The sequence below is a fragment of the Xenopus laevis genome, chromosome 2L, assembly GCF_017654675.1.
Source record: "Xenopus laevis strain J_2021 chromosome 2L, Xenopus_laevis_v10.1, whole genome shotgun sequence".
NCBI classification, from domain to species: Eukaryota; Metazoa; Chordata; class Amphibia; order Anura; family Pipidae; genus Xenopus; species Xenopus laevis.
In genome coordinates, this window is record NC_054373.1 from 37,003,427 (window position 1) to 37,291,784 (window position 288,358).

The 288,358-nt window shown below is 36.7% G+C and overlaps 1 protein-coding gene across 1 annotated transcript; it reads left to right on the forward strand.

The window, feature by feature from the left end:
• The first annotated feature begins 30,515 nt into the window (after positions 1–30,515).
• pudp.L (pseudouridine 5'-phosphatase) lies at positions 30,516–160,977 on the forward strand. Its single transcript, NM_001096330.1, is given in 4 exon segments — positions 30,516–30,597; positions 76,626–76,844; positions 95,014–95,243; positions 160,741–160,977. Coding segments are annotated over 4 exon segments (699 nt in total). The 5' UTR covers positions 30,516–30,524; the 3' UTR covers positions 160,918–160,977.
• Positions 160,978–288,358: the final 127,381 nt, after the last annotated feature.

The following is a 288,358-nucleotide window of genomic DNA, read 5'->3' on the forward strand; positions in this document are numbered from 1 at the left end:
CTGCGATTGGTGGGACTTTGGTGTTCAAACAACTCTTTGCAGCATGTGGGGAAAAACAATTTGGGCAATGTCACTCTTAATGAGAAATTGGCACTGAAGCGAAAACCGTAAGCTTTTTTTTTTCTTTTACAGATTTTAATAATAAACATATATTATTAGATCAGTTGTTTCAAAAGTGCTTGCAATGATAGAAGTGAGGTCAGATACAATAGCTGAAAGTGTGGGGGTCATTTAGTGGTATCTTGCACCCAGTTTAATTATTGAACAGGAGTTGAGGGGAAGCATTATAAAATACAGCACTGCAAACACAGGCAGCACTGTATTCATGGGGGAAATATAGCTTCATTTCTGCTTGCAGGATATGGTATAAACATGCAAAAAACATGAGGGTTTTTTTTTTTATTGCACTTTGCTTCATGACCCCTGTGACTGGATGCATTTCCACTTGCACTATTTCATGCAATGTTTGACAAATGCAACCTCCTTGTCTCCCTGATGCAAAGATGCATCATCAGCGTGCTTGCAGATTCATGCAGCATGCGTCCAAATGCACTTCTTGCATACTCCCTACCTCTGGCCTATTCAAAGGCAGCTCACAGTACTAAGAGTGCTGGGTTATCAAGTGTTATTCCTTGTTTCCAGGCTATTTTTTTTTTTAAATAAAAAAGTGTTAGAGATGACTATTACATGGATCTTTGGCGCACTTCTTAATTATGTTTTACTTTCTCTGACCTTCAACATCTGTCTGTAAAGTAGGCTTACCGGATCAATTAAGTAATAAGTAAGGCTGCAAGTGTTGCAAATGGAAAACATTTAAGGTGACCAGATTTTGTTTGTGAAGATTCTCATGCATCCAGGTCATGGTCTGTAGAAATAAGATGGTATAACATGTTATATCTGTAGAAATAAGACGTTTCACCAGTCATCCAACTGACTTTCTCAATTCAGAATAACTTGTAAATACGATCTTTCGGGTATATATCCTCTGGAATGTTGCTCCAATCAGCATAATCTGTTTATTATAATCAGCAAGGATGTCATGAAGTTAGGGGTTGATTGTATTAGCATGATTGGAGCTTTGAGGTGTTGTTAAACTTTAAACCCAGCAACACACTGAGGCACAAACTGGTTCACCCAAAAGACCCAACCCCAAAACACAAAAAGAGTAACATTGTGTATGCAATGAAGTGCAGTGAGGAGTGTTATGATTTGTATGTGGGAGAGACAACAGTTACACAACATCTGGCACAGCACAGAAGAGCCAGCTCCTCTGGTCAGGACTCAGCCGTGTACCTACATCTAAAAGAAACCAACCACTCCCCATTTTAAAAATACACCCTCTGTGAATATATGTGGAATATATGTGGAAGAAGGGGGGGCTGCAGCCAGCCACTAGGTTTTCTAAACTGTCAGCCAGGTCCTCACAAGCACGACCACAGTTCTTTCCCTCCCACTCCCCAGCTCAGCAGGAAGTAGTGTGGGGCTGCTTCCTGGGTTCTTCTAACTATTTCTGTTACTGCCACCTACTTGTTCCCTCCTGCGCCCCCAACCTGTTTTTAATCCTATTTTACCAGACGGAGATGCTCCACAGGGTCAATTCTCCAGTCCTGAAACAGGGCTGAACCCTGTGGAATGGGGAAAGCTTACTGTAAATGCCAACCAACACATACTAATGTCCCTGCACAAAAGTACTATTTTGGCCATAGAATCTAGTTTGTTGTTTCTCATTGATTTATTTTGCAGTTTGAGTGTATACTGGCAAGAACAAGGGGAAGAAGCAATGGTTAAACTGGCCTGATTCTGTAGCTTTGAGCATACATTCATATTCCAAAACAAGCAGGGCACTCAGCAAAATAGTGGTCATTTATAAAAACTGGGCAATCTGCCACCTGCGTAGCATCCCATAGCAACCAATCAATTAACAGTTTTTTTAGATAGTTGCAGGTGGAACAATGAAAGCAAACACTGGAAAACTGCCAGGTGTATATTTGATAAATGAACCCCAATGGATGCATATGATACATTCAGACCCCATATACTGTACATATTTTATTTTACTGCAGGATGGAGATGAGGTTGCATTTATCTATTAAACAGGTACATTGTGTGGCAGTGTTTCTTAAACAAAATAGTAAATGCTCATATTACTTTTGGCCTTTTGTCTGTGCTACTGGGGAAGACAACATCATTGAATGCATTACTTTGCTACCTATCTCTAAGTGGCCTAGTAATGGAACAGGTTAACATGAATCTGGATGCACAGTGGAACATCTTATTTTATAAAGTTTGCTAACCCTCATTAGACTTCTCATTAGTCCTATTATTGTCTGGATCACAGATTCAGAGATGTCAACCAACCTCATGAGATAGGATAATGATCCAGTTCTGAATTTTTTAAACCTATTCCTCTTAAAATTCCTCTTCACAAAAAGGCCTACAGGGAATCATTGTCACCCTTATGGCACGGGGTTGGTTGACATCTCTGCACGTCCCTACTCAAGCCTGAAGAGGACAAGAACGTGAATCCAAGATTCTTTACCTTCAAATTTACAATATATTTGTGTATGTATTATGTATTAACTGTTTTAGCCTTGTTCAAGTTTCTATCGATGTTTAGACTGCCTGGCCACAATCATCCTTATCTCTTCCCATAGCCCACCAACTGTTCCCTAGTGTCAAAGGAAGTATAGCCTTTTGGCGCAATTAGCATGGTCTGACATAATTACAGTAAAATCAGTCAGTAAAATAAAATATGTACAGGTATATGGGGTCTGAACCCAATGGAACATAAATGCAATTCTTTATGGTAGAGAAAATTCCAATGATTTAAGAGATGCTTAAAAAATTCAGCCTACATAAACATTTAATAGTTATATTTTAATAGATATATTTTATGAAAACAATTAGATATTGGCAAAAAACATTTATGTGGAACAGGTGGTAAATTTAGTATTTTGTATGTAGCAACTATATATATATATATATATATATATATATACAGAAAGTCAGAATTGACACATATAGCCTTTTTAGTACTTCAATAGCAAAATTTGATACAAGTAGGGTTGCCAATAGTCAGACGAATGTAACATATTGTAGTTTGATAAATGTATCATTTAAAGATTGACTGATTTTAACAGCTGAATGGTTGTTTTTTAGCCTGGTTTTAATGACATAGCACTGCCTTTATGACTTTATTAGCACTTAGTATGTGAATTTTTTAATCTTGATAATATGATGGATATAATGTGCACTTGGTCACTTTAAAAGTTTTAACACCAGTCTATTTAATACTTTTTAACACTGACATTGCAATTTTGGAACTGAACAATATGTCTTTTTTATTCACTTTTTATGGATGATTGATGTCACTTCCTGTTCAAGGATCTGTGGGATTATGGGTATATAAACACGTGTGAGACTAAACATGGTTGCCTTGAGAAAGGTCCCTGAGTGGACCGAAACGTCACGTCGGCTTTACATGTAATTTGAATACACTTTGATTTTTTTACCAAAGAACTTGGTGTTGCTGGTCATTTCTACCTTATTATCCATTTAATTTACCTTGCACACGAGGTAAGCTGCCAAGGCGGGGTGCTGCCCATTTGGAATCACTATATATATATATATATATATATATATATATATATATATATATATATATATATATATATATATATATATATATATATATATATATATATATATATATATATCCACGATTGAAGCCCGCACACATAATTTAGAATCCAACACCGGGTGTTGTGTATAGATTGTGAAATCCAATAGTCCAGGGGTTACACGCACACCATTTCTTTTTTATTGGAAAAATTATTAAACATGCATCGCATCGACGTTTTGGTTCATGGTTTAGAACCTTTCTCAAGATGCTTTTCCATATGAATGGCTACATTTCAGTTACAAAATTTAAAATTTACATAATCCCGCCCACTTGCTGACATAACAACTCGTGATTAGAATAGCATACTTATTAACAATAATTAACAATAGTTACTAAACAATATTATACACATAGTCAAAAAAGAAACAAAGTAATAATTCACACAGAGTTCATATATCATGCATTAGGAGACAGAAGATGTTACAAAATTGCAGAGTCTAGCGTTTATCCAAGAAGCAATAAAATGAGCAGTATTCATTTAACCCTCATGTGTCAAGGGTTTTAATCCAAAAACATTCACGCTGTAACAACATCCATGATCAATCACCACCTCTACAAGGCATAGGGACATGGTCGATCGCCATGTATTTAAAAGTGGGCAAGCCATGCCCCATCTCCAGAAAATGCTTGGAGGTATATATATATATATCACATTACCATAATTACACAATTATTGTGTTTTATGTTGGCCATGCACTTTGTGCGCCAGAAACATAGGGGGATATTGCAGTGTTCCAAGAGTGACACATTTGCTGGAAGTCATTATAATTATAACATACATGCGCTGCTATGAGGGGAAAAGCAGTGCAATTCAGTCATTTACAAAATAGTTTTAGCTATTTGCCTTCTTTACTAAAAATGAATTTTTTATTCCATCTCATGCTAAGCAAAATAACTTTATGTAAATGACTAAATGGTAATTATGCACTTCGGTTGCAATGCTAAAAAATTTAAGTGGATAATTAACATTGTAAAAAAAAAATGCTTTTTAAATGGGCACGTTTACATATCTACTTTCTAACTGCAACAGTATGTTTATATGAGAACCCAAATATTTTAATGATTACTTTCAAAAATAAAAGATACAGTTCTATGAAAATGTTAAAAAAATATCTGTGTTTAGCTTGACACACTAAAGATACAATTGTACAAACTGCTTTAAATACACCAAAAATTATGGCTATGGAGTATGAGCAAATTGGGGTATTCTAAGCCTTCTGGTTACCCAATCCAGCCACCCTCCCCTGACGCAGTAAAACATTTTGAACCATAAATGCAAAGATCTTATCGTACGAATCGAGGGTTCGTACGATTTTCGAACCGTGTGTGGAGAGTCCCGACATCTTTCATCCGGCGGAGATCGGTCGTTTGGTCGATCGGACAGGTTAGAAAATTAATATCTCTGCGTGTATTGCCGATCGTACGATTTTCAGTGGGAGACTGTCACTAGCTTTGGTTGGACATAGATATTGTACGATTGCTGTCAGGGGCAGAACATTGCTGATCTGTTCTTTAATTAATCTGACTGGTAAGACTTTGATCTGAATGGTTAGTGGCGGGTCGGGAGATGGGAAAGTCCGATAGTACGATGATTCGTACGATCGGATCTTTGCATCTATGGCCAGCTTATACGACAATTTGCTCATACTCCATAGCCATAATTTTTGGTGTATTTAAAGCAGTTTGTACAATTTTAGACAGTAAACTGAGATGTCAGTTATGAAATGTGTGGGAAGATGATCAAGTGTCTTGCACTTGGTTTAAGCTTGGAGACCAAAATTTTGGATTTTTTTCTGGCCAGCACCTTTTGAGGAGGAGATAAAGCTTTGCATTGTAGGGCAATGCATTTTCTATTGATTTAAGTGTAAAGAATCAAAATAAGAGGTGAAGACTGCCATCAGGGGGGCCTAATCTGAAATCTAATTAAGCAGTGTAGAATGGGGTATAGCTGAAAAGCTACCTTGTGCATATTTTTTTCTGCTGTAAATTTTGAATGGAAAGTATGTTGATTTCCACCTTGAGTGAACACTATTTTCTGTTTTTCTATGTTGTTTTTTGTTGTTTATATGATGTCCTAATGAGAATGATATTAAGGAGACTGAAAACAGTAAGATGCTTTTAGCAGAGGTGGTTCACCTTTAAGTATGTTATAGAATTGCCAGTTCTAAACAACTTTTCTATTGGGCTTCATTATTTTTTAAATGATTTGCCTTCTTCTTCTGACGCTTTCCGGCATTCAAATGAGGTCAATGACCCCATATAAAACAATTGCTCTGTAAGGCTACACATTTGTTGTTATTACATTTGTTGTTCTTTTTATTACTCATCTTTCTATTCAGGCCCACTCTTATTCATTTTCCAGTCTCTTATTCAAATCAATGTATGGTTACTAGGGTTATTTGGACTCTAGCAATCAGCTTACTTAAATTGCAAACTGGATAGCTGTTCATTAAAAGCTAAATACAGATAAGTTTGAAAAAAAAATGTTTAATTTTGAAACAGAAAATGGTCATTGCATGTGGAATTGAATTATGCTTTTACAGTTAGGGCTAGGGAGGATGGACGAAGACTGAAATTAAATGGAGGGACTGTTAACAGGTATAAGACAGCAGAGCTCTCTCAAGTCCACCCAAATGTTGACTACAGCTCCAACATTTATAGAATATTATAAAAGTTTATAAACATAATGCATAATTAATGTAAGCATATCTTCATGGTCTGCCAGAAAAGACACCCAGTTTTTAAAGAGTTCAGTTCACATTTAGCAAGGGCATTATTATCATGTTTTAGACTCCCTCCTCCATATGGAAATAAAGTGGATTGGAGGAAAGCCAATGTACCTCATAAGCATACTATCTCATCTGATAATCATAGACCTGTAGGCTTGACATATGTACTATAAAAAGTATTTGAGGGTTTGTTAAATTATTATGGTCAAAATTGTGTTGTAGAAAATAATTCGAAGTTAGAATAGCTCTATGTAGGACAGATCATGTTAAACAAATCTAATTTTTATGAATTTGATGCTGGTGCTGAAATAAATATGATTTTGCAAGGCTTTTAAAACACTGACTTACACATGTTTTACTAACTTGTTTTTATTGACTTCATTGGTTTGGTAAGGAATCATAACCGGAGGACTGGTATCTTTGAAATACAATTGGTCGTGGCAAAGATGGGTCAGCAGACTGGCCATGCATGTAAAGACAGCAGTTGGGTAAAATTCAGGAGAGTTATTAAATGTCATATACATGATTTTGGTGAAGACAGAATGATGTAAAAAGATAAAGCCTATCATAGTCATGGTTTAAGATCCAACAAAAGAGAATCAAAGCAAAACAAAAGTTAAGCCTTAGAATATATTTACAAAACTATGCAAAGTACATTCTCCCACAAAACCATATAACATGTTTAATGTCTTCAGTGTTATGAAACCAGTTTTCTAATTAAATTTGTCACTAACAGAATTTTTAGGTAAACTATATCTGGTATCATAAGAACTATTCAAATTAAAATTATATATATCGTACATCTGTTACATAGCTGTACCCCATTCCATTAATAAAATATTAGTATCTAAGATGATGCTGAAATAAGAAAGCCTTCTCAAATTAGTGCAAGCAGTTTCATGAGTAATTAAAGCATTATCTAGGGCACTGCGCAAGCTACTGCAATATATATTTGATCATAATCATTGTCGTAACCAGGCATTCATGCTAAATTAATGATGTCAAACTCTGAAAATTATATGAAATGATAAAAGCTGAGTTTCTCTGGTGACCTTTTGATTTGACATCATTGGTCCTTCCACTATTGTACATGAGAGAAAGCACAAGTGTTGAGTCATCCTCTCATGGTATGGTACTTATTTATTTGCAGTAGGATACATAATTGATTCATACTGCAAAATGATCTTTCTGCATTTTTATGTAGTCTTTTATAATAATCCATTTTCTATAAAAACCTTCCGGCTTAAAAATATAGAAAGGATGTGAATTTGAAATAACAGATAAAAGTCACTTGACTTCCACCAGTTTGAGCTTCTTCCATAATAAACTATATAGGGAAACAAATTAATAGACTGCATTACATGTAATCAATTTGTTTTGCTTTATGGCCTTAACTAAAAAATGTTAAAGATGTAAAAGAGTGTGAATTAAAATATGGGAAGATTGGCCCATTACCACTTGGAAAAAAAAATACTTATCATTCCAGATTTAAAAATGTCTTTTCTAAGCAGGAATGAATCATTTCAGTTATTCACTGTGTAGCGCTATAGTAAATTAAGTGCACCATTCTCTACTATGAACTTCATCCCCAATACTGTGCTCCAGATGAGACCTTCATTTTTCAGGGGCAAGCCCTCGCAAACGTTGTGGAGAATGGGTTTAGTATAACTGTAACTTGGTGCAGGGTACAATAATTGGGCGCCACTGGTTCTTAAAACTCAACCATAGAATAAATTTATTGCACAAGATAATCCACACAGGAGTGTACATATAAAGCAAGCAGGATCATACAGCAACAGTGGATAGGCATATACTCACAGCACCTTTGGTCAGTATCAGTCCCCGCAAGGAAGAGAACATATACAGCAGTGAGGAGGTACCCCAGCTTTCAGCCTTTTCCAGGCAAAATGTTCTTGATCTGCCCATATTGAGAGTAAATAGCTTCTATCATAGACAGCAATGTCATTCTGTTATTTCAATCCCTAATTAATCCACGGTATTGGTGTGTGGTTACTTCTGCAATTAAGTTGCAGCATTTACAGTATATTGTCCAATCGCAATGCTGTAATATTATTTCTCTTGATTATCCATGAAATTTCTTGGGGTTCTAAAAAACTAAATCTACATATCCATGCATTCTGCAAGCACACAACATTCCCCATATTTTGATGCTTTTATTGCACAGTTTATTTTTTCCGGTGAGATTAATGGGCAGATTTATCAAGGGTCGAATTGAAAATTCAAATTTCAAAATCGAGTTTTTTTTTATGGCCAAAACTGTCAAATTCAACTAGGGAAATGTTTTTAAAATCCGATTCAAGTTTTTTTTTGTAAATTACATTTTCAAGATTTATCATACTCAGAACTCAAATTCGATATTTGCCACCTAAAACCTGCCGAATTGCTGTTTTAGTCAATGGGAGACGTCCTTGGATTAATTTGGCGTTTTTTGCTGCCTTCCTGACATTCAAGTTTTTTCGAATTTTCAGGTTGATCCTATTCACCCGAGTTTTGAAAATTCTATTTTTTTAAATTTAATTTAAAATGTATTAAAAAACTCCCATGAATTCGAAATTCGAACCCTTAATAAATCTACCCCTAAAAGTACATTTACATTTGAATTAGATTTAAAGATTATACTCAATGATAGCTATGGCACATGAGTGAAATATTTGCAACACAAGATATTCAACCAAACTAGAATCCACACTTTGCCTTTATGTATCAATAAAATGTAAAGAAAAACAGCAGCTTTTTCAGATTGTCACACGAAAAAGCTGAATTTTTCGCATTTGACACCCAAAACCACGAAAATGAGGGGGTTTTCATGGAAAAACCAGTGTCAAACCCTGAAACCTCTAAACATTTTGTGGGGTTAAAATATCTTCAGATATTTGACTTTAACATTAGTGGAGTATACTCAGATTCAGACTTGGTACAGATTTGGCGTATAATAAATCTCAAATAAATTGTTTACTTTTTAAATGGACTTTTTAATTATTTTCGGCATCAAAACAGATGGCGTGAAAAAAAATCACACCTTAATAAATAACCCCCAAAGTGCTCCAAATATGCACAAAATCCCAAACTGTGCCACAATATTTATCAGTTTTTTTTAGACTTGAGTGATGTCAGGTCCCTCTAATGTGACGTGCTTTGGGAGTCAGCACATGAGCACATTGTCAGGCCATAGATCTGTGCATATGTACAAAGCATTGTCATGATACAGGCCTGTAATAGTTAATAAAACAGGCCAAGGTATCATGAGAAATATTTCTGCCAACATCTAAATCAGACACATAACAGGTCTCTTCTCACTATGGTCAGAGGGGTCAGAGCTGTAATGCCCTCCTCCATACCCTGGCTGATAAGAGCCATTCCATGGGGAGGGGGGAAGCTCAAGGAGTGAGAACTTAAAGTTCCCAGCAAGACCCTCAAAGGTGAAGTAAAGGTTACATATAATGTATACTCGAATATATTTATCCTTACAGAACCCATACCTGTTGTAACAACAGTATAAAAACTTGATGATGGGTTCAAGGCAATTCCAGATTTCAAACGAGTCCAAACATGACTAGTTTTGGTACTCTGTATATTAGATGTCAATATCTGGGCAGGGGCAGGTCACACAGTATTGTTGTTTAGTATCTATGGAATCCCTGAGAGAATTAATAACCAATGCATATAATATCATCTCTCTCCTATGTTCCAATAAGGAGTTATGGTCACTATATTCTTGGTCAAGTTCCTACTCACAGGAGGTCATAAAAACTCAATCTGTGTCCTGCTAGGCCACGCCCCCTTACATTCCTGAGAGAGGGGGGAGTGTGCAGTTACCTGATGCCCTGAAATCACTAATAAATAGTCAGCTCTTCTGACTAAACTTTGGATTTACTTTGGAGGACCAATTGCGATTGGAAGTTATCCCGTTTGTTTCCCCTTGCCTCCAGGACCAGGAAATCTATATCTTTGGAGTTAAGTATAGGTTTTCCATGTTTTCCCTTTTATTTTACAACTGTTTGTAATCGTATTATTGAATGTATGTCTCTTTTTGTAACATCTTTTTGTATATTGCACTGTTATACCTTTTATAATATTAAAGAGAATTTAATAAGATTGTCTTTGATGCTCTAAACGAACCTAGCCTGAAAGAGTTGAGCCTTAACCCTCTGCATACTGAAGTACTTGTTGAGTCAGTAGGAACTAACTGACTATAGTGAGAGAGTGTGTATTGCATTGGTGTAGTGTGAGTTATTACCTGTTAGAGAGAACAGGGGAATAGTCACATTAGGTTTCTATCGCCTGTGAATGATAGATGGTGGCAGCGAATGAGTTTTGTGGGTGTTGGTTGGTGTTTGGGGTGCTTTTGTGTTAGTCTAACCTGTGTGCAAGGTGGTTGAGAGACTGAGTGAGTGACCCCGGATAGCCACACCTAAAGTCACGTGCGGTTGGAAGTACCGTGTTCGTGACAAGCATATTGAGCTAATTTATTATACTAGGCTAGGCATGCACACAGAGGATGAAAATAGTAGGCTGGAGGATGACATGGAGCCAAGGTTGCTGCAAACATTCAGGTTAGCTATACTAAGTTGAATCCAAATTTTTGCTGGCATTTTTTGTTTGCGCTAAAACTCACAAATTAGATTTACGATTTACAAAACTTGAATGTTCAATATTTATTACAAACTCAAATGTAGAAAGCGGCATCTAAAACCTTATTATTTCATGTAGATGTCATGGGAGTTGCCTTGGGAAATTTAATCAATCTGAATTTTTTACATTATTATTAACATTATTATTAACATGTTTATATAGTGCCAACATATTTTGCAGCGCTGGATGGATTTAATGCATTTCAGGTTTTTTTTCATGGTTTAATGCAATCCTTTTTTTAGATTCAAACTTCTGAATAAATGAGCAAATATTCCAGTTTTGTAAAAGGTTGAGTTTATTTGAGTTAAAAAAATAAAAAACTGTGTTAGGAGGATAGTAAATATACCATTTGGGCAGGGGTTATGGTGGCCTTTCATTTACGCAAATCTTAGTTTTTGGGATGTTCTTGTCCTTCAACTTTATACTTTTAAATTGCATCTTGATACAAGAACAACAAGATGGGTAAGCAATGAAAATGATTTGAGACCATTAGCAAAGCATGTTATAAATCTATATATATAAATCTATATAATAATTGTTGTTGAACTTAAATCTTTTTGTTGAAACTTCAAAATCAATTTCTAAATATTCTGAATAATTTCCTATGGGTTTTAATGAGTGGTATTGGTACAAATGAGGTCCTAAATAATTGTAATATAATGTACTATTTTTTCCTGGAACACCTAAAAAAAATATAGCTAAGCTGTTTTTAATTAACAGTTTTATCAAGATAGAGCACTGCAGCAGCGCATGAAGCACATGATTGTATCTTGCTACTCGCTTCATTTCTGATAAAATACTTGACTTGAGTGCTCTTGCTGATTTTCCTGTAGCATGTGGTGAAAACTAGTTATTACCCAATTGATAATTCTAGTGTCAATAGATTACAATATTTAACAAGGGCACAGGTGTTAGGCTGTATTAGGGAAAGAAATGACTTAGTATAAATGTATTTACTGAGAAATAAGCTTATGTAAATTGGCTGTTAACATAAGACTATTTTTCCTCCTAATAACGAATAGACTAAATGATACTACCATTTTTTTTGAAAGAACTGCGCAACAAATCATTTTTAATTACACAGCCACTCTTCCTGCAGTTATTGCCAGGAAAATTTCATATTGCACGCCAACACAAATTCATTTTCATTTATAGTAAGTGCTCTCTGCTTATATGTATGATATTTATTCTAGAATCCTTTTAATGGATGATGAGCATTTTAATAAATGATGGATTTGGGTAGAACTCACCATAATAATATGGTTGAATTCAGATCTCATTAAGACCTTGGAAGCTTGACTACTTGTCAGAAACAGGGCACGTGTTTTCTGTGAAATTTCAGGGCAAGAAGGGGGGCTGGATTTATATGTCTTCCATAAAAAAGTAATGTGTGGCTGCCTCCCTAAAAAGCTGTAAACTGTTGACAAACTGCCGTTTCCCAGCTGATGATTATAGTAATTTATAATGAGGCTGTTACATATTTTGATGTTGCCAAAATAATTCCACATTGCCAAGGGCATAAGTTCATTTTTCTGTTTTTGACCATTAAAAAGTAGAAAATTGAAATGCTTTATTATTTGAGTTATAAAAACCCTGCTGTTTCCAAATTGCAAGAAATATACTCTAGTGTGTCATTGCTAATAACAAGAACTCTAATAATGACTGAATTCAATTTAGAGAGAAAATAATGTATGTATATTTTCTTTAGTACACTGCATTATCTTGATTATTTTTTTTATATACACCCATCTCCGTGTTAATAAATTTAAAGGGAAACTATAATATATTAAAATTATTAACACAGAGATGGGTTTATGTAAAAAAAAAAATAATACTGTAAAGTCTAACAAAGCACAGCAGGTCTTTTGATAACAAAAATAAGGTTTTTTAAATTTATTTTACAAACCTGATGTTTCGGTCACTGACTGTGACCTTTCTGTATATCCTTGAGAAAGGTCACAGTCTGGCTTGTAAATTAAATACAAAAAAACCCTTATTTTCGTTTGCAAAAGACCTGTTGACTGCTGTACTTCGTTGGACTATTAAACTATTTGTTACCAGCACCTGGGCAGACGATATTTTTCATGTGAGTGCTGCTCCATTGGGACTATATATATAGCCTCAAAAAAAGGTTGTACTTAAATTCAATGTTACTCAAATCCACTCTTAGCACAAAGTAGATTCAGGTACTGTTCCAACTGCTCTGTTGGTGTCAGGAAGGGATTCCCCCACCCAAGACAAATTTGACATGGTGTCAGATTTTGTTTTCATTTTTCTCTGGATTAACTAGCTAATGGGTAGGTTATATTTGAACTTTGTGTGGATTATTTAACTTGCTTTTACTCTGTTTCATGTTCTGAGCAGACATGGAGAGATAGATGGGTTAAACTCATCAATCAAATTGTTCCAATAATTTGAATGCTGAACATACCTCTTCCATAGAAGCTCAACAGGTTGGCAAGTTGTTTCATTAGAATGTTCAAGATGCTTTGTTTGATAGTTACACAGTAAATTTGGGTTAAAAAAAAGTCCATCAAATGAACCAAGCACACATGTATCACACACATAAACAGACCTATCTATTCATATTTATAGCCATAGATATATATACTGTACCAATACCTATACTAACTAACTGTCGACCTTAATATCACAACAGCCTTGGATAATATTCTTGTTCGAGAAGTCATCTAAGCCAATCTTAAAGGTATTCAATCTCAACTTTAAGGGGGTTATTTATCAAAGATCGCATTTTCTTCAAAATTGACTCAAAACACTAATGGTTTCTTATTTTAGAAAAAACTTGAATCAAAAAAAACATAGATTCATTGATTTCGAGTTTCGAAACCCGAAAACTCAAATTAATCGAGTTTTCAGCAAAAAAAACCTCAACTTGTTCAAATTGTTGGATCTAGGGAATTCTGCCAATGACTCCTACATGACCTCGACAGGTTTTAGATGGTGTATTTTTGGATTCAAGCTATAAATCGATAATGTGATTTTTGACAAAAAAATAACTATGAAAACAATAATTTTCGTGGAAAACACAACTCAAACCTTAATAAATAACCACCTTAATAAATGTGCCCTTTGTCCAAGGCTCAAGAGTTCCTTCTGCTCAATTTCTCTAAAATGTGGGATTTTTGGACAAATCTTTACTAGGTTTTTATCATTTTTTTATCAATAAAGCAACCAAATAGTGTTATCCTGTACAGAAAAAAAAAACCTCTCTGTAATGGGAGATTTTTGGACAAACCTTTACTAGGTTTTTATATTTTTTTTATCAATACAGCAACCAAATAGTGTAATCATGTACAGAAGAAATCTTAAACAAGAGTTTAGTGCCCTTAGGCGATATGGATACTTACACCTACAATGTCATTAAAAAGCCCCAGAATTGACCTTCCCTAGCATTGAATACTGTTGTACTCTACACTCAATTTGAACAAAATATGATGATGTACCATTTAAAACAACAGCATGGCAATATATGGAAGATTATCTGCATCTTCAATTTATAGTAGCATCTGTATCCATTAGTGGATTAAATGCTTGATTATATATTGGCTGGCAATTTTTACAGGGCCTATTGCCTGTGCATTATTTACAGATTTGCCCATGAAAGTTTACACCATAAAAAAACAGGAATCTATGCTGCAGTCATAATAATGGTTTACCTAAATTCCAACTCTAGAATGACTTTAAACTGAGTTTAAACTGCAGCACCCCATAATCAAATATACTGAAAACATACAAGATGGATCCAAGGTACCTAGCTTTATGTCTTCAGATTTAAAATTAAATCTGGAGCCAGTCATTAAATGCACTCCTCATTCATTTTCACTTATATTTCTAAGAGTTTCACTGTATGTGCCATATTCCATCAGTTTTAACTTTAGACATTGAGTGCATTGTCATATAATGCCTTTTATGGAGGTGTAAAACTGCCTTTCTTAGGATTAAACCTGATTTACAGTATGCCAGCAAAGAAATGAATTAAAAACTGCATTGTTCCACCATGTTTCATTAAGTCTGTGAAGAACGGTATGATAGCACCTAAAATAACAATTCACAGTAATATAAGGCTGTCATAAATAAGAACAGTTACATTCAGTGGTACCAAATCAGCAACTGTATTAAAATTATTCTGTACATTCTTCATTCTCTCAAAACATCTTTAAAGAGCACCCACTGAAACATACAATATATTTAATAACAGCTCCCTATACTACAATCCTACATGAAAGAATGCATTTCATACCGATTTTTCCTGTTTGCTTTGCCATACATTAGTACAGATTGTAAGCTTATCTGGGCAGGGATTTTATTTTCTCTTTCCTTGTTTGCAATTTGTATTATTTACTTCTATTTGTAATCTCCTATATTTTTATACTATACTATAATTAATGAATATGGGTGATAATTTACTTAAAATTCCTGTTCCACATTATTGGGACATGGGCTTTAAAACCTCATGGGTAACAAGTGAGTGAGGGTGAATAGCGGGTCAGACATATATCATTAGGAAATGCAGCATTACCCCCCCCCCTCTATAATTGGCCACAGGACCCTAGGCTTATCAGGAAATTTAGCATGAAATTGACATATAAGCTAATCAGTCCAAACATCAGAGATCCCTCCTCGGGACCATAAGCTTTCCAGTGTACCAGATATTGTAATTTACAACTTTTGAGGCTTACATCTGAGGCCTGAGGACTGTGCAACCTCTCCGTATGTGGATTGTGAGCTGGGAGCAGCTGACGTGTGTCCTGCTTATTCCAAATAACCTTTACAGACAACAGTAAATGACTAGGGATGGCAAACTTTTTCACCTGGAACAGTTTCTTGGTTTACAATTCTCAGTTTTGTCCATGGTAGAACTGCACCACATAGTCTGTTTTGACAGAAAATGCAGTCTGGGAAAAAATGCAGACTTCCTTATTATCCACCCCTTGCCTTCTGCATAAACCAACGGGATGGGAACATTCCCAGTCCTGTCCCTCTATATAAGGAGCTGTTTAGGGCCGCATTTTTGAAAGAAATTGGCAACATGGTAGTCTATTTTTTGATATGAAGAAAAGTTATCACATAGTGGAAAGGAGCCACTCTAACAAGGTAAGACAATGTATATTGGGGATTGGCCAATGACATAGAAGGGTTGGACGAAGATATTGAACAATCATAGAGATGGACGGACCATGTGGCTGATTCTTGTGGATCAGCAGGAAAAACGTAAGTATAAGCATAAACAGGAATTTGGAAGGAACCAGGGGCAAGTACAGTACATTGCTGCTAAATCTGTAATACCGGTCTTGGCTGAGTTCAAATTTTAGGATTGAAGAAATTCACCGGCACACAAGCATTGCGTTAGCAGGGCAAGCCTTTGCAATTTTATTAATGCACTACTGTATTAATAAAATTGCAAGGGCTTGCCCTGCTAATGCAATTCTTGTGTGCCGGTGAATTTCTTCAATCCTTGAATGTGAGGTGGCCGATTCCTCTATCACTGAGCACCAAGAAAAGACTTCTGGGTGTAAGGTGTGCGGTATCTCTGACATTGCTCGCAAATTTTACCAGCCATATGGCAAACCCTATGTATGCTAATTATGAGCTAAAAACGCCTTAATTCCAGTCTGAATTTATCGTCATTTTTTCTTTCCAATGACTCATTTGAGCAAAATTTTGTGTTGGAAAAAAGAGTAACAAGCATAATTAAAAGCCTTTTTTTCCCATAATGATATTTTTTTTTTATCAGATACATTTTCATTTTCGGAAACATATAAAAAAAATCCAGCCTTTACATGAAACCACAGTAAAAAAAAATCAAAAAGATATATCAAAAGTACACTTTGTGGCTATAATGTTATTACTGAATGGCACACTTTTTTTTCATCTGTTTTGTTATCTCTCTTAAAATACACTAAAAAGTATCAATGCCACTCAGAAAATGTTGACAACTGAGGTTTATTTTCATTTTACATGTTTACATTTTTTTTTTTTTTTGCAGTTAATCGGCAGACAGATGCTGGTGATGTCATTAGTCACTGAAAATGTACCTTGTTCAAGCAGTTATGTAAATTAGCTCTTTATAAAACACCACTCAGATGCTGATCATGATTATGAAGTGTCTGTTTTAATAGCTACACGCAAACTTTCAATTACATTATATTAATATATTATTGCAGCTGGTGTATTTAGTAAACAGACTGAAAATGATGGCAGTTCTTTTAAACCAAAGTCTGTACTTTCACATCTATATTATATACTTATTTAATGGTGCCTCCATATTGCTTATTTATCACACAGTTATTAAATCCACTGTTATAAAAATTCTTAGCATTTTATCCATGTGCAAAATGAGTTTGATATGGAATTGTTACAAATTCAGACTGGCTTGCTGTTTTGAGACTGGTGTAAGGGTAGGCTTCAATGCCTTGTTTAAGCCACCAAATAGAATATGGAAGCGGACAGGAGCACTGAAGCAAGTGTAATAGAAGCAGCAGGCTGAAAATGCAATAAAAACAACAGCTTGATTTGTGGAAATAGAGCTGAGAATTAAAAAAAAAAGAAATTAAATAAAAACAATTTGGAGCTATTTTCAACCTGACATCTCTTGTTTAATCACTGCATCTCATGTTTTTTTTTTTCCAAAATTATAAATCTGGTGTTGCTTTGAACATATAACCCAGACAATTCAGCAACACTATGATGTGTAAGTTGTATGTGGCTCACCACAAAACATTAATATCATATACCTTATCTAGACAGGCCACTAATATAATGCATTGGCTTCATGCATATTACACACAGACGTGCTAATGATAAAATATAGGGGGCCCTAATGCTTTATTGACAGTTTATGTGGCCATAAAATGATTTTGTTCTGGGACCAAATAACTTCCACTTACCCTACAGGAAGAGGACTTAAAATAAGGGCTGTCCCTGGCAGATGTGAAACCTTGTTGTGGTACAGGTGGGGAACACAAATGCATACTATTAAGCTACACAAATTAGCTTGGCCATTTCTTAAACTTTAATTACACTGAAAGCTAATTCCTTGAGATACTAACATATTAATATATATAATGTATAACATGTCACTAGACTGGAAATATTTATATTAATTTGTTCAGAGTCTTGTAATTAGGTTCTAGAAGCTGGACTGTTTTGGAGAGACACTCCATTCCACTGGCCCAACTCACAGGTTGGAGTAGATGTTCCACAGGAAAGCTGTCCTGTGGAAATGCATTTAAAGGAAAACTATACCCCTTCCAAACAATCTAGGTCTCTATAAAAAGATATTGCATAAAACAGCTCATATGTAAAATCCTGCTTCATGTAAATAAACCATTTTCATAATAATATACTTTTCTAGTAGTATGTGCCATTGGGTAATCATAAATAGAAAATTGCCATTTTAAAAAATAAGGGCTGCCCCCTGGGATCGTAGGATTCACTGTACTCACAAACATACCAACAAACCATACCATGTTAGGTCACATGAGCCAATTAACAGACAGAGTTGTGTCTTTTGCTTCCACACTTCTTCCTGTTACAGTTAGAGTTGAAGTATTTCTGGTCAGGTGATCTCTGAGGCAGCACACAGACCATCACGAAATGGTGGCTCAAGGCAAGAGATGTAAAAGGGCAATATTTACTTAAATATATTTTCCAGTTTGGTAAGATTCTTTAATATGCCACTTAATATGATATGAACTATCTGTTGCTTAAGTGTTCATTTTGGGGGTATAGTTTTCCTTTAATTGTCAATAGAATGATAAGAAGGTCTCTCTTAGTTGGACACAGACCAGGAAGGCTGCTTGTCTATGGAAGAAACTCCCAGAGAGGCTGTAGAGCTGTCAGACACTGAAAGGAGCAGGCCAAGCGTAATTTAGCTGAGAGACAAGAATTAATGGTTAAGGCAGGAGGCTGATCACACCATCAAAGATTGCTACTTGCTTTATAGGTAGTCTACATCTGGACATCCCAGTTTGCATCTTCATCACACTTTCTTCTATGACTAAAGCTCCCCATAGACGCGACGATTCTTCTTGCCGAACGACCGATTTTAGGGAAGCCCGACCAATTATTGTGTGGTTAGTGGTATTCGAACGATCGTACATCTTACGATTTTTCGGCCGACATCTGTCGGGAAATTGATCGGCCAGGTCAAAAAATCTTTGTCGGTCCCAGTGCAATCTCTCTATGTTTGCAGGGCCAAGCAGGCAGCTCCCCTTTGTTTTCCTGGTAAATTGGTCTTTTTAGTTGATGGTAAATTCGTACGATCGTTCTGAGAAGATCGTGGTCTCACGATCAGGATCTGATCTTTTAAAAATCTCAACATCTATGGCCAGCTTAACACTTTTTTAGTACCTACAAATACCCTGGTAATAATCCCTTCACAGTTGAGATAACCTAATCAGAATAATCAGAATACAACAAAACAAGTTTCTAAAAAGGCAGTTTGCCATCATTTGGCAAAAGGAGTCCATTGTTATTGAAACACGAGTGTCCTTGACAATTACACAGCTACAGTATATAATAATTACAATTACACAAAGACAACAGTAATACAGTTATAACTAATACCTATCTTATCAAAGTAACATTGGAACATTTATATACAACTGACTTCTTAACAAAGGGATTGCTAGAGATGCTTGTTAAATGTCTACATCTATAAGGGGCCGATTCACTAAGGGTCTAATATCGAGGGTTAATTAACCCTTGATATACGACTGGGAATTAAAATTCTTCGACTTCGAATATCGGAGTCGAAGGATTTTAGCGCAAATAGTTTGATCGAACGATCGAAGGATTATTCCTTCGATCGAACGATAAAATCCTTCGAATCGAAAGATTCAAAGGATTTTAATCCAACGATCGAAGGAATATCCTTCGATCAAAAAAAGTTAGCCAAGCCTATGGGGACCTTGCCCATAGGCTAACATTGAGTTTGGTAGCTTTTAGATGGCGAACTAGGGGGTCGAAGTTTTTTCTTAAAAAGACAGTACTTCGACTATCGAATGGTCGAACGATTTTTAGTTCAAATCCTTCGATTCAAAGTCGTAGTCGAAGGTCGTAGTAGCCCATTCGATGGTCGAAGTAGCCCAAAAAAACTTCGAAATTCAAAGTTTTTTTATTTCGAATCCTTCACTAGAAGTTAGTGAATCAGCCCCTATATGTATTTACAATTTGTGAGTGATAATAAAATCAACTGTGCCGCTGTCTGTGAATAAGAATATTTTCTCAAAGATTGTTTAAACAAATCAGAAGATAAGTGCAAATTTATTTTTTTCATCTAATCTAATATAATCTAATATTTTTCTTAGCAGTTTTCAAAATACAAGTTATTGACAGCTGGCTCAGGCATGATTTGTAAGGTCTATGAAACATTTACATAATTGTTTTTCAAATGATTTCCCATTTCTGACACATTTCACCTTCTCAAACTGAGCTTATTGTATGTGCTATTACTAGCAATATGTTTTTCATATGTTTTTCTAGTAATGTGCCAATGGGTATTATTTTTTATTATTTAGAGGAATAACAGTAAAGATAGAAGACTAGCTGCTGTCAGGCTCTAGCATTTGGAAAACCATGACCGCTGGATTTCAGTAGGGCATGCAAATGGACACTGGATATGGGAGTAGAGAAACCAGACAATTTCCTTACAATCAACTTGTCCCCATCTTCATGGCTGAATGTTGGTCTGCAATTGCCCTAAACAAAAGCAATTTTGCCAAAATCAATCATAGACCAGCTCTAAGTGATTTTGTGTTTGTGTTTTTGGTTGCTCTACTTGGCTATGGAGGTCTAATTATGTCACTTTTCAGAGATGACTATAATTCACATGGCTACTGTTATTCTTATTATATCTGAAGGTTAATTCTGAAGGTGGAAATACAACTAATTTTGTAAATCAAGTACACAATATATTGTTATTTCTATTTTTTTTTCTTTCTCTGCTCCTGCTGAGTGCTGGTCACTCTACATATCCAGTATTATGAAGGTGCTATATGATGGTTTAAGTTTCAGCAACAAAGATATTGTACAGTTCATATGAACTTAGGGATCCTTAAATTGCAAATTGAAGCACAAATGTGTGTGTGAGTCAGTGATGCTGATTTGGAGGAGACTCAACAATCCATGGCAGTGCCAGGCATAAGGCTGAGGAAGCCAAGGCAAAAACAAACTTCCCTGGTCTCCTGAACAACTGCCCTCCACTCCCCTCCTCCCAGTTGCACTTGTTCTATCATAAGCAGTCTGCTTCCTGACCAGAACATAGCCTACTCTATGGCATGCACAATGACCATTGTTACCTGTTCCATATTCATAAGACTTGAGTCTATTCCTCATCAAGAAGCCATTCCTGACAATTTGACATGAAATAAGGAACATTGTATATCATATTGTGTACTATAAATGAACACTATATAGTAAAAAAAAAGTCTTTCTTGTCTACCTTCTGAGCTTCCATGTGCATACAAAGACCCACTGTAAGATTTTCTTTATTTCTTTCTACTTATAAAATGCATAAATCTTTTTTTTCCCACCCATGGTGAGAACTGTTCTATACAAATCAGGGAAACCAATTGTAATGCAGTTTGAATTGTCTGTTCCTTAGATAGAAATGTGAAGATTGATACAGGGCTAGTTACATGGAGCAGCCATACATGTATTAAAACATAACTTATTTTTCCTAAGGATCGTAGCTCTACCCAGACTCTGATCAATCAGATTCTTACTGTAAACCGCATACCTAATGCATCCCATTGGAAATCTTTCATTTCCTACAAATCAAACGAAAGGTGGAGGCAAATAAGGTATTTGAGTTAGGCATTGCAAAAATCCACAACAATATCCCCAACTATTTAGAAGTATTGGCACCCTGTCAACTACTAGTCTCTAAAGGCTGAGCCCTTATCATATTTTATTTTATTTATGCTGCTGAATACGATCCTATTTTCTCTTCTCCAACATAACTCTCAATTGTTATGGCTGTTATCATTGTTTTTTTTTTTCTCTTTTTTCCTATGTAAAACAACTCTGTTATAACTAATACAAAATTTTAGTTACAAAAAAACCCCTTAACTTATTTTTATATTAATTTATTTTTATTAACATAACTTTATTTTTATATCTCTTTTGCTATATCTGCTTACACAATGGATAACGACAAAAAACAACAACTTTATTTACTTTGTCTTGTCTCTGTTGGGCTATAAAAGTGCAAAGATTTTCTTATGCTATTCTTTATATTGCTTCTTGAATCTCTCAGGAATAAATATGATCTCAAAGGTTCTTCTAAGTAGCTTAATGTTTTTGGAGACAAAAACAACAAAATCAATTTTGAAAGTGAAGATTATTCCTCGTTGAGTAAAACAAAATGGTTTGTGTTTGCTATAAGAATTCTGTCAAGAATGATTTAGCATGGTTTACATACTAGAAGTTGTAAAAATGTTTGTTATTACAAAGATGGCCCTCTAAAATCAATGATTACATATATTAAATGTATTGTGGTTATTAATAATCCACTTATCTGTCAGGATAAGCCCCTTACTACATGATGCATAAACTGGCCGAGTTGTTGAGTGTCTAGGCATTGCTTAAAAGGAACCTACCTATCTTTCCCAAAGAAGGAAAGATAAAAAGGTTCAGTAATAATCTCTTTAAACTGTATGGACATACTCTTCTATAAAAGGTGGGGAGAAATGCCAGTAAAAGAGGTATAAACTAGAATATTGTGATGAGGTGGCAGGTCACATTTTAGCAAATCGCTGTAAGAGAGGTGAATAAGTAGCAGCCATCTCACAAAACTAAGCCCACCAAACTATATAAATCCATAAAGAGGGCAGCACAAACATGTTCATGGTATATTTTAAATCCAATGAAAGTTGGCAGTCGTGTGTCCACTAGGGACGTGCAAAATATTTCAAGTTTTTCACGTAAAATATTCACAGCCATAAAAATGTTGTACTGTGAAAAAACGCCCATTGACTTCAATGCATTCGGCAAATTTTGGCAAAGCAAAACAGGTCAGATCACTAGTACTGTTAACGTTTCTTGTACCGTGTTAGCCCGTTGGAAAAGTTATAGGGTAGAACTTTTGATATGAAGCATAACAAAAGTGGTGTAAAGGTGATACCTTTATTTGCTAACTAAGATGATAATCACAGCAAGCTTTCAGAACATTGCAGTTCTTTCTTCAAAGCTGATTAAAAAGAAGCAATGCTGCCATTGACATATACAGTTTACAGCATTTTGGTACAAAAAAACGGTGAGGGACAAAAGGAGAAACAACACATAAGCATAATTTGTATAACAAGCAGGGACAGATTTATAGGGAGGTGGGTTATGCAAAGAAGTTCAGACCAGGTAAAAATTAGACCTAAGATGTGAAGCAGATAACAGATTCATGTAGTTTGTTATCTCCACAGAAAAAATGTATGCATCTGTTTCTAGTCTTGATAATTAGCCATAAATCCATAGCCTAAATTCAGTCCTGTCTCCAGACTCCTAAAGGTTTGCATAAGTTTATATTCCCACACTTTGTGTTCATTTTCTGAAATTCGCTTTGATAACTGAAATTTGGAAGTCATCCAGATGTGGTTGGGGCTATTAAAATGTTTACCTACTGGTGTGTCCAATTTTTTATTGTTTATTGTGAACCGGTGGTGATTGGTCCTTTTTCTGAAGCTTTGTCCAGTTTCTCCAATGTAAATGCCTCTTGTTGGACACTTTGTGCATGTTATTTGATCAGCTATATTGCTGGATGAGCAAGTGTAGTGGCCGTGTACTGAGTATTCCTCTATTGTGCCAGAAATTGATAAAAGATGAGTAATAAAAATTAGCAATAACAATAAATGTGTAGCCATACAGAGCATTTGTTTTTAGATGGGGTCAGTGACCCCTATTTGAAAGAGTCAGAAGAGGAAGGCAAATAATTAAAAAACTATAAAAAATAAATAACGAAGATCAATTGAAAAGTAGCCTAGAAGTTACCATTCGATAACAAACTAAAATTTAACTTAAAGGTGACCACCCCTTTTGCAGAGGCAAGAAGGTGTAGTTGTGAATACAAGGGCCCTAGCCCATCAACAAAGGGATTAATGTGAATCCTTGTGCCTAATCCCTGCCTCCACCTCTCTCCCTTCACCCCCCTCTTTCCAAAATAATTGTCAAAATCAGAAATGCTTGCATATTATAAGGTGTATTATTCATATTAAGGGAAACATTTACTTTGGGTCGAATATCGAGGGTTAATTAACCCTCGATATTCGACCGTCGAAGTTAAATCCTTCGACTTCGAATATCGAAGTCGAAAGATTTAGCGCTATTTGTTCGATCGAAGGAATAATCGTTTGATCGGATGGTTAAATCCTTCGAATCGAACGATTCGAAGGATTTTAATCCATCGATCGAACGATTTTCCTTCGATCAGAAATTATCTAGAAAGACTATGGGGACCTTCCCCATAGGCTAACATTGATGCTTGGTAGGTTTTAGGTGGCGAAGTAGGTGGTCGAAGTTTTTTTTAAAGAGACAGTACTTCGACTATCGAATGGTCGAACGATTTTTAGTTCGAATCGTTCAATTCTAACTCGAAGTCCTAGTCGAAGTTTGAAGTAGCCAATTCAATGGTCGAAGTAGCCAAACAAATACTTCGAAACTTGAAGTATTTTTTATTCTATTCCTTCACTCGAGCTAAGTAAATGTGCCCCTAAGTGTTTATACAATGTCCAAAGGCGGACATTAAAAAATAAAATCTTAATATATATTTAAATACAAAAATAACTTCCACAAAATGATTCTCTATAATGTGTACTCCACTTAACCTTAAAATTAAATACTATACAAATGTTTTGTGAATATTGTGTCCATGTTTTATTTAATGGTATACATACAGATATACCTGTAAATACAAATAATAATAATAAGACAACAATAGCAGTGTTACATTTCTCTGATAATGCCTGAAATGCAATGCTCCAGTTATATACACTTACTAGCTGTATCTCAAAAAAGGCTGCAAATTTCACTTTCTGACAGTCTTTTTTCTGTTTAAATTATACCATTTATTTCATACCAGGGACATTATCCATTCCGATTTAAATTTAAATCTCATGTCACACAGAGGATTTTCCAGCAGCAGTAAAACACTATAACAAGTACAGTAGCCCCTGTGTGACTAATCATACGGCACTTGTTAAACTCTGTTAGTGAGCGGGTCAGTAGATGCATCTACAAGGATGTCATTAAGGCTGCCTTGGCTGCATTTCTCCATAGGCAACTACTGCACACGTAGAGGAACAAGAATATTTGAGGTGATAGATGATGCTGCTAGAGCTAATCATGAGCAGGGGTTTTACATGTGTTTCATGTACCTTAGGAGACCAACTTCAATATTCTGTGTGACTTCTTCACAGTTCTCTGGGAATTCACATAATAGCATAACGTAGCCCTAACGTTTTCAGTTGCAGTCCACAAAAGTTGTAACAGTAACTCCAAGTTGTGAGCCACTACTGTTTACAAAATATTATTTCCTCTAGATTCTAAATAATAGGTCAGTTGAATTGTACAAAAATGTCATGCCCTTTCTTCTATAATTTCCATAGGACTGCAATTGCGTCCGCTTTAATTTATATGCCCTTTAATATATTTGGGTTCGCTTGCACTTTTTTCTACTCTTAACTGTAGATATTTTTTTTCTCCTGATGCCTGTGATTGATCAACACTTGCACAGGACAAGAAACATTATCATTTAGTTAAAATAAAAAAAAAGAAGAGAAACAATTACAATATATAGGTATATTCTAGGAAGTCAAATACAGTAGAACCCCCATTTTATGTTTTTCAGGGGACCAGAAAATGATGAAAAATCCAGGAAAATGTAAAATCTGGGAAATGTATTATGCATTATATATAGATGGGACCACAAAACAACAATGTAAAATAAGGGAAAACTTAAAGGGGACCCGTCACCCAAAACAATTATTCTGAATCCTATTTTATCATGCTAGTCAAGCAAAATTAACTTTAATTACACTGTATACATTATTTGAGTCTTGTTTCCTTTGGTCTGGGAATTATAGCAAGCAAGCAGGAGCCATTTTGTAGACACTGTTATTAAGGCAAGTCTTGCATCTTGTTTGTGCATCCGAATGGGGGACCTGTAGTCCATCTCCATGGACTGGCTTTATAATTAAACGGTTAAGAGAACTGGGGGAATATGGGGAGAGCAGTGACATCTAGGAAGTGCTGAATGGAAAGTGAAAGTAATTGCTTGCCCCGCCTCTATGCCTTAGGCATAGATTAGGGGCAGGCAATATTTGATTAACAGTCGAGGTTTTTAAATGAGTTTAAAACAGCTATTAACACTTTAATAAAAAAATAATTTGAATTTCATGTTTAATTTGAAAATAACTTTTACTATACAGCTTTTTAAGTCTGGGTGACAGGTCCACTTTAAAATCAGGGGATGTAAAATGGGGGTTCTACTGTATGTGGTTGAAAGAAAATCATAACGAGAGAGTGTCTGTAAATTATTTTGTTTTAATAGGTATCTTAGAAATTGTTCATTTAGATGGTCTTGTTGGTCCCATTTATCTTTGTTAAAAGATTAATATTGGTTGACCTGAGAACTGCAGAGCACGTGAATAATGAGACGTGCGGAGAGATGGTATTACTGCTATGGGATTCATATTTCTGCATTTGTAAACACCCTTGCATTTATGTATCCCTTTCCCCATTAACCGCAATAAATAATTCAATTCTAAATAAATAAATGAGGTGGTTAAAGATTTATCAACATACAGCCTTGACTCTAGTCCAACGACAAATAATTTAAACATCACTGTTTGTTCAGTATTTCCCTTTCAGTGTAAAAGCTAAAAAAAAACAAACGCACACTTTCATAAACATTTTATACACAATAACTGCCTTATCTGGTTTGAATACCATATTTTCATATTTTATTGGACAAGACAGCATAACTAATGCTAGGAAGGCAACTGGAATGAAACAGCGAGGCCTAGGATCCAGTGAGTTTAGCCTAGAATACCGCCATAATTATTACACTGGAAATAAGAAATAAGCTTCCTCTTTGTTAGGGACAAATTCCTTTACAAGGGTTAATTTACCAGTATATGACTGAGACAAAATACCACTGTGAAAGACTTTTGTTGGTTAAAGTAGAAGGAAAGCTACGGAGGCATTTTTTTGGCAATAGATTAATACCTGAGTAAACAGCTCTATAAGCGCTCTGTTTGTTTAGGATAGCAGCTGCAGTATTAGCTTGGTGTGACATCACTTCCTGCCTGAGTCTCTTCCTGCTCACTCATAGCTCTGGGCTCAGATTACAGCAGAGAAGGGGGGGGAGAGGAGCAAACTGAGCATGCTCCGGCCCGGGGCAAGGAGGTTTAAGCTGAAGGCATGAAGTCTGATACAGAAGCCCATGTGTACACATTAGAAGGAAAGAAATGCTGTGTTTCTTTTGACAGGGGACTCAGAGGAACATTACTTTGAGGTTTTACTGGTATATTTAGTTGGACCTTTCTGATAAGGCTTTCTTAGTTGTAACCTTTCCTTCTCCTTTAAGGTGAGATTTGGCAAGTGCCTGATTGCTGACCTAGATGCAGCTGAAAACCCAGTTTAAAGGGATATTATGCCCCCTTTTTTAACATTGGTTTAATTAATGGGGCTTGTACTGAACATACTTTTTGCCTATTGTTTTAATTAGAAAATGTCTAAATTTCTTGTTATTTCTTGCACTAAACAAAGCAACTGAAACTCCCTTCAACTTTCTGATCCCAAAGAGCAAAGTCTTACAAACTTGCTGTCCACTAAGAATACTCACTCCCTTACCCAAGCTACAACCTATTATATTTTAGATAAAGAGCAGCTCTTTATACAGAGGCTGCTGGTCTGATGACTTTGGGATCAGGGATCAGAGTGACTTACCGCTTGAATTATCCCAATTGACTTTAATGTGAGGTCTAAAGTGGTGAACAATAATGGCCTTGATGAATTAGTTGTTTATTTTACACAGTTTTCTTATCCGAGAGATTCAGTTAATACAGCATAATAAATAGGCCTCTTTATGTATGTGGATAGTGTATCCAAATATGCACATAGGTGCAACTAAGGTATATATTAAATGTTATACATACTTATCATGAGAACCTTATGCATACCACTATTGAAACCCTTATCTAATATTTCAGCACAACCAGTATTGGTGGAAGTGCATGGTTATTGTAAGGAAAACCAGACATGATTTAGCCAAGAGTTACCCAGTTTTGGACCCCCTCTCTCGGTTCTCCTGTCACCATACGTAATTCCCCCAGGTTTTTCAGTTTTTCTGTTGAATTCGAGTAGTGGGTTGGAGAGAGGGGGAAAGCAAAACTTGTAGGAGTGTATTAGTAAATAAATAAGGTTTATAGTAACTTACTATTAACCTTATTTATTTACTAATACAATACTGTTAGTAGGAAATGAATGTGTTCATCCCTTTTTTATAACTTACTATTAGTAAGTTATAAAGAGTATAAAAAAGGGATGAACACATTCATTTCATAAGAGGGTCCAATGCAGCTCAGAAGCAGAGGGGAGCACTGATACCTATCCATTTCATTTATAATTTTCTGTTTTACATGAAGTAAATGTCGATATTTGTAAAAAAAGAAAAAAAAATGTGAGTTAATAAATCTGGTCCAAGAACAAAGAAACAAACATTTTATATGCAGAATATAAGGAGCTGACGATGCATGAAACATTATCTCTGAAAATATAACATCCAGTATATATAGCACCCAAGGGAGCTAAATAGTTCAGCTGAGAAATGCCAAATTCCTGGACTGTTACCATTTTTACAAAAAAAAAAAAACAATAAGAAATGAACTGAACTATGATAAAATTCTGGTTTGTAGTCATTTTGCAATAGTTTTTTTTTTTACTACTTTGGGTACTAAAAACAAATGAATGAACAACATACTATATTTAACAAAAGGAACTAAGGGTTTGTAAAGGTAGTTATGTTACTGTATGTACTTTCTGATGTAGCTGGTGTTGCCAGTGAAATTTGGCATTGCATTAAAAATAAAGGAAAACATTTTTTTTAAAAGCACTCTGCCTTGCAATATATTTGTGCTGCTAAGAAGTGTTATGGAATTCTTCAATGTTAGATTAATGTTAATGACAAATGTTAGGCACCCGCAAGTGATTGTATTGACTTACCTGAAACCCCAGGCCAGTGCTCCTATCAGCAGAAAACTGCATCGGCTCAGGGTTATTCCATCTTGAACCACGGAGCGATCCTCTTCCGGCTTCTTCTCGCGACATTAAGAGTAAAAAGCCAAACTTTAACTAAAAAGTCGCCTATTACTGCGCATGCATCTCCCCCAGGAAATTTGAAGAAAGAAAAAGCCAGAAGAGGATCGTTCCGTGGTGCTCACTGGTATAACCCCGAGCCGTTGCAGTTTTCTGCTGATAGGAGCACCGGCCTGGGGTTTCAGGTAGGGTTGCCACCTGGCTGGTATTTTACCAGCCTGGCCGGTAAAAAGGATGGTTGATCCCAATGTTATTAATAGGGAAAAAAGGTAAATATATAGGAAGGACTGTATTTTTTACCAGAAAAGGTGGCAACCCTAGTTTCTGGTAAGTCAATACAACCCAGGCCCGGACTGGCAATCTGTGGGTTTTGGCAAATGCCAGAGGGGTTGCTATAAGGTCCCATAGAAAGTCATTATTTAGTGGGCTGGTGGGGGTAGGGTTGCCGCCTTTTCTGGAAAAAAATACCGGCCTTCCTATATATTTATCTTTTTTCCCTATTAACATTGGGATCAACCATCATTTTTACCAGCCAGGCCAGTAAAATACCGGCTGGTAAAAATGATGGTTGATCCCAATGTTATTAATAGGGAAAAAAGATAAATATGTAGGAAGGCCGGTATTTTTTTCCAGAAAAGGTGGCAACCCTGGGTGGGGGCAGTTTGGGCCTTCGTGTTTGCTGATTGGGCCACTGTGTAGCTGAAATGCCAGGGCCTATTTAGACTCTCAGTCCAGGCCTGATACAATCACTTGGGGGTACCTAACATTTGGCTCCCCCAAGTACACCAAGCTTTTCCTTCTCATTCAATAGGAAGCAATGCGTTTTAATGATTGATTAAAAAGAGGCAGACGTCGTTTTAAAAGTTTGTTTTAATGTGTTCACATGTTAATTTGGTTTTCACGTGCATTGGACATCCGAGCCCCCCCAGACAGTATCTTCCTGTCACATCATTGTAAAGGTGCAAGAGAATCAAAAGCCAATTGATAAAGTGACTTATTATAACACGGATAAGAGAGCCGGCCCTACAGACGCGCGCTCCGTTCCACGGTTACATCATAGTCGTCCTTGAGGCGCACTGATACACTGCAGACAGCCGGAACACAACTCTCAGTGGATCTGGGTGGAAAACATGGCGCCGCCTATAGCAAGCGCTCTGCAACCTGTCACTCACATCATCTTTGACATGGACGGCCTCCTGCTTGGTGTGTACAACGCATTTTCTCTTTTATGTCTCCTTCCTGCGCCACACGTACATCACTGCTTCTTCTGCCCCTAATTATAGCTCTGAATAGACCTTGCGCTTCCACTAGAAATACATTGCAGCCGCCCCCTTTATTACACGCTAATGTGACAGGGGGATTTAAATACTTCCACGACCTCGATCGAGCGAGGGACAGACACAGTCATTAAACAGATATTTGCATCAGAATTATCTAAGATAAAGCCTTCCCAGCATGCAACGCTCTGTCCTACCGGATAGCGTCAGCTTCCTAGCGTCCAGCCTTCTCGCTAACTGTACGCGCTCAGAACGCCCCCAATTACCATATTACACCTAATACCGGGTACTAGTATTCTTGAGGCGCACTTTGTACTTCTAAAAGAGGAATACCGTATGTTTGCAGTTGCAAAGGGATATAATTGCAATATAATAAGATCTGGATTTAAAGCAGGGAACCACAGCTATAATGTAATTTCTAGTTAATTTGTATATTACACATTTTCAGTCATTTTAAAAGTCATTTGCCTCTGTCTGTGCTTTGCTTTTCTCTGCACTTCTGGGTCCCTGTACATGAACCATACAAAATAATATTTCCGTAGTACATACCTGAAACAGAAAGAGGGACAAAAAGATTTGGCTAAATCTCCCCAAATCTTATCGTGCGCCCTTACCCTTAGTGCATCTGGTAGCTGAAAAAATCTGAACATTTCAGTACAAATGCGGGACTGCGGGTTGAGCTGTCAAAAGCGGGACTGTCCGCCTCAAAACGGGACATTTGGGAGGTATGAATAAAAAGGCCGGTATTTTTTTCCAAAAAAGGTGGCAACTCTATACACAGCTCACCTCCAACCAAGACTTGGGGGCACATTTACTTAGCTCGAGTGAAGGATTAGAATGAAAAAATACTTTGAATTTCGAAGTATTTTTTTGGCTACTTCGACCATCAAATTGGCTACTTTGACCTTCGACTACGACTTCGAATTGAACGATTCGAAGTAAAAATCGTTCAACTATTCGACCATTCGATACTGTCTCTTTAAAAAAAACTTTGACCACCTACTTTTCCACCTAAAACCTACAGAGCACCAATGTTAGTCTATGGGCAAGGTCCCCATAGGCTTTCCTAGCAATTTCTGATCAATGGATTAAAATCCTTCGAATCGTTCGAATTGCGGTAAATCCTTCGACTTCGATATTCGAAGTCGAAGGATTTAACTTTGATGGTTGAATATTGAGGGTTAATTAACCCTCAATATTCGACCCGTAGTAAATGTGCCCCTTGATGTTCCACTATGCCTTGCACACTTCATTGCCAGTCATGGAGCATGCAAGGCATTTGTCAGACTTTGGAGTGGGCACGCATGCAACATGTTGAATGTCCAGAAGATAAAGTGAATGAGAAATCACAGGTAAAAACTTCATATATCCGATGCAGCATTTTCATCCGACAGTCAGATATATGTAGTTTTTACTTGCGATTTCTCATTCTCTTCCTTTATCTTTTGGACATCCGACATGTCGCACCGTGAAGTTCAGCCCTAAATGGTATATAGGGTTGCCACCTAGCCATGTTTTATCTGCTAGGCCAGTAAAATAACAGCTTAGGCTGGGACCTGTATTACAAATTTACTTGCAATGAACTTGCCTGTAAATTTGTAACACCTTCTTGTTCCACTCCGGGCCCTCCCACTAAAAGGAGAACTTAACCCTAAAAAATGAGTATTGCTAAAAATGCCATATTTTATATACTGAACTTATCACACCAGCCTAAAGTGTCAGCATCTTAATAGCAGCAATGATCCAGAACTTCAAACTTGTCACAGGGGGTCACCATCTTGGAAAGTGTCTGCGACACTCACATGCTCAGTGGGCTCTGAGCAGCTGTTCAGAAGCTAATCTTAGGGTTTGTTGCAAATTATCAAGCAGAAAATAAGGTTTGTCTATAATATAAGCTGATGCTACAAGGCTGATTATTAAATTCTGATGCTAGTTGCACCAGTTTCTGAGTTGGCATGTAGTAATTATCTGTATTAATTATTAATCAGCCTTTTGTTGTGACTTTTATATTTGTATATTTTGAGACGGTCCCTAAACTCAGAAACTGACATCAGCAAAGAGCATGTGCAGCGAAGCAGTAGAAAAGAAGTTGGGGGGGCTACAGGGGCATCTTTGGAGACACAGATCTTTACTGTTAAAGGGCTGTGGTTGCCTTGGCCTGATACAGAAGCCCAAAACATAATGTACAGCATTTTTAGCCTACTTCTTTAGTTAAAGTTTAGTTCTCCTTGATGCTGTGATCCTTCAAAAATTTGCCGTAGTCTTGCCTCTTTTCAGCTGGGAAGATCCCCTAGAATTCACCACAAGCCCTGTCCCTTTGTGTCATTGCCTTCTCCATTTATGTAATTGACCCGCTACCTCTGTCACTGAACTACCGGCCTGCTTTCTGCCAAATTTGCAGATAACTTCTTGTTGAAGTAACACCCTCTTGTTCCACTGCAGGCCTGTCCACCTATGAGTTAACTTTTAGAATGATGTAGAGCGGGATATTCTGATACAATTTGCACTAGTTTTTAAATTTTTTTTATTTGTGGTTTTTGAGTTATTTAGCATTTTATTTAAGCTGGCCATAGACGCAAAGATCCGATTACGTAAGATTTTCGGACCGTGTGTGGAGAGTCCCGACATTTTCCGTCCGGCGGAGATCAGTCGTTTGGTCGATCGGACAAGTTCGAACGATCAGAAACTTTGCATCTATGGCCAGCTTTAGCCATTCTCCAGTTTGCAATTTCAGCAGTGTGGTTGCTAGGGTCATTTGAATTTGAATAAGAGACTGAATATGAACAATGTAACTTTTGTGCTGTTATGTACTGTATATCTGAATGGGACTTCTGTGGGACTCCTCTGATGCTGGGGGCCCTAAGGAAATAACGTGCTCAGTGCCAAATGATAAACTGTCTGACTATAAATGAAAATGCGTAATTGAAAGCGTCCCTGGAGCTTAGTGAGAGGAAAGTTGTGCAGTTGTTTGACACATTTATCTAGCTGAGATTGCGTTGGGTATTTCCTATCCTCAATACCCACCGACTGTATTTCATGGATTGTAATTGTTACATCGTGATGTGTAAATTGTTTCTTTTAACTGGGATCTTGTAGCATTTCCAATAAAACATTTCAGCTTGGAATATTCCAGAGATCATGTTGTGCAAGCCAGTCTCAGCTTCAAATGTGAATGGAGAAGAAACACAGTTGGGAATCGTAATATTTAAAGTTGGATACAAATCGGTTAGTCTGGAATGCTAGGAAGGATAAACTAGTGTAAGTGCTGAATGAAACGGGTACAGGTATGAGGCCTGTTATCCAGAATGCTTCAGACCTGGGGTTTCCAGATAATGGATCTTTCCATAATTTGGATCTTTGAACCTTAAAGGAGAAGGAAAGGTTAAAACCTTACCTAAGCCTTATCAGAAAGGTCCTCCTAAATATATCAGTAAACCCTCAAAGTAATGCTGATCTGAGTCCTCTGTCAAAAAAAACACTGCATTTCTTTCCTTCTATTGTGTAGACATGGGCTTCTGTATCAGATTACCTGTCTTCATCATAAACCTCCTTGCCCCGGGCGTGAGCATGCTCAGTTTGCTCATCTCCCCCCCCCCATTCCCTGCTGTAATCTGAGCCTAGAGCTATAAATGAGCAGGGAGAGACTCGGGCAGGAAGTGATATCACACCAAGCTAATACTACAGTTGCTTTACTAAACAAACAGAGAGCTTCTGAGCAGACATGTCCAAAATGCGGATCAGGGGCCAATTGTGGCCCATTTTCAAATTTACACGGCCCTCAGCCTCGATCATGAAATTAATAATAATGAGGCCCCCCAGCACAGTGCGATCAGGAATCCCATAGCAGTAATATTTTGGCACATTAGTGAAATGATCTGCCAGTTGGTCTATACTGCTGCCTGTGTGCTGAAGGTGTTAGCAATAGACATGTACTGGCACTTAGAGACACGCTATTTTCGACATACTTCTTTAGGGCAAAAGGTGTCCGGCGTACTGACGTGCCAGTACAGTAAGCTAAAGAAGTATGGCGTCACTACGTGCCAGTACGTGTCTATTACTAACACCTTCAGCACACAGGCAGCAGTATAGACCAAGTGGCAGATCACTTCACTAATGTGCCAAAATATTACTGATACGTGACTCCTTGTTTAAATGACTTAAATTATGTTAATGGTTCAAAGAATGTCAGGCTGAATGGTCGGCCCCCATACATTTTCACCTCCCCAAATCTGGCCCTCGTTGCAAAAAGTTTGGGCACCCCTGTTTAGGTATGATGAAACATTCTATAAATATAGCATTCTAGCTTGCACTGTTACAGCTTAATCTATTGGTAATCAAATCTTAGTTTGGATCAAGTACATTGTTCTGTATTATTATTACAGAGAAAAAGGAAATGGTCTTCTCGTATAATGGGATAACGGGTTTCCGCATAATGGATCCCATACCTGTACTTAAAGAATTTGCAAAAATTAGGTAAATGGTGGGATTTCGATAGAATACATTAGAACCAATGGACAGTTGAAATGACATTGTGGTTCTTCAAAGGAAAAATGGCTCCTTTGTTGCCTGTTTTTTCCGAACACCTGCCCAGACAGCTCCTTAGATAGATGGGGGGGGGGGGCAGTCTGGATAGAGCTTTAATTCAATAAGTTCAAATGGAAAGCAATGAACAGGACATCTGCATTTTTTTTGTGACAGAACAGACCACATTTTTTATCCCCCACAGTAGAACAGAATGCATGCTAAAATTCTAATGCTCGTTTGTAAACATTTTTGGCACATCCCTAGTTAACATTTACCGCTGCAATATTCTTTCCCCCCCCAGCTTACCGGCACTTATTGACTAATTGTGGACCAATTTGCTCCACTGCAGTAACATGTAGCCAGACACAGATCTGCTTTCATTAGTCAACCAGCAGTAAACCGTGTTAGCCTAATCCTAACTGGTTAACTGCACAGGCCAAAAACTTGCCCAGAGTTAGTAAATTAACTTTTCTAGTAACCAGCTATGATCTAGCTGAAAGATCCAGCTGACCTGCTGAAGAAATGGTTACTTGTCAGCAAATATTGACAAGAATCATGTGAGCAGATGAAACAGGGAATTCTCATTAAAAGATATTTACATTTTGCAGGAAATTTATTATCTGAATTTAGCCCTACAAGACTAAAGCTGGCCATATACGCTAAAATACCTTTGTACGAAACAACAGTTTTCGTGGAGTTTCCTGACATTTTTCGTACCATAGCGATCGGACAGGTTAAAAGATTTATATTGGCTAATGATAAGATCTCTGCATCTCTGCATGTATTGCCTTGATTGGCACAGACGATCATACGTCTGCCATAGGCTCTAATCTGCATGTCTATGGCCATCTTAAATGGCCCATTTATTAAACCTTATATTTTTCTGGTCGAGTTTTTAAAGGGGGAAACCCAATTTTTTTTGAGGAAAAAAAAACCCTTGAATTTTTAGAGATTTATTATACCCCAAAGATGCTAAAAATCTGAATCCAAAAATACTCCATCTCAAACTTGCCATGGTCTTGTAGAAGTCAATTGCAGATGTCCCTGAAGTTGTTTCTTGATATCGTGATCCTCGCTGGATAAGTCTGGGTTTTCGTCTAATAATCGGATAAAATATATAAAGTATAAAGTAGAGTTTTTGCAGCGACAATCTGATAAAGTCGAGATTTTAGAGCATCAATCGTACGACTTGAATCAACGCAACTTGTCACAACGTTTTCTGCTCGGACTTTTTTTTTTTTTAATAAATTAGTTCAATTTGTGGACAGGAGTTTGGTCGACTTTTTTTTTTTTTTTTTTTAAATTGATTAATTCAAGTTTTAGTAAATAATCCCCTTAAAGTGTTCTCAATCATAGCTGCTGCACAAAGTGGGGACCCAATCATCTTGCTGTAGAAAACAAATGAGCCCCTGAATGCGCTTTAATTTGAAAGTGCAGGTATAAGATTTATTGGAAAGCCCATTGCCCTTGAAGGCGTGTTGCTACAGACACTTTGGAAAATACTCTAGGTCCTATGCATTATGGATAATGGATCCGTTACCTGTACAATGGAACAGACTCTAAATTCTTCATTTCTCTATCTTTTTTTTTCCATATGAAAGAATTAAAGCATGCAGAAATTGCACTCGTTGCTTTCCATTGTATAAGTATGCCATAGGGCACTGCTGTAAATAATGTTGCTCTTATAGCAGAGAAAATGCTAGTATCTACCAGCCGTGAGTGAGCGGTAAACATTTTCCCTGACATTTGTTTTTCTTGAAAAAAAAAAGGTATTTTTCTTTTAGCAATGCCTTCATTCTGCGGGTGATCTAGTGATACAATTTTGCATCTCACTGTTCATTCATTTATTGTGCTTCTAAACAACAATCTTTCCACTAAATGATCTTGAGTTCTCCCTGGTAACAAAAATACAATGGAATGGGGTGAATAAGGAGGGGGGTAGGTGGTGCACGGCATTGCTTTGGGATTCAAAAGTAATATCTGTGATGGAAGGAAGTGGCAAGTACATGCATTCCTGAAGAATGTCTCCTGAAGTGGAACTGGCAGGTTCATGGGATGTGAGGGACAAGCATTTTCGGCATAGCTTTTTTCACTGAAAGGCAGACAATATCTTATGTATTCTTTTGGATATTTGTCATACATCTTTTTGCCTTATATAGACAAGCAAATACAATGCTTATGCTGAAATTAAATGCTTAAATGCTCAGGTAAATATATAGGAGGCGATAGGAGATTTATTTTGAGACATACAACCTTATACATGCTCTATCTGTATCTATTGTGTGTGACTATACTTATTATTATTATATAGTGGATAATGTACCCCCTAATGTAATTTACAAAGATATTATAAGTCACTGAGGAGTTATGTGACCATATAAAAGCACGAGGCCGCAAGCCGAGTGTTTTTATACAGGTCACATAACTCTGAGGTGACTTCTGATATCTTTATAAATTTCTAGTAGGGGGTACATCATGCATTATAATCTACATTTTGTGGGGGGGCGGAGGTGTCAGCGTCAAAGTTTTGGGCACGCCGACGTCCGTTTCGGACGTCAAAATTCGGCGGCCTGGGGGCCCCTGTTATAAATGGCGAGTTCTGACGTCAGAACACACTGTTTATAAGGATATAATTTACAGTCTGGTCCCATAGGGAAATGACCAGAAAATACATTATATAGTGAATAAAGTACCCCCTCTTGTAAAATATAAGGATATTATAAGTTACCGAGGAGTTTCATGACCATATAAAAACACGAGGCCAAAGGCCGAGTGTTTTTATACAGGTCATGGAACTCCGAGGTAACTTCTAATATTCTCATATTTTGCAACTGGGGGTACTTTATTTATTATAATACACAAGTTTCAGTGAGTCATGTGACAGAAATGACATCAGAACTCACTGTTTATAACTGATGACATCAGAACTCATTTATAAGGATATCATTTACAGGATATTCATGACTTTTGTGTATTATAACTGTATACATACAGTATATTGTAACAACAGTAAGATAGTTCTCAATTATAGTAAATGAGTTTGTTGATCTGCAATGTAAAGGGGTAGTTCACCTGTAAGCTAATTTTTAGTATGGCCAATTCTAAGCAACTTTTCACTTTGTCTTCCGTATTTTTGTATTTTGTTATAGTTTTTTAATTACTTTCCTTCTTCTTCTGACTCTTTACAGCTTTTAAATGAGGGTCACTGATCCCATCTAAAAGCACATGCTATGCAAAGCTACAAATGTATTGTTACTGCTACTTTTTATTACTAATTTTTCTATTCTCCTATTAATATTCCGTGCTCCGAGATGCTGTAAGAGTCTGCTTTATGGCTAATGAGGGTCCCAAATCTAGCCTTCACACAAACAGCAATCAGAAGTATGGTAACTTGGAACTCCTTTTTGATCACCCTCAAATGCTGCTTTTGTTCAAAGCCTTGTCCCCCAAAAAAGATTTTTCTTCTTTTTTTATAATCAATGGTGACTGGATTTCTTTAATGAAATGCTGATCGTCTTTACCCTTTTTTTGTTTTATACTTCTGACTTCAAGCTCAGTTCTTTTCCAGGTCTGATTATCATTTGGCTTCTGCTGTCGTGTTTCAGCAGTTAGGACCAGTAATGCAAAGAATATAAAGAGGCAGGCAGATACTGCTTTGAATAGTAATGGTATTTTCGAATAATTTTAAAACCATCAAAAAAGGTTTAATGAATGTATATTGGAAAGTTGCTTGGGATTACATTTTCTTTCATTATGCAAAAAAAAAAAAAAAAAAAAAAAGTTTTGAGTGGCAACCTCCCCCCCCTTAAATAAAGAACGTTTGGTTTTATTCTGTAGTGTTACCATTCCCAGTCTGAAAGTCTAAAATGAGTGATAGCCCCAAAGCTTAAGTTTTCTGAAAATAACATTGGTTTGTTTATGAATCTAACAGTGCAATTTATGGGACCTGATTGGCGTATTTATTCCTTTGCTTCTGTTATTTTCTTCTTCCTAAATACACAGCCAGTGTATATGCAAAGTATATGGGTAAGAATGTTATTACCTCCCAAGTGTAATACATTATTCACACTGAGTCTCTATTAAAATAGGTTAGGTTTTGCCTAGCAATTCTGTGTTCTGTTGCAATAATTATTCTGTAGTTCAGAATGCTTTGTGTGTTTGAATAGATACATGGCATAGTGTTTTTTCTGGATTTGGAGGTCTCAGTGGAAATGTTTGCTGGTAGCACTTTCGATGTAAGGCATTTGGAATAACAGAACTGTTCCTTCTAAATCAAGTGGCAGGAGCTCACTGATCCACAAAAATAAGCCTTTGGCTTCCTACCATTATACCCTTAGCTCAAACTTTAGTGCTTCATTCTGCTTTGTTACACATAAATCAGAAATGACAACATTTTGTTGACAATAGGAAATTGTGTTTTTTTTTATATATTCTGCGGTGCCAATCTGTCTGACTGCCTCCCTCTACCAGTGTTTTTGGCACATCCATTGGAGAGTGAGCACCTGATGGAATTGCTTTCAGTCTGTATGCAACTGGAGAGAAGTCTGTGACCTGTCAAAGTCTGACATTATTAGATCAATACAACCTTCCCAATTCAAATGCAGATCTGGCCTCCAGTTCCAGTAGAAACAGCTGCAAAATGTATAAAGTATTCTTATACCATATAAGTTCATTAGTCAAATTTGTTGTTGATGTCATCGGGTCTTGGGTAAGGTTTGTGCTCAAGACTCGACTCTTTACTTTTTTTTTTGGGGGGGGGTAAGGCAATGGTAAGGCCTATGAAGCATAGAAATGGATTCTATGGATGTTGGGCAATGTTGATGTCTTGGTTTCAGTAATACTCAAGGAAATATATATTTCCTTCCCCAGGGTGATAAGTGCAAATAATGGCTGCAATCTAGCATTTTTGGCACTTTGAACACTGCATTTGTGCAAATAGCTGCAGAGGCCTGCGACATGGCTGCATTAGAAAACCCATAAGAATTGTTTAATCATCAACATGTATGCTATCTTCGTTAACAGCAACTTCATAGTATTATTATATTAATTATTATTATATCCTTATTATAGGGAAAAAGCAAATCAGTCAAAAATTAAGACCTTTCTATTGGAAATGGCATTGCCGTCGTATGGTGTTTATTTATTAACAGGTTTCTGGATAATAGATCCCACACATAATTATAAGGCCCTCTTCACAAACTCTCAGATTGAATTTAGCTACTGCAAAGAAAATATTTTGTATCTTATAGATGTATTTGAAAGCATAACTTCATTGTATTGTTTTCTTATTGCTGGATATTTCTGCAAATTCCCACTTGTGTTTTCTTGACTTTTAACTGACCTTGCGTAGACCCATTATATTTGCTTTTTCCATTTAATACTCATTGGCCCTTTTCTTGCTGTTCTGCTAAGTGACCATTCTTGGCAAAATCTATTTCCCTTAAACAGAAAAAAAAAACATATCTGGTTCTTGCTATTTTCTTATCCTATCTGAATGTGATGAAACTGCGTTTTTACATATATTGCTTTAATGTTGTTTGCATAGATGATAAATTCAGATACATTAATTAATTATTGATCCTTTCATTAAACTCTGTTGGCACACTAAGGGGATTAAAATCCGAATTTATCACATATATTGGTTTTTGCCCAAAAACCAAAAAAAGTTGGATTTTTGGGCTAAACCCAGAACAGACCAAAATAACTTCAAATTGAGATAGGTGCCGCTCTCATTTACTTATACAGGACCTCTGAGATGGCAGATTTTCAGATTCTGGCTTTTTGCAGCATCCCCCCCCCCATGATCGCCCCCAAAAATTCAGATCAGATAAATTCAATGTTTATTAAATAACCCCCTTAGTTATGGCTACTGAACTAGATCAGCATGGCTGGGACTGTACAGGCTCCAAGTGCCTGACACTGAAATGTTTCCTGGCAAATGTCACTGGTAAGTCTTCTACATCTGGTTGTAGCATTGATATAACCATATGGGATTTATGAGGACAATGCAAAGGGGTGGTTCAAATTTAAATTAATGTTTTAATCGGTCTTCAGTTTTTTTTTCCTTTTTTATAGTTTTTTAATTATTTGCCTTCTTCAAACTCTTTTCAGCTTTCCAATGGTGGGGGTCTCTGACCCCATCTAAAAACCTCTGTAAAGCTACACATTTATTGTTATGGCTAATTTGTATTACTCATCTTTGTATTCAGGCCCTCTTCTACTCATATTTGGTCTCTTATGCAAAGCAATGCATGGTTGCTAGGGTAATTTGAACTGTGTGCTGTAGAAGCATGACCCTCATGTGTACCTGGTTGGGTGGAGCTGCTATTGGACATGAAATGCAGAAAGTTATACTAACCTGAAATTTGCAGATTGCAGACTTTAAAATTTCCCCACTTAGGGCCTATGTATGAAGGCCCTAAGGTGGGCCGAATCTATGTGAAATTATATATATATATATATATATATATATATATATATATATATATATATATATATATATATATATATATATATATATATATATATATATATATATATATAATTTTCAATAGCCTTTGTCAAAGTGATAAAAACAGTGCAAACACACATTTAAAAAAAACAGACTGGTGGGAAAAGTGCATCAGGGCTTAAAGGAAGACTATACCCACAAAATGAATACTTGAGCAACAGAGCTCTGTCTGGTAATTGGCTCGTATGACCTAACAAGTATAGTTTGTTTGATATGTTTGTGTGCACCGTGAATCATACGATCCCAGGCAGGGCAGCCATCGGGGGGGACAGGGGGGATAGTTGTAGGGGGCCCAGAGGGTAAGGGGGGCCCGGCCACCCGCACTTTCTTGATTAGCCAGCCCCCCCCCCTACTTTCTGAGAGCTGCTGACTTCGGGAAGGCAGGGCAGGAGCACAAGGGGAGGTATCTTCTATCCATTACTTCCCCTTATTGGTCACTGAGTTTAAGTCCCGGTTGAGCTGCTCAGGGATTGGATAGCTGAGGTTTGAACTTCCCCTCCAGCTCATCCAATAACCATGCAGCTTTACCAGGACTTGAAATTCTGTGACCAATAAGGGAAGAAAATGCTGTCACTGGAAGAAGATGCAGCCATCTGTGCTCCCCTCCTCCCTTCTGTAGTTGGCAGCTCTCTGACAGCAGGTGGGCCACACTAATGAAGTAAGTGTAACATGGCAGGACCCCCCTAAAGGTAACCCTTTGTGGTCCTTGTTGTGTGGTGGGGCAAGTTTTTTTACATGGACGTTTAAAGGAGAAGGAAAGTTATGGAGGCATTTTATTGCCAACAGACTAGCTGCAATAGTGCAAGCTAGAATGCTATATTTATTCTGTAGAATGTTTTACCATACCTGAGTAAAAAGCTCTAGAAACTCTCTGTTTGTTTAGGATAGGAGCTGCAGTATTAACATGGTGTGACATCACTTCCTGCCTGAGTCTCTCCCTGCTCTGGGCTCAGAATACAGCAGAGAAGGGAGGGGGGGAGAAAGAGGAGCAAACTGAGCATGCTCTTGCCCAGGGCAATGAGGTTTAAGCTGAAGGCAGGAAGTCTGATACAAAAGCCCATGAGTACACAATAGAAGGAAAGAAATGCAGTGTTTCTTTTGACAGGGGACCCAGAGCAGCACCACTTTGGGGGTTTACTGGTATATTTAGATGGACCTTTCTGATAAGGCTTACTTAGTTTTAACCTTTCCTTCTCCTTTAAGGGGGGCCCTGGCCACCAATTTTCTTATAACGTGGGGGAGGGGAGGCTGGCCACCAATTTTTTTCCATATGTGGGGTCCTAACCACCAATATTTTTAATGGGGGGCCCTGACCACAAATGTATTTTTTTAATTGGGGGGTCCTGACCACCAATATTTTTTTATTAACATGTGGGAACCATAGCCACCAATGTTTTTTTTTTTTTAGTGTGTGGTGGGGGGTGGACCTGTGGGGTGGGGAGGGCGGACCTGTAGGCTGTGCTTGTGGTGGGCGCAGTCCAGGAAATTTTTTCGTATGGGGCCCTGCGATTTCTGATGGCGGCCCTGATCCCAGGGGGTGGCCCTTGATTTTTTAAAATTGCAGTTTCATACCTCCCAACTGTCCCATTTTTAGGGACAGTACCTCTTTTGACAGCTCAACCTGTAGTCCCCCATTTGTACTGGAAAGTCCCATTTTTCTCTGCACTGAACAGCCAGAAAAAGAAACAACATTTCTAACTTAATTGGCTTTTGGCAGAGAGCACAGAACAGCCACCAGGTGCACTTGGAAACTTTTGTAACAATTTTGAGATAAGCAAATAAGTAATTGTACCAATATAAGATAGCAGGTCTCTTGGGGAAACTGTGACTCACGGCTTAAATGGCAATTCACCTTCATTAGCAAAACTATAATAACTGAAAAAAAACCACAGAAATGTGTTCAAACTTTCATAACCTGCCAAATTTTGTAAAATGAACATGGTAATTAGGGGTCGTGGCCACAAAAATGGGTGTGGTAGCTTTTTTTGTCCCTCTTTTTATTTCCAGAATGTTGGGAGGTAAGCAGTTTTCTATTTATGATTATTATGAAAATGGTTTATTTACATGAAGCAGGGTTTTACATATGAGCAGTTTTATGCAATATATTTCCAAAGAGACCTACATTGTTTGAGTGGTATAGTTTTCCTTTAATCAATTTGCATCATTAATTTGCACTACTACCTCATAGCTATAGGTCTGCTTGCCCTACCCATCATTATAACACTCTCCTAAAACTTCAAAACCTTCTGTGAATAAAGTGACAATAAAAATTGTCAATAACAAAAAACATGAGCACTAATTTACAAAACCAAAATAATAACTAAAAACCAAAAAGTCAGCAAGTATAATGAAAACCCACTTCTCTATGTATGTACGAGCTATTATATATATATAATCCACAGTCTGGTCATTTCCCTATGGGACCAGACTGTAAATTATATAGTGAATAAAGTACCCCCTTTTGTAAAATATAGGGATATTATAAGTTACCGAGGAGTTTCATGACCATATAAAAACACGAGGCCGAAGGCCGAGTGTTTTTATACAGGTCATGGAACTCTGAGGTAACTTCTAATATCCTCATATTTTACAACTGGGGGTACTTTATTTATTATAATACACAAATTTCAATGAGTCATGTGACAGAAATTACATCAGAACTCACCGTTTATAACTGATGACATCAGAACTCACCGTTTATAAGGATATAATTTACAGGATATTCATGGCTTTTGTGTATTATATCCTTATAAACAGCGCGTTCTGACGTCAGAACGCACCGTTTATAACAGGGGTCCCCGGTCGCCGAATTTGACACATCGCTTCTGAATTTGACGCCGCCACGTTCAAATTGAACGCCAACGAGCCCAAATTGGACGATGGCGCACCCGATTTGGACACCGGCGACCAGAATTGGATGCCGACCCCCCTCCCAACATTTCACACAAAATGTAGATTATAATGCATAATGTACCCCCTACTGAAATCTATAAAGATTTTAGAAGTCACCTCAGAGTTATGTGACCTGAATAAAAGCACTCGGCCTTCGGCCTTGTGCTTTTATATGGTCACATAACTCCTCGGTGACATAATATCTTTATAAATTACAGTAGGGGGTACATTATCCAAAATATATATATATATATATATATTGTGACATGCCACTGGCCTGCACATGCACTTTTTGGGGGAATTAGGGTTTGGTAGGCAGGTAGCGTAGGATTTGGAACTTAGAGACAGGGACACCAAGGTTTAGGGCAAAACACAGCTTTATTAAGCACTGGCCATTCCCAACAAAAAGGCAACAGAAAATTCTGCCCTGGAGAGCCCTGAGCTGTGCTCACACAGCCCTTTTACATTGCCAGGTAGATCCTCTCTCAGCTGCCACTTAATTACCTGGCTGAGAGGGAATATTAACCCTACCTGAGCCGAGTATCCCTCTGCAACACCTAGCTTGCAGTTTAAATGTACTCTTTTCCATGTACTTTCCTGCAAGACAGTGGTGTTTTCCAAACACTCTGTCGCTATATATATATATATATATATATATATATATATATATATATATATATTATATATATATATATATATATATATATATATATATATATATATATATATATATATATATATATATATATAGTTGCATACTAAAACATGGTGCTATAGCTATTATGACTAGATGACAAGGTGCATCTATAACTCCCCGTGACGATTGATTGTCAAGTCTATGTATATAGCTTCTTACTAGGGATGGGCAAATTTTTTCGCCTTGTTTCACTGCAGAATTAACGCCCATAGACTTGTATGGTGGCATGCATCAGAAACAGAAAAAAAATGTCACTGCGCGTCAACATTTTTTTGACGCCCATAGACTTTAATGGCCATCGGCGTCATTTTGCCTGCGCAAATTTTTGTTGAAACGAAACGTGTCAAATTTGCCCATCCCTACTTACTTAAACATGTTAATATTGTGCTATCCCCTTACAATAAAAAGCTGGTTATGTAACCTGCTTAATATCCCAACTAGTGGCGATCTCTTGCAGGCAACAAATAGCTACATTTTTCATTGCCTTAAAAGATCATTCCTGATTCCCTTATAGCAAATAAACCTGTCCCTGAATGATTGTTTTAAGGTGGCCATACACACACAGATGTTATTGAACAAGCTCCAAGAAGGAGCAGAATCACCTGCACCTCCCCAATAAATAAGTACCAGCTGCATTTGACAGTGCTGTATCCATGTCCCCTTTCCAACCCCTTACCCGCCCTTTTACTTACTCGTTATTCATGCACACAAGTAGGGCAACGTTGGTGGCACACAACACTACCGGGTTCAACAGAAGGTACAGACTGCCCTTAAATTTCTTGCCGCAAATGCTCTCTAATGAGCACTATGAGGAACATTTTTTTTGCTAGCATTTGCAAATGGGGATTTATTTACTGATCCCTCTCTATATTGTTAACCATTGTATCTCATATTCCAAAACATGCCCCATATTTGTTGATCTATTTGAAAAGTTGTCATAAAATTGAAAACAAGCGTGGCAGTTTGAGCCCAACCATAAGTAGAAGATATCAGAATTTTCTTTTCAGAGAAAAACTATTTCAGTCTGAGTGTTGAAAGAGATTACAAAGATGTAAAATATCCAAAGATTTAAAGGAGTGCAAGGGCACCATTTATGGTTTTGTAATTAAAAAAAACAGCACAACATTTCTGTTGATGTGACCAATTACTTTGTCTTCCTTTTTGACCTTCAGATTTTCCACTGTATGACACAGACAATTGCATTGGAGATGGGAGATTGTGATCCTATCGGTACAATTCCTTGTGCTTCGTCAGCATTTAAAAATGTAATCAGTATTTGCATTTCATTGGTAATTATGTTGATATCTGACAAAGAACACAATTACCACTAAAATGTGTATTGTAAGCTAATAGGTATTTGGCCAAGAATACAAAATGCACATGTGGTTGTGCATTTCTATTTAGCAACAGCTAATGTCGTTTTAGGAAAGTGGAAGCGTTCAGCCATACACTGTATTTTTCCCTAGTTGTAGCATTTGCTCTCTAATTTTCTAACATAATGTAACATCATGATTACTATCCTCAAATTATAAGATCAGTAAAGAGTTCACGTTACATTACCTTTATATTGAAGTGCTCTGCTTAAAATAATGAAAGCCGTGCAGTTGAACATGTATTCTCACTTGTTTATTCATAGACTCTTCCTAAATGAAAAGCGTACAGAACAGTATCATATTGGACTTTGTTTTCAGTAGATTTTAATATGTTTCAAAAACATGAATACAATTATTTTCGAATTGTCTTTGTCTAAATGCATTTTACAGAGGGGTTTTACAAAGAGGTGATTTATAATGTTCTGCACTTCTGTCTGGGGTGCATTTCAATTGCAAACCCAATACCCTCATGATCTCTGTGTCAAAAACATGAAGATCTTATAAAATTATTTTCTATTTGTCTTTGTATAAATATATTTTACAGAGAACATAAAAGGGTTCATTTACAATGTTCTGCACTGGGGTACATTGAGTTCAAAGTACGTTGTTGGATGGCACAAGCCACCCTGACCATACCACCATAGGGCAGGCAGAAATTACAGGGCCCATTGCAGCCTGCCCCTAATGCTGGGTATATAACTTTTGGGATACCTCTGTGCCTTTCCCAGCCTGCCCCTAATGAACACAGCACAGCCAAATGCAGGCAGTTATATATTCACAAGGCAAATAAAAAATAGACTGCCAAAAATTATTTGGGAAGGAAGCAAAGTGCAAAAAAAGTGCTGGGTTACACTTGTTTTCTGTGCTTTGCTCTCTGCCCTGCATGTATTTATTTTCTATGATATTATTCCTTCAATTGGTTTGTTTGCTTCTACTGTATATGTTTTGTTTTAATTTATTGCAGCTTGTGCACTTGTAAACTGATTTGGGGGTCTTTATAATCAAACTATACACATACTATATAGTATGGCCATATTGCAAAGATCTTTTTTTTTTTTTTTAGAGAAAAAGACTGTTCTTACTTCCAGTGTGGGCATTTACTTCATATATTTACAGATCGAGCATTTCTTTTCGTTAATTAACTGCAATGCAGTCAGTCATCCATGGACTCCGCGTAGAGAATAATAACTTGTGCCAGATCTCATCCCCTGGTCTTTCTATAGTCCGCTTACAGTTTGGGTTATTATTTATAAAGAAGCAATAATTCTGCAATGGATGCAGCTTACAGTTTACATAGAACATACAAGTTACATGTAAAAACAAGATTAATAAGAATTAAAGATGGGCCTGCTTGTTGAAATGCACCATTATAAAGAAGAAGGGGAACAAAAGTGTTTTGAGTTGAGGGTATAGTGGACATTCTGGAATATTAACAAGACATGACAATTCCGTTACTGGTGCTTTTCAGCCCAAAAATGTTCTAGTGTATTTTAGCCAGTCAGTACAATGCTTTTTGTGTTATCATGCCAAAGCATTAACATTCCTGAACATGTGTGTTATAGGAGATTGCTTAAAGGACAACAAGGGTTTACTAATTTCTTAGGCACTCACCAATTTACCTGGGACAACAAACTGATGGTCCCCATATAGTAAAGCAGAAAACATTAGTATTCTGTGCATGCACTGGCGGATGGGGGGGGCGGGGGCTTAAAAGATGCCTGGGAGAATCAAACAAAATTGATGTACGGCACATTATTGAAAGCTACTCCAGGCAGAGGACCACTGGTCCTGGGTTTTCGGTTAGTGATTAGAGTTACTGGGGAGTTTGTAGAGTCAAAGGTGTGATTAGGCAAATCATAAGAGATATTACCAATATGAGGTTAGGCAGACTTACAGTAAACAAGAGGATTAAGCTCAATTCCAACTTCCAATTATTTATGAGGCATGTATGTATATAAAGAGATGTTTTTTTAGGGGAATAACTCAATTCCACTCTTAAAGTCCATATATTTATAAACAACGAATTGCCTTCTTAAAGCCACAAACATGCTCACCCTTTAGACCCGGTGACCTGGGTGTACTACCCCAGGTCCCACACTTCTTGGCTCACACACACTTTATTTCAATGCATAGAGGAAAAAACACCCCCCCCCCCCAAAGTAGACGAGTGGCCCGGGTGCATCGGCCGAACCCGTAGCTGATGTGCATTTGAAACCAAAAATGTTGGCAAGCACTCCGTGGTCCACTTGTAGAGTTAAATCATTCAGATTTATTTCAGAACGTTAAAAACATTGCAGTCCCCAGGATTGTAATGTTTTTAACCTGCTGCAATAAACTTGAATGATTTTACTCTTCGAGTGGACCACGGAGTGCTTGCCAAAATTTTTGGTATGTTTACAGCACAGAGCAGGTATATAAAAGGCAATGGCACCACTGATGTCCTGGGCATGCCCATTGCCACTTACAAACTAAATTGACCGCACATCTGATCATAACAGAGAAACTCTAACATGCTACTTCCGTAATATCTGCAACCTGTAGGTGATGCAATTGAATAAAAAACAAAACATGGATACCATGGTTTATTATGTATATTTAAATCTAGTTTAAGCATTACTTCAGTGGGGTGGGAGTTCTGTTTAGTCTATAAACCTATTAGGTTTTGATGGCTACCGGTTTTCTATCCTGTATATCCTTTAAAAGCTTATAAGTATAAAAAACAACAGTTCAATTTTCAAAAGAAAAAAAGCAGATTATCAAAGACAAAAGAAAACTACATTTTGTGTTGTAGCTAAAGCAATGTTATTTGTTCCTCCTGATCTTAGGAAAATGGTCGTTGTGAATAATTGAAACAGAGAATGACACTAGTAACGGAAGAATACATTGTATAGTTCGTTTTTGTTCCCATATAACCATCTGGCTTGATATTATCACATTCACATTAGGAAAATATTGTAAATGGAATCTATTTCCCCTCTTGCTAATGGAAATCTATCCATCAGCCTCTGAATAGTTCAGTAGGAAAAAAAAGCCATCACAAACAGTGCCCGACATCTGTTCATACTGTTTTACGACCCTAATATACATATTTATAAGTACCTTTTTTTCTCAGACATTTTTCTGGGGGAAAAATCATTTGCTTCTATATACTTCTTAGCTATAGAAAGGTTAAGCTTTACCAGTCCTTCAGGAACAAGCATTTAAGAAAGTCTTGTAAAATAAAGTACTTTATACCACAAAGCACCAGTTTGTTAAAAGTATCAGTAAAACAACAGTTTTACTTGATTTACATGTTTAATGAGTTAGTACATAATGCTGGATCCTCCGAGTAATATTTAACGCAAAGAAAAAAAAAAGAAGAAGAATATGGGAAAAAAAAGAACTGTAAAACTGATGTGATCTCATTTGAATATGTAGAATGTTCTATATGTTATGAATTTTTAATACAGCATCCTAGAATTCATTATTCTATCTGATAAAAATGTCTCAGCAGCACTGCACATTTTCATATCCATCACATGATGATTTTGTTTCCACGCTGTTACAAGAAATCTCAGGTGGCATAAATGGTAGTTTATGGTAAACATACACTGAATGCATAATTCAGTTTGCTCTCCCAACATATTCAAGTTTACTTTATCTGTTGCTTAAAACAAAATTTGACAATAAGAAAATCAAACTCATTTTTTAATAGTTCAATTTGCAGCATTGCCTTTGTTGGCGTAACTATACACAGTTTCATAGGAATTCTTGACTAATTCTGTAATAAAGATTTTGTCCTCTGCGAAAATGAAAACAGAACATTCCAAAAAACCTAGAGATAAAGTAATACACATGCATACGTTAGAAAACAGATACACAGCAATATCCAAGGGTTTGGAAGTTCTAGTGTTGTTTTAGTACCACAAAGTAGAGTCTTTGGGGCAAATTTACTAAAAGGCGAAGTGACTAACGCTGGAGAAAATTCACCAGCGTGACGTCATTTCAGGACTTCAGCGATTTACTAACGGGCATTAGCATAAAATGGCCCTAAACTATACAGTGGGCACATGTGTAGGGCAATATAACACCTTTATTTTATTTTATTAAGGTTCCCTGGCCTTGTGTAGTGTAATGTATTTGCTGCAGCATATACAGCCATTGTACTTTAACTTCACGCCGTATGCTAATTAGGCATCGCTAGCATAACTTCGAACTGCTTATCGTATGATCGCTAGCGCAACTTCACAAACGCTCAGAACCCTGGACGCAACTTCGGATTTTCATGAATTAGCGTTGTCCTGGCGAATCTACGCCTGGCGAAGTGTTGTGGTGTCAGCAAAGCCATCGCTGGCGCAATTTCGGAGGTAAGTAACCCTTTGACTTACTTCTGCTAGATACTGCACAAAGTAGAGACTAAATGAAATAACATAACAACTAGTTAGTAATGGTCATCCCTCTAAAGGTGGCCATACACGGGCCGATAAAAGCTGCCGACAGACCGAGTCGGCAGCTTATTTGCCCGTGTATGGGGGCCCCGACGGGCTTCCCTGATCGAGATCTGGCCGAAAGTCGGCCAGATCTCGATCGGATGGGACTAAAAATCCCGTTGGATCGCAGCCGCATCTGTTCGTTGATGTGGTCCCGCGATCTGACCGCCTGTTCGTGTTCGCTAGGATGGGCCCAACGATCGGTTCAGCCCGATATTGCCCACCTCAAGGTGGGCATATCGGAGGGAGATCCGCTCGTTTGGCGACATCGCCAAAGGAGTGGATCTCTCTATGTATGGCCACCTTAAGTTATCTGCACTCACAAAAATAGACGTATAAAGGTTAACAGTAATGTTAACAAAGCTCTAGAACTTCCAGAGTCAGAGAAATTATCACCAGTGCTCTGGATCGCTTACACATGCGCAAATTGAGATGCAAACTTGTGTCAGTGTATACTATATGCCAGATGGCCTGGTGTCATCATCCTCACGCCCTGTGTAGAACGATTGTTTTGATTGAATGAAAATGATGTTAAAATTACATGTTTCGTCATGCAAAAAACAAACAAACAGTTTTTGGGTGGAGAACCCCTTTAAAAAATTGAAATCGGGGGTAAAGTTACTCTTTCAGGAGGACAATTATCCCAAACCCTGGTACTAATCTCAATGCTGCTGGAAATTGATGTCACTATTTAAAAACTTTAGTGCACAAGCATGGTCCATCTAGTGGATGACCAGGTCCACACTATCTGACCAATGTATGTACACAGATTCATAAGCAGCTCTGCCAGCTGGTTTTGAGAGGATTATAACTAGTGATCATTTGAAATGGGATGTAATACAGGTATACGATCCCTTATCCAGAAACCCGATATCGAGAAAGCTCCAACTAACGGAATGGCTGTCTCCCATAGACTCCATTTTATCCAAATAATCCAAATTTTTAAAATGATTTCCTTTTTCTCTGTAATAATAAAACAGTAGCTTGTACTTGATTCCAACTAAGATATAATGAATCCTTATTGGAAGCAAAACCAGCTTATTTGGTTTATTTAATGTTTAAATTAATTTCTAGTAGACTTAAGGCATGAAGACCCAAATTATGGAAAGATCTGTTATTCGGAAAACCCCAGGTCCCGAGCATTCTGAATAACAGGTCCCATACCTGTATACACCTAGGTAATTCTCAAAACATGACCGACTTGTTTTAAAATGACCGCATATTGCATTTTGGCTACTTATTATAAGCTATTATAAGCTTGCTGGTATCCGTGAAAAAGTGGAAACACCAACTTTTGCCAACGTATTGAGATCCAACTAGAATTGCAAGAACAAATAATTCTAAGCACCTGCATGTATACAAACTTCATTAAAGAAGTTGAATTTATTAAAGGAACAGTAATACCCAAAAATGAACGTGTTTTTAAGGAATGACTATAATCAAATCTGGTGTGTTTGATTCAGAAAGACAACTATAGTTTATATAAACAAACAGCTGTGTAGCCATAGAGTTTATATGTTATCTGCTGTGTAACCTGTGCCTTTTCTCCTTTTTCAGCTTTTGAATGGCTGCTCCCATGGCTAAACAGAAACTTGGTTATATAAACTATAGTAGTGTTTCTGAAGCAAATACACCAGTTTTACCAGTGTAGAGCAACACTACATTATATTGTCATTTTTTGGTGTTACTGTTTCTTTAATGTAGAATGGCATTTGATCTGGATACTTTTTTGCACCCATTTCTTGTATTAAAAATCTGTTGATTTAAAATTTTATATATTTTAAACATACAGCTCTATACAGTAAATTATAGTTTTAAGGGAGATAGATATAGCAGAAGGAATTTATAAATAGGCTGATTTTAATTGTAGCCTTAGGATAACACTTTTTAGCACATGAAGTCAAAGTTTTCACTTTTTAATTAAAGTAACATGGGAATTTTATAAGATTCATTTTAGGTGGAAATGTTAAGTGGACTCTTTTTAAGCTAAATGTTTAGCATTATTCACAAGTCCCTTCAATTGCAGAAATATTTTACGACAAGGAATTTTAAGCCCACTCTGTGCCTAAAAACACAAGTAGACAAAATGCACCAGAGTAATGAAGAGTACAAATACTGTAGGAAAGAAAGTATTTTTTAAATTGAATCCATTCATACATGCCTAACAATGTATTCACTCTAAACCTGTCCTTTAGGTGCAGTGTATTCATTAAGCTCAATCAGAGCTTCGAATATATAGTTTATGTAATTGTGTACCTGTGCCGCTGCAAGCGTAATGCAATGGTATGGTATGGTAGTGAAATTAATAATAAGCTATCCTTTTTTAAATAAATGCTTTAGGGGTAAAGTCTGACATAGACCAAACTGTCTGCTTAAAGGAGACCTATCACACAGACGCCCAGAAAATTTGTATAATAAAAATCCTTTTCATATTAAACATGAAATCCAAGTTTTATTTAGAAATTTCAGCTGTCAATCATATGTTTGCAAGCCCCACCTCTATGTCTCGCTTTCCATTCTACACTTCCTATATGTCAGTGCACTCCTCACATTTCCTCTCTCTTCTCCATCTGTAATTGTGTAGCCAGTGCATGGACATGGACATCAGGTCCCTCATTCTGACACATAAACAATGTTTTGGGATGATGCAATGATTGACCTAATAGTGTTCACAAAATGGTGGCTGCCTGCTTGATGTGATTGTGAATTTCACAGCTGAAGGAAACACGATTTAAACCATTATAGTATTTTTATAAGTTTATTTTGCTTGACAAACTCAATAGAAAAGAATGTGGAATTATTTCATAGGTTGACTGGCCCCCTTTTAATTCTGGGGCTCCTACATGTAAAAACCTCAGAAGTCCCAAAAATGGCAATTTTATAACAATGACCCTTAGGAGAATCTTTTCAATAGAAATAGTACAATAAATGGTTTGAACTTAGAAATGATTTCATTAGATATTCCACCTGATTACATTGAGAGGGCCTGTCATGTCTGGGAATGGCTTCATTCACATTATCTGGATGGAAGAGTGGTTGGTAGCCCTACTTTTGTCAGTTTATTGAAGCAGACCTACTTGTATGTTGCCTTAAATTTATATATGGCATGCTAGTTTTTTCAGAGGGGCAGATTTACTAAGGGTCGAATATTGAGGGTTAATAAACCCTCAAATTCGACCCTCGAGGTAAAATCCTATGAATTCGATTATCGAATTCGTAGGATTTACCACAAATCCTACGATCGAACGTTCAAAGGAAAATTCGAACGATTCGAAGGATTTTAATCCATCGATCGAAGGATTTTAATCCATCGATCGAAGGATTTCCCTTTGATCAAAAAAAACTTAGAAAAGTAATGGGGAAGGTCCCCATAGGCTAACGTACCTCGGTAGGTTTAAACATATCAAAGTATGTAGTCAAAGTTTTTTTTAAAGAGACAGTACTTTGACTATCGAATGGTCGAATAGTTGAACGATTTTTAATTTGAATCGTTCGAATCTAAGTCGAAGTCGTAGTCGAAGGTCATAGTAGCCTATTCGATGGTCGAAGTACCCCCAAAAAAAACCTTCGAAATTCAAAGTTTTTTGTAACTTCGAATCCTTCACTCGAGCTTAGTAAATGTGCCCCTGAGTGTAGTTTGCTGCTTAAATGGTAGGCAAAGATCATTCAGTAATATTGACAGATATTCTATGTGAAGAATAAGAATTTGGAGTAATTATGGTAGACAATGGTACTATTGTTGGGACACTATTCTTGTTGCCATGGGGGGCAGAGATAGTTTTCAACTGCATTGCTCGACCACATAAAATAAAATGTTAACCCCCCCACCCCCTTTAAAATTAGTGTATCATTTAGTTTAATGTAATTGCATCTCATCATTTGCTATTAAATTGATGTTTTTCATTCATTATAAAACACCAGTTAATTATACAGTGTGTTGAGGTTAAATATTTCACCACTAACATGAAATACATGTTTATTGCACTGTAACATAGTGAATTAAATAGGAACATTTCTTTTATGTGAAGACTTTGTTCCATACGGTTTAATCAAGTAAAATGAATTCAACACGATGATCGTTATTCAGGTGGAAATACTTTCAGCTGCACGACAGCTTGTTAATATAATGTTATGATAAATCTCCAATTTGGTGTTTGAATTTCCAATTCATTTGAAAGCTGCAGACTGGAGATCTAATTAGCAAAAATGTATGGCCCTGGGGATAACAAACCTCTGCTTCAAGCCCAACGAAAAGACCGGAGGATATGTTTGGGAAAAAAATAGTGCTTACTAGTTTTACTTAGAATGATTGAATTTGATGTATAGCTTCCTTAGAAAATCACAAATATAGCAAAATCATTTGTCCAGAAGTGAAAAGCAAATGGTTTATGGTATTTTGGTTTTGTAGCATCTGTATAACTAATGCAAATGTAGTAAATCTAAAATTGTTTTGTTTAAGCTTGAACTTGTCAGATGCAATCGGAGGAAGAAATATAATTATTCTGATGTTATTACATATTCCCTGCCTATGCTATTTTATGTTTTTTTTTAATGCTGCTACTGCAGTCACATTTCATAAGGCTGCATGTGTTATGTCAGAATGTTCTTTGTGTAAGCATATACAAGCATGACAAATTAAAAATATTCATAAAATAACTAAATCGTTATAAAGAACAACATTATGCACATTACCAATATGTGAATTTAAAAGGTACAGGTTTTTACTTGGACACAAAAATAGAAAGGCACACTCCATTCAATGCTTCTGCAAAAGCAAGTGCTTTTGATGAAGGGGCTTGGTCCCGAAACGTTTGCTGGGATCTCATCTTAAATAGAAGAAACCTTGGAGTTTTTTTGCAGAAGCATTGAATGGAGTGTGCCTTTGTTTCTATTTTTGTGTACATAATACTGAAGCTTGTGATTGCAGCAGAGCCAACATTGTGCACCTCCCATTCGATAACATTCAGTTGTTTCTATATGTAAAGGCAGAAATAAGTTTAGATTGTGTATATAGGTTTTTTACATGAAATTCTGAAGCATCAGTGAGAACTATGGTCACGTAAACCCCTGTTAGTAGCCTCTGCCTCTTTCCATTCCCTTTGCTGACATTTGTGTCTTTAGAACTCAACTCAAATAACTATAGGATATTTATGTCTTGAAGTAGGATATATGTCTTCAAGTAAAATGTAAATGGCCCCACAAATGGACCACAGTTCCTTTGGGGAAAGGATCATAAGTGAGAACACACAATTAGCGAGCACTCACCGACACCTGCTCCACGGGTCCAGACTACACCTGTGCTGCCACATACCCACGCCTCTGGCCTTAGACTGACTTCATACAAGTAAACAACAGTTTGTACGGAGCACACAATGTGTTGGATAAAATCTTAATTTATTAAGTATGATTAAAAGCATAAATTCATCTCATATATGTGACTTGTACCCCACGCTTGACGCGTTTCGTGGTGTCACGTTGCTTCCTCAAAAGCATGCTTTTGAATTTATGCTTTTAATCATACCCAATAAATGAAGATTTTATCCAACACGTTGGGGCCCATTCACTAAGCTTGAGTGAAGGATTCGAATGAAAAATACTTCGAATTTCGAAGTATTTTTTGGGTACTTCGACCTTCGACTACGACCTTCGACTTCGATTCGAACGTTTCGAACGAAAAATCGTTCGACTATTCGACCATTCGATAGTCGAAGTACTTTCCCTTTAAAAAAAACTTCGACCCCCTACTTCGGCAGATAAAACCTACCGAAGTCAATGTTAGCCTATGGGGAAGGTCCCCATAGGTTTGCTAACCTTTTTTTGATCGAAGGATTTTCCTTTGATCGTTGGATTAATATCCTTCGAATCGTTCGATTCGAAGGATTTAATCGTTTGATCGAACGAAAAATCCTTCGATCGATCGAACGAACGTTTAGCGCTAAATCCTTCGACTTCGATATTCGAAGTCGAAGGATTTCAATTCGAGGGTCGAATTTCGAAGTATTTTTTACTTCGAAATTCGACCCTTAGTGAATCTGCCCCGTTGTGTACAAACTGTTGTATACTCTGGGGAAAGGACCATGATCATTAAATATCCCATATGGAATTGCCATTACAATTACATCATTAGCTATTTTGAAAGTGGTTATATAATTAGTGCTCAAATTCTTGTGCATCATCACACAAGCAACCATTATTTCAAAGGAAACTGTTGCATCCAGGAGAGCGTACACAAAACACTTACATTAAATTTAAGCTCACTGATTGGATAGGCAGAAGATTACTTGATGATAATAGATACAACTTTTTTCAATGTGTTCATGTATTCCGCGAGGTAAAGCCCAACTACTGTACATAACTGTTCAAGGAAAAGAATAGATATATTGAGATTAATATAGACATACACAGACCTCGCTATACACTCCCTTATATAAATGTTATAAACACTGTGGCCGTAAGTGCTTATTCATGAAGCAATTTTGCCTAGCTGCACTTTGCACCTTGCATGGATTTTGCTTTTGGCTGGTCAGGGTGCAAACTACAAAAACAAATGCCATCCCAATATGTTGTTGAGCAAACTTGACTTTTTTTGCACTCTGTGCCCTGGACAGCAAGAAGTTGTTCTTTTCCCCATAAAAAAACATCATAGCTATACATCTTATGGGTATGTATATATCCGCTTTACACACTATTTGGGAATGATTGTGGCCCATTCTTCCAGGCAGACTTGCTCCCAGTTGTTGAAATTATTGAGATAAGTCTTGTGTCCAAAAATTTTCACATAATGCCACAGATTTTTGGACAGTCATCTTTTTAAGCACTGTGTTATTAAAGGACAAGACAGACCTTTTTACCATATGTCCGAGACTCTTTTTCCTCTCCTAATTACTAACCTTTTCCACTTTATATGGCATGCACAAGTAAATTTAAAAGTACCTTAATAAATTAGTAGCTTTCCCCCACTGCACTTGTGGTTGCCAAATTTCCTTCTTCTAAGTTGCATAGATGGCCGTTAGACTATGTCCGCTCATGTGCAAGTTTAGTTGTGGAGAGAAATTGTTCTGACTCCATTGTGAATGCATTGTTTTCCTGATACTGTGCAGTGTGCAGTCTTGGGAGAGATTAGTCATTATTGGAAATTCATCATCATATTGAAATGCAGATACATATTCATTTGCATTTAAATATTTCCTAAACCCAAAGTGCTATTTTTCTTTTTCTTGTTAGTCTTTCAAAATTGTTTTGTTAAAACTAAAACTCAAAAAGAGATGAATAAATAATTTCATACTTATAATACTTGAAGATATTTTGTATTACAAAAACTAAATTGTTGAAGACTGAAGGAACAAAAAAACACCTATTTAAAAGTAAAATTAAGTCTGTTTACTTTAACTTGCATTCAGCAACACACGTTTTCTTGTGGGCAAAGAACGTTATTTTGTGACTGTGAACATACATATGTGGATGTGAACATATAAGGCTATTTATGTTCCAGCATGTTCAATTTAATGGGATACTGTCACAGGGATTTTTTTTTTTTAATGCATCAGTTAAACATGTTTTTTTCAAAACGCATCAGTTAATAGTGCTACTCCAGCAGAATTCTGCACTGAAATCCATTTCTCAAAAGAGCAAACAGATTTTTTTTATATTCAATTTTGAAATCTGACATGGGGCTAGACATTTTGTCAATTTTCCAGCTGCCCCTGGTCATGTGACTTGTGCCTGCACTTTAGGAGAGAAATGCTTTCTGGCAGGCTGCTGTTTTTCCTTCTCAGGCTAGGGCCACACGGCGCGATTTTGCCGCGATTCTGCGCTGGGCGAGTTGCGAGTTACGAGTCGCTGCGGTTTTTAAGCCGAAATAGCTTTGTTAACTTTGGCGCTGGCGTCAATGCAAATCGCGGCGAAATCGCTGCGCTAATTCACACGCGGCGATTCTTTTTCTACTGTCGCCCGGAAACGCCCAGCGAGGCAACTTCGGGCGACAATAGAAAACGAATCGCCGCGTGTGAATTAGCGCAGCGATTTCGCCGCGATTTGCATTGACGCCAGCGCCAAAGTTAACAAAGCTATTTCGGCTTAAAAACCGCAGCGACTCGCAACTCGCAACTCGCCCAGCGCAGAATCGCGGCAAAATCGCGCCGTGTGGCCCTAGCCTCAATGTAACTGAATGTGTCTCAGTGAGACATGGGTTTTTACTATTGAGTGCTGTTCTTAGATCTACCAGGCAGCTGTTATCTTGTGTTAGGGAGCTGTTATCTGGTTACCTTCCCATTGTTCTTTTGTTTGGCTGCTGGGGGGAAATGGGAGGGGGTGTTATCACTCCAACCTGCAGTACAGCAGTAAAGAGTGATTGAAGTTTATCAGAGCACAAGTCACATGACTTGGGGCAGCTGGGGAATTGACAATATGTCTAGCCCCATGTCAGATTTCAAAATTGAATATAAAAAAAATCTGTTTGCTCTTTTGAAAAATGGATTTCAGTGCAGAATTCTGCTGGAGCAGCACTATTAACAGATTCATTTTGAAAAAAAAAATTCTCATGACAGTATCCCTTTAATAGTGTTGCTCCAGCACTGAAATCCATTTTTTTTTCAAAAGAGCAAACGGATTTCTTTTATATTTAATTCTGAAATCTGACATGGGCACTGCAAGTGGGAGTGATGTCACTCCCTTCCTCACCTCCCCCCCCTCAGCAGCCTAACAACAGAACAATGGGAAGGTAATCATATAACGGCTAGATAACAGGTAGATATAAGAACAATGCTCTGTAAAAATCTGAGTCCCGCTGCGACACCTTCATTTACATTGAGTTGTAAACAATAGCCTGTCTGAAAGCAGTTCCATCATGGAGTGCTGGCTCTTTCTGAAAGCACGAGATCAGGCAAAATGGCCTGAGATGGCTGCATTCATACCAATATTACAACTAAATAAAGACACTTGACACTTTTATATGGTAGAATGAATTATTTGCAGTGTTATCAGTGTAATTTAGAAATAAGAACTACACCATAAAATCATCGGAATCCCTTAAAAGCATTATTCTGTGCCAGGCTTGTTTTAAAGGAGTGATATACGTATGTGTAATGCAATATAAATTGCTCTGCTTTCTGAGTTACATGCAGTGTAAATCCAATTTAATTACTGATCAGCCTTGAGTCAAGTTTTTTATATTCTATATATACAGTATAGTGTGAGTTGGTCCCTAAGCTCAGGTAACTGACAGCAGCACAGAGCATTTGCTTTGAATCAACAGAAAAGATGGTCAGATACTAGGGTAATCTTCTGAGGAACCGATCCTTATTATAAAGGGTTGTGGTTGTCCAAGTCCAAGACTGGTACAAAAACCCAACATATAATGTGTAGCATTTCTAGCCTACTTCTCTGTTAATCTTTAGTTTTCCTTTAAAGCAGCATTTAGACACAGATGAGGTTATGGTTTTGCTGCCTCTAAAGTAGGGGACCAGCACAGAGAGACACTGGGGGTCAACACTGGGCAAATTTGCCCCTGTGCAAATTCTCATGACAGTATCCCTTTAATAGTGTTGCTCCAGCACTGAAATCCATTTTTTTTTCAAAAGAGCAAACGGATTTCTTTTATATTTAATTCTGAAATCTGACATGGGCACTGCAAGTGGGAGTGATGTCACTCCCTTCCTCACCTCCCCCCCTCAGCAGCCTAACAACAGAACAATGGGAAGGTAATCATATAACGGCTAGATAACAGGTAGATATAAGAACAATGCTCTGTAAAAATCTGAGTCCCGCTGCGACACCTTCATTTACATTGAGTTGTAAACAATAGCCTGTCTGAAAGCAGTTCCATCATGGAGTGCTGGCTCTTTCTGAAAGCACGAGATCAGGCAAAATGGCCTGAGATGGCTGCATTCATACCAATATTACAACTAAATAAAGACACTTGACACTTTTATATGGTAGAATGAATTATTTGCAGTGTTATCAGTGTAATTTAGAAATAAGAACTACACCATAAAATCATCGGAATCCCTTAAAAGCATTATTCTGTGCCAGGCTTGTTTTAAAGGAGTGATATACGTATGTGTAATGCAATATAAATTGCTCTGCTTTCTGAGTTACATGCAGTGTAAATCCAATTTAATTACTGATCAGCCTTGAGTCAAGTTTTTTATATTCTATATATACAGTATAGTGTGAGTTGGTCCCTAAGCTCAGGTAACTGACAGCAGCACAGAGCATTTGCTTTGAATCAACAGAAAAGATGGTCAGATACTAGGGTAATCTTCTGAGGAACTGATCCTTATTATAAAGGGTTGTGGTTGTCCAAGTCCAAGACTGGTACAAAAACCCAACATATAATGTGTAGCATTTCTAGCCTACTTCTCTGTTAATCTTTAGTTTTCCTTTAAAGCAGCATTTAGACACAGATGAGGTTATGGTTTTGCTGCCTCTAAAGTAGGGGACCAGCACAGAGAGACACTGGGGGTCAACACTGGGCAAATTTGCCCCTGTGCAACCAATCAGATTGCTGCATTCATTGTTCTACTTGCAGCTGGCTTTAAAAACATAATCACTGATTGGTTGCTATAGGTAACTGCCCATGGGCAAATTAGCCCAGTGTTGATAAATGAACCTCACCGAGTGGTCTATGTTTTTAGTAACAATTACAAGGGTACTAATCCCTGTAGCTAGAAGTATATAACACCACACTAAGGATTGTGCATGCAATAATGATCATGCTTGGGTTCCATTTAAGGTATGTTGTAGCATGTAGTGAGGGCTCTATGATGCATATACACTGGTCAGCAGAAAGCTGAGACTAGACTTAGAAAACACAACTTATGAAGTGTCAATAATGCATTTGTTGTTTGTTATAGGAAGAGGGACATATTTAATAAAGGCAAAGGATAGATGAAATACTTTTTTTTTTTTTTTAAAGTTGGTTTTTATCAAACAAAGACATTGTTTTGAACTCTACAGAAGTATTGACCTTGACAAAAAAAAAACTGCTGAGATATTTGATTTCTGCAGTCTTCAGACACTTCTATAAATCTTTTGTTCTGCATCATTCAGGAAACTTTACATCTATATGTATGAAAGCAATGTAAATTGCCTTTAGTTTTCTTTAACTGATTTAAGTAACACTGACCTAATTTAAGATCAAAGGAGAATAGATAAAACAGTAGATAGAAGGAAACATTCAGAACACTTTTTGTTCTGAAAAAGTCTTATTCTGTAAAACAGTGAAACACTATTTTTAGCAGGTAAATATGAATATAAATGCTTCTAGGCTAATGTCACATTGAACAACTAAATACTAAGATAACTCAACCTAAAATTTGATCATCTATGTCCTGTGGAGCAATGCTCTTGAGTGATTGCCTGTAGGGTCTGATTTATACTACTGGAAGAATCTTCTCTTCTATAGTCAGATGTCATTTCTGAAATCAATCCACTTGCTTGGTTCTGGAAACCCTACAGGCTAGGCATTCATATGAACACATGAAAATCTAATCAGTAAGAGATTTCTGGCATGTCACTAGTTATCTGAGGCATGTTTGATGACCCACCCCCTTTTCTGCTTAAGTTGAGCATATTCTTCCTCAAACAAAGAGTGTTTTTTTTTTTATACCCTTAAAGGTTTAAAAACATGAAAAGAACATTTTCACATACATTCATTTTACTTACACAATGATGGACAAAGCTTCATACAGCTAAACCTAAATAACATTTTTAACTGTATATATTTCAGAAAAGTTGAGGACGCAAAGATGCAAAAAGATGCTGCAAGATTAATTTATTGACACTGCGCCAGACTACTGGGCAGATTTATTAAGGTTTATTGAGACTAGAGCTCACCACAGAAAAATTCGGGGGAGACAATTTAAATGGTAAAATCAGTTTTGGGTTGTGGGGGTTGGTCTTGTTAATATACTTCTAATATGCTTCTAGTTACAAAATGGGTGACAGCTATTGTAGATATCACTTCTTTGAAAGCATTGCTAGCTCTTTAGAAAGAACTTCATGGTGGGCATGATGATTAATACTTACTGCTTATGATATATGCATTGGCTTCTGTATTTTCAGATTGAGAAAGTAAGAAGTACTTTACATACAATATATTTCAATTCTATGATATGAATCAGATTCTAGTTGCATTTCTTTTTTTCATTTAACAATAATGATTCAATTTTTAAAGAATACTTTGAGAGGTATACTTTTAAATTGTGGTTATGCAGAATAGCTATTGGATTAGGTGTAATTTAGCCATTACTTCTGGTTGTGAGCTAATATATAACACAAATGAGGAGAAATGACAATAGTCAACTTGAATTAAAACAAAGGAAGGACATCTAGATATACTGAATGGCCTAAATCTGAATTTTGCTCTACTTATATTGTTATAAAATATGATATGTGATTATTTATAGGAATTTTATTGTATCATTGTAAGATTAAACAATACTGTATTTGTAGATTCATTGAATCACAAAGAGCTGCACAATAATTCTCATAGTAGTAGGCATAGCATGGCACTGAAAAATACTCTAGTTGTTTCTTTGATTTAGAATTTCAGTGACTTTATGCAGGTTCCCAATGTCATGGCCAGGAAAACATCACCAAACTATAATGGTTCCACCTCCATATTTAACTTTTTTGCTGAGAATTTATGTTATCATACAAAAATGTATTGTGGTGACCCTAATATTCAAACTTGAATTCACAATCATTTTTTCTATTGTTCAAGAGTTCAGTTATTGTGTATATTTGCCCAAGCAAACCTCTTTTAACTATTATTTGTTGCCTTCACTTCTGCCACACAACCCTGGTTAGCAAAGTCTTCTCTGTGCTGTTGAAGTGATCACTTTCTTATGTTTTGACTCATTCAGCTGTACCTTGATTCAGTCAGTCTTCGGCTACCTTTCTCCATTTGCCATCTAATCTTACCATTAATCTAGATTTAACAGATGTTTTATGATCAAAGTTCTCCCTGTTTTTTGATCCTACTTGGTAGTTTGAATAAAATAAAAGACCAACTTTTCTCAACGGAAATTCATATTCATATCTAAATTATATTTTAAAATTAAAACATACACGGATGTATGTATAACTTTATGTATAAAGTGCTAGGGATATGCAGTGCTGTATAATCTTAAAATGTACAAAGAACACACAGGGAGGACATGTATTATAATAACTACAAATTCTAAGGGGGTTATTTACTTAACTCTGGTCCGGGTTTTCAGGGCGAAACTCAAATTTATCAGGTTTAAAAAAAAAACCCTCAAATTTTTTCGAGATTTATTAAAGCCCGAAGTAGAAAAAAAACCGAATCGTAAATTCGGACATGTCAGACCTGCCGATGGTTGTGTATAAGTCAATGGCAAAGGTCTCTATCCTATTTTGAAGTTTCTGTGGTCTGTGCTGGAATTAGCCACGAAAATCCAGCCTTTTCTGGCTTTTTGGGCAAAAATCTGAAAAATTTCAGGGAAAAAGTCCCCAAACTGATTAAATCAAGCTTTTTTAATAATTAATATGGTCAAATGGTTTGACCACAATTGTTGGACTTTTTTTATTTAAAAATCAGAAGAATCTGGATTTTGATAAATAACCCCGTAGTCAAAGTACACAGAGATTGTGCTATGTGGTTTAACCTGGGGCCCACAATCTATTTAATTATTAGGTATTTATCTTCAATTATTAGTGCTTATACTCATTAGGGTTCATTTATAAACACTGGGTAAATTTGCAGGAAAAAAATCAGTGATTAGCTTTTTTCTGTCAGCTGCAGGTTGAAAACTGAAAGCAATCATCTGGTTGCCATGGGTAAAATTTGCCCTGTGTTTTTTAAATGAACCCCTGTATGTTGTAGACCCCTTGAATAGACCTTTACAAATAATTTTACTGATTTTTTATGTTACAGAAATCTATTGGGATAATAAGGCATTAAAATCATTAAAGTTTACAATAAGTGCATGCTTTTAAGTTAAATCCAAGATCAAAGCTAAACACAAATAAAGCAAATGACTTCCTAATGGTAGAATTAGATAGTGGTGGCTAGGCACAGTATGTGCGAAATAAACATTAGCAATATCTAAGAATAATTCTATATTAGTTACTCATGGATCAGCATGTTGTACATCAGCAGCAAAACAGAGAATACATCTGTGAGCAAATTCAACCACAGGATAAAAGCAGCTAGCAAAATAGCAAAAGAAAAAAGTGATTTATTAAAGCTTCTATGTTTAACTGATATTCAAAGATTTTTAGGCCTTGATTGTCACAGTGGGCAATTCAAGATGTTATGCTCCAGAGTGAAATGGAACTGTAGGACTGTCATTCTTCACCATTGATAAGAGCGGAAATATTTGGTATAAGGAAGGTTTAATGAATCTAATATCACAGCAGAAGTGTTGCGCTGCAGCTGGGTTTGCTTCCTAAGTGCCACTTTTATTTTTTGCCAAATAAAATATTAGGGCCCTATGTTGTATAGAACGTGTAGTGCACATCTGTTATAGGTGGGAATAATTGTGAAGACAGTGGGAATTTCATGCTGATCCTTTATTTATTCTAGGCAAAAGGTCAGAATTCTAATGTACAATAATAAATTCTCCATGAAGCGTTATACATATTTTATATAGCTACTATTCTCATGTTAAAAAAAAAAAGATCTTTCTGAAAAAAATTATACTGTACAAAGAAACAGAATAAAGGCTGAGAAAGTAGAAGAAAGGTATCATAGATTCATTTGGAAAACCTGTGCCACAGTTGGCGACGGTGCTGTCAAGTGTAAACTGTATAATAATTCACCTACTAACTCATATGATGAGGAAAATTATGAATAACCAAACTAGTACTGGAAATTGCTCAAATTAGTACAAAATTTTTTCATCTTTGACCTCTAGTTATATTCCATTTATGTCTTTTTGTTTAAAATGTCTTTCATATTCTGTAGAGCACAGTACAGGTATGAGATCCGTTATCTGGAAACCCGTTATCCAGAAAGTTCAGAATAATGGAAAGGCCATCTCCCATAGACTATAATATATTAATCCATTTTTTTTTTAAATTATTTCCTTTTTCTCTATAGTAATAAAGCAGTACCTTGTACTTAATCCAAACTAAGATATAATTAATTCTTATTGGAAGCAAAAGCAGCTTATTGGGTTTATTTCATTTTTATTTGATTTTCTAGTAGACTTAAGGTATGAAGATCCAAATTACAGGAAGCTTGGTTACCCGGAAAACCCCAGGTCCCAAGCATTCTGGATAACCGGTCCCATACCTGTACATGTCATGAATACTTTTCACCCAAAGCCTTTTTGTTCAATTCTGGTACTCTTTATATCAAAAATCTTATTTAAAATGCAACTGCCACTATTCTAAAAATCCAATAAATTTAAAATTTTAAAACTGTTTAAAAAAAAAAAATATATATATATGTAATGGTTTATTTGTGAGTTGTTCAACCAAACATTTTTTTCTCTGGCTGCAACCGACACTTTCATTCTGTGAGTTGCTGACAGATTTTACCTGCTCTAAATGACTGAATGCCATATGAGTTAACAATTTGCAATACAGCATGGCTGAGTTGTTTACAGCAGGAAAAAAATAATCATTTAGAATCCACTACAGTATTGTAAATTTGTTAAAATCACGCTAGTTTACCATTTCTTTTGTCAATGTATACTGTATGAGTAGTTGATTGTCCTCATGAAAATACAGTTAAACTAAGAATATTACATACACAGTGTGATTTCATTTTGCTCAGTAAGTATAATTGTGAAATTAATTCTAGAAATAAAGGCATTTAAACATTTGCTGTATATTTCCATATAAACACTTCTGCCAGCTGAAATGAACCACTAATCAACACAGATGCTTGCTTATTAAGCATTTGACATTTTCTAGTCCCGGTATTTACTGAGATATGGGTTCAATAAAGCAAGTTTCTTTAGAGCGGTAAATATGGAACTATGTCTGTGTGTAGCATGAGGCAAATGCATAGGAATTCATTTGAAAATATTTCTTGTATATCCCTTTTTGCCTTAGTACTTTTCCCTCCCTAGGAGAGATTGAGAAAGCTACATAACATTACTTCTCCCATACATGAGTTCATGAGCTGAGCTGTTCATGATTTTTTTTTTAAATAATAATAATATTAATAATTATTATTATTATTATTATTATTATTATTATTATTATTCTCATCATATATTTACATAGCACCAGCACAGATACTGCAATACAGAGATTATACATCATTCCCTTTAGTCCCTGCCCCAGTGCAGTTTAGTTTACAATCTAAGGTCCTTATCACATTCTCACACTCTATGGTCAATTAACCTGTCTGTATGTTTTTGAAGTGTTGGAGAAAATCTGAGTAGCCAGAGGAAACCCACACAAGCACAGAGATAATATACAAAGTACTTGGATATAGTGCCCTGGCTGGAATTGAACCTTAAACAACAGTGGCAGGTTTATATTTAAGTGGTAGATTTATATTTTAGAAAACATTCATTATGCAGTTGCATTCACTGGTAGGGGCTGAAGTGTAAAATAAAGGTGATTCAAATTTTATTGTTCCACAGTGCTTACAAAGTACTAAACTACAGATTTTTGTAAATAAAAGACAAAATGTGTATTCAGGGTAAGATGTCTTTACTGAGGTCATGTTGAACGTGTAACATTTGAAATATTGAAAATAGTTCTACATTTAGAGGTCCGTTTATCATAGGTCGAATTTCAAGTTCATGTGAATTTGTTTTACTCTAATACATTCAAATAGACTCAACATTTGACTGGGAGGTTATTTAAGAAAAAAATTGAATGTCTAATATTTGAACGAATACTTCTGACCCGAAAATTCTAATCACATTCGGAAAGTCAGGAAGGCTATTAATATCTCCAAATTGTTCAAAGAACCTCTACCATTGACTTGTACATAAACCCGGCAGGTTTTAGGTAGCAAATATTCAAATTACGTTTTTCATGGTCAAGGTGTGATAAATCTCACATTCAAATTTACATTCAAATTGATGGCTTAAAATTTGAAAAAAATTAGAATATTTGAATTCACTATTCGACCCTTAATAAATCTGCCTCTCAAGAACAAGAAGCCTATGTATATAGTTCTGTGCATCGTGTATATGATTGAGACAGATTCAAAAAAAAAAATTAAAAAAAATCATGCAACTGTATCTTTGGCCGTCATTTGATATAATCACAGATTTTAATTTGAACAACTTCTTCTTCTCATATCTGGGTTGGATGTTCTTTCACAATAAATAACCACTTGCAAAATTTGAGGATACCATTTTAAAGAGTGGTCTGAAAGTTAAAATAGAAATACCAAACCATTACTTTTTAATACATTTAACCGCCATCAGTCTTCTTCCGTCATTGTTTATTTATTTAGAGCTCAGTCTTCCGGGAGTGCTGTGTTTGTGTCCTGGAAGTGGAAGGTAGAAGTCATTTTATTAGCCCAAGGAAAAATTTCACGCATGTGAAAGTCTCTGGTTGTTACATTGTTCTTACAGCCCTAGAGGATTACATTGGTTTCTCTGTATTGTTTTCATTCAGGAAAGGATATAAATGCAACATCTTCCACTGAGATTTGTTTAGAATTCTTCTTTTTGTTTGAGTTTTCATCTGTCTGCATGGCACAAGATATGTATATCAATAGAACAGATTGGTCACATTGTTTCATTTGAACGTCTAGAGAAGTAAAATTGTACTACATTTTTTATTATTATTTCATCCTTGATCTTTACAATATATGTCAATGTAGTATAACGTTTATATCTTACCCCTGGACAAGACGACTAATATCATGTATTTTAAAGTTATGTTTTGTGAATAAAACCATTTAGTCTACAAATCTGACAGTAGAACAAATGAAATCGAAACCTAGGTTACATGTTTATGATAACATTTAAAAGTCACTAATAATGGTTCATGAAACAAGGGATTTATTGATAATATTCATAGTAACATTCATTATTATTAACAACCACTAATAATTTAAAAAAAGACAGATTTCCTATAAAATTATATTTGTTGTTTAAAATTTCATAGATTTGATTTAATGCTATAAATGTAATTATTTCCATACATAATTATGAATCCAAAAGTATTGTGCTCAGAAACAGAATTGCTTCTGCCATATCCTACTTATCCTAGACTGCTTTTACTTGCCAAAGTTTTGTATTAACATTTTGGATTTTTAAAAACCTACATCTTTTTTAGAGAAAACAAATTGATTAGTGAAAAAAAACCCTAGACATTTGAATGTTAATAAATAGGCCCCTAAGGGGCAGGTTTGTAAAGTTTTGAATTAAACATTTTGTCATATTTTTTTTTTTTCCTGGCAAAATGTATTAGTTCAAAGTTTCCAAAACTCAAGCTTTAGAATTTAGGGGGTTATTTATCAAAGGTCAAAGTTTTTTATACCTCAAATGAACTCACAAATCAAATGGTATCTTATTTAAGAAAAAACTCGTAAAAACATGATTCTGCAAATCTGAGTTACGAAACCCAAAAACTCAAATTACTCGAGTTTTCTGTGGGGAAAAAAAATTCAAATAGCTATTAACATCTTCAAATGGTTCAAGGGACCTTTGCTATTGACTTTGGGTTGGTACAGAATTCAAACACATTTACTATGGGTCGAATATCGAGGGTTAATTAACCCTCGATATTCGACCATCGAAGTTGAATCCTTCGACTTCAAATATTGAAGTCGAAGGATTTACCGCAATTCATTTGATCGAAAGGAAAAATCGAACAATTAAATCCTTCGAATAGAACGATTTTAATCCATCGATCTAACGATTTTCCTTCTATCACAAATTGCCTAGAAATCCTATGGGGACCTTCCCCATAGGCTAACATTGGTGCTTGGTAGGTTTTAGGTGGTGAAGTAGGTGGTCGAAGTTTGTTTTTTTAAAGACACAGTACTTCGACTATCGAATAGTCGAACGATTTTTAGTTCAAATAGTTCGATTCAAAGTTGAAGTCGAAGGTCGAAGTAGCCAATTCGTTGGTCGAAGTAGCCAATTCGATGGTCGAAGTAGCCAAAAAAATACTTTGAAATTCGAAGTATTTTTCCTTCTAATCCTTCACTCGAGCTAAGTAAATGTGCCCCTTAATGTATAACATGTCTAGCCTGCTTCTTTAGTTAAGCTTTAGTTCTCCTTTAAACAGAGCAGCCATTCCCTGTTTAGTAACATCTGCGTTGTAGCTTTAATTTTCTTATTGGGGAGAAATTAAAGGCAAAACACACATTTTACACATTTCCTTGGTCACCTTACCACAACAGGTATGGGATAATTATCTGGAAGCCTTTTATCCAGAAAGCTCTGAATTACAGGAAGATTACTTGTATGTTATAATCATTTTATAGTAAGCATGGACATCCAAATTATTCAAACCTCAGGTCCCGAGCATTCAGCATAACAAGTCCCAAACCTGAACAGCACACAGATTGCACTTGTTTTGCGTGTTTGCATGAACGTGAACCATTTTATTTAGTATAGAAACAGATGTTTGAGCTTGTTTTTGTATCTCAATGTAATGTATTGTACTGTATAATATAAGAGATTAGAAATTAGGATGTTCGAAGTTAGCGAATTGTTTTTAAAGGAGAACTAAACCCAAAAAATGAATATGGCTAAAAATTACATATTTAATATACTGAACTTATTGCACCAACTTAAAATGTCAGCTTGTCAATAGCAGAAATGATCCAGGACTTCAAACTTGTCACAGGGGGTCACCATTTGGAAAATGTCTGTTACACTCACATGCTCAGTGGGCTGTGAGGAGCTGTTGAGAAGCTAAGCTTAGAGGTCGTCGTAACTTATCAAGCAGAAAATGAGGTTGGCCTTAAATATAAGCTGATGCTTCAGGACTGCTTATTAAATTTTGATGCTAGTTGCACTGGTTTCTGTGCTGCCATGTAGTAATTATCTGTATTAATTACTAATCAGCCTTATATTATGACATTTCTATTCTATGTGTACTGTATATTGTGAGTGGGTCCCAAAGCTCAGTAAGTGACAGCAGCACAGAGCATGTGCAGTGAATCAGCAGAAAATAAGATGGGGAGCTACTGAGGCATCTTTGGGGGCACATATATTCCCTGCTAAAGGACTGTGGTTGCCTTGGGCTGGTTTAGAAGCCCAAAAAATAAAGTACAACATTTCTACCCTACTTCTTTAGTTAAGCTTTAGTTCTCCTTTACGCTTGTAACAGTATCTTTGATCTGACCTTTAATATTCTTGCTTATTTCAACACTAAGGCATCTTGCAAACGACTACAGCAGAAAATACCTTTAAAAAGCTGTCACTGCCAAATGAATAACAAATATGACCATTTTTGACTTTCCCACTGGGCTGATAATTGATGACCAGGCTAATGGCATAGGCTGACAATACAAAGGGAGAAGCCAATCTATTTTTGGTTTGGAGCAATCTTTCTACAAATACACAGTTCATAATGTGTACCACAGGGAACAATGCTTAGGGAATAATGCACACATTATTGTTAATTATATTGTAAATGTACCTCATATTGTAAATTATAAGAAAATTGTTAGTCACTGGAGAGTTTCTCTGCCATATATATAAGCTGGAGACTCTGAAGTGACTATTAATATCCTTGAATTTAAAGTAGGGCGTAAATAATTTTATTTTCCTAAATTTTAGGGAGTGATGACACAAAGGCACAGTAATATACAAGACATTTGTGAGCAAGGTTTTATAGGATAGATTTTACAGGTTATTCATGCTTTTGTGTGAAAGAAAGAAAGAAAGAAAGAAAGAAAGAAAGAAAGAAAGAAAGAAAGAAAGAAAGAAAGAAAGAAAGAAAGAAAGAAAGAAAGAAAGAAAGAAAGAAAGAAAGAAAGAAAGAAAGAAAGAAAAAAAGAAAGAGAACAAGATATAGTGTGTAATGTACTCCAAAGGATATTAAAAGTCACCAAGAAGGGTCATGATCTTATTAAGGGACAAGGCTGAAGGCTGATTGCTTTTATACAGTTCTTGGACTTCAAAGGTATAAATTAATTACAAAAATAAACAAATTGGTGAGTCAATTGACACAAATTACATCACTAAACACTAATTATAACTGATGATATTACTAAGCACTGGCTTGTTTAACAAGGATATTAGAAATGATAATAAAAGCTGCTGGTAATGTGTTTTAATACAAATTTAGTTGCAGTAATTTTGTTTTTGTGTGTAGTAATGATATAATATAAAAAGAATAACTTAATTCACCATGTTATATAGATATTGACATGTAAAATATGTTTTATAGCCCGTTGATTCTAGCATGGGTTAGATAGTTCTTGAACTTCAGTTCATCCCTCAGGGAATAGTATGAAACATTATGGGATTATTTATTAAAGGTTGAGTTGTGTTTTTCTCTAAAAAAATTAGTTTTTCAATGGTAGTTTAACCAAAAATTTGAATTTTTTTCGGGCCCCTTAGAGGCCTATTTATTAAAATTTGAATGTGTGTATTTTTATTATTATTTGAAAACTAACCAAACTCTCTTGAAAACTCACGGGAACAAAAAAACTTAAATACAGCACAATCTCATTTTATTGAAAAATGTACATTAAAAAATTCCTTGAATTTTGCCAAGAAACTCCCTTCTACTAAAATTACCCAGCAGACATTTTACATTGGACTTTTCCAAATTTCAAACATTGAAGTTTTGGAAACCCTAATTTGAATACCTGAGTTTTAGGGCTTGAATTATGGTAAAATTCAACTTTTCAAATAAATCAGCCCACAAAAATTGTGTAGTAGAATAATTACCCTAAACCATGAATATTTTGATATTTATCAAGTGTTAAAGCTTGAAAACTACTTTTTTAAAATTGAAATTTGTATGAAAAGCAGGATTTCAAGGTTTTTGTTTTCATATTTGTTCCATGTTTTTATTAACAAATAAGGTGACATTTCATGCTTTTTTTTAAATGATGGTTTAGTTGAGGCTGAGAAAACCTTTTAAACTACACAAATGCAATTTTTGCTAAATAAGACCCTTCCCCCAGTTTGAGTAAATTTATCCTCTAATGTTTAAGCCTACAGGCCTATATCAAGTGCAAATTTAACATAAATTGAACATTATTGTCATGGTGCAGAGCCTCCAAATAGTGGCAAATCCTGTATTTTGCTACATCTATACAGGTCTCTATGGTCATTGAGTAAATTGTGTCTTTAAAACCTATATTTACTCAAGTAGTATTTACTCAAGTAAAGCTTATTTGTATTCTTACAGTATGTGGGTCAATATACAAACACATATAATATTGTCATAGTTTTTTCATGGAAAACACATCTGGAACCTTAATAATTCTGCCTCTAAGTATAGGTTGTATAGGTTGGATTGTAAGATTCTTGAAGAATGCATTGGTTTAAACTGTAATGAATCAAGGCTTGAAGTTGATTGCCATTTGCATTAACATTCATTGTCAGTGTTAAAGGTTTTATCAAACACCGCTTTTCTAAAAGATTGACTTAGGATTTTATGCACTGTGGGTTTGTTTCCTTATGTTATTGCACTCTGGGTACTTTATTATTCTGGCTTGAGCTTAAAAATGTACGAGTACCTCATTGCCCTCAGATCTTTGTCTATTCCTTTTATTTGTCTCTTAGTTCCCACTGCATCAGTAATAAATTAGGTTATAGGACAGCAACAGCTTAAGCCATATGCCTTCAATTTATCTTTAACTCTCACTTGCTGAGAACACCACCTGGTACTGCCAAGTCTACACTTTTTTTCCCCTTTCAGTAAGACTATCAATCTTAAAGCTATCAGAGCTAGGTCTGTTAAATTTGTGCTGATTTGAAGCAGTATTGTGATGTATGTCCTGTGGGCTTTTTGGGCTGTGCTGCTGGTATTTTTTTCCCATTAACTTGTGCAGAAGGATTTTTATGCACAAGACCAATTTTGTTGCTTGATTTTAGTAATGATTATTTCTTTAATGCACAATAAGAATTGATATCTAGTGGCCTGAAAGGTTGATAGATTTGAACCCTAGAAAATAAAAATATACATGCAGCTGCACATACAGAACACTGTTCATAAATCTGGATTGCAAATGACTTCAGCAACAGTTTGTGAAGTCATGCTGTGCAACCTAAACGAGAAAAGGTACTAGTATCCTGTTTTTCTTCTTGTTATTTACCTGCAAATATACTTAAGCAAGGGAGCATAATATACTAAACACGGAGCCCCACTTTTTTGTATTTTTGTGTGTGTGTGTTAACAGTGTGAAATGCTGTATTGTTTGTGTAAGGTAAGACATGGGTGACAACACTGTATGTACAAGCCCGGATTTGCGGTGAGGCTGAAAACGCCCAGGCCTACGGTGGCATAGATTAAGGGGAGGCAAGCCACCCAGCCACAAGGGCAATTAGTATAATTCTGGAGCACTAGCCACTAGGCACTAGTGCTTCAGCAAGAAGAAAGGATGTGCATGCATGCTATTCTTTAAGAGGGAGGGGGCGGTGGAGGACTCCAGGCTCCCTCAAGGCAAATCCGGCCCTGTGTATGTATATAATCTGTAGGAGCAAATAAGTACATCAGTAATGCAGATAATCTTATAGATATTATATAAAACCCCATAGGCAAATGGTCATTGCATAAATATCCTGCCATTGTTAAATATTTATCCTAAGTTCTTTTACATTATGTGACTAAAATTAATAATATTGTAGGCTGAACCAATATAAAAACATATGAAGCGGAGATGTCCTATCTAATTCTACTAATTCGATGTCAGGAGGAGATCTCATTTTAACTCCAGCTGCCTTGTTATTTCTTGAAGGGGGGGGGGGGGAAGCAGGATTGAAGTGAGTCCTTCAGTTCGCTATACTTGATGGATTTAAGGGGATCAAAATAAAGAAATGAAATCAAAAGTTTCTCAATAGAGATTTGGGAGTCTTATTTATCTTACTTCAGGGTAATCTAGTTTCTTCCAGTTGCCTCTTGATAAAACTGGCCACCTTGTTTATGTGATAGGGACTTAAAATTGGAAGCTCCACTGTGGCAAGACCTTATGTGTATGATAAACAATCGCTGTAAATCACTGTCAGTTATGGCAAACCCCAGCCCCACAGTGTGTGACTAGATTAAGGTCTGGTCGGTCTCTTCAACCTAATAACTTCTGCTTAACAGCCACCTTTGGCCTCAGGCCTAGCCCTCAAATACTCAGGTGCCACCAGGTCTTAACTAATGAGAATCCAGAAACTCCCACAGGGACAAGCGAGGAAGCCAAATGTTTACTACAGGGAAGGAGCTGGTAGCAGAACTAAACATGGTCATGAAGGCCAAATTTAGTACCAGACAACATCAGCAGAATTGTGAGACATGCTTTAAACTAGGAACAAGCTGGGTCAAAACCAATCACAGTAAACCAGGACCTTAGTTGTCTGCTCATATAGGAAAGAGGTATAAGACTCTACATAGTAACCCGCAGGTCACTAGATCAAATCCAGGCAAGTCAAGCACATACCTTCTAAGTCCAACTAGTAATGAGAAAAAAAAAATCGTTGGGCATGGTTTTGTGGCAAAATTCCTCATTTTGCCATCTGCAAATTTCTAATCAAAACTGCAGCGAAAATTTCCCTGCTACAAGAAAAAAACACCCATTGACTTCAAAGCATTTGGACAAAAAGTCACCAAGACAAAAAAGAAAAAGCAAAAGAAAAAATGGCCATTGACTTTAATCAATTTGGTGTAAGAAAATAAAATGTAAAAAATGATTGTGCGTAAAAAATAAATAAAATGAAAGGTCAAACTAAATGAGATGAGATTATTGGCAGAGAGCCCAGAATACTTAACACTTGCACTCACATACAGTTGTAACGTATTAAGATTAGCAGGTATTTTGGAGGAACAGGTTGAAGAGGAATTTCAATTTTATTAGCAAAACTGTAATAAAACATAAGCATGGCCCTAAGGCCCCAGAAATGTGTTCATACGTTCCAAAACCCAAATTAAAGTTTAAATGGTCGTATATCATGGGGGTGTGGCCACAATATAGGCATGGTTAAAGCGTTTGGAAAGCTATATGCACCCAATATTTTTGTTCCTCATTTTCAAATATTGGGAGGTATGCAAGCACTTTGTTATATGTCAGTGCTAATATAAATAAAGGATAATAATTGTGTCAGGATAAACAAGGAACCTAAGGTTGATTACTGCAATGAATTATGCTTTAGTTGTGATGAGTATATTTAAAATATATAACATATATGATACAGGTGTAGTGTATATTAAAGCTCTAAAAATGATTAAAATCTGGTTCCTTTATAAAGTATTTTACTAGAATAATAATACATTTTAAATAAAAAAAGTGTATCTTAGGGCTGTAGGTGCTCAGGAGAAAAACTTTTAATTCCTTTGTTGTATTCTTATACAAATCCTCCATAAAACCAGCATAAAGTGCTAACTGTGATCTCTTGTAATGCATTTCATGCCTTCCTTTTTTAGATACAGAACGATTGTACACAGTGGTATTCCAAGAAATCTGTAACCGGTTTGGCAAAGAATATACATGGGATGTTAAATCCTTAGTCATGGGGAAAAAGGCATTGCCAGCTGCTGAAATAATTCGTGATGTTCTAGGCCTTCCTATGACTGCTGAGGAATTATTGAATGAAAGTCAAATAAAGCAGGAAGACATATTTCCTACTGCATCCTTGATGCCAGGTAACAAAACCATTTGTATGCTAGAATTTTTTTAAATTGTGTTCTATTTATAATTAAAGGATCACCATGTTTTTATTATTATCCTTTGTATTTATCAAATCATTTTTTCACCTGCAGTAAAATTAGCATATTCACCAGTGGGGAAAGTTTTTACAAATCTATGCTACCATTTCATCACATGTTTTGTTTCACCAGAATATATTTTTTCGCCCTGGAATTAATGCATTTGACATGACAAAAAAAGGTGGAGAATTAAAGCTCATTTGGGGGACTGTAATATAGGTCGCTATAACGGAAATGCAAATAAACATTCTTTGAGCAAAGGTAACAAGCATTTTGCAAACCCTTTGCCCCTTACTCTACAGTAGGATAGCATGTGCAAATTTTCTAGTTTTCAATAGTGCGCAGTTTAAGTAATAAAACTTTTTACCGAAAAAGTTTTTACGTTCGCTCCAAAAGTTGTGCCACCTTCAAGCACATCTTAAAAATCTGCAATGTGCAAATAAGATTTGCAGTGCAATAAGAGTACTGCATTGCGACATGCAAATTGTTATTCTTATTTGTGTGCAAATTTGTTCTCTGTAAATTTTATTACATTTTTCCCATTGACACCAATGCATTTGACTTGATAAAAATTGTTACAAACCCACCCATTAACTCCAATGCATTTCACACATTTTTTGAGCTTTCACATTGCTGGCCATTTTGCTCATTGCGTATGGAAATATTAAAGAGATGACTGTATAATTAATGGTCTTGCTTAGTGGCTGCTCATAGTTTTCATTTTACGTATTGACCATTGTTCTCTGACTCTTTGGTCATAACTTTACTTACTACTTCTCATGGAGAAAAGTAGTAGAAGTGGACAGATGCTAAGAGTGAATGGTTTGATGAGGGTGTTCAAGTCAAAAAAATATATAGTAACTGAATTATACTGACTTAGCTACAATAGCCACCCCCTAGGCTTGCTCATATAATTTTCATATACATACCATGCAATTATGTCACATTAGTAAAATAGAGAGCAGGCATTAACAAATACCATCAGCTGTGAAAATCTTGGGTTGATAATTGTAGGTCTGTGAGTACTGTAGAACTTCCCATTGCCATCAGTAGGAATAAACCAGGAGTGACTGGCCCCTATTTTGTATTCTTGTAAATACAGAATGTTTAATTTATTATATTTAGAAAGTTTCTTATTTTAGTATGATGAAGCTTGTATTACATTCTCAATTTTGCGATAGTTCCCCTTTAAGCAGATGCTTATTGCTAGGGGGATATCCACAAGCAGGGTGTGTTTCACTTATCTACACTGAAAATAACATGACAATGGGAAGCAATAATATAATAATGTTTCATTATATATCTAGGGCCTTATTTATCAAAATCCATATTTTTCTGAGTATATAAATAAAGAAATTTCTGACCAAACTAGAATCCACAATATTACTAAAAAAGTAATGGGGTTGTGTAAAAACTTACGTTTTGGGATTGTGCAAAATTGAGTGGAAATCCGGATTGGACGAGTTTTTCCGAATTTCACCCCCCCCCAAATCGCTTTTTTTTTTTTTTGGATTGCTGCCTGAAAAGTCCAAAATAGTCAGATTTTTGGGCTGAATCCAGCACAGACCACATACACTTCTAAATAACATAGGGACCTCTCCTATTGACTTATATTCAACCTCGGCATATAATAAATGATGGATTTTTTTTTCATCTCCATTTGACCACAAGGTGTTGTTAGTAATTCTTACCATTTACACAGAACAATGTTGAATAAAATGCATCTCTGTGGAAATAGACAGGGTCAGTCCATGTTTAGTCAAATATGGTTTTTTTAGCGTACTATCTTAACTACTGTTAGGCTACCTTGCTATACAGAGGAACACAGTAAACATAAGTCACTCCGTGTATATGAGTAAGTTTCTCCCTATCTATTTGTATCTGTTTCGCTTTGCTCTATTCAGTTATATATATTGGCACTTCAGAACTCCTATAATATGCTGTTACATTCTGCATGCAGTGCCTAGAGAGAGCAGGTTGACTGCCCTATGAATGTGACTGTACAGTGGAAAAGGTTACTGTTAGTAGCCAGGCAATACAGAATGGATTTTAATTCACCATCTGTTCCCTCTGTCACATTAGGGTCTAGGGAAGTTTCACTATCTGACTTTGGATTGAACCAATATCTCTTGGGAGACTGACAGTGCCAAAGTCAGGGAAAAAGAAGAATGCTGCATATGTTATATACTGAAGTCTATTTATACATATATTTATAATGCTGTGTAGGATATACTGTAAAACATACAATAATAAAATTAAAAATAATAACTCTAATAATGTTACATATTTGTTCAAATAAATTTTTTAGGTTACATAGTTAAATCGGGTTGAAAAAAGGCAAAGTACATCAACTTCAACCCCTCCAAATGAAAACCCAGCATCCATACATACACCCCTCCCTACTTTCACATAAATTCTATATACCCATACCTATACTAACTATAGAGCTTAGTATCACAATAGCCTTTGATATTATGTCTGTCCAAAAAATCATCCAAGCCATTCTTAAAGGCATTAACTGAATCAGCATCACAACATCACCCGGCAGTGCATTCCACAACCTCACTGTCCTGACTGTGAAGAACCCCCTACGTTGCTTCAAATGAAAGTTCTTTTCTTCTAGTCTAAAGGGGAGGCCTCTGGTACGGTGATCCACTTTATGGGTAAAACGGTCCCCTGCTATTTGTCTATAATGTCCTCTAATGTACTTGTAAAGTGTAATCATGTCCCCTCGCAAGCGCCTTTTTCCCAGAGAAAACAACCCCAACCTTGACATTCTACCCTCATAATTTAAATCTTCCATCCCTCTAACCAATTTAGTTGCACTTAGTCTCTGCACTCTCTCCAGCTCATTTATATCCCTCTTAAGGACTGGAGGTTATCTAGTTACAGAGCATTTACTGTAGACCGACCTGTGCACATTAGATTGATAATGGCATAGAGTTCCCCCTTAAAGTATACTTATTGTGAGGAGGGGGTAAATACTGGTTGAAACAGTTGTTTGAAGTAATCAGCGCCACTAAAATGAAGTCAGACTGCTACAGGTGAAGATTGGCACATGGTCAGCAGTCAGATACCCACTTTATTATTAACAATTGTACCACTTGACATATGCCTTTTTTCCTAAAATAAAATGTCACCACACAAGAAATAGCCTGGGCACTTCTGAGGCATATGTGTTATTACTTTAAATGTATTTTTCAGTATAAAAATAAAAACTAGGTAAATAGGCTGTACAAAATAAAAAAAATGTTTTCAATATAGTTAGACAAATATATAATCTATAAAGGCTGGAGTGACTGGATGTCATAACACTACTTCCTGCTTGGCTGAACAGTTATGGCCCATGTTTGCCCCCTTCATGATGCTGATTAACTAAGAGTTAGAGAGCTGCAAAGCAGGAATTTGGGTTCTATTGGGTATATGCCCACTCCAGCCTTTATAGATTACATTTTTGGCTAACTAACTATATTAGAATTTTTTTTAAATTTTACACATCCTATCTATTTACCAAGTTTTTATTTTTACATTGAACTGTTCCTTTAAGAGATTCACAGTCTCTAAAGCATAGTTTTAGACATTCCTGGTACTGAGCCACGGAAAAGTATTTCTCTCCCAGGCTACCTAAGGTTGTAAAAGTATGGTACCTACTGGTAGCTTGACACTTTCCTGTATCAGATGTGCTAAGAGACCCAAACTTGGTAATTTAAAAAGCAAACATAAAACAGATTTATATAAGGATGAAAGCAGAGAGAAAATGAGTTACACATGTTCCTACACTCATAACTGATTTTTGGGGGTCAGATGTAGTGCAGCAATTACAGATATAGGATCTGTTATACAGAAACCTGTTATCCAGTAAACTTTCTTTTATCCATTATCCGAAAAGTGACACATTTTTAAAAATGATTTCCTTTTTTTCTGTAATAATTAAACTTTAATGTGTACTTGATCCCAACTAAGATATACATCTTCATTATTAGAGGCAAAACAATCCTATTGGGATTGTTTGATATTTAAATGATTTTTTAGTAGATTTGAGGTACGGTGAACGCAATTAGGGAAGATCCCTTATCAGGAAAACCCCAGGTCCCGAGCATTCTGTATAACAGGTCCCATACCTGTATCACACGTTACAATGTTTTCTTTTGAACCTCACTTATAATGAATTTCCTTGCAACTGTTTCAAGGTCACTTGAGTCACTTAACATTTTATTTAAAAATAATAGGCCATTGTTTTCTTCAAATACCCAGTTAAAAAATAATGAAATTCAGTTATATTGATAGGAACACAAACATTTCAATATCAACTGATGATTTACCTATCATAAAATATTTCTATTTCAATAGAAATAACAGCTGGAAACTGTAGCATGCACAGCCTAATGCAATACTGACATATTTTATAAGGACAACTGCAGCAATTTTAATTATTTTTATATATAGAAAGAATATTTTAGAAGGTCACCTAGGTTGTCCATAAACACAAGTGCGTTCAAAAAATACATTTGCACGAAGTTACTCTGTGGTTTTATTTTATTTTTTTCAAAATAAAATTTTTTATTGGTTTCTCACAATCCACAGTACAGAATAAAAGGCATAATGCACACAATAGGTCACGGCAATGAAAAAGATACCATAGTAGCGTGTCTACAAACAGACCAGGTACCAGATGGACACAGTAATGTCTAGGACAATCGAAAGTTCTACAATCAGCCCTTCAGAAATTTACTAAAGGATAAAACCAAGAAAAGTCCCCAGAAAAACTTGGCAAGTAAAAGCTGGCAAAGTTGTATAGAAGTAAATGGGAATGTTCTCAACAACTTTATTTATTTTCCCAGTTTATTAAAACATTCAAGATTTCGAGCCTCCAGATTTCCAAATTAATTGGACAATGATTTCCAGCCTCCAGATTTCCAAATTAATGGCACAATGAGATTCTCGCTGGCATGCGAGAAAAATGTGCACAAGAATATTTTGTTGCGTTTTTTTTTTAAATAAGCTAGCATTCGAGAAAAAAGTCCACTTTTTTTTTTTTTTTTTTTAACAAACATATTTTGCCCCTAACAACGTGTTTAAGCTGGTACCAGTATTCCAATTGTAAATTGGAAAAGCTTGAGGTACTGGTGATGGAGGGGAAATACAATATAATTGGTATTGCTGAAACATGGATGAATGACTCTCTCAACTGAGCAGTTAACATAAGAGGCTATACTTTGTTAAGGAGGGACAGAGTCAATTGAAAAGGATGAGGAGTATGTCTGTTAAAGGGGAAGGAAACCTCCTCTGCGCTAACCCCCCACCCCCCTCCCGTGTATTGCCCCCCCTCCCTCCTCCCCCCTGGCCTACCCCTCCCGCTGGGCAAATGCCCCTAACTTGTTACTTACCCTTCTGCGCAGGTCCAGTCCAGGGAGTTCACAGCCGACATCTTCTTCCACGCGATCTTCTTCCTCCTTTGACCGGCGCATGCGCAGTAGGATCATTTCGCCGGGACGATCTACTGCGCATGCGCGTGACTTTTGGCGCATGCGCAGTAGATCCGTACCGGCGACATGCTTCTACTGCGCATGCGCCAAAACGCCGGTCAAAGGAGGAAGAAGATCGCGTGGAAGAAGATGTCGGCTGTGAACTCCCTGAACTGGACCTGCGCAGAAGGGTAAGTAACAAGTTAGGGGCATTTGCCCAGCGGGAGGGGTAGGCCAGGGGGGAGGAGGGAGGGGGGGCAATACACGGGAGGGGGGAGGGGGGTTAGCGCCGACGAGGTTTCCTTCCCCTTTAAGCAGGATTTAAAAGAAAATATACAGAAAGGCATGATGTTGAAAAATGAGGGAGCTGAAGCTTTATGGGTGGAGCTTTTCACAGATTGTAACTACCCAACAAATCAATGGTAGGTGTATGCTGTGGCCCCCCTAATGTAAGTGAAGAGGAAGAGCCTAAGCTCCTGCTGCAAATATAAAAGGCTGTTAGTTTGGGGTAAGTAATGAAAACGGGGGATTTTACTTTTAATTACCCTGATATTGACTGGAGCAACAGTTCTGCTAGGACAGTTAATGTTGCATGATATTTTTATGTCACCGGTTGTTGAGGAGCCAACCATAAATCATGCTGTACTGAATCTAGTGATCTCTTAACAACCCAGAACATATAGCAAATGTGCAGGTAGTTAAAGGAAAACTATACCCCCCAAACAATGTAGGTCTCTATTAAAAGATACGGAGTAAAACAGCTCATGTGTAAAACCCTGCTTCATGTAAATGAACCATTATCATAATAATATACTTTATTAGTAGTATGTGCCATTGGGTAATCATAAATAGAAAATTGCCATTTTAAAAAATAAGGGCCGCCCCCTGAGATGGTAAGATTCACTGTGTACACATACAAACCACATGTAAGGTCACATGAGCCAATTAACAGACAGAGTTCTGCCTTTTACAGTTAGTGTTGTAGTATTTCTGGTCAGGTGATCTCTGAGGCAGCACAGATACAGTCACGAAATGGTGGTTCAAGGCAAGAGATGTAAAAGGGCAATATTTATGTAAATATATATTCCAGTTTGGTAAGATTCTTTAATATGTCATTCAATTTGATATAAACTATCTGTTGCTTAAGTATTCATTTTGGGGGTATAGTTTTCCTTTAAACACCTGGGTAATAGTGACCATAATGTTATCTCATTGAATGTTTGGTGCAAAAACCAAAAAAACACAGGTGTAACAATTTCTGAATTTCAGAAAAGCAGATTTTAGTTCCTTAAGAACTTCACAGCATAGATTGGGGAGCTATAGTGTCTGCAGAACAGAGATAGTTGTCATTTAAAATAATATTATATCATTACTGTTTTCAATTTATTCTGTTAAGAAGTATATGTAAGAGGACCATCCAATGTGGCTTAATTCATATTAAATAACTTAATAGGAAAGAAAAGGTAGGCATTTAAAACTACAAGTCAGAGGGGACAGAAACTATGTTCAATAAATAGAAACACTATAACTAATGTTGTAAAACAACAAAGATAGAAAATTAGGAGAAGATTGCGGCACAAGGTAAGGCTAACCTTCAAAATTGTATATTAATAGCAAGTATATTAATAATAAAAAAAGTTGTGAGTTAATGGTGTGGCTCCATTAAAATAGTAATAATGTGGTTATAATGGAAACAGAAAATGTAAATGTGCTTATTCAGTTCTTTTCTACATCAAGTAGTCAAGAGTTTCAAGACCAACTCGATAGAGGCACTAATGACTCAGCTCAGTCTAGTCAGTGGATGGTTTATTTACTATATGTGATGTACTTAAAGGAAAACTATACCCCCAAAATGAATACTTAAGCAACAGATAGTTTACATCAAATTGAATGACATATTAAAGAATCTTACCAAACTGGAATATATATTTACATAAATATTGCCCTTTTACATCTCTTGCCTTGAACCACCATTTCGTGACTCTATCTGTGCTGCCTCAGAGATCACCTGACCAGAAATACTACAACACTAACTGTAACAGGAAGAAGTGAGGAAGCAAAAGGCAGAACTCTGTCTGTTAATTGGCTCATGTGACCTTACATGTGGTTTGTATGTGTGCACAGTGAATCTTACGATCTCAGGGGGCGGCCCTTATTTTTTAAAATGGCAATTTTCTATTTAGGATTACCCAATGGCACATACTACTAAAAAAGTATATTATTATGATAATGGTTCATTTACATGAAGCAGGGTTTTACACATGAGCTGTTTTACTCAGTATCTTTTAATAGAGACCCACATTGTTTGGGGGGTATAGTTTTCCTTTAAGTAATCACCGGGGCCAGATGAAATACACCCTTGGGTACTGAGGGATTACAATCTCAGTCTGAGAATTATTGGCCAGTAAGTTTTACATCTGTGGTGGGCAAGTTATAATGGAGGCTTGTTAAGGGAGCACATTCAAAATCATATTCTGGAAAATTGCATTATGAGCAGTGATCAACATGGCCTTATGAAGCATAGCATTGAAAACTGCAGCACAGGGGTAGAATGCTAAACAGGGATTTACCCTGTCTTTAATTGTGCTTATTCAAACAACAACAATGTTTTGTCAGCAGGCCTCTTTGTCTAATAATTAGTACAAACCCACCAAACATCTTAGATGTTAGAACATCTTAGATGTATAGTATACATACATTGTCTTAAAACATACATGATTATTCTCATAAAATACATCAAAGCAGATGAGGTTTATTCTGGGAACTATACATAGCTAGATACATAGATTCAATTAGATTCGAAATTTTTTTTTATCTTCTCAATGTTCTGTGTGTTGTAAGACTATTTAATTCTTCAATGTATGCCCTTAATTCTGCTAGTGAACTCTATCTTTCATTTTCTTTGATTCTACTTCTTCCTATGTTCCTTTTACAAGTTAAAATTATTCTTGTTCTAATTGATGTATTGATTGTACACCAGTGTAATCAACCTAAGCATGGAATTAATAGTGAATCAGACCTTTCCCAATGGATAGTTACATGTATTGAACAAGATACAATTGCATATATTATCACTCAAATGTGAATGGGCTTAACCGTTTTATTAAAAGTAAGATATTTTAGCACAGCTTCCAAAGTTGGTATAATTTGTTTCCAGAAACAGACTTCTATTGAACCAATTAATTGAAGCTTTACTCAACTGTATTCTATTCTAAGGGCTCTTACACATGAGCGTTTTTACCTGCGCTCCCCTGCGTTCCGTTTTTCGGCGTTCAGCCGCAGGGGAGCGCAGGAATAGACACATGTAATTATTTCAAATGGGGCTGTACTCACACAGGCGCATGTAGGTGCCGAACGCAGGTTGAGACGCAACATGCTACATTTTTCCTGCGTTTGGCGCCTACATGCGCCTGTGTGAGTACAGCCCCATTTGAAATCTATACTAAAAATTATTTTTTAGTAGATCCCTTTTCCAGAACACCCCAGTTCCTGAGGATTCTGGATAATAGGTCTCATACCTGTATATTCATTGGTCATGATTTCTCCTACGGTTTCCATACACACCAAACAAATGCTGTGTGACCTGCTCCTGCGAAATATTCCCATCTAATAAAGCGGTTGTTTTTTTGTTTTGTTTTTTAAATCTTTATTTTTTGTCAGGCAAAAAAGATATTACAGCAATTGCACATAGTCATCAAAAACATAGCAAATAAGTCAACATTTCAAAAACACATTACGTTTGTTGCTGCTGAAGTTATCATTACTTGCATATTAATAGAAAATCATAAATGTAGGCTAAGCAATGTATCCTTTTATAAATCAGACCGATCTGTCATTGGTACGCTGTCAGTAATATACAATCTTAGTATAGTGCAACCTGATCAAAGATTATGTAAAGTGGGATAAGAAAAGGGGATGGAGGGGGGGAAACAGTCCAGGCTTATCAATACACTCTGAAAAAGCAATGAGTCACAGTAGAAAATTAACAGTTTGACATTATAGATACATCTTAGGCAAAACTGATTACCAAATGAGGCAAACAAATGCAGATAGTAGCAAACATGGATTGAACTAAGAGGTGGCCCTGTCATGGTCAGGCAGAGAGCAGCCAACTGGGCAACCGGGTCTAGCCCCTTCCATATAGTGAGTCCACGGTAGCCAAGTGGCCCAGTGTTTCCGAATAGCTGTTTGGGTTACCGCATGGATCTCTTCAAACTTTCGAACCTCCTCCATTTCCGTCCACCATTCAGAGATAGTGGGCACCGATGGAGATTTCCATTTGCGTGGAATCAGGATTTTTGCAGCATTCAACCAAGGATTTATTGTAGAGGGATGTTGAAATGTCATTGTGGTGCAACAATACAGCTGCCGCCGTCATCTCCATATCCAGATTAAGCTGATCCTTGCATATGGACAGAATCAGCGTCCAGTATTTCTGAATTTCTGTACAATCCCATAAAATATGGAGCAATGTGCCCCGACCAAGTCCACAACGCCAGCAAATGTCCGAGACCCCTGGGAAAATTTTGCTCAATTTAGTTGGGGTATAGTACCATCTTGTCAGGATCTTATAATTGCTTTCCAAGATGCGGCAACTCCTAGGACCAGTACAGGATTTGAGGATCATCTCTTCTTGTTCCTGCTCAGAAAACGGATGGTAAAGGTTGTGACCCCATTTAGCAAGATGTGGTTGAAAAGCTGTTGTTTTTAACGTGGTCATGTTTGGACTGTATTATAACTTTTTTTTTTTGGTTTTTGTTTACTGTTATATAGTATAACATGTATGTATTCTGGGATAATGAATATGTTTATGTTTTAGTGTGAACTGTAATTAGTGATTCTGTGTCAGCACACAACTTCACCACTGTTTCTGGTGCACGTTCAATGGTGGCCACCCCACACCGTAGAAGATTCAATGTAGACAAGAACAGCACCTTCTTAATGTAGTAAAAAGGCCTTTATTCAAACATGGCACAGATCAATAGTAGCAACGTTACAAGCCATCTCTGGCTCTTTACCAAGCTAACACACCTGGTCACAGAGATTTCCTTTTAAACAAGTAAAAACAGCGCCATCTATTGACATAGTAGCAACAAAGTAACAGCAATTTGTATATAATGTAAAGCATACTTGTATCCATTTTATATGTAGCCACTTGGCAAAAAGCTATTCAGCTTTTATTCAATATTATGCGCAGAGGTCAATTACCTGTAAAAACACAATACAACAATAAAAATACTATAAAAACCAACTAGATGTCTTTTTTTATTTTTTTTTTAAAAAATAGTATGTAGATCATACTCTCTATTTAGGCCATTAGGCGTGAGGGTTTCAAGCCGACAAATCCAAAAGGCTTCCTTCTTGAGTAGCCTTTTCGCTCTGTCACCCCCATGCCGTAATGAGGGAACATGGTCCACCACTTGAAATTTAAGCTGGTGTATCCCATGTCCCATCTCGATAAAGTGGCCCGCAACGGCTTGATCAACCTTTTTCGTTTTTATTGCCGATTTGTGCTCTCTAATTCTATCTCTGACCTGGCGAGTGGTCTGTCCTACATAAAGGAGCCCACATGGACACTTTATTATATAAACTGCAAACATGGGGTACCTTTTCGGGGATGGTATACATGTGGGCCTTTAAGACAATTCGTGCAACAGTTGCAACTCAAGCAGGGAAAAGTCCATGTTTTTTTGATTGTAATAGTAACTGGATATCCTTTTTACCACCAATGTCAGATTGCACCAAAGATGACCCAATTGTACGGCCCTTTTTATAAGACATCATGGGGGGTCTTATATTTGGAATCCCGTCTTTCAAAACCCGCCAATGTTTGCATAAATATTAGCTATCTGTGGGCTTATGCTATTATATGTAGTGACAAACGGTATACGATCCATCGTATTATGAGGACGTCCCTGTAACATATTCTCTCGACTAGAGAGTTCAACTTCAGAACGCTGTTGGACTAATAATGGAGCGGGATAGCCTCTATAAGAGAATTTAGATTGCATCTCATCCAATCTGCGTTGGCATACTACCTGATCACTTACAATTCGTTTCACACGTGAAAATTGTGCTTTAGTGTGAATTGTATACAACCTCCTTTACATATGGCTGGTTCCGGACCTTAATTAGCAGATCCATTCCAGATTATCACAGCCAGCGTTTATGGTCCTCTCCTGGTACAACCATTACTTTCCATGGGTATCATGCTCCTCTTTTATTTTAATGTGAAATATCAGTCCAGGATATTTTAAACACTCTAGTTCTCTCTGACTACAGTACAAAAGTCTGAATGCTTAAGCTGGCCATAGACGCAAAGATCTGATCGTACGAATCGAGGATTCGTACGATTTTCGAACCGTGTGTGGAGAGTCCCGACATTTTTCGTCCGGCGGAGATCGGTCGTTTGGTCGATCGGACAGGTTAGAAAATTTCTGTCGGCTGCCGATAATATCTCTGCATGTATTGCCGATCGTACGATTTTCAGTGGGAGACTGTCACTAGCTTTGGTTGGACATACATATCGTACGATTGCTGTCAGGGGCAGAACATTGCTGATCTGTTCTTTAACTAATCTGACTGGTAAGACTTTGATCTGAATGGTTAGTGGCGGGTCGGGAGATGGGAAAGTCCGATCATACGATGATTCGTACGATCAGATCTTTGCATCTATGGCCAGCTTTAGGGGGTAATATACTAACAATCAGATTTCATTTTCTTCCATGAATCTCTAAAAATGTGTGGTTTTCTCATTATTTTAAAATGCTCAAAAAAATTTAGATTTATGAAGTGTATAAACCATGAAAACTACTAAAACAAAACTTTGGCAGGTAAAAGTTGTTGAAGTCCTATAGAAGGCTATGGGAACTGTGTTGATTTTTTTTTTTTGGCCCACTCGAAAACAGCTTGGACTTTTAGAGGTTTTCATATTTCTATTTCACTAGGAATTGTCAGAAAAACTCACATTTTTAGAGGTTTTCGAGGTATTTGGATTTTTTTGGCACAGACTTCAGCATAATTTTCTGTATATAATAAATCTCATAACATTCATAGTTTTAGAGTTTGTGAGTTTAGTTGTGGTTTCAAAAACCAATAAAACCACGAAAATTAGACTTTTGGTACATAGGCCCCTTAGGAGCAGATTTATCAATAAATGAGATTAGAAGTCACCTTAGAAAAACTTTTATCATGTTCTATTCATTCCTATGGGATATTTAGAATCATATTTATCAATGGAGTTCACCATTTGATAAATATGCTTTTAAAAATCCCATAGGAATGAATAGAACGAGATTAGGTTTTTCTCTGGTGAGTTCTAATCTCACATTTTGATAAATCTGCCCCTTAGTGTGCCTTACCTTAAATGATTGCATTCAGAAAATACTTGCCAAATATTAATTTAAAATATTGTAAATTAAATTGGGTTTTAATAAGCTTTCACCCAAAATATGAAACCATTTCCTCAATTTGTGATTTGTTTCTTTGGTTATCATCCATTCATATCACAAAGACCCATCTGTTAGATTTCTATAAGCAATTATTGTTCTAATGAGGTGTCTAAAAGGAACCATAAATATCCAAATTACAACTGACCTCATTTTTATTTAACAGGCAGATTATTTACTTTGATGCTGTGACTAATAAAAACCCAGTATTCTTAGAGTTTATCCATTACTTATATGCAAATGAATGCATTTTATTCCTGATTATGAAGTATCTATGATACTGTAACGTCTTCCCTGGGGAGACGTCGTGGAGTACCTGGAAGTTGGGAGCGTGAAGATTGGGTAATCCGGGGTGTAACCATACACAGCATTACAGAGATCCAAATCCATGATAATGATGAAATAATATTTATTAAACTTGGAAGTGATTACAACTCACGTTGTTCACAAAGTACCGTATATACCCGAGTATAAGCCGAGTTTTTCAGCATCCAAAATGTGCTGAAAAAGTCTACCTCGGCTTATACTCGGGTCAGCGGTACCCGACCCGAGTAGCCGAGATTGCAGTCACTTTTAATCATTCCTATACCAACAGTACACTTGGGGAGAGACTGCAATATCCCACAATGCCCTCTGTTGGTTATATGAAAGAATAACAGTGACTGCAATATCACACAGCGCCATCTGTTGGTTATATGAAAGAATAACAGTGACTGCAATATCACACAGCACCCTCTGTTGGTTATATGAAAGAATAACAGTGCGCCCTCTGTTGGTTATATGAAAGAATAACAGTGACTGCAATATCACACAGCACCCTCTGTTGGTTATACGAAAGATTAACAGTGATGGCAATATCAAACAGCACCCTCTGCACATGGTAGTGGGACAGTGGGACAATGCACACAGTAATCTGTTTGGCAATTCTCTGTCACCATCAACTTTGCAAAGAAGTCTGGTTGATCGCTGGGGGGGTCGCTTTGGCAGAATGTGCGCTGCTGGGAGACAGGGCTGTAGTTGTGTCTAGGCTTATACTAGAGTCAATAAGTTTTCCCAGTTTTCGTAGGTAAAATTAGGTACCTCGGCTTATACTCGGGTCGGCTTATACTCGAGTATATACGGTATATACAAACTTGTAGTAGAAAGCAGCAGGCAGGAATACAGTCCATAAACAGGCCAAACAGTAAAGGCAGGCTGCAGACAAACAAAGCTGGGGAATCCACAAGCAGAACAAAGAGGGGTACGAGGGTACAGGAACAAGGCAGGAAGGAACTTGGAACAAGGTGGGTCACAGGAACTAGGATCAGACAAATTCAGGAACAGCAAGGTCACAGGAACAGCTTAATGAACAAGCACCGGGCAGAGGCCCAGGGCAGGCTTATAAAGGATCAGGATTGGATTATGAAAAACAGATGTGGATAATGAGATGGACGGAAAGGTAAAGTGGAAGACTGAGGTATATCAGGAACACAAATGAACAAAACAAGACTAAGGACCTCCAGTGGCATGACAGGCAAATGTACCAGTAAGTTAACATAAAGTCCAGAGCACTTCCTGACATACAGTTTACACAGCTAAAATCACTACTGATATAGAACAAATTTCTGTGTATGCAGGTTCCTCTGCACAGCCCCCCTCAAGATGATGGATTCTGTTCTCAAGCTATCTTTGGTCACTATATTCTTGCCTTGAAAGCAGAACCACCTGTTTGACTGTAAGAACAGTTCTTTGTTTTTCTGTACTGGGAAGCAATATCTCTGTGTTCTCCCACCGGTAACTTCTTTTTACTCCTTAATTATGTCTCCCTTTCACTACAGTACTCCTTTGCATACACTTGGCATGTAAAATTGTATACTAACAATGTGAACTGTTTGTTCATGGTTCTGACTTTTCCTGAGTTCAGAGTTCACCGAGATTGTGTCAAATAAACTTTTGTCAATTTACAATTTCCCCTGACAGTATATTACTCCAGTTCAGTTTTTGATATGACAAAAGCTGCTGCTTAAATAGTTTGTCTATTTTGTCTCATCCATTTCCATTAGGGATCCTTATATTGTCAAGATGCATTCGTATTCTTCTTAGGGAGTATATTAGTGCATACTCTAGTGCCCTAATTGCTATCTGATGATGCCACAAATTGTTGGTCTTACTGAGTTATCAGCTTTCAATAATTTAGCAGATTTATACTTAAGGAGGCTCTTGGGACTATAATACTGGTCAAATAAAAATCACTCTTGGGATGAGGTCAGACAATAGTGCATTTATAAGCATAAGAACAAATGCTTTGTTGCTATTTAGGGGTCCCCATGCAAACCTGAACATACCCTTGCATGACTGCATTCATCTATCCAGTGACATCTGAGGTGAACCAACAATATGAGCAAGATAAATGAAAGGAATATAGACAGAGAATATAGACAGACAAAAATTGAAATATAAGAATGCCTTTACCTCTATATCCAAAAATGGATGTTTGCTTGAAAATGTTGAAATGTAATGCAATATTAATTAAATAGGAAGCTGAATTCACCATCATCATTGTGGGAGTTGGCTGACTGGCTATTTTGAGTTTTCCTTTTCTCTAACAGTAGGTAAAAGTCACTTTACAACTGCCAAGCTTGTCGCTGATAAGAAAAAATACTCATTTATTGTTTTTGGTATTCAGACTGTTATTACGCATTTTGATGAGGAACAGCACAATTTACCGCAACTGATATATCATAATGAAGTCAGCTGGAAGAAATTAAGTGTCAAAATAATTTACACCTAGACCAATTTTAGCTAAATACAGCTTTCTGCAAAGGTTATCAAGGTACAAATACTAGGGATGCACCGAATCCACTATTTTGGATTCGGCCGAACCCCCGAATCCTTCGCAAAAGATTCTGCCGAATACCGAATCCTAATTTGCATATGCAAATTAGGGGTGGGAAGGGGAATCATACTTTACTTCCTTGTTTTGTGACAAAAAGTCATGCAATTTCCTTCCCTGCCCCTAATTTGCATATGCAAATTAGAAATCGGTTCAGCCAGGCAGAAGGATTCGGTCAAATCCCGAACCGAATCCTGGATTTGGTGCATCCCTAACAAATTGCTCGCTCTTCATTGCTTTTGAATAACTATCACTTTCTTGTTTTTATGTAAACTAAATTTAATCTTTATAGTCTACCTGCATGATAATTCCTTTGGAGTTTATTTATGACAGGATTGAACCATTAATTGTTTGGTAAATTTGGCAGTTTAAAAAACAAGGGAAAGTTGTGCTCACCACTTATTTTTAAAAACATTAAGCGGGGGTGCAATGAGGTTGTGAGCACAAAGTTCACATAGACAAATACAAGAGTCCTCTGCACTCAACCCATTATCAATATATTAAGGACATTGAAACATTTTGTGCCTTAAGCTACTAAAAATGCCTTCCCCTTTAAACAAAACAGGGATTGTTTGTCCATATATTGCAATATATATATAGAGCAAAGAAAAAAACCGCACACACAGGACTTATGAAGTGCAAAAAAATAACAAATTTTATTGCAACGTTTCGGCTCCTGTACTCGAGCCTTCTTCTTTCCTGTTTGTTGGTCCTGTTCCTAATAGTCACTCTTCCCGTGGTGGGTGTTCCTGTTCCTTGCTCATCCTTTTTCTTCATATTACTAAAGGGGTTATTTACTAAACTCCGAATGCAATTTATATATATATATATATATATATATATATATATATATATATATATATATATATATATATATATATATATATATAAAACAAGGGAAAGTTGTGCTTACCACTAATTTTTAAAACCATTAGGCGGGGGTGCAATGAGGCTGTGACCACAAAATACATATAGACAAATACAAGATTCCTCTGCACTCAACCCATTATCAATATATTTAAGCCAGAGACATTTTGTGCATACTGCTACTGAAAAATGCCTTACCCTTTAAACAAAACAGGGATTGTTTGTCCATATATTGCAATATATTTAAGCTGGCCAACTACGTCAAAGTCATCCCATATCTGGCCAGTCCTATGCTCAATTTTCATCTGATTCATTAAGAATTCAATTGCTTCATTATACATTTTACAAAGGGACTTAGTTTTACCTGTAACTTACTAAAGTAAAACTCCCAAACTTGGCTGCCCTTTTTTTAGACACCAGTGGGATCACCTGACTATAGCTGGGAAGGGTGGGAGCTACAACATGGAGCTGGTCACTGCTCCTGTATAACTATAACAAACAAGGGAAAGTTGTGCTCACCACTAATTTTTAAAACCATTAGGCGGGGTGCAATGAGGCTGTGACCACAAAATACATATAGACAAATACAAGAGTCCTCTGCACTCAAGCCATTATCAATATATTTAAGACAGAGACATTTTGTGCATACTGCTACTGAAAAATGCCTTACCCTTTAAACAAAACAGGGATTGTTTGTCCATAAATTGCAATATATTTAAGCTGGCCAACTACGTCAAAGTCACCCCATATCTGGCCAGTCCTATGCTCAATTTTATCTGATTCATTAAGAATTCTATTGCTTCATTATACATTTTACAAAGGGACTTAGTTTTACCTGTAACTTACTAAAGTAAAACTCCCAAACTTGGCTGCCCTTTTTTTAGACACCAGTGGGATCACCTGACTATAGTTGGGAAGGGTGGGAGCTACAACATGGAGCTGGTCACTGCTCCTGTATAACTATAACAAACAAGGGAAAGTTGTGCTCACCATTAATTTTTAAAAACTAAGTCCCTTTGTAAAATGTATAATGAAGCAATAGAATTCAGACAGGAGATTTGATAAAAAGTAATCTGTTTTCATCCATAAAATGCATACTGTATGTGCTCATTAGCCTTTCTATGTTCAGTCTGATATAGGAGCATGCAGAGCTGCTGATAATGCTCTTTTTGATGTCCAATAAGGACCTCTATATCATGCCACAATACGTCATATTTGGAAATGTCTGTGGACATGGAAAATGGAGGGTAAGGCACACTTGTAAATCTTTATTAGAATATATGCTAACAATGGATTTATTCATAAGAGACTTCAGCTATGTCTCGCTTTTTTTCTAGAAATTGCTCTTTTATTTTGGTAAACTGTTATGAATTGTATTATGGATATGCTTTATCCTGCTTTCCTGTGAATCTGTGAATCTCTTTATTTATTATCTCTTTCTTTCACTGTTACAGGGGTTGAAAAGTTAATCTACCATCTGACTAAGCACAATATTCCGATAGCTGTTGCCACTAGCTCTGCCAAAGTGACATTTGAAATGAAAACAAGTAAACACAAAGACTTCTTCAATTTATTCCATCATATTGTGCTAGGAGATGACCCAGATGTGAAAAATGGCAAACCGCAGCCCGATGCTTTTCTTGTTTGTGCAAAGAGGTTTAACCCCCCTGCAGTTTTAGGGAAGGTAAGTTAGGACATATTTCCTTTCCATAGTTATCGTTTAGATGCTATATAGGATGCCACAAAGTTCAATGACGCTTTTGTTTTGCTATGCACGCAACATTTTAATATTTGTATGTAATATATGCACTTACAAGAAATCACCTTGATTTCCAGAAAAGACATTTAACATGTTTCCTCTGTTATGCTTAGAAAGCACTGCTAACCATGCAGGTAGAAAATGAAGTAACTGCATACAATCAGTAAATTGCATCATTTTGTTTCTGTTTTCTAATCCATGGCTACTAAACAACAGTAGGGCAGAACTTATAAATTAGTATAAATATTCCATCAGTGTACGTTACTTGAAAAAATATTGCATAGTATTTTTGTAGATTTGGAAAGAAATGTAAGTCTATCATGTTAAACCAATTTTTACATGCCATATTGTGTGCATTGGAAGTGTTACAATCTCAAATATTGTAATTTTCTTTCCTGGATATTTCCTACTACCCCCTTGGGTCTAATTAAAGGGACAATTTAAAATGTAACAAAATAATAATAATAATAATAATAATAATAAAAGACTCCAGTGGATTATTGTTACCCAGTATGTTGAACTTCAATTCAGTTAATAGCCTATCAATAGATGTAAATGTGGATCCAGCCTCTGGACAAGATAATACAAATGGTGGATATCTCTATTGCCATGTGTCCAACCTGTAGGAGTCTGTGGCCCCTAAATACCATTAGCTGCTATTTTGTGAACATAATCAAACTTTGAATAGCATTAGATCAACTTGCATTTGTGTAAGGAACATCTATCTAGATCTGAGGTTTCAGATATTTAGAAATATTGACATTTTCCAAATTTCCACCAGGATTATTCAATGATGGAACAATAGCACTCGTTAGTCTTCATAACCCCCCCCCCCCCCAAGGACTGGGGATATTGAATCCCTCCAACTACACATGCCTACCTAGTAAAAAAATATGAATGTAAACCATGTGTGTGTGTATTAACCCCCAGACACTAATAAAAAACTAAACAATTTAATGAATTCACATTTTTGCATTTGACAAATCCATTGTATCATGTTTACTCTTTTTCCAGAATATTCAGGATTGGTAGAACTGGTGACACCTGGTGATACAGTAGACATTTTTAAGAAATGTAACCAAACATGTTAAAACCTTCCTGTGGATGGCTCATGTAAGGTTTTACATTTATATAACTCAATCTTTTAGCATGAAAAGCAAAATATCCCTTATTGTATATCTCCATTGAATTCTTATTGCATACATAATTTAGGTTTCAAATGTTGTTTATTTTTAACTAAATATTTTACTAATTACTAAATATATCGGACTGATTTATGTGTGGTAAAACTTTACTTTACACATTTAAAAATTGCCATAACCCTCTCTGAATGTGATTCGCATTGGTGAGTCAGAATTCAGACAGGAGATAGTGCCCAGAGCTGCTCCTGAGTTGCACTGTGCACTAGCTCCTCCTAGAGCAGAATAACGTTTTGTGCAACTGGGAATTTTCTGACAAATTGGCACATATTTAGAATTTGATAGATATGTCAATTCATTACAGCTTTCCTAACTGTCAGAAAAATGTTGCTGATGTTTGCTAAATGGGAAAAATATCAAACTGCTGGGAATCCTTCAAGAGATTGTATTTAGTATTTAATAACGTAGCTTGTATCTGTTATAATAAAGCTACAAACAAATTGAGTCAATTTTAATAGTGCTTTATTGCACAAATCATGTTCGATTGAACTAGAGTGAAGGGGGAACATCATGTTGTAGGCGTCAAAAGCTTGATTATTATGGTCACTAATCCTATTAGTCTAGGCTCTAAATTCTGAAGTGATGTGAAAAAGGGACTCCTATCCACCATGATTAAACAGTTTATGTTACAGACCTCAGTCATAACATGTGATGGCACTGCTGCTTTTTGAGAAATTAGCAGTGGATGAATCCTAATTTTTTTTAACACTGTGATACAGGAGATGAAAAAAAGATTGCCCAGTTTTTGACCACATTTAATTTCACAGAGGTCTGAGTATTGCAAAGTTTGAATTTAGAATTCCTTCTTGGTCTCAGACTGCTTTTCTGAAACGTTTTTAATGTTCTAGACAGAATGGACGAATTAGCTTGCAAAATGTAAAGCACCAATTATCGTTTAGTGATTCATTTAGGTAGTTTACATATAGTCTTTGCATTTTCCAATAGACAACCAAATAAGGTGAAACAGCTGGCTAATAGCATAGAGACAAACGTATTTGTCTCTGACAAGTAATTTCACTTGACAGATATACAAATGAAATCTTAGTCTTTTTTTCCCAGGTTTTTACTCAATAACAAAACAAATTTATTAAAATTGTTCATGCATTCTGAATACTATTATATCTATATTTAATAAACTTATTCATTTAATTGAAGTTCATCAGAAGAGCCAAGTAAACTGTGGTAAATCTCATTACTTCAGCATTCGGTGAAGACATATAAAGCAAATAAAAAAACAATAAAACAAATAATACTTATTTTGCAGAATTGCATAACATTAATATTTGCTAAAGGGTAGAGGTCTGTAAGGACTCCCACATTTATTTAAATACTCCTCACACCAGTAGAAACATGAAAGGCAGTAGTCCAATAGACCACATTTTTTTACTACCCTTCTTGATTAGTAATTCAATTAAACTTGTGTTAGTGTAAGGGATTGAGACCTACATGACTTGCATAACACCCACCCTAGGATTGTTAATTTTAGCAGATTTGCATTGATGGAATCCAGAATACTTCAAACTCACTGGTCTATAGCTATAAAGTTGTCTGAGTGAGTAAAACTTAAGTCTAAAGCTTCAGGTACATCACTTAGTAAATTGAATTTCTTACATTTTACTACATTTTGTCAACACAGAAGACTATTAAATCACATAACTTCAGCATTAATTGAACACTTAATGATACAAAACTGATCCTTGGTGCAAAGAAAATAATTTCCCCTTGGAAAAAAAAATAACATAACATAAACACTTTGTAACAGGCATCAAGGGAATGTTCAACCACTTGTTCCCCATTACTGAGAGTAAAACAATTACCATAATTGTTATTACCCCTGAAAAGACAACTTAGTTGGAGAGCAGGGGTGTCTATCATGTTGATTCTACAAGCTGTTGAGCTTCAAAGCCCCCAATCTCTCCTGTGACTTAGAGTTCAGAAACATTGCTAGTTCAGGCAGGGGTCTGCATGCTCAGAGCTGCCAAAGGGAAATTATATTTTAATTTGTTTCCTACCAAAGCAAATCCAGCAGATTACGTTGTTGCCTGTGTTCTAGGTATTTGCTTTCTGCAATTGCAGCTTCCAAATATGTTCTACACTTCTCTCCCCTTCAGCCTCATGCAGATAAGCATTAAACAATTACTGCTCCTCAGCAGAGCAGCAGATGTGGTGTAAGATTTCACTTACACCACATAACTAGATAGATACTTATATTATATTTTAAAGGTATAAATTAATTAGTTGTATCTTGGCAGTAAAGTGCTTGAGTGTACATTAACAAACAAGCTCTAAATTTGGTGTTTTCTACTAGTTCAGTTTGAGAATCACATTGATTTATACTTGTTTCCTGGAATACCTGATTGTTCTCTCCTATATCTCTGTTTCGATCTCAGGATCTTTCAACTTCTCAGTAATGTGTCACCAGTGCAGAATTTATCTCCCTTGGACAATACTGAGCACAACTTGATTAATTCTAAAGATAGCGAGGGACTAATACAATATAAGTTTATTTCTTATTCCCTTTGAACATGAGAATATTCATTAAAGCTGATTCCCTTAAAGTAAGCTGCATAGTTGCTCCAAATAAAAACAACAAACAGGGAATCATCAGGGAGTAAAAATGCAAGATGTGCGATGCTCATTTATCATTTTGAATAGCATTTTCTCTTTAAATGGCATTTATCTTACTTGTATTGTAAATACTTCATTGCTTAATTTATCTAGCTTTAGTTTAAGGGATATTGACCCTGAAGTTGTTTCCTGCATCACAAACTAACTTAGCTGCATTATATATCATTTACCTGTTGTAATTCTCAGAACATATATCATAATTTTATTGACCTTGAAGAAGAACAGATATTTCACGCAAAAGGACTGTATTTTTAGCCACAGCTTCCTTGACAAGAAACTGTCATTACCGTCATAATAAAGCTGCAGAGAATAGGGTTAAAATTGGTTAATTGTGCTTGTATACCTTTCTGTATTTAACCAGCAATTTTTGTTTTATGAAGGGTGATGGATACCAGATATGTGGCCTTTCGATGTGCCATCCATTCATTGTCACATACCTTTGTTATTAACTTTTAACACAGAATACTGTGGCGCTCTTCTGATCAATTAAAACTGCCATTTGAAAGAATCTTTATTTCAACACATCAAAGTACTTTTATCACATGTATTACTATTTCTCACCAGTTTTGCTAGGGAAACCCTTTCAATGAACTCACCGGTTATATGTAAATGGTCTCCATTCAGGGAAATGTCCCTGGGATCAACTGCACTTGAAAAAACAGTATACCCCTTAGTTCAATTAATAGAATATGTGCTGAACATATCTATAGTATTTCTTCTTTCATATACCATACCACTGGTAAAAATTTCTAGCCCAATAAAGAAGCCCTCTGTATAATAAACTGTTCATTATGTCAGAGCCTACTCTAGCCTGCAGTTGGGGGAATTGTGAGTATTGTTATATAGAGGGCTGTACAGGGATATTTTGCCATGAAAAAAAAGTCAGTAGACAGTAGACTGGGAAATGGGTCAGATTCGCTCATCACTGGTTTCAACCAGCTTGTAAGATCCAGTACTGTACTTGGAAGGACCTTTACTTACATCTCAGTATTTGCTCTGTTTAGTTGAAGAAATAACTAAACCAGCCTTTGTTTCTATAGCAAAATGCACACTACATGGCCAAAAATAGGTGGATACTTCCATGTTCAAAAAAGGCATTCCAAAGCCAAAGTTATGACTACTAAGTGGGTCCTCCATTTGCTGCAATATTGTAACATTGGTGGAATTTGCTTCCATTGAGCCACAAGGGCATTAGGGCAGTTGGTCATTGATGTTGGGCATCTGGTCTAGCTTACAGTAACCCTTTTGATTTATTCCACAGGTGTTCAGTTGGGTTGAAGTCAGTGCCTTTTGCAAAACAGTCCAATTCTTCTACTCCCATCTTTGTAAACCAATTTTGTTTGTATCTAATTTTTTTGAATGAGGGACATTGTATGACAGAAACCCAACTTTCAAAAATGTTTGCCACAAATTAAGGCACACAACATTTTTAAAAATGACATCATATGATGTAGTGACACTACAAAAAAACAATGGCTTAATAGGCATTTCCATTAAATACGTAGCAGAGGTTTACACATACTTCTGTCTATATAGTGTATTCAGTCCTGTTCATTTAACTAATGTTGAAAATGGGGTTATTCTGTAACTTTTAGAATTTGGATGTTTCTGTGACATGAAATTAATTCTAGGTGAATTCTATGGTTATAATATGCTTTGCTTCTTGTCATATCTACCAACAGCAATCCTGAAGTTGCTAGGTTGTGGTTCTGCTGGAGGACCGTGGCAATGTAAATTAATGGATTTTTTATTAAGCATGATGCATAGATAACCAATCTGAGTACATTTTCCTAAAAGTCTATTGTATTTGCAAAGGAAATAAATCAGACTTGCGTAAAAAAGGGGGTTTGTTTATTAATTTTGTGAAGATTTGACTTTGTTATTTAAGTAAACCATAGCCTCTCATTTCTGCACATAACAAGATAAATATACAAAAAAACAATGCAGATCCTTCTGCACCAAATCAGCCTTTTTTTCTTATATAAAGGCCATTTCATTCTCAGTACAAATGACCTATAAAAGAAATTGCATATTGTAACATTTATTTAGTTTCTCCATTTCTCATCTGTACTTTGCGCATTTCATAAGCTGGGGGAGGGGAGAAGATGCTGTTTGAATTGAAATAATAAGAATTTGCAGTACAGATTTTTAAAGTGTTCATGGCCCTGTTAGTAGTCTGAAAGTGTCTTATACATTTCTGCATTGTATTGGTAATTGGTAATGATTGGTAATTAATGGATTTTATTCTCAATTTTATTGTATTCAATGTTATATGGTCTTTTTCTAGAGGAGTGTTAATGATGCAAGCTGATGCTTACTGGCACAGGATATGCCGTGCAGACAAATGATATTTGCATTATATCTAAACTATTGTGAGAGATGCGCCATTAGTAAAGTGCTATACTGTTAATTACCAAATTACTTGGGAATTTCTTCCAGTGCTGGTTCATACTTTAGGCATTAATTATTAATAACACTGATATTTAACACATTAAAAATATTACAGAAAATACATTCCAACTAGGGCTGTAGACCGGTCTATAGGGACTATACTGTATAGGGGAAATTTACAAAATGAAAGTGAATGAGCAAAGTGTAAAAAAAAAAAAAACAGACAAAATCCAAAATCTTTTTGCTAATTGTCAGTGCCGGGTTTGTAGTTGTGAAGATGCTGCTCCATTCATTATGGCCCAGCACTTTTACCCGATTCCCCCCCTGCTCACTTTCACCCACCCACATCCTCCTACCACTCACAATCCTTACACCAGCCTGCTTCCCCCGCCGGCTCTGCTTCTTGGGCACATTGTGATCTCTTCCATTGGGGGATGGGTGGGTGGGAGATTCAAACCGCTGTCAAAATCTCCCATATAGTCCCCAGTGGTGATGCAGCCAGCGGACAGCATGGCGCCGCCCTAGGCCTGACCTTTGTGGCTTGTTCACAAATCCAAGCCTGCTCGTTGCAGCCTGCCTTCCACTATTAATACTGTGTTGCCTGCATTTGTCAGCACTGCATTTATGGGGGCAGGCAGGGGGGAAGGCACATGGGCATCCCCTGACGATCCTCTAACTTGGGCATCATTGAGTCAGTTATGGAGCAGAAGTGGACATAGGCCACATCAGGGCCTTGTACTTACCATCTGTGCTATAGTAGAGGGTGAAGATAGGGCTGGCTTGTGCCTACAATATCGTCTTCACCTCATGTTCAGTTTTTTAATTTGGCACAAGGTACAAAGCGAATCCAGACAGAAGTGCTTGCACATGATCTTGCACATCTGTCTGAGGTCTTTGTAATGTTATGTCAGTGTGCGATGAATTATGATGATAAATTAGAAATATACTATTAGGTCCCAAATGTGTCGTTTATCCTGTGCAAAATAATTCATGCACTGTTGCTTCTGTTGCACTGTTCATCTCTCGTGCATCCTTCCCCTCATCAACGACTGCAATTGTAAACTTTGAATTTTGACCTGACGATTTTTATTTGTAAATAACTTTTATCTGAAGTGATGTTCTTTCATTATTCAGCAGTGAAATGTTGGTATTTTTTTGACCCAGGCATAACGATTACACTTGTATGTCAAAGACATCGCTACTTTCCCACCGCAGTTTGAAAACTGTCATTTGTCTCCATTTTTAATAAATGCCTTTGAACACTAGGGGGCACATTTATCAAGGTTCGAATTGAAAATTCTAATTTTCAAGTTTTTTTTATGGTCAAAACTGTCAAATTTGACTAGGGAGTTGTTCAAATTTGATTTAAATTTTTAAACAAAAATCAAATTTGTTTTTCGAGATTTATAATATTCTGGTCCTTTAAGAACTCAAATTTGACTATTCAGCACCTAAAACCTGACAAATTGCTGTTTAAGTCAATGGGAGAGGTCCAGGGATCAATTTGGCGTTGTTTGCAGTGTTCCTGACATTCAAGTTTTTTAAATTCAAATCGAATTTGATCCAAATTTGATTCAAGTTTTCAAGTCTATTCTATTCATCCGAGTTTAAAAAATTTGATTTTATTAATACATTTAGATTGGTCGAATTTTTGAGTTCATAGGAGTTTATGGGAGTTTTAAAAAAAAAAAAAAACTCTCATGAATTCTAAATTGACCTTTAATAAATGTGCCTCTAGATGTTTACACTGTTCTGTCTCAGAATGAAATTATCTTCTTTATACTGGGCTGTGGTCAGTTTGGTTCTCCTAACTTTTAGTTTGGATGAAAATGATTGTTTTGTGGAACACTCCCCAGCTTACATTGTATTGCTCCCTTAAAAACGTTAATTTTAACCACATTTTATTGCTGAATTCATTGTGGTGGACAGGTTTAATAAGATTATACAATATAAAGATATTATTGTTATAATCATGTATTTATAAAGTGCAAACATATTCCACAACGCTGTCCAATAAATGGGTGTGTATAACACAGATTTACACACCAATAACTAATAGAAGAGCTAAATAGGGCCCTGCCCAAAAGAGCTTACTTGAAACGTATTATCATAGTACACTGTAATTGTATTTAAATTTGTGTGTTTAATATGTGCAGGATTTTTTTGGATTTACATTGCATGGTCAAGAGATGTGGATTAACTAAAGCACTATTTGTCAAGGGAAAAGTCAAACCCCCATATGCAATAAAAGGCACTAAGTTTGCCCAGGAGCAGTAACCCATAGCAACCAATAAGATGGTTGCTTTTAGACATGTGACCAGTAAATGCTACCTGCTGGTTGGTTGCTATGGGTTACTGCTCCTGGGCAAACTTAGTGCCTTTTATTACATAAACCCCAAAGTGCATTAATTGCACAACCATCTTAATCATAATAAATTATTGGTAAGTGCAGGTATTAGAATTTTTTAATATAAATATATATTTTTCAAAGTTTATATAAATTCTGTTTGTGTGTGTGTGTATTCATGGCATACAAGGACACATTTCATTTAACAGTAATATATTTGTCAAATCAGGCCAACTGGATACTTACAGGATGATAGGCCAGTATTTGCTTGAGTGAAAATGGACCAAAATAAAATCCAGATATGTGTTGGGACATTACATACCTCGTGATATAATAATGATGCACCACTGCTGTTAATTATATGGTGTATTTAAAGTCCTATTTCTGTGACCTGTGCAGCAGTTCTCTGTTGGAAGCATGTAGCTGCAACATTCTGACTTGCCTTCTAATGGCTTGTAATTTATAGCAGTCGATCATATTACACATCTCTGATGAGTTGCAATACAGTAAGATCCTGGGCAGCATTCAGCAACATTATTCTTTTGTTTCGGCGATGTGGTAGATTATTAGATTATTGACAGACTAAACACTAATAAAGTTTTTTTAAAGCCAGATTCATTTCACACTCTAGAAAACAGCAGTTGTATTCTGTGTGCATGTATTATATGTATGCCCTTTTCTCTAAAAGTATTGAGTACAGTCAGTCTCTGTAGGACAGTACTTCCCTCTTATTGTCAAGAACAAATTGCAATATATTGTGTTACCACAGCACATTCCTTTAGTACTTCTGAGTCGAGGCATATGCTGCGACTGCCCTAGAATCATTAAATAACCCCTGCTGTCACTGAACACTGACAAATGTGTTTCAAGATATAATCTTAACAGAACACTTTTATATAGAGTACTTTTTACCCAGAGGTAGCTTGCAATTCAACATATTATGAAAATCAGGGCTCAGATAGAGATAAGCATTACTTTATGTGCTTAGTGATGAAGCGTCGCTGTGGAACAAAGAATTTTCATTGTGATAAGATTGTATAATAAAAATAAAAGATAGCATGCGTGCTTAGAAGTGGCAGAGAATGTGTGTGAAAGAAATGGAATATTCTCCCGGATTTATCCCTTCTCTATGAGTGCGGCAATCAGTATCTAATACAAAAAACAAACAGGTAATGTGTTTGTTATCTACATTAGATTTACATGGTTCACAAATCATTAGTGCTGGGTAGAGAAGTGATTAAAAACTCATCATTGTACAGCGATCAGCAATATAAAACCGCCTCATCTATAAGGTATTTACTTAATTCCAACAAGTTTATAATCAGTCTATCATCACACAACCCTGGCAGTAATAGCAAGTACACAAATTTAGAGAAAAAAAAAATATACTGTATCTTCAGTTTTAGCAATCATTTCTGTTTTCGACACAGCAACAGCACCTGTTTTTATTTGCAACAGCTAAAAACAGTTACCTCCAAAGTGTTTTTTTCCCCATAGTGATAAAAATCATTAAGGGCTTTATAATGCTAGATGGGCATTTTGCACCCAAAGAACCGATTCAAGGTCAAGAGAAGAACCAAGATCAGGTCAAGCAGCACTGGGTCATGGTCAGAGATCGGGCCGAGGTCAGGTAGCAGGAATCAAGACAAGTTGGGGTCGCACCAGGAAATCATGAGATCAGAACAGCAACAAATTCTTAACAAGAAGATCACTTACCAACTTGCAGGGAAACATTGGCGTCCTTAAATAGAAATTGGCGCATGACGAACGCCGAACTATATGCGTGCCTCAGAATCTGCTCAAGACTACATTCCGACGTGGATGAGGAAGTATCTTTACAATAGTACACACAGAATTGGGTTTTTTTTAAATGTTTTTATATTTCAAAAAGAATTTACTTCATTTTCTTCACTACTGGGACGCTGATTTACAAACTTTTCAAATTCATTTTTTTTTCAACCTAACTTCCATCCACAAATTTAACTACCGGTAATTTATCAAAAAAATCTGCTCAAAAAAGTTGGTATTGAAAAAGTCTTGATAAAATCATGCGACAATTCGAATTCTATGAATTTTTCAAGTTTGACGCCCAATCGTACAATCTATTTCAAATTGTTGCCTGAAAACCCTGTACGAAAGCAAGTACAGATCATGACATCATCAAATTGTGAAAGAGTCATCTGTCATTGACTTCTACATGACCTTAACAGGTGTTAGCTGGAGTATTTTCGGATTCTGATTTTTAGCAGCTTTGGGGTATAATAAATCTCTGTTTTTTTTTCCTCTAAAAATGCAAGTTTTCCCCTTTTATTTTTTTGTATTCTATATCTGGAAAATGCCATAACACAAATCAGTCTATCATCACACAACCCTGGCAGTAATAGCAAGTACACAAATTTAGAGAAAAAAATATATATCTTCAGTTTTAGCAATCATGTCTGTTTTCGACACAGCAACAACACCTGTTTTTATTTGCAACAGCTAAAAACAGTTACCTCCAAAGTGTTTTTTTCCCCCATAGTGATAAAAATCATTAAGGGCTTTATAATGCTAGATGGGCATTTTGCACCCAAAGAACTGATTCAAGGTCAAGAGAAGCGCCAAGATCAGGTCAAGCAGCACTGGGTCATGGTCAGAGATCGGGCCGAGGTCAGGTAGCAGGAATCAAGACAAGTTGGGGTCGCACCAGGAAATCAGGAGATCAAAACAGCAACAAAGGCTTAGCAAGAAGATCACTTATCAACTTGCAGGGAAACATTAGCGTCCTTAAATAGAAATTGGCGCATGCCGAGCGCCAAACTATATGCGTGCCTCAGAATCTGCTCAAGACTACATTCCGACGTGGATGAGGAAGTGCCAACTCGTAAGTATCTTTACAATAGTACACACAGAATTGTTTTTTTTTTTTAAATGTTTTTTATATTTCAAAAAGAATTTACTTCATTTTCTTCACTACTGGGACGCTGATTTACAAACTTTTCAAATTCTCTTTTTTTTTTTCAACCTAACTTCCATCCACAAATGTAACTAATTTATCAAAAAAATCTGCTCAAAAAAGTTGGTATTGAAAAAGTCTTGATAAAATCATGCGACAATTCCAATCGTACAATCTATTTCAAATTGTTGCCTGAAAACCCTGTACGAAAGCCAGTACAGATCATGACATTATCAAATTGTGAAAGGGTCATCTGTCATTGACTTCTACATGACCTTAACAGGTGTTAGCTGGAGTATTTTCGGATTCAGATTTTTAGCAGCTTTGGGGTATAATAAACCTCTGTTTTTTTTTTCCCTCTAAAAATGCAAGTTTTCCCCTTTTATTTTTTGTACTCCATGTAACTTTATCATTTCCCACCATATGCAAATTAGGCAACGCTAGCGCATCTTTGCTTTGATTGCCGAAGTAATGCTAGTGAAAAAAGGCCATCAACTTCGCATTTTAATGAATTATCGTTGTCCTAGAGAATTTACACCTGGCTAAGTGTTGCGATGGCTGCGAAGCCGTCGCTGGCGAATTTTTGCCCCAATATCTAGAATCTATTGAAAAGCATTTAAACATTCAAGAATTATAAAATTCCCTTGCTATTTAAAATGAATATATTGGCTCAGTTTAATGCCTAATACAAGACTTTCAGGTTCTATGGGGAACAAGGTGTTTTTTTAACCTATTTTCCTTATACCTCAGTTTTTCTGGCACCTCCTATAGGTGCAAGGTATAGGTGTTTTGATTTTTTAAGAATATGCAAATGTGTATTAGTGCAAAATGGAAGTCACATACAATTTACTCGTACACAGATTCTGAAAATGTCCTCATGTTCGAATACAGGTACATTATTCTATGTTCATACCGCTGTAGCAGCATATAGCATACAGTATAAGCATATATAGCATATAGCAGCATAAAAATATACTCATGATAGATTGCTGCACTTGCCCTTATTATCTATGACTGTAATCTCATGTATTGAGTTTGCATCTTTTATGTAACACATTTAAAACGGCTTGTACTTTTAAGCATCATTCACTTAAAAAGAAACTGATGGGATCATTGCTTCTTTCAGCTTTGCAAAACTTTTTTTTTTATATATATATATTTTTTACTGCTAATTAAGAGCATCAACTAACAGACATGCTTAGCTGCATAAAATTATCAAGGTCAGACTTTTATATTCATACCTTCATAACATCAGACCTTAACACCATTAATATGTGTTTAATTGCTACTTTCTGTGTCGCTTAATGGTCAGTATAATTAGGTGTAGCATGAGATCTTAAAGAGTTTGAAGTCGCAAGGGCTACGATAAATTCCTTAGTGCAGTAATAATATCCATTAATGGACTATATCTGAAGTTTAAAATGGTACAAGGTTTATCTTTATCCATTTAAAGAGCAATATCCCATTTCTAGTGTAAGGCACCATACAATCGAAAGAATGGCTGATGCACTTGAGATGATCAAGAACAATAGAAATGTGTTATTTAAAACATCTTATTGAACATACAGGAAACACAACAGAATTTAGTTTAAATCCTACAAATGTTCTGAAATAACCCAGATTCCCAAAGGATGATCCAATCCAATGTTATGATAGAGATTTACATCCACATGATAAATATATAAGGTATGATTTTTACACTATACTACATTACTATACTAAAAATGCACTAATAATGTTTGCTAGCACTTTTCTTGTTACAAACATAAAAATGACATATATTCATTGCTATTCTTAAATTACTTTTTTGCAGTTTCTGACATGGTATACTATTAACCGCTATGCATTGATTTTGTATATATGACAAAGTTGTTCCCTTAGTCTGCTTTTATTTCTTACTGTCTAACATATTCAGTTCTGTGTTGGTTCTTCTCTTCACTCTACTAGACCTGGCTTTGGTAGGGTTTGAGGGTCAATCCTCAGCTTCTACCTCTTATCCATGAGTACCCTTTTTCAGGCATATGCTAAGACTCTTGTTCACCTCCGGTATCTTTGCATGTAATATTGGTTCCTGCTATTTGTGCTGCCTGTTCTGTTCCTACCCTGACTCCAACGTTGTTTTCTTCCTGCCTATTTGGTTATCACAGTCTGGTCTAGAGACGGTTGCCTCTTGCTGTCTTAGTGTTCTAACACTTTGCCACTTGTCTTATAGGTCAGATAAGATCAGGCAATCAGTGCTGACTCTGCCCTTTTTAAACCCATCTCACACATCACTTAATGGCCTGGGCATTAGCTTCTGTTTGAGAACTGTGGCAAGCTTTTTCTTCTGTGCTCTCATCCCACCTGTTTCTGTGCCAGTCCTGCTCCTGTCTCTACGCTCACTCCATGTCACTCGCCTCTACACATGCTCCGTCCTGCTCCCCCCTTTTTCTTTACCTTCTCAGTAAAGTTTTGACATCTGACATCTCAAATTAGAAAAAAACTTGAATATCCAATTTTTTATAAATCCGGTTCAAAGTGTTTCTTTGATTTCTTATCCTATAGATGCAAATGTTTATCACAATATTGTATGGTCAGTATTTTTCCCCAATAAAGCAACCCTGTTATATGTAATCCATAATAAAGGTTGCCTTATGTAACCGTACATTATTATTTTTAAATAGGCCTTTAATATCGCAGTCTGTCACAGATACATTTTCTGAATTCAAATGTTTGTTGTTTTTTTTTTAAAAGTGTTTTTATTTAGTTTTCATAACAAAAAAAATTAAAATAGACAAAAACAAGGAATTTGGAAATACACGTCATGAAGATAGCTAAGATCCGTTATCAGTATAGTTTAAACATACATAGTAATAGCGAGATTACCAACATCGTCCAATTTTCAACAACAATTTGCCCATCCTTGTCACCCGTATTATTAATCGTAGAGTTAAAAGTAATTGATTAGTAGTACCTTGTACTTATCATCTGATTTATATGATGACTCCTGAGGGGTGAACGTGGACGCTGTTCCTGTGGACATTGTAAGTTTTGGATATATAGTTCTGATTCTTGGACCACCGTGTTATTAAGTAGCAATTCCGTATCAAACCACGTAGTATGTTTAAATGCATATATTGTAAGATATCTAGTGTGAGTCGGAAGTGAATCTATGTAGCTCATCCATGTTGGTAAAAACTTGTCAGTGAATTGTTCTCTATTTGTAGTTGATTCCACCCAATCCAGTTGGAATATATGGTGCAGTTTTTGTTTAACTAAGGATAGTGGGGGTGCAGACGAAGACAGCCAGTGATGTAGGATAGTTTTCTTAGTTGCTGCCATTAATCTTTCTGCTAAGTGTCTTTCAGAGCGTGTAAGTTTTAGTTGTGGGGGAGGTGTGCCAAAAATTGCCCATGTTAGCATAAATGAAAATGTTTGTTTACAGTTTTACAGGGTGTAAATTCTGGTTCTACAATGTAATGCTATAATATCCAACAGGAAGTCTATAATAATGGCAAACAGATTGCAAAATATTACATAGTTTGTTGTAGATATGTCTTTTTACCCTTTAATACTGGCAAATTTGTATTTTCTCATTAAAAGCCATGTAAAGTCTAAAATAGAATAAGGCTAGAAATGCTGTATTTTGTATACTAAATATAAACATGAACTTATTGCACCACAGGCCTAATCAAACAAATAATTTATGCTTTGAAAGTTGGCTACAGGGAGTCACCATCTTGTAACTTTGTTAAACATCTTTGCAAGACTAAGACTGTGCACATGCTCAGTGTGGTCTGGGCTGCTTAGGGATCGTCATAAACAAAGCTGCTTGAGTTCTGCATGGCTCGGAAGTAAGGTGGGGGCTCCCCCTGCTGTTCATAAGTATGATTGTTTCCCTGCTCAGCAGTTAGGGACCATCTGACAATTCCTATCCACAGCAGTAAATGAAGGGAGAATTTCACTGCATACAGTCAGGTTTCTTATAAAAATGGTACACATTTGTTAATTAAAGTATATTGGAGATAGGTTCCTTTTTCATTAAAGAAAGTAAAAATGGGATTTTATTTGTTTACCTTTACATGCCCTTTAAGAATCTTCAGTGCCCTATATATCCACAATTGTCAATTTGTTGAGAATGGACAATGGACTTCATGTGATAAACCATGAACTACAGTTTTCTCATAATTTTTACAATTTGCGGCTATATTCATATTCATTTTTTATTTTTATATTCATTTTAAAATTTTAAAAAATATTTGTAATTTAAGTATAAAGCTGAGAAAAAAGTGGTGTAGAAAAGTTGATGCTTAAAGCTATGTAAGACACAACATTGTTTAACTGTGCACTGCCTGTGGAATTATACCAAGCAGGTAATGAAAACCATTATATCCTTGTCATCAGGGCCATAATGACTGTTAAGTAGCGTATTTTGTCTTTATTTCGGTAAAATTGTCATTTTAACCTTTAGATTAGGAGAATTATATTACAGCACCATCTGTCTGAGCATCATTACGATGTAGTCTTAAACAAATCAAACAAGTTAATAAAAACAGATTACCTCACAATGAAACAGATTTTTGGTTTCCATTTTTCCTCACAATGTAATATTGCACTTCTGTTTGCATTATCATAAGTGTTTTTACAAAAAAAATGACAAGGACTATCAGATGCAGAACATTACTCTCTATGAATTAAGTGAGGCCTTTTCATCATTTTGAAAGATAGTTGTTTTGTTTTAAAATATATTACAGAATTACATTTGGAGCCTTCTGATGAATTTAAGATTATTCTTGGCAATTGCCACTGGTATTAGCCATTTATGAAAAATATAACAAACATATTTCATGTAATTCCATTTCATTTGTAAACTAGAACACTTTTCTACTGTTTTGAAATGATGCTGTCATAACCTATTATCCACCCCCTTTTTTATTTAATCATATAATTCAATGTTTTATTATTCCTAAAGCAATGTATTATTTTATGTTCATAGAAATGTATATTTAGATAAAAATGTTTTTTTTTTTCTAATGTAAATTTTATTGGGTTTTATAGGATAAACCAAATACAACACAAACATTACCCGGAATGCATAACATTATAGAATGATTCTAGCAAGTTTCAATGATTATAGAAAAAAATGTCCAAATTTAGGGTGAGAAGACAACAATAAAGTGCCCCTTCATGTCTACAGTTAATGTTTATATACCCCTGGCAGAATTAGATTGATCCTTCAAATCACCATTCATTTAATTGGAAATATTGGTCAAGATTGATCCTTCAAATCACCATTCATTTAATTGGAAATATTGGTCAAGATTGATCCTTCAAATCACCATTCATTTAATTGGGAATATTGGTCAAGAAAAGCTATTTACCACCACAGAGTCTTGTGTTTCTATAGTAATAACTGAAAGCACTAAGATTATCATTCCTTTACATATCCTTAAATCTCTAGGCTGACTTAGCTGGTTACTGAAGCATGGTAAAAGCAAAAGAACTGTCAAAGGATCAGTAAGCAAAAGTAGTTCAACTTTATAGATCAGGAAGGGATGTAAAAAAAAATATACAACGATTTGCAAATGCCAGTAGAGCAAGAAAGATTTCATACACAACTGCCAGGAAAATTTGTCAGGATAAAAAGTAATGCACTCAAGGAACTTTCTCTGAAATACAGGCTTCTCAGAAACAAAGAGGCGTGGCTGTTTCAGAATGCAAAATAATAAGGGTACGTATGCTTGTTAAAGTTGCTTTTGCTTCACCAATGCCACAAATCAGCTCTCTTACAAAATGCCAAACAGCACCTAGAGAAGCCTCAAAACAACTGGTACAAAATATTAAGAGTTATTTCACCAAAATTTAATTTTATAGTCACAAACATTAACACTATTCTTGAAGAGAACAAGGCTCCAGTACAGAAGCACATCAACCCTACCGTGAAGCATGTAGTTGGATCTCTGCTGTTTTAGTGGGCTATGCGAACTACAGTGAAACAGGGAATTAAATCAAAATAATGGAGGCCAATTTGCAATTATCAGCCAGGAAGCTTCACATGGGTCACACTTGGACTTTCTGGCATAATTCTAAGTTTACCTATCAGTAGTTGCAGCGGAGGAAAATATAGGTTCTTAATTGGCCAAGTGACCATCACAGTCTTCTGACCTCAGCATCATTGAACCACTTTCAATATGCAGTTCATACTGGACAACCAAATAATTTACAGGACCTAGATACTTTTTGACAGGAAGAATGGGCAGCAAGAAGATAAAGGACCTCATGCACAACTCACTTACAAAAGACTGCAAGACACCATTAAGGCTAAAGGGAAACATGGAACATGACCATTTTATAATTTTCTTTGTTACTATGGTTTAATGATGGTGCCAGGGGTATGTAAACTTAACTGTAACTGCTGTCATTGTTTACTTACTGTGAACATGAGGCAATCAAAATGGCCATATCTGAGGCAGAATGAACATTTATACTACTTGATATTTGAAGATTAATTAGATGCAAGTATATCAACCATGGATACATTTGCACTGCAGGTATGAATTTGTCTGTGTTGTTCCAGCTCCGTTTAAGCAAATACAGAATGCCTCCTCCGGGCTGTGTTTGTGTTGCTTTCATTTAATTACATAGTGGAGATGAGGGCGTTTTTGGTCATTATAAACAACAACTTGGCTATTGAGAATGAGTTGGTTTCATCCCACCCCATGCTTGAAGAAGAGTCTTAGGGGCAAATTTACTAAAGGGCGAAGTGACAAAGGGGGGCGAAAATTCGCCAGCATGATGTCATTTTGGTACTTCGCCAACTTACTAATTGGCGCTGGAGTAACTTCGCTAGTGAAGGAGATAGACTTTAATGGTACTTCTCTCCCTAAAGCCTGCCGAATTTGTGCTCTGGCGAATGGACGTAACTACGCAAATTCGCTAAGATGTGGATTTTACTGAACATTACCTCTTGCGCTAGATTAGCCTTCTCCACCTCAGACCAGGTGAAGTGCAATAGATTAGATTGGAGTTCCTAAAAAAATAGTTGAAAGTTTTTTGAAGTCCCAAAAAACGCTGGCATTTTTTCTTTTTTCAGGGTGATAGGCTGAAAAAGAGCGTAGGGGTAACCGGTTCCCCCCTACATTTCTTAACATATGGCACATAAACTATACACTGGGCTCATGTGTAGGGCAATATAACAACTTTATTTTATTTTATAAATGTTTCCCGGGCTTGTGTAGCGTAATGTATCTGCTGCAACCTATACATCCATTGAACTTTAACTTCCCACCATATGCAAATTAGCCAACGCTAGCGCAACTTAGCCAGTGTTTGGAGCCCTGGACGTGTTGTGTTGTCCTGGCGAATCTATGCCTGGCGAAGTGTTGCGCTGTAAGCAAAGCCATCACTGGCAAATTTAGTGAATTTGCCCCTTAGTATGTGTTTGAGAGCCCAGCATGCATCTGCATTATTTCAGCAGGAATTGACAGCCCAGCCAGACGCAGCAAAATGACTAGACTCAGCTGCATCAGGATACAGGAAGCAAAATAAATAGTATCTTAACTTAAAACACTTAAATCAAAGTTGTTCCACCCATGTTAATAATGCTGCAGAATTTTCATGTCCTTCCATATATTTACTGATTTCTGAAAATTTCCAGTAGTCACTCTACTATAGTTTTGACTTTAGGGGGAAGATTTATTAAGGTTCGAATGGTAAATATGAAAGTGTGATTTACCATGAAAACCGTTCTAATTCGCTAAAAAGCTGACCTCTGCCATTACAAGTCAATGGCAGAGGTCTATTGACCCATTTTGTTTTGTTCGTATTTGATTAAAATACGAAACAAATTTTTGGATCGTTCCCATTTGATCGAATTTTAGACGTTCATATTTTTTCATAAATAACCTCCCATTTGAGTTTAGTACATTCGAATTTATTATAAAAAAAATTCACATCAGTTCGAAATTCGAACTTTGATAAATAACCCCCTAGGTCTTTCATTTGCTAAAAAATAATTTCTGTTATAATCTTCAATAGAAGGAAATGTAGTTTCACTTTAAATTGTATGTGCTGTTATCCTTTACTGATAGAAAGTGTATAGTTGCTTCAGCTACAGTTTATATAAATAAGTTGCTGTGTTGCCATGAGTGCAGCCATTCAAGCCGACATCGGTCTATAGGGTGCAGGTTTCAATAGCACATAAGAAATAAGCTGTGCAGATAATAATGGTTTTAATTCTTGCACAAGAAGGCACACAGGAATCAAATCATGGCTCTCTACAGAGCTGTAAATTGAAAACCTTTCTTATATAAAACAGAAATCTTGTAAGCGTTGGTTAAACAGATACAAGCTTTAAACTATATATATATATATATATATATATATATATATATATAAGTTTCAGAAAGTACCTGCACTTTAACCCTCTCAGTTCGTGGTGGGTGCCCGGTCAAGTGGTATTATGCAACTTGTCAAGATGGACCAGCACTCCAGTTTGTTCAATCAAACGTGAATATTTATTTGAATAGTCACTCTCGTGTCCAACGTTTCGGCCCACATCCTTGATAAAGGCCCAGATGTGGGCCGAAACGTTGGACACGAGAGTGACTATTCAAATAAATATTCACGTTTGATTGAACAAACTGGAGTGCTGGTCCATCTTGACAAGTTATATATATATATATATATATATATATATATATATATATATATATATATATATATATATATATATATATATATATATATTCACTACAAGACTTTGCTGTTCCTTTAACATTCCGTATATATTCTTCTATGCTAGAAAGTACAGTGTTGACTATAATATACTGTACTAGAGTATGTGGGGTTTCTCCAGAAGTAACCCCAGGTAAGGATTAATTTTTAACTGTGTTTAGTAATATTCTGTTTTCTAAAATGTTCATGTGCAAACTTTCCTGACAGTCAGAAAAGTGTTTTGTAAAAGTGCTAAACTGCCAGGAATTCTTTAGGATCAATACATATACATATGTAAATTCAGCAGATATAGATGCAAAATTGTGCTGTAGGGGGTGAGCATTAACTCCCCTCTTGCAACTTGCAAGTGAGGATTTACAATTTGAACAGATTCTGCTCTGAAATAGATTGTTCCAGTATGAAACAAGAACTTAAATTTGAAATAGCCTGTAATGTATTTTTACCAGCAAAAAACTACCATTATCAATAACAAACTGAACCATCATTTCAAGGGTAAAAAAAATAGTTTAACACTATTTTGGGCTATATTAGGCCAATAAAGGTAGGTCCAGCTATAATGTAGAGCAGTGATCCCCAACCAGTAGCTCGTGAGCAACATGTTGCTCTTCAACCCCTTGGATGTTGCTCCCATTGGCCTCAAAGCAGGGGCTTATTTTTTAATTCCAGGCTTGGAGGCAAGTTTTGGTTGCATAAAAACCAGATGAACTGCCAAATAGAGCCTCCCGTAGGCTGCCAGTCCACATAGGGGCTACCAATAGCCAATCACTGCCCTTATTTGGTACCCCAGGAACTTGTTTCATGCTTGTGTTGCTCTCCAGCTCTTTCTACATCTGAATGTTGCTCACAGGTGAAAAAGGTTGGGGACCCCTGATGTAGAGCAAGAGCTACACGTGACTCTAACACTTAAGGCAGGGCCTTCCCTAAGTGTAAGTAATGAAGGAAGGGTGTAGTGGAACTACAACTTACATAGGCTACTTGATGCCAGGATGTTATTGCAGCAACAAAACAAAATTTGAAAACAAATGATCCACATGGTTATACTCACAATCCACAGAGGCAATTGCAGACAAGATGTTAAAATGCCAGGACAGTTAAGGTACGCTTCTAGAATGGAATTCCCCATCATGGTCCAGATCCCATACAGTGAAATAATCAGACAGACTAAGTCTAAACCTGATTCCCTATGCAGCTGCAGTGCCATCACTTTAGGCAGACTCAGAGCCTAAGGGAGGGCTACTCCCTACTAAAATCCTTGTTGGAGCACAGGCTGCTATTTACCCTCTCTATCTCACTCTCCTAGAGAATGCTATGAAAGAGTTAACCTAGCACTGGCTGGCCATTCACGGGGTTCCTGCTCCCCGACTTATCACCAGAGGTATAGGTCCCTCTAGGGAAAAACAGCTTTACTGGGCCTTGTTGATCCCAGGCTCCCTGAAGCACATACAGCTGGGTCAGCAACTGAAAGTCAAAGGGGCAAATTTACTTACCTCCAAAGTGACGCCAGTGTTGGCTTTGCCGCACTTCGCCAGGGCACCACTAATTCACTAAAATCCGAAGTTGCGCTCAGGGAGGCGAAAGGTAGCGAAGTTGCGCTAGCGTTAATTCGTCAAGCAAAGCGAAGTTACGCTAGCGATGCCTAATTTGCATACGGCACCAAGTTAAAGTACAATGGACGTATATGTAGCAGCAAATACATTTTACTACACAAGCCTGGGAAAGCTTCATAAAATAAAATAGAGGTGTTACTTTGCCCTATACATGTGCCCACTGTATAGTTTAGGTGCCATATGTCAGGAAATGTAGGGGGGAAGGAGGGTACCCCCAAAAAAATTTCCGATCTTTTTCAGCCTATCACCCTTAAAAAAGTAAAAGACGCCAGCGTTTTTGGGACTTTTCAACTTTTTTTGAAGCAAGCCCTATCTACTCTATTGCACTTCGTCTGGTCTGAGGTGGCGAAGGCAAGTCTGGCGCAAGAGGTAACGTTCAGTAAAATGCGCAAGTTAGTGAATTATGTCCCTTTGCCATAGCACAACTTCGCCTGGCGTAAGGGTGCGAAGTAGCGCTAGAGTAGGTCCACTTTGCTATCAAATTTACGCCAGCACCCGTTAGTAAATTGGCGAAATAACAAAATGAAGTCACGCTGGTGAATTGGCGCTAGCGTTAGCCGCTTTGCGCTTTAGTGAATTTGCCCCAAAGAGAGAGATCCTCCCCTAACCAGACACTTTTAAAGTGTGGCATGAAGTGGTCATAAGCCAGTAGGCCAATAACCAAAATATATAAATGAAATAACTAGATACACAGGCATCTATCCAGCAACTAGGGAGATAAGGAAGTGTAGGAGTTTAAAGCCATAGGGACATAAGAAACCTATGGGTCCCTACAAAAATGGAATAGGTATGGTTATATCTTGATATTTCTACTGAATATGTCTTTGCTTAGTATTCAGCAAGTTGTTTTTTAGCTATTAAGAACTTTTTTTCTTTTTAATGGTTATATTTTATTACAAGTGAAGCTGCTCATTTCATTGTGCTGTTCTGTAATGTTGGCAAATTCTGCTAACTAGATGTTTGACTCCTGAACAGTATGTGTTCTTAGACCTTTAGCGTGAAAATAAAGTGTTCACAGAAACTGCAGCATAGCATATTTTTCAAGGTTAGGAAATTTTAATGTGAAGTAAGTTTCTGGATTTAAAAATGTACAATAAGATTTGCACTGAACTCAAGTTTTTTTAACAGTGTACTTGAAAAGATACTGGGGTTCATTTATAAAAAAAAAAAAAAAAATGGGCAAATTTACCCATGCTATTATCTGCAGTAGGGGACTTAGCCCCTCTTTTTATTGTTATATCACCAGTATGATCAACGTTTCAGGGGGTTTAACCTCCCTTCATCCTGACCTCTTGCGCCAGACTTGCCTTCGCCACCTCAGACCAGGCTAAGTGCAATGGAGTGGATAGGACAGCCACAATTTTTTGTAGAAAAATTTTCTAAGTCCCAAAAAACGCTGGTGTCTTTTACTTTTTTTCAGGTGATAGGCTGCAAAAGTCCTTACATTTTTTTTTGGGGTACCTGGGCTCCCCCCTACATTTCCTTACATATGGCACATAAGCTATACACTGGGCTCATGTGTAGGGCATTATAACAACATTATTTTATTTAGTTCCCTGGCCTTGTGCAATGTAATGTATTTGCTGCAACATATACTTCCATTCAACTTTCCCTTCCTGCTGTATGCAAATTAGCCAACGCTAGTGCATCTTTACTTGCCGAAGTAACACTAGTGCAGCATCGTCAGCATTCGCATCTTTGCATTTTAGGGAATTAGTGTTGTCCTAGTGAATTTACGCCTGGTGAAGTGTTGCGCGGTGGACTCTGATGCTCCGGTCAGACCCTGCAAACAGCACAGTGCCTTCTGGCAGCTTAGACATTTTGTAGCTCCTGGTGTGGAAGAAGCACATAATTTTCCATTCTCTAATTATGGTAGCAATGCTGGTAAGCAAATGTACTTAAATCTGAATTAAGACACTTTTACAGCTGCCAGCACCCCCAGAAACTTTGCTACATATATGTTTGCACCAGCATATGTGTCATGTTACTTAAAGGGATACTGTCATGGGAAAACCTGTTTTTTTCAAAACACATCAGTTAATAGTGCTACTTCAGCAGACTTCTGCACTGAAATCCAATTCTCAAAAGACCAAACAGATTTTTTTATATTCAATTTTGAAATCTGACATAGGGCTAGACATATTGTCAGTTTCCCAGCTGCCCCAGTCATGTGACTTGTGCCTGCACTTTAGGATGGAACTAATTTCTGGCAGGCTGTTATTTCTCCTACTTAATGTAACTGAATCAGTCTCAGTGGGACTTGGCTTTTACTATTGAGTGTTATTTTTAGATCTACCAGGGAGCTGTTGATCATGTGTTAGGGAGCTGCTTTTTGGTTACCTTCCCATTGTTCTTTTGTTAGGCTGCTGGGGGGGGGGGGAGGGAGGGAGGGGTGATATCACTCCAACTTGCAGTAAACCGTGACTAAAGTTTATTAGAGCCCAAGTCACATGACTGGGGGCAGCTGGGAAACTGACAACATGTCTAGCCCCATGCCAGATTTCAAAATTGAATATAAAAAAATCTGTTTGCTCTTTTAAAAAATGGATTTCAGTGCAGAATTCTTCTGGAGCAGCACTATTAACTGATGCGTTTTGAAAAAAACATGTTTTACCATGACAGTATCCCTTTAATCTATGTATCTTTGTGAATTGTTCATTTTGTTGGTTACTGTATACTATCTGTATTGTTTGATATTTGCTCATTCCAAATCATTTACATACTCATTTAATATTTTGATGTTTGTTTACAGTTTCACTTCTCAATCACCTGCATAAAATCCAATAAAATCTACAGACTCACTCTTAAGTCTCTTTATTGGAATGTGGAGAGGTGTAGCTGGCATGTCAAACTACACACTGCCTCAGGGTAATACATAGTGAGGACAGAACAGCAGTTTCAATAGCAAACAATCAGCAATTCATGTTGAACAGCCTACTACTAGGTAATATGAAAGCAAAAAGCTAATAGGTTGATGGTGGCTCTGCTCATTTATTGCCTTGGATGTAAAAATTGTACCTCTTAGTGCTCTTGCACAAACATTTGCTCCTAGGTCAATGGTTGTGCTCTGCACATGATGGCAGATTAATCCAGCGTTGAAACTCAGTATGAAATTCAAGCATAAAATGCAGCAGTCACTTGGAAAATAAAGTTTGTCATCACTGTTCCTTGCATCTGAATGTTTACCATTAACTTCAATTGCTTTTGCGGTGTGATCTGAATTAGTATAAAATAACGATAAAGGACAAAGACATAGCAGAAAATGCAAGCAGCCTTGGAAGTAATGTTATTCGTTAATAAATAATAGGTGTGCCCTTCAATGCTTTGCTTATATATATATATATATATATATATATATATATATATATATATATATATATATATATATATATATATATATATATATATATATATATATAAAGTATGTTATTCATCATAAATACAAAAAGGTCCAACGGATGGGAAAAATAGATCTTTTTCTATTGGTGATGTACAAGAAAATAATTGCAGTGCACAACAAATATTTATTATTTTGGCGTATTGGCTGCAGAAAAACAAAATAAACTCCAAAATTACCTTGACATCTTTTCAAAGGATGATTTGAGTCATTGTGATTTGAAGCACAAAATTATGTGTAGGACCACATGGCTTTATAAAGATGCCACTGTGCTTAAATTATTTTAGACCGCTGTATCAATAGGCCTCATATTGTGATGCTTAGCAGAACCCACATATAATCTGTTATGTCTATAGGAACTTAGCAGTTCCCTTCATGGTAATTATGTTTGACCCCCACATCTTGCTTTTGTCAAACATACACACAGCACATACTATTGTTAATTATAAAATCATGTAATGCAGCATTTGCTATAATCATTTTTTTATAGTTATATGTTCTGAACAACATAAACACACAGTAGAACCAACATGAAAACAAGTTCCTTCTGCAAAAGACAGAACATGATCTGTACAATGTCTTAGACCTATCCAAATCAATAAACCATCAGTAGGTCCTTGCAATTTATTGATTAACTCCCAGAGAGTGGAGCTGGTTATGTGGGGGGTTCCATCAAACAGCATGCCATACATATTTAATATTTATTTTGCAAGCATTCAGTCAGCATACCTGTGAAGATATAAAAACAAGTATTTTCAGAAGTTAATTTAGCAAAGTACATTATCATGAATTCTGTATACTTGTCTGCTTGTCTGCTAGTTTTCACCTCTTTTCTGTTTATAGAATTGTATTTGTTAAAATAAGAAAATACAATTTTATTTATATACTTGGTAGCACATTTAAAAAAAAAAATGTGCATTGTTGCAACTAATCTCTTTCTGTTGAAAAAAGTAGATTTTTTTTGTGGGAAACAAGTTGATTGTTCACTTGCCAAAATTTTGAATATGCACTTTGAATTGACTATTGTCGCATTTGACAAGTTTTAGCTGGCTGGAGTTCTTTTTTTTACCCACAATTGTTTTTAAACTATTCCATGATTTTGTGTGATTTTATGGCAAGTCTTAACAAATCCACAATTTTGGTGAATTTTGCACAAAGACGCAATAACATACTATCCCTTTTGGTTTATCAGAATTTCAGTACTCTGTTTTCTTATGGTTTTTGTTTGGGCTATGCACTCTTATGGTTTTTGTTTGGGCTATGCACAGAATTGATCTGTGTCCCTGGCTAGTAATCTCAAAGTAGCCCCAGTCCTGACAACTGTCACCCAAAAACATGAACAATTTTTGATGTCTGGATTTGTCCCAATGGATTACTACACCACTACCACTACTCTAGACTACAGTCAAGAGAGTAGTAGAAAAATGGCTTAATTTTCAGAATTGGACATAAAAAATTGCAAATTGAATTAATTTAATTGTCTCAAGGCATGGTGTTAATTCATGCATCAGGAAAAATGATCAAGTTTATGTTCAGAAGGGCAAAAAGGACCTCTATTTAAGTACCCTTAAAGGGCAGTGAAATATTGTGTCTATAATGTGTATATTGATAGACAGCACTCGCCCCAACAAAACCACATTGTTTAATATGTTATGAATCACTTAACCAGAGGGGGTTGATAGCAGTAAAGATTCAATGACGTTTATCGGAGCACAAGTCAAATGACTGGGGGCACCTGGGAAAATATGTCTAGCCCCATGTCAGATTTCAAAATTAAATATAAAAAAATATAAAAAAATCTTTTTTTTTTGCTCTTTTGAAAAACAAAGTCAGTGCAGAATTATTCTGGAGGAGCACTATTAACTGATGTGTTTTGAAAAAAACATGTTTTCCTATTACATAATCCCTTTAAAGGATAATTCAACCCTTTAAGAAAAAAAAACCCATACCCCCACCCCATGGAGACCCCCCTTCCTCCTCCCCCCAGGGAAATGCCCCATACTTTATACTTACCCCTCCACGCAAATTCTGGCATTGAAGCTCCACGCAGCCATCTTCCTGGTCTTTGTGTCAATTTTCATGAGTTTCACGCATGCGGGATTGTCGCAAACCGGCAAATTGCTCCAACCGCGCATGTGCCAACATGCCAATCTCCCACTCAGCTTGCCTAAGACCGGGAAGATGGCTGTGTGAAAATCCGATGCCAGAATCTGCACTGAGGGCTAAGTATAAAGTATGGAGCATTTCCCCGTGGGGTGGTGGGGTACAGGTTTTTTTCTTAAAGGGTTGAATTCTCCTTTAATTTCCCTTTCCACTTGAAATCGGTCATGCAAGAGTGTTTCACACTTTAAAGGGTTAGAAAACCCTGCAAGCTAGCAACAGCAGTTTGTAGAATAGCAAGGGACAGAAAGTGGCCTATTGCTTACAATAGTAATTTAATTTGCAAATAACATTGTAAACCATAGAAGATTTCTATTGAATGCATTGGAAAGTTGTTTAGCGTTGTTATATTGTCTTGCATTAGGCAAACATGTTTTGGATATACAACCCCTTTAAAGAGATTCTGAAAAATCATGTTTCTAATAATGGGCCAGATTCCGTTCAGTGAGATAAAGGTTTATCGCATGAAAAATCCTGGACGAGATTCAAGTTGAGATGCAATTCAATTCAGAAAAACTTATCTCGCAGTTTATCATGTGAAAACTTTATTGAAGTCTATGGGAAAAAAACTGGAAGCTAATTAGGAGAAAAGTTATTTCTCCTCGAATAGTATCTCGTCCATGAGTTTTCACGTGATAAACCATGAGAAAACTTTTTCTCACTGCATTGAATCAGGCCCAATGTTTCTAAATAATAAAGAAGTGGTATCCTAAGGACATGAAATTCTGGGGGTGGAACTTTTTAATGCTGTAGAGTTCCAGGGCTACATCAGCCCAAAACTCTAGGCAACAGATGAGAAGCACCCGTGCGGCCTGTCATTTAGATATTCACTGTTATTACTAGTGAAGGTAGATGCCTTCTGTGCAATATGCCTTAGACAGTCATGTTTGTATTTTCAAAACTAAGTTCCATTCATAGGCTTTCTGGACATGGCACAGCTGCATAATTTAAAATGACTGTCAGTTTGATTTTAACTCGCAGCCAATTCAGTTAATGTTGCTCAATTTTATTCTTTGTCACTGCTGTAATTCTCAGTAACTGAAGCCCTCTGCTGTGAGGGTGGACACCCTCTTGACATCATGATGGCTCTGTAAGGTTAGTTCATGCTAATTTTTCAATCATCATTTCATTTTGAGGAACTTGATCGAAGTAACAGCCTCAATATTGAGTTGATGAGTTAATCATCTAGAAACAGAGGTTTTACTTTTAAAACTGACAGTTACCTGCTTCAAAAAATGCATACATACGAAATGTGGGACTTAAGAAACACGTATGTAAATATGTATGTAAATATTTGCTTGAAAGCTGCTCAGGACCTGGCGTTTTCCAGATAATGGAACTTTCTGTAATTTGGATCTTCATACTTAAGTACACTAGAAAATCATGTAAACATTAAGGGGGTATTTATTAAAGTCCGAATGGCAATAACTCAAAAATGTTTAATCTTTTATTGAAACAAATTCGAATTTTTCATGATTTATTATACCCTGAGGATGGGAAAAGTCTGAATCTGAAAATCCGGCATCTCAGACCTGACAAGGTTGTATATAAGTCTATGGGAGAAGTCCTGAAGATATCCTGACCTGCGCTGGGTTTCGTGCAAAAATCCAAAGATTTTAGTACAATTCGAATTTTGGACTACTTTCACAAGTTTTTTCCTAAATTGGAATTTTTCGTGAAAAAGTATTCTTAAATAACAGGAAATAACCATGCAGATTTGGTTGGATTATATTTCAGAAAATGATATAAATTCGGATTTTGATAAATAACCCCCTAAATAAACTCAATAGGCTGGTTTTACTTCCAATAAAGAAAGTAATTTAAAAAAAAATTGATTTGATTATGATGGAGTGTATGGTAGATGGCCTTGCCGTAATTCAGAGCTTTCTGGGTAACAGTTTTCCGGATAATGGATCCCATACCTGTACTATAGTTTGTATTAGTACATAACAATTCATCCAGTAGTGCAGTACTGATATTATGCACTGCTATGTACAGTTAAATTCTTCTATCTGAGCCAAATATGGATCTTTCCTCTGCTAAACTTTGAATGATGAAGAAGTGGACTTAGTCTATAACATGTAATGGATGGGATTGTTGCTATATTTTCAAATTAATTCCATTAAACATTCAAGCAAGCATGGGGAAAAGAGAGTTGTTTTTTAGAAGATCGTGAGATCAAGGGTCAGTCTTGAGTGGGCATTCTGCTGCATCAAGGGTCAAGCAAGAACCTTCAGTGCTCAAAGATTAATCAGTATCAGGGAACAATGTAGCTTGTGCCATTTTCAATCTTACAATAAATACAGGTCTCTATTATTTACATGTAAATTCCCTTGCTGACCAGATATACTCTGTGCTCACTTTCACCTTCCAATGCTGCTGTTATTGCACCCCTTCCTTATGTCCCCCAGCCAGAAGACATGTTAATGATTCTTTCAAAGATCAACTTTATTCCAAGTGAATTGCCTCTATCCATTCAAATGTTAAATCATTCACTCAGCTCTACATGATAGTAAACAAGGTTTGTCTGTCATAAAAGCTGATGCTTCAAGGCTGATGATTAAATTCTGATTGTAATTGCACTGGTTTCTGAGCTTAATTATCTTTATTAATTACTTTTACTAATCAGCCTTATATTGTGAAATTTCTATTCTATGTGTTCTGTATATTGTGAGTGGGTCCCTAAGCTCAGTAAGTGACAGCAGCCCAGAGTTTGTGCAGTGAATCAGCAGAAAAGAAGATGGAGAGCTACTGTGGTATCTTCAGAGTGACAGATACTCATTCTAAAGGTTATGGTTGTCCAAGTCCAAAACTGGTACAGAAACCCAAAATATAATGTGTAACATTTCTAGCCTACTTTTCTGTTAAGCTTTAGTTCTCCTTTAAAGCAGCATTTAGACATGGAGGAGATTATGGTTATGCCTCATTGGAGGCACAGATTTTTACTGCTAAGGGGCTGTGGTTCCCTTGGGCTGGTATAGAAGCCCAACACACAGAGGCCCATTTATCAAAGGTCTAATTTTGAATTCGTGTGAATTTTTTTAAATTCGAATATACACACAATTCGACTGGGAGGTTATCGAAGAAAAAATTTGAATGTCTAATAGTCGATCAAAATGGTTCCAACCCGAAAATCCAAATAATATTCGATTTGTATTCAATTTGTGTGAATCAAGTTTTTCTCCCTAAAAAAAAAATGAATGTCGTGAACCCTATTAAAATCTCCAAATGGCTCAATTTAGGTGGTGAATATTAAAATTAGGACTGTGTCTATGGTCGAGATGTGATTAATCTCACACTCAAATTTACATTTGACTAGGGGGATTCAAATTTAAATGTGTGAATTTTGACATTTGAAAATTTGAATTCAAATTTACTATTCGAACCTTGATCAATCTGCACCATAATGTATAACATTTCTACCCTTCTTCTTTAGTTAGTCTTTAGTTCTCCTTTAGGGAGGTAAACACATTCATTTAAAGTGGGTGTGACTACATGGTGCTGCATATTTACACTGATCCTAAACATTAATCCACATGACAGATCACATACAGGAATTATTGTTTTACTAAATTAAGACACCAATAATATGCTTTATGTGCAGTAGAATTGACTGGAATGAAACCCTCCAATATGATACTCTTCACACAGTTTTATAAATGCATCAAATTGTCCTTCTTGCTTTGATATTAATTAATGATATTGATAAATTGCTGGGTTACATAGAAATCATATAATTTAATAGGTAGCTCTTCCGTGTCTGCCACTTCAAACATTTGAAGGCTTATTAAAAAAACAAGTTTAAAAGCTGGTAAAACATGTAAGCCATAAATGTTTATAACATAACACTACAGAACACAAAGTAGTGAAGTGTTTCACATATCACTTCTGGAAATAACGCTGCAGTAGTATCCCTGGCTCCTTAACAACATTCCATCTTTTTCATAGTGAAAAAGGAATGAATTAAAAGCCATTCACTGTATTATAACTTGAAAATAATAACCATATAAATGAATACTGCATGCCTCACTGAAAGGCATTGACACATAAAAAAAGTCAATTTTGTAATATTCTCAGCTTTATTTAGTGGAAAATCTACTGTAGCCCTACATGAGCCAAGAACTCAAAGGCATTTGTAGTCTTTCCGCTCATGCCAGTGATGACTTCAGTTAGAAATTCCATTTTTTTAACAAAATGGAAAACATGAAACTAGTTGAATGCCAGTGTTTTCTTCTTTGTCTTCAGAGACCTCACATTGGATTCTTGGATTTTCATACATCCCAGCTACTAGACAATGGGAGCACATGGATCTAACAACAACAAAACAAGGCCCTTGTAGCTTTTATACTTTGATTGAAAACCTCACAGTGTAGACTTTTTACATTTACAAGTGATGAAATACCAACTAGTGAGTAATAGAGACTTTTTGTATGTGTAGAAAGACTTTATCCATGGAATAGTAGATAGAACTCTTCTTTGATAAAATGAAAGTATCCTTGTTTCACATAGTTTGAGGAGTTGCCAAAACATTTACTTGCATATTATAATAAATAATGTCCATGCTTTGTTTTCTGAAGAGGAAATCTGACAGTAGGAAAAAAAAATAGAATATTTGTAAATCTGATTCATTTAATATTACATGTGGTGGAGTTATACATGGGGTTGAGTATCTGCTACAAAGCAGTCAGATTTCAGGCAGAAAATCCCTGATTTCAAATGGTTTGTCCACAGGTATTCTGTAACCTCACATCTGGTTTACACACTATACAAGTTGGTGTAATGTTAACCTCCCTACAGGTGGGGTCAAACTGTGGGTCTAGGGCAGGCGTGAAGTATGTTAGAGGGTCTGGGTCAGGTTACTCTACCCTATAGTTTAATGGATTTTATTATTATAACTAATACATCACCAATAGTCTAACAGAAAGGCAGCAGTTTTAGGGTTCCTACCTGGCTGGTATTTGACTGGTCTAGGCAGCAAATCACCAGCTAGGGCTGGGGCTAGTATTACAAATTTACCAGCAATGTATCTATATATAAACCCTATAAATCCCTCCCTACCATGACTGTCTTCATTATAAAGAAAAGGCTCATCTTTACCCGCCCATTTACCAACCTTGCTTGCCCATTTCCCAGGCCAATTTACCCATTTCCCCACCCTGTGACATCATCACCCCACCCCCAACCTGAAAGCCGTTATTACACCAGCAAAGAAAGATGGCAGCCCTAGCAGTTGTTATGTTTGATATATAAGGTCTCATTTACAACCACTAGTACAACTGCAAAGTGCCTGTTTGATTAAATGCCCTTTGCTAGGAAGCCAGTCACAATTTGCTGACTTTTTTTAAAACATTCATCTATAATAGATTAATGTGCTACAAGTTGCAGCAGACACCACTTAGCAGAGGGCTTCAATTACCCCAGAGTTGGGGGGGGGAGATGTAGAATTGTCTGAAAAATGCACTTTAGGCTTGTGTTGAACATGCTTTTTAATTTTTGTTTAATCTTGAAAAATCTATGGGTTTTTTGTTATCCTGAGTTAAGCATGGAAAATTGGGAAGTGAAGGTGCTCCATGATTGGCCCTTGTGATGTAGATAATTGTAGATGTAGATAATTAGAGTCCTAGTGCTCATATTATCTCCCTGCATAATAAACTCCTGCAAACAAAGCAATGACTATAAAGGGTAAAGGGAGGGGGTTGTTTACTAGTAATATAGTGATCTGCCTCATCATGTCTATCTCAAGAAATAAAAAAGCCACAGATTTTTATTAAAAAAAATAGGCGAAAAGTATGTGAACTTGTAACAAAGGATTATTGTCCATTTTTGTAATTTTATATGTAAGGGTACAGTATTAAAGATTACTTTTGCCTCATTATAGTTAGTGATAAATGTAATAAATTGCACATTAATAATACCACAATTGTTGTGTTATAAGGCACATCAAATCTGTAATAAATGTACATATTATGATTGCTTTTCATTTTTCCCCTTTTTTTGTGCTGAGGCAATGATTGTGACTTGGATGAACAATGATGCTCTGTCATTATTTTATGCATCTGCTGATCAACCAAAAATAATCATATAATCAAATAATGTCTAAGAAATGCCTGGGAACTTCTTGGGCCTTGTGACTCAAGATGCCTCACAAAGTTCTTAGTGTTGTCTTCACACACAGCCGCCTATGAAAAGAATCCTCCAGCCATCCGGAATGATCACAATAACCTCCCATGTAAATGTGACCTTCTCATTACTTCATAGAGTCACAGTGTCTCTGTCTAACTGTCATTCACAGTAGCACATTCTTTCACTTGATTGAATCCTGGTTGGAACAAATTTATAATTCTTTCCCTCTGCGTCTAGTTCTCTACTTGCTTATTCTGTTTAAACCACCAATATCTAAAATTGACTTCCCTGTATAATTTGTGGAATATCTTTCTTTCTTGATCTTTATTCTGTTACACATCTCAGCACTAAAAGAAAAAAAAAACGGTACTTACTGTTTTACTGAAGGACATTGTTATACTTACAAAAGGTACAATTTTCTCTTTTGTTCATGTGTCTGCCCTCTGGAAGTTTTGCTTGCATGAAACTGTGTTAAACCTCAAAGTATATCTGCTTCATATGTCAACCTAATCATAGTATTTAACTGTATGGGCGCGGAAACAAAACCTTTCTGCTATGGACTAACACCTGGTATTTTTGTGAAAGTGATTGATAGTATTTTATATTTCTCACTATTTTGATGCCATGCGATAATTGTGTGCTCAGTAGTTACTATTCAGACCTTTATTATTCACATTTGTACATTGCTATTACAATCATCAGTCTGAGATTAAAGGGTTAATGTGTGAATGCAAGGGACTTGCAATAGGCACCTTAAAGGGGACTTGTCACCCAGACATAAAAAGCTGTATAATAAAAGTCCTTTTCAAATTAAACATGAAATCCAAATTCTTTTTTTTATTAAAGCATTCATAGTTGCTGTAAACTCATTTAAAATCTCAGTTGTCAATCAAATATTTCCTGCCCCTCCTCTATGCCTTAGAAGCAGGGCAGACAATTACTTTCACTTTCTATTCAGAACTTACTAGATGTAACTGCACCTCCCACATTCCCCCTCTTTCTTTACCATTTAATTGTGTAATCGGGGCATGGGGATGGACATCAGGTCCTCCATTCTGGTGCATAAGCAAGATTCTGAGATGATGCAGGGCTTGTCTTACAGTGTCCACAAAATGGCTCCTGCCTGCTTGCTATAATTATAAGTTCCCAGAACGAAGGAAACAAGATTTAAATAATTTATATAGTGTAATTAAAGTTCATTTTGCTTGACTAATGCAATAAAATAAGATTTGGAATAATTTTCGGGTGACAGGTCCCCTTTAGTATGCTCTGTTAGCCTTCTTACTGCTTTTTTTCCTTATCTTTATGCTCTTTCTGCTTCCTCCCTACTTATAAATGTCCTTGCTCTTCTGGATTTTTTCCTGCTGCTTGAAGGGAGGAAATTATACCTTATCTATAGCAGGGCACTCATAGCTAGGTATGGGATCTGTTATGTGAAAACCTGTTATCCAAAAAGCTCTGAATTACAGAATGGCTGCTCCCAATAAACTCAATTATAATCAAATAATTAAATAAATCAAAATGAATCAGTTAATAGTGCTGCTCCAGCAGAATTCTGAACTGAAATCCATTTCTCAAAAGAGCAAACAGATTTTTTTTATATTCCATTTTGAAATCTGACATGGGGCTAGACATATTGTCAATTTCCCAGCTGCCCCAAGTCATGTGACTTGTGCTCTTCAATCACTCTTTACTGCTGTACTGCAAGTTGGAGTGATATCACCAACCCTCCCTTTACCCCCCCCCCCCCCAGCAGCCAAACAAAAGAACAATGGGAAGGTAACCAGATAACAGCTCCCTAACACAAGATAACAGCTGCCTGGTAGATCTAAGAACAGCACTCAATAGTAAAAACCCATGTCCCACGGAGATACATTCAGTTACATTGAGAATGAAAAACAGCAGCCTGCCAGAAAGCATTTCTCTCCTAAAGTGCAGGCACAAGTCACATGACCAGGGGCAGCTGGGAAATTGACAAAATGTCTAGCCCCATGTCAGATTTCAAAATTGAATATAAAAAAATCTGTTTGCTCTTTTGAGAAATGGATTCCAGTGCAGAATTCTGCTGGAGTAGCACTATTAACTGATGCGTTTTGAAAAAAACATGTTTTTCCAATGACAGGATCCCTTTAATAATTTTAAAAATGATTTCCTTTTTCTCTTTAATAAAACAATACATTTTACTTGATCCAAACCAAGATATAATTAATCCTTAATGGAAGCAAAGACCGTGGATTGGGTTTTATTTAATCTTTACATGGTTTTCTAGTACGCTTAAGATATAAAGATCGAAATTAAGGAAAGATCCATTATCTGGAAAACCCCAGGTTCCGAGTATTCTGGATAACAGGTCCCATAACAGTATTCTAATATTTTAAAGTATTATGTACATTGTGGCATTGCTAACCATTGATTATATCTGATGGCAGTCACTAAACACCATTTATAAGGATTTATTTGTTTTTTCCTGCTTTTTGTAGTTTATACTTATATACAGGCATCCTGACCCCATGAGTTAAAGAGATGGATGAGTATATCCTCAGCGAAATGTGTATACAAATGCAGAAAGTAGCGGATCCTTTTTTTTTTTCTTTGAAGCTCATAGGAAAAGACGTTTATTTAGAATCAAAAAGCATAGCCAGTGGCAGCTTAGAATTTGCTGTTAGATTTGTGATTCCCTAAAAGCCAAATGTAGCATTATGGAAAGAACAACCTGAAATATTGATGTGTAATTTTCAAAGATATGTTCTACGTGAACATGTAACAAAGTATAACACTTCAAGCTGAATTCTGCATTCTGTGCATATTTATTGGGCAAAAGTTATGACTTTCCTAAGATCAGTCTATATTTTACTTACGGTGTTGTTTGCAGGTTTACAGTAGATGCTTCCATGACAAATCATATATCAAATCATTAGTGCTGTTCTAGAATCATTAAAATGCATGACACATGGGCTTTTTTTGTAAACTATTGTACAATTTAATCTAAACTAGTGGGTTTTTTTTGTTTTTGATATTTGTTCATTACTGATGTGAAATATGAAAAACTTTGCAGTCTTTCCATGAATAAAAAGCAAAGGCACTTCTGCCAAAAGTCAGGCAGAAACGTTCCCAGTAGCAGCAAAAACCCAAACCCAAAGTAGTTTTAAAGGGAAGATTTATCAAAAAATAATGTTGGGTTTTTTCTTAATTCATGAAAAATGTGGCAAAAGAGAATAAACCTGAAAATAATCTACACAACTTTACATAGGTAAAATTTATCAAAGGTAAAAAATATGAAAAGTTGCAGAACAGGAAGTAAAAGCTGGCAAATTTCTATAGAAATCAGTGGAATTTGTTTCTAACTACTATTATTTATTTCCCAGTTTCCCAGTGAGCGCACGCAGACAGATCTCATTCAAATCAATTGAGATGGAGCAGATCCGCTTCTCTCAGCCTGCAAAAATACATAGGCTGAGAGCAGCGGAGCCTGCAGCTCGGTGTGCCCATAGCTTATGACATACAATGCCTTAAACTTTTAATGGAATGCCACATGGCCAACAAAACACCACTAGTTTCCTCTCCACCAGTGAGAAAATATATGCTGCTGCTGCTTCTGAAGTAACCCCAAGTTGCCTTGAAATTTCTATTTACATCAATGCCAGTGGGAAGGAAACATGTTCTATCTCCTTCAATCTAGCACGGAGGACAAAACCGCTTTTGCCAGGGCATACTGTCATGGGAAAAATTTATTTTTTTCAAAATACATGAGTTAATAGTGCTGATCCAGCAGAATTCTGCACTGAAATCCATTTCTAAAAAGAGCAAACAGATTTATATTTAGTTTTGAAATCTAACATGGGGCTAGACAATGGGAAGGTAACCAGATAACAGCTTCCTAACACAAGATAACAGCTGCCTGGTAGATCTAAGAACAGCACTAAATAGTAAAATCCAGGTCCCACTGCGACACATTCAGTTACAATGAGTAGGAGAAACAATAGCTTGCCAGAAAGCATTTCCACCCTAAAGTGCTGGCTCTTTTTGAAAGCATATGTTCAGGCCAAATGACCTGAGATGGCTGCCTACACTCCTATATTACAAAAAAAAAAAAATACACTTGCTACTTTAGGAATGAAATTTTATATTGTAGATTGAATTATTTGCAGTGTAAACAGTGTAATTTAGAAATGAAAACTAAATCATAAAAAAGAAACACAACAATATGGAATTGACTTTAACCATCATTTATGGCAAAACAGCCATGAAGACTCAAAAAGATATTAAAGTATATTAATTCAAAAGGCCCATGTTTTAAAGAAATAGTTGCTAATATAGTATTCTTGTGTCAGTAGTTGCATTAGATTAAGAGCCACTATCTACCAGCATGTTGTTTTCCCCAACAGCCACAACACCACAGATTGAGTAGAAGGGTTAAGGAATTCCATTAATTGGCAACACCTTCAAACTCCTGAACTTTGTATATGTTTATATGCCTGTATTTCAGTTATGTTTGTGGTAGTGATGGGTAGGGTAGTAGTGTGATTTGACTGTAAAAAGTGCTACTTAATGCTGTGTACACCACGAGTTTATAGAGCTATGTTCCCAGACATCTAGTTGCTGTGTAAGACTGTTACAAAGCCAAAAAAAGAAGGAAAAAGATTGCCAGCGCACATTTTGCCTTTAAAAATAATTATTACCAAAAAATGGCGTCAGTACCACACTTTGGCCAAAATGTATAAACTCATGTGCCACGTCAAGGTCCTTCTTTAAATGTGAGTCCTACAGTGCCTATTAACATATTAAGGGGCAAATTTACTTACCTTCAAAGTTGCGCTAGCGTTGGCTTCGCCAGGGCGCCGCTAATTCACTAAAATCCGAAGTTGCGATTAGGGAGGCGAAAGGTGGCGAAGTTGTGCTAGCATTAATTCGATAAGCAAAGCGAAGTTACACTAGCGATGCCTAATTTGCATACGGTGCATGAAAATTAAATGGACGTATATGTAGCAGCAAATACATTACACTACACAAGCCTGGGAAAGCTTCATAAAATAAAATAGAGTTGTTATTTTGCCCTATACATGTGCCCACTGTATAGTTTAGGTGCCATATGTTAGGAAATGTAGGGGGAAGGAGGGTACCCCAAAAAAATATACGATCTTTTTCAGCCTATCACCCTTAAAAAAGTAAAAGACGCCAACGCTATTTGGGACATAGAAAAGAATTCAACTTTTTTTGAAGCAAGTCCTATCTACTCTATTGCACTTTGCCTGGTCTGAGGTGGCAAAGGCAAGTCTGGCGCAAGAGGTAACGTTCAGTAAAATGTGCAAGTTAGTGACTTAGCGTAGTTATGTCCCTTCCCCGTAGAGCAACTTCGCCTGGCGTAAGGGTGCGAAGTAGCGATAGAGTAGGTCCACTTCGCTAGTGAATTTATGCCAGCACCCGTTAGTAAATCGGCAAAGTAACGAAATGATGTCACGCTGGTGAATTTGCGCTAGCGTTAGCAGCTTCGCACTTTAATTTGCCCCATGTCTATAGTGCATTTATTTGGCTACAATAAGTACAAGAAACAAAGAAAGAAATCACCAGCGCTCAGTCTAACCCATGCTATAGCCAACTCCATAGCATGGATTAGGCCGAGGGGTGGCGACTTCTTTCTGTGTTTTGTGTTAGAAAGCCATATAAATGCAGATACAATATAAAAAAGAGCCAATTAGTCAAGGTGCAGTCCTGATTAATCCAAATGTGCTGGTAGAAAAACAATCCACATCACAAAGCTTATCCTCCGTGATAACGTATTAAAGTGCCACTGTTTGATCTGGGTCACCTTGAAAAAGGATTAGGAATCAGTGTAAACTTTTGGACTTTTAATTAATTTTATCACTGAAGATAAGCTCTGTGAGTGTGGATTCTTCTTCAAGCTGCACAATGTTTACTTTCAGATATGGCAATATTTATCTCACCTATTAACCAGACTTATTCTCATTTTGTTTCTACATGAAACAACAAGACAATATATGGACAACATGTCTACATCTATACTGTAGAACTGTAACTCCTCACTTGGTACCTGTTTTCTGCTCTTTGGCACCTATCAAAGTGACTCTCATTGAATACTGAGGTTAATTGGTTCAATTCCTGTATTCCCCTTACTGACAATGAATCATAAAGCAATTTTCAGAAGATGTTGAGTTAAGTTATATTGAGTGCTGCTGGTCTCAAATAAAATGACTTTACATTATGTTTCTTTAAAAAACTTTTTACAAACATCTTAATCTTATCACTACAGAAATGGGACATGTTATCCAGAATTATTGGGAACTGTGGGTTTGCTGGAAAAGGGGTCTTTCCATAATTTGGATCTCCAAAATAAACAAAAATGTAAACATGATATAAACCCAATAGAATCCTCCAATGAGGATTAATTATATTTTAGTTAGAATCAAGTACAAGGTACGATTTCATTATTATAGAGAAAAAGGAAATATTATTTAAAAAACATGAATTATTTAATTAAAATGGAGTCTATGGGAGATGGCCTTCCCGTAATTCAGATCTTTCTGGATAACGGGTTTCCAGATAACAGATGCCATACCTGTACTGTACACTGTGGTAGAGATTGGATCATGGTTAGTCTTTTTTTCATATATTTTCAATATTTGACTTGTGGATAGGAATGCCCTGCTGTATCTAGGTACACAGTATAATATGAAGTTATATTATTTTATACAATATAAATATATTTGAGCAAAGAGGGGTATCCTTATACAGCTTTATTCTCTGTAGGAAAAATTAGTGATTCTTTTGTTAAGAATAGAACAATGCCTTAAAGCTGGTATTGAAGGCTTTTGCTAGTTTGAAGCTGCAGAACCACATAATGCTGGATTTTACCATAAACAGTTTACAAGCCGGATTATGTAGCCTGTTTTGATAATCATATATAAAGTTCTTCCTGGGGGTTGACCAAGTGACTTTTGCCTGTACTTGAAAGTGCCTGGTTATCTCTGAATCACCGATGAACCACTGTGCGGGGAGTTCCTCTGCTTTTGTGCTAAATATTGATAAATCACCTATCTGTTTTACCTAAATCAATCATTCTACAGAACCCAAAAGAACCTGGGCTGGGCAGCGGAGAAGTAAGCAAGAGCTCTCCTAAGATCTGACCTTGAACACAGACTCAAGAGTTATTCTAGTCATTCATTGACCACTAAACATCTTTGACTTAATATACTTTAAAAAAAAAATATACTTTAAAAAAAAAAAAAACATCTTTGACTTATGCAGTGGTTTTGCTGGTCCTTTCAGGGGGCAAATGCCTTATAAATGTAACTGTGTTCATCCACTAGATATGTTTTGTAAGGCTTTCTTTACAATGTTTTTTGAAAAACACAGCCCTGTCAAGTACCATTGGCTTCCAGGAGCAACAGAAAAATGAATTGTAACCTATTGATCCTAAGTCTAGATCACCAAACTAACTTTTATGTCAAGCTCTGGATTTAGACTTTGTTGTATATTTTATTCTGCATATTTTGCATGTCTCTTTTCTTGTTTATTACTCTTACATCTTTATTGGGTGAATTATTAGTTTTAGTTTATTTTATTTTCTCAGAAAAAAAGAATGTATATCATTGTGGATGCAGAACCCTTTTTGTGATGATGCTCAAGGGTGTGTGGTTGGTTAGGTGACACTTACCTACACAGAGGAAGTTGATATTGGTTGACAATATAAAGCAGTGACGGACTGGCACACCAGGGGCCCTCCCAAAAACTTTAGAACAAGGACCCACCATAAAACCTTAGACCAGGGGCCACTCTCCTACTATTATTCTTCATCTCCTCAATCAACCTCTATTCTCCTAGTCTCTTTTCTTTACATACTATAATCAAGTATTCCATCTATTTAGCATCTTTGTTTTCATAGAAATAGGGAATGACCATGAAATAGGCCAAAGGTTTAGCAGCATGAGGGCCCACTGACACCTTGGCCCACCGGTAGTTTTCCTGGTATCCCGGTGGGCCAGTCCGACACTGATATAAAGGCATCTTTGCTAGAGGTGAGCAAATTTGACATGATCGGCATTGTCATATTTAGGGGTCAGTTTACTAAAGTGCAGTAAATTTACGTTTCCGCATGTTATAGCTGCAAATATTTTTCCGCCAGAATATTTGCAGAGACTAAGTTTACTAAACAGCGATGCTCTCAGAAGTCATTGGGATCACTTGCGGTAACTACGTTAACGAACCGTTAATTTTCTGGCGACAAATTAGGTTTTTGCAAATATTTATGCTATAAAATAGTCTTGTTTTATGGTGGTTATTATGGCAAATTTTACTGTGACATTTATGGCCAGAAATGCATCTTCAAAACTCAAAAAACTTTATTGACTGATGATAATACCATTTAACAACATTACCAGAGTAACACCAATCAAACGTATGCATCATATAAACCCTTCTGCCAATAGAATCATATGAACAAGAAACCATACCAGTCAATCTCTTTGCTTCATATAAAAGCACAATTTAAGGGCACATTTACTTAGCTCGAGTGAAGGATTAGAATAAAAAATACTTCGAATTTCGAAGGTTTTTTTGGCTACTTCGACCATCAAATTGGCTACTTCGACTTCGAATCGAACGATTCAAACTAAAAATCGTTTGACTATTCAACCATTCGATAGTTGAAGTACTGTCTCTTTAAAAAAACCTTCGACCACCTACTTCGCCACCTAAAACCTACTGAGCACCAGCTTTCCTAGCTTTTTTTGAACGAAGGAAACCGTTCGATCGATGGATTAAAATCCTTAGAATCGTTCGATCTAACGATTTTTCCTTCGATCAAAGGAAATGCAGTAAATCCTTTGACTTCGAGATTCGAAGTCGAAGGATTTTACTTTGACGGTCGAATATCGAGGGTTAATTAACCCTCCATATTCGACCAATAGTAAATGTGCACCATAATGTAGCCAATCACAATGAAACCAAAAAAGCTTAAAGGCTGACAAATCCTTGGACTGTGATGCCCGCTGCCAATAATACGCCTCTGAGCTGAAACGGCTGCTGTTGCACCAGATAGAAGCAGAAGCCAAAACATCCTGTCAGCAATAGCTACAGATCTCACTCCTGTCAGCAAAGAATGATGGGTAAAAAAAAAAGTATTATGGGATATTTTCTGCCCCTTGAGAATTTTCTGGCGAAAAAATATTTTTATGCCACTACATAGGTGGCAGTAAAATTTTGCGAATATTCTTGCGTAAATTTTGTCTTTTGCACATTTTGCTGTTTCGTAAACCAGGCATTAATGTTTATGTAGCTTTATTTTCAGCGAATGCCATAATCGACGAACACATATTCTTGCGCAAGAAAATTCGCAAATTTATATTTACTGCAGGTTAGTAATCTGGCGAAAACTTATATGGCGACAAATTTGTGCGCATATTTTTACCGCGCTTTAGTAAACGCACCCCTTAATCTCTATAAATGATCGGCATTACCATATTTTAATCTCTATAAATAATAATAAAATAGCGTTTATGCTACCAATGTAGTGCATCAGAAAGCAGAAATCCAGAACAGCCTTGTATTCATTTCATAAAGACTTCTCTGTACAAAGCAAAACAACATAAGGGCTGAAATCACAATGTGTGAATCCCTCCTTAGTTACTGTAAACATTGTAATGCTGTATTTAAATTTGTGTTCTAAAACTTGCATGTTGTGAAGAATAGTTAAATGGTAAGTAGTTGCTTGGAAATCCCAAGAGAAAACTTTTTGGGCACATTCCAATTTTAATTAAACGGCCATATTACTTTGTTGCCTAAGGTAAACACAATAATTCTCCTTGAAGATAACACTCACAGTGGCCAAGAATAAAGGGCAATGTTGAATTTCTTTTTTTCATCTTGTCTGTTGCTCACTAACAATTGTTAATTGTTTTACCACTGAGTATAGCTAATGCCAAGGTAATTTGTTGGAGAAGCCAACTAAGCATTGAATAGTCAAAATGTTGGGCCAGCAGGCAAACAGTGGAGATCAGTGGATCAGTGTAGATAAGATCTTACAGTGGGGAATAAAGGCACTTTTGCAGCAGTTCTCTGCGCCTCTTGGTATCCCACACCCTCACACGTTTTCTTCTGATTATATGCTCTGGATGGGAGCAAGGAACTATGATACTTGATTGTTGATTTACCAATGGGCTTCATTACACCAGTTAAAGACTTTGTTTAGATGAGATCTTACCTCTTACAATGGTTAAACCAAAAACTACAGACTAGTGCAAAATGACTGAACTGTACGGAACTAGTGCCTAACCCTTATGGCATTTATCTCCATTAAAGGGATACTATCATGGGGAATAAATTTTTTTTCAAAATCAATCAGTTAATAGTGCTGCTCCAGCAGAATTCTGCACTGAAATCCATTTCTCAAAAGAGTAAACAGATTTTTTTATATTCAATTTTGAAATCTGACATGGGGCTAGACATATTGTCAATTTCCCAGCTGCCCCAAGTCATGTGACTTGTGCTCTGATAAACTTCAATCACTCTTTACTGCTGTTCTGCAAGTTAGAGTGATATCACCCCACTCCCTTTTTCCCCCCAGCAGCCAAACAAAAGAACAATGGGAAGGTAACTAGATAACAGCTCCCTAACACAAGATAACAGCTGCCTGGTAGATCTAAGAACAGCACTCAATAGTAAAAACCCATGTCTCACTGAGACATATTCAGTTACATTGAGAATGAAAAACAGCAGCCTGCCAGAAAGCATTCCTCTCCTAAAGTGCAGGCACAAGTCACATGACCAGGGGCAGATGGGAAATTGACAAAATGTCTAGCCCCGTGTCAGATTTCAAAATTGAATAAAAAAAAATCTGTTTGCTCTTTTGAGAAACGGATTGCAGTGCAGAATTCTGCTGGAGCAGCACTATTAACTGATTCATTTTGAAAAAAAACATTTTTTTCCCATGACAGTATCCCTTTAAGTATGCTAGTGAGAATTCCTTCCTATAGGTAGGTTAAAGCCCCATTGGTACAGAAGAGTCTGATGTTTTTGTCATTTTCCCAAATACCCATTTTCTTACTCTTGGATTCCCCTAAAGGAAGATGTGTATCCTAAGCCTAAACAAGGCATCAGTAGAGATGTGTGTCCTGAGGCAGGAACCTTCAGTAAGAGTAGGTAATGGAATCCTATAACACTAGTCAAATAATAGAAAGGACTAGAGAGTGAGCAGTCAAAGGCGCAGTGAGGAACGCAGGGTTATACCCTTGGTGATTATTTCACCAGTGGACAGAATCAAGTAGGTAGACTTGTGGTAGACTTTGACCCTTACTGGTTAAAAACCCAGATTTGCTGTGTAAATATGTATATGTGATGATATTAGTTCTATGGAACCTGAATTTGCCTATTTGTATAAATCCATATCAACTTGTTGAAGAAAACCCATCTAAGGAATTTTTCACCACACTGAGCTCACAACATTTTTTTGAATTGCAAATGAAACTCATAATAAATAATTTACTAACCCTGTGAGTTTTCCACCCACAATGCACCTTGTATAACCAGCATTCTAACCTAATTAATGGTTCATATTGATCCCTAATATATCAATTCTGATACAAAAGTTGTGCCATTTTTGAAATTGAGGTGAAAGTTCAGGTGCATTTCAGGAATGGCAGCATCTCAAATGACATTTGCACAGGAATAAACCGTCACCTATGGGTGAAAGATCAACAGAGAGCTCTCTAAATACTGCATGATCCAGGCAGGTATAAAGTACAGCGTTCCCTGCACTTTGCACATCATAGAAGGCAAAACAAGCAAATCAGTGTGAATTTAGGTGTGTATACATGTTTGCAGATGGCAATTTGAATGAACTCTATAATCTTTTGGACTGTAAATCGATTTGGACTTTTCCTATATCTACATGAGAAGGTGCTGAGATTTAAGAATATTTTGCTTCCCAATAATAAAATCGTACCGGTATTGGATCCATTTTCCAGAAACCCGTTATCCAGAAAGCTCCATATTACTGGAAGGCCATCTCCCATAGACTCAGTTTTTAATCAAATAATTAACATTTTTAAAAATGATTTCCTTTTTCTATGTAGTAATAAAACAGTAAAGTGTACTTTTTCTCAACTAAGATACCACCTCTAATAGATGTAGAAGAAAAATAAAGCGACACTGTTCCGTATTTAAATAAAGGTTACATGCTGCAATCATCTGTAGCAAAATATGAAATCCTGTGTTTTTTACAGCTTTAGTCGAATTGTATTACAAGGAAGCGCCCATAACAACTGTTTTTTTTTTTTTTTAAATAATATTTTATTTGTGTAGCTGAAATGGAAGAAAATGCAGAGAACTATAAAAATATCAATATGTCTCAATCTAAGGAGTAATAACCTGCAGAATAAAATGCATTCTGATACAGAGCCGTGCCGCACACAAAGTAGCTGCAGTTGTTTTAGTCAGCAAATAGAGGAAAATATTTTAAAGAGCTGTGTCACATGAAATGGGAGTTCAGATGGAAGCAAGCTATTACAGTGCTTTTCTCTGGGGAATGATAGCAGGTGCCTGACAAAAGAGCCTTTATGCTTTATAATTGGGGGAGCCTCATTTCTCCTTAAAAGGTAGAAGAGGAAACATGGAATAACTCGCTCCATCTGTATTTAGGGCACTTCTCACAGGTCTGTGGCCAAATATAGTTAAGTATGGCTCTGGGTTTGTTATAAATATTAAGAAAGCAAATAAAAATACATGTGAACTACAATAAATCGGGATACTGTACATTTGGTTCATATATATTGACAATAAAATCATTTAAATCATGTAATGATTTTATATAATAAATATACACGCACTCCTGCAGCCGTGACAATTGAGGTAAAAGTAGTAGCTTTATTCCATCATGTTAAAAATAATTAATTAGTTGGTCCATTTAGAGATTTGAGCCAGCTATCCATTTTTGTGAATGATTTTATATATACAGGTATGGACTTTGTATCCAGAATTCTCAGGACCTGAGGTTTTCCTGGATAACATATATATATATATATATATATATATATATATATATATATATATATATATATATATATATATATATAAATATATATATATTCCTTACTGATGATGGCTCAATACATGACGTTGATTAGAACACGTTTTTGTTGTAATTTTCAAGACATGCAAATGCTGGACTTCTTTCTTCTTCTGTGTGACTTTGTTTTTCATAGCACCTGGGCAAGGGTTGCCACCTTTCCATGGCCCACGATCCAGGCAGGGGGCGAGGCCATAAAATCAGAGGGGCGAGCCAGTGACATTGCAGGTGGAGCGTGTGATGTCACAGGGGCAGGGCTATGATGCACTGATCAGCGATTGGCTGATCGCCATTGTCAATCAAGTGAGATCCTGCCCGGTTTTCCAAATAAGGAAAACTGAGCTGTACAGGTCAAATCCGGACAGGTGGCAACCCTAACCTGGGCATTTGCAGCGGTTTACTGTGTGTACCTACTCTGATCATCTTCTCTGTAATAACAAAACTGTACCTTGTTCTTGGGCCAAACTAAAATATAATGAATCCTTATTGGAATCAAATGTGATGAAACCATAGAAATATTCTTGAAACGCGTTTGAAGTCAAGTGAGTCAAGAGTGTTTTTTGCACAAAATGCATTAAAGTCAATGGGCATTTTTTTTTTTGTGGTGTTTGTTCCAACACAAAATACTTGACGTCACTGGTCAAAACTGGAAGTATCTTCACTTTTTTTTTTTTTTTTTATACGTAGTAAAGCTGTATAAAACACTTTTGAAGCTTTCGCAGCTTTTTACACATGCAGATCGTATTCCTATCAATGAACTTTGCCATATCCAGGCTGGTGTAAAATAATTGCACAAATTCTGTTCAAACTCTGACAATGCACCTTCATAAAAAGAAACTTTTGCATACAAAGTATATTCACCAGGGAAACTCTGAGGTCTTTTACATATTGCAGCTTTATCAGAATGCAGTTAAGTATATGTCAGATGTTGCACATATATATATATATATATATATATATATATATATATATATATATATATATTTATATACCGTAATAAATCACCTATGTGAATTGGTCCTAAAATTCCTTCTACTTGAACTTTGTATGAGTACACAATGAGCAGTTTTCATAAATGATCTAAATTTGATGTTGGAACAACAGTTACATGTATTTTCATTGTATTCCAGTAACTTTGTGCATATTCCTCTTTCTCCTGCACAAGCACATTAATTTCCACATATCAGTTACTTTTAGGGATGGGCGAATTTTTTCGCCTCGTTTTGCCGAAAAAATGACGCCCATAGACTTGTATGGCAGCGTCTGCGTCATAGACTTTAATGTGCGTCTGCGTCATTTCGCCGGCGGCAAATTTTTGGCGAAGCGAAACGGGTCAAATTCGCCCATCCCTAGTTACTTTGTATGTATGTAATTAATTGTGAGATTCTGTGTTTACCTTGCATGCTATAAATTCAACTTTTGATTGCTTATATTGTCTAATGGTCCAATCTTTATAGGGGCAATAGAATATAAGCATCCAAAAGTTTTACAAGAAGCTTTAAAGATGAGCTTTATTTTAACAGTTAGTTCTTGCCAAACTTTTGGATTCTGATTTCACCCTCCGCTACGGGTTCGGGGCTATGCACCCAGTACACTCGTTAAATTTGGCGAGTGCTCTTTTTTCTTATTTGGGATGCATGCTTGGTTGAAATTGTTTTGGAATCCTATAGCGTGGTGCCTCGGGTTTCTACACCCAGACCAATCAAGAAAGAGGTGAGCCATTTGCCTTATTTTTTGAAATCTAGGAGCTACTATATTGTTAATACTAAGATTATAGACTAAGCTAGATAGCTCTCTTGAATATTTGATTTAATTAAATATGAACACTGTTGTACACAAATGTATTTATATGTATAGCAAAAGAATATAAGTATTGTTTTGGAATGGTAGGCCAGCAGGTTTCTTATGCAGAAAATAGGAAATCTTGCCTTTAACTTATTCAACTGAAAAACACAGCAACAAGGTGCTTGTCTTTGGGCAAAACACAGGTTTATTTTGGGGAAACTCTTCCCAACATAAAGGTAACAGGGACACAGTTCAATAGCATTTAAGCAACATGCATTCACAACTTTTCCCCTCTCTGGGGTTCTCCCCATTCAGGGTGACATCCACACGCTGGAACATACTGGGCTTCTCACTAAGCCTTGCTGACTCCCCACTTCAGGAATACCAGCCTCTGGCCTGCTTACCTTTTGGCAGCACCACAACCTCCTTCCAACACAAGATATTGTCCCGAGAGCACTGAGGTGTGATCCCACACCTCTTTTATTTGCTGCTCATACAGCTACCTATAGTTTGGCAGCTGAAAACAATCAATGAAGGGCCCACCCTACTCTCCTCCATTCACTCCAAGGATAATTTATCTGGCTTTTTCTAAACCGGCAAAAGATCTGCAGCCTTACTTGCTGAAATACCAGATATTCTCCCTGGAGTTAACTGTGTACCAGTTTAACACTGGTGAAAAATACATGTAATATTGATCTTATCCAGCGCATTTCTTACAATTAAATAATGAATGATCAAATACAGCTTTGTGAGGCAACATTTTACTGCTATGGTCTAAGTGCCAGATGTGCTGATTAAGCTGCTTCTCCTTGGGAAACCTCTAACCTAGGCAATCCAGAGCCAATGCATAACTGTGTGGTCATCCATTGATTAAAGAGAGATCCTAGCTCTATGGTGGGGAACTACATGAGTATGTTGGAGTTCTAAATATTGAGCATCATAAGACTGCTGTGCAAGAACATGTGGGAGCTGATATATTAAAATTGTATTTATTGCCGCCAATAAAACAAAAATCATGGCAAAATCACATCATTTATTTTCAATAATTTTCAAGATTCAAGCAAGTTTGTTAAATTGTCTGTACAGGGATTGTATGGGTCAAGTAGGAACTTCCCCTCCAGCCTTTTCAATCCCAATGCAGCTTCACCGGGACTTAAATTAAGTGACCAATGAGGGTACAGAGAACTCAGAACTGAATAGGAGAAAAATCATGCTGGCACCAGAGCGTCTGTCCTCTCTTCTAAACTTTGCAGCAGGCTGACAGCAGGGGGACCTGGCTAATCAAGTGAAGCATGGCCCGGCTCCCCTTAAGAGACAAACTTATGGGGGACCCTGGCAAGCATTTTTTTTTTTAAATTTTGTGTGTGCTGGCCATCAATGTATTTTTTTACCTTACCTTTACCACCAGTGGCTTTTTATAACTTGTGGGGGGGTGGGGGCAGGCCATCAAAATGTTTTTACTTGCAAGGGTGGGAGGTGAGATCACCAATGGCTTTTTATAACTTGTGGGGGTGGCCTCGACCATCAGTATTTTTTACTTGCAGGGGGCCCTGATCTCCAATGGCTTTTTAGAACATGTGTGAGGTGGGGGGGCTGGCCACCAATGGCTTTTTATAACTTAAGGGGGGGGTACTGTTTTGTCTCTAATAGTGATGGGCGAATTTCGCGAAACGGCGAAAAATGCGCGAAACGGCGCCGGGGTCTAGTTTTTGACGCCGGCGCCCGTTTTTGACGCCGGCGCCCGTTTTTTCGATGCCGGCGCCCGTTTTTGGCGCCGGCGTCCGTTTTTTTGAGAAAATTTTTTTTTGACGCCGGCGAATTTTTGCCGCGAATTTTCGTGGGCGTTTCACGAATTTATTCCCTGCCAGCGAAACGTGCAAATTCGCCGCAAATTTATTTGCCCATCACTAGTCTCTAAGACTCTTATCTTATTGGTTAATTTATTTTGGTGATTGGTGGGTGTGGGGCATATATCTGTTATACCTGTGTGTTTTTCTACAGCCTATGATTAAGTGCCCACAGGCACGAAACGCCTAAGGCTATGTATTAATTTACTTTGTGGCCTAAAAGGAAATTCTCAGGTTTTTTTACAAGCCTGTTTGTGAGATCTGTGAGTGCCTGCCATTTTTCCTTTGGTTGGATACCTTCACCTGGAGCTGTAGGTCTGGGGCATGAGCACCCGGACTCCATATACTACTGGTCAGATTATGAACGTGTTGGCTTTATACTGGGATTTTTTTTTTAAACGGGTTACTGTTTTAGCTCTGATGTCTGTTTGGCCGTTTTACCGTGGGTGTGTGAGATATAGGGTAGGACTTGCGGGCGGGGACCAGGGGGCCCAGAAAATTTTGCTGTACAGGGCCCGTGATTTCTGAAGGCTTGCCTGAATATACCCAACATCTATACAGAATATAATATATGTAATCTTGTCCTTTGTAGGATTATTATTGCTCTTTAATGGCAATCACTGAAATATAGGTTTTGATTGTGTTAGTGCATTGAAGTTATAGCAAATCTATAACAGACAATTTAATTAATTCATCTCAATGATTGAATAATTAGATTTTTATTTTATATTTTGGCACTGCATACAAATTGCTGTAATGTGGCTTAAATGGTTATAAAGATTTTTTTTTCAATTGGTATTTTTCATAGCTCAATATGATTAGTTTTCAAGGGTCCCATGTTGAGTTCACTGTGTTGTTCCAGCCAAGCAGTGGAAAATAATAGCTCATAAATACAGATAACTAAATTTAAACATCCAGAAAGCTCTAAGTTATAAGAAAGTTCATATACAAGAACATTGACACATTGATATCTCACTGATTAAAATGCAGTTAGGGCAATTAATATGTGTGCATGGAAATTTCTTGATGTTGACCTATGAGGACAAAATATTGCTTCTGAGGGGGCATTGTAAAAAAATTTGTATGTTTCAACTGAGGTCTGCACCTGTATTTATACAAATTCACTGTAAAGGACTGTTATAGTATGAAAAATGTTGACCCTAATATTTTACTGTAAATGGTAAAACCAATGGAATACAAACAATAAAACAAGTTATGCTGGAGAAAGAATACATCAATCACTTGCTCTCACACCAAACAATGGAGAATAGTTTTGGACTAGATCTTGCATGTGCTGTTATATGTTACATGTCAATTAATTCTATTAAATTATCTCCTACTCAAAGTGTTTCAAACAACAGATTGTCCAGGTCTACTAGATAGAAAATTATTGATCTTGCCTTGTACATGAACCTCCTTTAATACACTTACAAAGCCACTTTATAAAGCAATTGCTTCCATAAAAAACAAAGTAGAGAATCAATCGGAATTGAATACCAAACCAAAAACAATCTTTCAGGCATCAAGGAAGTTTCTTAACTAAAGTCTGTAAAACCACTAGAAAAGTGTTGGCTTGGTTCATCCTTCTCTCTCTAACAACAGCTCAAATTTCAAGCAATTGTAGAAATGCAAGTCATTTGATTAACACAAAGACATTATGTCAATTTAAAGCATACTACTGGATATTTTAGACAATCTAATGCTTCCCTGGACATGGAAAAATGCAGCTGATTGGTAACATTGCATTTCAGATTTTATCTAAATGACATCTGTCATATCCAAGAGACTATAGACAAGTCAGTTAAAGTCTTAAGTGGTAGTGTGGATTAAGTCTCACCCAGGCAAATTTGACATAGGATTTCAGCCTGTTACAGCACCTGTTATAGATACTGTATACGCTGTTAGTCGATGTAGCAAACTACTGTAGGTTACACAACTGTTTTCATCTCCTGGTGACTTATTTCCTCATACTTGTTTGCCTTGACAATTATAAAAGTATTACACATGCATACCACATACCACAAGATGGAATGAAAAGCTTTTGCAATCTCAGAATTGTTGTGTCAGTGTTGCATTACGCTGTAATTGAGCAGAAAAGTGGTGATCCAAAACAAATGGACCTTCCAGACCTGAGTTAATTCCCAATTTAGGTCTTGCTTTAATAAGTTTGTTGGTGCACTGCATTACTTGTTATTTCAGCTAATTACTCTTGGTCCATTTCTGACTTTCCTGATTGCTGGTTGACCTTTGCCTTAACTTTGAACTACTAATCTCTTTAATTCTTCGGATACCATACAATTTGGCGTTGGTCTTTTGCCAGGTCCCCAGTGCCTGCTTCCTCCTTAGTCCCTTCTTCCTGGGCCTGATGACCTTGTGGCCCTGACAGTGGATACATCTTGTCGGCTGACCCCTGACTTCTGGTGCACTGATGTATTAAACATCATTTGATAATTTATTTGAAGACCCCCTTGATAAAGTGTGTAATGAGGGAAAATGCATCATGTAGGAGTGATGAGTCGTGGGTTTGCAGACAGGAGTGACCTTAACATGTAATCCATAATATGTTTAAAACTGCACCAACAAACATCTGTGTTTAGTTGATTATCTTTGCACATTTAGCTTTATTGTAAATGTATATGTGTATTTGTAGCTGAAGTTGGGAAACAAGAGACATGGGATGATTGCTGGTTGGACAATTACAAGAGTCCTCAGCACTCAACCCATTATCAATATATTTAAGACAGCGACATTTTGTGCATACTGCTACTGAAAAATGCCTTACCCTTTAAACAAAACAGGGATTGTTTGTCCATATATTGCATATGATTGCATGGTTGGGGCACAGGCCTTGAGTATCATTTAGTACACAAAGTTATATACACCTTATACTAACTAGGTAAAGTCAATTTTGTGTTTCTTTATATGCTTAAGGTGGCCATACATGGACAGATTTATGCTGCCAATTGGGCCCCTTCAGACCTGAGGGCCAAATAATCTGATAAATCCAATATTGTCAATCTCAGGGTGGCCCTTTCTCAAGTGTCCATCGAGTAGAAAGTTCTGTATTATATTTTCCAGATAGTAATTGCTCCAAATAGGTTATTAATCGAAACACGTTTCCTCTAAGCCTTGTGCTTCTACAAAGGCACCTGAGTCATGACACAAGCACACTATAAATTTTGCCATACACAGAATATTTAGTATGCATCATTGAATTTGAGACTTTGAGGTCATCTTTTATAAGTAAAAATACCTACTATGTGTTCAGTGCATGGATTGTCTTGTTCTGCTGTTTAAGTGATCAGAAATAAACATATTGATTTGAGCATCATATGAAAGTGTATTTTAGACATTTTGTTATTAACAGAAAAGAAAAAACAACCACACAGCAAAATTAGCTATGCTATGCTATACTTTTGAATATCTGCTAAATCCTCTGAGAAAAAGAAAATGCTTTAGCTGCCCTTTGGGAGCACTGCATGAATGCCAGTGTCAAGTTTGTTGTAAGGCAACAGTAAAAAATGTTTACTCTTTGAAAGATGTCACAGCAGTGGCATTAAACACTGATGTGTGCATTCTGAGCAATGTATAAAAACGTGAGACTTCTGTAACATATACTTGTGGGTTTCCCACCCAAGCTTGCTGTTGCCAAGCATCCACTATTTATTCAGTTTTATTGGTATTTGAAAATCCTTACTGCCCCAGTTCAATACAAAAATGCTTTTTATAGTATGTCACACAGTAAGAAGCTGTCTCTATTCAAAATTGTTAGTAGTGTACATATGCTAACATCCTTTTAGATATATCTGCAGCTGAAAAAGAATTTATAGTATTTTGAATTGCAACAGTTCTCTGTAGAGAATATTGCATCAATTCCTGCATAATTAGATGTAATTTATTTTGGCTGTTTGTGGTCATCACCTGTTGACCAGGTTGGATGCTGATGGGGAGTCTAGGACACAAGGCCCCAGTAAAGAAGAGGAACCATCCCTTTAGTGAAAGTCAAGGAACAGGGACCCCGCGAGCAAGGTATTTAGACAGTGGCAGATACATGGCTGTGATAGTACAATTTAGGACAGGCCAGTTATAAAGAGCAGCACTGAGCTCCAACATACAGCTGAAGCCATCACAATTTCACATTTTGTCACACTGTGTCCTTATATAATGCTAAACCCTGCCTCTAGATGGTGGTAGAATGCAATGGCCTTAGTCCATCAGAAGCAGTGTACTAACCATATTATACTCTAGCACCATCTAGAGGCAGGATTTACCACTAAAAAATGTTGTTTGGACATAGTGCAACAAAATCCCAATGGCTACATCTGTAGGATTGATCGATTGGGGGCAGTTCTCTCCCATATGACACTCTTCCTGATCATGAAGGGATCACAATTTGAAAAGGGATTTGGGGTCTCCTTGACATTTTCACTGGAGGGGATCCAAACCACAAAGTGAATTGGAAACCTGCAAGGTCTGTTTCCATAGTGGTGTCAGCATGTTCTGTTTTGTGAATGATTGCACTGCAAATCATATACCTCTAATATTGTACTACCTCTGCTTGTTTAAAATACCTGTAATTATGGTTAGGAACCTCCTATCCGTGTTCCTGGTAATTTGCAGCAAGAGAGGTGAAGATCATCAACAACTTTGCTGTCCTCCACACATATACAGGAGGGCCCAACTGACAGAGGGAGAGTCATAGTGTAAGCATTCTCTGCTTCCTGGGTAGCTTAAACATTGTTGTAGATCAAACATGGCTAACCAAAATAATGAAAACAACAGGTCATTCAATATAAATGCACAGATTGTATTAAGTTGATTGCTTTAGTGAAAATCAGTGAGCAATATCCCTGATGGCAGTGAAAAAAAATGGCAAAGTGTGTTGCATGCCTCAGCGGAGACCATTAATTACTGCCAGCTTTATTAGCTTGTAAAGGATGAAAGAGCTAGCCTTTGACGTGACTGAAAAGCTACTGATAGAATGATGGACACTACTGCCAATAGGATATAGACAAATGAGGCTTCTGTTCTGCCTTGCAATTCTATGAAATTTACTATTTTTCTTCTCATTAGGAAGTTACTAGTGTTTTACAAACAAATACCATTTGTCTGCTTACAAAAAAGGAATTGTTTGGAAACAGAAACAATATATATATATATATATGTTTCTTGTGGCATAACTAAAGCTTTGCCAGTAGGAGGCTAATACGAAACAGTGAACAATTCTCAGATTTTTTAACAGATTTCGTGTTTTAAAATGTGTCTTTTTGTTCAATTATGGGCATGACTAGTCTGATCCTTAGACTGTTGCCACTGGGCTATGCATTCTGCACAATACAATGCTAGTGGAAAGGCATGCATCAAGTAAAGGCAGCTACCGCAGATTTTTCAGCTGCTTATGGAAACAAAAATGAAAAGGAAATACTACTTGTGGGTTTATGAGAAGCAGTGCACTAACAGCTGAGAAGTTTGCTCTGGGTATTCTAATTCATAGCAACCAATAACAAGTAGCATTTGGTGTTGAATATTGGACAAATGGAATAATAACCAGATAAGTTTGTTCAGTGGTTGCAACTTGTACTGTACATAAATAGCATGCACACATTTAATAAATCAGAAACACAAGAAAGTGTAAATACTAATGCATTTAAATCTTATCAGGCTCATTTACAACAAAGGGAGCAAGGTGCCTGCACTTTGCATCTTGCCCTGATCAGTCTTCCTTATTACACCCTGAGATCCAACTGTTTGCACTCCTCAAATGAGATGCAAGAGTTGCACCTAGCTTTGTATGCAAAACTGACTGCACTTAGTAGTGCTTCATGCAGGTTGCATATGGACATTCCCTGGAATGCACCTAATGTGCATGTTATTAAAAAACACAAGCTATGGCACACAGGGAGTTCAGAACTATATTTAATTCCTGCTTCTGGTGTTAAGAACAACACTTTTCTGCACCCTGTCAGGATATATTCTGGGTAATGCCAGTAGCTGATGCTATGAGCAGCCTGCTGGAACACAAGACATTGATCATAGGGAACAGATGGCAGACCAGAAACCAGGACAGAAGGCCGACAGAGTCTAATACATTGACACGAGTTCAGGGTTGGTGACAGGTGACAGGAGATCATGGGCAGTCTGGGTTACAGCTAGAGATGTTGATGACCAAATAACTAGGAGTAATATGGCTGGGTATCATCTAGAGAGCTTAATTACTAAGTAGCTAGGAGTAGTAAGGCTGGGTCACAGCTAGAGATCTTAATGGCCAAGTAAGTAGGAGAAGCATGAGACAGTATTGTACAGTATTTGACACGACCGATACTATAACTATGTTATAATTCCCCACACCCCAACCCAATTTTAATATTTCCTACAAAACATACCATCACATTTTTGGGACTCATCTCTGAATTCCTCCAAGTTTGTCTCAGATGGTTAATATAAAGAATTTAACAGAGTCTTTATAGTCTAAAAACATGCTAATCACATAGAGCTGAATCAAGTCCTGTATACAGTATAACATTGAAATTTCAAACCAAGTATTGGACTTGACATAGGATGTAAAGAATTCTAAACAGCTCTGTAATTTCTTTTAGCAGCATATTATTCCATGGAGGATACTGTATCTTAATTGATCTATTTTTTTAATCCCCTCATGGCAGTTTTGACCTAATTTTTATTGACTTGGTAACCACTGATGTAACATGAAACCACATGCATACTGCACAGCAAAAACATATTCCTAATAGATTTTATTAAGCTTTCTTTTAGCAAGAACCTTAGGTACATCGATGATTTTACTTTACAGACTATTTACTGACTGGTACATGCTGTGATGCCCTTTTTGTTTTTTATATGAATGTTGTGTAATGCATGTAATGCATGTAATGATGATTATCCTGGTTTCTCACCACTTTGGCACCAGGGCTGTCATCATGAATACACAGTGATGGAGACCTGTGAATCTTGGTCTCCACTGTGGGTATAAACATTTCTTCCATTATGATTTTCGGGGAAGTCTGGTGCATTCCTTCTAAGAAAAAAGAAAGAAATGGAATTATCAGTGGTCCCTACTGCATGGCAGCTCAGTATCATGATGATGTCTTCTGGTGGCCGATCTCTCATCCCCAAAGCATTGCTGGTTTAACCCTATGGGAACCAAAATAAAAGCTCTTGCATTGTGCAGTTTATGGATAAATCATTAGGTCACAGATGTCATCAGCAAATTAACTTCTGGCATAGAATTTAGACCAAGAAGTTGTTTTAAAAGGGAAAGCTACCACTGGGTGCCATTTATTCCCTTGTCGAATAAAATCGCCCATCACTAGTAACTACCCAATATGTTGAAAAAGAGAGACAAACAGTCTTACTCGGTAGCTCAACATTACTGGAAAAAAATTGCATATTCGCAATATCCTGCTTGGGCAGAAGGGTCACCATTTTATTTGAGCAGTATTTATTATATTGGTTTCAAATTTTTCTATGCATATAAATGAGAATGCATAGTAACATTTAAAAACCTCTTTTCCAGGACTTTGTGCCACCATACTGTGTAGTGAAGTAGGGTAGGGACCCCAATGAGGTGGGATGCTGCAGAATTTTTACTAGAGAGGAACCTCTTTACCTCTGTATTGGTTGAATTTTTGTATGTAATCTATGGGGCAGATTTATCAAGGGTGGAATTTCGAAGTGGAAAATACTTCGAAATTCGACCATCGAATAGAATCCTCCGGCATTCAAATTCGAAGTCAGAGGATTTTATTCATTGTACAATCGTATTCCGATCGTAGTACGATGGTACGTCGAATCGTACGATTCGAACGATTTTATCGTACAATCGTACGATTTTCTTTTGAATATAAAAAACTTTGAAAATTGCTCTGGAAGGTCCCCATAGGCTAACATAGCACTTCGGCAGGTTTAAGTTAGTGAAGTATTGAAGTCGAAGATTTTTTAAAGAGACAGTACTTCGATTATCGAATGGTCTAATAGTTGAACGATTTTTACTTCGAATTTTAGTCTAAGTAAATTTGAAGTCGTAGTATCCTATTCTATGGTCAAGGTATTCAAAAAATTACTTTGAATTTCAAATTTTTTTACTTCAAAAATTCCCTCAAATTCACTTTGACCCTTGATAAATCTGCCCCTCTATGTTGGATGCATGCTCTCTTCTACTGAATATGTTGGTGCATTATAAATATTTGTTACTAATAATTAAAAACATTTACTGACAATTTATAAAAGTTGTAGAATGTTCAATTCTCCAATTCATACTTTTTAGTGCAAATTAACAAATTTTTCATATAGATACTTTATCCATGATTTTTCCTAATTTATCAAGTGTAAAAACCATAAAATTTATGAATACAAAAGTACGGCAAGTGAAAGTTGTCGAGGTCATGTAGAATTCAATGGAAGTTCCCTTTCTTTTCTTGCAGTTCAGCCTTTTGTTTGGGATTTTAGAGATCAAAACGTTCATTGTCATGCAAATTTTTTGTTCATTCACGAAAATATTTTCATTTGTTATTTTTTTTATTCGGATCTTTTAATAACTTGTGATTTTAGAGAAATAGGGTTTAATGGTGGTTTCAGAAAGCTCTAATACCACTAAAATACGATCTTTAGTAAATGAGACTCCCAGTAAAGGTAAATAAAAAAAACAACATTGGAGATATGCTTACTTGATGATGCAGGAAGCCACTGAACTAAAAGTAAACGTATTGCTTTAGTTTCTGCTAAAACAAGTTATAATTTATATTTGTTACATTACCTGTAAAATATCTTAATTACATAGCTGAAACCTTGATTGGAAAGGTTGCACATTTAATTTAATGACTAAAACAGCTATTCACAGACAAAATACAAAATATTATACCCAGTTTTATTTTGTTTGTTTAATAATTTGACTGCCCTTTGTTATTATTCATCCAACTCCTTGACTTCTAAGGAAGCCATATTTATTTCATTTCTTCCACAAGTTGTTTTTTCTTTTCTAGTATTTTATCCTTCATAAAAGCTATTATTTTATGCACTGCACTGTGTTACCTGCATGAAGCGAACAGCGAACATCACAGGTATTTCATGTATTGACGTTTTATTGACCATCTTACCTATAATGCTTGTTGACGCTACATGAGTCCACCGCAACCAAGAGGGAGACATATGTTTAATTGCTTGAATATTGTTTACAATGTGAAGAGTCATATTGGAGGAAACATAAATCAATTTCACAGAAGCAGTAAAGTTTACTAAGAAATAACATTCTGCCTCATAAAGTGTTGTTATTTGGTCTTGGTTATTTACTTTCTGTATGAAGATTTGAACATGTTAAGCTATATGGAAGAGTTATGCTTCAAAGCTCATTCACAGTATAACATCGCAAATGGCATCCTGTGTTTACGCTGGGGGTTCACAAAACCCGAGGGATAGTGCAAGCTACAATAATGTTAAAAGACCAAGAATAAAATCATACTCGATTGCATGAATGGTAGGGTAGTTAAATATACATTTACAATACCAAACCAGAGAGAATGGTGAAATGCAGTGGCATGTTTGGAAAAAAATTGGTGTTAGTGGCATATAGTTACCTTATCTGGAAACCCATTATCCAAAAAACACAGAATTGTGGAAAGCAAATAATTCTAATTTTAAAATAAATATTTCTTTTCTCCTCTGTAATAATAAATAGTACAGGTATGGGACCTGTTATCGAGAATGCACGGGACCTGGAGTTTTCCAGATAATGGATCTTTCCGTAATTTGGATCTTCATACCTTAAGTCTACTAGAAAATCATGTAAACATGAAATAAACCCAATAGGTTTTGCTTCCAATAAGGATTAATTATATCTTAGTTGCAATCAAGCGCAAGGTACTGTTTTATTATTACAGAGAAAAAGGAAATAATTTTAAAAAATGTGGATTATTTCATTATAATGGAGTCTATGGGAGGCTGTCTTTCCATAATTCGGAGCTTTCTGGATAATGGGTTTCCGGATAACGGATTCCATACCTGTACCTTGTAATTAATGGTTACTAAGCTACATAAATCGTATGATGACAAAACATATTGTGTTTATTTATGTTTAAATGTTTATGAGGTATGGAGATCTGAATTATGGATAGACCCGTTATCCTATCAACCCCAGGTCCTAAGAATTTGGATAAAAGATCCAATGCCTGTACTATATTCTGAATTAGTATATATTGTAAACATGTGTTTCTTGGCAAAGCCCACAAAATAAATTTGCTGTAGCGTTAAAAATATCAACAATTGCAACATGTTCCAATTACTAACTGAAGGGTTGTTGATGCTTTAACACCTCACTGAATGCTTAATATCCTGCTGAATTGTGCTTAGTACAAGGGAATAGGCTCACAGTGTTAGTTTTGTAATATATTTCTATAACATATTGGCAACTCACCAGTAAATGGGGCTTGTCATTTTTTTCATTGTCCTTTGTCCTAAGGGAAAATGTTTAGCACAAATCAAGTAACCCATAACATCAAACCACATGTCTTAAGGTCTAAGTGCTGGTTGGATGCTATTGGTTGCTAAGCAAACACCAAAGTTTGCACCTTTTATTACATAATCCCAGATAATGGGATTCATAATCTGGAATGTGAGATTCTGTCATGAGAAGACATGTTTTTTTGCAAAATGCCTCAGTTAATAGTACTCCCCCAGCAGAAGAAACCTGCATTGGATTTTTCAGTTTTTCAAAAGAGCAAACGTAATTTTTATATATAATTTTGAAATCTGACATGGGGCTAGACATGTTGTTAGTTTCACAAGTGCCCTCTGCTACGTGCTCTAATAAATCACTATTTGTTGCTGTACTGTAAATTGGAGGGCAATGAGAATAGCACTCACTAGTAAATATCAAAATCAGGCTAACCCATGTCACGACTCCGTTAGTTAATTGAGTAAGAGAAACAATAGCCTATCTGAAAGCAGTTCCAAAGAGCTAGCTTTTTCTAAAACCATGTGACCAGGCAAAATTACCTGCAATGGCTGTCAATCAATATTACAACTAAAAATATACATTTTTGATTCAAGAATATTTTAAATGGCAGAATGAATTATGTGTAGTGTACACAGTGTACTTTAGTAACTATAACTATACCATAAAAATCCTGACATAATCCCTTTAAGGCCTGGGATAAGCTTTTCATAGTTTTGGACATCATGCTTAAAGGGCAAGTAAACCCTGAAAATGAATACTATTAACCTGAAAGGGAATATGGAAAATAGGCTCTTCTAAATCGTCTCCTGTGTCCCCATATTCCCCATCTGCTTAATCTATATTCCAAAGACTTAGAACAAGACTACATGCATGTGCAAAAGTTATGGTATGAATCATGGGTGTTTGTGTACGCCTTTCAACGCTGCAAGTTGAACAATTACACAAGTATTACATGGACAGCTCTCCAGTCAATAGCACACAAGAGCTAACAAGCTCTATAACAATAGATCAAGATCCGCTGTAGGGGAATGGGTGGCAATAAGCAGTAATAAGCTTGTGAGGGCTACTACAACATTTACAGAAACAATATGTTGGCTGAAAGCTGATTATGGGGTATTCTTTTCAAAAGATGTAAGCATTATGTTACAAAAAAAATAGTGGTTGGCAAGGGGGTATTGCTCCCAACAACTGGGCAAAATTATAATTGGGTGGTTGGCTTGTCCTTTTAGGATACTATAAAGGACAAGGAAAAATCTTTAAACGTTAAAAGAAAAAAACATGTTGTTTTGTTTTGCCATAAGCATGGAATTAATCAAGGTTTGTTAACAAAAATTACATATAATTGATGTTACAGTTAAATCTGTTTTGGAAATGTGACTCTTGGAAATTACCTTCCTGTACATTTAAGAATAAAAGTTCCCATACCTGTGTATTGTATTAATGGTTAAAATATCCATACATTTTTTACTTCTTTTCTCCTTCATTATTATTCCACAGAGAATTACACCTGTCATAAAAATGAATTAATTGCCTAGTCCCTTCGTTAATTCATCAATCAAATAAAAATTAGCAACATGCATCTCTCTTGCTGATTATTGCAATAAAATACTTTCACTATTCCTTGTATGCACAAGAATCGGACATGCTAGTGCAACTGTTTATGGAATTTGGGCTAAATCACTATATTAGAATAAAGCTCAGGTTGTCACCTTAATTGTGTACTTAGAGAACAGCTATCCTGATTATAAGATTACTATTTTATACATTTTAATTAAACAAGGTAGGACATTAAATATAACATTGAGTCTTTTATCTCTTGCAACATGTTACAATTAAAGTTAGAATTGTTAGAACAAGTAAATGATATTCATTTTGGTTTCTTAATGTATTATGTGAACCCCAAAAAAAGTTTTTCTTTTTTAATTTATCAGTACTTAAGTACTTCCATCTAATGTTTGTTTATAAAACTAGTCTTGAGATATTTCACAATTTAGCCACACACTTTGAAATCTGAATTTCACTAAACCAACACAGGCCAATAGATTGAATTATTGTGAGGATGCCTTTCCCTATCCAGTTTCACGGTCCCTGATGAATCCAATACACATGGCAACTATATTAGAACTTACTGAAATAAATCTAAAAGACTGTACAGAACCTACACACACAAAGTCTATTGAGTGTAGGTCAGTATCTGTGTGATTAGCTTTACAGAAATTCTTGCTAGCAAATCGTTGCATGAATAATTGTTAAAGGAGGGTGTACAACATAGATAAGGTCAGTGCCTTAGGCGTGCTGCCTGCACTACGTGTTTCCCTGAGCGTGTGTGTAGTTTGACATGCAGATAAACCTTTCCACACTCCAATAAAAGAGACTTGAGGATAGAAGTCTGTAACATTAACTGGAATATTAGGGCCAGAGGAAATGGACAAGAAAAGGAAAGCAACTACAATGGATACTAAAAATGTACCTAAAGCGAGGTTATATGACTCCTGACAAGTCTATATTTTTAAAACTATGGATAGCAAGTCTTTAATGAATCCAAATATTAATATTGCAATAAAAAATAACCGATAGCACATGATCTGTAATAAACTACCATGCTAATAAAATGAAAATTATACATACAGCGGTGTCCCACCTTGAAATGCTGGTACTGTAGATGTAGAAGTGGTTAGTGCAGATTTGCTTTTAAGCAATGCTTCCATAAGGGAGATAGTGGACAATGAAGTGTTTCTTCCTCAGCATGATCTACAATAGAGTCTGAGCTTACTCAAGGCTCTGTGTTTGTTCATGGCCTCGTGGGTTAGAAATATGGAGGCTAAAAGAGCTAATACGCACTGCTGAGTTTAACTGAGTAGTATAGGACAAGCACACCAAATGGTGAGCCTAGTCTTGTTCTTTAACAGTGTTGACTTGCTTGGTCCATAGTTTTTACCAGCCTCTACACAAACGTTACCAATGTTGGCCTATGGTGTTCTATTTGAATTGTCAGTACCGTGTTCATAGCCACAATTTTGACCAATAACACATAGGGGCCCATTTACATAGCTCGAGTGAAGGAATAGAATAAAAAAAACTTTGAATTTAAAATGATTTTTTTGGCTACTTCGACCTTCGACTACGACTTTGAATCGAACGATTCAAACTAAAAATCGTTCGACCATTCGATAGTCGAAGTACTGTCTCTTTAAATATAAACTTTGCCACCTAAAACCTACCGTCGTGCAATGTTAGCCTATGGGGAAGGTCCCCATAGGTTTTCTAATGTTTTTTTGGTCGACGAAAAATCGTTCGATCGATGGATTAAAATCCTTTGAATCGAACGATTCGAAGGATTTAATCGTTCGATCGAATGATTTGCGGTAGATCCTTCGACTTCGATATTTGAAGTCAAAGGATTTACATTTGACCCTATGTAAATCTGCCCCTTAGTCTACATATTATGCATACACCATCAATGGCTGGCTCCCTTTCCAGCAGAGCACTGGAGCCCTTCAGCTTCCTTATTGCAAATGAGGAAAGCTGAAGAATTTTGTTAAAGAGAGGAAGCCAGCAGACCATGTTAACTCTCCAGACTGGTGGGCAGGGGTTGGCTATGAGATTGGAGAGACATTGCAGCATAAAGGTGGTTTAAGTGGTTTTAAAGACTTATTTTCTCTAAAACAACGAATGCCATGTAATTTAGTAAAAGATCTAAATATAAAAAGTAAGACCCCCCCAAAACTAAATGCTGAATGATTCGAAAAAGAATACTAAAACCTCTAAAAATTCAAGTTTTTAGACAATACTTGTGAAAACAATCTGAGAAAGACAAAAAAAAAGTCCAGTAAAATCAGCATGGCTCTCATTGACTTCTATAGTATCTTGGCTGCTTTTACTTGGCAGTTTTGTATAAGAGTTTTTAGAGGTCTTGACACTGTATAAATTTAGAATTTTTAATCTTTTAGAGAAATTTAAAAACAATTCTGAGAAAAACTTGTATTTGTGGAAAAAACAGAAATTCTAATGTTAGTTAATAGGTGCCTTAGGCATCAACTTTAATATGAACGGCTATGATTGTAACTGCTGTGTTTGTCACTTGGGTCATTATACTGGAGAATGAAGGGCTAAGCTCCATGTGCACACTGAATCACACCAGTTAGTGTTTACCTCCCCACACCCTCTAACATCTCTTTAGAAGAAGCTTGCACTTTCAAGCATCAAAAAAAGTCTTATGAAAAATTTCAAGATGCAGAGCAGTACTTGTTTTGTGTTAGATATTTCTTCCACTTATCTTCTGCTACCTGAACCTTTAAAATGATTGATTGTGTGCAGTAAATGGTACATCTTATTCAGACATTTTTAGTTTGAAATGGAAATTCATACTTTGCATTCACCTCAACAATCTTATTCATAAGTATTGATGTGTGCCAGAAGGCTCATGTTAAGCTTCACTAATCAAGATGTGTAATGACTCAACATTAGAAATGATTCAATTGAAACCTATATTACACAGTATGCAAACATTTAGGTTAATGAGTGCTTCTTGACTTGATTGAAGTAATATGGCCATGAGGCTTTTCTGGGAAAGAAAAAAAGAACAAAAAAGATTGCTTATACACAAAGCATAGATTATTCTATTATCAAAGACCTTTGCATCTCTATAGAGTATTAACAAAAACAAAAAAGGGCTACACAATTGTTTTTCTCAATACATTGGTTAATTATATGCGTTTAATTAAAACGATATTTTGTTTTTCTAGTGCCTTGTGTTCGAAGATGCGCCTAATGGGGTAGAAGCGGCTCTGGCAGCTGGCATGCAAGCAGTTATGATTCCAGATGAAAATCTCAATCCAGATCTAACAAAGAAAGCAACATTAGTGCTTAAATCCATGGAGGAATTTCAGCCGGAATTGTTTGGCTTGCCACCTTATGACTAGGATGCAACGTGAAGATTTTTTCATATTGTCTTCAAATAAACAACATTCTAAAGAAATTAATTCATTGATTTTTATGTTATGGAAAAAAATATTTCATTCACTAATCTTTTTCCTTTTTTTGAATGTTTTAAATGATTAATAAAAAAAAAATAAGAAAAGCTTTGGAGGGGAAGAAATAGCAGAAATAAAATGAACACTGTGTTTGCTAAAGTGCCATACTTTTTATTTATATGAACAGTAACACCAAAAAATTTAACATTTTAAAAATATAATTTACTGTTGCCCCACACCAGTAAAAAATTTCTTTGTTTCATTAACAATACTATGGTTTTTATAATTAAGATGCTGTGTGGCCATGGGGACAGCCATTTAATCTGATAACGGAAAAAAAGGCACGGGTTTACATTTCAGATTATAGATAAAATGAGTAAAATACAATGGTTTTAGTTCTTACACAGGTAAGCAGGGGTCAAATGTCATTCATTGCTCTCTACAATACTATAGACTGGAAATCTTTCTCATATAAAATAGTATATGTGTTGCCAAGAAAAAGTTTTGTTGGCTCTGAATTAACAAAGAAAAACTTTACTGTTAAACAGTTACTTTTCAATGTTATTGGTCCTTTAATGTTTCAATGAACACCCATGGCGTATCATTTGGTACTTGTTACATACAACATACCACAATAAACATTTAAACAACTGTAAATCCAAAATAATTTAATGGGGCATTAATTAACATCCCAAATTGAAATAGAAAAATAATGATATAGACATTTTAAATTCTGAAAGTGATATTTTAAATTTGTACATGAGAATAAAGATACATTTTAGAAAGAGGTTAATTAGCCAGACTCTTTTATCTGATTCAGCTCTTTAAATCAGTTTGGTGTTGGGTATATGTCATTGTCTTGCACCGCAGCCATTAAGAATTAGATTGGAAGCGCTACAGGCAAATGACTTATAATGAGCAGTACAGTAAAATTTGACGAGGTTCTTCAGAGTACAATTCTTGCTGATTTATAAAATTTTGGTGGTTGGTGGTGCAACTACTCTGTTGGAAAGAACCCCAAAATAACATTGGAGGGGGTCATAAAAAACTCACAAATTTGAGTTGGCAATAATCCAAATTTGAATTTGATATTTATCATACCTTGACCCTGGGAACAACTCGAAATTTGGATAGTCACTACCTAAAACCTGCCGAGTTTATGTAGAAGTCAATGGCAGAGGTCCAGTGACCCATTTGAACATGTTAATAGCCTTCCTGACATTCAAGTTGTTTTCGGAGAAAAAACTTGATTTGATTTTGACGAATTTAATTAGAATACGATTCGAGTTTTTGGGTCGGTACTATTCATTCGAGTTTTAGATGTTCGCATTTTCTTAAATAAGATACTATTAGAGTTTCAAGGTCATTGAGTTCATTTGAGGCGAAAAAAACTCTAACACCCAACCTTTGATAAATCAGCCCCTAGGAGTACATCACCAGGTTTGCAACAATACCTAAGAGTATATAATCACTAGTTTTGTGCAAAAATATTTATAATATAAATATTTACTGCATAATATAAATCTAGTCTTTTTATTAATTTCACTCCATTACACATTTTTCCTATTGAGATGAATAGTGTACAGACACCTTGTACCAGGAACATCAGCAAAGTGTGCTCCAGTTAATGTGCTAAGCCTCAGGGTACAACAGCAGAAGTAGCCTTTAGAGTTAGTCTAACAGTTAGCAGTAGTTTGTCTTGTGATAAGGAGCTTGTTTACCACATGTTCAATTGACTGCATTGGGCACAGGAAACTGAAAGAAGAAATTTGTCTTAACTGTCCTGCAAGAGTTTTAGGCAGTATCAAATCCAATTTCCAAACAATATTATTATCACTTATTTATAAAGCTCCAACAAAGTCCAAATCGCTGTACAATTAAAGGGATATATAAAACTAAATCAACCAATATTCAATACCTGCCCAAAAAAGCTTAAAAGGAGAAGAGGGTATGAGACTAAAGGCATGGGGATGGGTAAGATCAAACCAAAAAATCCTATTCCCCTGATTCCTCTCCTATCTGCGAATGCCTTGTGCTGACTGGAGGGGTCGGCACCTCTCCCAACAATATGGAGACCTGAAGATTTGCCAGACACAAAAGGCAGGTGTAGCGGGGAAATCCCCTGCACGTTTATTTAGTCATAAGATGTTACGTTTTGGGGGCGTATCTCTGCAAGGACAATGGGTTCAGCTTATTAAGATTTATATGTTAATAAAAGTGTGTGATTGACATGCTTAATTTGGGTAAAGTGTTATGCACTGTGTTAGCCAGTTGAAAAAGTTATAGGGTAAAACTTTTGATATGTTTCATATCAAACGTTTTACCCTAAAACATGCTCAATTTACAGGTCTGTATTTGTGTCAAGGCCACAAAGGCCAGGGCCTAGGGTGGCAGAATATGAGGGGTGGCACGCTTTTTCAGGAGCACTGGCGACGCGCAGCTTCCCAGTGCTCCGTCGCATATTCTGCATAACTACTGTATATACTGAGCACGATACGAGCCATCACCCTGGAATCACTTGTCGACACGATTCTTCCCATCCTCTGCCGCAACTACTTTATTAGCGACTCTGCCGAGCCACGACCCCTCTTCAATCCATGTGAAAGTGAGTCACTGAACAATGGTGGTGGGGGATGGAAGGATTTCGGCGGCAGCTTTATAGAGTGCCCTCCCTCTGCCAAAAAAGCCTGCTGGATTTCCACGAAGAGGGAGAAGTTTGGAGTCGGTAAGCGGCATTCACTAGGACCACATGGCCCGGGGGCGCTAGGACCGCACAGATTAGGGGTGGCCGGCAAGGAAATCCGGCCCTGTTAATTTAGGTATGTTTGTTAAATAATGATATATTGTGCTTTATTGCTACTGTGAGATACCTCGCCAGGTAAAAGGTTGTGCAATATATACCTTTATATGACTTTACATATTGTTTTTATATTAACTAGTATAGTATTTATATAGGATGTATAGTAATTATGTAGTTAGGAGATTATAAAAATATATGTTTTTTGATGGTTATTAATTTTCTCAAAGAATCTGAGCAGAACCACCAGGTTGACCTCAGAAAAAGAGTTCCATCTTTGGGTTTGTTTCAGTACATCTAGGAATATTGGAATGGAAGCTTTGAAGTTATAACATTTTACAGTATAAATCTGCTTTTATATTACAGACTGCAACTGCCTGTTAGAACACCAAGTGGGATAATAATATGGAATTCAACATAGCTTTAAGCAAGTGAGTAGAGATTGGAAGTTCTCTGCAATTGATGAGTGTACCGAGTACTCACATCCTCTGCCCCTTACAGTTATTGTAGCCTGGTTAAGGAATTGATTACCTAGGAATGCCTGCAGTAGAACAAAACCAGCCTAGTATTGTTCAGTCAAGACTTCGTTTTTTTTGTTAATATGTCTCTTAAGACACACGAGCAGATTCTCTCTCAGATTACATTGGTTTTGAGACTGAGTTTTATCCTCAGTGCCTATTCTTATCTGTATGTAGGGACCTAAACCGATCATTCTAGAATTCAGTCTATTAGAAGCATCATGTCCTTGCTGGTGTTAACTGTCAGAATCTTCTTGTCTGAATCACTACACGAGTCTGAGGGATCTAATTGAATGTGCATTACTCCTTCTATATGAATGTGTCAATCATCAGAGTGACTTGACATGCAGATGTGCCTTTGTAGACGCTCTAGCTGTAATGTATATTATGTTCTTGGGACTTTTTCTTCCCATGTAGATTCCTCAGTTACACACAGCCAGGCCATGGACTGAACTAAAATAAATATTCATTTTCATGGCAATTGACTGAATATTTAGATTATGATTTGATGCATTGCTACAATGCACTTCTGCCTTTCTGTCAATGCATAAGTCTGCTATTTGTGATCTTTTTTTTGTTACAATTATGTGTAAGATTTACAACATTATTGGACCTACTTATTAGTACAGGTATGGGACCTGTTATCCAGAATGCTCGGGACCTGGGGGTTTCCGGATAATGGATCTTTCTGTAATTTGGATCTTCATAACTTAAGTCTACTAAAAAACCATGTAAACATTAAATAAACCCAATAAGCTGGTTTTGCTTCCAATAAGGATTAATTATATCTTTAGTTTGATTCATATACCAGGTACTGTTTTATTAATACAGAGAAAAGGAAATACATTTTTAAAATTTGGATTATTTGGATAAAATGGCCAACCTTTCCATAATTTGGAGCTTTCTGGATAACGGGTTTCCAGATCATATACGTGTATTAACTGACTTTCTCACCCATACTATATTTAGGGGAAATTGAAAGCTCACAGATTCAATAGAAATATGGCGTATATCCTTTAAAAAAAAAACTCAGCAACATCAGTTTTCTAGCTCTTTCAGTCCATTAAATAAACAGGGTGTGCACCAATTCCGTTATTTTCAATACTGTTGTTACCCAACTCAAAGTATTGGTGTTCTCATTTCTCTTTAAGAAGTCAACGGTTTAAATAGTTGAATAGCTATGCGAAGTGGTTTCAGATTGCTTCTATTACACAGAAGCAAGAAGGAACAGGATCACTAAACACACCCTGAAACTGCAATGTTAATGGATAGCAGACTTTTGGGGCAGATTTATCAAGGGTCGAAGTGAATTCAATGGAATTTTCGAAGTAAAAAAATTCGAAATTCGAAGTAATCTTTTGGATACTTCGACCATTGAATAGGATACTACGACTTCGAATTCGATTCAAAGTAAAATATTCAACCATTCGATAATCGAAGAACTGTCTCTTTAAAAGAAACTTTGATTCCAATACTTCGCCAAATTAAACCTGCTGAAGTGCTATGTTAACCTTCTAGAGCATTTTTCTATGTTTTTGGAAGTCAAAGTAAAATCATTCGATCGATCGCTGAAATCATTCGAATCATTCGATTCGAAGGATTTAATTGTTCAATCGAGCGATTTTACTTTGACCACAGGATACCCAAATTCTCTGGAAAAAAAAGTCTCTGGACCTCGAATATCGAAGTCGAAGGGGCAGATGCATCAAGGGTCGAATATTGAGGGTTAATTAACCCTCGATATTCGACTGGGGAATGAAAATCCTTCGACTTAGAATATCGAAGTCAAAGGATTTTGCGCAAATACTTTGATCGAACGATCGAAGGAATAATCGTTCGATCAAACGATTAAATCCTTCGAATCGAACGATTCGAAGGATTTTAATCCAACGATCGAAGGATTATCCTTCGACCAAAAAAAGTTAGGCAAGCCTATGGGGACCTTCCCCATAATCTAACATTGAGTTCGGTAGCTTTTAGGTGGCGAACTAGGGGTCGGAGTACAGTACTTCGACTATCGAATAGTCGAACGATTTTTAGTTCGAATACTTCGATTCGAAGTCGTAGTCGAAGGTCGAAGTAGCCCATTCGATGGTCAAAGTAGCCAAAAAACACTTCGAAATTCGAAGTTTTTTTTCTTCTATTCCTTCACTCGAAGTTAATGAATGGGCCCCGAAGTATTTCAATTAGATGGTCATATTTCGAAGTATTTTTAACTTCGAAATTCGACCCTTGATAAATCTGCCCCTTGGAGTCAGGACAACAAAACCTCATTTAGCAAGTTTACAACACTAATATGACTAAAGCAACTCTTAATAATATAAATAATAATAATAATTTAAAGCATCTTTCTGTAGAAACTAATAACACTATGATGGGGTTAAAAAGTGTGTTAAAAAGTGACAATGGAATGCCTTTAGAGTTAATTTAGTTATAGCCCTAACATATTGCTGGCATTTATCAAGCAATAGCTAATACTAAAAAGATCAAAGTTGACCTTTTATTAAAAAGCAATTTCCTTATGACATACATACGGAACTGAGCTGTCATTCTGTACAGGCTGAAGCACAGTATGACTGACTTCACCGATGCAACTTAAAGACTTAATTAGAGAAGTGTTTGATATTATGATCCAACTAGCAGATCCATAAGGAATTAGTGATTGGTTTGTCACCTTTTAGATGACATTAACCTTGTACACTCCCTGAAACAGCTGTTACCTTCTCTAATGTAGCCCCAATACCCTGGTTAAAGCAAAGAAGGAAACTAAAGAATATGGTGTCTTGCCAATGCTAAAATCTCTACTTTAAATATATAATTGTCTCTTAAATACCCCTAATATATTATCGAATCTACTGACTGTAGGAGGAAATAGTAATTACTCTACTAAAACAACATGGCATCAGCAGATACAATTTTCATTTTGGACAGATCACTTTGATTACGTTGCTGATGTACAATTCCACTGGGACAGGGACTGATGAGAAGGACGAACAATCCCTGTGTAAATGTGTTTGGACCATAAATAACAGATAATGGGCTCAATTACATTCGCAGGCACGAGTGTGGTCTTGCTAAAAATGGACAAAGCTGTTGCACGCATTGATACTACTCATTAAAAGTAATGTTTCTGAACAGTCTCCTTGTACTTCCGAATAGTTGTACCAAGCACCTTCTTATAATGTTTACTTATTTCATAATGTTTTCTTATCTGTCTTGTCTTTTCTGCTGAATCACACATAATATTCCCTATTGACTAAAGGGAACCCTCTACTATCACTATGAACATGGGGGTGAATTCAGGGTTTCCACAGTGGGCTGCATCAGTAGGTGCATCAGAGTTATGTGGAAACATTTGAATGGGAAGCACCATAATCACAGTTTTGCCCCCAACTTGTGTCTGCCTTTTAAAAATGCATAACTACAATTGCTTTACTTTTGACACATCAAATGAAATTGCAGTGGACAGAAATCCACAGGTGGCTGGAATTACACTGAACTGATGGGCAAAAATATTGCATTGTTGGTAGTAACATGGTAAATTGGGTCGGAAATTTTACTTTGCACAATGGACTTGCAATTGTAAATAACATTAAAGGGATTCTGTCATGATTTTTATGATATAGTTTTTACCACTGATTTACACTGTGTACATTGCAAGTAATTCTATTCTATCATTTAAAATGTTATTCTTGAACCAATAAATGTATTTTTTTTATTGCAATATTGGTGTGTAGGCAGCCATCTCAGGTAATTTTGACTGGTCACGTGCTTTCAGAAAGAGCCAGCACTTTACATTGGAATTGCTTTTAGATAGGCTATTGTTTCTGTTCTGTTGTTAATGAAGGAGTTGTGACTTGAGTTAGCTGGACTTGGATTTTTACTCTTAAATGCCGTTCTCATGTCTACCACTAAGTGGGGCATGGGATTTAGCAAAGAAGGTGTCATGCAGCTGTTATCTGGTTACCTTTCCATTGTTCTGTTGATAGGATGCTGGGAAGTGATATCACTCTAACTTGCAGCATGACTTGAAGTTTATCAGAGCACATGTCACATGGCTGAGGGTACCAGGGAAACTAGCACAACAAGTCCTAGCCCCATGTCAAATTTCAAAATTAAATATTAAAAATCTGTTTGGGCTTTTGAAAAATGTTGATGCAGGATTTTGCTGAAGAAGCACTATTAACTGATGCGTTTTGTAATTATAAAAACGTTTTACCTTGATAGAATCCCATTAATAACAATTCTATTGTTCTGTTGATAGGCTGCTTGGAAGTGATATTACTCTAACTTGCAGCGTCGAAGTAAAGAGTGATTGAAGTTTATCAGAGCATTGTCACATGGCTGAGGGTACCAGGGAAACTAGCACAACATGTCTAGCCCCATGTCAAATTTCAAAATTAAATATTAAAAATCTGTTTGGGCTTTTGAAAAATGTTGATGCAGGATTTTGCCGGAGAAGCCATATTAACTGATGCATTTTGTAAAAAAAACAAAAACGTTTTACCTTGATAGAAACCCATTAACAACAATCTTGTCAACTGTATTTCTTTTGTTGTTTTTTTTGTTTGGTTACAGGAAAGTGTCCTTTTATAAAGATATTGCTTGTGTGGTATCATGCCAGCATATGGTATTAAATACAATATAGCAGACCCCTCTCTAATTATAAATTATGTGCTGCCAACTAATACTTCCCTTGAAACAATACACAAATTAAACACTTGATGCTTCAGCTAATGTATTTCACATTTTCCTTGAACAGCATGGTATGTACTAATTGACTAGAAATGCCTGTAAGTTAATAATACCAATAACAATTAAGAGGAAATGGAAGTAAGATTTATAGAAAGTTGCAAGGCAGGGCTAGCATGGGCCAAATCTACAAATAATGCAAAAAGTAAATTACCATTTTGCTATAACTGTGCTGAAATATATGCACCTACCAATTAAGGCTCATTGACTAGGATCCACTGTGCTGGTTACCTCATTTAATATACACTTATTTGTTCTGTTTAAAGGTTCGAAACTATATTAATATACAAAGCACAAATACTTGGAGTAAAAAGTACTAATAAATTGCATAACTTTATGTATTTAGTGCAATATTTTTTATTTAGCTAGTTTGCTATACATCATGTATAAAACTTGGTTTCTAAAAGGTTTATTGGGATTTGCTAAAATATTTTTTTATTAAATAATACATTTATATTCATGTTTTTATGCAAACAGGTTCCCTTTTTTTTTTTTTTTAGAAGGGGCCAGTTTATTCCATTGTATATGCACAACACCTGATACCTCTGCAAACACCTTATCTCACAGAGTATAAGGGAGGTGAGATGTCTCCTTTCACATTGCCTGTGGGCCGTGCCCACAGAGATTAATTAGCATAGCTCACAAGAACATGAACAAACACACTTGCAAGTATGGGTTATCTAAAATGGATGGAACAGAGACAGCAATTTATTAATTAAACTGCACCAGGATACCCTGGAGCTACCACCAGCCTGGACCTGGTGGTATCTCCGGGGGTTCCCACAACAGGTTGCCCCAAGTTCCAACAGATGTAAATATCCTATGGAATGCTCATTTAGGAAGTGGTGTGAATCCATCCTTTTTATTTTGTGTCTCCATTTCAGTTGCAGGCAAAAAACAGACAACATGCAAAGCATGTTAAAATGTAAGATCATGATCATAAGTCAAGCTTAAAGAGATACTGACACCAGAAATTAATCTCTGTTTTACATCTATCATAATATTGCCTTTGAAATAACTTTGCCATAAAGTATTTGCACAATGATTTTACATTACTTGTCTGATGCTCCATGTTCCTGTATGAGGGGGCTGCCATATTTGTGCAGCAGGGGTCCGTTAGCAGTAGAATCTCTAACTGACAGGCTGAGATGGGACAGTCATGTTGGAAAAACAGTCAGGTTTAGAAACTTTAACTAACAATTACTTACAAAAACAAACCTCTCAGCAAAAAACGATCAACATGACTTATAGGTAGCTTTTAGGGGCAGATTTAAGGTCGAGGTGAATTTTCGAATTCGAAAAATTTGAATTTCGAGCTACTTGTACTTTGACTAGTGAAATACTCCAAATTTGATTTGAATTTGAAAACAATTTGAAAATTGGAATATCGAAATTTATCATGTACTGTCTCTTTAAAAATTTGACTTCGACCATTCGCCATCTAAAATCTGCTGAATTGCTGTTTTAGCCTATGTGGGACCTCCTAGAACCTATCTGGAGTCAATTGGTGGACCTTGAAACGATTCAAATTGAATTCAGCCGAAAACGGAACTATTCAGCCAAAAACCCAACTTATTTCGGTTGGTCTTTATAAATTCGAATTTCGAAGTTTTTCAAGTTCGAAATTCGACCCTTGATAAATATACATTCATATTTTAAAATGTAGTTTTTTAGTGTCAGTATCAGGAACTAGGCCCAAAAGAGACAAATAACTAGAGTAGACTGAAGAGTATCAGGAACAAGGAACTGAAAGAAGGGCTGAAATTAAACCAAGAACAAGGATAACTTTGGCTTGTGACATCTAATTAAAAACATAGTTTTTATTTTAGACAGTTGAGTGTTGCTGTGTATTTACTATATACTGGGCCAGATTCAACAAGATGAGAAAGACATATATCCTTATTTAATTCCAGATTGCCCCTATATTGCCAAATTCAGTTCTATGAGAAAATGTTATTTTATGGTTTATCACGGCATTACTTAATTTAGTAGAAAAAAAAGTTTCTCTTAATTCAGTTCCATTTTTCATGTGATAAACCGTGAGATAGTGTTTCTCATTGAATTGTTTCTGGCTCTATGGGAAAAACTGGAATTGAATTAGGAGATAAGCAAATGCACCCTATTGAAATGAAACTTGAGGTGTGGTCAATGTTGGGACTGTGGAATTTGATGTCAAAATAACATTTGAGGAAGATTCTTCAAAAACAAGTCTGCAGCCAATTGATGCAACAGGCACACATGCACTTGAAGCAATAGACGGCACAGGATGGAGATGTCAAGGCCTAACTGCTCTATTTGGTTGGGGCCAAAGAGGAAGCTGCTGTGCAGAATGACAGGTAAAAGTCAAGTTTGCTGTACACAAGGGGTTAATGAGATGAAGGTCGATATTATGGCAAGAAGTCAAGGACAAGCAGCAATCAGCATAGCCAGGAGTCAAAGCAAGAAGGTCAGGATCGAGGAATCCATCAATAAAAAATTATAATGCACCCTGGGTAGAGTAGAGTCTATATTTGGGTATTGAACCTGTGTCTCTGATGTCTTTTTATTTAAAATGTTGACTCCAAACTATGGTATGATGATGGCATACATCAGCACATCACAATGGGGCAAATTCAATAACCGACACATTTTTGCCAGTGACCAATTCCCCACACTCCAGGCGCAAATTAGTTACCACTACGCTAATTCACTAAAATGCGAAGTTGTGTCTCAGCAGCCGAATGCTGGTGAACTTTCGCTAGCGTTACTTCGGCAGTACAAGCATTTCATAGCGAATTTTCGATTGCATTAATTTCTGAATAGTGAAACTTCGCTAGCACTCTTGCGCTTAGGTTAATTTGAATATGGGGGTCCCTAAAAGTCATATGGACATCTGTAATAGTAATGGTGCAAATGTTTGAAGTGGCCACTTTTTAAAACTAATGTCCAATGAGCCATAATAATGACAGAAGAGATCCTCTAATGCCCTAAACATGAGCCCACCCTTATATAAATCATGCCCCTCAAATTAGTCTTTAATAGTTTGGACTTTTAAAGGCAATCCCAATTAAAAAAAAAGAAAAGTCGCCAGCGTTTTTTTACAACTTTAATTTTCAGCATACAGGATGTGATGTCACTGACATAATATTGAGGAGGATGTTGCTTTGTTTCATCAGTTCGCCTGGTCTGAGGTGGCGAAGTAAATTCTGGTGAAAGAGGTAACATTATCCCACTTTACTGAATTTGCAGAGTAACGTCCGTTAGCCAGATCGAAAAATCGGCTGTTGATAAAGTGCGAACAAATGCTAGCGACGGTCTTGTTCGCTAGCGGATTGTCATCTATGCCTGTTAGTGAATTGCCGATGTCCCTGCAGATGGGATTTCTGGCGAATTGACGCTAGCGTTGGCCACTTCGCCCTTTTAGTGAATCTGCTCTAATGTGATTGTACCTCCATCTCTACAATATCGCCGAAAATATCGCTCTGGTGCGCTCCTGACAGGACACAATGGTGCCGAGAGCAATATATACATAAGCCCTAGGAGCAGCGCCGTTTCTGTATGCATTGCCGCCTGAGGCGGCTCCAGTAATGCCACCCCCCAGCCCGATTCGATTTCTGGGGGGAGGCAGCAACGCTAGTGCGGAGAGCGCAATTGCGCTCTCTCGCCCTAGTAAAGCCGAATTTCCGGTTCAAAAACCGGAAATTCGGCTCTTAAAGGCACCAGGAGCGGCTTTTTGCCGCCCCTGGAAACCTAGCTGGCGATGCCGCCTGAGGCGAGCGCCTCAGCTCGCCTCATTGGCGGATCGCCCCTGCCTAGGAGCATGTTTGCAATAAAATAACTTTAATGAATGCCTTGAAATTTTAGCTATTTTATAATGACTGCACTTGTGACTGTGTGTAAATGAGCCCTTTTGTCTTCTTAGTCCATAAAACGTCCATTCTATTTACTAAATGTTTTTACGCAGAAATACTTAGTTTTAGATATAAAGGAACTTAAAGGGCCTTACAATGACTAGTGTTCTGTAGCATTTTTTCCTTCTTGAGAAACTCCTGCTGCTATTATGCTACTTCTGTGCCTTCTCTCTAGTGACACGCACACAGTTTACATTCCCTCCATGCACTGATGTACTGAACCCAGTCGCGTGCCTCTCTCAGATCTCGTTCTGTTTCATTCTGAGACCAAATGAGAGTTCAAACAGCAATACTTCTTTGCACTTAAAATATTCTTATTGTACAAATCACAGGGAGTCAGCTAGACAAGCAGTCCCAGATACACATACTTTCTAAAAGAAAATGTATTAATATTGCTATAAGTAGAAGAGGTTTAAAATGTCAAGGGCAAACACAATTTGTTTTAGATGATTCACACCTTCTGATACGGAATTTATATAAATAGTGTTCTGTCCCTTTCTGAAGCCTTAAATGCATCATACTGTCACCTGCTTATAGGAAAATGCTCTAAAGGCTTATCTAGTAATACGTTTATGGGATTGAAATTGAGCCTCGTGTCACTCAATAGTTCAATTATATTGATGCTTTTCATCAGAAAGAGGAAACTGGTTTTGCTGTAGCTTCAATGGTCACACTGTTTAGTGACTGCCTTCTTCTTGATACCTTTTTAAGACAACTGAAGCACTAGAAAATAAAGTTTGCAGATCTCTTTGTTACATCACATCACACAGGGTTCCTCTAAACTTTTTTTATTATTGCTGTCTTATCTCATGTTTTTTTTTTTTTTGCTTTTGATCAAACCGGCTCATTGTTACAACAGCCTTGAGCCAGGAGAACAGGATAGGAAATAACTAGTGTGCATAATAGTGAAAATATTATTACCTAGCAAATAAGGTAATTTTGTGCAATTATTTTATTAGCATAAATGACTACATAACCCACATAGCAGTATCTAGTATTTTCTTTAATGTAATTTTTTCTTTCTTCTTAACAAACTAAAAAAATTTATATCTTCCTTTGACCTTAATCACATTTCTGGCTGCTCTCAGGCATGTTTATAACTTAAAGCGATACACGCGTTTGTATACCATATGCTTAATCCACTGCTGGACTGCTGCTGTCCACTTTCCCCTGCCCATCCACTCCGTCATTACTGCTCTTACTGCTCTCCAGATGTACAGCAGGCAAAATGAGGAAAACTTCTTGTAAAGAACGATTGGCGCTGATCTGAGGGTGTGAGTGTGGGCAGCAGCATAGAACAACGGGCAGGTGGTAGATAAAAGGGGCTAACTGCACAGGCACGATGGAGCAGAGTTGTGAGGGTTGGGTGTCACCAGATCTGGAACCAACAGGTGGGGAACAAGCAGAGTTTGAATAAATAAGGGCGAAAGTGGAATAGATAAGTGGAAGGAAGCAGAAGTGAAGAAGTGTGGGTGAAAGGGTGGGAACAGAAATGGAATTGATGAGCTAGATGGAGCACATATGGGGGCAGATTTACTAGCGACTTTTCGCCAGAAACCACATCTGCAGGGACATCGCCAATTCACTAACAGGCGCAGATCACAATTCGCTAATGAAAGAGAGCGTCGCTAGTGTTCGTTCGCATTCTATCACCAGGCGACTTTTTGCTCCGGCGAATGGTCGTTGCTCCGCAAGTGTGGATTCTACTGAACGTTACCTCTTTCACCAGAGTTGACTTCGCCACCTCAGACCAGGGGAACTGCTAAAATGAAGCTACATCTTCCTTAATTTTACTTACATCATATCCTGTCTGTCGAAATTGCATTAAAGTTGAAAAAACATTGGCGACTTTTCCTATTTTTAAGCGGGATTGGCTGCAAAAGTCCTAACTTGAACTTTATAGACATTTTCCCCCAGACATTTGAGGGTCATGGAACATTCATTTTACAGTGGGCTCATGTCTAGGGCATTATATGATCTGTTTTGTCTTTATTAAGGTTCCTTGGACATTTGTAATAAAAAGTGGTCACTTCAAGTATGTGCACCAACATCTCTAATGAAGACGTGTATACTTCTTTAATGCACCTGCCCTATTCAAATTGACCTAAGCGTAAGATCACTAGCGACTTTTTGCTAGGCATTAACTAACGCTAGCGAATCTTTGCTATGAAATTCTCGCACTGCAGAAGTAACGCTAACAAAAAATTACCAGCGTTCAGCGCCCTGGATGCAACTTTGCATTTTAGTGAATTAGCGTAGTGGTAACAAATTTGCATTTGGCAAAGTGTGCAAAGTGGTCACTGGCGACAATTCGCCCTTTAGTAAATCTGCCCCAATGGAGTGGAAGAGACAGAGTGGACCAATAAAACAGAAGAAAGTTAAAATGAATGTTTTGCATTGAGCATAGTTAGGGGAGAAGGGTGGAAATGAAATGATTTCTAACAATATTAGAAGTCCCCTGAGGCCTTGTGCTTTTGTATGGCCACATATACTGTATGAAGGTGGTACAGTATGTGGTATCTTTCTTTGTATGTGTTGACAGCCCATGATGAATTTATACTGTAAAGTAGTGAGTTCAGTGTCCTGTATTAGCTGGGTTGCTGTAACCAATACAGAAATTAGCTTTGTCATCCCTCTGATGTGCTGAGGTAAATGATTAAGCACAGTTTGGTATCTTTTCTTGTATATTCTGAGCTTCTGGTGCTAGCAATGAAATAGTTCTGTTGTTCTGTTGCGCTGACTACTTCATAAGACTGAATGCAGAGAAAGTGGGCCCACCATTGTGTCCTTGCTCTTCAGGAGCATTACATATGAAATTTGGATCAAACCTGGGATATTTATCAGTATATGAATCTAGGATGTATCGCTATAACTTAAAGTTACTATACAAAGTTCATTGATGTTTAGATTATTGGACTCATTTTTCACACCCTCAACCCCTTTGAAATCCAATATTCAGTCAGGTCCAAATGAGGTTATGATTCTATATAAACCTGGTTGTAGCAGTCGCTGTGTTTCTTCCAGAAACACCAATGCCAGAAAAATGAAAAACAGGAAAACTCACATATTCAAATTTTATGAAATAAGAAGGGGATAGATGTATAACAGTTTTTTTTTTTGCGTAATAACATGCCATTTAATTCCGTTATTGCACCCACTAAAATGCATTAGTTTCGAAGGGGGCTGCAAAATACAGGAAAACGTAAAATGAGGGGATAAAGTCTGACTGTATTATCCAACAAACTGAAGATGATCAGAAGTTAATGAAAATCACAATGCGTTCTAGGGGTGGTGGCAGATGTGGCTACTCGGAGAGATCAGTCCCCCAGCAGCAAATTGCCTCTTCTTTGGGCAACTAATCTCCCCTAAATGCCTTACCGCCAAGGAAACTTCGGGCGACTTCGGAAATCAGAAGCGATCCAAGTGCCATCCCACCGAGGAATGCATCTAGGGGAGATAAGTCATCTGAAGAAGAGGTGATTTTTGCTTGGCGACTAATATCCCTGAGTACCCACATCTGCCACCACCCTAAGTCTGCAAATGGCTTGAAAATGAGTAGAAAATGCGTAGAAAGCAGTGATTAATGGTCAAAGTTGCTGTTTTGTCAAGACTGCAGACAGTGGACAAGTAAAGGGAATGAGGTAAGTGGGAGCAGGCACATGAGGGAGCCAATACCTTTGGTGCTCACCAATTTTAAAAATTTTGAACAATGCACAATTTACAGTTATTCCAGAGAATGTCCATCTTCGTTACTTCACCTGTCCCATCTGTAAGCTACTAAATACAGTCAGTGCTGCATACAGAAGGAGGTGCAACCCTTTGTGTTGCAAATTTGAATGGCACAAAAAACATGGTAATTTGTGCCTCATTGTTGTACGTTGCAACTTGGACAAATTTTAGTAACTACATCCAAGTATTAACTAAAATAAAGAAATATCATTGGTAAAAAAAAATTACAGTGATTATTTCCATATTGGCCATAAGCATCATTAGGCCAGTAAAAATGGCTGCATAATAGATGAACAGAAATATATCTTGCCAACCAGTTTGCTCTGTTTTACAGCATAACCACCAGAGTCAGACTGACTGCAGCATTGGCTTATGTGTTTGATTTATATGTTGCTTTTACCACAGTTATTTATTAGTGTGCTCTGATTATTATTTGCTCCAGGAGATTTTATTATATGTTCTGTATTAGCATGCTTATTAATCCCACGTAATTGGCTAATGCCTCATGTCTGAATATGTCTGTTTAGTAGAAATATAAGCCAATAACCTACTAATGGGGTTGTTTACTCTTTAGAGGAATGAGTTATGTAATTGTTATCCTTTAATTAACGTTTGCACGCATGCTTTTTTTCTCAACCTTTCCTTGATTGTTGGCAAAGTCTACCTCTGCTCATCAATTGTCTTGAGGAACAATTTACTGAAAATGAGGGTGATTCGCATAGGGAAATATAATGGGTCATTCATTCTAAACCAACAGTGGTGGCTCTAGTTAACTTCCAGTTATTTTATTGTCGGTTCAAATGATAAAACTTTTCCTATTAATGTCTCAGTGGATAAACAACCTCTAATGACTAAGGGGGTTATTTATCAAAGTCCGAATTTAGCTCAATATTTTCTGCTACAAACTCCGATCAGGTTTTTTTACACTTATTTATTATTACATTTTCCTGAAAATTTGCTTTGCAGGTAAAAAATCAGATTTTCACCATTTTATTGGGATTTTTCATCCGATTTTCATGAATTTCAAGATTTTTTTGGGAATTTTCACCCAAAAAATACGGGGTATTGCACAAAACCCAGCACACATCAAAACATCATTGGTACTTCTCCCATTGTCTTATAGGCAACCTCGACAGGTCTGACATGCTGAATTTTCAGATTCAGACTTTTCCATCCTCAGGGTTTAATAAATTCTGAAAAATTTGTGATTTTTTTAAAAGTCTGATTTTATAAAAAAAAAATCACCAATTTTTCGTGATTTTTGTAGTAAGTAACCCCCTAAGCCACCAAAACATCCTTACTGTTGTTATGATTGGTCCACTAATAATACATATTCATAGCCTTTCACAGAAAGCAAACAAACGAACAGGGACTCTTTGAAGGTATACAAGGTATTTTAATTTGCTGGTATCTGTGTTCCTTAAAGTTAATGTTCACCTACAAAGAGAAGCCAATTCATTTTATCATTGCATAAAAATAGTAGTTATAGATAATCTGATCTAACAATTTTAACCGCCATGACATATTCATGGCTGGAAAATATATTTATATATAAATAAAAACTACCTTCCATTGACCAGAAGATAATGAAAGGTTGTAGGGTATGAACCGTTCCCCATTAATACATTTCCATTTTCCCTACTGATATATTAATTCAAAAACATCTCCTATCCTCATAAATTAGCGGTAAAGGTGTATCCATTGGAAATGACTCACAACTATGAGTTCCTGGAGTCTATTACTGGGCATTTCATTAAAGGAGCTTTGTTACCCTGTAAGGCAAGCCTTTTTCAACTTCAGTATTTTATATGCATTGAAATAATCAGTGGTGCACTGTTTTCAAGGTGAAAAATGGGGTTGTCACCTAAGCAGACGAGAAGGGGTAATAACTATATGCAATAAGGTTTGGTGTGCAAATAAATGACATGACCCTGTGACTCCCAATGCATTTACTCATACGTCAAGGAAGTCATGTGGCCACTGGAGAAATCAAGGTACAGTAAGATTTCTAAAAGGACTGTAACAATGACAGATGCCTTTTTTTAAATACACGTATGTACATTTTTGTTCATAAGGTTGAGGTTATATAAGAAGTTGTTGAACCTCTCACTACTGCAGTCGTTTAATATGTTGCTTCACAGATCCAAATTCATGTAAATATGCTAAAAATGTTGGAATTTTTTAAAATAGCTTTTTTGGTATACGTCCAAATAATTTTCATTTTGAAAATAAAAATGTAAAAATTTAACACCTTGCATTCACAGTGGAACTAAAAATTTAAAATTTGAACACCTTGCATTCCCAGTGGAACTGTTAAAAAACAGTATATGTTTATATTGTATACTATGAGGAAAAACAAGGTTGGGGTTGATGACTCTTTACAAGAGTACAATAAAGGGCTTTATAGACAGTTAGCGAGGGATCTTTCTTTTCTGATATAAAGGATCACCACACCAGAAGGATTTATCGCTATTCCTACGATCAAAGGAATAATTGTTTGATCGAACGATTAAATCCTTGGAATCGAACGATTCGAAGGATTTTAATCCATTGATCGAAGGATTTTCTTTTTTTGTTAGGAAGCCTATGGGGACCTTCCCCATAGGCTAACATTGGCCTCGGTAGGTTTTAGGTGGCGAACTAGGGGGTCAAAGTATTTTTTAAAGAGACAGTACTTCGACTATCGAATGGTCGAATAGTCGAACGATTTTTAGTTCGAATTGTTCGATTCAAAGTCGTAGGTCGAAGTAGCCTATTCGATGGTCGAAGTAGCCTTATTCGACCATTCGAAATTCTTAGTATTTCTTCTTCTATTCCTTCACTCGAGCTAAGTAAATGGGCCCCTAAGTGTATAGATAGGTCAGAATAAGTATACATATATACTGTACATTGTGGTTCATTTGTAGTGGTTGAACTTGATGGACTTTGGGGTTTTTTTGCAACCCAAATTCACTATGCAACTATGTAAAGAGTTCTGGTTTCCTTGGGCTGGTACAGAAACCCAAGACATAGGGGTAGATTTATCAAAGAGTGAAGTTAGAGATCTCCACAGTCCGCAGAGGGAAATACCTCCTCTCTCCATTCATTTATATGGGATTTTTAAAGGCGTATAGTGATAGTGAAAGTTCACCATTTGATAAATACACCTTTAAAAATTCCATAGAAATGAATGGAGAGAGGCGGTATTTCACTCTGCGGACTGTGGAGATCTCTAACTTCACTCTTTGATAAATCTACCCCATAATGTTTAGCTCACAACAGGGAGTCAGACTTAATGGCATCATTCCTGCGCATTGCTAATATTAGCCATTACCACTAATTTACTATAGGTATTATTTGCAAGTGGCAGGCCAGACCCTGCAGTTTATAATACCTACCCAATATGTTGAAAAAGAGAGACAAACAGTATCACATAATTTATATGTAGTAATGGGTGAATAAATTCGACAGGTGTGAATTCACAGCTGAAAAATATAGTCGCACCCGTAAACATTGCCGTGCGTCAAAATTATTCATTGACTTTAATGCATTGGGCTATAATAGGCGTGCATATAACAATTGTTGCAGGTGTTGAAATTGATGCGGGTCAAAATAATTTTGACGCCCATTGACACGTTTCGCAAATTTTTCACCGTTTCACGAGTTTCACAGGACAAATTCACCCATATGCAGTAAAGAGGTATTAAAGCTTAACAGAAGAAGTAAGGTAGACATGTTGTACATTATGTTTTTGGCTTTTATACCATCCCAAGGTTACCAATGCCCTTTAGCAGTAAAGATCTGTACTTCCAAATATGCCCCAGTTGCTCCCAATCTTCTTTTCTGCTGATGTAACACTTCACATGATCTGTGCTGCTGTCACTTACTGAGCTTAGGGACCAACACACAAAATACTGAATATATAATATATATATATATATATATATATATATATATATATATATATATATATATATATATATATATATATATATATATATATACACAGTATAATATAAATGTCACAATATAAGGCTGATTAGTAAATAATTCAGATTAACTTCAATATATTAGGATAGCAAATCATGAAAAACAGCAAAGAGCAGAAGTGCCCTTTCTCAAGTGTGTACAAGCCAAAGTGAAAAAGTGCTTTATAGTGCCATACAGGAAGTCCCACCCCTCCATCAAAAATCCTTTAAACCACAGTTAACCCTTACCACTGGGAGGTACAATAATCAATTACATATGAACACAGATGGTGTATAATATCAGGATAAAATAGACATAAGAAATTTAAAATACTTAAAAGTCCAGGGTGTCATAAAAATATTTGTGTAACTGTGCAGGTTCACGATTCAATCCGTAGTGTCATAATTCCATAACCATTAAAATGCGGTCGTCTGTAGCAATTTCCTCGTGAAATAGTTGAGACAAACTACACATAAATAGATATAAAAACAATAACCAAATTACTTGTAGAAACTGCTCAAAAAAGAGCCTACCTAAAGGTTACCTTGTTTCAACTGCCTATACATTAATAACTATTGATACAAAAGGTCTTACCCTTAGCCGATACTTGCAACAAAGTATTCTAATCACAAGCTGTACTCAATATCTGTGAAGAAAGAGATACATGAACAGTTTAACTATAAAAAAGGAGATAAGCTCCAATAATCATTCAAACCTGCAGGGGCCATTGTATTCATTCTTTTTATCCAATACGCTTCCCGTTGTCCAAGGGATTTTCGTATGATTTTCGTTTTAGGCTGTATTATTTTTTCTAAGACCAGCCATCTTAGCTGGCTTACATTATGGCCATAATTATGAAAATGTCTCGAGACAGGTGTATCAGTTGCTGTACTGATTTTATACTTCCTTATGTTGTTCCTGTGTTCTTTAATTCGCTCCTTGACCATTCTAATGGTCTGTCCTATATATGCCATGCCACAAGGGCATTTCAGCATATATACTACAAATTTTGTCTCGCAAGTAAAAAAGTTTTTTATCTTTATAGGAGTACCCTTCGTTGGATGGTTAACTGTACTATTTTTTATAACCGAAGAGCAGCACACGCAACTGAGGCATGGGAAGGTACCTTTTCTTAGGGTTTTAGCAAATTTAGTATCTTTTTGATGAACATCAGAAGGGCATAGTATATCTCTCAATGATTTGCCCCTTTTATAACAAAACAACGGTGGTTTTTTAAACAGCCCTCCATACTGTTTATCTTGTCCCAAAATAGGCCAATATTGTTTTATAATTTTTTCAATGCAGTTACTTTGTTTTCCATATTTCGTAACAAAAGGTACTCTATCCACATCCTTATTCACTTTTCCTTTTGTTCGTAATAACTCCTCCCGATCTAATTGGTTCACCTCTTCCACAAGAGGTGCCAATTTTTTCTTTTTGTAACCTCTGTTGAGAAATTTATTGGTGATATTCCGCATTGAGGACTGAAATTGTTCATGGTTAGACGAAATACGCCTTGCTCTTATATATTGTCCCTTCGGAATAGCATCAATAATACGTGGGTTATGAAAACTACCACAGGAGAGGAGAGTATTTCGATCGGTCGGTTTGGAAAACATTTGTGTCAGAATTTGTTGGTCACACAATTTTATATTGACATCCAAAAAATTAATGGAAGTAGCAGAGATCTCACAGGTAAATTTAATAGTAGAGTGATTTTTTTTTGCCTCCTCAATCATCTGATAGAACAACCCTTCTGGTCCGTTCCATAAGATAAGAACGTCGTCCACATATCTCCAATATTTGATAATATGACTGCTGTATGGGCCTTTTGTGAACAATTTCTGTTCCAAGCAATGAACAAAAATATTTGCAAACGAAGGGGCAACCGCTGCCCCCATCGACGTACCCTGGCGTTGCCAGAAATATTGCTCGTTAAATCTAAAATAGTTTTTTTGTAAGACCAAATACAGACTGTCAATTAAGAAATATATCAGATGATGTGAGAGATTGGTTTCTAACAGAGCTTCTTCAATACAATCAATCCCCTCTTTCTGTGGTATTGACGTATATAGGCTCTGGATATCAATGCTACATAAATAGATGTCACCTTGTGGTAATACGGTATCCTTCAGCCTTCTCAATAGATCCGTTGTATCCCTCAAACAAGTGGAAATACTTGACACAATTTTTTGTAAGTGTTGGTCAATAAATTTTGATAACGGTTCAAGTATTGAGCCAATGCCAGATATTATTGGGCATCCTGGGGGGTTCCTAAGTGATTTATGTACCTTTGCGAGGAGATATAAGACTGGGGTACGTGGGTGTTCCGTACTTAAAAATTCATGTTCTTGCTTAGTTATTATCCCATTTAGTCTAGCATCATTTATTAGTGAATCTATCTCCTTTTTGATTTCAAATACTGTGTCATATCCTATTTGTTCATAGTGTTCCGTTACATTCAGCTGTCTATAGGCTTCCTCCATATATTCATTTCTATTCATAATCACAATTGCCCCACCTTTGTCCGCTTGTTTTATAATAATCTCATCATTATTTTGGAGGGAATGTAGAGCTTGTTTTTCAGACACTACGGATTGAATCGTGAACCTGCACAGTTACACAAATATTTTTATGACACCCTGGACTTTTAAGTATTTTAAATTTCTTATGTCTATTTTATCCTGATATTATACACCATCTGTGTTCATATGTAATTGATTATTGTACCTCCCAGTGGTAAGGGTTAACTGTGGTTTAAAGGATTTTTGATGGAGGGGTGGGACTTCCTGTATGGCACTATAAAGCACTTTTTCACTTTGGCTTGTACACACTTGAGAAAGGGTACTTGCTGCCCGAAACATGTTGTGTGGAATGCACAATAAAGATTGAATAGCAGGTATTCTGCTCTTTGCTGTTTTTCGTGATTTGCTATCCTAATATATTGAAGTTAACCCTGTGGTTGCCTGTGACGGAGCACCAGTGCAAATCAAGAATATTCAACCAATGCTGGGTGCATGTGTGTTACCTTCGAATGTGATTGAAATAATTCAGATTATTGGGACATGGTAGCCAGATCAATTAGCATCAATTATTTTAATTATCAAATTTAATAACCAACCCTGTTGCACCAACTTATATTGTGCATGGCACAGACTCTCCTAACAAAATCCAAAATGGGAAACTCCTGTGGAATCTTTGAAGGCCTGGATCATTATACGATAGATATGCTGAACCTATAGGCAAAGTTCATTTCATAAAATCTGTTTTTTCTAGCCAAATTTATTTTTAGCATTTAGTTTTCTTTTACAAGAGCTTGCAGTTTACATTCTATATGTACATAATAGGGTTACTACTGTAACGTGTGCACACTAGGGTAAGTTTTACAAGTTAATCTGCCTGTAAGTTTTTGCCTGTGGGACAAAATAAAAATTCAAACTCAAGTGCAAATCCAGGACCCCCGCACATCTAACCATTGCAGCGCTATACTATTGTTTTGTTACCATTTCCAAGTATAAAATTCTGAAAGTCATTGTATGGCCTTTCCAATGTAAAACTGGTCTTTAGACCCTGCTGTGTTTTTAAGATAAAGGAGGAAAATAAACAGTGCACATCTTACTGAGCATATGGTGTATAATACATAGCGCGGCTTATCAGCGTAGCACAACAGATTAAATATTTAATAAAGTTAAGCTGTTTGCAAGATTTTCAGCCAGGTGCTTTTGTAATATTTAATGTCTCTCACAAAGCAAATGGGCTAGAAATCACTCTTCTAAAAGAGCATGGAATGTGTAAAGATTTAAACTAGATTGGAAGATCTCGTTTTACACAAACAATACTGTTACAGAGCCTGAATCCAAAGAAAATATTTAAAAATCAATTGCAAATTGGAAGACTTGCCGTGCCATGTATTAGTATGGTAAGTGCTTAGCACTGTTACACCTTGTTACATGCTGACACTAAACAATATGTGGATGTTTGCTTGATTAATGAACATATGGGAAGAATAATCCATACTGAATTCTAACCAACCCATGCATGTGATGAGCCGCAATTTCAAGGTTGAACGTTACTTTCAGAGACTCGCCTGACCCGTCTCTCTCTACCCCAGCATGATATCCCATTTATTGTAAGAAAGCAATGTTTCGTTTGCATTTGTTACGCAGTTTGACATGATTGCAATTCAGTCACTGGATTTTATAAATAAATAGTTAAACATACCTAGAAATTCAATCTCTGGACATCACAACAAGCTGTTCCTAAGAAAATAAAAAAAAAAGATTTCAAGAAGATGGCAAATATTAGATGAAGCTTTCAACCAGAAAACGTACAGCAAATTTATTTTAGCCTTTTATCTTGCATTAGTGTCCATGTCCAAGGTTTTAAATCGATGTAGTGTACATGTTTAGTGCCTGGCCTGAGTCCAAAAGCTTCATATTTATATTAGAAATAAAAGGGAAATGAGATTAAGTCAAAAGAGATTCTCTCGGACTAGGTTTTGGAGCTTGTAGTGTTATTGATTATAACATTCAACATTGTTCCTCCTGTCAACTACACCCTGGACATCAGTAAATCGAGCGCAATTCATTAGCATTCTCATCTGCTGACCATGCCATTTGACTTTGTAATTTCTGGACTTTCGAAAGAGCAAATTATCTTTATTGTGTCGTCTAATGATTTGGCAGAGAAATGTTTTGATATGCAATGTTAATTAATGACACTGGATCCCAAGTGCCGTAAATAGGCCAGATTGTGAGGATATCCCTGAATGAACACAAGTGGGTCAGTCGCTGTCATTAGTCATTGGGATTGATTTACCTGGGCTTTAGATAAGCTATCACTAACATGCAGTCTCTTAGCAACATATCAGCAATTGGGTGGGTTCTTCATATATCGACTATGGACTAGTGCAAGACGTGAACTGGTATTTAATTGGCTGCATGTTTCACTAAAGTTAGTTTGCTGTGAAATAAACAGACCAAAAATGTCTAAAATTGATTCTGCTGAAAGTAACAGCCAAACAGGGATATTTTTTTATGTTAAATTCAATTTAAATGGCATAATATAAAATGGGTGCAAGTTTATTCCATCACAACAGTGTGATTTGTGAAGATAGGTCTATGGATTTTGCATTTATAGTGTACATTCTTATAATAATTTCTGTATCTGATTTTACGTTAAGTCTCCAATCATCTTTCCATGTTGTTTACTCTCTCTTACCTTGTTCTATTGTCTCACTGAAAATTTTGTTCTCCCTGTTTAATCCATTTTAATCAACTCTGCTTTAATTTTCTTCAGTTGTTTATCCTCCATATAAATACTTTCACCCAGTGGTGGTCATTCTTGCTCAAAAGACTGGGAGGCGAACTTCTTTCTTCCAATACATAATCCTTCACTGTCTAACATATTCTCACGCAGTCCATTCTCTTCCGACCTGCTCATAAATATATATACTGTTTATATATTGTAAGAGATGTGCATGACATGGTCATATATATATGTGTGTTTTTTGCCAGTGGTAGACTTGTAAATATTTAACTCCAGGGAAAATCTATAGTGTTCCAGCAAGCATGTCTGTGTTTATTCCATACTCCATTAAAGGGCATGTAAAGGCAAAAATATAAAATCCCATTTTTACTTTCTTTAATGAAAAAGAAACCTATCTCCAATATACTTTAATTAAAAAATGTGTACTGTTTTTATAAGAAACCTGACTGTATGCAGTGAAATTCTCCCTTCATTTACTGCTGTGGATAGGAATTGTCAGATGGTCCCTAACTGCTGAGCAGGGAAACAATCATACTTATGAACAGCAGGGGGAGCCCCCGCCTTACTTCCCAGCCATGCAGAACTCAAGCAGCTTTGTTTATGACGATCCCTAAGCAGCCCAGACCACACTGAGCATGTGCACAGTCTTAGTCTTGCAAAGATGTTTAACAAAGTTACAAGATGGTGACCCCCTGTAGCCAACTTTGAAAGAATAAATTATTTGTTTGAATAGGCTTGTGCTGCAGTAAGTTCATGTTTATATTTAGTATACAAAATACAGCATTTCTAGCCTTATTCTATCATAGACTTTACATGTCCTTTAAGTACTTTGCAGTTGCCAAACTATAGGTAGCCACCTGATTAGGCTGCAGGGGAGCTGCAGATAAAAGAGGTATGAGATTACACCTCAGGAGGGTGTGAGGCCGTTGACACCTCCCTGTTCTGGAGGGAAGTGTGCGTATGTGTGAGTAGCTGGGAAGGAGGCTGTGTTTCCCCTGAAAGCTGACGTGTTGGTGAAAGCAACCAGTGACTGGAGTGTTAAAGGAACAGTAACATCAAATCAAATAAAAGTGTTTTAAAGTAATAAAAATATAATGCAGTGTTACCCTGCACTGGTAAAACTGGTGTGTTTGTTTCAGAAACTCTACTATTGTTTATATAAATAAGCTGCTGTGTAGCAATGGGGTCAGCCATTCAAAGGAGAAAAGGCTCAGGTTACACAGCAGATAAGCTCTGTAGAACATAATGGTGTTATCTGTTACCCACTATTTATCCTGTGCCATATAGACTTTTTTCAATTTCCATCATTGCTACACAGCAGCTTGTTTATATGAACTATAGTAGTGTTTCTGAAGCAAACACATCTGTTTTACCAGTGCAGAGCAACAGTACATGATATTTTCATTACTTTAAACCACTTTCATTTTTTGGTGTTACTATTCCTGTAAGTGAAAGTCTAACAGAGTATTCTGGGACTTGTTACGTCTAAGGCTGTAAGTGCTAGATATTTGTGTTTCTGTGTGCTCCAGTCGGGAGTGCTTATCTTATGTGACAACAAGTGTGCTGAATCTGTTGGTTTTGTTCATAATAAAAGCTAGCCAAGTTGCATTAAACTTGTAAAGGTGGAGTCAGACTCCATTTCTCTACTTAAACTGTGCCATGACTATGACCCCAGCTATCCTGGCTTTTCTATTGAGAGTCACACTAAGGGGCAGATTTATCAAGGGTCGAATTTTAAGTTTATGGGAGTTTCTAAAAACTCCCATGAAACGACCAAACAAAATTTATTTAAAAAATCTATTTTTTTTTAAAAACGGGTGAATAGGATCGAGCTTCAAATTCGAATCTATTTGAATCGAGTTTTTTCACCAAAATCTTTTTTTAAAAGAAAAAAAAAGTGTCTCCAAATTAATTGTAGGAGGTCTGCCATATGCTAAAACACCAATTCATCAGGCTTTAGGTGGCGAATAGTCAAAATTGAATTCTTAAAGCGGCAGTACATGATGCATTTCAAAGTTCGAATTTTTTTTAAATTCGAATCGAATTTGTATTATTCCCTAGTCGAATTACACTAAAATAAACTCGAAATTTGAATTTAAAATTCGGTACATCACATTATGGACTCCTGATGCCGAAAACCCCAAGTTATACTCTACTCTTCCATCCAATATAATCTATAGTATCCAATATACAAATCAAGACCAGTGACCTGTGGCAACAAAAAATAAAATAAAAATGAATATGGTGTTTATATTTTATTTTTTGTTGCCACAGGCGCTAGTCTTGATTTGTATATTGGATGCTTCTTGGACAGTGGAGAGACTGTAAAGAGAACGGCAGAAAAAATACCTGAAAGACTGACTATTCCAATAACCCTATTTTTTTCTTTTATTATAATCTATAGTATGTTTATTCTGAAATACCTAAAGGTATACTATCATGGGGACACATTCTATTTCCAAAACACATCAATTAATAGTGCTCCTTACAGATGTCCCTGTCCTGAAATAATTTTTGTTTTAAAAAGGAAAAATTATTTTTAGGTTCCTTCAGCCACCTGACTTGGACTTTGATAGGCTGCAGCCTTACACATCCTTGTGTGTTTATCCTGCCCTCAAAAAAGTCCACATGTTACACATACTATTTTTATTCCTCTGCTTCTCTCCGCTTGCATTTTCTCTGCAGGTGAGAGAAGAAATGAAAAAATATTTTGTTCTTGCCAATGCTGTTTTAAGAACCTTAAAAGGTCTTCAATATGGCATGACTTAGTCCACTACAAATGTATTTTATCTTGCTGAATGTGTATGTCCAGAAATGTTTAAATTATTCTTTTATTACATTCTGTAATATTTCTCTATAAAGAAGCATGTTTGCAAATGAAAGCTCAAAATGAACAAACTATTTTGTGATTCCCCATCGCCATATTAAATAATTTCCTTTCATGAAATTCCCGTCTATTTTTACATAGTTATCAATTTGACTAATAGAGTAGAATATGCAGGCTCATTTTGTAGACTGACAGAACAACTATTTGACAAATTGAGCAGGGAGAATGATAAAAGGTCTGCCAGTACGGGATGACAACTTTAGCAGAAAAGACATGCATTCTTTCAAAAGTCATTTTAGGACAATGGTATTTTATAGGGCTCCTTGTATGTTAATGCTTTTGCAGCATTAAAATGGTTATATAATTACATTATTATCAAAATAATGTTCTACTCTTTTCATGCTAGTTACTGGTTCTTTTGATTCTCTTCTTCAGATAATTCTTCTTTTCCTTACTGGCTTGCTCTACAGAATTGGGTTTATACCATTCTCTTATTAAGGGGTTGTAAACATAAAAGGTACATTTTGTCTGACAAAAGGAAATTTAATTCTAAGCAAATTTCCAATATGCATCAATTGGATAAGATCAAAAGTTATTTGTTAATATAAACTTGTAAAATCATAAGTGTTATTAAAAACAGTATCTGTCCCTTACTCAACTTCTGGTGCAAACCATTTTAGTAGAAGTTATCTCTCCACCAGTAATACACCAGTTTCCTCAATGTCTTACATTCTTCTTCAAAGGTCTTTTAATTATCTGCATAAATTGCACTTAAGACAGTTTAGACAGACTTTCATAAGGAATAATAAACAGCAACTTGTCTCCTGGTGCGCTTCAAGCTTTGTGGGTTGATTTGCATTCAAAAGTTGCTTAAACTGTATGAGAAGGAAGGAGAAGCTTGGCAGCAGATTTGTCAAAATGGGAGAATAGAGCTCACCAGTGAAAATCTCACCAACTTTATTTTTACCTCAAGGATGGAAAAAGTCTTAATCCAAAAATCCGGCATTTCAGACCTGCCAAGGTTGCTTATACTGTAAGTCAATGGGAGATGTCCCAAAGATTTTTTGATCTGCACCGAGTTTCATGCAATAATCCGAAGTTTTCAAAGTTTTCTAGGTTTTTGGCAAAATTCTGAAAAAATCTGAATTTTCAGGTGGAAATTCCAAAAAAATGTTGTATTTTTGCACGATTTTTTCCTGCAAAAATGTTTTTGGGAAAGTGTATTAATATTTTCAGAAAATATTGAGATAAATTCGGACTTTGATAAATAACCCCCTTAAAGTGTATATAGCATAGTGCAAAAAAAATAGCTGGATATGTATGTTACATTTATTTTTACAAAAATATAGTATTTGAATGTTGAAAATATTCTACCAATTGACTTATAGAAGCTTACCCCCAATGAGAATTTTTTGTGCAAAATATTTATTTGACATCTCCTTTTTCTCCACAAATTTAAACTCTGCTAAATATGGTGGAATAAACACAGTGTACCCTTTTATTATTTTTATTTTTCCATTTGCTGTATTTTTCCATAGCTTTATAAACTCTCTCAGTGCCTGCAATATCCATCCTGAAACACTGATGACTCTATGTTCAATAAAACATATAAAAACAAATAACTAAACAAATAATCTAATAACCAATAACATCCAATGAAATATATGTTTTTAAACAGCTGACCAGTAAGTGCTACCTGCTGGTTGGTTGGTAAGGGTAGCAAACTTACTGTTTCTTCTATATATGACCTATTGAAATAAACCAAATACTATGACTTGTGTTTCTGTGGAGAAATTGTGAGGATCAATTTAACACAAAATAATGAATTTTATATCTAAACAAGCATCATGATGAAGGTAATACTGCTGCCCTGAATACCAACAACCTATGGGGATATTCACTGGTGCAATGTGAAGGGCGGCCAGGCAAATCCGCCTTAAAACTTTAAATGCTTTCATTCTATTAAAATACGATTTCAATTTCTATAGTTGCCCAATATAACCACACAATCATTTTTTTATAAATGGAGTGTGGTGAAAAACACAATTGATTCATCAAATTCCATTCAGTGCCTCACATGAAGCTTGAACAATAACCATTATTGAAGGTAGCCAGGGATTATTATGTATACATTATGTAGTTTTGCACCTAATCTCGAGTGTTTAGTGCTCGTGCAGATAAATTGCTAGGTTAAGGATTAGTAAGAGACTGGGCACTGGAGCATGACTACAAAATACACTAAGGAAATCATTGAAAGGGACAGTTTTAACCACTTGTTTAGTAAGATGTGTGTCTATGAAAAGGAGCAACCAAGATGAGATGCAAATATCAGAAAGCTGCAGAACTAAAATAATGCTCACCATAGTAACGGCAGCCCAAGGGACATCAAGATAAGTGCTGGAAAACATAGAAGGAAAACACTAAAGAGGGTACCTCAACAATCACTTAATTCCTACATTATTGCAAGTCAGTATAACATTCCTATAATAATTGCTTACTGGTGTATTCATAATAGAGAAGGGTCTAAAAAAGATTACATTTAGATTAATCTTAGGTTAGAAAGCAACTCTAAAGTATGCCCTTTTCTTTATTCAAATAAAAGAATGGATCTCATTGTCATCTGCTTTTTGGTTTTTTGGATATTCTGTTGGGGAGAAGTGAAAGGATCAGGGAAGATTCATGGAAAATAAATTCATATTATCAATTACTCATATTCTCAAAGAAGAAAGTGGTTGCGATAATGTTCTAGATGGCTTTGTTACTCAATGAGTGTTGTTTAACTCATGCAGCTGGTGCTTCTTTCCAGACTAGACTTTCATTGAGAATGGCTTAGGAGCCAACTCTTAAGGCTCCACTCTCAATTTTATAGTCCTTAAAGAGATGTTTTTTATGGTGTAGTTTTTCTTTCTAAAATACACTGTTTACACTGCAAACAATTCACCCTACCATGTAAAATTGTATTCCTGAACTAACAAGTTATATTGTTTTATTATATTGTTGTATTGTTATATTGGTGTGTAGGCAGCCATCTCAGATCCTTTTGCTTGAAAAAAAGATCCAGAACCTCATAATGGAACTGCTTTCAGACAGGCTATTGTTTATCCAACTCAATGTAACTGAAGGAGACACAGTGGAACTTGGATTTTTTTCTATTGAGCTCTATTCTAATATCTACCAGGGAGCTGTTATCTTGTGTCAGGGAGCTGTTACCTTGTTTCCTTCCCATTGTTCTGCTGATGGGCTGCTGGGGGAAGGGAGGGGTAATTTCACTCCAACTTACAGCACTGCAGTAGAGTGAGTGAACTTTAACAGAGCATAAGTCACATTACTGGGGGCACCTGGGAGAATTGGTAACATGTCTAGCCCATGTCAGATTCCAAAATTAAATATAAAAAAAAAAATCTGTTTACTCTTTTGAAAATTTTATGCAATTGTATGACTGCATACAATTATTTTTATGAATTCAATCCAATCTAATAGAACTGAATTGAATTTGATTTAATCTAACTTAATGGAATCGGATTTAATAAATGTAATAATTCGTTTTGTGATACCAATGCAGTCATTTAAATATTGTATAAATTATTTACCATTGAAAACTTAAAAAAAATTTTTTTTTTAAATTGAATGTTAATCACATGATTAGAAACAGGTGTTAAGCAAATTTTTAACAGGGTTACAAGTGGGAGGAAACGTGAACTCCCAATGCTTTTTAAATAAATTGTGTGTAAACGTTAAATTGTTTCTATGAGTATGTGTGGGATCACACGAAACGCGTTAGGAAGAGAATTGTTTGGTAAATAAATTGCTTTTTAATTTTCACCGATGACTGCTGATTCGTAGAGTGCACGCCGAAAGGGTTCTATATTGGTTCTATATCAGAGTCTTCCAAAGCTGCCAAGGGTCTGGAGTGGTGAGTGACCTGTCTACCATTTGATGCATGTTAAATACTGTGAATTAAGTGAAAGGTCTGAGGCATGTGCACCCGGACTCACCCGAAACAAGGGTGAGCGTTAGAGGAAATAAATATTCCTTTATTCAAAAGTTTATTCTGGCTGTAGGATTTGAGTGCACTAGTGTATAGTGAAACCTGACAAGGAGGGCACATTGTCAGAACAATTCACTGTAGACAGTACTTGTCAGGATCAGCCCGGGACTTGAACTCTGGTGGTGCTGTTCTGCTCATTGCAGCACTTACCTGATGAGCCACTGGGGGCTCTCAGGGCTGATTCTGAACTTTTGAGTGTATTGTTTTCTGTTATCTGCCATTCACAGTCCGTTTTCCACCCACCTCGTTTACCCTCATGTGTTTCCCATTTCCTAATCACCTTCCCTTTATAAACCCCGCCCTGAGCTTTGCTCAGGGCTGAGTCATTGATTGTATCCTGTTTGTTCCTGACCTGCTATTTTTGAATCTGAATCTGAATCTGAATCTGAATCTGAATCTGAATCTGAATCTGAATCTGAATCTGAATCTGAATCTGAATCTGAATCTGAACCTGAACCTGAATCTGAACCTGAACCTTGAAAACCTTGTTTGTCTTGTTCCTGAAAACCTTGTTACCTTGTTTCCTGAGTGAGTACTTTTGTTCCTGTGTTCCCCTTTTTTCCCTCACCATGTGGATTCCTCGATCAGCCATTCTGCTTGTTCCTGCCTTTTGTGTTTCTGTGTTCCGTCTGCAATAAACCTGCTATAACTTCATCACCATCATGTTTTTGCCTACTATTACCTATGGCTACACCCCTGGGCGTCCACCATATCCACTCCCCTTGGAGTGGCTATCCTCGGTCACAACAGTTCCTAGTTGTGAACGTTACAGAATGACTCAGCCCAACTACAGGAAGCCTTTGGGAAAGCCCTCCATGCCTTCTGACTCTGTTGTTAAACTGCAACTCCCTTGGGATGGAGAGGGTAAGGCAGAAGACGCCATCCATTTCACTGATGATGTCTGGCAGGATTTTGTCTCCGATGATGATTGGGAGGATTCTGCCTTCGATGAGGACTGGGAGGATCTAGACTCGGATGAAGATGAACTACAAACCGCTATCTGGCCTGTGTCAGATCGGCCACTTCCAGTTTTTGGGCCCTTGTCTCCTCCACAACCTTCTGCTCCTGTGGCAGCTGCCAAACCCAGGTCACCCTCTTTTTCTCTCAGACCTGAACCCCAGTTTATTAGTTTTTCTACAGTTTCCCAGCACCCTCTCCAGTCTCCAGCTCGTGTGCCGGCTCTTCAGTCACCTGCTCCTGTGCCGGCTCGCCAGCCTCCAGCTTTGGTGCCGGCTCTCCAGTCTCCAGCTTTGGTGCCGGCTCTCCAGTCTCCAGCTTTGGTGCCGGCTCTCCAGTCTCCAGCTTTGGTGCCGGCTCTCCAGTCTCCAGCTTTGGTGCCGGCTCTCCAGTCTCCAGCTTTGGTGCCGGCTCTCCAGTCTCCAGCTTTGGTGCCGGCTCTCCAGTCTCCAGCTTTGGTGCCGGCTCTCCAGTCTCCAGCTTTGGTGCCGGCTCTCCAGTCTCCAGCTTTGGTGCCGGCTCTCCAGTCTCCAGCTTTGGTGCCGGCTCTCCAGTCTCCAGCTTTGGTGCCGGCTCTCCAGTCTCCAGCTTTGGTGCCGGCTCTCCAGTCTCCAGCTTTGGTGCCGGCTCTCCAGTCTCCAGCTTTGGTGCCGGCTCTCCAGTCTCCAGCTTTGGTGCCGGCTCTCCAGTCTCCAGCTTTGGTGCCGGCTCTCCAGTCTCCAGCTTTGGTGCCGGCTCTCCAGTCTCCAGCTTTGGTGCCGGCTCTCCAGTCAGTCCTCTCTCCTGTGCCGGCTTCCCAGCCAGTCCTCGCTCCTGTGCCGGCTTCCCAGCCAGTCCTCGCTCCTGTGCCGGCTTCCCAGCCAGTCCTTGCTCCGGTGCCGGCTTCCCAGCCAGTCCTTGCTCCTGTGCCGGCTTCCCAGCCAGTCCTTGCTCCTGTGCCGGCTTCCCAGCCAGTCCTTGCTCCGGTGCCGGCTTCCCAGCCAGACCTTGTTCCTGTGCCGGCTTCCCAGCCAGACCTTGTTCCTGTGCCGGCTTCCCAGCCAGACCTTGTTCCTGTGCCGGCTTCCCAGCCAGACCTTGTTCCTGTGCCGGCTCCCCGAAAGCTGCCTGTGCCGGCTCCCCGAAAGCTGCCTGTGCCGGCTCCCCGAAAGCTGCTTGTGCCTGCTCCCCGAAAGCTGCCTGCAGCCCAGCCGGTTCCAGCCTCCGTGCCTGCAGCCCAGCCGGTTCCAGCCTCCGTGCCTGCAGCCCAGCCGGTTCCAGCCTCCGTGCCTGCAGCCCAGCCGGTTCCAGCCTCCGTGCCTGCAGCCCAGCCGGTTCCAGCCTCCGTGCCTGCAGCCCAGCCGGTTCCAGCCTCCGTGCCTGCAGCCCAGCCGGTTCCAGCCTCCGTGCCTGCAGCCCAGCCGGTTCCAGCCTCCGTGCCTGCAGCCCAGACGGTTCCAGTCTCCGTGCCTGCAGCCCAGACGGTTCCAGTCTCCGTGCCTGCAGCCCAGACGGTTCCAGTCTCCGTGCCTGCAGCCCAGACGGTTCCAGTCTCCGTGCCTGCAGCCCAGACGGTTCCAGTCTCCGTGCCTGCAGCCCAGACGGTTCCAGTCTCCGTGCCAGCAGCCCAGCCAGACTCCGTTCCCGTGTCAGCTCGCAGAAGACTGCTTCTTTCCGAGCCAGTTTCTGTACGGTTTGCCCTGGCCTCCGGGCCTGAGGACCTGTTTGCCCTGGCCTCCGGGCCTGAGGACCTGTTTGCCCTGGCCTCCGGGCCTGAGGACCTGTTTGCCCTGGCCTCCGGGCCTGAGGACCTGTTTGCCCTGGCCTCCGGGCCTGAGGACCTGTTTGCCCTGGCCTCCGGGCCTGAGGACCTGTTTGCCCTGGCCTCCGGGCCTGAGGACCTGTTTGCCCTGGCCTCCGGGCCTGAGGACCTGTTTGCCCTGGCCTCCGGGCCTGAGGACCTGTTTGCCCTGGCCTCCGGGCCTGAGGACCTGTTTGCCCTGGCCTCCGGGCCTGAGGACCTGTTTGCCCTGGCCTCCGGGCCTGAGGACCTGTTTGCCCTGGCCTCCGGGCCTGAGGACCTGCCTGCCCTGGCCTCCGGGCCTGAGGACCTGCCTGCCCTGGATAGTGCCACTTTCCCTGCTACTGGACCTGGTAGGGCGGTTAATCCTGTCTCTATCAGGTCTATTGCTGTAGGTGTTGGTATTGCTGTCCTGGCTTGCCTCTTCCTATTTCTAACGGGTGCCTGTGCTCCTGGTCCGCCACCTGTGATGGGTGCCTGTGCTCCTGGTCCGCCACCTGTGATGGGTGCCTGTGCTCCTGGTCCGCCACCTGTGATGGGTGCCTGTGCTCCTGGTCCGCCACCTGTGATGGGTGCCTGTATTCTTGGTCTGCCACCTGTGATGGGTGCCCGTGCTCTTGGTCCGCCACCTGTGATGGGTGCCCGTGCTCTTGGTCCGCCACCTGTGATGGGTGCCCGTGCTCCTGGTCCGCCACCCGTGATGGGTGTCCAAACTCCTGATCCGCCACCCGTGATCGGTGCCTGTATTCTTGGTCTGCCACCTGTGATGGGTGCCCGTGCTCTTGGTCCGCCACCTGTGATGGGTGCCCGTGCTCCTGGTCCGCCACCCGTGATGGGTGTCCAAACTCCTGATCCGCCACCCGTGATGGGTGTCCGAACTCCTGATCCGCCACCCGTGATGGGTGCCTGTATTCCTGATCCGCCACCCGTGATGGGTGTCCAAACTCCTGGTCTGCCACCCGTGATGGGTGTCCAAGCTCCTGGTCCGCCACCTGTAATGGGTGCCTGTATTGATTTTGTCTGTCTTCATGTCCTGGTTTCCGACTCTGGCTGTGATATCTTGGCTCCTAATTCTGCCAATGTTCCTGTTCTGGCTCCTGACCCCAGCAATTTCTTTGTTTTGTTTTCCAATCCTCAAGAAGCTCCTGTTCTCGTTTCTGGCGAGGCTTCGGCCCATTTCCCCAGGGTTTGGACTAAAATGGATGGGGGACCATTTGATCCTGGGATCGCCCGGAGGTCGATCCTCAAGGGGGGGGTAATGTCAGGATCAGCCCGGGACTTGAACTCTGGTGGTGCTGTTCTGCTCATTGCAGCACTTACCTGATGAGCCACTGGGGGCTCTCAGGGCTGATTCTGAACTTTTGAGTGTATTGTTTTCTGTTATCTGCCATTCACAGTCCGTTTTCCACCCACCTCGTTTACCCTCATGTGTTTCCCATTTCCTAATCACCTTCCCTTTATAAACCCCGCCCTGAGCTTTGCTCAGGGCTGAGTCATTGATTGTATCCTGTTTGTTCCTGACCTGCTATTTTTGAATCTGAATCTGAATCTGAACCTGAACCTGAACCTTGAAAACCTTGTTTGTCTTGTTCCTGAAAACCTTGTTACCTTGTTTCCTGAGTGAGTACTTTTGTTCCTGTGTTCCCCTTTTTTCCCTCACCATGTGGATTCCTCGATCAGCCATTCTGCTTGTTCCTGCCTTTTGTGTTTCTGTGTTCCGTCTGCAATAAACCTGCTATAACTTCATCACCATCATGTTTTTGCCTACTATTACCTATGGCTACACCCCTGGGCGTCCACCATATCCACTCCCCTTGGAGTGGCTATCCTCGGTCACAACAGTTCCTAGTTGTGAACGTTACAGTACTAAGGGGGTTATTTACTAAAGCTCAAATTTATCTCATATTTTTATTAAACCAAGCTCGACCAAACTCCCACCCACAATTTTATCTGATTTATCAATAAAATAACTCAAAATGGGGTCAGGGAAAAACTCGATAAAATCGAGCGAAAACCCAAATCATAGTTTTGTGGATTTGACTCCCGAATCACTCAATTTTTTTCGGTTATCACCTGAAAACCCTAAATTTTTCGGATTATCGGACAAAACCCAGGGAAGTCCACAATATCTTCAAAATATAAAAGGGACATATTTCATTGACTTCTCATGGCCTTGGCAGGTTTGAGATGGCAGTTATTCAAATTTGGACCGTATCTAATCAAATGCTACTATTTGAGAAAGTGACAGCAAAAAAAGCATTTTTGTTCAACTTTTCAAAGATATATTCATTTTAAAAAAAAAATAAAACTGTAAAATAAAAAAATGCTGGCTACAATTTGGTGACCTTCTATGTGTCAATGAAAGTTGTATTTTTCAACACTCTAATTTATTAAAATTTATCAAAGTTTGGTTTTTACCAAAATTTGAGCTTTTTCGCACTAAAACTTACAAACTCAAAAAATAGCTTTATTGGGTCATGTTAATATCATGTGTAGGCAGATAGAGGTTCAGGTCTAATGCATTTTGTGGCAGTAGAAAGCCACTTCCTCAGAAAATCTAAAGTTATTGATTTCATGACTACATATTTTTGTCCTCTCCACTTAAGTGGGGTCCACAAAATGTGCATTTTTTTTTTTACTCTAATAAATTTGAATGTACTCACAACTCGAATGGGAGGTTATTAATAAGAAAAACTCGAACATCTAGGGGCAGATTTATCAACATGTGAGTTTAGAGCTTAATAAATACAAACTCACCCACGTTCAATTCATTCCTGTTGGATTTTTATAATTGTATTCATCAATGGGTGAAAGTTAGAACTCACCATTTGATAAATGTGGTTCTAAAAATCCCATAGGAATCAATAGAATGTGAGTGAGTTTTATTTATTCAGCTCTAAACTCACATTTTGATTAATATTTGATCAAATCGTCCTAAACCAAAAATTTGAATCAAATTCAATTTGCAAAAAACTTGAATGTCAAGAAGGTCAATTAACATATTCAAATAGTTTAACGGACCTCTGCCATTGACTTGTAAATGAACTTGGTAGGTTTTAGTTGGCAAATATTCAAATTAGAACTGTTCCCATGGACGCGGTGTGATAAATCTCACATTCAAATTTACATTCGAGTGGGTGCTTTTAAATTCGATTTTGTGAGTTCTGACAAAAAAAAATTGAAAATTCAAACAAATCTGCTCCTTAATATCTTTGCCTCTAAAAATCCCATAGAATTGAATAGAGACAGATATTGATAAATCTGCCCCTTACCTGTAAGCAAACTGCACTTTATTACTGGGGTAGACCTTTTCCCCTATGGAGTTTAGTTCATTTTGCACTTATCACCCAACCAGCAGAGGTAGAGTTACAACCATCAAGGCATTTTTATTGACCAAAAGTTGTAAGTCAATTTTTATGACAGGTTAGTAACAAAACAGCAGCACAATATTAGTCAGCATTTACAATCTTTCCCTTTGCGGTGCCATCAATAATGCTTAAAGGACCAAATGAATTTGCTAGCTTTTAGTTCCTAAAAAATCAACACAATTCCTACTGTTCCCATTTGAATTATGTGTCATCACAGATATTTTAAATTGCATAATCAAGCTGTGTAGGAAGTTATGAGTTATGCAGATTAATTTTAATTGCATGGCATAATGCTATCAATTTTCACATCTGTCATTTCTAAATAAAACATTCTGTTGTATGTATTAAGTGAAACATTTTATTTTTTTAACAAAATTGTATTTTTCTATCTATCTATCATCTATCTATCTAACCTGTAGGTTTATGTCAAAAACAATCATTATTATTTCTTTGCAAAAAGAAACTACTATGTGGAAAAGTAATTATATCAGGAGTGCACTCAAAATACAACTTATTGAAATCAATACCTTTGTGTTTTTCCTACAATACATGAAATATTTTAACAGAAGAAAGAAATGTGTACGGCCGTATGCCTGAATGCTTTCATGCGGTTTTATGTGTATTGCATATTGCTGTGTTAGAGGGGGGTATTAGATTCAATAGAACAGATGAAAACACATTCAGTGGGATCTGGAAGTCCAAACACAATGCACTAATAAAATTACTGCAATTTCATTCCTTCACAGTAAAAACATTTTAAACCTTGATTTATATTGTTGTACGAACAAACTCCATAATCTCGATTTGGGAAAAGATGAAAGGGCTTAAGCTGGGCAAGCCATTAATAAAGACCCAGAAAAGATTCAGGACATCAGTTTTTCATGGTCCAAATCCCTAGTGCTTTTAAATGTTCTTTTCATCATAGAAATTGCTACCCATCTTTGAAATGTATCTCATCACACCCACTAAACACTATCTATCAGATACCATTCATCACAAAAGAAACCTATGTCCATACTGAAGATGCAGCACATAGCGGATGCTCTTGTAAAATATAATTCTGTAAAACCATCTATGGTAGTTTTAACTATTCTGTATCAACTATGGTCAGTATTCAGTTTAACGTATAAATTAAAAAAAAAACACTTGCTATCAAGATCCTTATCTCAAAATGACATTTTGCTCATCTTTGTGATTGGATGTGAATGGGTGGTCTATTTCATGTCCATGCGAGTAACAGAAGCATACTTTTACCTTAAATAATATGATGAAGAAAGGCCTTAAAGGCCTAAACTGAAATCAATAAAAATAAAAATTATTTTACAAAAAAAATGAAAGATGGGCAAATTTATTCATCAGGCATGGATTTGTGGTGAATTTCCACAATTTGCCGACTGTGAATGTTTTCAGGAAAATTATTCGGACACCCATTGACTAACGCATTTGGACAAAAGAGTCACACACATAAAAACTGTCGCGTGTGTCAAAATTGTTGCACGTCAAAACTATTTTGACGCCCCTTGACTTCAATGTGTTTCATGAATTTTTCGATGTTTCGCTAATTTTTTGGGAGCGATAGATTTGCTCATCACTACTCAAAACATTTCAGTTAATAGCTCTGCTCCAGCAGACTTTGGCACTGAAATACATTTTTGTAAAAAACTCAGACAGATTTGTTTATATCTAATTTTGAAATCTGACATGGTGCTATACATGTTGTTAGATTCCCATGTGCCCTCAGTCATGTGACTTGTGCTCTAAAGACTTCAGTCACTCTTTACTGCTGCACTGCAAGTTGGAAAGATAGCACCCATCCCTTCCCCCCAGCAGCCCATTAAAAGAACAATAGGAATGTTACCAGATAACAGCTCCCTGACACAAGATAACAGCTTCTCAATAGAACCTCCTTATTAACTTTGAGTAAGAAGAACAATAGCTTATCTGAAAGTAGTTCCATTATGAAGTGCTGGCTGTTTCTGAAAGCACAGGACCAGGCAAAATGACGCCTACACACCAATATTACAGCTAAAAAAATGCTCTTGTTGGTACAGGAATACAATTTTATATGGTAGTGTGAAATATTTGCAGTATAGATAGTGTAATTTAAAAATAAAAACAACACCATAGAAATCGTGACAGAATCCCTTTGTGTGTAAAGTGTAAATCCACTGCATTAAACCGATATATTATATTACTAAAACTGTAATGTCTACAACTGTTGTACACTTGCCAATGAAGCTATTGAGTTAACAGGGTTCTGTGACATCAGTGCCAATACGCAGAGTACTGACAAATACCCACTAGATGTCAGGGATTCCATAGGTATTCGGGAGGTGACATCACAATGTGTTTGTGGTGTAAAATTCAAAGTCTCAAAGACCACTGACACCAATATTAATTTCCTGTTTGTTGGTCCTGTTCCTAATAGTCACTCTTCCCGTGGTGGGTGTTCCTGTTCCTTGCTCATCCTTTTTCTTCATATTACTAAGGGGGTTATTTACTAAACTCCGAATGCAATTTATATATATATATATATATATATATATATATATATATATATATATATACACAGTCCATGAAAGCACTCACAGCAGACGCCATCCAGCGTGTATCAAAAGATTATTTATTGGTGCATGGTGTATCGACGCGTTTCGGCTCACCTGGAGCCGTCGTCAGGTGAGCCGAAACGCGTCGATACACCATGCACCAATAAATAATCTTTTGATACACGCTGGATGGTGTCTGCTGTGAGTGCTTTCATGGACTGTGAATAAATAAGTATTGATTGGTTAGCACCCAGCAAGTGATCAAGTGAATGGTGAGTGCCGATTATCTATCTCTATATATATATATATATATATATATATATATATATATATATATATATATATATATATATATATATATATATATATATATATATATATATATATATATATATATATATATATATATATATATAAAATTGGACTTTTAAAAAAAATCACAACTATTTTAGAATTTATTAAACCCTGAGGATGGAAAAGTCTGAATCAAAAAATCCGGCATCTCAGACCTGTTGAGGTTGCATATAAGTCAATGGGAGAAGTCCCAATGATTTTTTTTATTTGCGCTGGGTTTCGTACAATACCCAAAAATCTGAGTTTTCGGGTGAAAAATCTGAAAAAATCGGATGACAAATCCGTAAAAATCGTGAAAATTTGATTTTTTCCGGCAAAGCAAATTTTCAGGAAAATATAATAATAAATAAGCACAGAAAAACCTGAGCGAATTTAATCGGAGTTTGTAGCAGAAAATTTTGAGATATATTCGGACTTTGATTAATATCTCCCTAAATATCCCCCCCCCAAGCTGTTACTTCCACTAATTTGGTTCTCCCTAGTTGTGCTGTCTTGAGCCCCCCAACTGAGAGTAAGTGAAGTATTATTCCTTATACCTTACCCAAGACTTCTTAGCCCTTTGTAATTGTAAACTTGCCTAATCCTGCCTTGTGTGCTGCAATAAGGCTTATTTCCGTTTGCAAGCATCAGTATTGTTTAAGTTTCAGCTTCCAACACTACAACCCAAGCACTAGCCTGAGACTCCCTTATGGCTCCCACGTTATGACAAAAACATATTTAATTAGTAGACTGTTATTACTACCTCTGTGTGAGTAATGTTTTGTATCTGAATTACTCTGGGTGTGCTTGTTTTGCATTAGTTAACCTTTATTATCACTCTCTATCTATTTCCATGGAAGCTTGTGATTGGTACATTGTGAAAAGAAGAATTCCTCCATCAGGCAGAGAATTACTGACCTTTTCCTTATTAATGGCATCTGTGAGGAAGTTTGTTCATAAAATATTACTATATTGATAGCAAGAGATGAAACATCCCCTTACAAGAGAGAAAAGACATCTCTGTACAATGAGAAAAACGACACAAAACAGGTAATTGCTTAAAAACTAGGCTCTGAATTTCTGATTAAAACACATTCTCATTTGGCAACAGTTATCCTTTATTTTGCTGATCATGCACAGAAGGGCTGAATATATTTGTGTAACAAATAGTGAATAAAGGATTTTCTATTACCATATTTATTTTTAAGCACAATTATGGCAGTGACCTTTAGTTGCCAAGTGTCATATAATTTGGTGTACTGAAATGAATGCAAAGTTAATCATACATTACAGTTCTTCACTTTATTTCTCCTTATTTGCCTTTTGTACCCTAAAAGCCCAGAGTAAAAAACCAGCAGTGCCAAAAAAAAAAAAAGAAACCACTTCACATACAAATAAATCAAACGTACTGTTCTCTTGCATTTGTAGAAGTGGAGGCTACTATGAAGGATCCTGTAGGGCCTATATATATATATATAAAAAAAAAACAAATAAGAGGAGAAAGTTATTTGTACGTAACGAAAAACGAAAAGAAAGCTCTGAATTACAGCAAGGCCACCTCCGATTGACTCCATTATAATCAATTGCAGGTATAGGATCCATTATCTGAAAACCCATTATCCAGAAAGCCCAGAATTACAGAATGGTTGTCTCCCATAGGCTCAATTCTATCAAAATAATCCAAATTTTCAAAAATGTCAAAGATTTCCTTTTTCTGTGTAATAATAAAAATAGTAGCTTGTACTTGATCCCAACTAAGATATAATCAATCCATATTGGAGGCAAACCCAATCTATTGGGTTTATTTAATGTTTACATGATTTTCTAGTAGACAAGGTATGAAGATCGAAATTACAGCATTCTGGATAACAGGTCCCATATCTGTATGTACTAGGTCTGGTAGTAACCATTCAGATATTTACTTTGAACAGGGGAACAATAAGTGCTACAGGCTGGCTGGTTCTTATGGGTTACTAGACCTGGTCTAGACCTGCATTTTTTTTATTGAAGTGGGTTTGAATGGGTGGTCCATCTTTAAGTTAACTTTTAGTATGTTATAGAATGCCTAATATAAACAACTTTTCAATTGGCCTTCATTTTTTCCTTTTTTTTATAGTTTTTTGAATTGTTTGTCTTTTACTTCTGACTCTTTCCAGTTTTCAAATGGGGTCACTACTTTTTATTACTCGCCTTTCTATTCAGACCCTCTACTATTCAAATTCATTTTCTCATATTCAAATCAGTGCATGGTTGCTAAGATAATTTGAACCCTAGCAACCAGATTGCTAAAATTGCAAACTGAAGAGCTGCCGAATAAAAAGCTAAATAACTCACAAAAATTTTAAACTAAAAACCAACTGCAAATTGTTTCAGAATATCCCTCTCTACGTCATACTAAAAGTTTAAATATTTTAATGTGAACAACCCTTTTAAAGATATATTAGTTTTTTCCAGCGATTTTTTTACACATACTGTATATGGGATGTGTCCAATTGAAAGGTTGCTTAGAGTTAGTCATTCTGGAACATAGTAAAAGCAGATTAATATGTTATACAACATATGAGAAAATCTTACTATCAAGATAAGTTGTAAAATGTAGTATTCCTGCTGCCAAGAAACACAGTAGTTTACTTACAGACACTGCTCAGACAGAACTAATCCATAAATGTGTATAAATCATTTTGCCTTTTTGCTGTTTTTACTGGACCTTTCAGCTATTAATATTATTGAAGTATGGGCCTTGGCAAGTGTTTGTCCTTTGTTATTAGTGTCAGTAGAATTCTTATAGTAAGTTATAGCGATTTAGGGATATAGGGATAACATTTTCCATTGACTTTAATGCATTTGGACAAAAAGTCGCCATAAGAAAAAACTCAGATTGACTTTAATGCATTTGGACAAAAAGTCACCATGATGAAAAACTCCCATTGACTTTAATGCATTTGGACAAAAAAAAAACACAGAGACAAAAAGGTTGCCACAAGAAAATATTCCCATTGACTTTAATGCATTTGGAGCAAGAAAAATTGTTGCATGCAAAAAAAAATTTACGTCCATTGAGTTCAATGCATTTTGCAAATTTTTTGTCACAAATAATTTTTTTGCAAATTTTTCAGCGAAGTGAAATGGAACAGATTCGCTCATCACTACTCAGAAATTCTGACTAAAATTACATCCTCTAATCCATGTGATTGCCATGCAAATCAAAGGAGGAGCTATTATTTAGCTGGGTCAGTGTCAGACTGGGACACCAGGGGCCCACCAAAAAACCTTAGACCAGGGGCCCACCCTCAGTATTATTTTTCTTCTCTTCACTTAACCTCTATTCTTCTGTTCTCTTTTCTTTACATTTTATAATCTATTGTTCCATCTATTTAGCTCCTTTGTTCTCATAGAAATAGGGAATGGCCATGGAATATGCCAAATGTTTAGAAACAGGAGGGTCCACGTGGAGTTTTCCTGGTATCCTGGTGGGCCAGTCCGACACTGAGCTGGGTGACAAATGCCTACAATTGCTAGATGTGTTTTTTTCTGAAAACAAGGTTGATCGATGTTTAACTCTCTATGCTTCTAAGGGGTCTTTCCTCGAAATATAACTGCCAAGGCTTGTATGTCTGTTTATTGGTCTAACCATATTACTGATCAGTCAGGTAGAGTATTGGTTATTCATATAATATGGCCAAATTGAACAATAACATAGGAATCAGTCGGCGGCTGAATAGGTAAGTAACTCTACCCTCATAAGAAACACAAGTAGCCTATTTTAAAACTTTTAGATACAATTCACTCTATATTTGTCTAAATAAATCCAATTGTTGATCCTGAATGACAGCGGCATAATAACGATGGACCCCCTCCCCCACAGATGGTATTCAAAGGGGCCCAACACACACAGAAGCCTCTTACCCTGCCCCACCTCCACCCGCCTGCTGGATCTCATCCCCCCCGCTCCCTGCACACTCACACTGTAAGCAAGCTTTGTCAATGTCACGCTAATTTGCATTTACATTGGTAAATCTCACACAAGATGGGGAGCATGATACTGTATTTTGAGGGACTCAAATAATTCTGCTGCATTATTGTTAAAAAACATCTATTTGGTGATTTACGTAGCTATTCTTTTATAAACGAGCTGCATTTTCTTACACCACTTATGATCACAAAGTGACAAGTCAGTTCCTAACCCCAACAAGCTAGCTCATTTACTTATACAAGGTACAGTGCACAGCACAGACAATTGTGTCCATCTAAATGCTAATTACAAAGATACTTGTATCAATACACGCTGCTCTCTACTTCTGCCTTGTCCTAAATGGACATTTGTATCTGCTTTGCTGATTACAGAGCATAATGAATGGCTGCATGGTCACAAGGGAGCGCTGCAATAGGGCTGGAAATGACACAATTTGCACCCCTTATTGATGCAACCAAACTTGTTTGTCTTTTACTAATTAGCAAATGACATTCAAGTTGTTGCTTACAACTCCACTTCAAGGTTGCCAATAAATAAACAGGAACACTGGGAAATAGTGCTGCATCGTGTATAACAAAAAACATGTCAGCTTGCACCTTATATTGCTTTTAAGACATTGCACTTGTGTTGGTAAATAAGCCCTGGGCTGTTTTATTTCAAAACAGTAAAAGGAAATCATTTTACAAACTTCTCCCCTGCACCATTTCCAGTGATAAAAGCGATATAGCATGTGCAGAGAAAACTAACTATTAGGACAAATAGCATTAAATAAAGATGGAAGGCATGTGAAATAAGAAAAGAATTACTTTCCGGGAAAGCAGTGCAGATTTATTGAACAGCCTTGGGTAACAGAAGAGCAGGCATCCCGAGCACCGTACTTATTTCTGCGAAAGTCTGTTAGAAATCTTTATTCTGTCTGGTATGTTTATGGCTAGTGTTTATACACACACAGCCCCCTGATTTAATATACAGTTCAGTAAGCTGATATACAGTGCGCTCGGCTTTTGGATGAGTAGATTTTAAAGAACCATTAACACCAAAAATTAAAGGCTTTGTATGAATTTAAATAGACTGTAATGTTATTTTGAATGCTTTACAAAAAAGTCTTTAAATCTTTAGCAAAAAATTGGGAATCACCAAAGCGGCACTGGCAATTGGCACACTATGATATATTTAATTTTTGAGGCGTTTGTTACATACTAGTGTGCAGATGCAGAAAAGTACAATTTTGAGCACAATCGCCATGTTTTTTCCCACAATGTAGCGTTTATTCTCAGAATTCCGGCATCATTGCAGATACAAACCGGCATTCTCTTAACGCAAATATATTGTTTCTGCAGCAATTGCATCCAGATCAGCAAAATGCAGGCAATTGGGTGTGCACTCATTTTAGGAGGTAGAACGGAAGGCAGGATGAACTGAGTGGTGCCAAGCATAAATATATGGTACAGGTATTGGAGCTGTTATCCAGAATACTTTGGACCTACGGATTTTCTACATAACGGATATTTCTGTAATTTTAATCTTAATATCTACTAGAAAATTATGTAAACGTTAAATAAACCCAATAGGCTGGTTTTGCTTCCAATAAGGATTAATTATATCTTAGTTTGGATCTAGTACAAGGTAATGTTTTATTATTACAGAGAAAAAGGAAATACTTTTTAAAAATTTGGATTATCTGGGTAAAATGGAGTCTATGGGAGATTATTCAGAGCTTTCTGGATAATGGGTTTCTGGATAATGGATCCCATACCTGTATCTGAATTATGAAAATGGTTTAAAGCACACCTCACTGCGGGGAAAGGCACAGCTTGCCCACTATGCTTGCAGATATTAATGAGATTTTTTATCTTGGATGCAAGGCCGTTTTATACTTATCATCAGCTTTGGGCCCCTAGCATACCCTAACTAGCGCATACCTCCCAAATTTTGACAGCTCAGCCCACCATCCTGGATTGTTACTGAAATGTCCCAAATTTCTGTTCAGGGAGCCGGGAGCTCCCTCCAGAGAGGTAGTCAGGATCTAGGAGGAAGCCCTCTTGAGGGAGCAAGGTTGCGGAATCCAAAGGATTAAGCAAATGGATGGTCAAAGTCCAGGCTAGAGTTCAAGGGCAGGCAGATCAGGATCAATAAGCTAGAGTCCAGGCAAAGTTCAATAACACAGGCATGTAACGGGAAACACGGCCAGGGAGCAGGAATCAGGCTGGGAGCTGGAAACAGGCTGGAATCAGGAATCCGGAAACACAAACAGGAACCCAGGATCAATGGCAGCAAATCCTATTCTTGGGCGCCCTTCTGGCATCCTGGGCGCCCTTTTATAGTTGAATTTGGCGCCATAGTGACGTCATCGCCTGCGTCCTTACGCCATCGCCCACGCCATCTTGTATTCAACGCCGCCGGGAGCAGACGCGTCTCTTCGCCCTCCCGGTGGTCTTGACAATCTCCTGCACTGACACCAGACAAAGTTTCTAAAAGTTAATCAAACAAGAGGCTTTTTGGCAGAGAGCCCAGAATACTCAGCACCTGCCCTTTTGTAACAATTTAAGATGAGCAAATATACAATTGTACCTATTTAAGATAAGCAGGTCTCTTGGGAGAACTGAGACTTACAGCTTAAAGGATAATTCACCTTCATTGGCAAAATTGTAATAACACATATAACATGATCCTACAAACCCCAGAAATGTGTTCAAACTTTCCATATCCTGCCAAAGTTTGTAAAATTTATGTGGGTTTTAGTAGATGTGTCAAAGCATATTTGTTGCAGAACTTTTTGTCCCTTTTTCTGATTTTCATGCAATCGTCTTAATGGCATGAAAGCTAAAGGGTGTTCCAATTGTAGAGACCCTGAGATTTGGGGGTATTTATCTCAGGCATTCCTCTTTAGTGTTTGGACACCTAAGGGTTCTTTAGTTAAGTTAGGCAGCTATGTCCCTAGTGGGGTCCACACTAGTACCTGGGGATTGTCCACTAGATGGCACTGTTTGATAACATAAAAGGGTTTAGCACCATGAGGTCTGGGTCTGTCCTGGGACTTGGCCTCAGTGTGAGGTACTACAGGTCCAGATCTGCCGGAAAAGTTAGTTAAGCGTGAGATAGGGATAGTACTACAGTAATAGTCGCTCTAGGAGTGAAAGTTAGCCCAGGGTAGCTAGAGAGCAGACGTGGCTCCAACGAGGAGAAATAGTGGGGTTAGGACCCCGTGGTATTTGAACCACTAGTGCAGGGACTACAGTGGGTGAGTTGAGGACCAGATAGGATACCAAGACCCAAGATCCCAGGCTGAATACAGTGGGTGAGGTGAGGATCAAGTCCGGTGCCAAGATACAAGACCCCATGCTGAGAAACCCATGCCTTAGTGCTCAACCATAAGGATAGTGCCAGTGAGAGTGGTAACTATTTCCCAAGTCCATTGTTACTGATCTATATTGATTTCTACTCCGTCTGTTGCATCTTCTACCCCCCTGGAGGGAATATTGTTGTTGGAGACTACTCTATAACTGCCAGTGAACATCAAAGTACTGTAACCTATGATCTTGCCGGTGCTCTGTTAATAAACCAGTTATAATTTACTGCAAAGGACTTGTCTGGCTGAATCTACTGCTGCATTTATCCACACCAGGTACCAGGAGTTGCAGGGAGTTGCACGGGTACACTGGGGGTCTGGGGCACACTACAAGCAGTGTTAGCCTGGTCACACACAGCCTTAATACACAGCAAAAGTACACTCAAGGGTGTGCTACACAAGTACAAAGCTACTGTCCATTGTAGGGGCTGCACATTTGGAAACAATTCATCAGGCAACAGATTTGACATTTTGTCCTTTTTTTGTAAATGAGCCCAGCAGTATCATTATTATTGCTAAACGAAAATATAGTAAGTAAAAAAGTGAATGAGAACAGTATTGTGCACCCGTTTTAGAAGCACAGAGCCAAATGAAGGCAGTGCTTTTCCGGTTATAAATGTATCAATGATATAGCTATTCCAGTGCTGTGGTCATTTAAAGCAAGTGATTTTCCTGTAACCATTTTAATCAGAGTTTTTCAGGTACTGCAGGATGAAAGGAGAGACAATCCATCAGTAAGTTAATCAATCAGACAACACATCAACCTGGTTTCATGCTATTTTATGACATATTCTGAGTGCCAAAAACAGAGATTCATTATATGGCCTTGCATTTCAGTAGATATGGATTTTTCCCTGAGGCATTATATGATAGCAAGTTAGGGGATACCTAGATCGATGAATCATTGCTGGAGGGGTAACAAGAATTAAGGGTTGGAGGGCTCTTGCACTTGTGTGTGGGTAAATGTTAAATCAACGCTAGATAAGGTTTGATATGTGGGGTGGGAGGCACAAGGATCCATATTGCCCCTACGTTGTTCTTATTATTGTGTTACAGGTATGGGATCTGGAACCGGTTATCCAGAAAGCTCAGAATTACAGAAAGGCCATCTCCCATAGACTTCATTTTATCCAAATAATCCAACGTTTTAAAAATGATTTCCTTTTCCTCTGTTATAATAAAATAGTACCTTGTACTTGATCCAAACTATAATATAATTAATCCCTTTATCCAGAAAGCCCCATGAGCATTCTGGATTACAGGCCGCATACCTGTACTATACAATTAAAAGGCACAGATTCCTCTACATTGCTGATGTTAGTCAGTTGTACATGTCCCTCCCTAAAGGTGCCATGAATTCTCTGAATGTCATAGAAATAGGCTCAGATAAACTGCAGCAATAACTTGATTTTGAGAGGTGCTTATGGTGGATTATTTCCAAACCAAATGACTTAACCATAAAATCAATAGATCTCAATTTAGCGCCCTTGATGTGGTACAGTCTTGTCTGTAACCTAAATTTTTAACCATCAAATAACAGCGGTGAGCAACTCTTTCTTTTTCCAGTGCCAGTAACATACCCAAAATTAAACACCTGATACGGCCAGGAGACTTACCAACCTTCATTCATGCCTGTGTGTCAATATGGGCTATTGCAATGCAGTATTCATGGATCTGGCCAACAAATAGAGTACAGCTGATACCAGTTGCTGCCAGGAATTAGAGCTCTTACTGACGAGTGATTATAGCTGCACTCCCCTGCATTCTGTTTTTCTGCGTTCAGCCGCAGGGGAGCGCAGGAATAGACGCATTAAGTTTTTTCCAATGGGGCTGTACTCACACAGGCGCGTGTAGGCGCCGTACGCAGGTTGAGATGCAACATGCTGCATTTTTCCTGCGTTCGGCACCTACACGCGCCTGTGTGAGTACAGCCCCATTGGAAAAAACTTAATGCGTCTATTCCTGCGCTCCCCTGCGACTGAACGAAGAAAAACGGAACACAGGGGAGCGCAGCTACAATCGCTCATCAGTAAGAGCCCTTAGACATGCACAAGCAGTATAACACCTGTTCTCTACTCAGTACAATGGCTCCCTGTAATATACTGAATTGATTACATCTGTCTGTAAACATAGAAAATTCTAGACCAGTAAAAACTGCAAATAATTCCCTCTAGCATACAAAATTTAATTCCTAAACCAACATAGTATATTTTTTATCTATAATATTGGTGTGTACGAAGCCATCTCAGGTCATTTTACCTGATCCTGTACTTTCAGAAAGAGCCAGCACTTCAAGATGGAACTGCTTTCAGTTAAGCTATTGTTTCTCCAATTCAATGTAACTGGAGTAGTCGCAGTGGGACTTGGATTTTTACTATTGAGTGCTACGCTCATATCTATCAGAGAGTTGCTTTCTGTAGATAGGCTGCTGAAGGGGAAGGGAGGGGGTGATATCACTCCAACTTGCAGTACAGCAGTAAAGCGTGACTGAGCACAGAGCACAAGTCACATGACTGAGAGTGCCTGGGAAGCTAAGAATATGTTTAGCCATGTCAGATTTCAAAATGAAATATAAAAAATCTGTTTGCGCTTTTGTAAAACAGATTTCAGTGCTGGAGCAGCGTTTTCAAAAAAGCATATTTTCCCCTGACTGAATCCCCTATGTATCCTCACACAATGGTCACCTAAAAAGAATCTTCTCACTACCATCAGAAGCCACCAAACTGCTGGGACTTTACTGCGCCAGATTCTTGAAATGTACTGCTAGGCTGGATTCCTTTAAAAAAAAAAGGCTAACATTGTTCTTGTTTAGATACACTGTTGAATAGAATTGAAGGTGTCATTTAGTTACACTCATTATTCACAGTGCTTTGAATTCCTTTCGGAAGAAAAGTTCCAGAGAAACAACTATTATTATTCTTATAATTCAGAATTTCAAAGCGATTCTGCTCAAAGGAGGCAGAAATCTATATTCAAGTTGTTTTAGCTCACTTGGCTAACTTTTATTCTTTTTAATATGCTCACAATTGTAGCCTTGAAAACACTCATCTGCATTAACTATTTTGCATTAACCTGCAACCGCTGGCGGGTATGTCGGCTTCCTCTCTGAAAAATATATGTCAGAGCAAAACGGGATACTGTAACATCAATATACAATTACAGTTGACATTGTACATAGTCATACAGACAATTGGATCTGTTTATGGTATGCTGCATTTTGCATTAGCACAGCTACTGTAGGTGCACACAGGAACATCACAGTTACAATATACAAAAGAGAATCAATCAGCTGTTCACTAACCAAGTATTAAAAGGCCTCTCATGCCTAGAAGCTAGGAGCACTTATTACCTCTCATTAACAATGCAGCTCAGCCATATTACAACAGAAGAGGCACTGCACTGAACACCAAGTAATGTATAACATCTAATTATGCCATGAAAAAGACATTTTATACAAAACCTGGCCATGTAGAAAGATGTGTTAATAGCCAGATCGGACTTGAAGGAAAACAAGCTTCGTTGCTTGTTGAAATGACGGCAAGTGGTCAGCCAGTTTGTATTTGTAATATATTTGTTTTATCTTCACATACTCACGTTATATATCTGACAAACAGAGCATCTTAATAAAGAGAATACCGACAGTGAAAGCACTGCAGTTTAACATTTTGCTGAATATACAAACAGGTCTTTCGTATATAGGTATTACGTATCATGTAATAATAACAGGCGATATACCAATAATGTACTGTACTGAAAATGTAATGTACTGACAAAAGAAGTGGGTTTTTTTACTTGGATTTTGAGGAATAAACTTTGAATATAATGCGCCCTGCTGTGCCTGAATTGCTTAATATGTGGAGAACATTGATGGGCGATTATTCAGCAGGCGCGAATTTGCAGCGAATTCCTGTGTTTCACCACCAGCGAAAATTCAGCGCCAAAAATTCACCGGCATCTAAAAAAATGGACGCGGCGTCTGGTTTTTTTTGGACGCTGGTGCATTTTCACCAGCGTTTTGTGAATTTTTCTCCATTTCGCAGGAAATTCACAAATTTTTCAGCAAAGCGAAATGGGACAAATTCGCCCATCACTAGTGGAGAATAGTACAAGTATATCAATTATCCAGAATTCTTGGGGTTTTCTGGATGAAGAATCTTTCCACAATTTGGATCATCATACCGTAAAGGAAACGGAAAGGTCCAATCCATTGGGGATGCCAAATGTTAAGGCACCCTCCCAAGGATTGTAATGATTTACCTTATACCCTGGGCCGATGCAGTTTTATACTAACAGGAGCACTGGCCCATCGAGTCATCCTCTTTCTCTCTTCTTCTTACTTTATAATCCAGCAGCCAACGCATGCACAGTAGAGCATAAAAACAGGCTTTTTTTTGTTAAAGTCAGGAAGGATCACTCATTTGCAAGTACCCTAGGCCGGTGCAGTTTTCTGCTAACAGGAGAACCACAAATGATCACCTGACAAAGGGGGGAATGCCCCCGAAACCTTGTTGATTCTTTAGTGTATACACTTTGGGGCAGATTTATCAAGGGTCGAATTTCGAAGTGAAAAAAACGTCGAAATTCGACCATCGAATAGGGTAGTCCGACATTTGAAGACGAAGTCGAAGTGTTTTTTAAGATCGTACTATCGTACTTCGAATCGTACGATTTTTTTACAAAAAAATCCTTTGACTTCTCAAAACTTAGCCAAATACTGGCTATAGGTTCGAGGAGGTCCCCATAGGCTAACATAGCAATTCGGCAGGTTTAAGGTGGTGAAGTGTCAAAGTCGAAGTTTTTTAAAGAGACATTACTTCGATTTCCGAATGGTTGAATATTCAAAGTATTTTCAATTTGAGTCAAAGTCGAATTTGGCCTATTCGATGGTCGAAGTACCCAAAAATGACTTCGAAATTCGAAAGGTTGTCATTCAGGACTCTTTTCACAGTGGCCTATGCTAAGTAACAAAAGAAGATACCTTCTCAAAATGGTAAAGGCTGTGGATAAGCTGCACTTCAATCCCCCTTACTAATGATTTTACCCCTGCTTTCTGGTACTGTAAAGAGGGAAACAATAACCATAAGGGTCAAGGACCATATTATGCATAAAACCTTTTAAATGTGGATGAAGCTATAGATTAATCATTATGACAATGTGTAATTTTAACTAATTATATAGAGTTATCATTGGGTTTATATTAACTACAATTATAAATAGTAAATAGACATTTATTTTTCTATTCTAAGAGTGTCTATTCAATTCCTACATTTTTGTTGTTTTTTCCAGTTGCAAGTTATCCCTTATCTAGCTCACGCAATAATGTATTCTTTGCTCATTCCATGTTATGGTTGCTGCTCTGTCTGGAAGCAATGAAAGATTTACTCTGCAGTATCTGAACCATAGAGTGTGTCCAAACAGTTCTTCCGCACTAATAAAGAAGACAGTATAAAATAGGGATACCACTCGGGGATTATGGTTTCTGTAGCTGGGATCTTTCATATATAGCTTAGTACCCCTTTATTAATATAAGCAACAATATTGCAATTAAATTGTTTTTTCCAATACAGTACTTAATGCTGTTGGAGGGCTGTTAAATTTTTTTACATAATAATTACAGTATATTAGCGGATATGCTCACTGAGAATTACAGTATCTAACTCCATCATTATTCTAACAAATATGCATCAATTTAGTTAATTTAAATTATCTACATTTAGGGCCTTATTTATCTGAATTTATCTGACTATTGTAACCAAAAAAGTCAGCCCAAACTAGAATGCACTATTGGAGCTTATTTATTATTAAAAATCACAATTTTATTGGTTCAGGGACAAACATGAAAAAATTGAGTGAAAATTTCTTTCCCGAATCACTCGATTTTTTTTTTCTGAATTTTTCAGATTTTTTCCCAAAAAGTCCAAAATAGTAGATTTTTGGGCTAATTCCAACACAACCACAGAAACTTCCAAATAGGATAGGGACCTCTCCCATTGACTTATATACAACCTCGGTAGGTCTGAGTTGCCGGAGTTTTGGATTCAAACTTTTTCCATCCCCTGGGTATAATAAATCTCTAAAAATTTGAGGTTTTTTTCCCCACTAGAAATTTGGATTCTCACACTCACATTTTTCAAGTCTTTGGCATTCAAACTTTAATAAATAACCCCCTTAATAAAGATACATTCTTTATGAAGTCTAAATAGGTTCAGTAAAGGTTTATCTTGGTATAAAATGTATTTAAAGGGCATGTAAAGTCTAAAATAGAATAAGGCTAGAAATGCTGTATTTTGTATACTAAATATAAACATGAACTTACTGCACCACAAGCCTAATCAAACAAATAATTTATGCTTTCAAAGTTGGCTACAGGGGGTCACCGTCTTGTAACTTTGTTAAACATCTTTGCAAGACTAAGACTGTGCACATGCTCAGTGTGGTCTGGGCTGCTTAGGAATCATCATAAAAAAAGCTGCTTGAGTTCTGCATGGCTGGGAAGTAAGGCGGGGGCTCCCCCTGCTGTTTATAAGTATGATTGTTTCCCTGCTCAGCAGTTAGGGACCATCTGACAATTCCTATCCACAGCAGTAAATGAAGGGAGAATTTCACTGCATACAGTCAGCTTTCTTATAAAAACGGTACCCATTTTTTAATTAAAGTATATTGCAGATAGGTTTCTTTTTTATTAAAGAAAGTAAAAATGGGATTTTATATTTTTGCCTTTAGATGTCCTTTAACAGACATTGCATGAACTTGATTATGCATTTAGTAATACATTAAAGTGAAACAACATATCAACAAATAACTAATGTATGATGTTTAAGCAGCATAATGCAGCATACCCAGGATCTTCCAGAAAAGGAACAATTTCACCAAATATAGCTATAAAGTAAACGCATATATCTCGTTCAGTCTATAGTTATTCACCATAAACCATTTTTACAGATAAGATGCTAACATGAGATTTGCAAGATGCCTAAAGTTATTTGTTTTAACTGTGGTTTTTCTATTACTCCCTGCACTGCTGCTTCTGTTTCTTAAAGCAATGTAGCAGAAAGGAGTTTTGCAGCTTCTTCATAGATCTATGAAGCGAAGGGTTTCAGCTTCATTGTTTTAAAAGTCAGAATTGACAGGGCAGAACATAGCAAGGGTAAGATGGATACTTCTTTTACTACTAGTTATATTTAATACAACTATAAAACAAATTTTAAAACCAAATATATTTGTAATTAATGTATATTGTAAAATTGCTTAAGAACTGCAATTTCTTGCACTAAGCACATTTTTATTTTTGAGTTTAAATTCCCCTTAATAAAATGTTTAGCATCATTGTGGGACACATTGAGAAGTACAGTGCACACGCTCATATTCATGCCCTGTAAACATGGTGTAGCACAGTTTATAATCTGTCCCATGTTCTTCCATAAAGTATTGCCTAGATATTTAATCCTTTAGTCGGTTGTGAAACTGTCTTCAATAGTATATAGGAAATAACATTAAAGAAGGAAAGACTCTTAAAATTCTTTATCGTAGACTTTCAAACCTTTCTCAATATGATCGGCCTCCCCCACACTACTACGTATTCTAGATCCACACCAGATCTGCTCTGGTCTTATCATATTTAAATTAAACAAACTATTATCTAGTATGTGGAACATTACAACAGTAGTTGCCAAACTGTGCAGCTAACCCCCAGAGGGCCAAGAACAGTAGAAAGAGGTCTTAGCTCTCAAACTCAGAGTGGGGGGTCATTTATAAAGATTGTGCAGCACATATTTATTTGCTTATAGTTGGTTTCTGAATGTTGTACCCCTACATGCCTCAATTCTGCACCACTGTGTACATCTTTCATTTTTTTTTGCTAATCACAGTTAAATGCACATTGCAAACAGATATTTATAAAGGATGTGGGTATTTGTGTGAGCGTGGTCACTGTACGGGGCCCATTTACTTAGTTCGAGTGAAGGAATAGAGGAAAAAAAGTTCGAATTTCGAATGGTCGAATATGGCTACTTCGACCATCGAATGGGCTACTTCGACCTTCGACCTTCGACTTCGAATTGCACGATTCGAACTAAAAATCGTTCAACTATTCGACCATTCGATAGTCAAAGTACTGTCTCTTTAAAAAATTATTCGACCCCCTAGTTCGCCACCTAAAACCTACCGAGGCCAACGTTAGCCTATGGGGAAGGTCCCCATAGGCTTTCTAACAATTTCCTGATCGAAGGAATATCCTTTGATCGATGGATTAAAATCCTACGAATCGTTTGATTCGAATGATTTAATCGTTCGATCGAACAATTATTCCTTCGATCGTTCGATCGCAGGAATAGCGGTAAATCCTTTGACTTCGATATTCTAAGTCAAAGGATTTTAATTAACCCTCGATATTCGACCCTAGGTAAATGTGCCCCTACGTGTTCATTGTGCAGAAATATCGATTTGCTGGTAATTTTCCAAATATAAATTCACAGTTTGCAGTTTTAGCGAATCTTTTTTTTTCTGCCACCAAAGTTGTGGCATAATGCGAGCACAGAGCGTGTGTGCCTAAATGTTCGAAATTTGCGATTATGCCATATTTAAAAAGCTCTTATGAACAATCGCAGCTCAAATAAAAATTCTCAATTATGTTTGCTCATAAATACACCAGTTTGCCCAGCTTTATAAATATAAACATTCAAAGGGTGATTTTTTCACTTTGCAAAACATTCTACGCTGTTCCACTTTTAGAAATTAGCCCGATTGTTTATTTACTGTTTTTGATACCCCTGGAACTATAGGACAATTCCAGGTACATTTGTGTCTGCATTATATATCTAATATATCTATTATTTATGCATTCTATCTATATATATTTTTCTAGTACTTTTTCTTTGCACTATAGTTATATGATCAAATGCTTGACTACAAAAGGGGACTCAAACTCAAAATGCCTGAAGACATCTGATATATAGTATAAAACGGAATTACTGTAACATTGATTTATGATATACATTCCTCATATCCATACATTTTAGTGCTTCCTTTGAACATGATAAATATATATTCCAGAACGCTTTCCATTCTTTGCATTTTCAGAGGATAAAATCTTTAAGATTAAACTTTGCCACCAATAGATGACAACAAAAAAGATGCACAAAAGAGCAACAATGCTGAATAAGTGAAACTGAAAGAAACAGTCACTTATGATAAGCTACCCAGAAGACCCCTGCATCGTCTTTTCTCCAAAGTAATATTTTTTTCCAATATAGGATGAGGTTATATTTTAGACGCGCGTTTTATTTTTAACTCAAAATATATTTTCCTGAACTCTCAGAGTGGGTCAGCTGAAGATTTATTTGAGGTAGATTAGTCTTCAGGTAGCTGTGATATAACTAGAAAAGATAACAGAGACAGCAGTTAAAAGGGCAATAGAGCAGTGGAACGATGAGAGGAGGGGAAGGAGATTTATGGTTGGCGTTCTCCACAGCAATAAAGTTAGAACTGCAAATAACACAGGAGTAGTTAATCAAGAAAGAGGATGGCAAGTATCGAAGGGCAAAGTGTTCAAGCAAAAAAAGAAGAAAATAAATAGATGGGTCTTTATTTGAGATCATGGGTCCTTTGGAACTCAACAAACTGGTTACATTGGTTAGGATGGATCTTCTACAAGTTGTACATATTTTCCTTTATTATAGGGAATGCTGCATTTACAGTTATATTTCATGGATATGTCATTACATAGAAGGAATATGAAATTCCATACCCAATCTTTGGCCATGAATTTCTTAATCTATTATGTGGTATGCAAAACAGGCCATACATCCCTAAAGGACTTTATATGACAGCTTGAATAATCTTATTTAGATGGTTTGCAGGGTAAACGTACATTATATTCATATGTATAGGTAGCCATTTGATTAATTGTTAACATTTTTTAACCAGAGGTGTTGAAAACTGTAATGAGCAAAGAGCAATGGAATATGGAGCATTACTAATTCACATTCAAAGAGCAGATACTTAGCACTAGGTCTTAAACTTTAATTTCTGCAAAGCATCCCATAATAAAGGATAATAATTATTAAAGAACCTTAAGTCAACTTGTGCTATATAATATGGTTTAATACAAATATACTCTATTAGTAGATCTGTCCTGTTTTGCTGAAAAATTACTGAAACGGTGTGCAAAACGCATTGAAGTAAATTTTTGTTACAGCAACTTTTTTTGCACAAAATACATTGGAATCAAATGGTTTTTTGGCAGCAAATAATTTCACACAAAATACATTGGAGTAAATGTTTTGCAGCAGTTTCATTGAAAAAGTCACTGATGGCAAAACACAGAATTTTGCCACAAATTCAAAAAAGTTCACTCCTCGCTCCTTACTATCAAAGCATATACTGTTGTTTCAGTTCAGAGAGCAGATAATGAATTGTTTCTTTGGCAAATAAAAATGCACTTACCCTCATTAAAATAGTTTGCAGTGTCCAGCACAACTTCACCTTTTGTTTGGTTTAGTTGGTTTATACAAATCAGGTCAATCATTTTGTTTACCTTTTCTAATAGCAGCTCTTCTACCTACCAGAAAAAAATTGGGTGTGGGTAAAGCTGTTGTGGATTAAGTAACAGTCCCAACTGTGCCATCAGCCCTTTCAGTTCTCTAGTATGAATGGGGACATTTTAAACAGGCTAGGTTAATCAACCTCGTCTTACGAAAAAAGGTGGATGGAACCTGAGGCAAGGAAGGTCTCAGTGGAAGTTGAAGGGGAGGACCTGAAAACAAGGACTAACTAGTGGTAGGCTAGATTCTATCTACAGTTTACTCTGGGAGATAAACTTTATGGTAATTTAGTAGAAGAATCTGTATCTTCAGTGTGACAGGTAGAGAATTAATACCAGGACAAGATCTAATTAGTGATGGGCGAATTTATTCGCCAGGCAAATTCACGCGATTCGCCGCCAGCGAATAAATTCGCGAAACGCCCGCGAAAATTCGCCCGAAAAAATTCAGTAATGAGTTTCGCAAATTTTTCGCCATTTCGAGAATTTCGCGGGAAATCCGCAAATTTATCGGCGAAGCGAAACGGCGCAAATTCACCCATCACTAGATCTAATAGTGTAGAGATATAAGTATGTAAATTCAGGTTCAATGCCAATAAATTAAAATGTACCTTCCATATTGGGGCTCAGATACCAAAGTAAGTGCTATATCAAATTGTATATAATATTTGTAATAATGATAATGATCATGGAAAAGGTGAAAAGTGCAAAATTAGTAATGAAAGAAAAAAACAGAAGGTATTCACAGGCTGCATGGTACACACATAGCACTTCCTTAAACCTGAGATGAAAGGCCTTAACCCTCTGTTAACAAATATTTTATGTAATAATTCCCATTTATTTGGTTATAGTGTTTTGTACAACGTTTTTTAATACACAGGTAGAGGCCAATGAAGAGGATCTTTGCGTGTAAGATGTGGTCACAAACTCAGTACCGCCTCAAAATGATGTGAAGTGGTGAGTTTATCTTCCATGGGGATGATTGTTAGAGCTCCATATTCACATGTTAAGCAATAGCTTCAAAGGTTCCTACTGGGTTTGCCAGTCTGTTCTGTAGCAGTGTAACAATATTTGTGTTCCCTCAACCCTCCTGCAGGCAAATACTATAAATTCTCTTTGAAAGCACTGAACTTTGAAGCTGACAAGTCTTGTACTCATTGTACTTCCTGGTGTGCAGGTCTAGCAGTTGTAGACTACATGTTCAGAAAATCAGATATCTGTACAGCTCTGCTTGGTATTAAATAGAGCAGTATACTTATGTTGAACATTAGCCTATGTCCAATTCAAATTCCTATTTTATTTGCACTTAAATTCTGACAGTTAGGGGTATATTTGTTAAGGGTCGAATTTCGAATTGAAAAAACTTCGAAATTAGAATTCAAAAAGACCAACCGAAATTTAGTTGAAGTTGTTTTGGTTTTGGTGGTCCGTTTTCGATTGAATAGGTCCCTATTCGGCTGAATTTGAATTGTACGAATCGAAGATATAGCGTATTCGATCAAATTCGATTTGAAGTGTTTCACTAGCGAAGTGATGCCTGCGAACGTTAATAAATTGGCGATGTCACTGCGGGCTGTAATGCTAGCAAATTGACGCTAACATCAGCTACTTCACCTTTGAGTTATTTTGCCCCTTGCTGTTTTAGCCTATGGGGGACCTCCTACAATCAATTTGGAGTCGTTTGGTGGACTTTTGAAAAAAAACCTTTTTTTTTAAAAAAAAATTTTGGTGCAAAAACTTGAATCAAATTCGATTCGAGTTTGCAGGTCGATCCTATTTACCCAAATTTAAAAACTTCAAATTTTTTAACAAATTTCGATTGGTCTGTTTTGTTTCCCTAACTTTGAGTTTATGGGAGTTTAAAAAAGTTTTTGTAGACTTCCATAAACTCTAAATTCGACCCTTGATAAATATGCCCCTTAATATAAACTTCATCTCATTGATATAAGAAACTTTTTTAAATATGATAAATTACAAATGTTGTACCATATCTGAAATGATAAAGTTTATTTTCACTATTCCTCAATCAACATCTATGTCTCTTTGGGGTTGGGGGTTATTTTTATTTGAGCAGCAATTTTTATATGCACGACTCTTTTGTCCAAATGCATTAAAGTCAATGGGCATCTGAATTCTTTTGACGGTGACAATTTTGAAGTGTAACAAATCTTTTTTGTCTCAGCGAATTTTCCCACGCTGAATTTTAGCAGCAGCTTCACGAAAACTTTAGTGGGCGATGAAGTGCATAAATTCCCCTGCAAATCCATGCCTGGCAAATAAATTTGCCCATCACTAGTGAAGGAGAGGGTGAAGAGTAACTTGATTATTTCAGAAACTGTACAGAATTTTTAACTAATTATATTTAACAAGTTTCATATTTCCATGAGAATAAGCTTATATTACTTTTCATATTTATGATAGCTCCACTATAAGGTCAGGGCTGCCTTTCACAAATCTGAACTGTGCTCTGCACCCAGTGTCAGATTTCCAATCTGCCTCTAGGTGGGGGAGTGCAGCCAGACCCCAGCTTTATGTGCTTTTAGATTTCGCATTAATGAATGCACTTTTGCACCCTTAGTGCTCTTGTACTTGCATCCAGGTTCTCTATGACCCGTAATATTCAATAGGTTTTAGGTGATTATATACAGTCTCTCACTATTTGGATTGTTCAGCTTTAGATGAGACCTCTCTGTAACATCTAACATCACAAAAATTTACATTTGGGCTTTTATTATCTTGTATGGAGAAAAGCTCCATTCCTTCCAATACTTGAGTTTATTCAGACAAAGTCAAAAACTCTCCCATATAGAAAAAATTTTGTTTTTTTTAATCCTTAGCCATGAATCCGGGAAGGTAAAGCTTGGCAAATCGGCCTTGTGTCTTAAATCTACTGCAAACGGTTTAAGCATTAAAAGCCTTGATGCAATTGTTTCATTTTTAAAATGATTTATGCTGTGTTAGTTAACATCAGGTAGAAACCTCTACCTTGTTGTTAGAGAAGGTAAGATGAATCATTGTTTCTAAACTGTAGGAAATTACACTGCGGGTTTTTGAATCTCTCTGAAAAATGTGTTTCCAGATACCTCTACATGAGTTATGTCCTGGCTGTGATCTTGACTTCATGAGAATGATAGGAGCTGTAGTTGATTTGGTGTTTCTGTCTTATTTCCTTTTTAGGAAAAACTCTCTGCTCATTAGAAAGCAGTTACAACTGTAACATAATATTGTTATGATTGTAATAAATGTCACTTTACAATTAGAATTAAATTCTTGCTGTAACAAAAAATTGTTAGAAGCTTATAAAATGCAATTGTTTAATTAACATAAACACATTAATATTGTGGTTATTCAGATTTATTTTAGAAAATCCTGGGTTTAAAAATGATGAAGCAATAATTTACATATATTAGTTTTCCAAAAATGAAAAACTAAACAAAATAGATTCTGTTAACTTAAAGAATTTGCAAATCTGGATGGAGACCAAAGAGCTAATAAACAGAATTTCTTTTCAACGATGAAGTGATCAGAAAAGGGTTTCCGTCGAGATGACAACTCAAGGGCACGTGGAAGGCAGTTTCATCTGCAAAGAAACATACTCTCTCTGGAATGAGAGGACACAAAAGAAATTATTTAAACCCTTGAATAAAGGTGAAACATAATGGACTGTTGCAATATAACCTCCTGGCGTAATACTCAAAATACCATATCTATAGAAATAAAAATCTGTACAACAACTTATTAAAGATGATATAAGGAAAAGGGTGTACTGTACAAGTAAAGTAACAAAAGGGACATATAAGTGATGTGCTTGAAGTCAAAAGGCTTTTCTCTTGGTAGGATCAAATGTTTTGAAAAATAACATTTTCAGTAGTTTTGTTGTTTATCATTAACCAGTAGACGATATGTTTCTTTCTCCAATAGGTCTTGACTGCCCCAGCCTACTCCATACACTCTCATTTTCCAACACCAATGCTGCTATATTGAAGACTGAATAGCAATTAGGGGGCAGATTTATTAGTATTTGTGGTGACAAAATAAAAAACACACAATTACACCACCAAAGCTGCCAAGATGCTATAGTCAGTATATATTCAGTATTTAAGCCAGCTGCTATTGAAGCACTTTTATTTACTGTGTGTAACCCGCCCTGCTAGTCGGCCATCTAATCTTAACTCCAGATGCGCTGACCGATATAAAAAAATCTGTTTGCTCTTTTGAGAAATGGATTTCAGTGCAGAATTCTGCTGGAGCAGCACTATTAACTGATGCGTTTTGAAAAAAACATGTTTTCCGATGACAGGATCCCTTTAACTTACTAATATTTGAGCTCTGCAATATCTACATCTCTTATCTCTTGTATTTGTTTACTTCCTAGTGTTGTCTGTATTGGCTGACACTGCTATAAATTTTGCTACATCAGGGGGCATATTTATCAAGGGTTGAATTTAGATTTCATGGGAGTTTATAAAAACTCCCATAAACGTGAAATTCGAAAAAAAAGACCAATAGAAATTTATTAGAAAACATTTTTTTAAATTTGGGTGAATAAGTTCGACTCGCAAACTTAAATCGAATTCAAATCAAATTTGATTCAAGTTTTTGCACAAAAAACATTTTAAACAAGTCACCAAATGACTCTAAATTGATTGTAGGAGGTCCCTCATAGGCTAAAACATCAATTTGTCAGGTTTTAGATGGAAAATAGTCAAATTCAAATTCTTAAAGGGACAGTACATAATAAATTTCGAAATTTGAATTTCAAATTTTTTTTAAACTTAAATCAAATTTGGACTATTCCCTAGTCGAACAAAATTGTGGTTAGATAAAAAAGGGGTTTTCATAGAGTGGAGTGGAGCCTATGAATAAGTGTTTGTAACACGAAACGCGTAAGGCAGAGGACATAATAAATCTTTTCTACTTGATTTCTACAACTTGATGTAACTTTGCCTTTATTTGAGTGCCTGCCACAGATTTGCTTACGTTTATTGACTAGTCGAATTACACTAAAATAAACTCAAAATTTGAATTTAAAAATTTGAATTTTCAATTTGACCCTTGCTAAATCTGCCCCTAGAACTCAGTCTTTATATTCATGACCAGGCAATCATTTAATCAAGGATTTAAAAAGGAATCCAAAAATGTAATACCCTAAAGGCAGGTTCAGATACTAAGATCCTGTCAGTCTTTCTTTGTTTGAGGCAGAATAAACAAAACAAAAAATACAAGTAGGTACAAACAAGTTCAAAATTGTAGCAAATGACCAGGAGTTGGACATGACAGAAACAAATTAGAGATACTACAATGACCAGGAAAAACTAGACAACCAGGTATCTGGTCACAAACTCTGTTCCATGATCCAATGATCCATTCCTATCTCCTCACCTTTTACATGTGGGGAGGGTATTTTCCCCATTTTGTGGAATCTGTTAGGGGTAAGGTAAAGCCTCATCAATAATTTGTATGGGATAAGCCTGTTTCTTGAGCTTATCGGTAGAGTTTGTCAGTTACCTCCTCCCATTGGTCTTCACTCAGGCCACTGCCTGTAGGCCAACTGGAATGGGGAGGAGTTGGTGGATTGTGGATAGAGATGGGAGGACATTTTGATAGGATCCTCTTTTCCTGCTGCATCAGCAACCCTGGAAAGAAATATATTTTCGAATATGTTTTACAGGTATGGACGCGCTCAGGACCTGGGGTTTTCTGGATAATGGATATTTCCTTAATTTAGATCTTCATACCTTAAGTCTACTAGAAAATAATTTAAATATTAAATAAACCCAGTAGGCTTTTATTACATTCAATAAGGATTAATTGTATCTTTAAGCAAATACAGAAAAAAACACAAAATAATTTTTAACAATTTGGATGATAAAATTAAGTCTATGGGTGATGGACATCCCATAAGTTGGAGCTTTCTGGATAACGGGTCCCATTTTTGGATGTGTTTAAAGTAAGAACTCTGGGTTATCAACTTTATTGGAAGGATACTGATTTTTGCATTACTTTTTTTTGTAATAATTTGTTGTATTGTTAGTCTCCACCCTCTAAGTACCAAAAAATCATACCATAATCTCAGGTTTTACAAACAATTCAGAACAGGATATTTGTGAGCTGCACTTGTTAGACATGACCATTCCCGTAAAAGAGGTTATGGAAAAGCACTTTGACATGATTGCTATTGTGGAGTCAGGAAAGAATTAATTCCCAGTTGGTGCAAATAGTAAAATGCCACAGTTGTGTGTTTATATTTTCTTCTCTGGATAAGCTAGAAGGTAAATATGAATTATCGGCGTGAGGATTTAAGTTCTCTTTTGGCAGGCTTGGTAGTTATGTTATTATTTTCTTGTGTATTATTAAAATCATACAAGAGTTTTTCTTTGTTTTGCTGTACTTGATGTATGATTGCTAAAAACAAACAATGACAAAATTCATTGTGGTATAGAAAACTTGCTTTTCCTAATAGCTATTTTTAAATAACAACCTTTTAAGTCGCTGTAATAATTTTCACTTCATATTTAACAGTGTGTTTGAACGCCTTTTCATTGGATAATTCTTAGACATCTTTCTCTAGATATCACCGCAGTCGTTTGTAAAAGTCTTAGATTTAATAACAATAAAATAATGACTTCTTGTTTTGTCAGAGCAAACACCAACATATGTCATTTTCTTTTTCTTTTTTGTAATTATGGTATTATTATTCATACTAGGACGCAATGTGACTGAAAGGAAGCAAATACAATGCAAAATCATGCAAAAAAAGTAAAAGATCACATTTTACAAATAGTAAGCTTTGTTTTCATCAAGTAATGGTATTGTTTACTACATCTGTAAATCATTTTACCTTCGAATATTTCTTTTATATGATTTATACGATTCCGAAATTGGAGGCAATAACACAAAAAGCAGGCAAATAATGTAGGTAATATTATTATTTGCTAATAAATATTTTTTTTAGTCACTGTACACATTGCAACCTCAGGGAAAGGGGTTTATTCGAATTCGAATTCGAATTTTTAAATATTTGAAGATTTTTAAAATTTGGAAATGGTGGGGCCAGGACACCCTTTTTTAAGCAGGGTTGCTACCATGACACATTTTGCACAGTAGGTTGCATTTCTACACAGTGATTCTTACCATTTTGCCGAACAATTGTAAATTTGTATGGGGTCCCTTATCCAGGAAACTCCATATTATAGGAAGTCTATCTCCCATATAGCCCATTTCAAGCAAAAATGTTGTCAGGGGGCCTAGCGGCTCCCAAAGGGAGTAGTCCGGACCAAGGAGGAAGCCAGGAACAAGAGTCCAAGAAAGTGGTATCCAAGGGGTTAAACAAGAGAATAGTCAAAGTCCAGGCAAAGTTTCAGGAGGCAGGCAGATCAGGTTCAAAGTCAGAGTTTCAGGCAGGAATCAGGATCAGGATAACAATAGCAAAACACACCCAGGTTCTATAGCACAAGAAACCTATAATTGGGCAGGGTTTCAGTGTCCAGGGTGCCCCTTTTATGACAAAATCCTGGCACCAGTGATGACATCATCATGCAGCGACGCTGCACCCATGTGTTCAACATGGGCGGCGCCATCTTGGATTTTCATCGACACCAGTGATGACATCATCATGCAGTGACGCTGCACCCATGTGTTCAACATGGGTGCCGCCATCTTGGATTTTCATTGCGACCGCCGGGAAGGTGAGCAGCGCCGTCGGGTGCTTCTGGCAGTCCTGACAAATGTGAATTTTCAAAAATTATTTTCTTTGTCTCAGTCATACCTTGTACTTGATGGAAAAAAGCTGCATGAATCCATTCTGGTGGAAAACAATACTGATGAGTTTATTTAATGTTTGAATGATCCTATACCTGTACAATAATATGTCAGATTGTTTGTGAGGTTGCCAAATCAGGTGACCCAGATGGTGGGTCAAATCAGGCAGATTCAAGTCTTCTGCCAATGTTTGCAGACAGGTCGGATAATAACTGCATCAGCTGCCTAGTGCTCTCTTCATCTGAAGGGGTTTTAAACCTGTTCAGTACACATCTGACCTGACTGGTAACCAATGAAATATTGATTGGTCAGGTTGCTGACAACATGGTTTTAAGGGGCCTAGACAGCAGCTAATGTTGGCTTGTGTATGGCAGCTTTAGATTTGTTGGTAAAACATGAATAATTCGATTAGATTAAACTATCTTGAAATTATTAATGTGTTTTAGCAGCCATGATGTCTGCAATAATATATTAATATATTATATTTTTCTAATATATTTCTTAAGGGAACAGTTCGTCGTAGCAATAAAAACTGGGTAAATAGATAGCCTGTGCAAAATAAAAGATGTTTCTAATATAGTTAGTTAGCCAAAAATGTAATGTATAAAGGCTGGAGCGGATGTGTAACATAATAGCCAGAATACTACTTCCTGCTTTTCAGTTCACTCTGAGTTAGTCATCGACTTGAAGAGGGCCACATGGGACATAACTGTTCAGTGAGTTTTCAATTGATCCTTAGCATTTGGCACAGATTCAAAAGTAAACATTTATGACCCACATGCCCCCCCCCCGAAGTTACTTATTGGTTGCTCCCTGGCTACCAATAAGAGAGCAGGAAGTAGTGTTCTGGCTATTATGTTAGACATCCAGTCATTCCAGCTTTTATACATTACATTTTTGCCTGACTCACTATATTGGAAACATTATTTGTTTTGCAAAACTTATCTATTTATCCAGTTTTTATACCGAACAATTCCTTTAAAAGCAGCTTGGCATTCCTGCTTGGTTTGTTTATATAACAGAGCTGGGATATGTGACCTGGACTGTCAACATAGGACAAACTTCAAATGACATTATATTCTGTAATGTTTGTGAGAAATGTGTTTTAAATCTAAAATACTCAACGATTGTATTCCTGTCCCATTTAGAAAGGTTTTTTATTTGGTTGAGTCGTTGCTCTTACTTCATAGTTATCTAAAGGTTGAATCTTCTCCTTGGTCTCTATCTATCAACCTTCCAGTAACCTTCTAAATGGATATTTAGATATCTTTAAACTGATGTGAATTTAAATAATTGGTCATTTACATAATTCACAACCTTGTAGACTTTTAAATATACAAACAAGCAGCACCTTTTTATTTATGTATGAAAAGTATAGTAAGGGCAGTAAGTACTAAAGATTTTGTTCACTATAGGTTTGTTTTTGCCCAGTTATTATTATTATCAGATACATTTCATTATGATTCCTGCCACAGCCATGTTATAAATAGGAAGAATGTAGCTCATTTGGGTTTATTTAATAAAAGTGGGCCATTGTGCACTATACAGTAACCCATTTACCAAGTAGAAGGTGCACATTCTGTTATTTTTTGCACATTTCCCCTTTCCTTGCATGTCTGCGGCCATCGTAACTGACCATCATGATGTCTAAACTTAGCCTGGAAAATTGGAAAAACTGGCAAAAATTAAGCATTTTCACCAACTTCACTAATAACCATTGCGTCCCTTCCATAAGTACTAAAATAATGAGTTAAAAATCAGTTATTTGATAAATATAGCCATTATTCTGTATTTGCTCCTTCTCTAATACACTCTCAGATGATACAATCCTGTCAGTGAGAAAAGCCATTAGAGTCTATGGCCTACATTTTCGCGATAAAACCTCAGTAAAATATTTCGCTCATCACTAATTTTGAGCAAACTGATTTATTTTTTTTATTAAAGGACCAGTAACATCAAAAAACAAAATTGTTTTAAAGTAATAAAAATATAATGCAGCGTTGCTCTGCACTGGTAAAACTGCTGTGTTTGCTTCAGAAACACTACTATTGTTTATATAAATAAGCTGCTGTATAGCAATGGGGGCAGCCATTCAAAGGAGAAAAGGCTCAGGTTATGCAGCAGATAAGCTCTGTAGAACATGTTATCTCTTATCCATTACTTATCCTGTGCCATATACCCTTTTTAATTTTTGCCATTGCTACACAGCAGCTTGTTTATATGAACTATAGTAGTGTTTCTGAAGCGAACAGATCAGTTTTACCAGTGCAGGGTAACAGTAAATCATATTTTCATTACTTTAAAACACTTTCATTTTTTGGTGTTATTGTTCCTTTAAATAAGACAGTCTTTCCTAGTAGTTCATCTGCTGATTTGTAATACTTTTATTCAAATTATTTTGGCATGTGTTGTGGAAAAAATGTTTTGGTTACTGAATCTGATTCAAACAAAAGTGACAGGCGCTGAAGCAGCGAACAAAATGCTATTGTAAAAATTCAATGCCTGCATAGATTTTGTTCTGTTTAATATAATGATTGTGCCATGGCATGTTCAGCTGTGACTTACAGCAGGAAATATAAATGAAAATGTCAATATTAGGAAAGACAAAATCAAATACTATGAAATATTTCTGAGCCAGATAGTAGTAATAAGATGGACAGAGATAGGAAACGTCTGATTTTACTCTTTCTCTCAGTTTTTTACTTTATTGCAATCTTGGAGTACATTTAAACTGGTAAGGACATAATAAGACTTTGCAACTATGCAACTAACTGAACATGATGCTAAAAGAGATTTAAAGTTAACCGGACATTGGGTTTTTGAGTTATATTCAGGACAGGCTTCTCAAAGATACCATAGTTGTGAAGGAAAAGCATAGTACAGGTATAAGATCTGTTATCCAGAAACCCGTTATCCAGAGGACTCTGAATTAAGGGGAAAAAATTGCAAACAACCTTTCTTTTATTTTTTATAATCTAACACTACCTTGCATTTGATCCCAACTAAAATATATTTAATCCTTGTTGGAGGCAAAATAGTCCAATTAGGTTGAATTAATGTTTAAATTGTTTTTTAGTAAGTATGGAGATCCAAATTATGGAAAGACTCCTTATACAGAAAAAACCCACGTCCCGAGTATTCTGGATAATAGGTTTCATACCTGAAAGTATATGTACATCTTAGGCAGCAGACCTAAGGCTGACCAGACATGCTAGTTGCCCTTGTTTAGTGAATAAACCAGATCAGACACCAAGACAGTTGGTAAAATCTGATCAGTTGGCCTGTAGGCTAACAATCAGACCAAATCCGGAGTCTGTGCAGTCTGAAACATGATGTTAGTTCTTCCCAGGACCAAATATCATCTTCAAAATATTGTTATGCTGTGTGGCCAAATGTCAGGAGTCTCTAATGATCTTGTCCCTCAGAAACTATTCCTCCTAATTAATGTTACAGGATGGTCCTGTTTAGTATCATTAGGTAGACGGTGATCTCCTTATAGGGACTGTGGACCCAAAGTCTGAGGCTATATGGATCCATTTTTGAAATTCTTAAATTGTACGCTAACTGAGCCCCTGCATCATTGCGTTGAGCAAAACATGGCAGATTTGCTCAACACAGTCAACAAGACTTGAAAGTATGAAAACATTTTTTATTGGTAGCCAGAAACCAGAAACAAGGTGCCAAGAAAAATACACATAGACTATAATGTAGTCACATGACAAAATATTTGTGAAAAAAAGTTTTGAGAATTTTTCATCACTTCACAAAATTCTCAGCAGTTTCGTATATTACTGGGAGCAGCGAAATGGGACGGATTCACTTAGTCTTTTCATCTGACTTTACCTCAATCATGTGTTGGACATTCCTTCTAGGCTGCAAGACATGTCAGCTAATGTCCTCTTGTAAAATGATCATAACACAAAAGGGTGGCTATGGGATGTGATAAGGTTAAACCAGACAGTGTGACAAAAATGTAAACTTACTTTACCCTTGTAAAGGCATCAGTGTACTGTATGCTATAGCGCCTATTATCTTTAACAAGACTTAAATTCTGCAAAATATTATTTATTTATTATTTTTTGCGCCTTGACAACTCTTAATAAATGAAGCCCAGTGTCTGTAAACTAACAAATTGTTAAGCCAGCCAAGAACTCCTTAAGAGATGTATAAAAACAGCATAAATCTGTGCACTTGAGCTGGCAGAATACATTTACTTTGCTAAAAGCTTCACAGCTACTGTAAACACAAGAGTTTTCTGAAACAGTAATTTGTGATTCTACTTGCAGTTGGAAATATGACAAAAAAACTGGAAAAATATTCTTAGTAACCAAAATTGAATGGCATACTTACCTCCCTGTAACCAAACTTGCTAAAATGGATATTTAGAGGGTTATTTACTAAAATCCGAATTCTTCTGATTATTTAAATAAAAAAATAATTTAAATAAAAAAAGTCAGACCAAACTAGAATCCACAATTTGAACGTATTCATTATTAAACAGAAGCTTGATTTAATTGGTTCGGGTAAGAAACAGTTAAAATCCAGTGAAAACCCCAAATTGTAAATTTTCTGAGTTTTTTCCAAAATCGCTTGATTTTTTCTGTCTTTTTTCGACTTCTGCCAACCTCGGCAGGTCTCAGATGGCGGATTTTCAGTTTCTGACTTTTTGCTGCATCTGGTTTTAATGAATCCTTGAAAATTTTGAGTTTCAAAGAAACCCCCAAAAATTTTTAGTTTTGCCCCTAAAAGCCTAACCTGAGTTTAGTTAATAACCCCTAAATGTTTACCCTCATTATGAGTTGCTTGATAAAGGAAAACTGGTTACCACATGTTCCTCTCTATATGGGAACTGTATATTGATTATATATATTTTGCCAAGTAGATCTAATGGCAAAAATACACCAAATTTTGGATAAAAGCTACATACCAATATTTTGTAATTAAAGGGCATGTAAAGGCAAAAAAATAAAATCCCATTTTTACTTTCTTTAATGAAAAAGAAACCTATCTCCAATATACTTTAATTAAAAAATGTGTACCGTTTTTATAAGTAACCTGACTGTATGCAGTGAAATTCTCCCTTCATTTACTGCTGTGGATAGGAATTGTCAGATGGTCCCTAACTGCTGAGCAGGGAAACAATCATACTTATGAACAGCAGGGGGAGCCCCCGCCTTACTTCCCAGCCATGCAGAACTCAAGCAGCTTTGTTTATGATGATCCCTAAGCAGCCCAGACCACACTGAGCATGTGCACAGTCTTAGTCTTGCAAAGATGTGTAACAAAGTTACAAGATGGTGACCTCCTGTAGCCAACATTGAAAGCATAAATTATTTGTTTGATTAGGCTTGTGGTGCAGTAAGTTCATGTTTATATTTAGTATACAAAATACAGCATTTCTAGCCTTATTCTATTTTAGACTTTACAGGCCCTTTAAGTTGCTCCTGAGCAAATTAAGCATTCATTGTGTACATAAAAACTTCTGGAGTATAAACTGGCTGCCATTGTTAGATGTGAAGACTTCAGTGACAACCAGACAAGGCTGATGACTGGAACATATTTGACAAACGCTACATGATGGATGCCCCTCAGCTTGCTGAAATGTAATGAGGAATTGTGGCTAGAGGTGATGTTGGCAGTGATTTCTAAAGGAAATACATAATTAATTAGGAGCAACTGGGGATAAACCAACAAGACCTTTAATTGTGATGCCCATGCATTTGGTCAATATGTAAGGCAAAGCAGTATTTTAAATTCTTCATATATTAATCTCAAATGAGCATGAATTAACTACTTCCAGTTTAGAACCTGGAAAAAGAAGAATACATATTAGGTTGGAAACTTAAAAATCTCTTTTGTGAACAACATGGGGGAAAGGCAACAAGCAGCATTTTGCTAAGTAGTGAAAATAAGCTTTAGGTGCAGATTGAAAAAAGAATTTTACAGTAGTTTTACATTTGGCACATTTACTAAACACTTTCCGGTCAGGTAAAAATACAAATGCATAATAAATCTGCACCAAAGGGCCTGATGAGTCTTCTTTCACCTGGCTAACCAGTGTATGTGCTGTGTAGTAAAATTGAGGCTTATTTACTTACAGAGGCTTAGTACAAAATACTAAAAAAGTTTTCCTACAATGTACAGTTTTTTTTTTTCAAAATTCCAACTTAATTCTTCTATTGAGCCCATCGCCAGGAGAAACCATATAAATAGTAAAGGTGCACAACTTGCATCATATGTAAATGTTGTTAAAGTTCCAGGTATGTTATTAAGGGCATCTTTCAGGCAAGCACTGGACATCACGTGACCTGCAAACTAGAGAGGCACCGAATCCTTGCCTTTTATTTATTTTTATTTTTTTTGCAGGATTTGGCCAAATCCTTAGTTTTGGCCAATCCAAATCTGAATCCTATATCTCATGTGACTTTAGGCAAACTGAACATGACTTTTATTCTGGGGGGGGGGTTTGGTTAAAGGGGAACTCCACAAAAACATAACTTAAGCTTCTTGAAAGTAAACATAATTTCAAGCAACTTTGCAATATGCACAAATTAAAAAAATATGCAGACTTTTCATGATTTTTAATGGTTTCTGACAGTTCCCTAAGCCTAGCCCCCTGCTCTCCTGCTGATCTGTCTGACTACTTTGCTGAGCTGGCTGACTACTGTTACTTTGTATCAACTTTATTGGGGTGATTAAAACAACAAACAGGCATCCATTACAGATGTACTCCTACCCAATGACATGTTAGGTCACCTGACGCGTTTCATGCCTCTTTCTGGCACTTCATCAGAGGTGAGGTCACAGGAAATCCTGTGCCTTATATACCTGTGTTCATTAAAATAGTCTCAAATATAAAAAAAGCAAAAAACATATATTTGCTTATTACAAGTCATATCAGTCACAACAGTTTTTGTCATAATTTAAATATATTTATCCTTACACGTATGAGAAAGATGTTATTCAATTATGGGATATTATACATACGCAATTATGGGGTATTATGCATACATTATGGCTGGAAAAAACATGTTACTTCCGAGTCATTGTTGAGACCATGTGGATGCCGTGTCTTTAAAGTGAATATCCAATAGATTTCTCTTTGATCAATTATTCTCTTAATATCGCCTCCACGTGGTCCCAATTTCACACTTTCTATGCCTTGAAATTTAATATGGGTAAAATCACCCCCATGTCTACACATGATATGTTTACCAATAGCCGATGTTCTTTTATTGTCTACTGGAATGGAGACTAGCACTAGGAAATACACACTGTTGAGAATGGGCACAATTGTGGTGTGGCCTTTTGGGCATGGACATGTGAGTTTTTCTTCTAATCTACTTTGTATCAATAGCCAGCTGTCCTTAGCCTGCATCCTACAAACCCCACAATTCCCTGCATACGTGATTTAAATAAGGAACAGAACATCACAGTGCAATGCATTGTGGGTTATGTAGTTCCTGCATGCTGTCTGTAAGCTGTGGAGAAGTTGTTATGATTTGTAACCTCAGTGTTTTAGTCCCTCCTTCCCTGCCAGGATTTCAAATGATGCAGAAAGAGGAGAACTGTTAAACAGTTGGATTTCAGCATAGAAAATGGCATTTATTCATACTTCTTGAAGAACCGGTAACTGTTATGGGTATATCAGGGGAGTCTGTGTTACTGTATATGGGCTTCTTCTCAAATTTTGGTTTGGAAGCCGGAGTTCCCCTTTAATTTGCATATTAGGTCTTGGATTTGTCCGAATATTGATTCCACCACAAAAGAGTTGGCCAATCCTAAAATTCTATATGTGGAGCATCACTACTTCCAACACAAGCAGTTTAGTTGGCACAGAACAAGGTGCATACCAGTACATTGTTGAAAAGGAACCCTATTCTTTTAATCTACAGAGTTATCTTGTGTCTTATATTGCAGCAAACAATTTGTGGCTAAAATTCTTAAAGGGACACTAAATCTAATCATAAAGGTGTCCCACTGTGTCCCCTAATTCTCTATAGAAGTTTATAAAAAACATTCAAACCAATTCACCATAAGAATTCTACTGATCAAAAACGTAATTACAGATGCAAGACAATTGACCAGTGAGAATGTTGATACCTAGCAGTAGTGATGTGTGGGTTGGGTTTTTCCCGCCCGCACGCACCCGCCTACCGGCTTCCTTCTATAGTCCTGCGCCTTGCCGCCCCGCTGATATCACAAAAGGGGTGGGGCAAGCAGATGCAGCATATATAAAAGAAGAAGCCGGAAGTTGGAAGCCAGCAGTGCAAGATGGAGGGTGGGGAGAGCAGGGGAAGAGCTCAACCCCCACTTGTGAAGAGGAGTTCCAGGTCGGCCCGAACCCGCCCGACCAGTGGGTATTGGGCTGTCCCGCTCATCGCTACCCAGCACTATGTCAGCCATCTTGCTGTTATCTTACATATAGAGATTATTTTGGGGTCATTATATTACACTGGAATCAGACGTGTGGAAGATGGACAAACTTATTCAGTGCTGGGAAACTGTGCTTTATGCTTACAACTCCAGTGCAAGAACAAAGATTATGGAGCCAGGTTTACACAGGTCAGCTGAGATTTTCATGGAGGATTATTTTGCATTTTAATGCTGGTTCTGAAAAAGCTGCAGAAAGGTTTTTTGTATAATATTGATTTAAGAATACAAACCTGATGTTGCTGGACTATAGCTTCCAGCATACCTTAACCTTTAAAATATTTTGGGGTTTCTAGTCCAGAAACAGTCCACAGTAAAGTGGGGTTGAGTAGGGTTTAGTGCCTCTTTAAGGAATAGTCATGACAGAGGTACTATAAACTGTTTGTCTCATTGAAAGTTTTGGTTGTGACTGCGTTTTGTTCTGTGTTGCGAGGGGACATGATTACACTTTACAAGTACATTAGAGGACATAATAGACAAATGGCAGGGGACCTTTTTACCCATAAAGTGGATCACCGTACCAGAGGCCACCCCTTTAGACTAGAAGAAAAGAACTTTCATTTGAAGCAACGTAGGGGGTTCTTCACAGTCAGGACAGTGAGGTTGTGGAATGCACTGCCGGGTGATGTTGTGATGGCTGATTCAGTTAACGCCTTTAAGAATGGCTTGGATGATTTTTTGGACAGACATAATATCAAAGGCTATTGTGATACTAAGCTCTATAGTTAGTATAGGTATGGGTATATAGAATTTAATTAAAAGTAGGGATGGGTGTATGTATGGATGCTGGGTTTTCATTTGGAGGGGTTGAACTTGATGGACTTTGTCTTTTTTCAACCCAATTTAACTATGTAACTATGTAACTATGTAACTATGTAACTATGAATATGTTTCTCCCACAGCCTTTCTATATTTGCCTTTGCTCCGACCTGCTTGGCTCTTACTAGGATTGAAGTCATGACCAAGGAGGAAGCAGGGTTCAGGCAAGTTATATAGTCCATTTCGAGCACAGGTCAAGGCAGGCAGCAGTCAAAGTCCTCAGAATCAGGCAGGAGAATCGAGCACCAGGAGGCCAGCATCCTCTCACGCATAAAGAATCGTGTGTATGTGCATCCTTTTCAAGCAGAACGCTAAGTGCTATAACTGGCCAATAGTTTATTTCAAGTTTGGCATCAAACCACAGAGTGATCATTATATCAGTACTTACATTTTTCCCATGGGCACCCCCATCTTGGATGCACTGTCATAGAGGAAAGGAGTGTCGGCCAATACTTTAAGCTTTAGGTCAAACTGAAATACTTCTGTATTTCCTCTTTGCCTAGGCCCATACCCAGGATCGAAGTATGTAAACAACTTGACAAGAAACTGCAGAAGGGGATGTCAGTGTAAAGAGATGTAAACACAGATGAACAAAAAAATCAAAAATTTAATTAGATTTTAAAGTGTAGCAATGAGTAGCCTAATTAGTAGTGCTAAATAAATAGAAATGTGTGGCCTGTTGAATAATAATGTTCTAAATAAACAGTTAATAAATGTATTCGTGCATATCATTTCAGCCTTCTTTTATCCACAGATGGTGCACATACTTTCTAAACATTTGTCTAAAGGGTGTCAGCTTATAAATAGGTAAGTATAATTTTGAATGAACGTAATACAGTATGTTGCAGTGCACTAACTCCAAGGTTCCGGTCTTGGCCCACTCTTCTGCCTTTAGCAGCCGCCTTTGGATTTTGATGGAGCCCTCTGCTACTCAGGTGCCGCCAGGTCTTATTGTGGGAGAACAAAGGAGAGAGTTATGAGCAAGCGAGGAAACCAAATATGGGATTGTAGAATGGGAAACAAGGAACATAGTCAAAAGCCAGGCCGGGTTGGTAACAAGCAGACAATACAGTGTAGATACAGGAGACATAGGAATTGTCGGGGTCACAGGCCGGATCAAACACATTAGAATAGCGGTATAAAATCAGGATCCAAGAGAGTAGTCAAAACGGCAATAATCAGGACAGGCCGCAGACAGAACGAGAACCAGGGACAGGCAGGATCAGTAACAACTAGGAATATACAGAAGAAAGCACTCAGGAACTTATGAAAAGACCTCTACATTGGGCAATGACAATTTGCATTTGCACCTTTAAATATTTTAATTTCGCGCAAATGCGCGATGACGTCATGATGCCGACCCAGTGCCAGTGGCGTAACTAGATGTTACTGGGCCCCACAGCAAATTAATTTTAGGGCCCCCAACATATTGAGAGGTTGCCCTGTTTTACCAATATATATTGTAATGGTTTATTAATTAGGGCCTCATGGGGCCCCTTATACCTCCTGGGCCCCCTGCAGGCGCAGGGTCTGCTTCCTCTGTAGTTACGCCCCTGCGACCCACATTACCCAGAAGTGGCCGGCACACATGACAACCAGCAGGAGAACAACACGCATCTGCACATGAACAAGTCAGAGCTGCAGGAGTCCCCACTAGAACACCAGGGTAAGTTCTCCCACACAGGTATGGGATCAATTATTTGGAAACCCGTTTTCCAGAGAGCTCAGAATTATGGGAATGTCACCTCCCATAGACTTTATTTTTAAATAATAATTCACATTTTTAAAAATGATTTCCTTTTTCCCTGTAATAATAAAACAGTACATTGTACTTGATCCTAAGATACAATTAATCCTTATTGGAGGCAAAACAATCTAATTGGGTTTATTTAATGTTTAAATGATTTTGTTAACAGTCCAAAAGATCCAAATTATGGAAAGACCCCTTTTCTGGAAAATCCCAAGTCCCAAGTATTCTGAATAATAGGTCCCATATATTATACTGTATATATTGCCATCTGCTATATATCAGCTATATATCCCTGTTATTCTCTTTTCTCCTTCTGTATTATATTGTGAATTCACATAGCTGGGTCAAACTCCAACTTTTGTGTTTGCTTGCATGCATATATATTGTACGGCTATTGTAATTTATATACCCAATTTTACAGAAATTTTGTGAAATTGGCACAATATCTACTTAAGACTCCATAATAATTATTATACAATAAGTGCCGTTGTCAAGGAGATAATGCACCAATAAAACGTGTCTCTGGCTAATAATAAATCAGCTTGGAAAGTAGGATTCAAATAAATGATACAGTGCTGTGTTCAAAAATAGATAACTTTAAAATGTCATGTTGCAAGGGAATATACGGTAAGTGAAATATTAACAGAATATGACTGAAAAGTCTCTTCACAATTGATATTTTCTATCAACAAGGGATTTAAAAAGCAATCTACATAAATGCAACCTTGCTCACACATGGACGGTAGAGCAATGCATTTAGCAAGAAAGGAAAAATCATCGTACCTGACTCCTGTTTAAAAGCTAAGGTCAAGGCGCCTTCCCTTCACTGTTGAAGGACATGTACCTTGGAAAGAAAGCAACAGCAGTTATGGAATATTATATGAATAATTTACAAAGTGTGTTTATTAGGAAAACATCCCTTTATGTAAATGATAAAGAGATGTGTTTACATGTAATAGGCACTAGATGTAGGTAAAATAGAAGGGCAGCTTCGACATTGAAAGACGCCAGCATGTTATTATTGCTTACCAATGCCATTGGCCAAGCAATTTGAAATTCTGCTCTGTGTTCACAATCTTAATGCTTAACTTGTTAAGTGTACAATGTAAATATAAAGAACCACATAGGTAAAGCTTCTTTGTTTTTCCACAACTTTTTGTAATTCTACATTACCTGCTGACCCTGACAACTAACATATGCAGATATGGGATCTGTTATCTGGAAACCCCATATCCATAAAGCTTCGAATTACAGAAAGGCCATCTCCCATAGACTCCATTATAAGCAAATAATCAACATTTCAGAGATTTTCTTTTTCTCTGTGATAATAAAACAGTACCTTGTAATTGATCCAAACTAAGGTATAAATAATCGGTATTGGAAGCAAAACCAACCTAATGGGTTTATTTACATTCTAAATGATTTTTTAGTAGACAAAGTATGGAGATCTAAATTACAGAAAGAATATGGGGATCTATTGGGGACATCTCAGGCCTTTTTATGTTCTGTATAAGTCAGTGGCAGAGGCACCTATCTCAATTTGAAGTTATTGTGGTCTGCGCTGGGTTTAGCCCGAAAATCTGACTTTTCGTGGGTTTTCGGGCAAAAATCTAATAAATAGATTGATTTGGAGAGAAAACCTGAAAAATCTGTACAATTTGTGTTTTTCCTCGATTTTAGTGAGTTTTTTTACAATTTTTTAAAACAAGTTTTTTTATTAATAAATAAGCTAAAATCAGGCATGGGAGTTTGGTCATGTTTTTTTATTTTTTTTTAAAAAGAGATGAGATAACCCACTTAGTTCTCCTCTAATTTGGATTTTTTTATGTAGGACTTTATTACATAAGAGTAGGAGTGTATTTCTGCCAACATATTCTATAGCAATGTATAGTATATAAGGGTTCATAACAAATGACGTACAAACTAAATTATACAGCTGGACTAATGAGGGCCCTTCTCGCAAAGACTTACAGTCTAAATGGAGTGTATGATGAAGTCCAACCTTCCCTCTCTAATATGAAGATTTATATTCAGAAAAAAACTTTAATTTTTTTATGATTTAATTTACTATATGTCACAATCCTGCAATATTGTAATCTGATTTTGTTGGTCTTTCATAAACTGCCTTGCCATGTCTTTTATATAACAGCAACCTATGTGCATATTGTTTATTATTTAGTCATTTTAATGTTTCTGCATTGAATTGAATGTTTCTCCAGGTATGGTACCATGTCATCTGTTTGCTGACCCTGAGATGACTTCAGTATCTATAGGAACAGCCTTTATTTTGCAGAAAGACTTTTCTTTCAAGGTTCATCTCTCTTTTAATAATAAATTATATTTGAAAGAATGAGAAAGAGAAAGGACATAGCTACAGATGGAGCAAATGTTATTCAGACATGTGCCTCAGATGGCTCAATTCCCTCTCCCCCACCATGTCACCTCAGTTAGATTATAAAAGCACATTATTCTACTGAAATATTAAGCTGAGCCATATGATTCTATAGTGTTGTCTGTGATTATAAAAAACAGTGGGCAAGATTCTATAACAATCATTATGGATCAACAGCAGTGGCGTTTCAGGAGTCCTTGCTGCCCCTTCTCACACCTGGCACTTACCTTTCTGAGCATCAGTGCGGGTTGAGGGGGGGGTGCATCGATATTAAAGAATCAAAGATCTACAATATTCAGAGATATAGTTTTCCTTTATGCGCAAGTACCTGAGTACCTTGCATCCACCTTTGTAAGACTACTTGCATCTTCAATTGTAAATGACCCCTCAAACATATTTATCTTTTAGCATACAGGCTCACATGATGGCCTGTCGGTGCACTTTTAAAAAGAGTGGTTAGAAATGCAATGTAGTGTAAGAGGAGAAACTAATGGCAATCAACAGATTAATGACAACTTCCGAGGCAGATTTATGCTTTGGAGAGGTCTTAAACCACATGGGGACAGCAGTAGACTATAATGTGGAAGAATACCTTGCCAGATGCCTTGTTCCTTTTCTTATTGGGGTGCCACACAAATCTTATGTTGCTTTGAATAATGAAGGAGCTAAAAAATACATAAAACTAAAAGAGGAAATACTGAAAGTCCAGAATCATGGGCAAATAATTTGATGGCACTGCCAACTGTATAATTAAAGTAGATTGCCATTAGGGGGCTATATTAAACTCATGCCAAATATGAAAATAAGGAACCGGTGTATGAGGTACATTAGGTACAATAGAAGAGCTAACTACTGTGTACGGTGGGCCCGAGAGCACATGCCTCAGACCTTCAGCAAAGGGAGCAGACACCAGGAAACATCAAAAGAGGCTGGCACAACCCGGACCACGTGAAGTAAAAAAGCCGGAGTCAGATGGTAAAAGTAAAAACCTTACATTTTATTTTCCATATTTAAAACCCAAGGCCTTGGTTTTTAATTATGGAAAATAAAATGTAAGTTTTTAACTTTCTGACTCCAGTTTTTCTACTTGGTATGGGCCGACTTGTGCCAGCCTCTTTTGATGTTTCCTTAGACTCATGCCAGCCTGGTAGACACTCAGAAGCTACACTATGGCAGATACAGTATTTGCATACATGAGGAAACAAAGAACTAACATGTACATTTTACCTTGGGAAATAACTTTCCACTTTTATTATGAGCACAGGGTTCCTTCATTATCCACTGCCCATTTGCCCTGAACTTCTGGAGGATTTTCCACTAAATATATTAGTTGGAGACAATGCTCATCCTGAAAGGGATCTACCAGCCAATCTCCTAGAACAATTGTATGACTCCCCAAGATACCCCCACTTATGTAAAACTCCAGATTAGATAACAGCTGTAAATGAGGAACCCCAGTGGCAAATGATCCACTTGATCACAGAGGGAATGAGGAATGGGAGAAAGGAATGAACAACTGATAGTTCCTTAGCGCTCATTGCTGAAGCACTTACGGCCCACCTACACACTTTGCTCAGCCTAGCATCAGCATCAGGAGCATATGCATGATGCACAATGTACTGGGTGGGTAGAGGATGGGAGATGTTCTGCCTTCATGCCTCCTCCTGCCTGCCCCTCTTGAATGAAGCACTGCCAAATGCAGGCAGCGTTCCATTTAGAGTGCAGTGTAGAGGCTAGTTGTACAATGCCCCACGCAGTAGTTAAAGTACAAAAACATAGCCAATGGAGGCCATTTTTTGCACTTTGCACCATGTGTTAAAAAGGTTCTTTTGGCCTAGATATGCACACATGTGATACAGTACTGCCATACTTGTCCTATTTGTCAGTTAACAGTCTCAGTGCCACATTTCAAAAAGTCCCAGGAGGTACCCTTTCATAAGGATGCCATAGATGTAGTAGGACCTCTTGTCAAATTTGCTAGGAAACCCAATATATCCTTGTTGTATGTGATTATGCCACTCAGTATCCAGAGGCAATGCCACTAAGGAATATTTTATGAAAAAGCATTGCAAAAGACATATTCCTAATGATTAAATACACACTGCAGAAAAAATACAATAACAATACTCCGTTATAATTACACATACATGCACTCTATACAATTCATGTGCTCACAGGGTAGTTCATATACAGTGTGATAAAAATACTTATTTAACTGGATTTTTAAGATATATCAGTTCCTTTTGAGAACAAGTAAATGTAATTTGTAGTTGTAGGCATTTCCTTCAATTTATTTGCATACATAAAACTAGTTCTGTTCATGTTCTCCCATGTGGTTTTAACATGTATGATTTATAATCCACCATAAATATTATTTTCCCTGTGCTACTGATTACAGTATTCTCTAAAAGGGGTTGGGAAAAATCCCTGCCCAATCATCCTGGAATTGGTCATAACCTTTAGATTTTCTGTCAGCTATTGTCAGCTATCATAATAACCTGGTCCTGCATCTACTAATCATTAGTGCATTCTGCATGGGCATCCCTAGCTATATCTATATATATATTCAAATTTGTGTGCATTAAATGTAAATCGACAGAAAAGCAAGAATTCTCATTTTCTTATGGCCAAGAGAATGTAGCAATGGCTCTTTGAACCTGTTTTGCTGTTAGTCTGGGGAACATGCAGTGTTTTTCATACGTTCACAGCTTAGACTGGCGGACCCCAAGGCAGAGGAAAACAGCAGGTGGCTTGAGGTTTAAAAGAAAATATTTTTTTGTACTATGAAATAAAAAAAAGAAGATGACTTTTTTGTGTTCTACATTTTAACAAATATTCCTTTTACATATTCCGTGTCAATCCTAACACTTTTTATTTCTCCAGACAAATATGTGTTTAGTACATTGCATTAATCAAACATTGCCTTAACCAAACTATGACAGCCATAAATATTGTGTCTTAATACATTTTGTGGGAGGGGGGATTTTTTAAAACATCTCACCTTAAAATGACTAAGAATCTTATTTCAGTACTTCACTTTATTGTGATGTACTTTGTCAATGATTGTTGGTAACAAGCAGATTCTCAAATTTGCATCCTTATACAGTAAAGGGATCCATTAGCCTTAAACCCGTTATCCAGAAAACTTGAAAGGCCATCTCCAGACTGCATTTGAATCAAATAAATATTTTTAGAATTGATTTCCTTTTTCTCTGTAATAATAAAACAATACATTATACTTAGTGATGGGCGAAAAATTTGTGAATTTCGCGCCGGCGCCCGTTTTTGATGCCAGCGTCCGTTTTTGACGCCAGCATCCGTTTTTGACGCCAGCATCCGTTTTTCGACGCCGGCGAATTTTTGCCGGCGTTTCGCAAATGTATTCGCTGGTGGCGAATCGTGCAAATTCACAGCGAATTTGCGCCTGGAAAATAAATTCGCCCATCACTAATTACACTTGGTCCCAGTTAAGATATAATGAATGCTTACAAGAGGACAAACAATCCTATTGGGTTCAGTTCATGTTTAAATGATTTTTTACTAGACAAGGTATGGGGACCATTATTTGGAAAACCCCAGGTCCTGGGCATTCTGGATAACATTCCTATTAAAAAAAATTGTCTATAACTTATCAGCCATCATATTTATTGGTAGAGAAATTATTGCAAGGCCCATGTTTACAAAACTTTGAACTTGCTGCCATTAGTTACACAACATAAGCAATAATTTTGTCATCCATTTTCTGTTATTAATCTATTTTTATGTATAACTATCTATTTCAAGAGCCAAAATACTAGTAATTAGATTATTATGGATGTTCAAACATTTATAAATTTTTAAGGTATAAAATCTATTCTGACCAATTAATATATATTTCCAGTTATTTTAATGTATTGTTATTGCGATTGTTTTTAATAATTTCACTAAATTCCATTTCAATAAATCAATAATAGACACCTGTCATCTTATAAAGTGACATGACATCTTGCCACTAGACATCAGAGAACTTTGATATATAAGGGTTTACAAGAGGAACAGACCAAGGCATATGTGAATTAATATAAATATGAAAAACATTATCATGTGTACTAATAGCACACAGAACCACAACAAGTCTTTACCAAGGTATAATCCAAGAAAGGGTTGTTGATTAGATTGTGATGATATTACACAAAAGGCTCCATTTGTATAGAAACTAAAGCATATCAGAAATGTTTACATTAGGAGAAATGAGTTAACGTGACCTAGAAAGCATTATCATTGGTAGGTTGCCATTGGCAATAAACAGAATGACGACTTCTGTTCATTATTGCTGGATTGCTACTCACAAATACTCACATGTGTAGAAGCTATTATATTATAACCCATAGCTCTTACGGGTATATTTATTGTGCTGTGTAAAAAACAGGGATAATACACCACACATCGCCAGGCTTTGTTGTGTAAAAAACGGTGTAAAATTTTTACACATTCTTTCTTAGAGTGATTTCCACCGTATTCAGAACAAGATGAGCGAATGAAATCAGATACGTATAGACCTGCTGTTTCAACACACACCATCCATCATGTCATAAGCATTCAATTTGAAAGTATAGGAAACAGACCAGGAAGGGACTGGCTCCCGAAACATGTCGTGAGTGAAAATACACCAATAAAAGGGTGTTTGCAGACTAAAGTACTGCCTGTTCCTGGTCTGTTTCCTATACTTTCAAATTGAGTGATTTCCACCGTAATAACGACAGCAAATCTGGGATTCGCATGGCGTAAAAATTACACACACCTTGATAAATTCTCCATTTATTTTACACAGTTGTTTTACTCAAATTGCGTTTTACACAGCATAATAAATATGCCCCATCGTCTAACAAGTGTATAGTTGATTCCATATAGAAGTTTAGAGCTTTATGTTTGGCCCCAATGACTGAATAATAATATCTCATCTAAATCTCTGATATCCCTTCTAGGTACTTTAGCAGTTGCCATTTAAGACTTTTCATACCAAACAGGAGAGCAAATGCTAGTTCTGCTACACTCTGAGCTAGGTCATCACATGATATGCTTCAAAATATTTCCTGTATCCTGTTTGCAGGGGGAGGGCAGGGTTGCCATAAGAATCAGGTGTCATTTTGGGATCAAGTTGGAGGCTTTTTAATGAAGTGTGTTTAGGGGACTTTGTTTCATATAACAAAAAAACATATAAAATAATACTAGTTTGGGGCCCTAAGTTACTAGGCTAACTGCAACTGTACAGGAGTGGGATCTTTTCTGGAAACCCGAAATGCAGTAAACTCTGAAATACAGGAATGTCATTTTTTATTGAATATTATTTGTCAGGGACTGGAGGTCCTACACTTACCATAAATGATTATAAGTTCTTAGGAGTAAGGACTATGGTGGAAGTTGAGCAGGTTTGATGCTAACAAACAGAAATAAGCTGTAGTGCTGTTGGTAATAAGGTAGGTAAATATAATTCAGCAGGTCAAAGATGGAAAGATACAGCTGTACGAAATGAAGATTCATACAATTTGTATGGAGTGTCCCGTCATTTTTTGTGCCATGGCAATCAGCCGTTCAGCCGATAAGACAGGTAAAAAGATTTATATCGGCTACCAATAAGATCTCTGCACATATTGCCTATCTGACAATATCAGTGGGTGACTGTCCCTACTATTTTACATGTCTTTTGCACAAATTCTGTCTGTCAATTAATGGGCAGATCATCCTCTGATTTGTTTTATTATTAATTATTTTAATCTGAATGGTTAATGGTAGATCATTAGACTGAAATGAATGAGTGTTCATCACACAAGGAATAAAATCTGCATGTCTATGGCCAGCTTTAAAATAAAGAAAAGGCAATGGGTATTGCCAGAGACAAATGTATTAGCAGTTAAGAGCAATTAAGTGCAAAGTCAAGCAAACTGTATAAGTATATTGCTGCACTTAATCTCAGCAAGTGGGCCTACCATAGTCCAGGGGGAAGTAGTATAGTAGACCTGTCCTGGATTTTATTGGGGCAGTTAAACTTGGATGTTAAAGTGGCAGTTAACCCCTTTGTTCAGCATGAGTCCAATGAATAGGGCTTGTGCTAAATATACTTTTTGCCATTTTTTTTAAATCAGGAAAAATCTATGTTTTTTCATTAGCTAACCAAGACAATCAGGGATAGTGTAGCCACTCCATGTTTGGTCCTTGCAAGGTAGTTATGTAGCCATTATACAACACCTCCCTTCACCCATTGTGTTGGTTAGCAGGTGTCCATTATGCAGGGGAATGATCTGTGCACTGGTAATATAATTATCTACCCCCACAAAGATCAAACATGGAGGAGACTCCGTTACCTTGTTTGCCCTGTTTAGCTCAAAAAAAAATAAAACAACACTTTACTGAAGGGTTGAAGTGGCCGTCACTAGTGAAAATTCACCAAAATAACACTTTGCAGGGACATCGCAATTTACTAAAAGGCACCGAGGACAATTCGCTAACGAAAGAGCTCAGCACTAATGAAGTTTTGCTTCCTTTCACCAGGTACATTTTCGCTCAGGTGAACGATTGTTACTCCGCACTACGTTACCCTTTTTGCCAGAGTCTGCTTCATCAGGTTACACCTGGCGAACTGATAATATGACGCTACATTCTCAACAATCTTATGTCAGTGACATCATATCCTGTATGCCGAAAAACCATAAAAAAAGACAAAACGCTGGAGTTTTTTCATATTTTAAAGTAATTTCAATAGGAAGAAAGTAACGCTAGCAAAAGTTTGCTTAGAAATGCTCACGCTGATGAATTTTCACTGACAAAACCTTGCCAGAGCTCGTCTGCCGAGACGTAACTTTGCATTTTGATGAACAAGCGTATGTGCTGTGAATTAACATCTGACAAAGTTGCACGAAGTGTGGCGGAGCTTTCCGAGGCGAAAATTTGCCCTTTAGTAAATTTTCCCTTAGGGTTTTTTTCTGTTTTAAACAATAGACAAAACATATTTCCAGCACAAGCCCTATTTATTGTGCTCATACTGAACATGGGGGTATACTGGCCATTTAAGATATACTAGGCATTATAATTTAACAAATGATAGAGGGCTGCAGGTTTGAAATATCTGTGATGGAAACTTGCCCTCGAGTCACAAAAAAGATTTGAAATATTCTTGTGCTGCAATTGATGAGAAGGCTAACCTAGACTTGTAAATCTGTTGCCTACTCTCTCTCTCTCTCTCTCTCTCTCTCTCTCTCTCTCTCTCTCTCTCTCTCTCTCTCTCTCTCTCTCTCTCTCTCTCTCTGTCTCTCTCTCTCTCTATATATATATATATATCAATGTGAGGTACAAACAGCCAGCAGCTTGGATTGCAGTTTTAGGTAGCAATGTATTATAACCTTAATGCCTGGAGCCCACGCAAAGCTGTGTGGACCCTTCCATCTAAAAATCAAAAAATAATTGGGTCCTGAGGAGCTTACATAAAAATGACATCCAATCCAAACAGAATCCCTGGTGCAGTATGTAGAAACAAAGATATTTTTAAAACCTTTTGGGATTGGCATTATGCTACAGACGAGCCAAACAAACTTAAGGATAATTGAGATAAAGATAACTGACATTTTTTTGTGAAAACTCATTTCTTGTCTATAAAATGTAGAATGACATAATCAGAGATTTTATGTAAGAATCTTTGATGTATTGTACATGAAATATACACACGATAACAATTAAACAGGATCAATGGTGTAACTACATATACAACATTCCCCGTGATTGTGGGTGAGCCGGGGGACAGGCAGGCCCAGATTTGTAGCAAGGCCACAAAGGTTCGGGAGGCAGAATTTTAGGTGAAACATGCTGCCCAAAAGGATCTGAATGGGTTCTGAGCCCTGGAGATATACAATAAATTTGCTAGCACCTTAAATCCCCACATGCCCCGCAAGCCCCTGCATGCCAATACCCAGTGCTCCTGATCTGACGATATACTGTAGGACTTGCGCATGCATGCATACACCCGAAGGGGACTGGAAATAGTGTAAATCCGGGTTTAGGCATAGGGGGCCCCAGAGTGTGGGATCATCCTGGTGGTCTAGTAGGCCGGCGGGGACGCCCGTTCCACACACTTCCCCCTTTTATAGGGATGACGTCAGCGCACAATGGCACAAATACTTGAGTTCCTGGGTGCTATCCTTAGTAATCCTGTGTTCTGATACCTGTTTTTGACCCTGCCTGCCTGACTTTCCTGATTTCTGTGATCCCGACCTCTGCCTGGTAAACCGACTATTCTGATATCCGTATTCCGACCTGTGTCTTTCTTGACCATTCTGATTGTACTCCCGGCTTTGACCCTTGCCTGTCTGACTTTGCTTGAATTCTGCCCGCACTGACCCGGCCTGTTTGACTACGCTTTACGTCTATTCCTTGAATTGTGACCTTCTGCCCAAAGACTTTTTGTTTAATGATCGTGCCCCTCTGCTTGTCCAGAACCTTTAGCTTGGCTCCTCTCTTATTTAGACCTGGCGGCTTCCAATTAGCCGAGGGCCCCTCCCGAGGTGAAAGGCGGCTGTTAAAGGCGGAAGCAGGAGCCGAGACCAAGGAGCCTAGCATTGGTTCTGGATTCTGGGTGCCGATCGTGACAGAGGCAAAATGTGAATTGTTAAGTTTAGGGTTAATGTGTTATTAGTTTTGCCACTAGATGGAAGTGAGTTCTAAGTTACACTATGAAGCTTAAAGTTGTTGGTAGTGAAAGGTGAATAAAGCAAACAAGAACAGGAAATAAGGTGGCCAATTTGGCAGTGATATGGCAAGGGACAACAGTCTATGTCAGAGAAAGTTGAGGAAACAGGATGTGCCACAACTGAGCTGTTAAAAGGGAGATGATGTGGATCTGGTTATAAGAAAGTCTTCCATACCTTGTGCATTAAGGTTTCATGCTACTGCACAAGCTAAAAGTATTATAAAAGGATGCATTTGTTTTTGTATCAGATATGACAGTGCTAATCCTTGATTCCACATCTTCTATAACAGGGATATTTAGAAATGTTGCTTATAACCAGAAAATCCTAGCATAAAGGAACACCTGCTCAGAAAAGCTGAGACCTTTAATAAACAAAAGTTAAAAATGATAATATTATGGGCAAAGATCTATTTTCTTATTGGCATCTTGTGCAATAAACTATTCCACACAGTGACTTTTTTTTACAGACAAAATTCCTTGAAAAACCTAATGACAATTCCTTTATAAAGATATATCTTACTAATACGTCCCTACTCACAAGGGAACATGAAGATATTGGTAGTTGTTGTTCCCCTGTGAGTACACATAACCTAGGTTGAATGCTCGCTCCATACTCTTGCTCTTACAAACAAAAACTGACCTTGTTATACCAAGCTGACTTCTTTTCAGTAAACAATAAAAAACAACAACATCTGAAAATCAACCCATTGTTGCCACCAATGTACATGAAATATAAACAGCACATGCTTCATATATACATGCAACTACTGTATATAAAGACAATATGTATGATAGCATTATAAAGGATTATTTCTGATAAACCTTATTAAACCTGGAATAAAAATATTTTAGAATATTTCAGGACAACAATTTGAATTGGTTATATATTGCCTTTTTGTGAATGGACATACAGTAAATACAGCCACTTCCACAGTGTACATATTAATAAAAGCTCATCAAAAACACAGATCCATGTATTCATAATTTAAAGGAGAATTAACCCCTAAAAATTAATATGCCTAAAAATGCCATGTTTTATATATACTGAGCTTATTGCACCAGCCTAAAGTTTCAGCTTGTCAATAGCAGCAATGATTCAGGACTTCAAACTTGTCACAGGGGGTCACCATCTTGGAAAGTGTCTGTGACACTCACATGCTCAGTGGGCTCTGAGCAGCTGTTGAGAAGCTAAATTTAGGGTTTGTTGCAAATTATCAAGCAGAAATGAGGTTGGCCTGTAATATAAGATAATGCTACAAGGCTGATTATTAAATTCTGATTCTAGATGCACTGGTTTGTGTGCTGCCTTGTAGTAATTATTTTTATTAATTACTAATTAGGCTTATATTGTGACATTTCTATTCTATGTGTACTGTATATTTTGAGTGGGTCCTGTGTATAGTCGTGGCCAAGCCCAAACCCAAACCCAAAACCAAATTAAAGATTAGATGTGTCATCCACTACATGCTTCACCTACCTTGGCATAAAAATATTTCCGGACGTGAAACAAATCGTCATTAGAAATTATAGTGATCTCTTACATTCCATTAAGACGGATTTGAGGGATTGGACAACTAAAACGTTATCGTGGTTTGGCCGCGTTAATTCCCTTAAAATGAACATTCTCCCCCGCTTCCTATATGTTTCACAGGCCATCCCATACCCCCCTCCCAAGGGGACCTTGGAAACACTGCATACTCTCACGAAACAGTTCATTTGGGCGGATAAAAACCCGAGATTGGCGAGGTCAACACTAACAGCATCTAAAGCACAGGGTGGTGTAAGTCTTCCAGATTGGCAGATATACCATCAAGCCACAATTATAAACAGATACCTAGACTGGGCCTTTTATGGGAAGACCAAATTGTGGATACAGATAGAGCAGGAATCCCTGGTAACCCCTTTGTGGGCGGCTCCCTGGTTATCTCCGGCTAACAGAATGTATAGAGATAGGACAGATGCTAAACTTAAATACACGTTAGACACCTGGGACAACCTAGCTAAATCACGCAAATGGATTAACTCCCCCTCCCCTTTATCTCCGGTTCTTGGCAATCCTGCCTTCACACCAGGCCTGAATCTAGATAGCTACAGGGGTTGGGACATTCTCTTACACGCAGGAGCTGCTTGTTTTTACCGTTGTGGCAAATTGAAAAACCTGGACGAACTATTGCCTAATATCACGCCGACTGACCTAGATAGATTTAAGTATCGGCAAATCAGCCACTTTCTACAGGCAACATTTCCACCTCATAAAGATAGACCTACTCTTACTCCCATGGAACATATTTGGTCCCTGGGAAACCCACCAAGCCGTGCGATTTCTCGGATATACAAAAACATTATAGACCTCAAACCGTCCCCACTCTCTATCCTAAAAGACAAGTGGCAACGAGATGTGACCTTACCAGTCTCGGACGCCCAATGGGCAAAAATTACTCTTTTGGTACACCAATCCTCTAAATGCGCTAAACTCCAAGAACTTAACTATAAATTACTAACTAAGTGGTACCGTTACCCTACCAAGTTGAGCAAAATCTACAAGGCGGTCTCCCCTACTTGCTGGAGATGTAAGGAACATCTCGGCACCTTGACGCATATTTTTTGGGATTGCCCTATACTCAACTCTTTTTGGACCTCAATACGCAACACTATCAAAACTGTTACAGACATAGAAATCCTTGATAACCCTTTGGCCGTCCTTTTACATGACACCTCACTGCCACTAAAGACATACAAGAAGTCTCTTGTTCCCATAATGCTAGATGCTGCCAAGGCATTAATTCCCCTTAAATGGAGACAGACAGACAGTCCGTCCGTGAAAGATTGGTTGCTTAAGATCAAAGAGATACATAAATTCGAGGAGCTGAAGACTGAAACTGCTAGTGATTTCCAGAATTTCATGACTAAATGGTATCACTGGATTGCATTTACCAATTCAGATTCTTATGTCCAATTGTGCACCGTGTGAGATTCGACCTGTTATTCTATCTATAACTCTCTATTTTCACTCTCTTGAGTTTCCTGGGGAGGCGAGGGGTTCCAGCAGTACCTGCCCAGGTGGCCCATCTAGACTAGTAGCGTTGTTATCATGCTTATATTTGATCATTATCCACCCATAGCAGGTTCCAATCAGTGATCAGTGGATTTGAGCTCGACCACGCCATTTACGACTTTGGATATCTTCAGGCCGGTATGCCATTTCTGTTATCTTCTTTTCTTTTTCCCCTCTTTTTCCCCCCCCCTTACCTTCCCTTTTTACCTTCCTCTACCCAGTCCCTCCTCCCTCCCTCTCTTTTTTCTCCCTTCTTTCTTACTGTACCCTCTGTGTACTGACTCCAAAACCGGATACATCGGCACTCTATGGTCAAATTTCTAGCACCCCAGGCTATATGTTATTTTGCGTAGCCATGTCAACGCGAAGATTGAACAGCTTCATCGTCTCATGAGTTGTTTACAATGCCTTTGTTTTTGCTTTTGTGGCCATCACCATGCGTAACCATGTACTTGTGGCGAGCGAGACTCGACATGCTGCTCATGACGGTCTGGTCTCCTGAGATTGTTGATGTAGAGTCATTCTGCATTTGTGCATGGCTATCAGACTGATGCTATTTTCTGTATGGTTACTGGTGCTCTATCTCTGTATTGACTGTGCTGTTGTATACCGTTCTATTTTGTTTTCTTTTTCTCTTTTTCCAAAATCAATAAAAACAGATTTATAAAAAAAAGATTAGATGTGGACAGAGATTTATAAGTAGGCAAAATATGCCCTTGCTTCTTGTGTCTATATCTCTGTTCTAGCAAGAAAATACTTAAAGGCTGGTACTGAACCTCGTTGCTTAGTTTACAGTCAACTATTATTTTAAGGTGTATTTATAAAATAGGCAATCCTCCATATGAATGCTGATATACCCTGGGCATAGAGACTTGTCAAATTGTGTTTTATAATCATGAAAAATAATGTGCATCCCTTTTAAGTGAAGCAGAGACTTGTATTATATACTGTATGTATAACTGGAACTGTTCCCTGGTAGGCTGCTGTTTCTGAAGGTTTGAATCAATCATTATAACAATGCATTTAAAAGACTCAAACATATTGGTATATCAACTGCATATAGCTTATGTACAGAGATAGCTGTAAAACAAAAAAAAAATCAACTACTGTGACTGGAAAAAGCACTGGGTTTTACTTTAATTTTGTATTTTCCAATGTGACAATATATTTCTGTTTCACAGAACTTACTTTTCAGAAAATGGCATATTAGAGGATAAAATGACAGCCAGTTTTAAATTGGAGTCAGCCTTTCATAAGTGTTTTTGGAGGTGGTGCACAAAGATAAATAAATGATACTGCTCTTCACTTGTATCCTATAAGGTTCACTGATCTGACTTAGCATCCATTAGCAAACCAAGATGACTATTTAACACAATGACCCTCATTCAAACAGTGATTGACAAAGGTGCTCTTTACTACCTTTTCCAGGGATTGGATGCTTGGTAAGAACAAAATATAATTGAAGCTTAGTTCCCATATGAATTGTATCTAAAGAGGTTCCATTATGTTAGAGAATAGAAAGAGGTGAAATTAGTTTGCTCTGCTTCTCTGCGTACCTCCTTATAAGCAAAATGATGAAATAAAAATGGAAGAGATGGCTAGATATCTTTTTGAAGAATGTTTCTCTCTGCCAGTAAATTTACTGAGAAAATGCTTTTATAGCAAAGCATAATTAATGATTGTATTTTGTGAAAAACTACACTCTAACAGGGCATTTTATATATGAAGACACAAGTGTGTCTATCCGTTTGACATATTTTTCTTTATGTATATGGACCATTTATTCAAGAAAAATCTACAATTAACTTTTGTCAAAAAAACAGGGTCTATGTGTGCAGACCCTTCACTTCTTTAAATGGAGTGCAGAGACCTGGGGTTCTCTCTGGAAATACAGTACTACATGCATTCAGTATTGCTGTACTAATTAGGAGCAGTTAGAGGCATGTCGATGCCCCCCTCCTATCCCTACCCATTTTTAACTTGAACATCAGACATACAAGTTAGGGAGTGCATGCAGTCACGGCTACAACAGATCCTGCCTTATGACTCCCTACTGTATAATTTATTTTTTCAGGGACTGTCCTCTTAATTACTGAGAGGTCATTGACTACTTTTGGCAACAAAAGATTGTTCCCCTTTTACAGCCCACAACCTATCTGATCAATCATGTTTCAGAATTCCAGTGCCCCAATTTCAATGCACCACTCCATTCTTAGAGAATTCCTCAACAGTACAAATATTTTGCAAGTCAGACTGCTTTAAACAAAGAATATTATTTTATATTAATGAAATAACATAAAATTTCCTGGACAATGCGAGATATGTCGATTGGTATAATACAGACAAAACATTCTTTACCATCATATTTTGAAGCAGAATAAAAACATCCCAAAACTCCAGGTCACCTTCATCAGCCCCAATTCCCCCACACCACCAGATACTGTCAAAAGTGCTCTTATCTTTTTGCCTAACTATAAAAATGCATTAGAATTGGCATCTTCTGCTGCTTAAGATCCTCTTCTGTGAGATTGACAATGATGGGCATGCGATATTATTCACAGTTGAATCTAACCTGTGCCCAATCCAAACTGGTGAGCTCTGACAGATGCGGATCAAAAGCAGTGCAAGATGAAAATTGAACACTTTTTAGGGTAACAGTTGGTATGGGGAGGGTGGCTGACGGACGGGACCTGGGGATGGACTAAGGGTGTAATTCTTCTTAAAGCTCAATAGAGAACCAAAATAATGAAAATATACATGGCTAGTTGGCAAAGCCCAAAAAAATTAAGAATAGAAAGAAACCCTGTCTGTGACAATTAATTAGTATCTAGTGATAGATTCAACGCCTACCAAAAAGATTGGTGATTAACTTAAATTAAAGTGCAGTGCGTGCCTACTCTTTTAGTTCATCAACAATGATATATAAAAACCAATCACTTCCCGAATTAATTGATTCGGGAAGTGATTGTTTTTTATATATCATCGTCAGCCCCCGATTGTGACCTTTGAGAATGCTACTTATTGTGATTCAAGAGTCCTTTTCCTTTTAATTTATAGTTGGCAAAGCCTTTATTATATTTTGTTAAAGTCTAAAGAAATGCATTTTGGGTTCTAATTATTCCTATCTCCATGGAATAGTTTTACAAATTCAAACAAACACTTAGGGGCATATTTATCAAGGGTCGAATTTCGAATTGAAAAAACTTTTCAGTTCGATTTCAAAAAGACCAACCAAAATCAAGTTGAAGCTTTTTTTTGGTCGAATAAGTCATTCGAATAGGTCAATATTCGGATTGAAGGAATAGCACATTCGATCGAATTCGATTCAAAGTTTTTCCCCAAAAAATCTTTGACTTTTCAAAGTCCACTAATTGACTCCAAATAAGTTCTAGGAGGTCCCCCATAAGCTAAAACAGCAATTCGGCAGGTTTAAGAAGATGGCTTATGGTCGAAGTCGAATTTTTAAGGAGACAGTACATGATAAATTTTGGTATTAAAATTTTCAATTTTTCTTCAAATTCAAATAGAATTTGGACTATTCCCTAGTCAAAGTACACAAAAAATAGCTCGAAATTCAAATTTTTTTCATTCTAAAATTCACCTTGACCTTTGATAAATCTGCCCCTTTATTTTAGATATTTTTCTTATAGCTGATATTTTTCTCATTTGTGCCAGAGAAAAAGTTGCTGCTGTCCCTTTAAAATAGCATTCCAGATGATATTGTAAAGATATAATACAGACTACCATGGAAAAAAACATTGAGAGGAAAAGATAAGTAAAAAAACATTTTTTTCCCCAAAAAATCTTTGACTTTTCAAAGTCCACTAATTGACTCCAAATAAGTTCTAGGAGGTCCCCCATAAGCTAAAACAGCAATTCGGCAGGTTTAAGAAGATGGCTTATGGTCGAAGTCGAATTTTTAAGGAGACAGTACATGATAAATTTTGGTATTAAAATTTTCAATTTTTCTTCAAATTCAAATAGAATTTGGACTATTCCCTAGTCAAAGTACACAAAAAATAGCTCGAAATTCAAATTTTTTTCATTCTAAAATTCACCTTGACCTTTGATAAATCTGCCCCTTTATTTTAGATATTTTTCTTATAGCTGATATTTTTCTCATTTGTGCCAGAGAAAAAGTTGCTGCTGTCCCTCTAAAATAGCATTCCAGATGATATTGTGAAGATATAATACAGACTACCAAGGAAAAAAACATTGAGAGGAAAAGATAAGTAAAAAAACATAAGGAATTTTTAACATAATGGGTCCCAAAAAGCAGTTTCAATATACTGTACGCAATGGATGTAGCAACGTTACCTTAAATTAAATCTCTCCAAAACGGAAATGGTTCTCTTTCCTCCAACTAACATCATAACATCCAGGAAGTATCTACTGTATCATAGCTAACAATTCTACTGTCACCCTCTCTCGCCAGGCCCGGTGCCTAGGGTTTATCCTAGATTCTGCCCTGTCCTTCACTCCTCATATCCAGTCACTTATTAAATCATATCACTTCCACCTAAGGAACATCTACAAAATACGATCATTTATCACCCAAGTTGCTGCCAAAATTCTTATTCACTCTCTCGTCATATCACGTTTAGACTACTGTAACTCTCTATTAATAGGCCTTCTCTGCCAGACACTGTCACATCTCCAGTCCATAATGAACACTTCTGCGAGGCTCATAAACCTCAGCAACCGCTCCTCCTCTGCCTCGCCATTCTGCCAAATCCATGCACTGGCTTCCGCTACCTTTCAGAATAAAATTCAAATGAATGACCCTGACATTCAAAGCATTTCATAACTCTGTCCCTCCCTACATCTCTGAACTCCTCTCTATATACTCAACCAACCGCATACTACACTCCTCTACTGACCTGCTACTCAACTCTTCTCTCATTACCTCCTCACATAAATACATGTTATTAATAATAATAATAATTATACTGTTTCTTTTTTAGTATAAGTTATTCTTTAAGCTAATACTTCACTTCTGCTGTGTGCAGATAATAATAGCCTGGTTATATGGAACTCTGAAGTTATAATTCATGTCATAGGAATTCTTTCTGCAAGAATATTAAATATATACATTTTTATGTAAACAAGTGTTTCTTGAAATTGCTTCTTGTGGTTCAAAAGCTGTACGATTATACACTCAAAAAGGAAAATAATAAAAGCAATCTGTTTGAATTTCTAGTGTATTTTAATTATTTCATCAGTGCGAAGACATATACAAACAATATTTCAGGCCAAGTGCACATTTTCATTAAAACTCTTCATGAGTATAAACAAATGAGAGAGATTCTCAGCTTTGTTTCTTTATCAGAAATACACTTAAAGAGCTAACTGAAACAAATACTTGAAATGCAGCCAAGGAAAGAGAGTATATTTCTGTAGCAACTCAGCAAAGTCATGTAATGTGGATGTCATATAGAAAAATTTCCAAAAATATTCCCTTATGTAGTCATGTGTTATCTTAATCTATGTGCTGAATGAGAATGCACATACTTATAATATATATTATATTATAATTATGTGCATACAAATCCATGTGGATTTATCTAAGGATTTTTAATAATGAGATACCAGCCTTATTTTTAAGGTTCATCTGTTTAAATGTTTGGATACTTGTAGGGTTCACACATGGATGGTCGTGGTCATGGATAAGTAAACAGAAGCCAGAAGCCAATTCTGGGTTGATGGTTGACCCTAAAGGTGGCCATAGATGTAACAATTAAAATCCTTATCATGGCTGCCTGTTAAGCAAAGAATAGCATATAAAATCCTTCTACTAACATTCAAAGCCCTTCACTCCTCTGCTCCTCACTACATTTCTTCTCTTGTCTCAGTATACGTTCCTGGTCGTCTTCTACACTCTTCTCAGAGTCACCTTCTCTTCACACCATCCACATCCACTGCCACCTTTCGTCTCAAACCCTTCAATCCTGCTGCTCCATATCTCTGGAATTCCATCCCTGAATTTCTCCGTACGGAATCCTCTCTTAATCTCTTCAAAAAAAAACCAAGAGCCTACCTTCTGGAGCACTAGAACATTAGCCTAGTCCTGTCCCTATTGACTATGCCTTAGCTTGTGTATTTTTTTATCTCCAATTTGTACCTTTATGCTAGCCTCCCTTCCACTTAGACTGTAAGCTGTACGGGACAGGGACCTCCTTCCCACTATGTCTCTTACCACATAGCACTTAAGCTCTTTGTCCTATGATTCTGTATATATTTATTATGTGATTTGTCTCCCCCACGTATACTTTTATATATATTGTACTTAGAAATAATAAAATCCTATCTGTATCTGACAATTCAGCAGTTATCGGGTGCCTTCAAAGGTGCCGGATCAAAACTTTCCAGCCTGCCCGATCAATGAGCTTACTGATATCCAAGTCTTCTGTCAGTTGTGTGCATTAACTCTCCATGTTTAAGCAGCTACACAATCATTTGGTACAGTTAAAACTGTTAGTAGCATTTAAAACATTCATTACAATGCTCTAGAGAAATGAACCTCTTTATTAGTGATTGGCGAATTTATTCGGCAGGCGCGAATTTGCGCAATTCGCCGCCAGCGAATAAATTTGCGAAACGCCCGCGAAAATTCGCGGAAAAAATTCGCTGGCGTCAAAATTTTTTTTCGAAAAAACGGACGCCGGCGCCGTTTCGCAAATTTTTCGCCGTTTCACAAATTTCGCACGCAAATTCGCCCATCACTACTCTTTATATCATTAAACTATGGTTAGGATATGCACCAAGAAGCAACATCACTGTATACATTACAGCACAGCAAGTGTAACAAGTCCTCCCAACACATTATCACCCCGTCCTCACAACCCTCTTGCATTAACTAAAAACATTAAGGTTGATGGTATGGGGGGCATGGGAAATCTCTCTTCCAGCAGATAACAAAGAGACCACAAAATACCATGCTGCTGACTTCAATGTGAATTGCTGCAGTTTCGACATTCATATTGCATAATTGCAAGTTTTGGCTGCAATTTACCCACAACTACGAAATTTCAGTGGCATACCTGTGACAATTTATTTTCAGTGCATTGGCCTAGGTCAGCAGGACATCAGAAAAAAACCCAGTGGGCCCCTGCTCTAGTGGGCCCACCAACTTAGACCCATTTACCGGCTTAAATTATGGGGGCAGCCTCTGGCCCCGATCATGCCACAAAGAGAATAAGATATATGTGGGGGTTGTGGCTGGGGTGGGGGGCCCTGCGGAGTCAAAGGGATGGGGGGCTTGGGTTGTGTACAGGCCCCTTACCCACAGTCCGATACTGGCAACAGAAAGGTATTTTCAGATGTCTTGTCATCTGCAGGGAGCACAGTTTGGTAACAAAGTGTCCCATGTGTCATTTCCCTTAAGGTTTACAAGCCACTATTTTCTTTTGATGACTATAGAAACTACAAAGCTAAAGTTTTAGGTTTATGATATTCCTTATCATTCCATCATTCCCGAATCCCATATTTTGTTATGGTTATATTTAGTGATGGGCGAATTTATTCGCCAGGCGCGAAAAAACGGGCGCGGGTGTCAAAACGGGCGCAGGCGTCAAAAACGAGACGCCGGCGCTGTTTCGCGAATTTTCCGCAAATTCGCCCATCACTAGTTATATTGTTGCCAGACTGCATGTATATTTATATGTATTGTCATGAAATACTTATGAAATAATTGTAGTTATGGTATTATCACAGTATTCATTCAAATATTTGCTTTAAGGAAACTTATAATAGCTATAAAATGCTAGATCTATGCCAAAAATATCATTACTTTTTCCTATAGCTTTTAAAACTTTGTATTTGCATTCCTTTTTTACTTCTTTAAATATCCTCTAGATTTAAAGGGTTTTTGTATGTTTCCTTTAAATCACTTTTAAGTGAATCTGCATGACAGAAACATTTTCCTTTTTTGTTGCTTCCACAGAGAAAAATCCCTTTATGCGGCTTTTCTTTTAATCTGAAGTCATGACTTTTTGTTCTTTGTATTTTACTTTGAGTAAAGACATGTCAGAGAATTCTCTCTGCTGACCTTTAACATATTTGTTAAACATTGTGATATCACCTTCCATGTTGCTCTTCTCGAGAGACAACATATCCTGATTTGACAGACCTATCTTAATAACTAAACGATTCAATTCTCATTGTTTTTTTCTCCCTTTATCCAGTTTAGTTCTAACTTATGAGCTGCAGTGTATTCCATGCATATAGTCTTACATAAAGTTTATATATTTTTTTCTATCCATCTATACAGATTTCTGAAGTCTGTTAATTACCAATTCCCTTACCTTTAAAAGGGAATACCCCTCTAATTTTCCCTATAGTCTCACTGCTCTCTTCAGCTCCAAGCCATGGTCTCAGTGACCACCAAACAGTTCTGGAAGATTCCTGTAGTTGAGGAGGGACTGGAAAATCTGTGTACAGGGGTTAAAGGGAAACCTTTACATGGGAGTTACTTCCTCTTAAAAAAAACTTCCACCATACTGTGCATTTAATAGTGTTTTCTGCCATCTAACTCAAAATGTATCAACAGTATGAAAAAAACAAAAACAGCATCTCCTGTTTGCTTCTGTGCAAATCGGCCGAATTGTTAAAAAGAAAAAGAATTTGGTAAATAACTGAATATTTAACCCTTATCCCATAATAGTGATGTAGTAGCCTTCATGTCATTAAGCAAGCCCAGGTATTTCTTTCAGATTTACTGTTTATCAAGACATCCATAATAACAATACACTGTCCTCAGTAGCTCCTTCAAGCCCAACCAACAATCAGCTCTTTCTCAAAGTCATTCTATCTTCCCATGTTAACTACACACAGGACTTGACCAGCATTATAATGCACAGTCTATACTAATGCAAATGCTAATTGTTTTACATATTCACAAAGTATTTGAAAAATAGATCTATAAGACAAAACGCATCAATACAATTCACATTAAAATGAACGGATATGTGAACTGTGGCATTTTAGATACTGACATCCAGTGATTTTGGTTTGAGTTTTATCATTAAATTGATTGCTCTGTATTTGTGTGACAGAAAGGGTCCTAGGAAGGTCATGTAAGAGGGTTTGTTCTCTTTTTTTCATATGACCTTTTTCATATGACCTCTAAGCATATCTGGTTGGGAGTTCAACTTGAGGAAATAATGTTGGCTGATATTTCTTCTAGTAGGCTAGGTTGATTAGTTTGTCTCAGTCTGAATACCTCTTCACAGTGTGTGGTAGATGTATTATTTGCCATGATGTTAGACTCCAGTCTTGTAACTATCCTGTTTTCAGCTAGAACTATTGCATGCCAAGTAACCAAAATGTTGCTTGGTGTGCAGTTATCAGACTTACTTCAGATGGAGTCCTGAAGTCAAGGTCAGGCCAAGACACCCCAGAGGATGGGACAAGGAAGCTAGTGAATGGAGAGAGGCAGGTGAGGCCAAATGAACAAATGTAGGGTAATCTGGAAGTATAGTTAAAGAGATACGGATATCAGAAAATAACCTTTTTATTATCTTATTATCTACCATAACATTGTCTTTGAATGCTATTTATAATTTCTCCATAAAAGTATTTGCCGGATGCTTTTACACTGTCTTTCTTACTACCTTGTTCCTCTGTGAGGGGGCTGCCATATTTGTGCAGCATTTGTCTGTTAGCATTAGAAACTCTAACTGACAGGTTAAGAAGGGACAGTCAGGTTGGCAAAACAGTCAGGTTTAGGAACTTCAAATGACAATTACTTACAAAAGCAGCCCTATGAGTGAAAAACGATCATCATGAGCTATAGGTAACTTTTAATGTATATTAATATTTTCAAAAGCAAATTTTTAGTGTCAGTATCACTTTAAGTAAGTTCAAAGTCAGGGCTGGCAGCTGAGGTTCTAGCAAGGTCAAATCCAGGCAGAGGTCAAAGCAGCAATAGCAGAGTAAGACAAGGTAAGGAACTTGATAACCAAGCACCTAGGGCATGTAAAATCTAAATAGAATAAGGCTAGAAATGCTGTATTTTGTATATTAAATATAAACATGAACTTACTGCACCACAAGCCTAATCAAACAAATAATTTATGCTTTCAAAGTTGGCTACAGGGGGTCACCATTTTGTAACTTTGTTAAATATCTTTGCAAGACTAAGACTGTGCACATGCTCAGTGGGGTCTGGGCTGCTTAGGGATCGTCATAAACAAAGCTGCTTGAGTTCTGCATGGCTGGAAAGTAAGGCGGGGGCTCCCCCTGCTGTTCATAAGTATGATTGTTTCCCTGCTCAGCAGTTAGGGACCGTCTGACAATTCCTATCCACAGCAGTAAATGAAGGGAGAATTTCACTGCATACAGTCAGGTTTCTTATAAAAACGGTAAACATTTTTTAATTAAAGTCGATTGGAGATAGATTTCTTTTTCATTAAAGAAAGTAAAAATGGGATTTTATTTGTTTGCCTTTACATGCCCTTTAAATAGGCTATGGGGCTGCAGGACACACACAGCATCATAATTAATGCATGCAGCATCAGCATAGACACACCACAGTCTCAGTAGTTGTTCCTAAACTAACTTTTAACCAGTTTTATGCCTTCTAAACTAAAGTGTTTTTCCCTTAAATGTAAACCAGATTTATCCTTATAGCAAAATTCCATTGTTTCAGATTTTCTTATCTCCATCCAAAGCCCTCCCATATTGTTCAAATGTCCTTGCAGGGGCCAGGCAATAGTTCCTTAAAATAATTGTGGTCATTTCCAGCAAAACATGTAGGAACTCAAGTAAAGAATAACTCTTTCTTTCATTGCATTTTATACAGAGCAATGAAAGTGATGACACACAGACATATTGCCTTGTTTTAATTAGAGAAGCTAAGGTCAGTTGATGACCCCCAGTATGGGTGTTTGAAAGATTATATGCTAACATCATAACCTTACAAATGCACTATTATTTGCATGCTACAGTAGATGGGGCACCTATTATCTCCCATTCGCACTCTCACATATCCTACATTAATGAGTAGTGATGAGAAATTCTATGTTTTGCCATCTACAAAATGTTCTCCACAAAAAAGGGGAGAAAAATGTTACTGCCTGTTGACTTAAATGTGTTTTGTGATTTTTTTCCCAGTTTTGCAAAGTTTTCTGCTGTTTTGTGAATTTTTTTTCTGAAGCTGATTCACTCATCACCATAAACTGGCCCTATAATGTTTAATAAGGCATTAAAAATGATTTGCACAAGATGCAGAAGAGATGGAACTTGTTCTGATAAGAAGCACACTACACACTGTTTGGCTGTGGCTAGTAGTGAACAGGTATGAAGTCAGCAGCTGAACCACTATGTCTAACAGGCTGCAACACAGGTTTATTAGTTGGCTCCCTATTGTATATTTATCTATTGTAGAGGAAATAGTCTATTAGTAGTAATAGTATAATAACAAGCAAACTCACTAAAATTGGCTTGACCTTATTTTTTATTTTCAACAAAACTATAAAATAGTGACAATTGGGTAATTTATAGGACTGCAATGTCGTATCTAAATGATGCAATGTTGCTTATATTTTAATTCTGCAGCAATTCAATTACCTGCTTTATATTGAGAGTAATGATTTAGAAGTTCTGAAACTTGTATCTACAGCCATAATCAGCAGTGCAGACGGAATGATTCTTTACCTGGTCACTGTATGTTCTACTAGAGTCACATATTTCAGATATGCAATATATATATGGTTTCCCACCCCACACAGATGAAATAGCACAAGAAGCCATCTGTCTGACCACGGCATATAAACTTAGCGAGAGATACGTTAACTGAGCTTATAAGTGAAACCAGAAACATTTTCAAACAGTATAAATGCAAAACATTCTGACCTATTTTGTGGCAGAACATAAAGTTTTGATCTAAAACATTCAATGGGATTATTATTATTAAGAAATACCTAACAATAGAAAAAAAATGCATTCTAGATAAAGCGTTTAATAATTTCACAATAAGTTCAGCTATAAATGTACTGCTATATAAAAATAGCTTGGTATTTTTACTATTTTTAACATTTTTAGTTTTAATAAACAAAGCATAGTAATACCTTAAAAAGAAATGGATAAAATGAACAATTTGAGGGCAAATATGGCCACCCTCTCATACACAGGTGTCTATGTTGTTGATAGTGACTCCATGTATGGAGATATTTGGTTCAAAAGAAGTAATTCCCCTTTTTCTCCAGCATATGACAATGTACACAACCCTCCTGGACTTGTAGAATATTGCTGTGCTGGAGAAAGACACACTTCTATCCTGGGACACTGAATACAGGAGTGACAACAAGCAGATTGCATGCGTTTGATGTGGCCTACTTAATGTAATCTCGTGCTCTGTGTCTGATAATGAAGAAGTTGCCAGAGGAATATTAAAGAGACAATGTTCTCCCAGATGTACTGAGCTACAAATGAATTATAAACCAATTTCACCTTAGAAAATAGTTTTCCTTCTTTATAACATCTTGCACATTAACATAGTGGAAAGATGGAATTTCATTTCATGAATTAACTGGATTTGTAAGATTTTTTCCCCCAAAGGGCAGGTATTTATCTTTTAACCTGGATGTATTTTGTTTTAAGGAAAGACTTGCTCTAAAAGAAAATTACCAGTGCAAATAAAAATGTTGTTTTTGCTTTCATTCAGTAATACACAAATTCTTCCCAGGGATACTTATTTAGAGTGATGATCGCATTTGGACCTGTTATGAATTGGCGGTGCCTTTTTCACCCAAGGCATATTTCTTCCTTAATCAATTCAAAAATGTTGCCATGTGTTGTTTCTCTTTAAACACACAAAAACTGGAAAAAAAATAATAAATAATAAGTATAATTATTATGTTCTGACATATGGGGCAGATTTATCAAGGGTCGAAGTGAATTTGAGGGAATTTTCGAAGTATAAAAATTCGAAATTCTAAGTAATTTTTTGGATACTTTGACCATCGAATAGGATACTACGACTTCGAATTTACTTCGAATTCGTTTCGAAGTAAAAATAGTTTGAATATTCGACGATTCGATAATCGAAGTACTGTCTCTTTAAAAAAACTTCAATACTTCGCCAAATTAAACCTGCTGAATTGCTATGTTAGCCTATGGGGACCTTCTACAAACTTTTTCCAAGTCTTTACACATCAAATTAAAATCCTTCGATCGATCGCTGAAATCCTTCGAATGATTTTCGATATTCCAATTCGAAGTATTTAAATTCGATGGTCGAATTTCGAAGTATTTTCAACTTCAAAATTCGACCCTTGATAAATCTGCCCCAGACTATAGTTTAGCATGATGGTATTAGTGTTTAGAGCTCTTACCTTGCATGTTTCAAAGTCGCTCGCGTTAGCCACTTCGTCCTTTAGTGAATATGCCCCTAAGGCTTTTGCATGTACAGTATGTTGATAAACACAGTTTGAATTGTATGTACTGTATTGCTTAGAGGCCTAGATCAGCTTTATATGGGACATTAGGTTTATTTGGGATATTAGGTTAAGGTCAACACCAGATCATAGCCTATATTTTATGATGACTGACCTTCCTAGTATCTAGCTTCTTATATGTATATTGCCTATATCAGTGATCAAATTAATAAAGGTAATCAATGAAAATAATGTCCTAAAATAAAGTACATAAAACTCAAACTGTTTTTATTAACATGCACACAAAAGTAAAAAGCAACTGAAGTCTAAATTGAAATCTGGACAAAAGCCAGGAGCTCTACGCCCTACCCATGGCATGTGCTGATGGTCTTGGTGTGTCAGAGTATATATTTCTTAGTGGACTAATATCTAGGTGATCCCTTGGGTGATCACATGATGATGACATCACAGATTTGTCTTTCTCCACTATGGACTGGCATTCACCCTGGCACAATGGGAAACTTTTATTTTCCAAAGAAAACCAGATGGGGCATAGTGAAAAAGAACTTCTTTAACAATGTAGTGTAATGTATATGCAATTGCAGAGTTAAAAATACCTCAAGTGCAATGTAAATTTGTTTTACCATTGACTTCAGTGCATTTTGGTGCAATTCTGCCAATTTTCTCATGATTTTGCAGATTTTCTGGTAAAGCAAATGGTGCAGTTTTGCTGATCAGTACATACTTATTTTCAATTTTCATATTTTTGTAACATCTAGTAGGTAGTAGATATTCTAACAACAATTAGAAGGGTACTTTTGAAATCTTTATAATATTATAAACTAACATAAAAATATTAAAAATCGAATCTAAAAATATAAAAATTTAATTAGAAAACGTGACCATAATAAGGACCTCAGCTAGTACTCTAATATGGACACATATAATCCAATGTGTTTATCAAGCTGTGTATTGAGATTTGGAGGCCAAATTACATTCTAGAATGAAAAGCAGTAGTAGTCATTAAAAAATTGCATCATTTTCATGCAAGCTGAATTTTCCTCCTTGACTTTAAAGGTTACACAGTGTCTGCAGTGGTGTAAAATAATCGTGTTAATTCATTTTAATAGTTATTATTATTTATAAATACTGCTATTTCTTATGCAAGATTTCATGGCTCATGTTAACAGCTTTATAAATACCTTTCTATACTGTTTTCTTCCTGGTGTAAATCATTATACACAGCTTGATAAAGAGACCCCTTATTATTAATAGGACACCTAGCATTGATTTTAATTGCTTTCGTCAATTATGAAACTGTTATTTTTTTTTTTATGTCTACACTGTCGAGAAATTATAGTTTTGGCTTGATATATATACAGTGCTATCAGATATAAGTTATCTTTATTTGTGTGTATCTTATAAAGGTAATATAACGTAATATAATTATGGAAAAATGCTACATTAAAATAACTTTTATGTACTATGGCTAAATATCAGGTATATTGCCATTTTGAATATGGAGAATAATTCTCTAGCTTATTTTTTTTTTTCATTTTTCTCCCTTATCATAACTTCTAAGAAAATCACATCAATAACGTTTATCAGTGGCTTATGACATCTAAAATATTTTTCACGGGCCTCGCTGTAGCATATGACAATAGCATACAGATAATTGTTCCAATTTTTCTACTACATGAAACGCAATAAACTGAATTGTTAGAATGAAAAAAGAAATGCTTAGGAAAAAGGTTTGGTTTGATTTCATAGACCTTCAAGCAAAGATGGTGGTCTTGCATGACAAGCAACACCAGGTACACTTAACAAAGATCTATACATATTTCATGCTAGAGATTATTGATTGGTTGTTTGGTTGACAATTCCCATTACCTGGTGGTTGAAAAAAAATGTGTTCAATTTCTTGTGCAGTAGTGTTATCTGTTTGGGCAACATTTTTTGCAGATGGTCACCTCACAGCAAGGCCCACATTTTAGTGGAGATCAAATTAAGAAGTGTGCTTCATACGGGAATCGTGCATGAGATCACAAGCTAATAGAGAGGTTAAAAAATATTGACATGAAAAACTTTCTTCTCAGCTCCAACATCTGATGGCAGGCGTGAAAACAATCTACTTGCACAGCTGAAAAATAACCTGCAGAGTTATTATCCAATTGCAGACTGGGGATAAAAATACCATAAAAGCTACAGCAATACTAAAGCTTTTGAAAAGGGGTTTGAATGCATAAATGGAGAATACTGTGCTCATTCCAAAGCAAAGGATTATTTATGATACTAAACCTTGGAACCTTGGATAATGGAACACAGAATACTATGTCAAAAAACATAAGTGGTGCAAACTGAACCTTTTGTACAACACCCAGTCATTTACCATGAAAAGAGTCAAGGGCTCCATTAAAAAGGGTTCATAAATAGAATGGATCATCATTTCACAAAGTGTAGCACTATAGATAAATGCAACAACTCTGGCAGTCATGCTCACCAACGGATACCCTAGTATGAAAAAACAACCCATATCCTACATACCTTATAGACTTATAGACAAACATATTATACTATGGCTGTTCCCTTCATAATGATGTCCCTGATGCATATGTATACTACAATAACACATGCTTCTTTAGGGGCTACTTTAACACACTCATAGAACACAGTAAGCAAAGAGGCCAATTTATCAGATATTTTGATATATTGAGGTAAAGGGAATAAAAAGTGATTGTAGAAAACAATCTCAACAAACAATGTGTTTGCTTCCTCATGAACTACCTTATTTATGTTTTTTTTGCAGGGCAGAACTTCACAGAAGTAAGAATCACATTGTTCCATTCATTTTCAATGAGACTGAAAATCTTAAATGTTTTAATAAACTGGGATAATAAATAAAAAAAGTTATTTGAATTGACAATTTGAAGAATTGACAAATTTACATTAAATTTTATTGAAACCAGGTTTTCGTTTCCACGTTTTTTCTTGTGATTATTAGTATTTTATTTCTTTAATAAAGCCCAACTATTCAAGGTTTCAGAAAATACTTTTGTGTATTTGTATATATCCTTGTATATTTGTGTTTGCGTTTTTAAATGTCACAAACACATACACATACTCACGACACGGGCTGATTGATCAAACATGGTTAACCTTTAATTAGCAATACTAATACATGCAGCTTAGAAAACAGTGCTTTTGTATTTAATTTTTTATTTTTTATTTTGGAACATTTCATTCCAGAAAACATTCATAAAACTATCAGGAAGACTATAGTCTTTCAGAATTGAAACCATGGGGCAAATTTACTAAAGGGCGAAGTGACTAACGTGGGCGAAAATTCGCCAGCTGTGGCCAGCTACCTTCGCTAGTGAAGGAGATAGATTCTAGTGGTACCTCGCTCCCTAACGCCTGGCGAATTTGCACTCTGGCGAATGGACATAACTATGCAAATTCACTAAGATGTGGATTTACTGAACGTTACCTCTTCTTCAGACTTGCCTTTGCCATCTCAGACCAGGCAAAGTGCAATAGAGTAGATAGCAGTTCCTCAAAAGATAGTTGACATTTTTTCTAAGTTCCTAAAAACGGTAGCGTCTTTTCCTTTTTCAGGGTAATAGGCTGAAAAATGGTGTAAATTTTTTTGGGGGTAACCGGCTTCCCCCCTACATTTCCATATGGTACATAAACTATACATTGGGCTGATGTGTTTTTTTATTTTATTAAGGTTTCCCGGGCTTGTGTAGTGTAATGTATTTGCTGCAACAGATACGTCCATTGACCTTTAACTTCCCGCCGTATGCAAATTAGCCAATGCTAGCGCAACTTCACTTCGCTTGGCGCAGTAACGCTAGTGCAACTTCGCCAGCATTCGGCACCCTGGACGCAACTTCGGATTTTAGGGAATTAGCGTTGTCCTGGCGAATCTACGCCTGGCGAAGTGTTGCGTTGTGAATGAAGCCTTTGCTGGCAAATTTTTGAAGGTTAGTGAATTTGCCCCCATGTTCTGTTCTGTTCTCTCAGTTTAGCCATTTATGAAATAGCTGAATTTTCCACAGTTATATATAAATATATAAATAAATAAATATTCCTGAGTCTCCTCGTTTACTGATAAAATAATTCTGTAGGTGGCAGGATAAGAAAAAATATACATGTATGTGTGTGTGCGTGTGTAAATATAATTTTTCCTCCTCAAAAGCAATTATACAGATTTATGGAAATTCTAATATCTCCATGCAACTGAAACACTGAAGAAAGGCAATTTCAGTCAGAATACAAATGCATGCTTTTCTCATTAATATCGTAAGAATAAAAAGCCTAAGAAAAAATAATTAATTCAAATTATATACAATTTTGTGAATATCTATTGATAAATTAATTGAAAGTGAAATATTCTGCTCTGCAGTTCTATGCAGGGTCAGAATAGTAAGATTTTTGCCATATAAGTTTCTTTTTACATATTTATTATCTGTGTATATCAGGCTTGAGATTCCTTTAAACATGTTTTATTCAATTATAAAACTATAAATAACTATGTATTATATGCAGAAATTCTTATGCATTTCAAGATAACACAATTCTGTCCACTTCTTTTACTTCAAACTCATATTCTTTTTCTCATTGTGGTTAACTTTTTTGTTATCGCATAATTCATCAGAGGATTTTGACAGTTTTTTCCCTGCATTTTTTTATTGTTGAAAAGAAACCATATATCTCCTTTAAAAAATATAAAAATGTAAAGAGCTTTTTCCAAATTGCACATTTCTTTCCATGACTACACAGGTCACTTTGCTGCAATGATTTTCACCACCTAAAGTCTAGTGTAGTTTTTATTTCTAAATGACACTGTATACACTGCCAATAATTCACTCTACCATTTGAAATTTAATTCCTGAACCAATAAGTGAATTTTTTTAGTTTTATATTGGTGTTTAGGCAGCAATTTCAGGTCATTTTGCCTGGTCTTTCAGAAAGTTCCAGTGCTGCACTATGGAACTGCTTTCTGACAGGCTATTGTTCCTCCTACTCAATGTAACTGAAGGTGTTGCAGTGGGACCTGAATTTTAACTATAGAGTGCTGTTCTTAGATCTACCAGGAAGTTGCTATCTGGTTACCTTCCCATTGTTCTGCTGTTATGCTTCTGGGGGGAAGGGAAGGGGATGATATCTCTCAAATTTGCAGTACAGCAGTAAAGAGTGACTGAAGTTTATCAGAGCCACGTGACTGGTGACTTCTGGGAAACTGACAATATGTCTAGCCCCATGTCAGATTTCAAAATTAAATATAAAAAAATCAGTTTTCTCTTTTGAGAAGTGTATTTCAGTGCAGAAGTCTTCTGGAGCAGCACTATTAATGAATGCATTTTGAAAAAAAACATGTTTTCCCATGACAGTATCCCTTTAAACAACTAAAAATAAACAAGATCAGCGCTTTCACAGAGGACACGTACAATTCATTGTACAGGTCAGCTAACAGATTATAGTAACAGAAATACAGTATGATTAATAAAAACAAAAATACCTCCTCTCTCTCAATTAACATCTGGAGAAGTCACCATACTGGGCAGGTTTAGTATCAAAAATAAAATAACTTAAAGGTAAGGGAGTACCTCTTAGACCAATAAATAAGAGCATATTAGTTGCAAGAATCAAAGGTGCAAATTATTGGACTTATAGGGTGTTTTTTAATTGCACTAAAACACAATGGATACCATTGCATGGCAGTGATCTTAGTCTGCTCTATGGTTTTGGAACCACACATAACTGTTGAATGCTGGGAATATTAAATATGTCCATTTTTTTATGTATTCAGTACTGTCTACTTCCAAGGGTACAGAGTGCTGAGTGAATCTGTTCTAATTCAGTTAGCCATAATATGTGCAAAACAAAGGGGAAGTAATTTTTGAAAAAAAATTTTTCACTGTGACTTTTTCTACACAAAATACACCAGAGTCTATAGGCATTTTTTGCATTGACTTTTTCTTTGGCAACTTTTTTTTTTTATAGGCTAAATAGTACTTTAGGTCTAGGGACTTTTTGTTGCCATGTTTTTTCATGGTATAGAATAATTGCCAATGGTAAAATGAGTAATTTCACAGCAAATTCATACTTGCCAAAAATTTCACTCACAACTAGGACAGACCCATATGGCAAATCAAGATAAATAAACGATAAGTGTTGCTATGCAGTTTCACGCAATTAAATCTACCCATGTATGAATCCTTTTTCCTAACCAGAGACATCTGTTGGAATAAGTGGGACTCATCCCACTTTACTTTCTCCAGTCTCCTCCCACTGCCTTCCCCGATCGACTCCCCACTGCCTTAACCCAGCACCTCTCTGCTTCCTTTCCCAATCGTGCCACCTTACTTTTCCAAATCGCTTCCCTACTGCCGCTTTTAATCTCATCCTGGCACCATCCCTGATCAGATCCCTGCATCCTTCACCCAACACCTCTCTGCTTCCTTCCCCTGATTGCACCCCCTGCTTTCCCCCATCATTATTAGTTTCTCCAAACAAAAGAGTTTTTTTACAGATCTGTTCCATTTGCTCCAACTCCCTGCATCAAACAATATACTGATTCTGCACATTGTTAACTCCATGCATTAATATTTAACTTTTTTAAACTTGTAAACTTATAAAAGAAAAATAGCTGCCTGTTAGATAACATTATACTAATGTGTAGAGACTGTTTAGCATTTGTTGCAGGGAGTTATACCTAACCAAAACTGCAGTTATAAGATACAAATAAATAACAATGTGCAGAGTCAGTATATAGTTGAATGCACTGCAGGCTGGGGTGACACACAGACAGGAAGGTGGGAGGGGCTTTCTGTGCTATGCCAGAGTTAGTGGTATGACAAGTTCCTGTGGGATAAAGAACAGACACTCCCATTTCTTATTTCAGCCTAAACACAGAAAAGAAAACATCTCTCTGCAGCTCTGATAAAATTAACATTTTAGGAGGTAAAATGCTTTCAAGAGTATTATATGAAATGTCCCCTTTAACATACTCTTCTTCCTAGATACATAACAGAAGCCCCCAGGTCACAAATATTAAATTTTGTACTGTTGCATGCCATCAACTAGTTTTGCATATGACATGCATGCAACTTTGACTGGATAGATACAGGGTCGGTCTGAGGGGGCGGGGCCCACCAGGACTGCTGTCCAGGGCCCTCCTCCAGCCCCTTATCCTTCTACTGTGAGGCACCTCTCTGTGCCGCCCAGCCCACACGCATGAAGGTGCGCTCGTCACTCATGCGCGAACGGCGGCGTGCATGCGCAGAAGGTTCTGTGCGGCATCGAAAATTTTTTCTGCCATTTCCAATATCGCCAGAGGGGTCTGGCCCGGCATGAGAATCAGGGCCCACCGGGTTTTTTTCCGGTATCCGGACAGATATACATGTTAATCATGTCTCCACTTTAAACCAAAGGGGCAGTTTAATGATACATTTTATATTGATACATTTATCTTATTTTTCATTGTTTTACAGTACTATACACAGACATAATATTCAGAATAAGACAAAGCACACACAAATGTGTTTCATCTTTATAAAAGAGCTGTCTATAATAAAAAAAAATTGTCTGCATGTTTATATTTGACAACAATTAATGAAGATCACCTTTCATGTAACAGAATACTTAAAAATGCCTGACAGATGCCGCTCTTTCAGAGATCAATATATGTTAATTCAATTTTATTGCCTCAGTGTGTCAATCCTGCTGTAGAACATTTAGAAGAACACACCATTTGCCTATATATTCATTTTGAAAATAAAATAGTTGATGTCAACAACTCTTTCCTTGAGCAAATGGAACACTGCAGTTTTGTCCCTTTGGATTTGCTTTAAGAAAAACTGTAGTTTCCTTAGAAATCAGTCAAACTGTAGTAGATGTTTTATACTTCAATAGCTTTTAGTAGCTTTAAAAGGACAGTATACCCCTTTTTTAGCATTGGTGCAATGCAGATGGCTTGTGCTGAACATACTTTTTACCTGTTTTTTAATTAGAAAAATATATATGGCATTTGTTATTTCTCATGTTAAACAGCACAAGATTTGAACATGAAACTAAAGCTACGTTCTACTTCTTGGTCCCAAAGAGCAAAGTAAAAAAAAAAAACTGCTCAGTCTGCTAAATAGCCTCTGTATAAATAAACCCCTCACTGCCCTCAGCTATAGCCTGTTTTCTTTTTAGATAAAGAACTTCTCAGTTCACTGAGGCTTCTGAGGTTTGTTTGTTTGACTTAGTTTCATTTTAAAATTTTGCCATGTGTAATGCAAGAAGTAACAAAAACTATAGATATAGGTTAAACCAAAATATACTGTCCTGTTAAGGCATGGTGCTCCACATTTAAAAATGTATAAATTATCGGTTATATATATCAGAACATAACAATTGAAGTTGCAAGTGAAAAGATTGCATGGTAATCATTTTTTTGTTCTGCTGTGGCCTTCAAATTCATTGTAATTGCATTAAGGCATGTGGAGAAATGCTAGGACTAAGCCTTTTTGAACAGTTAGTAATGAATTTTCAGATGTCACCTCTTTGAAGAGTAACAATGTGCCATTGTGATTGGATTAGTGGAAGAGTTTATATGCCGAGAATTTCCCACACCAGTCAGTTGAACTGAAGAAGCTGCTCGGATGAGTAGGGAAATGTCGTCAATGATTACTCAGCAAGTCCAGTTGTTTTTAGATTTACCTACTAGATATAGGTAGTAATGTAGCTTGACTGACTAGTTTAATGATTTCTGGACCAGAAATGATGGGTCTGCCAATCCATTTTTTTCATAATTTATTTATACTCTCTACCTCTTGATATGAATATTGCAAATGCTTTTCTTATAGAAATTGTAACCAATCACTGCTTTTTTAAACTTTTGAAATCATAGAGGGCACTTTTTGTATCCCCAAACTGCACTTATAGAATTTTACAAGCAAATAACATTTGTTTGTTATATGAGAGAATGCAGCAGACAGACTCAACTGAGATGCACAACTTTAAGCTGCTGAAACATGCATATCACACATCTAATCAGCAATAGAAGCCCTTTTGCTAAGAGCAATTTGTCATCAGATAGACATGGATTGTGATGGATGATACAACACCTGTGAGTTTGCTTCCGCAGCTAGACACCCAAAAGTTACAAGTTTCTACAAACATCAATGCATCCATTACACAAGGGATTTCATAAGGTGGTTTGAATGCATAATTTTTTGTATTGTTCCAGGTAATATGATTTAGCTACAATACAATTCAGCATTCTTTATTAATATTAAGCATTAAAAATAAAATTACACTATATTCTGTAGTTTAAAAGCTGAACATTATAAAAAAATATAAATACTTTCCTGCAGAGCTAATAGATATATTTAATAAAGCAGCTCATGCTCTCAGACCATCCAAAGTTAATATTACAACTTCAGAAATATGTAACATTTTATTATGCAATCCCTTTCTTCTAAAGTACCAGGTTGAAGACTGAAGACAACCATACATTGAAAAGGTCTAGGGAAACAATGTGGCAGTAATACAACTCATTTTTTTTAACTGTACAGTACAGTATATTTGGATTTGCAGAGTGAAATAACCACCGAAACAGGCACATTAGATTTATATGAATACTTTTCACAGAGATTGACAAACATCGAAAACGCTTCTTGAGAGTAAATGGTGAATGGCTAAAGAGCAAGAAAATGAAAGGGAATGTCCATCTATGTTTTAAAATAAGTCAAATACATGATTTTACATTTCAAAAGTGAGAAAAGGAGTGAGGTTTAATGATGGGCAAATTTATTCGCCAGGCATGGATTTGCGGCTTATTTCTGGCCACGAAGTCTTACCAAAGTTGCGGTGAAAATTTGCTGAGACAATAGGATACTGTGAGTTGCTCTAGTTTTTTTTTATGATAATCCAACAAAAATTAAGGTTTTCGAGTGACAACGCAAAAATATGAATCAATTCAGGTGTCAAATCTGAAAAAATGGTATGATTTGAATTTTCATTCGATTTTATTGAGACTTTTCGCGCATCAACTTTTCCGAGCTGATTCTTTTATAAATATTTTAAATTAGTGGATGGGAGTTAGGTCGACTTTGTTTTATTAAAAAATGAGATACATTTGAGTTTTAGTAAATGCCTTCCTAATAGTTTAATTTCATTGGGGGTTATGCAGTGCATATTTATTCTCAAATGGTTGTATTGCCCATGTTTTTTCCTGAACATTTTACATACTGTACTGTTGTGCCCGTCTTTCCCATTTTTTTTGCACGCAAATTTTTGCTAATGACTCACAAATGAGACAGGTGTTTGCGTGAGTGCACCCAGTGTGCGAGGTTGTTGTGCGTGACATTAGCATTGACAATAATTTAAATATTTGCAAAACTGTTTGTCAAATAATTTCTCCTACACCAAAGTCGTGGCGTAACTCAAATGCAAAGTATTTTCATAAATATTTGCAATTTGCATTTTTTTATCATTTTAAAAAGCTCTTATGGACATTTGATGCAAAAAAAGTGCAAAAAAAAATTCGCAATTCTGTTTGCACATTAAGTGCACCACTCTAATCCTAGAGTTTTATAAATATAACCATGTGCAGGGCAAATATTTTCACTGTGTGAATCATTCTGTGCTGTGGGAAGTTTATAAATGAGCCCCACTATCTTTTGTAATGTGTTCATGAATGGGTTTATGTGTCATCTTTAAAATGGTATTTATTTTTCTGAAATAATAAGTTCTAACAACAAACTTCTGCTAAGGAAATATTTTACAGGCCCAGCGGAACTAACATATAAAATTAACAAACATGTTTTGTTAGGTGGAACAAGAAAGGAAAATTAAGTCTTTGCATAGTGTTTAGAAGTATATTTAACAATGGTTAATTAATTAGCACTTGAATAATGCTTGTGCTACTTGATTGTTAAAATTATGATTGCCGAGACATCAGAATATCATACACTGTGCAGCAAGTAAGGACATAATAAAATAACTCTACCTTTTTTATTTTTTAATAAACAATTAATTACACATGGATGGTACATGGAAAAGCCATTTAGCATATATATATATTTTATGCTACAACATTTTATAATCACAGTATGACCATGTGTGCTTCTTTTTCCTATAAATTGTCTTATGGATGGTATTTTGCTTGGTAAAATTATTAGTAAAGTTGGTTAATAAAGTTATTAAGTTATTTTTTTTTTTTATAAATACATGCAAACATTCAAGAAGTTTTTATATGATGGGTACATTTATCCAATGGCAGATATTTGGTTTTAGTAAAGCTAATGCATGGTAATCAACTTTCTCCTTGACTTATGACTGATTTTGTGATTAATGGCACACAATTTAAGTTTTCCTGATATGAGAGTTTTCAAGATTAATTAAAAATTGTAATCTCTCCATTGCAAATCTACCAAGATACCATAAAAACATAAGGCAATTGAATACCTTAAATTGGGGATATTCATCATATGACTTTCTCATATTTGTTAAATACAATCAGATTCCAGAACATGTGAGATAATTAAACATATTCAAATGATTTTTGATAAATGTGCCATAATGGATTAAGATTTGCTTATGTAGGAAAGAATGAGTGCTTCCATCCATGTAGTATAGAGAAGCATGCCCAATAACTTAATTTATTACCAATATATTTATCTAGGGGATGTATCCAAGGGATTTGATGGAGTTAAACATCCCTACTGTGAGGAAGTAACAACACTTTGCTCCATGGTGGTTGGAGGGGGAATGCTGCTGAAGGGAATAAGATGTGTATGACTAAGGTAACCAAGGCCCTACTAAAGTTGGTGATTAGGATACATAAATGAGATGAAGCTTGTGGTAGATAGAAAATATATTTATCTAGGGAATGTGAAGGAGTTGACCATCCATAATATGGGGAATAGTTATGAGCAAATCTGTTTGAAAAATTTGTAAAACACATTGAAGTCAATAGGAGTCAAAATGTTTTTTTTCTCTAAATGCATTAAAGTCAAAGGGCGTTTTTTCTTATGGCGACTTTTTTGTCCAAATGCATTAAAATCAATGGGCGTGTTTTTCTTATGGTGACTTTTTTTGTCTCTGCAAATTTTTTGTCATGGCAAATATTTCCACGGCAAATTTTCGCAGCAGTTTTGCGAAGAAAATTGCAGAATTTTGCTGTGAATTCATGGCTGGCGAAAAAATCTGATCATCACTAAAGGGGAAGTTTACCTATGCCCTGGGGTAGGGATGTGTTCTCATAGGACCAGGGTAAAAAATTATAGTTCCTGTTACCTACCCTATTTAAAAGGAAGGGAGCACATGGTTTTGACAGTTTGAACTTCACTCTAGGGCAGGGGGAAGGGGATGCTACAGGAAAACCTGACAAATGGTGGGAGCTACTAAAGGAAGCTCTGTAAATGAGTTCCTTAAGTGACACTTATCAGTTTGTAGGCAGTCTTATGGGCAGGTTGCTGGTGACTGGTCTCCTCATGTGTCATTGCCCTTAGTGTAATCCCTTGGAGCACCCTTTGAGGAAACATACTGTATTACACTGGAAGCAGACAATTGTGGTGTGAAAAATATCTATTGTGAACTGTATATAATGGGAAATATAAATCCTAGACTTAAGTCGTAAAAAGAAAGTACTTTTCTGTTTAATAAATGTATCCTTCCTGGTTAAGAAACACTGGCACACACATCTCTTTGTCAAAGTAAATGTGTTATAGTTCATCTTGGAGATCCTTCTTTCAATATGTCCACAAGGGTCCATCTGAATTGAGGAATCACATGAAGTTTTGCTCTAGCCATGAGAGCAGCTGGAAAGGTACCCCTAAGTATCTGCCACTCTATTTACAGTTACATTTCTTTTTTCCTCTTTTTAATTTTTAAAATTTGTCTTAATGTATATAGGAAGTATCTTTTCTCTTTGATACATTTGCACTATATCTTTAATGTTTAAGCAGCAGGAGTGTCATAGCTGTGCTATCAAATATACAGTTTATTATTAAAAAATATCTTTTATTTCAGACAATAAAAGCTCAATAGCTGCCACAGTAGATATTATCAAGATATTTCTTAGGGATAACAAGCACATATTCTTAAGATGATGGCACGTTTGTGCAGTTATGCTGCTTGATCTTTGACCTTGTAACAAAAACAAGGCTGCTAGTATTATTTTAAAACATCGCCAGACTTATTAAAATGTGTTTCAAGAAAATAATAAAGTACAGTTAGTCCGCAGCATTGCAGACTTCAGCAGGATAGAACAAAACTTATAATATGCATTTGAAACAGGTATGAAATGGATGGAATCTTTCTCCAACGAGGACAGTTTATTTTATTAAAGGGCATGTAAAGACAAAAAAATAAAATCCCATTTTTACTTTCTTTAATGAAAAAGAAACCTATCTCTAAGATACTTGAATTAAAACCTGACTGTATGCAGTGAAATTCTCCCTTCATTTACTGCTGTGGATAGGAATTGTCAGATGGTCCCTAACTGCTGAGCAGGGAAACAATCATACTTATGAACAGCAGGGGGAGCCCCCACCTTACTTCCCAGCCATGCAGAACTCAAGCAGCTTTGTTTATGACGATCCCTAAGCAGCCCAAACCACACTGAGCATATGCACAGTCTTAGTCTTGCAAAGATGTTTAACAAAGTTACAAGATGGTGACCCCCTGTAGCCAACTTTGAAAGCATAAATTATTTGTTTGATTAGGCTTGTGGTGCAGTAAGTTCATGCTTATATTTAGAATACAAAATACAGCATTTCCAGCCTTATTCTATTTTAGACTTTACATGCCCTTTAAACACGAAATTTCACAGCCTGACTTTCTTCTAGGCCTAAACCTTTCATACAAGCTGCACTCCCTCTGTAAACCCAGCATATATTCTGTGTTTCTGTGCAATATACCCTATTCTCACATATAATTTGGGTTAAAAATTCGAGTCGAACCCATCTAAATGAACATCAGTGCAGATATTTATATACACATACTTATACTGACCTATCTACACTCTCACATATATAAACTATATACTGTATACCAATATCTATGCTAACTTTAGATCCTAAGATTCCAAAAGCCTTGGATATTATCCTTGTTCAAGAAGTAATCCAAGCCACTCTTAAAGGCATTAACAGAATCTACCATAACAACCAACAGGGCATTCCAAAACCTTTGCTGCTTCAAAGGAAAGTTCCGTTCATCAAGTCTAAATGGATGACCTCTGGTTATTTGATCTTCTCTGTGGGAAAAAGATCCCCAATATCTGTCAGTAATGTCCTCCAATGTAGAAAGGTTTCTTTTCATTACTTTTCCGAAAAATCTTCTGATAAATCAGTCCCACATAGTATCACACACAGGTACAGTAATTCATATCCAGATTCTGGTCCATAGTGTACCAATTTATTAAAATTTTAACAAAATTTTTCTATAAAAAAAAATCATGGAATATCTAGACAATAAGAGGCAGATTTATCAAAGTTCGAGGTGAATTTTTGAATGAAAAAAATTAGAATTTCGAGCTATTTTTTGTGTACTTCGGCTAGGGAATAGTCCAATTTAATTAGAATTTGAAAAAAAGTAAAAAATTCGAATAACGAAATTTGTCATGTACTTGAAAAATTTGCCACCTAAAACTTTAGCCTATGGTGGACCTCCTATGACCTATTTGGAGTCAATTGGTGGACTTGAAGGTTTTTTTGGTAAAAACTTCTAATCAAATTCGAACAAATTCGCTATTCTTTTGATTCATACGATACGATAACAGACCTACGCGATCAAAAACTGACCTATTCGACTAAAAAAAAAATGGACTTAATTTTGGTTGGCCTTTTTGAATCCGAATTTTCGAAGATTTTTCAATTCAAAATTCAACCCTTGATATATGCCCCTAAGTGTCTAGATATTAGTTCTGAAACCAGTTATAACAGCCTAATGGATATAATCATTTTCAATTACCAGAGCCAAGCAAAAATTAAAATAGTTAATGATGCCTAAAAGATTATCAACTTGACACTCAACCTCAGTTTATTATGACATAGGAGTATATAGTAAAAAAAATATATATATTCAGCTGAAGTCTGTCTATTGGTAGCTCAATCCTGTATTATAAAAAACAAGATAACTCTATACTTGTATGGCACATGTCAAATATTGTTATGTTTGGCTTTGACAATGGTATACGTGCTATCGAACTCAAGATTAGTAAATGATTCCAAGATACTGTACCTAATTAATCCCTCTCTGAGGCATTTCTGAACCTTTTTTTTTTAATTACTTACTCTTTAACGGTTAATACCCCCCCTTTTCTTATTATCAAATGCAAACTGTATGTGCTTTTTTCTTGCTTTTTTTTTTTAATTCTAAATCTCAAAAGTCCCTAAAAAAATACAGTTTTAAAAAAATATGCATTCATGAAGGAGGCCATTTATGTCAAATCTGAGCAACCATCCCTTAACAGAAAGAGAGAATAATTTCTTTATTTTCAATCTAAACATAAGGACTTTGAAGGAGAAATAAGCCATGAACCAACACATGGGGGCACATTTACTTAGGGTCGAATATCGAGGGTTAATTAACCCGAATATCGAAGTCAAAGGATTTACCGCAATTCGTTCAATCGAACGATCAAAGGAAAAATCGTTCAATCGAACGATTAAAGTAGCCAAAAAAATCATTCGAAATTCGAAGTTTTTTTTTTATTCTATTCCTTCACTCAAACTAAGTAAATGTGCCCCACACTGTATCAGTTCTCAATGGAGAATCCTTTCACAGGCAACTTTAAGAAAAAAACATTCTTTGCCTTTTTTTAAAAAATAAGTAGCCCACGTTATCGTGACTATATATGTATCATTTAAAAGGGGCACAAGTAGTTTACTTATTCATCATGGTGACCACATTTCAAAAAACAAATAGCATAGTCATAAGTTTAGTGTGAGCATTGTATCAAGTCCAAAAGAACAGCTTCATGTGTTTTTTTTAACATACAAATAAAATATAGAGTTTGCTACGAACAATTCACATCATACAAAGAGTAGTAATTTGTTCAGAGGAGACTAGAGCAAGAAATGTATAAAATGGGCATTAGAAGTAGAATGGTAGAAGTATCATTGGGTTATGTGAAGTTTGCAGGTTGGGACAATAGTGTGTATTGATTATATAGCCTCTATACATACTGCTTTGAAAGCCTTGATATGAAGTTTAGCATTAGTATGTTTGGCACGAAGAAAATACCTTTGAAACTATTGAACTAGACTCTAGAAACTAACACACACACATGACAAATATAATTAAATATATTATTTTACATTTCAAACGGAAAAGTCTAACTCAAGATCTCCCAATTATCTTTAATTAACTGTACATAAGATGAAAAAAAAGGAATCATTTTGTGCAATGGATTTCATTTCTTATGGTTTTTATTTCCCTGTAGTGTGTCTTGTACAATTTAGACGTAACATTATTACCTTAAAGCTGACAGTTCAAGCATAACATGACTGACAGTCTTTCAAGTCCTTTCAAAATCCTAAATCAGCCCCTGGCTCATGAATTATACTTTAGATACTGTTTACATTTGTGTTATCCACATTCTTGTGTAAGAAAAGCAATAATTGCAAACAGAAGAGGTTATCATCTACAGTATTTTAGGATTAGAATAGGTCAAGAGAGAATGAAAACAACAGGATATTAGCAATGACTGTAATAGATTTATTTTATCTGGGTGTTCTTATTTTTAAAGTGGTTAAATAGAACAAAGCAAAAGCCAATTGCAACATTAGCATGTAGCCATGGCTATAGCAAGTGGTTAATCACAGCAATAGAAAGAAAAGAAAGTCAGTGTACAGAAAATATTCTGACCTAGAATTGGCCTTCAATTTATAAATAATATATTGCATGGAAATAATGCTTTGTGAGCCTTACATTCAAGTGAAACTTTAAAGTATGTAGAAAACAAATTGATTGGGATCAACTTTAACCAATCATGTAAACAGATATCAATCAAACAACAGATTGTGTAAATTAGTCTCACAGCACCATGGAGTTGTTAAAGACAAAAACAATGATCATCTATTTCACCACCTTGAATTCCTGCGGCACACTTTTAGATTTTGTGATGATCCTGAAATGCCATTCCATATCTGTAGCTATGATGAGCTTCTGACAGCTATTGCTTCTGGGGATAAATGTAAAGGAAGTCATTTTTAAGTGATGAACCTTGCAGTTTCTGAACTTTTTCTAAACTTCTGTAAGGATTTTCTTAAAAAGGTGGAATTAAAGATTGGAGGTAAACATAGTAAAAATGATCACAAGCACAAAATAGACCAGAAGTAAGAAAAAAAAAAAGATTTAAAATAATTAAATGAAGATCTTGGTTGACCATCTCTGGATACTTTCAGCTTTAAATGAAATAATGGGTGCTGCTAAACAATTGCAAATAATTCTGTATAGTTATTTTTTAAAAAAAATTAGATTTGTTAATGTTTACAAAGGGTATTCCCTTAATAAGGGGAGAATGGATTTAACATCCACTGAGAGGTACACGTATTCCCATTAGGGGTTTCTTTACCTGTGCATCCACGTATGTGGTGTACAGTATTAAGTGCCCCTGTGGGAAAATTTACGTGGGAAAAACCATTCGATGTATACGTGAAAGGCTTACTGAACATAAATCGGCAATTAGAAATAGATTGAACCAGCCACTAGCTAAGCACTTTAATGGACTTCATAGCAAATCATAATACTATGAGTTTGTGCCAGCATGGTTTTATGCGTAATAGATCTTGCCAGACTAACTTTATTTCTTTTTATGAGAATGTAAGTAGAGACCTCGATTCTGGGATGGCAGTGGATGTGATTTACTTAGACTTTGCTAAAGCATTTGATACAGTGCCACACAAAAGGTTACTGGTTAAATTAAGGAATGTTGGCCTGGAACATAGTATTTATACCTGGATAGAGAACTGGCTAAAAGATAGACTACAAAGAGTGGTGGTAAATGGAACATTTTCTAATTGGACCAGTGTTGTTAGTGGAGTACCGCAGGGCTCTGTACTAGGTCCCTTGCTTTTCAACTTGTTTATTAATGACCTGGAGGTGGGCATTGAAAGTACTGTTTCTATTTTTGCAGATGATACTAAATTGTGCAGAACTATAGGTTCCATGCAGGATGCTGCCACTTTGCAGAGTGATTTGTCTAAACTGGAAAACTGGGCAGCAAACTGGAAAATGAGGTTCAATGTTGATAAATGCAGGTTATGCACTTTGGCAAAAATAATATAAATGCAAATTATACACTAAATGGCAGTGTGTTGGGAGTTTCCTTAAATGAGAAGGATCTAGGGGTCTTTGTAGATAACACGTTGTCTAATTCTGGGCAGTGTCATTCTGTGGCTACTAAAGCAAATAAAGTTCTGCCTTGCATAAAAAAGGGCATTAACTCAAGGGATGAAAACATAATTATGCCTCTTTATAGGTCCCTGGTAAGGCCTCATCTGGAGTATGTGGTGCAGTTTTGGACTCCAGTCCTTAAGAGGGATATAAATGAGCTGGAGAGAGTGCAGAGACGTGCAACGAAATTGGTTAGAGGGACGGAAGACTTAAATTATGAGGGTAGACTGTCAAGGTTGGGGTTGTTTTCTCTGGAAAAAAGGCGCTTGCGAGGGGACATGATTACACTTTACAAGTACTTTAGAGGACATTATAGACAAATGGCAGGGGACCTTTTTACCCATAAAGTGGATCACCATACCAGAGGCCACCCCTTTAGACTAGAAGAAAAGAACTTTCATTTGAAGCAACGTAGGTGGTTCTTCACAATCAGGACAGTGAGGTTGTGGAATGCACTGCCGGGTGATGTTGTGATGGCTGATTCAGTTAATGCCTTTAAGAATGGCTTGGATGATTTTTTGGACAGACATAATATCAAAGGCTATTGTGATACTAAGCTCTATAGTTAGTATAGGTATGGGTATATAGAATTTAATTAAAAGTAGGGATGGGTGTATGTATGGATGCTGGGTTTTCATTTGGAGGGGTTGAACTTGATGGACTTTGACCCAATTTAACTATGTAACTATGTTTTAACTATGAAAGTGGTCACACTATAAGTCAATTGCGGTTTCAAATATTAGATACAGTCTCAAGAAAGAGATGTGGGGGAGACCGTGATAAGGAATTACTACGAAGGGAGGCGCAGTGGATAAGAAGGTTGGGTACACTGGCCCCTAACGGTCTGAACCATGAGTATGACTTACATCCATTTTTATTGAAATGATTTTAACTTTAAGTTGATTTTATTTTTATAGGTCGTTACGTGGACATTTTAAATTTCCTTATCCTGGTTGGGTTACAATCTGTATTGGACATGCTACAGATAAGTTGCTCTATTTAATATGGAGATAAATGAATTTGTAATAGAACGGGAAAGCATGTATGTATATTTATTGATATTTTGTAACCACGATTGGATATATCTTTTGTAACAGTAATGATGTTTACATATGTTACGCTATAATGTGTGATGACACCAGGGGGCACTGTGCCTCAGGGTATTTAAGTTCAGGTGTTAACATTGTGATTTATGCTTGACAAAGAGTGGAGTGCCACTTGAAACGTTGCATGATGTTGCTGTCCTAATAAGAATAAAGACGGTTTTATTGAAAAGGGAATGCTGTCTACTGGATGGAATTTGTATTCCCTTAATAAGGGGCATATACAATTAAACAATGCAGGGCATGATAGATAAATATGTCCCTTTGTTTTATTTTCCTAATATAACACTGTTTCTCTATATTCTATGAATAATTTGGTAGACTGGAATAGTAATCACCTTTTGAAGGTGATGGAGACAATTAAAGTAAGCATGTTTATGCCTAACACCTTAACTTAGTTTCGCCAAAAAATTTGCGAAACTCTGGAAAAATTTCCACTACTCTTTTGTCCAAATGCATTAGTCAATGGGCGTCTGAATAATTTTGATGTGTGAACAATATTGTCGCGGCAAATTTTCGCACCTGTGAAAACATTCATGGGCAGTGAAGAGCAGAAACTTGCGCACTTTAATCCATGCCTGGTGAATAAATGCGCCCATCACTAACCTTAACCTATCCTTTACAGTGATATGTGATGTTTAGAAAACTCTTAACTAGCAACATGTATTTTTAACCCTTCTGTAGGGAACAAAAATGACCAAAACCCATCATGCTGTCAACCAATGAAATGAATGGAAATCACAGACTGTTTTAATTTCTGTCAATGAGACCAGGTACAGGGGGTATGGGGCATTTCTCCTGTTGGCTGAAATATGCAAATGGAGAAGCGCTACTTGTAACTAGTTCAATGATGGATGAACGCTGCGTCTTCATTGCTGTTAACAATTTCTTTTAGTTGATTTTGGTAAAATTGCTACTGTAAAATACTTACTAAGAATATATCTGCTTACTAGGATATGTTTCTAAATGAAATGTATATCAGCATGAATTCTTAGTACTAATAAAATTGATTATTCTATGTAATTGCCATTTTTAGCTTTTAAAGGTGGTAGAGGAGGATAAGGTCCCCACGTGTTGGAGTGCGCCTATTGGACATATACTGATTTGTGTACTAGGGTAGGCAGATAAATATTAAGGAAAATGATATTTACTCAAAATCAAAGCATAGATATATTCCCAATTATAAGCTTAAGTAGATGCAACTTTACAAAAAATATCCTGTAGCCCAACATCCATAAAAATCCATTATAAAATTGTTTACATACTGACCCCTCAACAGTCCAATCCAGTTTTATTTAATACACATTATAAAATTGTTTACATACTGACCCTCAACTATCCACCTTACGGGTTTAGTACCCGCTGGTACTTAATCATAGGTGATCATGGATTTTTATGTATTTCTTTGTAAAGAACAAATAAGTCATTACTATTTTAAATCATAAAAATTGCCACATTTGTTTTGTGATTTTGGGATAAAAAATATCCTTTAGCTCAAAATCCATAAAAATCCATTTTTATTTAATACACATTATAAAATTGGTTATATACTGACCCCATCAGCAGTCCAGCTTACTCGTTTCATACCCACTGATATGGATTTTTATAGATTTTGAGCTACAAGATATTTTTTTGTAAAGCACACATAAGCGGTGCCTTGGGAACTGGGACAATATCCCAGTAGTATATTGCCAAATATAGACTGTAATTGTATTTTCCCAAAACATTTTTTGTATCTATAAGAATATGCAACCCTTTTTTCTAGAAACGAGTCACACTTCATTATGCACAGGTCATGAAACCTCGTAACCCTCAGCAGTATAAATATATATGTTATAATAATATCTTTATCAGAAATAATGTTACCTAAAAAAATGTGTTTTGTGACCACTTTTAGCTGATTTCTTTTCACTATCATTATGCAGTATTCCTAAAAATAGCAGTTATTACTATTTTAAATCATAAAAATTGCCACATTTCTTTTGTGATCTTTATTAAGAGGGGATATGCAGCTAGAAGATAATTATTTAACATATGGGCTTATAAAAGGTGAACATAGAAAACTAGTGATTGTAGAGACACAGAAAGACAGACAGAAAGATAGATATCGACTGATCAATACACAGATGATACACTGATGATAACTAGATAGATTGCTAGACAGACATAAATAAGAACTAGAATAATTCTTTATTAGTTTTATTGCCCTAGATAGACAAAGACATATAATGAACAGGACTTTATATTGGGGAAGGTTCTTTATAAGATATGTTGCCTTTAGATACCAAGCTAATGGTGAGCACAACTTTCCATTTTACTATGGTTGATCCTGGAGTGATGTCATTTGGGAGTTTTAACACTGAAAAAGCTAGTTGCCTAGTCCCAACAGAAATTCAACACAGGTATGCACTTACAAGGGTGTTTTAGAAATTATGATAGCCTTCCATTATAAGATGTGATAAGACTGCAGAACAAATACGAGTGCACACTTATAACTGAATCTTTACATGCACACTTATTACTGATTCATACCTGAAAATGGGATTTCATATTTCATGTCAATAAATTCATATGCATCTATAAATAGGACATATATGTTACACATTTCAATCCGAGGTTACATTCACAGTGATATCATGTAACAGTTTATTTTACATGTAAAAAGATCACAAATAACTATAAACACACATATAAATTGGTTAGCCCCCAAGTGCAATATACATTCACCGATTGGAGCTGGGCCCCCTTGGGCCATGGGGTCTGCTGTTTGTTATCATGCCACCACATCCATCCTAAAAGCTTTGTTTACCTGAACCCCTGTGCACATACACCATAAAACCTTATGTAATATACAGGTTTGGACATAGCCAGACCCATTCCCTTTAGCTGGAACTGCAGCTGTCACAAGAGGGATAGAAGTGATAATTGGGCACCGGAAAACCCAGTCCAACACTGGTAATATA